Below are 261,535 nucleotides of genomic sequence, written 5' to 3'. Positions count from 1 at the left end.
GCTATGAGTCTTTTAGAAGTTCAAGGTAGCAGCCACTGCCACACCCAACACGTGCAATGTTTCAAAGAAATATTCAACCTGGAAACTGAATATTGCAAAAGAATGTAACCAACTGACCAAAAATCAGACTCCTCACATGGTCACCTATTTTCCTTTAAAACAAACTTAATGATGGATTGGTTTTATTTAACCCTGATTTAGAATTAATCATAGCAATGACTAAATGTAAGACAGATACACAAAGCAATATATTTCTAATAAGTTTTGTTTATTTTGCAGAATACTTTAAAAATACAATTGACACAATCATTCATAAACGTTGACAAGAAGTGAATACTGAAGAATGGATCACTTTTTAACACACAGGAGCAGTCAGAATCCTATCCTCCCTAATACTGTGGACATGCTGCAGAGTGGCCACCGCTACAGCCCAGCAACATCTTACCAGGGAGCCTCCACCCCCACCGGCACTTTCTATTCAAAATGCAGTGCTTTCCATTCACATCATATAGACTTAACAAATACAAACAAAAACTCATCGTAAGTTGCTCTTAACAGACGGCAGTTATTCGTATTGACTGCCCTTTATCAGGTACAACTAGTACAGGCCACAGGTAACTGAAAACGCTCTGCGTAAGCAGTGATTATTCATCTTCAGATCAGAAGAAATGGGAAGCCCTCTTTCTCTACTACATTTTTTAAATGGATAAGAGTTTTTGCCCTAACAGTTGTTCCCAACCTTGGTTCCTCAGACGTTCTTGGACTGCAACTCCAGAAACCCTTGTCTGCACAGCTAGTGGTGAATGTGTCTTGGAGTTGAAATCCAAGAGTATCAGGGGGAAACCAAGGTTTTGAACCATTGCCTTAATCTATCAACATACTGTACTAGGCAATCACAGAATTCATTAACTCAAAACTAATAATTTACTGAAAATACTGACACTTTGGATAATAACCATATGAGCAGCAAGTAACTTAAATTATTCCCAATTTTTGTACTACTGGTGCAATGACCAGCTAGTTTTCTGTTTGGACTTCAATCCCAGTTCTAGCCATTTCTTCCTACTTGTATGCTGTGACATACTTGGATCAGTTTTTCAAACACAAGACACTTTTTCAATCTGCTAACACACTGAGATTCTGTAGGGCAATCACTGATGATGATAATAATCATTTTCATTTTCCGTTACACTGACAAATGGGTAAATTTGTAACGTGTCAGCTGAAGGGTGATCTTACAAAATTTATGTTCATTTAACAGATTTAGGCTGCAATCCTATGCCCATTTTGTGGGAGCAAATCCTTCAGAAGTCACTGGTGTCACTTCTGAGCAGACACATAGGGTTGCTCTGTCAGTTTTCAAATTAGATTTAATAATTCACATTATATATGATTTAGAATCATTGCCTCAGAACACAGATAATGGAAAACAATGTTTGGTTAGGATTTCATGATGTTTAACAACTCTCAGGTTTGAAAGAATGAAAGACCTGTTCACTTCTATCTAGCTTAATAACAACTTTCTTTGGCACCAGATCTCCCTAAGGCACTGTTTTCTTACTTTAAAAAACAACCCTATAATCAAGGTTTGACTTGACAGTGACCTATATAAAACTGCTGATTTCTTACTGATGACCCTGCTTACTTTCTGCAGGACATTAATCTTTGGGTAACTGAAACTGAATACGTATAAGCATATAATAAAACAGTATTTGTATACATTAGCAAGACATGAAAAGTGGCAATCTCAGGAATTTCAGGTGACAGTCCCAAATTATCAAAAACTACAAGCAATTCTACAGCCCAAGAAAACTTATTTCAACGATAGGGAAGCTAATTGAACAATGTATCTCTCTGAAGTGCTTAAGCACATACATCTATCTTACCAAATAAAGAACTACATTCAGTATAACATTCTCAGCTCCATACCAGAACATATGCCATTCAACATGGAAATCATTAGCACTGGGAAAAGGAAGATACATTTACAATTGTGCATTAAATACGTAGTCAGAATAGGCTGCCAGAATGATACAAGTTAGGATTACAACTTTAAATGCTTTAATCTGAGAAATCAAAGAATATTACAGAAAAAAGGGATAACAAAGAATGAAAATTTTAAAAATTATCAAAGATAAAAAATACATTGTAAATGTACCACTGCTTGAGCAGTAGCATTTCATGGAATATTTGCTAAGAATACTTATTAGAATATTGTTTAGTGGCAGATATAGCATCTCGGAAAATTCTGCCTTCAGTTTTTTCTTAATCTAAGTGTTTGTAGAATTTATGGAAAGTGATGGGAAAAGAATTGAACTGCAGAGGAAATTCTGCTAATGGCTCAGAAATTGGAGAAGTACAGATTTATTTTATTTTATTTTATTTGTGCAAAGTAAAGCCTTGGTTGAATGACTGCCAAAATTCACATCAGTGTTATCCTACTTCCCCAAACAAAAGCTGCTACTTCAGATGCAGCTGTGGAATTTATGATAGCTATATGTAATAACATGTCCCAGTTTGCTGTACATTGGTTTCAAGCACCAGACGCAGCATGATTTTAAGTTTTTGAACTGAACAGATGCAGTTCATTGAAGGTAATGAACTTTGGAATGCAAGACCTATGAGGAAATTGAAGAAAAATTATGTCCTATGATAATTGGGATTATTTCCCAACCAATTTCTGGAATATACAAATAATAAAACTGTTAAATACTACGTTTCTAAACAATACAATAAACTGCCAAGTGCTTTTTCTAAACAAAAGTTAAAACACGATCTGTCACCTTCCTTCCCTCGTTAAACAGAAAAATACTTAAAATTATAAAAGATATATCTGACAGAAATGAAATGAGAACAGAACAATCTACTAGTGCACAGTAAGGATAAGCAGTTGCGCCCTGCAATGTTTCTTGGCATTTAAAAAACCAAAACACTACAGGTGATATTTCCGTATCAAGACAGTGCCAAAAAAGTACTTGTTACATTGTAAGAGAAAGAGAAAGAAAAGCTGATTTTAAAAACAATAAATTTAGAACATAGTATTTTCATTTCAGTTATCAGAAACAAAACCAGCTCAATGGTTCCATTCTACTGTATGACAAATACTGAGTAACAAAATTTGTTTTTTAAAATAAAGTAAATATTTTCCTTCAAGGAAAATGTGTTACTATAAATAAATTACAATACAGTGAATTTGCCTGAACTCACTTTGTTTCTGTATTCCAGCTTTTTAAGTCAAATAAAACAACATAAAAACTGTACACGCTCTGATAGGATACTTGATTTCTTTTTAATATAAAATATGTTGTCTTCAGTAATGTCAATTTCACAGCAAGGAAAAACCAAGCCTTGCTGCAGTCACTATCATAAAATACATATATGTATATATTTATATGTTTTGGGGTTTTTTTTTTACAAAATGTGTATATTAATAGTCTTTGATTGAAGATTTTAAAAATAAACTGAACTAGTTTAATAACTTCATTTTAAAATAAGAATAGGCAGATAAATACTTCATGTTTACAAAATAATATGTCACACATCATCCGCTGGCAGAAGAGGTATGTTGATCCTTGGTCTTGTGAAAAATGCCATCTTCTCCCTGTCATAATTTGGAAATATTGTATAAATATTTAAATAAATACTTTGGAATGCTTGCAGGTTTTTTAAAACAGAACTGATACAGGCACCTTTCAAACTTTTGAACAATCTATCTTATCTAGGAAATAGACTCAACTCAATTTAATATTGGTTAACGGTCCATTTAACTAGAAATCCCTCAGCAATAGATTTTGTGGTGCTGAAATGCATTTCCAAATTCGTTCAGTTTTGAAGAGGCCATCTGTGGGAGTGATATTCAATATACACCCACCCACAAACTGTCTTCTTTGTCTACAAACTGACAATGTTCCCAGGAAAAATAAAGGCAAATCTTATTACATTTCCAATCCTGAGTCAATTGCAGCTTGTACATTTCAATAAATTCTACCATACATACATGAGTGTACACGTGTATGAACGTTGCCTAGTTAAAACTTAAGAAAAACAAAATACAGCCAAACTTGTATTGTGTATGTCTTTATCTTCTGCCTAACACTGGGTCGCAAAATCTCTCCAATTGGTGTGTACATGTCTGTAATCTGACTTATACTAATTGATACTGGGTTGTGTTCAAATTGTACCACAACAGACCTCAAGTGAAAGCTAACATAGTTGATCCCCTTTTTCAAAATCCTTCCACAAATACCACTCTCATGGAGAGAGCAAAGCTAGGGAAAAAATGTGAGATTTCTTCCTGCATGTAAAGGAGAAGCATTCAGTTCTATGAAGCTCCACATAAACTGTGAAACTGGATAGTCAAAGGCTTATCAGCTTAGTTGATAGGAGTTACACTTTATTTTAGAGGACCTGCCAGTTCCCTTGTAATGTACTGCTACCTGTGCAGAATTTAAAATAACTTATTGGTGACAAACCCACCAGAATCTGCATTAAAAACATTTTTTAAAAAATCACTATCCATTTAGCAGGGCCTCTCTGGTGGAATTACTGTTATATATGCTTGTGGTATGAAAGTATGTACTAATGTTATGAATCCCATATGAAATCAATCCAGGAGAATATTACTGAACGAGCAACATGAGGAGAAGGAAGAAATAATAAAGGAGGTGTGAAAAAGGTAACTGCACTGAAATTTTCAATAATTAACTTTACTGTAATTTTCAATAAATATAATTTCTGTGTGCCTGAGTACAACTGAGTGTATTTGCATGTAGTTGGGGTAAAGCTTATTCAATTTACATTTAACACCTTACCGAAAGGTCTGCACTTGAACAGGTTCTTTCTGGTTTTGGCCACGCAGCTGATATACTTCTTTGGATGCTTTTTTAAGTAATTTTTCAGCTGCTTGCTGCTGACGATGTTCAAATTTAGTCTTTCTTGTCTATAGAGAAAATACATGGGAATAAAAATGACTTTTTGAAAGAACAGTAGCTTTATAATGAATGCTATTTTGTTCAAGCAATTTCCCTTTGGATAGGGCATCCTCAAGGCTTTACTCTTCTTTCTTCGAAGGCAAAGAACTATCAATTCCAGGGCAACTACAGTAGAGAAACAGTACTTCCCTCCAAACAAAAGGAGTATATAGCAAACCGCCAGTATCACTCATAATAACAAAAACAGGGAGAGAAAGCAAAGTACATGAACAAAGAGCAAAAGAAAAGGCAGAGCCTTGTAAGCAAGGTTCCTTCTAAGGTGTGCAACTGTGTGAGCGCACACAGTACTGTGCCCCCCTCTGTGCAATGTCCCTCCTCGTCTGCTCACCCGCGGCCCCTATCATTCTGGTGATGATGGAAAACCGTGGGGGGACCGAGTCATAGGAACAAAGTCATGGGGGTGGTGGAGTCCCACCGAGCAGGGCTGAAAATTAGAAGGAACGTTACTTGTAACTGTCATCAATTTTTCTTTTTTGTAAGAGTGCCACACTCTTAGATCTCTTACTGCCAATCTGAGATGTTTTGACAAAAATTAGGAAAAGCTGCCCCCCCACATGCCTTATGTAATTTGCAAATCCAAACTTCAACAGAAATCAGTTGCCTGAGCATAGTAGAAGAACTCATGTACACCATGTGTATTAGCACTTTTTCCTCTATGGCAGTAGATGTGGAATTTACAGGACACAGATACACACCTCTAAAACCTTATCAGAAAGTGTTGAACTACACAAGTTCCATCTAACCAAAAGTGGACTCTACTACCATTAGTCTACCAGAGAAAGGACCCCTGCCAAAAGCAATCACTACAGAAGATGAAGAATTGTCAGTGAATGATACACTAGTAAGCTGTGAACCACGCTGCACAGGTGTCTCATAAGAGTCTAGTAGGAAAACCTACAAAGACTACTGCAAAGAAGAATCTTAGGGGGAAAGGTCACATGGTAAATCTCAGCATAGTTCAGTACTGAATCTGCACATACAAGTCAGTTTCTGCTCCAGGAATCCTCCAGACCCAGCATTTTCACTATGAAATGGTGTACACAGAGTCCCCACCTTTTGAAAGCATGCCCACAATGCAAGCAAAAACCAAATGAAACCAAAACAGAACAAAACTGGAAGCAAAATTCTAAAAAAAATAGTTTTAACAATTACAGTGGTGCCCCGCTTGACGACGATAATCCGTTCCAGCAAAATCGCTGTAGAACGAAATTGTCGTCAAGCAAAAGTAAAAAGCCCATTGAAATGCATTAAAAACTGGTTAATGCGTTCCAATGGGTGAAATACCTCACCGTCCAGCGAAGATCCTCCATAGGGCGGCCATTTTCCGGTGCCTGTAATGCGAGCAATCCATCCTAAACACAGCGGGGAGCCATTTTGCACAGCAGGCGGCCATTTTGAAAACCCAACGAACAGCTGTTTTTGATCGTCGTAAAGCGAAAAATCGGTTCCCAAAGCAGGGAACCGATCGTTGTCAAACAAAAAAACCCCAATGAAACATTGTTTTGCGATCGCAATAGCGATCACTAAAAACTAATCATACAGCGGATTCGTCATACAACAAATTAATTGTCAAGCAGGGCACCACTGTATTTTTGAATTTGGGGGCCTGGTGATGGGTATATGGAAAACTGGCCCCAAAATGTCCAAAGTTGCCCATACCTTCTTTAGCCTATTGGTCTAGCAAAATACTATGTTATTTGTATGAATTAGTTAAATGGCTTTTCTGCATTCTGTTCTGCAACCTTCTTATTGTAGTGAAGATTAAAATAGTAAAATAATAATTTAAAAAAACGATGAAATGAAGCTCTTTAGCCCACCACTTTATGAATACCTGGATACATTTCTGCCGATCCCAAAGATGTCATACCTGCCTTTCTGCTTCCTTCAGCAAGTTTCGGAATCGTTCATCCCGAAGGACCCAGTGAGGCAAATCAGTTTGACCAGAAAGCTGGGCATCCTCTAGGCGCTGCCGCAACTCTCTTAGAACAGATAATTCGTCATTCAAGTGCCTCTGCCTTGTTCTGGAAGCCTGGAGATCCAGCTCCAGGTCCAATGAAGTCCGTTCCATAAGGTCAGCCAGAGATGATCTACATGATTGCTGAAATAGTAATATAAAATATGACAATACCACCAAATACTCTAAGTGAACAAAAAAGCAAGCTTCCTCCTGAAAGTATGGTGCCACTATATCCAAGAAAGATGCCTGAGATAAGCAAATATAGCAGGGGACAGTGGGGGAAATCTTTGTAGTTGGTGTCCAGGTCAAGTTGCATCAGGCACAAAGATACACAACACGAACACGCGCACTGTCTGCTTGTTTATGTGACACACATACAGTGGGGTCTCGACTTACGAACGGCTCGACATACGAACGTTTCGACTTACGAACCGCTCTCATAGGAATATATGGACTCGACTTACGAACTTAGATTCAAGTTACGAACTCTTGTTTTCCTTTTTTTAAAAGCTAAGTCATCTTAAAAGGAAAAAAGAAAAAAATATCCCCCTCTAGTGGCAGAAGGCAGAATAGCAGCTTCCCATTAGTTTCTATGGACGAAAAGAGCAGATACGGATTAAATGGTTTTCAATGCATTCCTATGGGAAATGCAGATTCGACTTAAGAACTTTTCAACCTGAGAACTGCCTTCCAATATGGATTAAGTTCATAAGTCGAGACCCCACTGTACTGTATATGTCCAGTGAAACTGTATCTGAGAGAATTTCAAATCAAGTCTTGCAGAAGCATACACTAATATGTCTCCTTTCAGCTTAATTTCCTCCTCCACTGTTTGCTTTAACCGTGCATCAGTTATACTAGCGATAACCCAAACATAGTTATGTCTTGTAACAGTAGTAGTGGTGGTGGTGGTGGTAGTATTGGTAATATGGAAATCTCAGTGTAGTGACTAGGACTCAGAAGGCTTCGGCTCTAATCCCCACTCAGCCATGGAAACTCACTGGGTGGTAAGACCATTCCTTAAATATCTCACTCACCTTAAAAGCCCTATTAGGATCGCTACAAATTGGTTCCACCCTCATAGCACACAGCAGTAGTAAATGTTACATTTATAGTCTGTCTCTACTCCAATGAGCACAAGGCTGCTTACACAGTTCTCCACCAACATCAATATAATGCTAAGCCACTGTTAGAGCAAACTATGGGAGGAAGGTTGGAATTCACATGACAAAATAATGTGAACGAGAAGCTACACAACCCAATTCCTTCCCAGAACATTATTATTTTCATAATTATGGTCCCTAAAAATGTTATAAAGAGGAATATGTTATAATAACGGTATTATTATTATTATTATTATTATTATTATTATTATTATTATTATTATTATTATTATTATTATTATTATTATTATTATTATTATTAATAATAATAATAATAATAATAATAATAATAATAATAATAATAATAATAATAATAATAATAATAATAATAATAATAATCCTCTAAGTATGATGCATTTTCTTTCCAATACACTTCGTAAGTGAAATTTGAGACAGCAGAATAGATTTTTGCTGCCATTTATCGTTGACAATACTAATAGAAGCATGATCTAGTTACCAGAATGGAGTAAATTAAGCAAATAGGAATACATTGAAAATGAGTCTAATCTTGAAATCTCTGCCTATAGCTATGGCTACAATGCACAATTATAATCTATAGCACTAAAATGTCCTGTCCCTCTTTTTTTGTGTGTGGAGAAAGAAGAGGGCAACCAGATATCTGATGCAATCCTAGGTATGTCAATGCAAAACAAGCCCCCAACTCAACATACCAAAAATTTAGTAAAATGATTTGGAGAAAAAAAATGCTGAGGGCAGGGTTGTTTAATGAAGCCTGAATTCATGAATTACTCAAGGATGAATGTCAACAGCTTTTGGCAAAATTATTGCTTGTCACCAGCCTTACATCAATTCCTGGGTTTGCCATATCCCAGGAAGTTGCAACTTCTAATGAAGTTGCAACTCAGCTTCTTTCTGTAAAAATTCTCAACAACGCAAAGCACCAACATTCACAAATTTATCCTCACAAATATACCTGTTTGTAACGCAATGTACGTCTTTCCAAAGTATTTCGGATGAAGGGTGACTTTCTTGGCAGGGTGGAACTGTCACTATCGCTACGATACAGCTGACAAAAAAAGGTAAGAAGCAGTAATTGATAACTTACAATGAAATTAGCACAATTTTAGGTCAGTTATCTTGACTGCATTAATACACTCTTGGTTTATCCACGCTAATTCATACTATGATGCCTTTAAGTCAAGCTTCATATCTTTGTCTCCTACCCCAACCAAAAGGTAGTATTATCTGAAGGGTACATGAGAAAAACAACTAAGCAAGACACTTGATATATAATTTTCTGTCCATACTTCTCTGCATACCTGTCCCCCAGAAGCCCTCTTTCTTTACTAGCTGTGCTAAATAAACTGTTGGGAATATAACATTTCCCTGGATGGACTCTGGCAGACTGGTGGAACACATAATGGTGATCTGCTAAGGTTCTTCCAAACAAATATATCAAATATCATATCATTGTCAAGAACCAGTAGCAGAAGGCTGCACCAACAGCTTCCAAAAGGCAGAAGACAACATCTGGTGGTATTAGTAGTCAATAATTGACAAAACATGTACATATGCATCCAGTAATCACAACATTGCACTATGGGAGTTCCAGTCAAACAGCAACTCTATAGTTCTACATAGGAAAAAGACCCAGAATATCACAACATAAACGGCATCTATAAAAAATAGAGGGAAAGTAACATTTGAAGAACCAACTTTCTTAAAATGTTACCAGTAGAGCTTAACTGTATTTCACATTTCCCTTCACCAGAATGGATGTGATATAGTGGAACGTGGACACCTCAAGGCTGAATAAGTATTTGAACCATTACAACATAAACGAAATGCTATTTCAGCCCCAAGGCATCGAACGATGTGCATATATAGTGGTAGATGGAATAATATCCAACCATTTGCCAGCTTCCATACAGCATGAGCATCTCCCCAAATTTTTAAATTTTTCCCCCCGAAGAGTGCCTGGATAGCATACAATATGGAAATACAGTATCTAAAAAGACTTATTTAGTCCATGCCTAGGTTCATTAATTGAAAATAAATCCTGAACACAGTTTTCCTGGGTCCTGGGCTGAGTTCCTTGCATTTTATTTTTGGTTTCTGGGTATTTTTTGTTCTTGTTTTGGGGGTTGTTTTGCTTGGTTGCGTTTTGGTTCTGAGTCTGTTTCTTTTTTTTGGCCACAGCTTTGCTGTGTGGAAGATGCTGTTATTCAGTCTGAAAATACATGAAAGGCAGTTGTTCTTTTGATAAGTGATACGCTCAAGCTACAATGTCTACTTACTCGGCAAACATACTGACTTCGTGCACCAGGTGAGAATGTCTGTGAACGAACAATAGTGCTGCTACGGACAAATGGAGAGCCTCGGGATCGACGACCAACTCTGGCTTTATGAAATAATGCTGCTCCTTCTGGGAAAAGATCTTCTGTGTTAGTCTCCTTATCCACCTATATTAAGATTTTAAAAATCACACATATTTCAACACTTAGCTTCCAAAAAGAAAGCTCAGTAACTTTTCATTCAGCTTATCAAAGAAGCATGCAAGAGCTCTAATCATAATTACAAAATAAAATGATACAAATCTCCATTGTAATATTTTTCAAAGCAACCTACGGTTTTTAAGCTAGCAAGTGTAAGTATGGCCAGAAACAGTCATTTGGTGAATGAAACTCTGATTTGGTTAATAGTTACAATGACAATAAATTTTATTATTATTATTATTATTATTATTATTATTATTATTATTATTATTATTATTATTATTATTATTATTATTATTATTATTATTATTATTATTATTATTATTATTATTATTATTATTAGTCTGGCCAGTGAAATAAATAATTTTTTTAAAGCTACTGTAATCCTTGGCAACACAAACTTTAGAAGGACAACAAAAAGTTTCCATAACACAAATTTTAAGAAAGTATTGTCAGTGGCAATGATGTGAAGGCAATAATTCCCCAAGAGTTCAGGGCCGTTAAAAACTAAATGAACAGAAAAATCTACAGACTGGCAGAACTGCATTCCACTGCAAGAATCATAATAAGAGTAGTAAGGGCAAGGTTCCAGAGACAAGAAAAGGGCAAGTGTAAGTTGGAAAACTATCCCAGACCTGCTCCAGCTAAGGATGAGCAAAAACTGGAATAGAGTGCAATTATTTCTACTTGCCTTTAAAGGTAGAGGATGGATTTTTCCAGAGGTATATTGATCTGCCTGGGGTGCAAAGATATGGCTATGTAATGATTCACCACAATAGGATTCTGGGTGTGGACTTGTCTGCATGCAATTACCACATCCACTATCAACGGATTCTGCTTGCCAGCTCCTGCAGATAAAAATGTATTTGTTTGTTTGTTTGTTTATTACACTTTGACATCACCCAGTAACTAGAATTTTCTGAGTCATGTACAGGTAAATTAACAATGTAACACACTAAAAAGTAAACAGTGACAAAAGCAGCATATGACAAAACCAGTGAGAGAGGTAAAAGTAAGGCAGAAATCAAACCAAAATAAAGCCAAAAGCAAAATAGTGCACAAAGATCTAAAGCTCCTAAGATGTTAAATGCCTGGAAGGATAAGCTGACAGCTGGAGCAAAACAGACAATAATGTAGATGTTAGGTGAACCTCTTTGAGGGTCCCATTCCACACAAAGGTGCTACCACGGAGAAGCATCTATGTCTTGTAGCCACCTGTCTTGCCTCATTCGGCAAGGGTACAGGGAGGGCGCTGGATCAGAAACTTAGGGTCCAGGGTCAGTAGCTATGGGAGTGTGGCCCATATCCTACTTAGGATTTCAAATGTTAAGAACTGTCCTCTGAATTGGATAGGGCTGTTGGTAGAATACTGATATAATGTGATCATAGCATCCAATATGAACATATCCTCCAGATCCAAACAAGTGATTAAGACCAGTTCTAGTAATTCATGTTACATTTGCTTTTACATCTATCAAAAGTGAGCACATACTTACATGAAAGCTGGGCCTTATAAGCTCCACAGGTATTAAAGAATAGGAATAAACGTACAAATTGCTTGGGTTATTTCCACATTCTTTAAACTGACCAAAGTATGGGCAGAACTGGCAGCCATATTGGCTGGAGAATTCTAGACTGCCCTCAGGGATACATCAGTTTCCAAGGGAAAGCAGAGTTGAAACAAACATAACGAGACAAGTCACCTGCCCACAATCAAAGGAGCATTTCTAATTGTCCACTCCGATATTTTTTTCCCTTCAGGACAGAGCCCATGTTTAACTCCTTTTTAGAGTTACCTCTCTGACACCGCTTCCAACTGATCTTCCTTTTGTTCCATCTCTAGAATTTCCTCTTCTGTGTACTCCAATTTCACTCTCTCTTCTGCCAGTTCTCTCTCCACAGCTTCCAGCTGTGCTGTGGTCCTAGCTAAAAGGGCAGTTACAGCATCCTAGGATGGAAAAGAGAACATTCAAATCCAATGCTAGCAAGTTCCTTGAACAGAAGAACTGATGATTACCTTCCAAAGGTGCAGTAAGAATTCTTGTGTTCACATATAAGCAGAAACTGACAAAAGTGTTCCAGAATGATTCAATAAAAAAAAATCCCACATTTTGACTTGGAATTTCTTGTTATTTCAACCTACTTCCAACAGTCAGCTTGGTTCAGTTAAACTGGAGCTTAAATAATGACATAGAATGATTTTAATCCTTCAGATTCTCTCAGCATGATCAGGGATACCAATGTTATCTGCAGGCCACATCATTATTACCTGTATATGCACACACTTATAAGCACATACTCATCCATCCAACAGAGTTCCTTCCAATGCATTCACATTCCGATACAATACTATTATCTCTCTGATAAAAGGGGTACTTTCCTCATTCCTAACTTTATGCCCAAATGCTCTTAAGTTCCATGCTACATACAAACATCCTTTAAAAACATGTTAGAACTCATCTATGACCATACCATTTTCACCACACTTTTGTTTTCTAAAATCTGAGAACCACCTTCTTCATATTTGGACTTCTCTTTTTTCTGTTCATGATCTGAACCAGTGAAGATCTGGATAGGGTACCACTGAAGTTGCAGCTCACCGTAACTCTCAAAATCTGCTATGCTAATCTGAGCAATACCCTGTAAAGATGCAGAAACAAAATATGAAAAAAATAATAATACCAGAGAACACAATTTCCTCTCTTGGCATGGCCTGAGGTTTTGGTTTAGGTGACAAAGCCCTTTATGCTCATTCAAAGTTGTTATCTGTGATGTTCGTCAAAAAAGGAGCCAGTCCACTAAAAGCTTAATTGTTTTTAGAGTTTAAGGATGAAAAATATTTTTTTTTACACCACTAGTGGGAGGTATCTGTTTTTGCAATAATCTTGTCAAATGACATCAGTGCCCCCAAGGGAACAAAGTCTGACATTTGCTTTCATGCTAGGGCAATTTTTTTCTTTGAATAGTCTAAATGTAAATATTTCTTGTTTAAGTGCTACACAACAATTCCCAACATTTATATTTTAAATAATACTGATATTCTAGCCGCCTAGAATGGACGAATCAAATAAATAATAATAATAATTTGAATTCTTGCATTTAGCAGGGAATTGATCTCAATGGCCTTGTAAGGCCCCATCTAATGTCATTATTATTTTAGGCTCAAATATAATTGGCTGAAAACGATATTAGAACATGGATTTATTTATTCACATTTTTAGGTTACCAAATGCTTTCATATATATCAGAAAATAATGTTCTGTTTAAACGGATGAATGGATCATAACAAATCCTTTCAAATGTTCAAACTATATTCAGTGTTACAATTTAAGGAACCTTTCAACAGAGATATGAGAAAACTGAAAATCACTTATTTCATTTGCAGTTTAAGGGAACTCGTAATACCCAAACTGTACATAAAGACATCCCTTACCAATAATTCTTCTTGCTGGTTCTGACCAACTGAACAAATATAAAGTTGTAGTGATTTTAGCTTCCCAATACTTGAATGCACAGGAATCTGGAAGACTTCATTAAATATTAAGGGAGTCTGGAATTCCAAGGCTCTAGAACAAAACGTGGTTGATGTGCCTGAATCCAGAGATGGTAGGTATATTCTCACATGTCTAAAAACATGAAAAATCCAAAAAGAAAGTCATTCCTGGGAAACAGCAGCAGAAAGAAAATATCATTGTAGACCAAAACAATTCCATCGCTGCACGTTTAAACTACCCTCCTGCATGACTAGTATGTTAATTTGCAACACATAAAAAGGGGGGTGCAAATCTTTGTTCTAAATCCAACTGTTCCACTGGTCTACCCTAGCTGGGACTAAAAAGTGTATTTAGACCTTTGTATATTAACTGCTATATGATTTATACGAACAATGCACTATTTCATATGCAGACATTTCCACTTACATTTTACATCCTTCTTTCACAGCAAAGCCAGAGAAATGCTTTAGCTGCAACACATGGACCAGAAGACATTCACTTCCACTGTCATGCCTGCAAAGAGAGACCCCAGAAGTGTTTTTAAGGTGGGTAGGCTCAAGGCAAACAGCTTAATGAACATTGGTCATTTTTCAAATACTTTTACATTATTTATCTAAAATATATTTACTGTACTAAAATAAGCTATCACATTGTTCAAATGAGTCTATTGCAGTTATATGGACCTGGAACACTAAGAAGGCGTGTGAAAATCAGTTATTGATCAAAGTAAAAATTACAGAATATTCGATGAGGAAGGAGACTGGCAATGGGGGTTGGTGGGCTTATCCACCAAGCTTAAGAAGGAGTCTCCCTCATAACCACCTCCACGAATTCAGAGGTCAATAATCTGCCTCTTAAGAACAACATTATTGAAATGCACCATTTTTAATGTAACGTGGCTGATGCTTAATGTATCATCGACAAAATTAATCAGTATGTATGTTTTATGGTCAGCCACTTCAACATGGTTCCTCACCTAGCGATTTTTCCTATACCACCACAGTGGTATGTCTTCTGTTCTAAAGTATGCATATTTTATAATTTAAAAATATATTGATTCAATGGATATCAAGGTCCTCAAAACAAAATCCTTATAAAGGTTGAAGAACACTTGGTATTCTGACACACATGAGCTTATAGCCCTTAATGTCAATCAACACAGAAGATACTCACAAAAAGCCAACTTGCATTTTGGGCCCATCACCACTGACAGCATCACTATAGAGTGATTCTTCAGCATCCTCGTTCCTGCATAATAAAGAAAACAAGTAATTTTTAAAAAGCTAGCACTAGAGTGATGTTGACTAGAATAAATTATCTGAACTACTCAGCACAAAAAACACACCCTTGTCAGGCTTCTATGTAGACACTGCGTTTCCATGAAAAGTTAAATTTGAATTTCAAAAAAAGCTATTGAACTCTGTAAGATACCAACAAATATTATCTCTGGAAATACAGTATTCACTGGCATATGCTTAAAAACCAGTACCCTGTATGTTAACACTTTCTATAAATGAACTACAGTGGTGCCTCGCAGAACGAGCGCACCGTAGAGCGATGAATTCGCTCTACGGTGACACTTTTTCGATTGCTAATGCGATTGCAGAGCGATGGCCCCAATGGGCGAAAATCGCAGAGCGAAGGTCGGTAAGCGGTTCGCTTACCGACCTTCGCTTTGCGACCCGCCGATCAGCTGTTCCGCGGCTTCAAAATGGCCGCCAGAACAGCCGAAAGGGCGGGATGCAGCGTTTTCACGTCCTTGGTAAGCAAGGGGAGGGCGCGAAAACGCTGCCGGAACAGCCGAAATGGCTGCGCGCAGCGTTTTCGCGCCCTCCCCTCGCTTACCAAGGGCGCGAAAACGCTGCGCCTGGCCCTTTCGGCTGTTCTGGCGGCCATTTTGGACCCGCCAGACAGCTGATCGCAGCATTTTCGCGCCCTCGTTCAGCAAGAGGAGGGCGCGAAATTGGCTGCCGGCCATTGAAAAACTTCGCAGAACGGTGAGTAAATCAGCCGATTGGAACTAAGTTTAATGCATTCCAATGGCTTTTTTCTTACCGCTCAGCGATGTTTCACACAGCAAGGGTTAATCCTGGACGGATTAACCTCGCTGTGCGAGGCACCACTGTATTGGTGTGTGCTTATGTGTGCCAGCCTGGACACCATCACTACTTCAGATATATGCTGAAAAAACAAATGACTTGGTAGAAGGATACAGTACTTCCAATGCTCCCAATCTAAACTATACCACAGGAAAGTGTCTCAGATTAATCAAACTGTTTGTCTGCGTTTTATCACCTCCATGGATTGCCAGAGGCTTTGGCAGAGGTTTAGGTAGTTTCTTCCCATCGCCTGCTTCTTGACCCTTGTGCTAGGGACTGTATCTTGGATCTTTTGCATATAAGGAATTTATTTGATTTTACATCACTTTTCCCGTGTTAGCAGTTACGTCTGATCAATCTAAACCACTTAATGATAAATAGGGTTTGTTCCTCAAGAAGGTTTAAAACTGAATAATGGTTGGAAAGCTGTACACTGCACAAATCAGAAGAAAACAAATTTCTTTTTGGAAACAGAGTTTATAGATGTAACATTGGCTGGGACTCAAATGTGTCTTTTTCGTCAAAATCTTATTTGTTCACAGAAAGGCTTTTTCTAACTTAATAGAAGAAAGTTGTGCATGAAAATTGAAACATTTTCTTCTGTGACACTTGCACAAAACGTTTTACTTTTTCTTCCTCTCTGCATTCTGTTTCTTGGTTGGAGCTTAAATCTCTCACGTGGACAAAAAGAAAGCCTCGAAGACTGGGTTACATGCCATCTCCCATTGTAAACAACTTGCTGGCCCTTTAAACCCTGAATTAACTGTCTAAACATATGTCCTGCTTTGCAACTGGGTCCAGTCTAGTCAGTAGGGCTGAACTGTCAATTAAAAAAAAGGCTCCAATAACGCTGTGATCTCCTTGCATTCCCAAGACACAGTTTCCAAATACTCCGTGTTTAAAGTTCACCTTGTGCCTGTCCAACAGTTTGTGAAACAACACTAAATGAATTTGTTCCATTCATGCTATTTGAAAACAAACCCATCATACTTTTCTTTATTCTTTGTTAAAGGTATATACTCTTGATTTCCAAAGAACTTTTTTTCTGGAAGTATTCTTATACATTTTACAATCTTTAATTATGTTTTATATTTGTTTTCATAATTTGCTAGCTTGTATTCATTATGTTACACTGTTTTTTAAAATTCAAATTCAAAATAATTAAAGTATTAAAATATTTAATGATTAATGTAACAAACTCTGAAACGGCAAAACATAAAGCTGTTATTAAGCAAGTTATGAAGGAAAGAGAAAAGGGGAAAGAAAGTCAGGCTAAGGGAGGGAGGGAAGGAATGAAGGAAGACGTGGTCAGCCAGCAGCCAAAGTGATACACAGAACTAGGTAAAAAGCCTTCCTGCTAAATGGTATTAATTAGATATATTCAGTAATAGATAAAAATAAGACGCTCCTGGATGAAACAGATGCCCTGGATCCATTCCAGTCGGGCTTCAGGCCGCGCCACGGCACAGAAATGGCTTTGGTCGCCCTGTGTGATGACCTATTGAGGGAGGCCGATAGGGGCAAAGTGTCCCTGTTGGTCCTCCTCGACATCTCAGCGGCCTTTGATACCATTGACCACGGTATCCTCCTGGGGAGGCTCTCCGAGTTGGGAATAGGTGGCCTGGCATTGTCCTGGCTCCGTTCCTTCTTGGAGGACCGCCCCCAGAGAGTTCAGCTTAGGGAACCCCACTCAATTGTGGGGTTCCACAGGGGTCGATTATCTCCCCAATGCTATTTAACATCTATATGAGGCCGCTGGGTGGGGTCATCAGGGGGTGTGGTGCTTCGTGTCACCAGTATGCGGACGACACGCAGCTCTACATCTCCTTTTCGCCAACCGCAGGAGAAGCCATTCTGTGCCTTCAGCGCTGCCTGGGGACTATACTGGAATGGATGCAGGAGAACGGGCTTAGGCTGAACCCGGACAAGACGGAAGTACTGAGGGTGGGCCCTCCCACAGTTGGGGATTTGGGAAACTCCCTCTCTTTTGGGGGGGTGACTCTCCCTGCAAAGGATGGTGTACGCAGCTTGGGGATCCATCTGGACCCGGTGCTCTCCATGGAGTCACAGGTGGCGTCGGTGGTCCGCACCGCCTTTTTTCACCTCAGGCGGATAGCCCAGCTGCGGCCCTACCTGGATGTGGGGGCGCTCACCATCTTAGTACACGCGCTCGTAATCTCAAGATTAGACCACTGTAATGCGCTCTACGTGGGGCTTCCTTTGAGGTTGCTGCGGAAATTACAGGTGGTGCAGAATGCGGCGGCCAGAGTACTCAGTGGAGTGAAAAAATTCCAACATATTTCACCCACTCTGGCCGCATTGCATTGGCTGCCCATCAGGTTCCGCATCGACTTCAAAGTGTTAACGCTTACGTATAAAGCCCTAAACAGTTTAGGGCCTCGATACCTGGCGGAACGCCTACTCCCACCAAGTTCTACCCGGGTCACACGGGCGAGCCAGGAGGTGAGGCTGAGGAGCTTAACGCCGAGGGAGGCCCGAAAAGAGAAAACAAGAAATAGGGCCTTCTCGGCGGTGGCTCCTCGCCTTTGGAATAACTTACCTCCTGGCATTCGCGGAGCTCCCTCGCTGGGCACCTTTAAGAACCTATTAAAGACTTGGATGTTTCGGCAGGCCTTCTCTCCAGATTACTTTTGATTTTCTTCTCTCCTTTATTGTTTCCCTATTTTTAATTGTTGTTGTAATTATGCTGTTTTATGTTATTGTATTTTATCTCTGTTGTTGGCCGCCTAGAGTAGTCCACCACGACTAGATAGGCGGGATATAAATTAAATAAATAATAATAAATTTACCAATTACGCTTGTTGCTTTTAAGGGGAGAAATTAAGTACAGTTCCAACTTACAACACATTTATACAACCTGACCTTTTGCTTAAAGCTTCAAATACGCCACTGTCACTAGCCAGTGAATAATTGGACAGACATGCTGAAACTCGCCTGGCTCTCCTCTCCGACCTTCTAGCACTGTCTTCACGCAGAGTCACAGCTGGAACATGGAAAACAGCAAAGGCAAGGTCAAATTAAAGGTTTTCTTATCCATTCTCAAGAGTGGAAAAAAAAAAACCAAACCCAAAACCTCCATCAATTTAAATATAAAATTAAACTTGCTACGGTTATATCCAAATTTTAAGAGACTGTTTTCAGAGAATAGACACTGCGTGGCCTGATTCAGTGGTCGTTAACACTTTTAAGGCCATCTGTTTCCAATGGAGAGTGAAGTATACCTTTATCTTTGCTCACATGACTGCTTGCCTCTCACATGACTAGACAAACACAATTCTTGCAGTTTATTGCAATCTGAACAGAGTCAAGAATAACTGTGTTGTAGATTAATATGCTAAATCTTGCTAAATACAAGAATATGTTTATAAAGCAATACTTAAATTGACATCATCTATGTAATGTTCACAATGTGGCATTCATGCTATATAATGAATATGTACCTGTTGTCCGTTAATGAGTAAGTCAATGTCCGTTAACAAGACTACAACAATATTTTTTTCAAAGACTACTTTGCTTTTTCCAGCAAACCGTGCATTTCTTAGTATTTTAGTGTCTTACATGTTGCAGACCTTATTTTGCTGAATACAACTTTTTATGCCGCAAGAAAACTTCAATGCATTCTCATGCACACTAACAGAACACATGAAGAGTTTTTGGATGCAAATTCAATTAGTTGCATTTAGTTTTCCTTGATCTGAGTGATTTGAATAGTCAATTATTTTATTTTGGATATATTCTGACAAAAATATTTAACAGTAATTCATTCCACATTGGGGGGGCACAGATATATTGAGTCCTATGGAAGATTGCAAAGTTACCTTGCTGAATACCTTTTTATAAAATACATAGTTCATCAACAAGCAACTGGTCCATACAACATCAGTGGGAGCAACTCAATATAGGCATTCCTCACTTAACAACCTACTGCTTTAATGACTGGCACTCAGGTTTACGACCCTCATAAATCTGTGCTTGCATCTTCACCAGGCCCCTTCTCAACAGCATGTGATTTATTACCCCTTAATACAATATTATTACTCCTCACTTATCGACCAGGTTCACTTAACGACCTAGTCGAAAGACTGGAACTTGGCCATTAAGTGAGGAGTGCCTGTATAATATGTATCCTTTACATATTTCTCTCCACAGTAGTCAGTAAGACTTATCCCCAAGTGGATCGAAGCTTAAAGGTTGGGTGTTCCATTCCACACTGCCAAACTGTGCAGTCCAGAGAACCACCAGAAGGAAGGCTTGGTAAACCACTTTTGAGTAAACCAGAGAACACTCTGAAGGGTTGCCAAAAGTTGGAATTAGCTACAGCATCATGTAATTATACAGTACAGTAAATGGAATTGCAGCCTTAATGAACCAAGGCTCCCTGCCTCCTCTACAATATTCGAACCAATATCCATTTAAAATGCATGCAAAGAAGAGTGAAATGCAGGATCGAAGAAACCAGCCCTGAGAGTGGGAGGGGGGATGATAAAAAGAACCATGCTCATGTTCAGCGTGTATCCTTCTCACAATCATCTGATTGCTCACTATGGGAATAAAATGCTGGACCTATGAGCCTTTGTTCTGACTCAGCATAGATCTTCTTATGTTCTTTATCAGTTTCCTTTGCTCCTATTTTACATTTTGACATTTATTCATTTTCATCACAGAGAAAATAAATGTCTCACTATTAGCAAAGATTTTTTAAAAATAAAGAGGAAAAATATGCTTCCCAACTTCATTTTCTTCAATGGTAATACAAACCAGAACAGCATGCAAAAGAGGCTACTTACTAACACAATGTACTGTACTATAAAAACAAACAACATGCAACATAAACATGTTAAGCACCCCTAATGTTTAAATAGTGAGTTGAAACAAATGTTTCAGCTCACTATTTTTTTCATGCTTACAGATTAAGTACATACCTGAGGATCACAAACATTAAAGTACGTATAAACTAACTGGACAAGCCTTTTACTAAAAATGCAGAACACAGTGCGACAATGAAAGGCACAAGAGATTTCATGCAGCAGGAAAAGAAAAGGCAGTATAGCATTTAAAATAACATTAGCACTATTCCAAAATATCAAATGTTTTATTTCCTTGTTATCAGATATACATATACATATTTAATATGATATACATATCTGGTACATATATCTGCATCAGATAAACAATAGGAACTTCCTACTTGAAACATCAGTGATCTGAGAATGCAGTGGTGTCTGTAAGCTTCTATCAACTTTCTGGGTTTCAAATAGTTTGACAATTTTTCAAAATCCATTTTGTTAAGTTATAAGCATACTGCCACATACTTAGACATTGTGATCCAGAGGCTAACGGGCTTATTGAAGACAGTAACTGAAGCTGCAGGATAGAACCTTAATTAAGTCAACAGCAAATACTGAGTAAAAACCATTTGGCTGAATTGATGGTGTACTGAGAGAGGAATGAAAAGGAGCAATGTTTCGGCACTTTTTTCAGCTGATTGTAATAAACTGGATACTATGCTTTTTCCTGTTTGCTACACTTCAGGATTTTGTATATCCAGCACTGATGTCATCATTTTTAACTGGGTGTGGTTGTGGGGGCTGTCTTGATAAGTCCCTGCACTTCAGATTTTCATGTTACACCACTGACTAACACTGCTGCAAATTAAAACTATTATAAAAGCCTAAATGAAACCAGTGAAGCACACATTCTGTCCTTTCAACATGCACACAATAACAGAACAAAAGACAAAAACAAGGGATTATACACAACCACACATACACAGCTTTACAGGCAGAAGGAAAAACCCACTACAATAAAAAATTCTAGGTTCACTTACACGAAGGTTTTCTGTTGTGCCACATGAGAAACAAAATACAAGAATAATTTAAGTAAACAATGAAATAGATTTGTCAAATCTCTTATTTTTTTTCTTAAAAATAAAGTATTCTAAAATGATCTGAAGCTTTGCAACTCAAAGAAATGTTATAGCATTGGGATGGGAGGTTTTAAATCCAATACCATTTTTGTAGCAATTATCACTGGCCTCAACTCCCACAGAAATAAGCAGAACTTTGCAAAATACAAAATAAAGCACAGAAGCCTCACTGATTCCTAAAAGCAAATGCAAGTTAGCTCCTCCACTTAAGTTTTCAACCTCAAGTTACTTAATGTTTCTGGACTGAATTCAACTCATTTTTCCCAGTATTTCTGGAGCAGCCATTAATTTGGGGGCAAATGAAATCTCTGTTTCTTAACTTTCTTCAATCAACTGAAAGAGAGACAGGCAACATCTCTCTTATGATAATAAAATCCCTGAAGCGCCTGCTTCTTATCAGGCACTACCAATATGGTTCAGGTTTACAGATCAAACCAATATGCATGCTTCTGTGTTTGGTGATATATTTCTGTGCCAATGACTCCACATGATTCAGAGGTATGCTAGTCATGTCAATAAAATTTCTCTTCTTCAGAGGAAGACTTTAGTAAGAAAAGATATTCACTGACTTAAATCTTGTTGCACAGCTCCAAGTATACACAATGGGAATCATGCATATGAGTCTAGCGCACCCTAAACTTGTCAAAGGAAGCCTTTAATCAGCTGCAATTTGCTGCTGCTACTGATATCATTCCTGTTGCATACACAGAGCTGCACAACAGGATTTCAACCATTATCTAGTACGTACATCTAATTCAATATAGAACTTACATAGTATAGTGAGTAAGGATCCTGGAAGTATTCAAACCTAATACAGTGGTGCCTCGCAAGACAAATGCCTCACAGGACAAAAAAACCCGCAAGACAAATGGTTTTGGCAATTGGGGGTGGGGGTTGATGACTCCCAAGGCAAATGTTCCTATGGCCGTGCTTTGCAAGACAAATGTTTTCCGTTTTTTTTTTTGTTCCTGTCTCATGCTTGCTGATTTTTAAATGTTTTTCAGAGTTTTTTGATTGAAAAATTTTAAATCATCTGCACAATATGTATGGCTTTAAAGAGCTCTTAATAAACCCTTTGTAAACCAAATTTGACTTTGTTCTGACTTCTTTTGCCCATAGGAATGCATTAATTAGATTTCAATGCATTCCTATGGGAAAACGTGTTTCGCAAGATGAATTTTTTGTAAGACAACATTAACCACGGAATGAATTAAATTCGTCTTGTGAGGCACCACTGTATATCTTTAACTTCTAGACAAGCTTGACAAAAGGTATCTTCTTGGCCTCAGTTTCCTTGCATAAACTGCATGGCTTCACCAAATGGCTTGCCTGACAAGGATTAAAGGTAAAGGTTCCCCTTGACATTTAGTCAGTCGTGTCCAACTCTAGGGCCGGTGCCCATCCCTGTTTCCAAGCTGTAGAGCCAGCGTTTGTCCAAAGACAAGTTTCCGTTGGTAAACCCAGTTTCAATCTCCCCCTCAGTCATGAAGTTCACTGGATTACAAGGGCTGGTTATTATGTCTCAGCGTACCTCATAGAGTTGTTGCCAGAATAAAAATGGGGAGAAGAGCCATGTACCTCCACGACCATCATGGAGAAAGAGCAAAATATAAAGATTTATTAGCCTTAAGAATGAGCAAATTTTGAACCCAAGAATGGTCTTCAACATATCCAAGTGCTACCAAATGAGGATCACATGGAAATGTTTCCAGTTCAGGGACTTTCTCCATAAAACACAAATGATTCCTACAACATCTGCTACTTTCCCCTCAGAGTGGTATAATTATACCAGATGGGCAGGATATAAATCAAATAAATAAATAAATTATAAATCAAATAGACCCTGTAGTTAGCAAGTGAATTATTATATAAAATGTGCCTGTTTTGTAGCACTCCACCATTAGGTGGCACCCATTTCACATTCTGTGCATTGATTTAAAAAAGCTAACAAGGGTGCCCTTCATTCACTATCCTAGCCTTTAAACATTAAACTGGACACATGGGAGCTGCTCACAGCCAGGGGAAAGTCTAAATAACCAAACCATGAGATCTAATCATATCTGCCCACATGCTGAATAGGCTGGCTGGGGCCAGATAAAATGGTAAAAATATGTATAATCAGCCCTAGTTGTACCATTTTTATGTTATATCAGGCAAAAATTTAAAAATGCAGAAAAAATAAAAATGTTGTTGCACCTTAAAGACTGTTATATTTTAATCTAAACTGTTTAAATGGTATTTACCATGTAGAGGTCACTCATTGAAAAACAACTGTCATGTAGTTTCAATACCATTTAAGTCAGAAGTAGGCATGTTTCAGATTTGCATGAAGAATTTTGCCTTTAACTAGAACTCAACGTTGCAAAAGACTATCTTGGGAGGGGAGGAGAATCATAATCATCAAAATAAGGATCAACATGCTAGCCCATGAGGGGTTATTTTCTGCATTAGAACTAAAGTCATAATCCTGTATCATAAAAATGCACACCTGATTTTCATTATGTTTCTTCCTTTAGTTTGAAGAAAGTTTTACGTGGTAGGAAGAAAAGCCATTCCGTTGTGGCTGCTGTTGAATAACTGAGAGTCAGAAACAGGTCATCAAATAACTGCAAACAGCCCAGAGATCTAATGGTAGCCCCTAATTTACCTTCTATCCAGACCCAACATCACGATCATTTAAAGTGCGATATAGACAATATAACAGTTCAATTAAGGATCACATGTTATAAAACATTAAGAAGAATGCCATATTCTTGTTTTGAACAAACAATATAAGAGGCATATGAAGAATAAGCAGGGACAGAAGGGGAAGAAGGTCTAGACAAAGATGGCCATTATAAGACTACTTGGTAGGTCAAGAAAAACAATATGGATTCTTTGGGGAAAAATATATACTCTGTATTACCATATACTCAGTATTATTATACACTCTGTTATTCATTTTTAAGAATAATACAAGTATGGATGACACTATAAGGAAGAGTTGCAAGAAAAATTAGTACAATTAGAAGTCAAATTACATGTGGAAAAATATTTAAAGGAATACAATTAGAATACAGCAATGAACTGCCGCCTAGAGTGGTCTTGTAGACCAGATGGGAGGGTATAAATCAAATAAATAAATAAACTTAAGAAGTATACTTTGGAATGTTTAGAATAATATCAGAAGCAAGAGGAGAAGGAAACAAGCCAAAATCTAAAGAAAGCTGCAACTAATGGGGCATAAATTAGTGGCAATTAATTTGCTAAACTTCAATGGTACTTTCTTTATGGTTTTATTATATTAAATATTGGATTGTGCATTTTACTGTGAACCACCCAGGGTAGTGCTACAGCACTATCAAGAGCGGTATATTAAACTGAAGTAAGCAGGCAGGCAGGCAAGCAAGCATGCACGCACAATTAATATTTGCTACTATTCATTCTATGGAAAAAGAGCAAAGCTCAATTACATTTATTCCCATATGTGTTCAAGAGAGCTTAAAACAACATGAACAAAACCAGTACAAAACTAAGGGAGAAGACACAAAATTTATTCTCTCATGGTAAGAAAGAAAAAACTGGATGGGAATCTTTCCAGGATGCTTGAAACACAGCACCATGCATCAGGGTAAGCACATTTGTGATCTTCTCTTCCACCACACGAAGACAGACCAAAACAACAGTTTTCAAATGTGAAACAAGCCACCATAGAGTATCTGCCACTGCCTTGCCTCTTTAATGGCAAGTTGCCTTCCTTCAAACTCAGAATTATAACCCTGTGTTAGTTAACAAGTTATTCAACAGGTAGTGTAAGTTTTGTAAGATTTTTGCATCCAAAAAGAAAAGCACATACATATTACATCAAAAAAATGAAACTAAACAGTTTTGGGAGCTATGATCCTGAAATCATTGTAAAAGTAAACACATATGAAGCTTTCCACAATCTATCCATGCAAACTCAGCTAGTTTTGTTGATTCTTGCCTCTATGGTTATTTAAAACATGAACCACTCATGGGACAAGCATATCAGGCATTTTGTTGTGTTTTCAAGATTCCACAAGACAAAAATATGTGGCTAAAAATTAACTTACCTCCAGAGCTTGGAATGTTTGTCAGCCCTACTTCTCGCAATCCTTCGCTGCTTGTGGAAAAATCAGGAGCCTTAGCTGACACTGCTTCTTGTGCTTTATCTTCACCCAAGCTAGGGACCTGAGCTCGGAATACTTCTAAGGCACCAGTGCCCATTATATCCTCATATCCTTCTGATCTTTGGGCCAAAGGAGAATCCCGAGAAGCAGGCAGGAAAGGAGTATCCAAGGGTGAACTTGGAGGAGACAATGAGGACAGAGATGACCGTGATGACAGAGATGCCAAAGACAAGGGAGTATCCAAAGATCTCCTTTGCTTACTGCTATTAGAAGGTCCAACAGATTCAAGGTACTGTACATCTTTGCTATGAGCATCAACTGGAGCGGGATCATAGCGTGCATGCTGCCCATACTCTGCAGCACTTTCTGATTTTTCATACTGAGGAACACCATAGATGTCTGTGAAGCTGACAGAACTCAGGGAGCCCCTACTAGATGCCAATGATCCACGGCTGGAGGCCAGCGATCCTCGACTGCTGCCAGAGGATACTGTCAAGGTGCTGGCAGATAGGCTAAAATATAAACATAGACATTGGTATTAATTATGCATTCAGAATGTGCAAGTTTAAAAATGGAATTACATTTTACAAGTAAAGGAACATTCAAGTTCTACTACAAGAGACAGGAGAGGTAAAGAAAACCCCTTGTTTAGCACTAGAAATATTATTAAATATAGTATGTACGAACAGTCTGTTTTCACACAAAGAGAAAACAGAGTATTAATGACTAATTCCCCCTAAATGAATAAATACCAATTACACAAATTGAGATGTATCAGCCTTTGCCTCACATATTCCTTCGTCTCTTTACATTCTCTTGCACTTTTTCCGTTGTGACAAAACACAGACTCTACTGGTAACCTATTGCCAAAATCCCGTTCCATAAATTATATCTGAACAAGGATGATGATGTATTGTAATTAAAGAACTTTAATCATGAAGCCTTGTGGCTTACCCACAATGAGTTATCAGGCAAGCCTCATTATCAAAAGCTCTTCAATCATTGGCAATCCCCCTCTGACAGTGACATCATCAGCCTTATGCAGACTTAATTTACAGAACAGGATTTTGCCCATAATTTATACTTCCTCATCAAAGCAGACTCGCAAATCATGGCCAAACCACAGTTTGTAACTCTGCATGGAATGTCAAGTGCAAAACTGCTGCTTCCCAATTTAGATGTCATGGGAAAGTAGTTTGCTCAAATGGAGGACAACAGGACATAGATCAGTAGGATAGCACACGCTACTCTGATACCTATTTAATATTATACACCAATGAGCCAGTCTTTCCCACAGTTTTGTTTTCAACTCCATTTTTTTTTTACCTCTCCACTTACTGCTAGTCGCTGAGGAAAGACAATAATGCTAGGAAAAAACAAAAGCATCAGGAAAAGCAGAATGCCTAATATGAGATAACTTATTCATGAAGGAAGCTTGAGCAGGAGTATTAATGATTACAGGACCTTTTGGAACTCATTAATTCATAGGGCCATCTTTAGTTGAAAGCATCTTGACTATATACAGTATATATGTATGTATTTGATTTATATACCACTCCACTAGTGCACATTACTCTGGGCTGCTTACAAGTTAAAACAACAACATATACTTTACAAAGTCTGAGGGTGTTTTTATTTTTCTGTTTGTATGTTAAATATTTTCTGTTAAATATTACATTGGATGCTTAAGAATGATTTATTCTTCACAGCAGAACATAACAGGCATGTGACTGAATGGTCAAAATACTGTTGCACAGATCTGCCTGTGCAACAAAAAACCAAAATTATCATTAGTGGCAGACTGCTGCTCATTAGATTTCTTTTTCTGATTCATCTCAGTTTGTATAATTTGTGTTTAGGCATTCCCATGCACATACCTCACACACAATGGCTAAAATCCCACTGACATAACTTACATCGCATAACGCAGATGATGTCATTAGCAATGGTGATTTTTTAAAAAGGAAATTAAACATTTCTAACATCTTTCTCAAAGCTCCTGAGGCTTCCATGTACTTCATTTTATTGCTGGGAAGCCACTGGGGGCTGCAGGATAGTAAGGGGAATTATTTAATTTCTGAAAATCACAATCACTCTAATTTAAATCACAGAACTACAAAAGGACATCTTCATCAGATATGACTAGCACTAGAATTCTAGCCCCTCAATTTGTTGTCTACAGGTGATTAAGATGGGTAACAATGTCCTTCCCACCAGGGGAAAGAAACTCCCACCACGGACATACATCCATACCAGTGGCTCTTAGTAACCCCACAGAAAACTACTCCTGATCAAGAACAGGACATTCCAGGGCAGAAAAAGATGGCTTTTGATCTCCTAGAGTCAAATTCCTTCCTCCCACAAAAAGCTTGAGGATTTGTTTCCTTACACAAGTGTGGCGCAGGCACAGACATTTTTCATCCCACTAAAACCTATAGGAAGACCACCTTTGCAAAAAAAGGCAAGATTCTGCACCTTGACTCCTGCATTGTGAACTCTAGCCAGTGCAAGTCAGCAGGCCTTCAGGAGTGGTGGCCAATGCAACACTCCACTCTCTTCCCCTGCAACTCCTAGGGTTGCTCTGCCCAAAGTACTAACCTTTTTAGTTGGGAGTATAAATAGGAAGCTAAACGAGTTGCTTCTTCCAACTGCATGAGTAAACAATTCTTCTTCTCCTGTAACAGTATCCTATAATAGAGTAACATCAACTTTTTACTACATAAAAACAATCATTATATAAAATGCTCCTTAACTGACATACCGTACTCCAGAGAAAAATTCTTGTCTGGATTTCTGACATCTTAACATTTTTTGAACATTCACATAAAAAGACACACTGACACTCATCAAACACACACTGTACAGTGGACCCTCGACTTATGGAATTAATCCGTATTGGAACGGTGGCTGCAGGTAGAAAAGTCTGTAGGTTGAGGCTCCATTGACCTACAATGCATTGAAAACCGATTAATCCGTAACCAGCCATTTCTGTTCCATTTTTTTTCCCGGTCTGTATATTGATTCTCCGGCTGCAAGTCGAACCTAAATTTTATGGCCAGAGAAGTCTATAACTTGAAAAGTCTGTAAGTGGAGCCATCTGTAAGTCGAGGGTCCACTGTATTTGTGATTGACAGCTATATGTGAACAGGTATAAGAAGCTTCACATCGGCATGGAAAGCTAGCTAATCTTGTGAAAATAATAAAAAGTCAGAAACATATACAGGATGAGGAAAACTCTACAGGTACACTATTGGCAGCCTTCTATCACAATCTTAGCTAACATCAGGATGCAATGAGTATCCTTGGTTATACTTTGCCTTCATTTGGGCTTTCAAGACAAATGTGAAGGCAGCAGAAGCTACTGATGAAAATAGAGGGTATTATTAGATTGTTTTCTGGTCTAATCCAATATAGATTTTCAAAACAACTATATTAGACTTAATAAACAGGCGAAATTGCAACTGGCATTACTCCCATAGCTATGGCTAGATCTATATTAGACTGTTATTTATGTCAGTTTGCCGGGACTTCAGAAAATGTGGCTTAGTATATATAAATGAAATAGAACATCAAAGTAGTGACATTGCATAGCATCTAACCCTATAAAGCCTAAGTCTCAAACCTTTCAGCAGCACCATGAGAAGAAGTGGCCCGAGCCTGCTGGATCTCAATCTCCAAGCGCCGTTTTTCTTCCTCCAAACGTTCAATGTCTTCTTGCGGCCGCCGCTGTTGACTTATGAACTGCAGCTCTTGTAAGAGAGCTTCTTTTTCTTTGATGAGCTGAAGATGGTCCCTGTCAGCTTCCACCATTCCTGGCCAAGATTCATTATCCTGTAGAGCCAACTGTTGCTGTATACTGAAAACCCTTATTTATACAGGAACACATACAAAAAGAAAAGAAAAGAAATAAAGATTGGGGGGGAGGGATAAATTACAGAAAAAGAAACAAGAGGAAAAAAACTCTACAGGAAAGTCAGCATTTGTCATGAATGTCCCTGAAATGTATTTGTAATACGCACTGCTGCTAAACTCCTTTATTTGTAACAGGCTATTTGTCTTTCAGCATTGTTGTGGCTCACACAAGGAAAAATATTTATTTATTTATTTATTGCATTTATACCCTGCCCATCTAGTCAACTGACTACTCTACTAAATACTATTTGAAAATTTTAATAGGATTTTAACAGGAAAACATGTAAATGAAAATGCCAGAATTTGATTTTGCATACCTCAATCAAAAAGTTTCCCCCTCATTTGTTCAGTTAAAAAAACATGCACTATTATAATGGGAAGGTGTGGGGGACTCTCATATTTTATTTCATTAATGCAAATTTTAAAAATTCTGGGATATAAATTCTGGCTACATCACCAAGAGGAAAATAAAACATGTTCTTTTTTTCAACCAAGTCAAAACTTTTTTAAAAAAAGAGAATGAAAGAAAAAAAGTCAAATGTTTGATCTCAATACCAACTCAATTAAACATTGCTGTCAAGTTAGAACAGATTTATAGCAAGCCTGATAGAAGTTTCAAGGTAAGTGAGAAATTTAAGTAGTAGTTATTAACAGTTCCACACAGAACACAATGGGGGGGGAGACGGAGCCTCGTTGAAGAGTGGAAAAACATTGTGAGTACAGCAGAGTATGTCTTGGGTAACAGCATGCAGCTGGCAAATCCAGAAGTGTTGCACTGTAAATTTGATGATTGTGCAACGCTCTAAAGAAAGCCACACCAGAGTGAGTCCCCATGACTTGAGCAGGGATTCAAACCCAGATCTTCTGAGTTGTTGTCTATCACTCTATCCACTATATCACACGAGCTACAGCTAAAAATGGTGGAGAGCTATTTAAATCAATAGCTACTCTAATAAGTAAATATTTATTAGCTGTTTAGAAGCCCCAAAATGGGCACAGTATAGAACATGAAAACAGGCAGTGGCCAAAATAGCTTATAATTTAATATAGAAAATGACATTGTTCTTTGTTATATTAAAAGACCATGTCTAAGATTTCAGATTCCTTTGACTTGATTATAGCAAAGTATGACAAATAAATATTGCATGAATTCTTAGTAAGGTTTACAATGAAAGAGCAGACAGTCACAGTCACAGTCACATTTTGTGAAAGACTTTGCTTGACTGCAGTCAATACATATATTTCGCACCCTCACCATTCTAGCTAAACAAGGACTGTACTAAAGTCCTTTAATGTACTGTACAATTTTAATTTTGCCAGTGTAGATTTAAGCCAAATACAGCACATTCCTACACCCACACTGTACAACTGCAATAGATTTTTCATGAGCAAAGAGAGGTTGAACACAGAAATATTTTGTGGAGACAAAAGACCTACAGAAATGCCAGCAAGCTGAAGGGAAGGAATGCATGATAAATGAAGAATGTGACCACAGAGATAACTGGAAGAAGCAAATGTGTTCTGAGCTCTTTAAATTTTTAAGACATCACTAGTGCTACACATTTAATGCACAAAGCTATAGGTTTCCAGAACAAAAGAGAACAGTTAAATCTCATTTAGGGGCAACTATTCTGGAGTAAAAACAATACATTGACAAGTATATTTACTTCCAGTGATCCCCCTTTTTTCTGCAAAAAGAATCCTATCTTGTGCTATTTGTCAAATCAAATTTTAAAAAAGGTGCAACACCTTTTTTGGTTCAAGTATCCTGATGATCAAATATTTTTCTGCCTACCTTTGAAGTTCAGATTTGTTCCTTAAATGCCACATATCATGAGCATCACACAGACCCACACTTTTAGAACTGGTAGTGCAACGAACCACCACAAACATACAATCTTTTGAGGACTTGGCGGCAACTAGCCAAAGGCCAGAAATCTATTAATATTCATGTCAGATCTGAGTAACTTGTTGCTGCCAACTAATGAAGCACCATGGTGCATCTTGGTTATGCAATCACCCATAAAACCATGACGAAGATCACCACTGGCATCTCATTAAATTAGCCATAGCAAATTACACAAATCTTACATGAACAACAACAGGATTCTAACCAACCCGTGCTTTTCCTCATGTCAAAAAGCCGAAGCCTGGACAGTAATCAGTGATGTTATGTAAATAATATTTCTGGGTGCCAGCTAGGGCATCTGTGGCAAAATCATCACTGGCATGTAAGAATCAAGCATAAACTAGTTGTAGTTGGTTAACAATTAAGTCCACTTACTTTTTCTTGGCCTCTTCATACTGCCAACTCAATTTTATTTTGTCAGCATGTCTGGTTTGATCATCAAATCCAAACTTTTGCAAGAAAAGACAAATGAAAAAAAAATCAGCACAACATTAGAAAAAGAGTAACACTGTGAGGGGAAAATCTAGATTACATTAGGACATCTGATCTAGTCTAACAGCAACTTAGGTAATAAATCTACAGAAAACCTACACATACTAATCAATACGTGTGATCTGACTCTCATCACACAACAAACTAGGGGTCATCAGGATGCTAAAACACAGAGCAAGAAATATCCCCACCTCCACAGAAGCCAAGAAGAAGGAAGATGGACAAAGCAATTGTCAGGGCTGTTTTTCTACAAGTGGGAATGTTGTTGAGGAGAAAAACATATTCTGTAGACCATCTTGCCATTGGTGTTGCTAACATTTAGGCTGCCCTATAAAGCTTGACATCCTGTTTCCTGCTGGCAACACAGGCACGATATTGTGCAGCAATTTCAAGTCATTCTCTGGCTTTTTGGAATTGTCAATACAGAAGCACAATATCCAACATTCATAAACTGGAGGTTTTTTGAATAACTGAAATTCCTGGCTTTTTAAAATGGAGGTTTGCATATACATACTCTACATACAAATTCCAACAGAATTTTCCCTCAAATAGAATTAACCAGTGTTAGAAGATTCCAGAAGACAAACACATGATCTGTACTATGGTTACTGGGAGAAGACAAGTAGGAATAGCTGGGATGTGGCTGTAGTCCCTCTGTGCCAAAATAATTTGAAGGACTATTTTGGACTTAATGAAATGAAATGGTTAAGCAAACATATGAGTAGGTACAACATGTACAATGGAGAAGCACACACACCCTTTATCCTCTCAGGTAAACTAGTGTTGCCATGCTCACTCCACAGAATGCAGGTTAGAAAACTATGTTCCACTTTCAAAATCTTTTCTTTCTCATGAGTAAATCTTGCTTTGAGATCATTCCCAGTCACAAAGCAAAAAACAGTAATTTCACAGCTTAAATGAGTGAACTTTTGAATATCTATTCTCTATTTTTAAAAAACTTTTAAAAAACAGGCACACTTTTTTAATGTTTGTTTGGCCACGCTGGAATTAAAAAGTTCTCTTGAAAGTCATTTGATTTTGTCTTGACTGCCAGATTCAAAATTTCCCCTTTTACCCTCCCCCCCAAGCTTGAAGAATGTTTACATCCAAAATGTTCTTGCGGATAAGAAAGAAACTCAGAATTTTTTTGCCTCTCAAATGACTATTTTTAACCTCAGTATTAGAGCCCCAGATGTCTGGATTCCTTCCAAATAAAAAAAGGGGCTGGACTGACCATTCCCTTTCAAGAGAAACAAGTTTGGTCTCTTCAATCTATTTGATCTGTTTTAAAATTGGAGACACAGAAGGTCACAGGGGTCTGTACAGGAAGGGGAGGGGTAAAACAGTTTACCTTAAAAAATGTAACTCGAAAACCATTTGCCTAAACATTATCAATTCAGGTATGGAGGAACAGCAGACTGCCCGCTACCTCTGTGCCAAATTTGATGCTTATCTGAAGTCCAGTTTAAAAGTTATAATTTTGTTGTTTGGGGCATCATATTTTTTGAGTTGGCTTAAGAATGCTGAATTGGGCTGGTGTACAATATCTACTGCTGCATGCCTGTGGAGCAATAACATCAGAACACTTCTTGGAAATTAACTGCACTGACAACATTAATGATTATTCTATTTTTGATTCAAACAAAAGTCACAGTCCTCTCACATTTCCTTTTCATTTCACATACTGTTATCAGTCCGGACAGCGGTGGGTACCAGAAAACTTAAAATCACTATTTCATGTATGTGAAATAGATAATTGAAATATGACTGGGCAAAAATATGCATTCATAAATTATTTCTCAGTGGTATCTCCACCCTCCATGGAGAAACAGGTCATAGGAGAGTGGTTGTACTGCAAAAACTGTGGTGTAAAGAGGGGAAATTAGTAGTTAAAAGCATACATCTAAGTTTTTTAGAAGTAGACAGTAAAACTCTTTCACAAATTAATACAGAACTGAGGAACTATATAAATTCCATAATCTGGAAATTCCAAAATAAATGACTAACGTTTTTTAAAAACATACTTAAGCCTCGACATTAAAGCCAGAGTGTAAATAAACAAATCTCCAGATTGCTTTCTAGTATGTTATAGACTAAGAAGAAATTCTCCCAATGTAGTTGGATTTGTAAGAAAGTCTTACTAACTTATAAAAAAGCAGACATGGTTGTATAGTTTAGAATGGAATGTTTGTGAAGCACCAGCTTTTATTATATTACCTGTATTCAGACATTTCAACACCACTGTTCTGTTAAAGAAAGGATCAAAGCCTGGTTTTCTCTTATCTGTTCATATTATTGCATCCCCTTTTGAAGCTGCCTCTTTTTTTCATAGCAAACATAATGCATTAGAAGACATAAATACCTCTCCAATGATGTCAGTTTGAGAACAAGCATCACAGTGTTGTTGAGGTAAACTGGAGTCACTGATTGAGCCGTAAAAGTCCTGCAAAGGTTCTTGAATACAGCAGCTATTTCTGAATCCATCTGTCAGCTTCACCAAACTCTTTTAAAATAAAAACAACAGGAATAAGGGGAGAACTCATACTTAGATTCTATGTAGTACTTGCACTAATGGGGGCGGTATATAAATCAAATAAATAAATAAATAAACATTGAGGGTTGAATAATTCTTTGTAAAATAATGGATTTAACAACAGCATAAAGATTGCTCAGTACATTATGGCATTGGCTAGTATCCTGTTCCATAGTTCCATCATGTAGTTGGAGTAAATTCATCAGCAAACACACCCATTGAGCTTTCTATTCTCTTTTCAATTTCAAGTTAAAAATGACTTTGTCTCATTCCATACAAGCTGTGTGTAACACGAAATCAAGTGAGGATTTCTTTAAATTCGTGACAATTTGCTGCTGCCAGTGATGTCACACCCATTACATTGCTGGAGCTATGGAACGGAATACTAGCCATTATAATCTGATAGAATGAAACTGCTACTTTCACAGAAAGCCTTTTATAAAAAGTTAGGCTATATGTATGAAAATAAAATTAAATATAATACATACAGCAACTGGAAGGCATGCTTAGCCTAGACAGATTTAAAAAAATAACTCCAATACTAAAAAAGCTCACAAGATTGTATACACAAGAATATTTTAACTGGCAAAACTAAACCTAAGGAACAGAAATATTATGCTGGAAATATCTATAAAGATCATGTTACAAGACATAACTGAGATTTTAACTTGAGGCAAGTGCCATTATTTTTAAAATCAACTGGGAAAGCATAACACTGATCTACAGATATCTTTGAGCAACAGTTTGGCAGAAACGATAGCAATTTTCTTTCAGCAACCAAAAAAAAAAAATGAAAAACAAGATAAAAACAAAAATGAAAGTATTGTCTTCAGAGAACATTTCCTTCAATACTTTCTAGAGTCTTTCTAGTTCTTTCAGATTAACAGATCAGGACATGATCACAGATTTTCAGTTCTACAGGACTCCAAACCAAAGACGAAGAAAGATTTAGAGCGTAAGAACAATTACCAGATTTCTAATACTGCATTATAAATGAAAAGACTGATCTTAACTGTGTTTTTACAACCAAGCACCACCACCTTTAACTAAGCTTGCTGATTTGGAAACAGGAGACGACAACTGAAACAGCGACACTGCAGTATTCTATTCAGTCTGGAAGCTCCAAGATCATTTGGCTGGCGATTTTAGAAATGTTTTATGTTTATAAATTTCTCAGTGCCTAGGTAAAGGTAAAGGTTCCCCTTGACAATATTTGTCCAATCGTGTTCTACTCTGGGAGGCGGTGCTCATCCCCATTTCCAAGCCATAGAGCCAGCATTTTGTCCGAAGACAATCTTCCGTATTCACAAGGCCAGTGCGACTTAGACACAGAACGCTGTTACTTTCCCACCGAGGTGGTCCCTATTTATCTACTCGCATTTGCATGCTTTCGAACCGCTAGGTTGGTGGGAGCTGGGAGCGACGGGCACTCACTCCGTCGTGTGGATTCGATCTTATGACTGCTGGTCTTCTGAGCCTGCAACACACAAAGGCTTCTGCGGTTTAGCCCGCAGCGCCACCACATCCCTTCAGTGCCTAGAGATTCCCCAAATACATGCAAGATGTGTAAATAAAATTTAAAAATCACACATATTAAAGTGGTCTTTGAGCTTCTATGCCAGTGATGGCAAACCTATGGCACGTGTGCCATAGCTGGCACACAGAGCCTTCTCTGTGGACACAAAAGCCATAAGTCGCCATAGAGAAACGGGGATGAGCACTGCGCCCTAGAGTCGGACATGACTGGACTAAATGTCAAGGGGAACCTTTACATTACACCTTTCCCTTACATTACAGCTTTCTCATGAATCCTTTTTCTTTTACTGTACTGATATATTTCCAGTAAAACATCTATGTTAAGAGTATGAGTATATAGATGACTGGATTCCTTAGCAGACAACTAAAATTAGAGGGAATGCCTCGAAAACTTTGAATTCTTATTTAGACCTCACTGTCTACTATTCCTTATCCTTCACTATCTATATCACAATCTAGTCGTAATCAAGTTTGACAATAGTCATATTTACCAAAGATTTACTCAAGAATGAGTCATATACATCTACTCTAAGACCATCAACAACAATGAACATATCTAAATTGTATGTGTGTGTTTTGTCCATTTCAATTTATGGCAAACCTTTCCAAGGTTTTTCATGTAGAGGATATACATAAGTGGTTCACCATTCCTTTTTTTTCCCTGGAGCTGACTTGGGGCTGTGCAATTTACCCATGATTACAAAGGCTGACTTTACATATAGGAAACACACTGTGGAATTGAACTCCCAACCTCTAGCTCTGCAGCCAGATACCTAAACCATTGAGCTATCAAGCCAAAATTACAAAGTAGTTATTTCCTTCCAGTGGGACGATTTGTCCACTTTGCTGTATTTGCTGATCTTGCGCAAGTTTCTGTCCTTTTTCTCCTACAGCCAGAGGAGTCAATTATACTGCTAAAGCTCATTCAACAAATTAACAGGACTGAATTTTTTTTTTAAATCACAGGCTGCAACACTGATCTTAAGAGTTAGGAAGGATCACAGAGGCAAAATAATTCTAAATAACCTAGTCAAAGGGCATCTGAATTGTTATTGAAAGCAGTTTAAGGGAAATGTGGACTAGAAATAGTCTGATGGTAGATGTGCAATTGCATAAAGCACAGGACTGGGCAAAGCAGATTATATATTTCATGACCTATGTGTGTGAATGCCAGTATTCATGCCTTCTTCCTTGGCATTTGTTGGCCCAACATCACTGAAGCTACTTTAGCTGGGGAAAAATGAAAATATATGTATTTCTTAGCTTCTGGCTATGCTAAAAATTACACAAAGAGGCATATTTCTCTCTTACATAATTTGAATACACCACAAATACTAAAAAAGAATCAATTAAAGGAGAACTATTAACATGCTTGAACCGTACATTATGTGAAAATGAAATAGTTATAGAACCAAACATAATTTAATTTTCTTGAATTGTGAATCAGTGGCCAGACTCCATGTAGAAGCAGCAATCTGCCTTAGTACAATATTGCACTGTAGAATATTATTACTTGTCTTGTATAATATTACTACAAAAGAGTGTCTTACCTGCATCAGGTCTTGCCGCTCTCTTTCACCCATACATATAGCCTTCCTAATGCTTCGAAGCTCATTCATTATTGCTTGAGCTTCATCCAATTTGTAATTCATGTGAGCATTTGATATCTTACGATCTATCCTATTATACAAATACAAACAAGGCAGCTTACAAATTTTGGTAACTTTCAATCTGAAATATATCTTGAATTTTGAGTTCAAAAGTAGAGAAGTCTGTTTTCCACTGGGGCAAAGTATGGGAAGTTTGGCCACAGACAACTTTTCTAAGATCTGGCTGGGGAGGCTACTAACTACCTAGTAGGTAGGACTAAGGCCAACAGTGGGCATGCCCACAGCTTCCTCTTTCTGTTACCCTTGCATCCAGTTTTCCCCTTCTTGGCATCTACATGAAATTAAAATTCTTGGAAATTAACATTCTCTCATGATCTCTTGGATTTCCTGCTCTTGTTATAAATGCAGGAATATATGGAAAAACAGAAATTATGTCAGCCTCCTGTACCGAGTAACAGGCAGAATATTTAATGATACCAAGCAACAATTCATACCAGGAGATCAATCCTGTCTCCATGGTAATATTCTCACAAAAATTTTAATATTTACTGAATCAACAAAGACCAAATCAGTTACAGAGTACATGACAAAATTTTGCCCAACAGGTACAATTTTGTTTCTCTTACACCACCAGAATTAGGCAGAATAATAGTCTACTACATTTCAACTCACTCTTGCAGTGTCTCTACTCCTTTCTCTTTGTACTGTAATTCTTGCTTCATTTGTGTTAATTCTCGTTTTAATCTAGAAAGCTTGGGACAAAAAAGAAAAAAGAAGTCAAGGAAAAATATGTTTGATGATCGTCTCCTTCCTTATGGTATGAGTTGCTTTACCTTCCCAGCTACACAAAACATCAAAGATTCTAGTGTTCAACTGTATAAAAATTTAAAGGAAACAACTTGTGCACGACAATATACATCTAGTTGCCTGTGCACTCACATGTCTGTAGGCATCCTTCAGTCTCAAGAGGCTATGGTAACGTGCTCTGAATAGAGGTCTCAGAACAGCGTCTAGTGTGGCTGAAAAGGCCACTTCAAGAGTGACAATCCCTTCTACACTGAAGACAAATACAATCTGTCCTGTGTCAAGTTCCCTGATTTTGCTGGTTTCGGGACTGCCTCTTTGCCTCAGCCTGCTGAACAAGTGTCTCTTCAAATTGGGAGAGTCCATGCTGCACTGCCTGCCTCCAGGCTGAACGTTCAGACGTCAAGGTTTCCATCTGTTGAGGTCCATTCCTAAGGCCTTCAGATCCTGCTTGCAGATACCTTTGTGTCGCAGCTGTGGTCGCCCTCTGGGGCACTTTCCTGGCCCCATACAGGAGATCTTTTGGAATCTGATTGTCAGCCATTCTCATGGCATGCCCAAGCCAATGTAGACATCGCTGTTTCAGTAGTGTATACATGCTAAAAATTCCAGCTCATTCCAGGACTACACTATTTGGAACTTTGTCTTTGTAGAGGAAGTTGAACACGTTCCATATGCGTTGTCTCTGACACATATTTGTCTTGCCAGGTGATGCCAAATATGTGTCAAGAGACAATGTATATGGAACGTGTTCAACTTCCTCTCCTGCCGTGCACAAGGGTCCAGGACTCACTGCAGTACAGGAGTGTATTCATGACACAGGATCTATAGACCTGGATCTTGGTATATGCCGTCAACTTCTTATTGAGCCATACTCTCTTTGTTAGTCTAGAGAACATGGTAGCTGCTTTGCCAATGCATTTATCCAGCTTGACATCTAGAGACAGAGTGTCAGAGATCGTTGAGCCAAGGTACACAAAATCATGAACAACCTCTGGCAAAAGACTGGTGTTCAAACTATATAGGGTTTCTACCAAACAGTATAAGGCTGATTAAAATGTTCAAACATGTCTTTGTTTATTCTTAGTTTTTAATGACACTGCAGAAAGGTACACTGTATCTTTTCTATAAGAAACATAAATTAATTCAGAGGACCAAGGTAAAAAATATGTATACAAATTTATCCCAAAGATCATACTGAGAGACCAGTACTACTACACTATTGTTTGCCTACGCTATTGTCTCAATATTTTTACTGCAATGTATTATTAATAACTTAATTTTCAGTATAAAATATAAGAAAATAATTACTCACTCTGTCACGTCGACTTGCTATTTCCGCTTTAATCTGACATGGGTCATATTTGGTATTAGTTGAAAATCCAGAGAAGGCTGAACAAATGGAAAACATCTTAATGTTCAAAAATAAACTCCAGAAGTTTGTAATGTGTTTAAAACAGATTTTATGTGCCATAATTCTGTAGGAACCTCTTACTCTAGTTAAGATGGCAGCACAGACTTAAACTGTTCATCTCAGTGCATCAGCTGAACTAACAGCAATGTATAGTTTAGATGTATCACTATAGTCTTATAATATCTAAAAACACTGCAAAGACACACTTTATAATTGGGGGGGGGGGGATGAAAAAAATTAGTTCCACCTTCTTCTTCCTTACGTTATTCTTTTCCTGCCAAACATCATCATGACTACATGGCACTTTGGGTGCAGCAGCTCTATGCAATAGCTGCTCTAAACAATAAAGATTTATGCAGAATTGGTTTGTTCTCTGAAGGATTCTCCCCCTCCCAACTATAGTACCTGTAGCCTCAAAATGACTGCGTGTAAAATGGAATGATACAGGCCACAGCATAGGTGCTATAGACAAAATCCTACAGTGAAGAATCACAAACAAGCACTCTCCAAAATGGTGGTATCAGTACAAAAGCTTCACTGTAGGCACCTGGAATTGTACTATTTTCCTCTTGCCATCACCTGTACTGGAAGGACTATTTCACACTTTTTCTCTTAATATATATAAGAGTGCACTTAAATAACAGAGAATACATATTTTCTGGTAAGTAGTTCAGCAGTGTCAAATGAAAGGCAGTGTTCTTCTAGACACTTACCAGACATAATACAGTAGTTACAATTTTATTATGAGTGCACTTTCACAAGGCAGCTTTTACCACATAGAAATGAAGTGGGAAATTCAGCCTGCAGTGATATCCCACATATAAAACAGCCATTTTAACTGGCCTGGAACTGACACTAAAGTAGCCTAGCCCAAACTAATTCTAGTCAAATACAATGACTTGTTTCTGCATTTTACTTTGTGAAGAATCTCAGAAATGTTCATTTGCAGGGCATTTAATCTACAAACAGTTAAACAGGGAAATAAACAGGGTAAACACAATGTATTCGTGAAGGCTTTCACGGGCGGGATCTAATGGTTGTTGTGGGTTTTTCAGGCTCTTTGGCCGTGTTCTAATTTACTTTGGCCGTAATTACACTTTTAACAAACTGATATATCACTGACTGATACACAGGTTATATAAATATTCTACAATGCACACATCATGATTCTTATATGCTATACCTGAAGACCATTACGGTACTTCTATTACACAAAAATCAAACTTTGAATTAGGCATGCATGTCTATTTTCACAGGACAGAGCTAAGTATCTTTAGTTATAAACATCAGTTGCAATTAACATGAAATAATGGTTAAGATTGGTCATGGATATTCTCCCAGGTATACCAATGAGAACAGGAAGACCTCTGCTCACTAAAATATGCAATTGTGTAACAGCTACACCACATAAGAAATAGAGGAATAGGCTATGCACTTTTCAGATACTACTTAATATGAGTTACCATAAGTAAACTGAAGAGAACAGCAATGTTGAGTAGCTACATATAAACTGGAAGCTTTGCCCAGTATTGCGCTTTAGAAATAAATCTAATTAAGACTACAATCATATGGATGATTAATTGGAACTAAGCTGTGTTGACTCTAGTCAAACCTCTATGTAAAACACCAAACATGGTGATATTAAAAATGGATTTTAAACTATCATAAAGCAAATCTTACTTTTTATACTGGTTATTTCAGAAGCAATAAAATAAACTGGGATTTACCCCTATGAAATCGATATGCGATAAGGAAAGCTTCTATCCAAGCCTTTACAGTTTGCATTCGATTTGTCTAAACTCCAGAAGAGTTGCAAGCAGCCCAGTTAATCAAGGAGAAAAAACCTGATTCACCAATATTTGTGCTCAATGAATGAAGAAGTGTCCTTCTTTACAACAACCTGCAATAGCTGGTCTTCAAGAACTACTGACAGTTTTGACAACTATGGAAAAACATTTTATAAAAACAGAATGACTCATACTGTAAAGCATCAATTATAACTAAACTGTTTTTCCTGATTCTATTTCTGACAAGTCTGGTACTAGTGAAATCTCACCAGAAAGAAAACTGAACTTCTACAGAAAAACTCTTAACAGCAACACAGTACATGAACAGAAAACAGTTGATAACAGAAATACTAGATAGTGTTCATACACTAATTTTTAACATTCTTTGTATTAAAACATATTTCTCAAAACCTTGGTCAGAATGACCCGTTCTGGAATAAAAATGATCAGTAACCTGTTTTATATACAAAGTCTTTTTTTTTTCAATCATTCAACAGAAATTCATGCTCTGTACTATACTCACTATAATTATAGAATATAATATAATTATATATTATATAATTATAGAATATAATTATATAATTATAATTATAGAATCATGGAGTTGGAGGGGGTCTATAAGGCTTAGTTCCTAGGTTCCTCCTTTTTGTCCTTTTGGAAGAGAAGGACAACAATGGCCCTCCTCCAATCATCTGGCACTTCAGACACACTGCAAGATTTCAGGAAAATAACAGACAGTGGTTCTGAGAGTTCCTTAGCCAGTTGCTTCAATACTCTTGGGATGCAGATCATCAGGCCTGGTGAGCTGAACTTGTTCAAAGTAATAAGATGTTCCTTGACTATGTATTAATCTCAACCTGTTCTCTCCATCTGTACTTCACATTTGCCTGGAGGTTCATAGACTGTCTTTTGGGAGAAGACCAAACTCATTTTTCCATTCCCACTCAGCAGCTGAGCCACTATTTCTTTTTCTGCCTTTTGATGTGCCTAAACCTGAAAAATGTTTTTTGTTATTCTTAGTGTCTCTTGCTAACCACTGTCCATTCTCAGTTTTCACCTTCCTAACAGTATCACTGCAATCATTTGCTACCAGTATCTCCTCTTCCTTTGTGGCCTGGCCTTCCTTCCACTTTCCGTATCTGTCCTTTTTTATTTTCAGGTCCTCTCTTAGTTCTTTGTGAAGCCACATCGGTCTTTTAAAAAAAAATATTTTGCTTTCTTTCACCTTTTTTTCTTGTTAACATTGTCTGTAGCTGCACCTTTAGAAATTCCTTTTTAAGAAACCCCCACCCATTTTCGACTCTTTTCCTGATAGATAAGGTACCATGGCAGCAAATCCTATTGTTGTTCTGAGTTTATTAAAATTGAGTTTCCTAAAATCTAGTGTACACATTCAAAATTTCAAGTAGAGCATAGCTACCGTATTTTCCCGTGTATAAAACACAACTTTTTCCTTAAATAATTTGAGAAAAAATTGAGGGTCATTTTATACATGGAAGGCAGCCATTTACAGGGCTTAGCAAAAAGGAAGGGGAGGCGTTTCTCCCTTCCTTTTTGCTAAGCATGTGCCCTTGCCTTTTGCAGTTAGAAAAGGAGGGGGGTCATCTTATACATTGGGGTTAGAAAAGGGGGGGGTCATCTTATACATTGATGTTATAAATGGAAAAATACGGTACTTTCTCCCAGAGCTGATATAATCTCTCTGAATTCTTCATCCTTCAGGTTTACAAAAGTTGCATGATACAAAGTTACTATAGTACAAAGCTGAAACCAGTGTAAGTTTCTTGAAAGTAGCTTCTTACTGAATCACTGAGACCATACATCAGTTATTATTAACTTTTCACATTACCTCAATGGGACTTACCTTAAGTGTGATAAATGTGATCTGGATACAACTTATTTTCTATTTAAATATCATGAGGTTCTGAATTCAAGTGTAAATAAAAACACCAATTTGATATATTTTGTCTCAATTTTTCCTGTATGTGAAATGGTGTCTTAATAAAGCTTGGAGACAGTCTTCAAGCAAGCTTGTAAGGTGGAAAATGGGCTTAGCCAAAGTGGCATACAAAAATAAAGGAATAAATAAAAGCCTATGGTCGGCTTTATAAAATACAGAATCTAACCTAAATAACAATTGAAAGCTAAAATTGTACTCTTAACATGATACTGAATGATTGAAGAATTAACTAGGAACAACTGATGAATATTTTAGCTTTCTTTAAGGGCTCTCCACTACCAATTGCTGGATCAGGAATAGGAATCATTGCTATAATGAGCCGCCTAGAGTGGTCGAATCTGACCAGATAGGTGGGATAGAAATGAAATAAATAATAAATAATAATAATAAATAATACAGGAATCATTTGCACATGTAGTTTTTCATCCACCTAGGAATATACAAATTGAACTGTGGACTATTCAGAGAGGAAAGATCAACTTACAACTGGCATAAGAGCGACTGTCATCTTCACACAATTTATGCAGTTGTTGGTATTCTTCTTGTGCTAACTCAAAACGCTGCTGCTTAATTTGGTAAATTTCCTTTTTGGCATTAAGTGCTTCCTGGGCAACAACTAAATATTCCTTTAGCATACGCTCCTGCTCTCTTCTCCATTGCTCCCTTGGATCCTCAATTTGTGTCAGTTCTGGTAAGAAAAAAAATGTTCAGATATATTCAGTGGCAAAATCAGCACAAATATTTTTGAAAGGCATGTCACCTCAACCACACCCATTTCCTCTCTAAAAAATAAAGCAAACTTGCAGAGCTCCATCAATTTTTCATCTAACTTTAACTGGCCAGAATCCTTGTTGTTAGATCTGCCACCACGATGCCATCAGTGCAAATTTCAACAGCAAATTAAGAAGTCAGCATAGGCATATGTTATCATACACGTGACTTTCATGTAACACCAAACGCCTATGCTGACTTCTTATTATGTGTCGTCAAGTCAGAATCAACTTATAACAACCCTAGTAAGGCTTTCAGGGTAAGTGACATATTTAAGGAGTGACTTTAGCAGTCCCACTCTCCCTGTGAGTTGAATCCTGGTCTCCAGAGTTCTAGTCCCTCACTCTATCCACTATACCACCCTGTGTATTCATGCTGACTTAACTTGTGAAAATTCACCACTGACATTTACATCAATAGAGATGAAAAGGATTCTGGCCACTTTGCAACAAGGCGTGGTACCAATATAAAGTCTTGTTCATCATTATATTTTTGAACATGCAACTCCCTTTATTATTCCCTCATGCTCACAAGAAGATGAGAACATCTTTCATTTTCAAGTCTAATTTGTCGTTTTGTCCATAGAGAGCTATAGTTTTATCTTTTAATCACATGATGGTTGCCATACAGCAATCCTCACATGGAAAGCTATTTTACATGGCAATCTATTCAAAATAGTATTTCAATAGTGTTCACTTCAGTAAGCATATGAAATGTAGAAAAAGATTCTCTGAATTTGCTACTGGAAAACAGTGGGAAGTACCAGCTTTTTTTTTTTTTTTTTTTTTTGAAGCATGCCCACTTCTCCCAAGATCTAATAGGTGCTACCAGCTGCCTAGGCTAGCATGAGGGACAAATGAGTTTTAGTTTATTGGTCCTCACTAATCCTATTACCACTATGCACCACTTCAGCAGTTCTGATACCTTGTCTCACACCGATAAAGAAGAAAGTTAGTTATCATCATGATATAACATCCTCAAAACCTTTAATTATCTCTTTCAGTGAGTTCATGTAATTTTTAAAGAGCATGAGAAACAAAAAAAGGTCTCCAAGCACCACTTTTTGCAACCAGCATTCTATGTACAACCTGAATTTTTGTGCAGGAACTGAATCATAGGTTGAACTCCGAAATTATGAACCCTAATTCTTTCTGTTGCCATTAAGTAGGATGATACATAACAAAAAGAACTGGAAAAATAATAAGACACAGGAAGTTCAGTAGTACATGCTTCACTTACTATTTCTATGAACTTACTCTGAAATCAGTAAAGTACCAGCATACTCCTTTGCTTTCTCTCCATAAACCCATACATCAAACACGCTCTTTTAATTATAGCTGAACATTTCATTTTCCAAGATCTCAATGACAAATATCCAATCTAAATGTAGAGTAGGTAGGGAGTGTCAAATTAAAACATGGGTGGTCCAACAAAAAATGAAGTATAGTATTATGTTTCTTGAAGCTGGAGCCATTCAGGAAAAGAAGACTCCTGCCACTCAGTACCCACTAGTATGCAAAAATAATGGGCCTGCCAAATAGTATTTGGCTTGCTATTCGCCTCACTTTAGTGCTCTTGCTTGTAAAACCTGGCCACATCACTGCCCTCCTCTGTTCCTTTTACCAATGCAGTTAGCTCCCTTGATTACAACTGCACTTGTAATGCAGCTGGGTTTAAAGCGTTTTCCAAATGAGGCAAAAGCAGCTTAACAGCTAAGGTAGGCATACTCTCTCAGGTCTTTATCACATTGGAGGCCTCTGATTTAACAGGGCCATAGGCTGTAGAATACGTTTGAGCCTACTTGGAAAGGAAAGTACACTGCAAAGGTTAGAAGTTACAGCTTCTGTTTAAGGTTTTGAATCATAAAGTGCCCAGTCACTTCTCCCATCAAAAAGTATTTCTTTGTACATGGAGATTTATTCTTTTATCATTTTGGGCCCTAAACTCTATTTAATTTCTTTAGATTTTTAATGATATAATTTGAACAGGAAAATTCAGATCTTACTTTTAAGATAAAACAACCAAACAATTCCAGTGACCTGCAAAAACAAGTTCCTAAAAATTTAACACACTCTTCCTCACTCCCGTTACATAATCTTCTTCCTCGTCCATCTCAAGTCTCTTCTGTTTTCCATTTTACTTCCATATTCAGATCTTTCTCTACTATAAATAAATAATAAATTGCATTTTAACCCAATCAATAACCAAGGTTCTCTGAACAATCATAAAACTAAAATGCAATGCAAAAAAATCAAGACAATAAAAACAAACAGCCCCGAAAAATGTATGAAATAGCTGAAATATAAGGCTAAAATGCCTTGTACCAAGAAGATAACAGTCTGGTGCCAGATGAACATCCTTCGTCTGAAAATAGAATGGAAGTCAGCAGAGCTGACAAAGTTCTGGTGCCACATGATCATACAACCAGTACCATTTTAAATTACCGTATTTTTCGCTCCATAAGACGCACCGGACGTTAAGACGCACTTAATTTTTAAATACTGAAAATTAAAATAAAATAAAAATATATAAACAGAGCAAGTCCCACACTGGGACTGCCAAAAAAAATCACCAAAAAACAAAGCAACATAGAAACATGCCCCCCAGCCCAAATCTACCCTCCAAAACCCACCCAGAACATTTTTTAAAAAGTAAAAAGAAGCAACTAATTTTTAAATACCAAAAAATGAAGTAAAAATAAATAAACAGAGCAAGTCTCATGCTGGGACTGCAAAAAAATCACCAAAACACAAAGCAACATAGAAACATACCCCCAGCCCAAATCTACCCTCCAAAACCCACCCAGAACATTTTTTAAAAAGTAAAAAGCAGCAACTAATTTTTAAATACCAAAAAATAAAGTAAAAATAAATAAACAGAGCAAGTCCCATGCTGGGACTGCAAAAAAATCACCAAAACACAAAGCAACATAGAAACATACCCCCAGCCCAAATCTACCCTCCAAAACCCACCCAGAACATTTTTTAAAAAGTAAAAAGCAGCACCTTACCGGTCAAAAGCCTCCTGGAGGTCCTCAGAAGCCAGCGATGGTGGTGGTGGGGGACTCCCCACGGGGCCTGCTGAGGCCTCCGGAGGCCTGGGAAGCCAGCGATGGTGCCTGGGGGAGGCCCCCGCGGGGCCTGCTGAGGCCTCCGGAGGCCTGGGAAGCCAGCGATGGTGCCTGGGGGAGGCCCCCGCGGGGCCTGCTGAGGCCTCCAGAGGCCTGGGAAGCCAGCGATGGTGCCTGGGGGAGGCCCCCGCGGGGCCTGCTGAGGCCTCCGGAGGCCTGGGAAGCCAGCGATGGTGGCATGGAGGGGACAGTATTCGCTCCATAAGACGCATGCACTTTCCCCCCAGTTTTTTTGGGAGAAAAAGTGCGTCTTATGGTGCAAAAAATACGGTAACTGGAGTTCTGAGTTGTTCCTAAAGAAAACCCCCAAATACCAATGAACACACTGAAGTAAATAGATACATCAAATGAGGATTTCTAGGTAACATCAAAAAATCCAACATTCTTCTTTTCATTTAAAATCTATGCTGAAGTTTTGTGATTACTTTGCAGTACAAACCCCAATGTTTTGCACCATCCCCAAAATGTTGCAACGAAGATATCCAGTGCTGAGGCTAGTAAGCCCCTCAAGACAAACACTGCTTGCATTCCCAACCTATGCCACAATTTTGTAATTATTTCCAAGCTACTGATTTACAGTGTTGAGAAATATCCAGGTTTGGATGCAAAGTCTTCATATCTTTTTGAATAACTGGATTATTCTGGAAAACTGGTCTTTTTTTTATTTTACAATTCAGGCCAATTTATGAGGAGATAATGATGAATTTAGGCCTTCATCCAAATTGTGCAAAACACCCTCAAGAAGGAATGCAAGCCTCGTTAGGAAAGGTTGAATAGTCAATTGTGCAAAAAAAAAAAAAAAAAAAAAAAAAAAGACTCCTGATGGAACCTCTATTCTATCTGGGCTTCACTTTTCTGACCCTCATTCAATCCATTAACCTACCACTTATTCAGGACACCCATTATCTCACCTGAGTTAAATAAAGAGGAAAAGTTAAGTATGGATGTTATATCATTATCGCAATAGCATAGCCAACATTCTCAGATGACCTTTCCCCACCTTATTATTTTTATTTATTTGTTTGTTTGTTTATGCATTTATGCATATATACATGCAGTTTAGAACAAACAGAACAACAAAGTAACAAAATAAGACAACATGCCAGTTGTAAAATGCAGTGGAGACAGAAATACAATCTCTACACTCTAGGGTCTAAACAACTGAATCTCATCACAGACAACTGGACTAGATGGTGTTCTTGATATCCCCTTAACACAACTTCAATTAGTTATTTAAGTCATGCAGCAAAGTAATTTTTTTTTACTTTCCAACCACTTTGTAAATTGATTACAGTAAGCCATTGAGGAAAGCCCATCAATTCCCATTTATACTTGTATCATAATACTGTAAATTCTTCAGCACTTGATACAACTCTGCTAGATGACATTGTGAAGCTATAATACAATGGTGCTATAACAACAGAGGTGAAAAACAATTCCTTCTTTGACACCACCACCACCGAGCTTGCTTAATGCTGAATAATAAGCTCTAACCCACATTTCGACAAATTAAGCACAAGATTCCACCCAGCCCCATATTTCAGTCATTATCCTGACTGCTTCATTATCTTCAGTTCCAAGATATATCTACAGTGGTGCCCCGCTTAACGATGACCCCATTTAATGATGAAATCGCTTCACGATGAGGTTTTTGTGATTGCTATTGCAATCGCAAAACGATGATTGAATGGGGTTTTTTCGTTTCACGATGATCTGTTCCCTGCTTCGGGAACTGATTTTTTGCTTTATGACGATCAGAAAACAGCTGATTGTCGGGTTTCAAAATGGCCACCTGCTGTTCAAAATGGCTCCCTGCTGTGCTTAGGATGGATTCCTCACATTACAGGCACCAGAAAATGGCCACCCTATGGAGGATCTTCACTGGACACTGAGGTACTTCGCCCATTGGAATGCATTGAGCGGTTTTCAATGCATTTCAATGGGCTTTTTACCTTCGCTTGACGACGATTTCATTCTACAGCGATTTCGCTGGAACGGATTAATGTCATCAAGCAAGGCACCACTGTAGTAGCTAATCTGCCAAGGTATAAAGGCTCTTAGGCATGGTTGTGTAAACCACCCAAGACAACTCTTTATCCCACTGTAGGTGATCAGGACTTCAACATTCTCCAACTCTTTCTCTCTCTTAAAAAAAAACTATTTTAGCTTGAATACTTGAGGAAAAGAGTTTGCATTTAGCTCCAAACATTTCCATTTATCAAAGCTGCCAATGTTATCCCATTGTACTGCCTCCTGGAAAAGAGCTACATTATATATCTTATATATCACGATGTCTTTACATCAACTAATACAGTGGTTCTCAACCTTTTTGAAAGAAATGCCCCCTTGAGCCATTGAGGAAGTTATCATCACCCTCCTCCCCATGGTGATGATATCTTATTTATTTATTTATTTATTTATTTATTTATTTATTTATTTATTTATTTATTTATTTATTTATTTATTTATTTATTTATGACACTTAACTCCAATGACCCCTGAAAACAAAATTCAATTGCAAGAAAATGAAATGACCCCAAAAAGTAACATTTAATGATTTAGTTGCAAGGGAATTTTAAGACGCAAAAAGAAACATAAAAAGGGTATAAAAACAAACCGCAATGCAGGAATTAAAAATTTCAAGACGAAAACTCTGAAACTAAATTAAGATTGGAAGAAAATACATATTCATGCACACTGTAAAAAGGCTGCAGCCATCTTCACAGGTGTGGCTCGCTCCAGTGCCCCCCTATCACCCCCCTTCTGCTCCAGCGCCCCCACGCCACCCCATTTTGTTCTACCGCCCCCCTGAAAAATGAAATCGCCCCCAGGGGGCATTAGCGCCCACGTTAAGAACCACTGAACTAATAGAAAGACTCGCCTAAACACACAATACCATATACATTTTTCATGTTTCAAGAATAATATCCCAAACATGGAGAATTTTAAAATATAACTATTGCTCCTGAACATATAATTATAATTTCAGTATCACTCCCTTATGTACAATTGTATTTAGAATTAAAGCCAAGGCTTAAAGCTTTTATTGAAAAAACAAACAAACCCTACTACTCACGATTTATATGGTCCATGTAATAAACACCAATCTGCTGATCGTAAACAGTTTCCCATCCTAAAGGCAGCTCATCACCAACACAGTCAGCAAAAGTTAAAGGCTTCGTAATCCTACAAATATCATAGAAAATGGAAATGGGATCAAAGGTGCAGCATTCAATTAAGAGGCCACTACTATTATTAAACACTGAATTAGGTAAGTTATACATAAATAGATCAACACAAGGGCTTCCCTATCTTTTTTACATCAAAACTATTACTGAATGGACAAAGTACATACAACTTTGAGAGCTGCATATTAAAAATACCTTGTGGGACAGGAGAGACAAGATTTTTCATTTTACATTCTAAGCATAACAGTTTAATTACTACGGCATGTAGTCCTGCCAGTTTTTCCTAAACAAGGGTTGTGCTGAAATTCATTCCTACTGCAAAGTGAACCAAGTGCATGGATTGTTGTTTTTCATTTTAAATGAAAAATCAGTACAGCAGCATTTGGATTATTTTGTCATGGAGATCTAAAAGAACCAACAATTTATTTATCTACATTAAGGGGGTCCAATAGTTCATACATTCAGAAAGTACACAGTTTTCACACTGAAGACAATAACAAACATAAATATCAGCTCTTACAAGCATCTGGATCTTTATGACAAAAGACATGAACAGAGGTGATCAACACTGTTCAACTGTTACCACAGCATACCTCCTTTTTTTAAAAACAATTTAGTGCTTAATACCAATTCAGAGCAGAAGAATTGGTAGAACAGAATTATCCTCTAGGAGTTTCACAGTTTTCTAGTAAAAATAATAAAGAGATATTGTGATTTCATATTTATAGGCTGACTCATTTATATTATCATAGTCTTTGAGCAGGAGAAACACCTCATAATGCACCCTTTCTATCTTTAGTCTTCAAAAACCAATCAGGCAGGAATACCTCTGCACACCAGATGTTTGTCATGATACAACTGCCTCTGTTGCTCTCGACAGTATATCATGAGCCCATCTCTTCCTTTCAAGGCAAGAAGAGAGAACGAAAGGATTGCATACTATTCTTTGCACTCTGACAATTAGTTTTTTTTAAAAAAAAAAACTTTCCAATCTTGCTCTTTCACTAACTCAGGATTGCCTGGAATACATCGCCACACATAGCCACAAGGGATACTACCTGGTGTAAAGGAAACAGCATCCTAGACTCTCCCTCATGCACAAGTCTGCTGTCTGCAACTTGTTTGGCTCAGGCTTCTAACAAGGGACTAGGTACCTGTTTACCTCTTGTTCTGCTTTCTAATCAACTCACTTTACCGCCAAAACATCTACTGTGTGGCCTGACTGGACTCCTGGTAACCAAACTTCTGAATACTTTCCTTCCTCCTGCTGGTTATCCTTCCACTATACTACTCTTACTACTTCCTGGTCTTGGTTTTCATTTCATTAGCCTTCTTTTACCAGTCTCCAGTCCTCTTTATGTCTCTAAATTCAAAGTGCTCACTTTGACATGTAAAGCCCTAAATGGCTTAGGACCTGGTTACCTAAAGCAGTGGTTCTTAACCTTTGTTACTCGGATGCTTTTGAACTGCAACTCCCAGAAACCCCAGTCAGGACAGCTGGTGGTGAAGGCTTCTGGGAGTTGTAGTCCAAAACTCCTGAGTAACCCAAGGTTAAGAACCAGTGACCTAAAGGACCGCCTTCTTCCATACGAGCCTGATCGTCCTCTAAGATCAGGCCAAGAGGCCCTTCTGAAGGTGCCATCTCTGAAAGAAGTGAGGGGGATGGCATGTTGAAATAGGGCCTTCTTGGCTGTTGCCCCCCCCCTCCCAGCTTTGGAACACCCTCTCTCCCTATAGAGATCCGCCTGGCTCCAGCACTTTTGGCTTTTCGGCTGCAGGCAGAGACCTTTCTGTTTAGCAAGCATTTTAATTAAATAGTATTCTTTAGTTGGCCATACCAGCAGCAGGATTTATTAATATTAATGTTTTAATGATTGTTTTTAATATAGGATATTATTATAATATTGCCTATTTGTAATGGTTTTAATGTTTGTAAAGTTTTAATATTGTTGTACGCCGCTCAGAGACCACTGGTAATGGTGCGGCTAAAAAATCTTGTAAGTAAGTAAGTAAGTAAGTAAGTAAGTAAGTAAGTAAGTAAGTAAGTAAGTAAGTAAGTAAGTAAGTAAGTAAGTAAGTAAGTAAGTAAGTAAAGTAGGCCACTTTCTTTGTTCTTTATTCTCCTCTACCTCCTTCCTGTCTTCACACAACTTTTCTCATTCTCTCATCCATTCTTCCTTACTGTCCATTTCAGATTTTTTTTCTTTTTTATCAGTCAACCCCTGAATCGTTCATCTGTTCTCACTGGCCAACTGTGTATAATCTGGCTGCCAGTCACTGGATTCCTCTGAGAGCTCAGAATCCACACTCTGTAGCAGTAGGTGTCACAGCTCAAAAGCTTTCCAAATTAGCTTGAAACGGTTCTTGAGGAAGGAGGAGGTGAGCTCAATGAATCCAAAGCTAATGGATAAAACAATCATTGCTGTACATCCCAGAACAGAGTTGGGGAATATGTTTAAGACCAAGGGTGACAGCAAGATTCCTCTCACTGGAGTGCCATCCCTCCTGCCTACCACTGAGAAAGAGAGCCAGACCCTGCCAATTCCCCCACCCAGGAAGACAAGGCCACTTGGATCAGACCCAGGGATCAGACCCTACAGAAAGATTTGAACAAACTAACAGTCAAGGAGACCGGGACTGTATTGGCGGGACGGGGAGAAAAAGTGCGGAAGTAGGGGAGGTGGGACTGGTAGATATAAAAGGAGGGGAAAGAGAGCTACCAGTAGGCTGCGAGAGGATATGGGTTGAAGACCCCTGGACGGGAAAGGTAGAAAAACTGAGGGTCCTGAAGGAGGAGGCGGATGCCAGGAGGAGGAGAGAACTCACCCATAAACCATCATACTGGGGTGAAAGAGAGACCAAGGAGTGGCGGAAGAAATTAAGAGATGAGAAGGAAAATGTGGAAAGAGAACGAAGGATTTTTAAAAAACCATGCTCTCTGGGGACTGTTGCCAACTATTTAACCATGATTAAGTAAATAAACTACAAGAAATTGCATTTAGGACTCTTTTGCACATAATAGCATTTAGGCCTGAAGTAGCATTTAGGTCTTTCTTGGACATAGAGCAATATATAAGACCAAATTATTTCCTATACAGTACAGGTTTGAAAAGCTAGTTTTAGTCTGAAAAAAGTTTGCCTAAGAGGTGCCAGAATAACATATATTTGCAGTTTATCAGATTATCTCTTGATAATGCAAAGAAGGCAACAGACCTTGACATGTCTTTATTAATAAAATACAGTGGTGCCTCGCATAGCGATCACTCCGTATAGCGATGAAATCACTTAGTGATGCTGTTTTTGCAATCGCAAAAGTGATCGCTTTGCGATGTTCCCTATGGGGAAACTTGCAATCATCGCAAAGCCCCCATTTTCGGCAAGATGACCGGCGGTTTCAAAATGGCCACCGGGTAAACAAAATGGCCGCCCGCTGTTTTCAGGCATGGATTCCTCACTTTAGAGGCACAGAAAATGGCGGCGCTATGGAGGATCTTCGCTTAAAGGTGAGTTTTAAGCCCATAGGAACACATTAATCGCGTTTTAATGCGTTTCTATGGGCTTTTTATTTTCGCTTAGCGATGTTATCGCTTAGCAGCGATTTTTTCTGCACAAATTAACATCGCTAAGCGAGGCACCACTGTATGGTTGAATAGAGAGTGAGTCAACATACAGTACTTATCCTTAAGAAACAGTAGCTGAAATCGTGTTACTTTTGTTACACATGTTGAAGGCATAACTTTTAGTGCCTTTCAGCGGACAGTTTATGAGCCTCCACTGAGATTCTCAAGCATGCCCCAAGTCAACGAATGTGCACATCCTGAGAATTCCAGTGGTGACTATTGTCAGCTGGACGTAAATGATTGTTACACTATTTGCCTTCTACGTATATAGCATAGCAACAGAATTTCAGCTACTCTCAGTTAATCTGTACCACTTGAAAGTACAGTATTAAGACAACAGTAGCAGTGTTTTGTGAGAAGAAAAGGTTCAATGTTTTATTTCAAATTAAACATTAGGTTCACATATATAAGCAAATGGCTACCCCAATGGCATTACAACATTTAGATTATGAATTATTGATTTCAGTATATTTTATCCTCCTGTGAGCCTGGAGCATCTGACAACATCTTTGCTAGCAAACCATCCATCCCCCATGGAAAAGGGAACTCTGAAGGAAATGAAAGTGGTGGGTGCTGAAGAAGTGAGAGACAGGAGACCCCTAGAGAAGGAGGGTAGGGGGAAAAGCAAAGGAAAGAGAAGGGAGAAAGACAGTTAGAAGAGGCAGAAAAAGAGAAGACAGTGTGATTGGCGAAGGAAAAGGCCCGAGCAAAGAGAAGAAGGGCATAGAAAAAGAAGGGAGTGATAGAAAAGAGGAGGCAGAAGCCAGAGCTGCTGAAGGGAGGAGGAGAAGAGGATCCTACCCCCAGGGTGTGAATGGATTGGGATGGAGAACCTGTAGATCCATAAATGGGAGCACCTGATGGACCCCCAGGAAGAGGTTGAAAGGAGGAGGGAAGGGATACCCCCAAAGCCGGACCTGGGCAAAGTGCGGCCCAAGGGCCACATACAGCCCACGAGTTGCTCCTGTCCAGCCTGCAGACAGTTTTGAACATCAAAACCATTTATAGCTTTTTGTCTAAAGTTGATCAGTTGCTTATCTTTAACATACTGCAAAAAAAACTCTTTAGTATTTGTGAAGATTAACAAGTTTAAAATAAAAACAATCATAACATCACTATTTCATTTTATTTTGAAGTAAAGTCGGTTCGGCCCCAGAACACAGTTCTGATTTTTCATGTGCCACGCCCTATAGAAATTAATTTCTCACCCCTGCCAAAAGCCCTTTTATTGGGGAGAGAAAGAGGCTCAGGCATGGGGTAGAAAGATCAGAAAACAGAGAGCAAAGATAGGAAGAGAGAAAGAAAAACGGATGAGCCAACCCGGGTCATGGAGATATTCTCTCCCAATACCTGGGACATTCCATAGCCGGGAGATGACATTGCAAACACCCGAGACCCACTTGGAGAACAATTATCCCTATTGCCATTTCACCAGAGCCAGTACTGATGGACTTAAAGACTGAAGCTGTAGGAGGACTGTGGGAAAACAACTTTGAGAACCCCTCCCCAGTTTATGAAAAAAAATCTTTTCTTAATCCCACAAGTTCTGAAGTTAAATGTCTGATTGATTTCGAAACCTTTATTGGCATATGAGTTGTTAAATGTTAAATTTGACATACAGAGTTTCCTAGAAGTTTCTGAAATAAAAATATAAAAATATTTGAAATAGCCCTTAAAGCCTGTGGAGTCTAATCAATCCCTGCCATAAGGGCTGACATAATGCTTCTCATCAGAGGAACCCTCACGTCATTGTTGTTTAGTCGTTTAGTCGTGTCCGACTCTTCGTGACCCCATGGACCAGAGCACGCCAGGCCCTTCTGTCTTCCACTGCCACCCGGAGTTTGGTCAAATTCATGTTAGTTGCTTCGCAGACACTGTCCAGCCATCTCATCCTCTGTCGTCCCCTTCTCCTCTTGCCTCTGACAAAGACTGAGAATCTTATGGGCAAGATTCCCTCTAAGGTGTGCACCTGCATGTGTACACACAACTCTGCCCCCTTCCGCACAGGGCTTCTCCTCTACGTGCATCCACAGTGATCGTTTTCAGCTTTGCATAGGAGGAAGTCAACTGCATGAGGGGTAGAGACCCAGCAAGGCTGAAAATTAGAGGGACCGTTGCTTATGGGTCTTTTTCCATTCAAATTTGAAGCACATTTGGCAGCTGTGCGTAAATCTAGGCATTTCGTCATTGTTCATTGTAATCTACAATTAAAACTTAATGTTCAATTTCAGAACATGTTTTTACATCTCTTGCTGAAGGAGATTTTTAAAATGTCACCTCCTCTCAATGCCTTCTTTAAATTGTTCAAATGTTCTATTCCCACTAGAAATGTACCTTTAGCTGAATTCCATCACAAAGTTCTATAAACTTCAATAACTGTCCCTTGGCTTCTAGATCAGAGATGGCCAATATGTAGGCTCAGAAGTAATTTTCGTGCTCCCCAAATGCCCACAAAATGTGGTATGGCTTTCCAGTCAATTTTCTTACTCTCCAGCTGAAATGTAGTGTTCGGTTTTGCAAGCTTTGTTTACCAGTTCCTTTTCTGTCTAAATTTGCACCTCTGTGTCTTTATTGCGTTAATTATAAAAGGAAATCTTTAACTAGTGCATTTCCTGCCTTTAATATGACTTCCATGTTCACTGGAAACTGTTATTTCCTTTCATATACAGTATCTTAGTGCTTAGCAAATGCTCAGGCATCAGAGAAGGGAAATCTCCAACCACTGAGACATGGAACTGCAGTTTTAAACAAAAGACAAAGCAGTGAACAATGCCTCATTACCAACTAAGTTGAGATAAACTCTGCAAACTGCTAACACAAAGCCAGGAAAGGATCTGAGCAGGCCCTTCACTAACTAATGTTTTATATTAATCACACTACATATAATAAATTAATTAATACCATATAAAACCGTAGCACTCCAAGTCCGGAATACTGGATGCAAGAATATGTGTTTTGAATCCACTTGCACAAAAATCCCTTTACATAGGACAAAATCTAGAAACTTGAAAAACCCCACCAGTTTTCTTACACTGCATTACGTTGTGGTACATGGGAAGGCATAAGCAGTCCTGCAAGCATGCAATATTTGTTGTGTACTGCTCATGCAGCAAAAATTGTAATGGACACTACCATTACACAAACTGCTGAAACGCATATCCTGTAGCTCAGAGGTAAGTAATCAACAGAGGTACCAGGCTACACACATTCAACCTGGGTTGAACATCACAACTCCTACTGTGCCGTAAAATATTACACTTTTTATGTTTAATGATTTTTTCTTTTGTTGAAAATGTCCCTTCATTCCTTGTAGCAGTCAAATTCTTTAACCAAAATTAACAATAAAATAAAATAAAATAAAATAAAATTTGTAGGGTTGTGGGGCCTTGAATTTCCAGAGAAGGCAAATGTGAGAAGGGAGACTGTGGCACGGAGGCCCCTATCAGCAGACTGTCTCACCTTCTACGAGGGTCTGTGGAATTTCAGACACCTAGCTCTCCAGTGGACCTGGACAAAACAAGCTTAATTACAATTACGCAGAAGAATGTGGGAGCCTGGGAAAGGACAAAAGGCTAGGAAATGATAAACAGCCCACAGAGGAGAAAAAGACACCTGATATGCAAAAGATATAAAAGGGAGTGTAGAGGGGCAGGAGGGAGAAGTTGAAAAAGAGATAGCAGGGGAACAGGGAGAAGGTTAAGGGAGAGAGTCTAGATAGAAAACGAGGAGGAAACTTGGGGAGATGCAGTGGAAGGATTTGAGGAGAAAGGCTTACCCCCTTAAGTCAGACTATCCCAAAAAGATAGAACTCCCAGCAGACTAGGCATATATGCATAAAGAAAATGCATGGACAGGTAGCCTGAAGGTAGCCAAGGAAGAGGCAGTACAACCACTTAATTCTCAACTGCCCAGAAAGTCTTTTTATTGGGGACAACGAGAATGTAGGGAACAATGCCAGTGAGAGAAATATCAAGTTTCTTGTGAACCTTGATGAGGACTGGCAGAATACAAGCAAACGGGCATGGCAGACATCCAGATCCATGGTGCTAAGATTAAGTGGAAAGGCGGATTCGTCAGCCTGCTCCCACTCTATAAGCCATCACTGCTGCAGCCATGTGTGTAAGATTTCCCCCAGAGAGGTTCCCTGTGACTCCCGAAAGAAAGCACACCACTTGTAGGAGTAAAGACAGGCTGGAAGTTCAGAGGATGAGGGAAGGATTTATGCTGGTTGAGAGATAGTGGGAAATAGTTCAGTTTTGGTCAAAGGTCCTGGTGTTAAAGAGATTTTGCCTGTTCCAATAAACCCAGTTCATTTGTCTGAAAGCTCATCTCCTTTAATGGAACTGAACATGGAAGAAGGGGATAATGTTGGCTCTCAGGAGCTGGAAGAACTCATAGCAAACTACAGAAAAATTGCTTCCCATATTCCTTAGAAAGTACAAGCAAACCAGTGTACCATCTAAGTATTGAGCAGACCCAGACATGCATGATTTCAGCAAGGCATGTGTGTCTGCTAACCATGTCCTATGTTCTATGGTCCAAGTTTCTTACCAATGCGCTGGAGGAATTTGTTCTTCCTCAGCTTTTAAATTAGTGATACAGAGCTGCCTTATCTATTGAAACAATGTTTCAATGGCTGAAGTCCTGTTGCACAGTTAAGGAAATTACATAATTTCTAGAAATGAATTGCCATAAATTAAGAAATATTTGCATGTACTATTACATGCTGAGAGTTGCAATGCAACATGCAACAGCCAATGCCAATGGAGACTTAACTTAAAGCAATTCACTTCCAAAAGTTACATCATTTGTGTAACTGCACAACAGGATTTCAGTCAGTATGTTTATTTTGAGTTATGTGCCTAATTTCTTCATAAACTGCACCCAACATATGTGCCAATAATGACCAGCTTTTAATATTCTCCAACCACATCAAATGAACACCAAAGGCATGAAGAAATACCTTTTTGGTAACTTAGCTATTAAGCTACTAACTCCATAAAATCTGAAATTATTCTTTCAGACTACTCCAATTCAATTTATGAGCATTTTGCTTACTACCACCGTAATGACTTTTTTGTTTGCAACAGAAATAGAAGTACTGAGGCACCTTTAAGACTAATGCATTTATTTCAATATGAGTGTCAAGAGATACAATCTACTTTTTCAGACAGGCCAATGTTTACTAGTTCAGAGGTTTACTTCAGACATTCCATGTGTCTGAAAAAGTAGATTGCATATGAGTTTCTTCCAAGGTACTGCTGTTATCTCAAGAAAGTTTAATTCTACCAAACTATTTTCTCATATTATTCTGCCAAATCATATTATATTGTCAAGCATTTCTATAAGGTACATTCCTTAAAGACTACAAAAAGCTTCACTCAAGCTTTGGATATGTGTGCAGATCCAACTCTCACCATACCCAAGTAAAGTTGGAGAAAAAATATTTGGGTGGGATAGAAATATTAAAAATATTTCTATCCCACCTTTCTCCCTGAAAGGACCCAAGGCGGCTTATATCATTAAAACAGTATTTAAAAGCTAAAATCAGTAGGTATACAAATCTTTTAAAAGAATTAAACAAGTGTTATATTAAAATGGTAACAAAGATCAATATTAGCAGGGACATGGTGGCGCTGCGGGCTAAACAGCAGAAGCCTCTGTGCTGTAAGGTCTATAGATCTTCAGCTGTAAGATCGAATCCATGTGACGGAGTGAGCGCCCGTCGCTTGTCCGAGCTCCCGCCAACCTAGTGGTTCGAAAGCATGCAAATGCGAGTAGATAAATAGGGATCACCTCGGTGGAAAGGTAACAGTGTTCCGTGTCTAAGTCGCACTGGCCATATGACCACGGAAAATTGTCTTCGGACAAACGCTGGCTCTATGGCTTGGAAACGGGGATAAGCACCATCCCCTAGAGTCGAACACAACTGGACAAATTGTCAAGGGGAACCTTTACCTAAGATCAATACTGTATTAAAACACATTTAAAACAGAGCATAACAGTCCATATAAAAACCCCTCTCAAGTCCACCAGTGATTAAGGAAAAGTCTGCCTGAAGAGAAAGGTCTTTGCCTGCCTGTGTAAGGACAGCAAGGATCAGACCAGCTTAGCTTCCTGTGGAAGGGAGTTCCAGAGTTTGGGAGCAGCAACAGAGAATGCCCTCCCCCATGTCCCCACTAAGCACACCTGTGAGGGTGGTGGGCCTGAAACAAAGTCCTCCCATGATTATCTTAATGCCTGGGCAGGCCCATACAGGGAGATGCAGTCTTAGTTCATCATAAATATTTGACTGCAACTCATAACTGCTGCTAAATATCAAATTCAATGAAAAGTAAAATTAAAGGTCATAAGATTATCATTTGTAACTTACCATGGAATTTCCAAAACTTGAATCAAACTTATTTTCATATAATCTAACATTAGGCAACTTTCTCCCCAAATATCAGCAACCTTCTTCCCTAAATCTCGAGTATCATTAAGCTAAAATTAGAAATTTCCATTTCCTCTTATTATTTCCCTTGTAGTTCCAAACTCTAGAAGTGTTTATCCAGTATATCAACTTCCTATGTTTGTATTTTAAAAGGACCAGGACCAAAGAATGCACTTTTATCCTGACTACCACAGATATCCTTGGAAATCAGCCCATTTTTGTTACATTTTTCAGTGTCAATCACTGCAACAAAAATGATAAAGGAATCCATTGTACTCTCTAACACACACCCAAAAGAGCAGTAGTTAATCCAGAATGAAGCACAAAATCCTTCCCAGTAAATTTGTTGTAACAATTATTGTTACATACATTTGCAATGCTGTCTTTTCTTAGAAATACATATTGTATTTCATTCAAAACCCTAAAATTAGGGTTCTTTTTCTATAATTTAACATAATCTGCTCTGTGGAAACCTTAAATCAATATGACAGTCATGTGCCCACTTACATTCATATACAGCCTGATCACTGTGAGCATTTGCCAAGGGCTGTTGCTGGATCTGTAAAATTTAGTGCCTAAAATTTACTCATGGTCTCCACCTCTTTGTCCTTCCAGGTCAGTGAACTCCAAAGCAGTATGTAGCTGTATCAACATACTGTACAGGATTCATAGTTATGGGTTAAACCAGTGGTCCCCAACCTTGGACCTCCAGATATTCTTGGACTACAACTCCCTGAAGCCTTCAACACCACCTCTGCTGGTCAGGATTTCTGGGAAATGAAGTCCAAAAACATCTGGAGGCCCAAGGTTGGAGACCACTAGGTTAGACCATATCCTCTACCCTGACTAGGCTTCAAGACCTGGCACTTGATATTCAGCTTCTCAAAAGTCAGTTATATTTTGTAATTTCAACAATGTAACTGTTTCTCAACTTAATACTGAACATGTACAGTGGTGCTTCGCTTGAGCGCACCGTACAACGACGGATCCGCATAGCGATTCCCTTTTCGGGATCGCTAATGCGGAGGCATACCGATCGTCCCAATGGGCAAAACTCGCATAGCGACAATCAGTAAGCGTTTCGCTTACCGATCCTCGCTTTGCGATGCCCGCGGATCAGCTGTTCGGCAGTTCTAAAATGGCCGCCGGACGCCCGAAATGGCCGTGCGCGTTTTCGCGCCCTCCCCTCGCTTACCAAGGGCGCGAAAATGGCTGCCGCTATGGAGGAAACTTCGCTGAACGGTAAGTTTAGGGCCCACTGGAACGCATTAAACAATGTTTATGCGAGGCACCACTGTAAAAGAATCCTAAACCTGTCTAGAGATACACATACTCTGCAACCGTTAAATGGCACCTTTCCTGGTCATGTACTCTCTTCCCCAGCACAATACACCTAGGTGTACTTCTGATCAAACATGACACAACTCACCACAATGGTGTTGTATGAAACCACATGCACTTTCATTTTGCACAAGGGAAACTCAATAGAGCTGATGTGTCATTAACAAAAGTATACAGAACATCTCATCAAAAGGTTTTCTTGATAAGAAAAGTTCAATAGTGGTGTACCATTACCAACTTTTGTGCAGTACTAAAAAAAAAGTCACCTTGAGGGTCACTGCGATTGCCTCCTCTACCAGTGCCACCTTAAACTACCAATGCTGCCCAGTAGCTGCTGCCCTCTTTACCACTGGAAGCCCAGGTTGGCAAGAACTCAGTCAACTACTGGGGACAGCAAAGGAAAAGTATAAATAGCACTGTCACTGATAATGCAACTAGACTAAAGCCGAAAGGAAATCTAGTGGCTGACATGCACTGAGATCTGATGCTGCACAACACACACAATTAGGAATGCAGAATGTGAGAACCATGAATCAAGGCAAATGAGAAACTGTAAAGCAAGAAATGGAGTGTATAAACATTGCAGTTCTTTGTGTCAAACTAAAATGGACAGGAACGGAATATTTTGAGACAGGCAATTACAAAGTGTTTTTCTCTGGAAATGGCAAACTCAGAAGAAATTGAGTGACTCTAATATTGAGGCAAGTTATAGCACAGACAGTTAAGAGCTATAATGTAAAATATGACCAAATAATATCCATCAGACTCTATAGAAAAATCTATGAATACAACCATCATTCGAGTTTATGCTCCAACAACAGGTGTTTAAGAAGATGAAATTGAAAGCTCTGATACAGACACCCAGAAGGAAACATCACACACCAAAACAAAACATTTTTATAATCATAGGTGATTGGAGCACAAAAGTAGGAAACAAAGCAGAATCAAATATTGTTCAAAAATTTAGCCTACTGGTCAGAAACAAAATGGAAGAACAAAATTGGAGAACTCACGAGTTCCGTGAAGCCAACAATCTGTTTGTTTGTTTGTTTGTTTGTTTGTTTATTTATTTATTTTATATCCTGCCTATCTGGTCGGATACATGTCTGATACAAATACATGCTGCAAGCAACTGAACAGACTGTACAGATGGCCAATACAGAAATCAATTAAACTACATAACCAGAAGCAGAAGTCGGAATAGCTGTATCCTCTGCCAAAATAAGACCATGAGTGGATTGTGGTACTCATCATGAACTGTAAGTATCCAACATGACAGTAAAACTGAGAAGGAACACTAAAAATCATAGCAAAGCAAAGCGTGCTGCTTATATACCGCCCCATAGTGCTTCAAGCACTCTCTGGGCAGTTTACAATTTAATTATGCAGGCTACACATTGCCCCCCCCCCCAGCGAGCTGGGTACTCATTTTACTGACCTCGGAAGGATAGAAGGCTGAGTCAACCTTGAGCCGGCTACCTGGGATTTGAACCCCAGGTCGTGAGCACAGTTTTAGCTGCAGTACAGCGGTTTAACCACTCCGCCATGAGGCTCTTAGCGCCAAAATGTAATTTAAACAACACTCCTGACAAATATGAGGTCCACGTAAGGGACATATTTGCATTAGTAAAATCAAATAGCCATGAACCAGAAGAACTGTGGATTGAAACCAGAAATGTGATTGAGGAAAAATGCAAAAATACGATTCCTGTAACAAACAAGAAATACCTGGATGAATGCCCTGGGTCCAGTGCTATTCAGTATTTTTATTAATGATCTAAATCTGGGAATATTGAGAATGCTAATCAGATTTACAGATGGCACAAAATTGGTGTGATAATTAACACCCTGGAAGACAGGGGGGAAAAATCAAAATGATATAAATAGCTTTGAGCACTAGGCTGAAAACAACAGAATGAAATTCAACAGGGATTAGTGCAAAGTATCACATCTAAGAAAAAGAAACAGAACACACAGTTATAAGATGGGTGATATCTGGTTTGGCAATACTATGAGCAAAAAGGATCTTGGGAGTCGTTGTAGACCACAATCTGAATATGAGCCAACAGTGTGAGGTAGTTACAAAAAAGGCAAATGTTATTTTAGGCTATATTAACAGAAGTATAGTTTCCAAATTCTGCAAGGTACTAGTTCTCCTCCATTCAGCACTGGTTAGGCCTCATCTTGAGTACAGTATTGTATCCAGTTCTGGACACCACACTTCAAGAAGGATGCTAACAAATTGGAACAAGTTCAGAAGAGGGCAACAAGGATGATCAGGTGGGGCTGGAAACCAAGCGTTATGAGGAAAACTGTAAGAATTGGGCATGTTTAGCCTTGAGAAAAGAAGACTGAGGGAACATATGATAGCACTTTTCATTCAAATATTTGAAAAGCTATACAGAGGAAGGGCAAGATCTGTTCTCAACCATCTCAGAAAGCAGGTCATGCAACAATGGGCTCAAGTTACAGGAAGACAGATTTTGGTTGAATATCAACAAAAACTTCCTAACTGTTAGAGCAGTATGGTAATGGAAACAACCAATAACCTCAAGAAGTGGTGAGTGCTCCAACACTAGAGGCATTCAAGAGAAATTTAGACAACCACCTGGCAGATATTGTTTGATTTGTATTTCTGCACTGAGCAGGGGGGGTTAGACTCAACAACCCTTCTAACTTCATGATTCTATTATTCTAAAGGAAAAGTGTTCTTGATCCCAGTTGTTAAGGGTTTATGGTATTGGTCCCTCAGATCTGTATACAGAGGACATTATGTTAGAAAATGTACCATGTCCTCTGCTTTAGAGTATCCTGCTGGGCAATATCTGTTAGCAAACAATGTGACAGGTAATGTTCAGAACTTTTCCTCTTACTCTTCCTGATTCCTTTGATTTAACAATAGAAAATATTTGAAGAGACCATTTCCAAACAGGAAGGAAAAACAGAGACGTTACGTCTGCTTACCATCTGCTGCCTATTAATGTATAAGCATTCTACTGAAATTGTAACTACTGTACTAATCTTCATATACGGCCTGGAACAGGGCAGGGTCTATGTAATCTTCATAAGAAAAACAGAAGGCAACAGAACAGAACAGCAAGCCAGGTTCAATAATGAAAGAAAAGGAGTATGGAATTTCATATACAGTGGTGCCCCGCATAGCGACGTTAATCCGTTCCAGGATTAACGTCGCTATGTGAAATCGTCGCTAAACGGAACAAAAAAACCCATAGAAATGCATTAAATCCTGTTTAATGCGTTCCTATGGGGCAAAAACGCACCGTTCAGCGAAGATCCTCCATAGGGGCGGCCATTTTCGCCACCTCGGTAAGCGAGGAATCCGTCCTGAAAACAGCGGTGGCCATTTTTCAACCGCCCATCAGCTGTTAAAAAAGCATTGCTTTGCCATGATCAGTTCCCCAAGCAGGGAACCGATCATAGCAAAGCACTGCCAACCAGCCAGCTAGCCAGCCCGGGAGACACCGGGCGTCCTTGGGCAGCGGGCGAGCGAGGGCGGAACACCCGGGCCTTGCCCTGTCTCCCAGCTCTCTCCGAAGCACCCCTCACCCCCGTCTCCGCCGCCGCCGCAGGGAAGAGGGCCTCCGGAACACCCGGGCCTTGCCCTGCCTCCCAGCTCTCCCCGAAGCACCCCTCACCCCCGTCTCTGCCGCCCCCGCAGGGAGGAGGGCCTCCGGAACATCTGGGCCTTGCCCTGCCTCCCGGCTCTCCCCGAAGCACCCCTCACCCCCGTCTCTGCCGCCGCCGCAGGGAGGAGGGCCTCCGGAACACCCGGGCCTTGCCCTGCCTCCCGGCTCTCCCCAGCCACCCCCTCATCCCCTCCACCACCGCCGCCGGTCAGCTGAGGGAAGCCGATTTCAGCACAGCTCCGGAGGGGGGGAATCCCTTCCTCCTCCCCTCCCAAAGCCGATGCTGAAGCCGGCATTTCAGCACAGCTCCGGAGGGGGGAATCCCTTCCTCCTCCCCTCCCAAAGCCGATGCTGAAGCAGGCATTTCAGCACAGCTCCGGAGGGGGGAATCCCTTCCCCCTCTCCTCCCAAAGCCAACGCTGAAGCTGGCATTTCAGCACAGCTCCGGAGGATGGGGAGGGGAATCCCTTCCCCTTCCCCATCTGCCCGAAGCCCCGCCCATCAGCTGTGCGAAAATGGGGCGTAGGGGGAAAATCGCAAAGCAATTTTTCCCCATTGAAAACATCGTTTTGCGATCGCTTTTGCGATCGCAAAATCTTCATCGGTATACGGATTATTCGTTAAACGGGGAACCCGTTAAGCGAGGCACCACTGTATACTATTTGAAACAAAAGAGAGCAAAGTTGATATAAATGCAACAAAATGTCAACAAATATAGAATACCCATGTTATTTATACTGATTTATACAAAAATACAAATTAACATTTAACAGTGCAGTTTCTTCATAGAAAGATGCCATCACATATTGAGCATCCTTTGACAGCCATTCTCAACCTTTTATATCCTACATCCCACTGAAACCCTTGTCTCTTTTCTGATTAAAAACAAAAAGCCCACTTTTTCTTACAAGTACATTTATATCTTCACAGACATTGTGTTATAATACTCTTCACCTACAGCAAATTGGTTGGCAGGAGGAAAAGAGGATTAGGAGAAATACCACGAAGGTCCAAAATCCAAAAAGTAGTGTAGATAATACCTTTTTACTGCAGCACTAAAATGTTAAAAACAGAAAACTTTCAAAGTCCAGAAGGCTCCTTCTTCGCCTTCTCCAATCCAGACGCTGCCGAGTATGAAAGGGTGATGGGGAAAGAAAGAAAGCTAGATGTTGCAACATGAGTATCTGACTTAAAGTTCCAAAGTTATTAGGATGTCAAAAGATAATGAATAATTTGTCCCAAGTACATCAGTAAGAGACTGCACAACACATTTGCAGGAGAACACAGGAATAGTGGGAGAGCAAACTCTTAATAATTATAAAAATTACCTATCCCCAAGGCTATTCTGTGTCCTACCCCTATCACTGGCTGAGATGCATGATCCTGCACCATAGTCTTGTTCTCTGAGAATGTCTAGACTCTTAATCTTTTTTCATATATGTTTAACTAAGCTAGCCGGGTAGGTAGGACTCGTCAGCCCTGGAAGGCAGCCCATCTAGGAGAAGGGAAACTCTGACTTCAAACCTCCATTGCCTTGTGGCTATATCCATTGATAGAAAAGGCTTCAGGAGTTAACCTTGAGGCAAAACCCGGAGCCGGAGTCTCGGGGGCAGTTCGTGTCATTCTGTGAACTCCTGCAACGTCACTGAAACCAGTTGTATTGGCTCTTGCCTTTCCATTACACTATTTCAGTGACGTGGAGAGAGGGGATTTGCTGGTTGGATAATAACCTATCCTCCACCTTATTTTACCCAGGCTTCGTGCCCTGGAGAAGACATTCCAGCTTCATGTACAGCGTCAAAACACTAGACGCTGTTCCAAGTCCTCCATAGAGAGCATGTTACCATAGTCTCTCGAGATTGAAGGATGCCTATGATGAACTAAGCTAGTCTTCTTTAACAAACAAACAAACAAACAAACAAACAAAAAACCAGGCAACTGAAGGAGTATTTGATCAGAATCTTATTACTTAAACCCACCAGCATAAGTCAAATGGCATAAACTGCTGTACGAGGAGAAACACAATCTTCAACTTTCTATTTGTTTAGATATGTATTTTATTTATTGGATTTTTATGTGGCCCATCTAGTGTCATGCCACTAGTTTGCATGCAGACTTAAAACATAAAACACCCAATCCTCCACTCATTGACAGCTAATTCATAAAGCAATCCCAAAAAAAGAAAACATAGTGGCAAAGGTAGACAAAAAACAAAATCAAAGATACGACGTAGAGACAGAAACGATCATGAGTGCAAGATATCCCCAAAGACTTCTCTGAAAAGCTGTGTTTTTAAAGGTACAGTGTTCCTCAGCAAGGTGTTCCACAGAGTGGCAGCCACCACCAAGAAAGCCTAGTTCTTGGTCATAGATTTCCAGACCCCTTGGAAATATCAAAGCTTGGGAGGAATGGGTGGCATGGGTGAACAATCTCAGGGGGAAATGGTCCAACAAGTAACAAGGTCCCAAACCGTTAAGGGCCTTATATGTCAACCTTAATACATCGAATTTGGCACGGAAGCATTCAGGTAACCAGTGCAAGCGATCCAGGACTGTTTTTAACAAGCTCCAATTCACTATGCAGCGATTTGGACAGTTTGACTTATGTAGGTGGGGCATAAGTAATTGGATTCTGGCCAATATATGGAAGTCCCAGTTAATTCACATTTAAAATGGCCTATACTGCAACACAGTATGAAAATCATGTACCAATTAAATAAGAACTCAGTAAACAAAATGTATTTCTACATTTTTTAATTTTTAATACATACTTTCTAATAATAGCAACATTGTTACTCCTTCTGTGTCCTACGTACCACCACCATATTAAATCTATCCTTCAAACTGCAAATCCTTATAGTTTTGTCAGGCGTATTACATAAACTACAGTTTTAAGCAAATTACACATCTGCTTTTAAACAACAGCTATAGAAAGTCATTAAATGAATCAAATGCTCATAAGTGATATTTAAGTGAAAAAATACATATGGTTAAAAATGTTATGTAAAACATTTGTTTCCCCCATAAGTTCTAGCAAGCATTATCTCCTAGTATAATTCTCAGGATTATAACAGTATTTGAAAACTCTATATCTAGACAAATAGAAAAAGGCCTTGAATAGAGCTCTTTTTTTAAAGTCTCCAGAAGTTCTATTTAAGAGATGATTTTCTGGGTGGAACAAAATTAGATGCCAGTCTGGAAATGTCATAACAGCTGAATATTTTTACTAACAACACCCTTGTACCAACATGGTTTTTAACGTCATATCAGCTATGAAATCCAGATTTAGAACATTTGGTTTCAACATTATAATCATTTTGGAAATATAAATATATCAATTCATCATAATGAAATAATAAGGACACTGCATTGCATGGAATTATTCCAGTGCACCATGTTTTCACAACAGCAATGAACTATGCAAAACAAAAAAGAGTGCATTTTAAGGACAGCCTTTTTTTTAAGATCAGAAGGAGTTAGACATGCTCATTACCAATGAAATACTAAATTTCTTTTGGGAAAGCACAGTGGAAAGGGCTTGCCACAGGACTGGACAGAACTTTGAGTAGGGTTACTTGTATTACAGAGGTAAAAATACACTACAGGTTTTTTTAACAACTCCCATTTATGAAAATTCTGTTTCAGGTGGGGTCACTGGAACAGGACATGTGCATTAAGATTCCCTTTCTAAACCCATCCATAACTTTAAAAACTAGCTCTTCCCAGATGACTAGTCATAAAACGATCTAGATACAGAAAATGATTTCAGAAACTTGAGAAAATTGTTTTATTTGTATGGTACTTGTACACATGTCATTTTTTGTTAAGGGTGATTTACCAGAAACTATCGTTTAGGGAAACTTGCAAGTTCAATCCACAATCCTTCACCAGTTGGTCAATCATAACTTGAAAACTCTTTTGGAAACAGATATATATTGGGCATAAATTCCCTTAACTAAAAAAAGATAGCACACAGAGGCCTTTGGGAAGCAAGGAGGGAGAAGGGTGGATCAGCAGGCAACTGTCAACCAACGGTACAGTAATTCTAAAGAATTTCTATGACTCAATTCCAGGTAAGCATGGAAAGGACTGTGTGTCACAATTTCACGTGAACTTTCGAACGCCAGTCTCCACCAGATATGTACTTTAAATGGGAGAAAGGGGCAACGTTATAGAAACACATATGGCAGAACTGAACAACTTCTCTGCACTGACCTGAGTAAATTATAACTTCAGCTGGTGGAGCACTAGCTTAACAAATAAAGGTTAATGATATCACCAAAATTATTTTTCCTACATACAAAAGTTCTCCATGGAAGTGAAATAGTTTTGATTTCAAAAGAAAAATAGTATGGATATGATTAAGTGGTACACAATAAATATTTTGCTATTCTTCCGGAAATTATTAGCCCAAGTATACCTTTCATCCCTCAGCTCATAAATACAATCAAATACAAGTTTCTTAATATTGCTTTAATACTAGAAAGTACACGTCTGTTCTGCTTGCCAAGAACAAGGCAGAAAAAGTGAAACTGTATACAATATCTTATTAAATAAAAAAATAATTCAAATTCCCAGATAAAATGCTTGTATTAGCCCATCAATCAAAATGTAAACAAGAATTACACAATGGCCTGTAATTCCACTGCACTGTACTGAAAAGTTGTATCATTTAGTTATGTAACCAAAGTAATAAAAGACAAAGAAATTGTTGAGGTGAGAGAGAAAAAAAGAAACCTTTGTATAACTGGATGAGGGATGAGAACATGAATGGGTTAAAATGATATGAAAGAAGACATAAGATATAATTGTAGATCTTAAAGGCTTAGGGAAAATTGGCAAGATTAGTGTGAAGTAAGCTTAGTAAGAAAACATTGGTAAAAGTAATAATGATATACGTATATTATTCTCTACCATACAGTATTCTATATTTTTTATTTACCACAGTACCTTGTTCCAAATCCTCTTACCTAACCCAATGGGAAATGATTTTTTTTAAAAAAAGTTGTATTAAATCATAACATGAACAGCCTATTTTATTTTGAACCAAGTAGTTGATATTATGGTAGGGAGACTATAGGTATCTATATATTTGATCTGTTGTAAATAGCTCAACTAATGCTGGTATCACAAATAATAATACATTAAAAAGTAACAAGATGTTTCAAAGTTCTTTCATTATTTTCATCTGCCCCTCCCAAAAAAAAAAGATGCTACATAGCTTTTCCATGCCTCAGAATGTATTTTTCAAAATATCATCTGAACCTACTTGAAGAACATATAACCTTTGAATCTGCAGTCTTGTATAATGGAATATTCTATTTATGGTAAAGCAAATTAAATACATTTCATGGGTAGGATACATTTTCCATTCAACCACGCAGTCTTGGACTTCATCATGTCTCATCCCTACAGCAGCCATTAAGTTTTCTGTACCTATACTTAGCCCAAAAATTCATAGATATTCTAAAAATATATAAACTGATTTCAGAGCAAAACATACAAAACTAACTGTGACAAACCCAGACCTACTGGGATCTGCCACACAGTTACACTAAGCTGCCACCAACCATTCCCTGTAAGAAGTCACACAGACCAGGGATGGATTTTTAAACAATAAAAAGAATAAGGTTTATTTAAATACACACAGGGAAAAATAAACAATCAGGTGAATAACATAAAGTAACGTGGCTTATTCTCACACCTACAAGCATACAGTTTGGTTCACCCAGAACCCTTAACTTGAAGCACAGACCCTGAACCTATCAGGTCTGGCTAACCAACAGACACCTGAACCTATCAGGTTGGTACTCTGACACACAGAAGTACCCTGTCTGACACACAGACTCCCACAACAGCTTCTTCTTCCCAGCTGCTGCTTCGTCACATCCCAGTGTCTCTCAGCATCTCTCTCTCTCACCACACAGGCATCACATATTTATACAGTACAGCCCCTCCTCCTGATGTCCCGCCTTCCACTCCCCATAGGATGGAACTTTCCCTCCAAACCCATGACAGACAGGTAACATCAGTGCTGTATGTAACACCTCCCCTCTTTATAAGTTGTTTTGTAGGGGGAAAGCTAACGTGCTTTTCACCAAAAAACAACCTGAATAAAATACACAACAACAGTTATACATCCAATATCATACTTACTTATACTTACATTCTAAGTTAAACCATAGCAAATAGGCATTTAAACATTTACCATATACATTACATCAATTTACCTTTATTCATACAAACCAAATTCAAAACCAGGTACATTTTACTTTTTGTCACCAACATATGTACATAGTCCATGTTTCTTTCGCCGTCTTCATTCTTCAGGTCTTCTTGATAAGGCGTCAGCAACACAGTTCACTGACCCTCTGACCACCTTCACTTCAAAGTCATAGTCCTGTAGATTTAAAGCCCACCTCATAAGTTTGCTATTGTGGGTTTTCATTGTCTTTAACCATTGCAATGGTGAATGGTCAGTACACAGAACAAAATGTCTTCCCCAGATGTAAGGCTTGGCCTTCTGGATCGCGTAGACTATGGCCAAACACTCCTTCTCCACGGTTGCCAAATGTCTCTCACCTTTTTGAAGTTTCCTACTCAGGTAGGACACTGGATGCTGGTCACCATTCTCATCCTCCTGGCACAGAACTGCTCCTACCCCGCTGTTAGACGCATCTGTGTAGATGATGAACTCCCGGTCGAAGTCTGGAGCACGCAGGACTGGATAGTTGATTAACGCCTCCTTCAACCTCTGGAACGCCGCCTCACAGTCGCTGGTCCACGGGATGCGGTCATCAGCCTTCTTCCTCGTCAGATCGGTCAGCGGAGCCGCAATCTCGCTAAACCTCGGGATGAACTTTCTGTAGTAGCCCACCAACCCAAGAAATGATTTGACCTTTTTCTTGGTGTTGGGTCTAGGCCAATCACGAACTGCTTCTATTTTGGCCTCTAGGGGTTTTATCATTCCTCCCCCTACCATGTGACCCAAGTATTTTATTTCTGGGCTACCCAGCTGACACTTGCTGGCCTTTACTGTTAGCCCTGCTGCACTTAACCTCTGCAGCACTAACTCCAGGTGTATCAGGTGATCTTCCCAGGTATTACTGAAGATCCCTATGTCGTCAATGTAGGCCACTGTAAAGTCACTGAGCCCTGCCAAGGTCTGGTCCATCAGCCTTTGGAATGTGGCTGGTGCATTTCTGAGACCAAAGCTCAGGACTCGAAACTCATAGAGACCAAAAGGGCTGCAAAAGGCAGTCTTTTCTTGATCCCTGGGATCAATTCTTAATTGCCAATATCCCTTTACCAGGTCCAATGATGAGATGAACCGACAACCTCCTATGGTTTCAATCAGGTTGTCTAGCCTGGGCATTGGGTAGGCATCAGGAGTGGTTACACGGTTTAATTTCCTGTAATCAACACAAAACCTAATGCTCCCATCAGGCTTGTCCACAAGGACTATCGGAGAGGACCAAGGACTAGAAGAGGGGACGATTATGTTCTCCCTAAGCATCTCGTCCAGCTCCTTCCGCACCTTGTCCCTATAGGGTCCCGTTACTCGGTATGGGGATACTGCCTGCGGGGGTGCATCCCCTGTGTGGATCCGATGCATCACTCCCTTCACTATCCCCGGCTTGTTGGAAAACACCTGCTGATATTTACTAAGCAGCATTTTTAGTTCTTGCTGCTGGTCTTGGGTGAGTGCAGGACTGATCTTTACCTCCTCTGGGTTGTATTTTACTTCCCCTCTACCCTCCCAGAAGGGTAATTCAGCTTCCTCACTCTCAGCTGCTTTTATCGCGAATAAAACCCTCTGTTCCCCTCTGTAGTAGGGTTTTAGGGCATTCACATGAACCACCCTCCTTGCCTGGTTCTCCTCCTGCTCTATAAGGTAGTTCAGGTCTGACATCTTGGAAATGACCCTATATGGTCCTGCCCATTTGAGCTGCAGTTTGTTCTCTCTGCAGGGCCTAAGCCAAAGCACTTCCTCCCCTGGGTCAAAGTGCCTCTCTCTAGCTTTGTGGTCATACCATGTTTTCTGTCTGACCTTCTGAGCTTGCAGGTTTTCTGCTGCCAGCTCTGGATTTCGCTTTAGGTCATTCATCAAGGTGTCTATGTAAGTCACAACGTCTTGTGGCACTGATCGATACGCAAACAAAAGGGATTGCAGCTTCTGGTCCCAATTGTTTGGATTTTCTGCCAAGTAAGCCCTTAAGTGTGCAGCAAACATGTCAGAGTGCCCCCTTTGTAAGATCATGGGGCGATACTTTTCAGGTACCACCAGCTGACTTCTGATCCCATCTCCCCCTTTTGAGATATTCCTCAGGGTTTCTCTATATAAAATCCCCTTTTTCTCCAGAAATCTCACTGGGGTTTCAGGTGTTAGCTGGGCGTCAGTCACCTGTTCAAAACACTTTTGGAGAGTGGCGTCTGCCTTTTGCTCCTGTCCAAATCTGCTGTCCGTGGTTAAGGTTTCCACCACAGCTTCTGAACTCCCCTCTGCTTCCGTCTCTGGCTCATCATTACCCCCCTGAACTGTCCCTGTGGTGGCTTGTGAGCGTGTAATCACTAGCACCCGTTTCACATGTTCAGCCAGGTCATTTCCCACGAGCACGGCTGCTGGCAGAGTCGATGAAATCGCTAGCCGCCAAGCTCCCCTCCAGCCTTGAAAGTTGACAGGTACCTCTGCTACTGGCAGAGAGATTACCTGCCCCTCAATCCCTGCCACCTTCATGCTCTCATTTGGGATTATAAACTCCCTAGGGATGATATCTGGATGGCACAGGGTTACCTGGGAACAAGTGTCCCGCAGCCCCCTATACTGACGGTCAAGTATTCCTACGTCCACCCCTGCTGTCTGAAACAACTGAGAATCTGTTTTTACCAGCAAGCAGCGCTTTACCTCTATAAGAGGACCATTTTCCTCAGCCTGATCAGCAGAGGTAGCTGTTCCAGACTGAGTAGCCATGGCAACAGGCTCCCTCAGTGACACTGAGCCTTGCTCTTTCTGGACACAGAACACAGCTTTTGGCTTGGTTCCACTAGACTCCCGAGGCACCATTCCTTCCAGCCGCTTCAATTTCTCACACTCCGAGACTAGATGGCCCCCTCCCCGACAGAAACAACATTCTCTGGTGCATTCCGATTCTCCCCCATCCCGCCCTGGCCCTCCCCCCAAAATCCGAGGTCCCAGCCTCATGTCTGAGGGCCTCCCCCCACCATGGGCCCCTCCCCCTTGCCGGCCCCTCCCTGGTCCCTGAGAGCACCCGCTGCAGGTTTCTTTGGGTCCACCCACAGACCTCCCCTCACCCAAGGGCCCTCCCATTTGAGAAATAAAATCCGCGATCTCCGCGGCTGCCGCCACAGACCTCGGCCTCCCTTCCCCCACCCGGAACCCCAATTCCCCCTGCAGGACCGAACAGAACTGCTCCAGCGCTATCAAGTCCCTAAGCTGCTCACAGGTCTCTGCTCCCTCCTGCGACAGCCACCCCCCAAGCAGCCCCACCAATTGGGCCCCCACCTGGGCAAAAGTCCGTTCTGGCTTCTTGGTGAGGGACCTGAATCTTTGTCTCAGCTGCTCTGCATTTATCCCATGTCTGGCAAACACCAGTTTTTTAAACTCTGCAAAATCTTTCATCAGTTCCTCAGGCATCTCGGCATAGACCTCAGCCAGGCTACCACTGATTAAAGACCGCATGATGGTCATCTTCTCAGTTTCCCTCACTGAGAAGTCCACAAACGCTCTTTCCACTAAGGAAAAGAACACCTCAGGACAATCTCCCTTGTGGTACACAGGGAATTTCTTCAGGTCAGCTTTAGACAGTTGGCCTCCCTCAGTATCCCTATTATTATTATTGTTCTGATTCATCAGTTCCAATTTTTTTAATTCAAACGCCATTTTCTCTCTCTGCAATTCCCTCTCCATTTCCATTCTTTCCCTCTCTAATCTTTCTTCTTTTTCCAATTGCCTCATCCTCAGTTCATGCTGTTGGGCTATGAGCAATTTTCTAAGTTCTGGGTTCTGCTCTCCTGTGCTGTCACCCTGCACTGAGCCAAATTCATCCTCAGAACCTTGGTCAATCTGGGGGTCTTTCACTTCACTCATGTCTGCTACTTGGCTTCGAGTCAAGGGCATAATCCCCCCTCAGAACAAGCTGCTTTAAAAAGTCAAGCCTCAAAATAAAACGACCACTTTTTTCCTTTTTGCCTCAGAACCAGCTCTCCCTAGAGATTGCTGCTGTTCTTCAGCACTAACTTGCAACAGTATCGAGTCAGAGCCTACCCCCCTCTGCTGGGCCTCTCAGCTGGCAAGCTAGATCACTGTTACTACGCAGTTTTGCCTCAGCTTTTTCCCGCCAAAACTAGGCTGCCTCAGAGCACCTTAATCTAAGTCTCCCCAGTTGGCACGTTCTTCTACTAGCGCACCTCCCCGTGAGGTACACCTAGAAGATTACCTACGCGCCTCAGACTGTCCCTGACTAGACCCCCCTTGCTCTGGGCACACTTGCCAAGGCTTTGCTGGACCACTGGACAACTGGACCAGTCGTATCCCACACGCTGGACACCAATCAATGTGACAAACCCAGACCTACTGGGATCTGCCACACAGTTACACTAAGCTGCCACCAACCATTCCCTGTAAGAAGTCACACAGACCAGGGATGGATTTTTAAACAATAAAAAGAATAAGGTTTATTTAAATACACACAGGGAAAAATAAACAATCAGGTGAATAACATAAAGTAACGTGGCTTATTCTCACACCTACAAGCATACAGTTTGGTTCACCCAGAACCCTTAACTTGAAGCACAGACCCTGAACCTATCAGGTCTGGCTAACCAACAGACACCTGAACCTATCAGGTTGGTACTCTGACACACAGAAGTACCCTGTCTGACACACAGACTCCCACAACAGCTTCTTCTTCCCAGCTGCTGCTTCGTCACATCCCAGTGTCTCTCAGCATCTCTCTCTCTCACCACACAGGCATCACATATTTATACAGTACAGCCCCTCCTCCTGATGTCCCGCCTTCCACTCCCCATAGGATGGAACTTTCCCTCCAAACCCATGACAGACAGGTAACATCAGTGCTGTATGTAACACTAACCTGGTTCAAAATATCAAATTTCAAAGGCCTATTGATGTTTTTTGATGTTCTGGAAAGCCTGCTATGTGCTCAGGAATACATGACGCAAGTAACCAAAAGGTTTGGCATGGATCTTAAGGAAAATATGCTAGCAAAATCTAAATTGTATAGTATCTTAAAATAATTGAGAAGATGTGGATGACTAAAGATGCACCTGCAGATATTTTGCCTGCAGTTTAGCAACATGATGCCACTGCAATCTCCTTATGCTGAGACAGAAACACCACATACTGTGTTTCTGCACATTTCTCTGATGCACAGTCCCGGTGAGATGATATTTTCATCCTCACATGCAGTATCCTCACAGAGATACTGGATACTGCCAAGATGAAAAACATCAGAGACATCTCTCCACACCTAAGGCTAATGAGTCCAGAAGTCTGGCAATCTGTGACCTGCACACATTTTTCCAAGACCACACAAGCTCTACTACCAGTGGATAACAGCTGTGTGCCTAACATGAGCTCCCAGAAAGACAGAGGAGTGCTCAGCTCTAACCAGAAGTACTGTCCTGTATATGTGCCCCACTTTATGAACAGATAAGCTTCTGCTGAGCTTCAGACCTTGTCAAAGCTCACATGGACCTTTCCCAGATGTTGCCTATCTTGAGCTCCATAAGCTGTCCCCTACAGACTTGAACACTGCACAGAACCTGGGACAAAAGTGATACACTTAAAATCAAAAGTTCTGAGCCCACGAAGATGAGCGCCAAAACTGAACAGGGCTCATAATCCTCACGCACACACCAAAAGCAACTCCTAGCTATCCTAAATTTCAAGCATACAATTTTGGGCAGGCATTTTGTTATTGTAGGTGCTGCTGATCTTAAATAACAGGGAGCCAGAACTCTTGCTTATTTGCTACAGGTGACCCCAAATTATTTATGGTGAATAAAATGCGAGGGGCTGGCCACTGTGGAAACAAAATGCTGGACCAGATAGGCCTATGGTCTGATTCAGAACTGCACTCTTACATTCCAAGGTTCTTCAGCATTCCCATACATATGCAGACAAGGATCACTGCTTTTCCCACAAAGGTTTTCATTAGACTTTGCAATATTCCTCACACAGCTATGTTCCAAGGTGGAATGGGCAATTTTGATGGACCCAAGGGACAATTTTCTATCACCTCCACCTATGATATTTTGAGATGCATACAATAATTACATACCTTCAAGCTGATTCTGACTTTCCAAACTTTTCTAGATATACCATTCCCTTCTTTGCTGCACTTCAAAACCTTGCAGCTTGACCAAGGCTACATAGATTGACTTTTATCCTGGGAAGCACAACAGGAAATTGAATTCCAACCTTTTGCTCCATATCCAGATACCTAACTCACTGAGCTATTCAGACAGAAACACTACCCAAAAGTCCATTGCTTGCTTTAAAAAAAAATTGAGGGCCCCCTGATTTATTTAGAAGGTGAAACGTACTCCTAGAGACTTCTAGGACTATAAAAACAGCCCTTGGGGGCTGCACTTTGACACCGCTAATGCAAGGGTACTGTGGGGATTTTGTAGTCTAAAGTTCCATCTTGTGGCTATTAAGGGATACATCAGTGATGTTTAACATAATCATTATTTTAGTACAATCATGCATTCTCCTGTGATTCTCCTTATAATCATCCCATTGTTATGTGATTCTCGTTGTGCGCAGGCGTGGAATGCCTTAAGAGTGATAACCACACGACGCCTCTATGGCCAAATTCTTATCTTATGCTAATTTTGCTTGTTTTGCGTGCTTAATAAAAACGTCTGGGGGGAAGAAGGTAGCCATCTTAATCTTCATCTTCTTCTTCTTCTCTACCGGTACCTGAATACTAACAAGATAAAGTCTGCAGTGTCTTCATTTATCAGAGCTCTCCCTGGTTTTCATGCAACTGCTGCTTGGCTGGCTTCCAAGCAGGGTTCCCTGGGGATTTCCCCACATTTTGGCGCCCCGTGTGAGGCAAGAAGCACGGGACAAGCTGAGCAACGCAACAGCGCGGCAATTCACACTCCCCTCGCCCGGCAAGGGTTCCAGACGTCACACATCCGCAAGGATCCCGGGTGAGTGTTGAATTTGTCAAGTTAGACACCTAGACTCCTGGCAACATGGGGAGCTTTGTATCTAATCTTCAGGAAGTACAGGACCTCCACTTCTTATTAAAAAGGAATGGTCACACGACCACACGCACAGAAGTGGAAGATTTAGTTCATACTATTCGGGATGTATGTCCCTGGATCCCCGAAGAAGGGACACTGGACCTCAAGGAGTGGTCTAAAATAGGCAGCTGTTTACAGGGACATCCAAGAGTTACAGCAAAAGTGCTTTCTACATGCTGCAAAGTGCGTACCAGCCTTCAAGGCTTGGCACCACCACGGAACATTCTTTTCGACCAAGAATTTGAAAATAATCTGTTCAAACAACTCCCTCAAATTTTGCCTCCCCTTCCTCTCACACCAGCCCCCTCGGTTCCGCTGCTGGACTCTCTGTCTCATTCTGCCCAGCCAACCGAGCCTCAGCCTGGGAACACCTCAGCATTGTCTCCCAGTCCTGCCGTTCATCAGGCAACTGAGAACAAAATTTCTAACTGTCCTTTAATGGATACAATGGGTGCTGCTTTAGAAACTGCTTATCCTGGCGTTCAGGGAACACAAGCACAGGCACAGGGAGATGCCGCGACAGTTTCTCATAGTTCTGAACTGCTCCCATATCAAGGCGTCCGCGAACTGCAACTCAGTCTCAAGGACAAACAGACACAGACTCTCCCGGAATCCTCATCCTCCCAACGGCCGGCCCCTAGTGACTGGAGTAGGGGTCTCCTTCCACCAGCAGGAGGACTCATTTGCCTTCAAGGATGGCAAGATTTAGCAACTAAGCAAGCAGAAATTAATGCTGTTGGTTCTGTACGTCAGCCAATTATTATGGGAGAAGGTATATTCACTTCTGCTGTTCAAGTCCTTCTCATGGACGCAGTTCTCAGTCAGCCAAGGTCACATGGGAAATGGGACCCAGGGAAATGGGACCCAGGGCCGCCCCCAGGCCAAGAGAGAATAATAGGGGATCTGCAGGATTCATGTGATGTCACGGGCTGGTATACAAAAGAAGCTTTACAAGCATGCCATGTGTCTTGTGAGAAATCAGAAGGGGAGGAGGAAGAAAATGTAAGGGGGGCAGCCCAACAGGAGGCCTGTTTTGAACTGCCACAATGGGTCTATGTTTCTAAAGCTAAATGTGCCGCTATTCCTCAAGGCTACACTGTTCTGGTTTTTACATGCGCTGATTTTGTTTGTCTCAGCTTGAATGTTGTGCCAGGACTGATAACTCGCATGGCAAACATTCAGGTTTGGGGAAAAATCCTACTCAGCTGGACAGTCATAGCTGAGAAAGATTGCCCCCCCACCTGGCCAGTAAGAGAGAAAAATGCATATGGGGTGGGAGGAGGTGAGCCAACTCCTTAAAGCGCTTCCCCCATCACCTTCCAATCTGGAGAAAGCATTGTTACTCTCAAGCCACTTGTAACATCCTGGACACTATGTTCCATGTTCTTTCTAGAACTACAAATTCTATCACACCTTGCATTGCTTAGCAGTTTCCTGAATATCTCAGCGTGATGGGATCTCTAATCTCATCCACGGATTCAGTGCAGCCTGCTAGGACATAAAGTCTGTATTGTTTTCTGTGCCTCTGGAAGTAACAAATTCAAGGTCCACACCTGGCGCAATGCCCAGACTTAGTTCTCTCCTCTTATCAGCGATTCTGGGCGTTCTGCCAAGAGAATGCCATTGTGTTCGGACAGTCTAAATGGAGAATCATTTGGCAACCTACAGTCTTCTTGCAGAAGGGTTTTTGTGCAGCCCACAGAAAAATCAACAAACTGGGCATAAACTTTTGCATCTATACCTTTGAGATATCAATTGGGCACATCAGTTTTGGTATTGTCTACTAATGATCTCTCACGGTTGTTCTCTGCACTTCCTGGTTGTTCATGTTATGCTGGTAACTTCATCGATGAAGGCTTCTTACAGCTGTTCTCTCAGCAACTTCGACTGCAAGCTGTGGATCGCCTGTCTACTGAGAGCATTCCTATTTCAAGTCCAATCTTAGCTACGCCATGGCTGTCAATTGCAGTTCTCTACACCCCTGACAAGGATAGGATCATAATTGTTGAATGGATGCACTTGCCACACACTCCCTTGAACTTGTACTCCTGTGTTAAAGCAGTTGCAAATTTGTTTTGCCAAGGCATCGTTCCAGATGTTGCCACAATTGTCAGGGACGTATTAACTCTATTTTTCTTTTCTGCAGGGTGATGCTGAATTCTCCAAAAGACAAGTGACTGCTTTCCTGTGTTTTTTATCACTTAACCACTTGTTTTTCCACAGATGTTTTTCACAGATGGTTTGCCTTTCCAAGGTGTTGTCACGTGGCAGCGTTTGAACTTTTTTCTAATGATGAGTTTAACTTTGTTGTAGACACACGTTTATAAGCTTTTTAGGCATTTGCTTTTTTTAATATCTGTCTCCTTCCATAGATAAGGATTTGTTTTCACTGTTTTCCTGACTTTGTTACTTTAAAGCAGAACAGCATTCTGTTCCATCGCCCATATATGTTCCCACCCTCAACTTCCGGGATTTTTTACTGAAGGGAATGCTGTTGCTGATTCAGCTTTCAAGCAGAATTCATGTGCTTTAGTCTTTTTTCTGATCCTATTTGCTTCTCATGACATGTTTCATTACTCTGTAAATATGTTTCACAGAATGTTTTCTATCCCAATGACTCAGGCAAGAGACATTGTAGTTGGCACGTGGATGTCACACAAGTGCAGGTTTTTGCCTAAATTACATTTGACTATGGATACATTTTCTGGGTTTATTTGGCATCTCCTCTTCATGGAGAGACTGCAAGACAAGTTATTCAACATTGTATTTGGAACAATTGCTGTAATGGGCCATCCTAGGCCTGAAGACTGGACAATGGACCTGTCTATATATCATCTGCCTTTCCTGAATTTTATGTTCAATGGGGACTCTCACTGAAGCATGAGATTCCTTTTGATTCCACAGGGCAAGCAATTGTGGAAAGAGCACACTTAACCCTTAAATTTCCTTTGCAGAAGCAAACCTCAAGCAGAGGGGTTTCTGGGTCAGATTGTTCCTATGGTTGTTGCAAAAGTTCTGTATATTTTAAATTTTCTGCTTTTTCCTCATTAACAGGGTTCACAACCCAAGTTAAAGTTCCTTTCAGGGCAGAAGAGCAACTTCCTCGACCATCTGAGTGGTAAGGGATCAGTTCTATTGATCACCTGGGACAAGGATGCTGCAGTCGCACTGGACAAAGGCGCTGTTTGGATCCTGGCAAGATGGTGTGTATCTCTGCCATCTGACTCCTAGGACTGCTTGAACTGTTCTTGGTTCCACGTATTTCTGCTCCGGACAATCAAGGGACTTCTTGGGTGCAACATGCTCAGTATATATTTGATGTTCATGGACAGAATGTTTCTCTTTTATATGAATCATGAGCTCACTGCCTGGTCTTATTGATGATCCAACCTTAATTCTTGCCTCTTTGCAAAGTATTTCAGAACATGGTCAATCTGAACTTCTTTTCCATGCTGTTCCTCCTACTTCTAATATTTCAAAGGTTCAATTTACGCACCACATCTGAGCTTTGTGTTTTTGTTGTATTCATGCAGGGAACTGGAATGCCAAGGTTCCAGGTTTCACTTGATCTGGACAATGTTTTAAAAGAATGCCTCCCTTAATCCCAATGGCCTAGAACATTCCACATAGGGATGGAAATATAGTGGGCACCCAAATCTTATTACAGGTGCGCTCACATTCATATCCAGGCATTATTGCATAAGAACAGGCATAACATTTTGGGTCTGACTTGTCTCCTGGAAGAAAAACAGTTAACGCTACTACAAGAATCATGGTAGCTCTGCAGAGTGAAATAGACCAGTTAAAGCAGCTTTCAATTAAAGCATCGCTAATTGCTTGCACATACTTATACTATGTTTCATTGTAATAGATACTCAAAGTATTATTTGCTTCCATAATTTGCAGTATTCTCTTGAGCATATATTAGTTGATTTGAGTGATACCATTATTACCAATGATATTAACACTTCCCTATGGGATGGCTTTGCATACTACTAATGCATGGTATTATTTTACTGAAAATTTGTATTTGCCTTATGCTTGTTTTAAACAATGTATTCCTTCATTAATTAATGTTTTCTCTAAGTGATATCAAACATCTGTACAATCAATGTTTTTATCTGCTACGCAATTGTATCAATTCTAATATCATGTGTTCCTTTCTAGAGTAGGTGATTTTTATGGTGAGGCTGATGCACGATATACAGGTTGAAATGACATGGCTGTTGCCCTCCATCCATGACGAGCTTCCATGGACTCAGACACCATCTGGGGTCTTACTGACAGCAACTTGCTCATCCACAATGAAATACAAACGGAGGGAATGTGGGGATTTTGTAGTCTAAAGTTCCATCTTGTGGCTATTAAGGGATACATCAGTGATGTTTAACATAATCATTATTTTAGTACAATCATGCATTCTCCTGTGATTCTCCTTATAATCATCCCATTGTTATGTGATTCTCGTTGTGCGCAGGCGTGGAATGCCTTAAGAGTGATAACCACACGACGCCTCTATGGCCAAATTCTTATCTTATGCTAATTTTGCTTGTTTTGCGTGCTTAATAAAAACGTCTGGGGGGAAGAAGGTAGCCATCTTAATCTTCATCTTCTTCTTCTTCTCTACCGGTACCTGAATACTAACAAGATAAAGTCTGCAGTGTCTTCATTTATCAGAGCTCTCCCTGGTTTTCATGCAACTGCTGCTTGGCTGGCTTCCAAGCAGGGTTCCCTGGGGATTTCCCCACAGGGTACAATAAGCTAAGACAAAGCTAAGACAAAGAAGAGGGACCTTGATTTGAAGGAAGCTTGGCAGATCATCCAGTCCAATGAATGAACGATCTAGCACACTGTCAAACTGTTTTCTCTATTGACTACTATCTCATAATGATTTTACCCTCCTGCAATTTAAGCCTACTAGGTCAGGTCCCAATCTTTGGGATGGCAAATAACTACTGTAGTCTCTGCCCTCTTCTATGTGACAGTGTTTCCAATCTGTGAAGTTCTTTGAGGGAAGGAAAAAGCCTGTTGCATTTTTACAGTTCAGGGCAACATTCCAAATACATTAAGACTCCTTGATTACAAGCCTCCTCATCATGTCAGGCAGTTGCCTTTTAATGGCACAACTATGAGAGAAAAGGGGCTTCCTTTCTCTCTCCCTGTGTGGCCAGTTAATGCGGAGAGACCTGAATTCCCTGTTGCGATTTCACAAGAACAAATGTGAATGAAACTGCATTTCTCCCATTGTGTAGTTGCAGCCTAATAAGCAAATAAGTACAAAAAAAGAGCCCTATCACACTTCTCCTCTCTTTTCTTCTTCAGCCTAAACACAGGACTTTTAACTTTTCCTTACATAATTTGTGTAAAATAAACTATTATGCTAGACTGTGAAGTGCACCCATTCAAGAAATTTAGATCCATCAACCAAAGTTTAGATAAAAGATTAAAACATCCATAGTAGCAAAAGGGTTGTGTGCCTCTGTCAAAGCTATAGCCCTAAGACCAAGACACCTGAAACTTGGCATGCCTACTAAAGGAAACTTGGGGTGGTGAACCTGAATACGCATCATTTGGCTTGAATTAAAAATAATTAATTCAACATCCCAGATCTCTCTCCTGAACTGCTGCTTTGTGATGGGATGCTGCTTGAAGCTGAGTGTAAATAACTTAAGCAACTGGGGCTCTACCTGTGTAATATTCTGCCACATAATGCCAGGTCATCTTCCTCAATTTGGGTGGAGGTTTTCTAGGGAAGAGGCACAATAGCTGCCTCTCACTTGTGCAAGAACTAAATACACTAAATAAAATCTTGTATTGATTCTATTATACATATGCTGAAACAAGGTTTATAGAAATTTACAGGCCAAGATCCACTGATATTTTAGATGTATTTTACTACTAGGATACTGAGAGTTGTTGTTTTCAAATTACAATATGCATTTAATTTGTCTGAAGTTGCAAGAGAAACATTTGAGGGTTTCCCAGGCTACACATATACACCAGTATTATGCAGAAACTACACAAGTGCCTAAATTTAACCACAACACTAGTTTGACTAGTCAAGCCAAACAGGGAATTCTATTTCCCACTGTGCCTACCAGAGAACAGCCAACCTTCATAGCCTTGGGAAAGCTACTAAATTCCCAAGAAGAAGGGAATGATAAACACTTCCGAGTATTTCGTACCTAAAAAAATGCTGGTAAGGATCACCATAAATTAGAACAGACTTGATGACACATAATTAATTATTAAATATTAGTTTAACTAATCACCTAACATATCTTTTCTCCAAACTGACAACTTCCAGGTGATTTAGATAGCACAGGCCTTCCATCCCAGTCAGTAAGGCCAGCAACTAGGAATGACAGAAGCTGTTAAACTGAACAAAGCAAGCACCAGGCTGGGAAAGGAAAACCTACCATCTTATTTTATGACATACACAAGGAGGAAAGTTCTCATGCTTCTGAAGCCATAGGAATCTATTACTTAGATGTGTCATCTGAGCTTTATAAAACTTCTACAACTCTGATCTTTAAGGCATGCATTACAGAATGCATCAATATTTGTACAGTCTTATTATGCAAGGAACTATCTCAATGAATTAACCATTTGATTAAATACTCTTAAAAATATATTCATAAACTCCATATTAAAGGGGGATTTAAAAAGCATTACACTTACTGCTGACTCTGTTATGATGAATTCACTCTATACCCATTTAATCCTTTCTTCCCTGTTCTATAATTGTTGACAGTGCATTTTCACAGCAGCATTCACAAAAGGGTTTTTTTAAACTTACATTGAAGCGCCTAAGATATTCACTACATTCTACAAGAAAGGTGTTTTGTCCCACAGTTAAAGATATATCAGAGTTTGTTTATCCATAGAAAACATCCTAACTTAGCACTTTTAACTGTGGTTACACTAGCACTCGCTGTATGTTAGCAAGCAGAAACATTCCACACACCAACTGCCTCAAGATGGATCAAATGCTGAAACATTACTTCTTTTTGTATCAGAAACAATATGCTGTTGAAATCTATGAGCTAGCAAACATTGGTGCTTGTAAATTAGACAAGAAATGAAGTTGTTTAGTAACATGCCCTCACAAATACAGCACTTATCCAATACTAAAATCGGACCAGAAATTAAAATAGTGCTACCCCTCTCCCCCCCCCCCAAAAAAAAGCATTTGGAACTATCTACATTCTACACATTTGAATTGTGGTGCTAGAGGAGATTCTTGAGAGTCTGCAAGGAGATCAAACCTATCCATTCCAAAGGAAATCAACCCTGAGTGCTCATTTGAAGGACAGATCCTGAAGCTGAGGCTCCAGTACTTTGGCCATCCCATGAGAAGAGAAGACTCCCTGGAAAAGCGCCTGATGTTGGGAAAGTGTGAAGGCAAGAAAAGAAGGGGACGACAAAGGATGAGATAGTTGGACAGTGTCATTGAAGCTACCAACATGAATTTGACCCAACTCCAGGAGGCAGTGGAAGACAGGATGGCCTGGCATGCTCTGGTCCATGGGGTCACAAAGAGTCGGACACGACTTATCGACTAAACAACAACATTCTACACTTCTGGAACTATGCTGTTCCTGGCTGCATAATTAAGCACAATGACAAATTATTTCTTGACCTTTTGGCTACAAAGATTGGATTTTGACAAATACTGTATCTGGTTAATTCTCCAAGCTGAAGTAAGACCTGAAGATTTTCAATACATCAGCGTGCTCGTACGCCTCCTTCACCCACCCATGAGATGTATCAATAAAATGAAATATGCAAAGGTATACATTAATTGCAAATTACAGCTTTTATTGATAAACTGTTATCTTCACACTAATTTTTAACATATGCAATATAATATATAGTTATGTTCTGAAAGTCTCGTTTATTTAGAACTTGTGAGGGTAAACTATTTTTAAAATGTTAAAAGCAACTTAAATCCTATTTGAAAGAAACCAATGAAGCATACAATTATTTATGTACATCAAGGAAACTCTGAATTATATTTTTCAAATACAAACTCCCTATTTTATATGACAAAGTGCTCTTAATACTTACTACTTGGATGAGTTTGGAATATGACAAATTCTGTTGCTATCTACAAGATGCCCCACAGGGAATAATATCTGCAGCATTCAGACATACTTACAGTAGCTCACTGAATGCTAATACTGTACAGTATAAGGTATATTCGATTTAACAATGTAACATAGAGGAAAGGTTCACACAACTGTTTTTTTTAAAAAAACAATAAAATCATTGGACGTTTGCCTAGTACTCTTCCTGCACTATTGTTAAAAAAGGACTGCATACATTTTTACTATTTTCTTGAACAAAGGCACAGCTTAAACATTTCTAGGGCTTAGTTAACATTCCATACATATTTCTGGTAAGGTAGTTCTGGCTGACATTCAAGCCTTCCACTCATAAAAGCACAGTTTAGAGGAAACCACACATATTACTTCTTTCAGATCACTATACAATTGTGACCAATGTTCTGGCTTTTCTTGGAAATGTATTATTCACATTTGTAAGAAACAAACAAAGAAGACATAAAATATTAATGAAACTCCCATGGATAGTCATCTCTTTGTCACCCTATTATCTATCTATAGACTGTCATTCATGTACACTGCACTTCAAAGTGAATGAAAGGACAGATCACTAAATGACTATCTTACCATAAGACCATTCGTATATATGTACAGCCTTACTATTTATACTGATACGAGCCTGCACCCCATATGTCATGCATAGCCGTTGCAGGTCTTCACTGAAACTCATTAGGACCTCAAGCTGCTCACTATGAACCACTCCATCCAAGCAAATTGTTGTTTCCCTGTCTACCAGTAAATCATGTTCTGGCCATCTCACCAAACTACTGAATGTTGGGTACCTAAAATGCAACTTGGTTGAAGAAGATGGCACAAGAGATAGACTATCTGGAGTAAAATTTAACTGGGAAAAAGGCATACAGCGACAGCTCCCACACTATTCTCTCCAACTAAATCAAATTCATCCAACAACTATCTGTCAGAAGTGTAACTGGGATTGATAATACAGTGCATAGGAAAGGTGGGATTAACCTTGAAAATGCACCCCTAGAGCAAGAACATGTGAGTAAATAGGACTACTTAAGGGACATAGGTGAGCTAATCACAACTATCTCTAGCTCCATACATGTCCCCACCATGCATCCCCTAAACCAGGGGTCCACAATCCCCCGTCCACAGACCTTGCCAGGACCGGGCCGCAGAAACAAATCTCTTGCCCACCCGCACATACGCATGCACACCCCTCCCATACATGCACAGCTCCGCCCACACACACATGGCCCCTCCCGCAGCGCCTCACATGCACACATGGCCCCTCCCACACCCCCTCCCATGCACACACAGATCCACCCCACCCCCCCCACATGCTAAAACAGTCCATGAAGGCAAAAAGACTGGGGACCACTGCCCTAAACTATCCACCATCCTCAGGGCAATTAAACATACAGCCGGATATGGGTTCCATTGGGGTTTTGCTGAAAAAGTGGATTTCTATGGAAAGATTTGGAGAACAGGTCTAAAAAGTGTCATTTGCGGATGCACTCTGAGAAGCAGTTCTGTGTTTAAAGTATAACAAAAGCAGGCCACAAGGGAAAATAATACCCTCAGACAACTAGAGGGAATAGATTTCAATGAGGAACCATCAAAGGCAAAAGCAAGTCACAAGAAAAGAGAAGGAAATGTTAAGTTAGCAGAGGAATATGAATCAGAAATTTTCTGAGGGGAGAAGAAAAGCCATAATTCTGCAACTTTGTCAGCAGAAGGAACGTGTCTTGACTGTAGACTGAAAGAGGACTCAAAAGAAAGCTTCTTCCAAAAGAGTGGATGAGAATATTGTCAATGTATAAATAAAATAAGGAAAAATAGGAGAGTTTGGGGGAATGAGGAAAACAAGTATCAATTACATACTGAATATGAGACAACAAAATGGAAACACAATCTAGTGAAAATTACAAAGAAGTAACTGGAGATTTGAACCTGAATGGGAAGAGAAAGCTCTAAAGTAGGAAGATGGAGTTAGCTATAATTATCACATAGACTGAAAAACATGATGTAATGATATCCTCAAACAATATGCAGACCAGGAGCAAGGAGTTTTTTCCTTGAAGAAGTCCATGTTTTCTTGGTCAAAGTCTATCACAGGTCCACCTTACAAAAGAGTGGTAATTAGACCCAATGGTGCTCGGAATAACAGTCAAATCAACAGATCCACAAAGGTGATTGTTATATTTGTTTGGCATGCAACAAAAATATATATGCGTCCTGACATTCTTCTTCTCCAATTTGTTCACAATTTTATCAATCAACCCTGTAGCTGGAGAAAAAAGGGTATTAATATAATTAGCACAGAGTGGGGATAGACATGACCCAAGGAGATAGAGATTTGCACTGGAGAGAAGCCTGGAGATGATGATGATGATGATGACAGCCTATCTACATTTGACCTACAATATTCAGGGTTCCCACCCAGTACAGCGGAGAGAACAGCTGTGGGACAAAAACAAATATTTGAGGGACCCAAACACAGACAGGAAAGGGGTTAGCATTAAAATATTCCAAGAATGCTGAGACAGATAGGAAGATTGTGGAGGACAGACTCACAGAGAGAGTACAGAAACACCAGAAAAAATAGGGCAGACATTTTCGCTTGCTGAGAATGATATGTTGCCAGAAAACTCCATCAAAAGCCATCCAGAATGTTGAGAGTTACTCACAGTTGGCAAATTCCATTTGGTCTTTTAGCCACAATATGCTCTGCAGCATGTCAGGAGTCAAGAGTGAAAAAGCAGTAATACTTAGCACTTGGCATGTTCCCAATGACTACTGCAGTCGCCTTTGAGAAGACTGAGACTTCTTTTTCAGTCCCGAAGCAGCACAAGCACATTAGGATAACAAAAGCAAAGGGGAATTCCTTTGGTTTCTGCCAGGTCCTCTTTTAGTTTACAGGTAGTAGTAGCAGTGACAAGGAGGAAGCCAGCAATACCTCTCCAACTTTTATATTGATCAGAACTGGAATTGAATTTGGGAAGGAGTATGTCTTGCTTTTAAGGTGGTCCTTTAAATAACTCACAAAATTCACTGCCCAACCAGCTGCAGTCAAACTCCAACAACATCCTGACATGTGGTCTCCAAAGAAGAGCATGTAGAATTTGTCACATTTCTCAAATGGATCGCAAAATCTCAATAACCTTCACAGTTCACCTTTTAAATCAGGTGAATTGTCTTCATAGTTTTAAAAATTCCATTATTGATCTGTCCAAAGATACCTGATTATATTCCTTTTAATAGCATACATATAAACATGGGGGGGGGGACCAGAAATCTGGTCTGCACACACTACAAGAACCATAATCTCACTCTTAACTGATATGGCCTCATACTAATTCTTCTTTTTTCGTTTTCCTAGCCACAAACCACAGTCACAAACAGGACACAATATGTCTAACATAAAACAACCAAAGTTCACATGCACTGTAGCAACATTAAAACAAGCTTCCTAGCCACAACTATGAATGAAAATTTGTCCTGTGTTTACAGGATAGTGCCCAGGACTCTAAAAATAAACAGCACTATTTTAAACGCTAAGGTATTTTGTTCATGATGCTTTTACACTTTGCCATTTCTACAGCACTTTATACAAAGTGCTAAGCATTCTTGTATTCATCTCAAACATTATTAGATTCATCCTCATAACTGCTTACCACTTTCTACTTTTCATTTCTACACATAAGAAAATGAACAATCACCATCTGTCGCAAGTCAATGGCAGACACAATACAGTGGTTTCAAGTTCAGTGCTTTATTCACATAATCCACAAAGATACTTCAGAAAGAAAAGCGTGCAGCATTCTGACAACTAAATGAAATTGGTGACAACTCTAAAGACAGTGTGTTATGGGTTCTCTTTTCAAAAGGTAAAATAGTAGCCTAGATTAAATGCCACACTTACACATTTAATAAAATAATTTTGTGCATGCTAAATTAAAAGTAAATGCTACTTTTAGAGGAACTGCTTTCCAACAATGCATTTGATTACACCTCCAGAAAGAACTGTTTAAAGGAAACTGTTCAAAGTTTGAAAACCACAAAGTTGCCACAAAATAAACTGACAGCAGTGTATTACACACATCAAAAAGCCCAATTTTTTCATGATTACAGTAAAGCTCTAATCATAAAATGCACACACAAGTAAAGATACTAGAGAGCAGTCCGAAGTATTTTGTCAATATTGTTTTTGTATTTGTATAAAAGCCTCACATTCCCAGTTTTTTAAAGCAAGTAAAATACACAGATAGAACTAGAATATCATTCACCAATACAGTTGCTTTAGATTTTATATCACCTCTGTAACAATTAAGTGTTCAAAAGTTTCAAATATTTCCTCTTCATTCTACTGCTGGGGATTCAATGTTAGTACAATGCTAATACACAACACAAATACACTGGGATGCAGACAGCAAAGGCACACCTGCGCAGTAGTTCACATTTTGAACAGAGCCCCTTTTCCATCCAAACTCAAAATGTGAGAAAACCAACATCAACCAAAAGAAGTGAGGATCAGAATTGTTAGGTCACAGAAATTCAGCATTCCGATGCCCTGTGTGGGTTCTTAAATGAGGCTTTTCTTTTGACAGCCTCATTTCTGAAACCCGCAGCAACTCACAACATGCCCAACTCATGCAAGAGAGAACAATGAGGCATACAATCCTATATTAAGGTTTCAAGAAAATGAAACCTTTTATATATAAAGAAACAAAATGGAGTTGCAAGTGGAGAAAGGGAGGTTGCTCATCCTGTATGGGAACACTTGCAGGACAAAAGCGTCCCTCTGGTTAATGAACTGCCCTTTAAAATTAACTTCTTTAAGCCAAGCCTCCTTTTTCTCCCCCCCCCCCCCCTCAGGCTAGCCGAGGAGCTCAGAAGGGTCCCGTCCAGAAGAAGTGGCTCGTCGGACTTTCAGGCCTGGGATGCTCATTCCCAGTCCCAGAGCCTCGACACACAAAACACACACACACACGTAGTTATTTGCAGGCCTCATTTTCTGAAACGACGGCCCCGGTCAGAATAATGGGGCAGGGAAAACGGGAAGTGGCGTTTGCGAAAAGCAGCCAGGTGGTGAACAAAGTTTGGCATTGTTGTTGGGGGGGGGGGGAGAAGAGGGGACGTATCGCTCCCCTTCGCCCCTGCCTGGCCTGGGAGGGGGGGTTTGAGAGAGAGAAGAGAGCGCGGCCCTTCCTGACCTGTCCCGGGGGTCGATCCACGAAGTCTGCCGGGTGTTGTGGTCGATGTAGAAGACGCGGCCGTCGTAGTCTCTCGCCTCCTCCCAGCCGGCAGGCAAAGGCAGCTCCGAGCTCTCACGGCCCCGCGGCCCTCCTCCCCCTCCGCCGCCTCCTGGCCCTGGGGCCGACACCACCGGCGGCTGGCCGGTCCCTTGTCCCATCGCGGACCCCGCCTGCTGCTGCTGCTGCTGCTGCTGAGGCGGCGGCTGCTCCTGCTGCTGTCGCCGCCGCCTCCGTCCTCCGCTCAGCCACGGCATGGCCCCGCCACCGCCGCCGCCGTTGTTGTTGTTCCCGGGCCGCAGTCTCGGCGGCAAGCGCTCCCCCTCGGGCAGCCGCTCCTCGGCCCCCGGGCCCGGACCGCCCTGCCCCGCCGCCGCCTCCAGCCCTGAACTAGCGAGCGGCCCAGTCGCGTGGAGCACAAGGGGGGCACCTCCGGGTGCAGCAGCCGCCCCGCCGCGCCAAGTTTACCATCCTCTAGGCTTCCCGCTCCCACCCACCCCCGCGCGGGCCCCGGGGCCAGCCCGGCCACCCTCGCCTCGCCTGGACCCCCAGACCCAGCCCTCCGCCCGGCCGAGGAAGAGAAAGAGCCGCTTCGCAGGCCGCTGTCGCCGCCGCCGCCGTCAAATTCCCGCCCTTCCTTCCTCCCTGCGTCCCAGAGCGGCCTCGCCTCCCCTCCTCTGCTCAGCCTCGCAGCCTCGTCGGCTCTCTCAGCTCCATCCCACCGGCGCCTGCCCCGCCATCTTCCCTCACTCGGCTTCCTCCGCCTCCTGCTCCGCCCTTTTCTTTTCTCTGGCGACTTAAGTGGCGAGAGCCCGCCTCGAACTCGCCCCGAGTTTTTGTGGGGTTTTTTTCGGTCCAGCCGCGGGTGAAGGGAGCCGAGCAAGACGAAAGGTGGGCTGAGAGGGGAGCTGAGGAGGATACGCTGCCCAGTTCGGCTTCCACCTCCGCGTTGAGAGGGAAGGCGTAGGGATTTAATGGAGTTTTTCTCAAAATCATCGGTGTTTTTTTCTTTAAAATGTTAAAATGTTGACAGATTTAAGGTTTAAGAGGGCCTTTAGTAGCCCACGTGCGAAGGGTCCCACTATACGCTTAAGGTGGGTGCTGGGTTTTCAGGATACTGGGGCACCAAGGAGATAAGGTATATAAGGATGCTAGGGATCCTGTTAAAAGGAGTGAATGGCCATCAAGGTTTCCAAAGCAATTACCAAATATTAAATCCTACATTGATTCCCACAATGTGCCTGTGGAAGCAACCATAGTCCTTTTCCTTTACAAAGGAATCATTGTCACTTTGTTGATTATCTGTATCCCCACCTGTTCATGGGGGATTGGGCGAGGCACCCCTGCTGTGGGACCATTTGCGCGGTGCGGAGCACTCCTTTGAGGCCCATGACCGATCGGGAGCGATTTGGACCAGCCCCAACGTGAGGAGTGATTTGATGACACCTGATGTAAAGGTCCGAAGTTATAAAGTTCTACCTGAGTTAAGCCTGTTAGACCCATTTGAGACTGTTGAATTAGATACGGTAAAAAATAAAATGGACAATGTTAAAGTTACAAATCAGCCTCCGACTCTCATTCCCGCGCAAACTTTGGGGCCGCCCATAGCAGAAGATGAACCCGATCACAGTAGGTGTCATTTGATAACATTTTGTTAGAGGCATTTTTCTGCTTTTCAGTCACCACTCAGCTCCCAACCCCTGTGGAAGGACAGAACAAGGAAAGAAGGAAACCTAGAGGTGGAAAGGACCAAAGGGTCACCAAGTCTAGTCCTATACCAGTGCAAGAAATCCACGGCTGAGAAGAGACCATCCAACCTCTGCTTTAAAATCTCAAGTCAAGTGAAGAAGAGTCCATCATTCTCTGAGGCAGTTGATTCCCTTGTCACACGGAGGAGACAACAAAGTAGGCAGAGGAGATAAGTGGAAGGATAGGGCAATCTCATTTGTAAATGAGATGTCGGGGAACTATGCTAGATGTGTGTGGATGAGCACTACCAGGATGATTTGGTGGACCCCAGTACATCCAACACAAATAATCTCCCCATGTGTACATGTAAATACCAGAATATCTACTCAAATGTGTAACCAAAGAATACCAAGACAACACTAGAATGACAGGTTGAGCCCATTGACACATCTAAAGAGGCTTTTTACAACTCTCCCATACTTTGCAATGCTGCAGCCAAGCTTAACCATATGTAATCAGAAATAGTACACCCAGAAAGAGTTGTGTGGCCTCTTAAAGACTAGCAGGTTTTCTTTGGCATAAGGAGTCCTGGACTGCATGCCAAATTAAATTTGATACTGTGTTGAAGCAAAACCAATAAAGAATCTTGTGGCATTATTCATGAGTAACATAGATAATAATAATAATTATGTGCCATGAACTTGTTTCTGACTTATGGCAACCCTTATAGGGGTTTCCAGGTATAAAATATCCAGAAATGGTTTAACAGTCACTCTCTGGTGGCACCCTTGGAGCATGCAGCTTGCCTAAGGCTGCACAGGTGGCAGGGCACATAACTCTGTCCGTAATCCACACACACTGGGTGATCTTGGTTGCCCCCCCCTGCCTAAGGTACAGTGAGGATTCAAATTCCAAATCTCTTGTCCCACAGCCAGGCATTCTATCCCACTTAGATATACCTCCCTAGAAGTTTAATCAGTAAGTTCAGCAGACGTTGTGGCTAAGTGAATATTGATATGATTGCTGGCATAAGAGTGTACCTGCATCACACCGTTACAGCAGTTTGATAAAAGCCTTTGACTGTGTGGACCACAGCAAACTATGGCAAGTCCTTAAAGAAATGGGAGTGCCTGACCACCTTATCTATCTCCTGAGAAATCTATATGTGGGACAGGAAGCACCAATTAGAACCGGATATGGAACAACTGATTGGTTGAAAATTGGGAAAGGAGTACGACAAAACTGTATATTGTCCCCCTGCTTATTTAACTTATATGCAGAATACATCATGCAAAAGGCTGGACTGGAGGAATCCCAAGCCGGATTAAGATTGCTGGAAGAAATATCAACAACCTCAGATATGCAGGTGATACCACTCTGATGGCAGAAAGTGAGGAGGAATTAAAGAACCTTGTAATGAGGGTGAAAGAGGAGAGTGCAAAAAATGGCCTGAAGCTCAACACCAAAAAAAAAAAAAAAAGATCATGGCCACTGGTCCCATCACCTCCTGGCAAATAGAAGGGGAAGATATGGAGGCAGTGACAGATTTTACTTTCTTTGGCTCCATGATCACCGCAGTCACGAAATTAAAAGACGCCTGCTTCTTGGGAGGAAAGCAATGACGAACCAAGACAGCATTTTAAAAAGCAGAGACCTCACCTTGCCGACAAAATCCACATAGTCAAGGCTATGGTTTTTCCAGTAGTGATGTATGGAAGTGAGAAGGCTGACCACCAAAGAATTGATGCTTTTGAATTGTGATGCTGGAGGAGACTCTTGAGAGTCCCCTGGACAACAAGGAGAACAAACCTATCTGTTCTGAAGGAAATCAACCCTGAGTGCTCACTGGAAGGACAGATCCTGAAGCTGAGGCTCCAATACTTTGGCCATCTCATGAGAAGACAAGACTCCCTGGAAAAGACCTTGATGTTGGGAAAGTGTGAAGGCAAGAGGAGGGGACAGAGGACAAGATGGTTGGACGATGTCATCCAAACTACCAACATGAATCTGACCCAACTCCGGGAGGCAGTGGAAGACAGGAGGGCCTGGCGTGCTCTGGTCCATGGGGTCACAAAGAGTTGGACACAACTTAACGACTAAACAACAACAAACGTTCCCAGAAGTCTGTATGCTAAAGCTTCAGTCTATGGGCCACAGCTGCAACAGAGAATGGTAAATACAAACTACAAATTCCAGAGTTCCCTAGGATGCAGTCCTGAAAGTTTAACCCCCTATCAAATTGCTGCAATTGTTTAGTGCAGATATACACTTAAAAAAGAAGTGTTTTACATATGGGATTGCTGAAGAAAAGCTGTGTCTCTTACCTTTTCAGAAGGTCACTGGGCTACTCTTTTTAGAACGGACCGGGATGATTTGGCTAGAAATAAATGTGGCCATTGGGAGTGAAGTATGTAGATTTCTTTGCCACCCTCCTCCCGAATTCATTTTGTTCTATAAACAGAATGCTGTTTTTCAGCTTTTCGGCTTTGTTGTTTAGCCACCATATCCTCTGTGGAATACCTTATGGCTGATTGAGTCATCCTGTATCTGAGGTTTCTGAAACCACATTAATGAATAGCAGTAGAACATATGTGTAACATCAAAACATATCTATCAATGAAAAAGTGAGAGCTGGACCATAAAGAAGGCTGGCCACCAAAGAATTGATGCTTTTGAATTGTGGTGCTGGAGGAGACATATCTATCAATGAAAAAGCAATCGTGTGATTCATTCCTTGTACAATATCTGGACTGCTCATAAAATACAAATAATGTTTGGTTCTTGAAATATCTAGTCAGCTGCATTTTGAAGGTGTTGTGTAGGAACCTTTGGCATACCAAAGTTTTGGATTACATCTCAAACTATTAATCACCCTGCATACTCATATCATCCCAAACTATTTGCCACCAGGGTTCTGGGAGTTATAGTCCACAACATATTTCAGGACAGAAACTCTACATCCCTGCTTATGACTTATTTGCAGCTGGGTTGAAGGAAGATGATAAATCTTGCTCAGAAACCTGTGGAAAGCAATATTGTGGCGCAGCCAGGTTCAGGGCTACATATATACAGATAGAGCACACGAACTACTTTTTCATTTTCCTAGGGATAGTCAGGGTTCTCTTAGTGAGCTTCAAAGCTGTGGTCTGGCTATGGAAGCTAACAAAAAAAAAGGTTCTAAGAAATAAGGCAGGCCAATTCTTCTCTGTTTTCCTTTTCTGCCTGCATTCCACTGCCTCATATCAACTGATTCTTAGCATTTTCTGCATTCTGGATGAAAAGAGAATCCCTTCTTTTATTGCAGGATTGCAGCATTTAACCAGGAACCTTTTGTGAGTTACTTCAACATCTTTTTGAAAGTCAGGGAATACAATGGCTAATGGATTGCCTCTATCTGTTCATGCCTTTTGCCACACCTCTGATGTTGCTATTGAGACAATAGGAGTTTGAGCAGTCATATTCTTCAAAGGTTCTCTCAAGCAGTGTGCCTATTGCTGCTCTGATTGCAATAAAAGCAGGGAGGAAAATTTACATTGAATATAATTCATTGTACAATGATAGAAAATATGTGTTTGTAGTGTCTTTGCTTCTACCTAGAAAGTCAAAGTAATTTGATCAGAGACAGACATCAAATGAGATCACTTCTACAGATCAGTGTTTTAGAGCTTAAGGTTATTCAGTTTGTTGGGCAGAGATCAATACATTTCTCCCTTGAATCGCATGGGTTTGAGCAGTACAGTTTCGGTTATACACAGATTTTTTAAAATCAATCAGTAAATATTTAAATAAATAAATATATCAATAAATATTTAGTTGGTTAATGGAGAAAAAGGCACATGGATTTATTTCAGGGAATATCTCTCTAGACCAGGGGTCTCAAACACGCAGCCTGGGGGTCAATTGTGGTCCACGGGATGATAGTTTGTGGCCCCTGCCTTAATATGAAAGTTTAAGGAGCGGGAGCGGCGGTGGCACCTACTTGGTGAGTGTGGGGCTTCCTCCCAGCCTCGTAGAGGCTGGGTCCCGCCTGCGCCCGAAGCATCCAGAAGGGGAGCCCTCTCTCTGCCTGGAAGTCTTCTCAGGGGTTTGGTGCCACCAGGGCTTCTGCTTTTAGGTGTCTCTCTCTCTCTCCCGTGCTCTTCGTGCGTCACCTGCGAAGGCTGCTGCTGCTGTTACCTCATCCTCTCTGCGCTTCTCCTTCCCCCCGCCTGGCACTCCTCTGCTCCCCGCCCAGATTTATTTATTTATTTACTTATTATATTTATATCCCACCCATCTAGTCATTTGACTACTCTGGGTGGCGTACATCATACAAAATAAACAATTAAATAACATCAGTGCTGCGGGAGGGGCTGCTGCTGAGAGAACAGCCTTCTCTCGCGTGCTCCTGTTCCCCCATCTCCCTGCGCCACACTGGGCAAGACCACGGCATCTTGCCAGAGTGGGAATCAAGAAGCCTCAGGAAGCCCCATTAGCCCTTGGTTAGGGGGGAGAGATTACTCTGCTGATGGGGCCAGCCTCACAGAAGGGGTGCATGCAGCTGCTAGGGGAAGGAGGAGCACATGGAGGAGCGCTAGGCGGGGGGAAGGAGAAGCGCAGAGAGGAGGAGGTGACAGCAGCAACAGCCTCACCAGGTGACCTGCGAAGAGCCAGGGCAGGAGAGAGAGACCTAAGAGAAGAAGCCCTGGGGGCCAAACCCCTGAGCAAGAAGACTGCTGGGCAAAGAGAGGGCCCGCCTTCTGGACGCACAGAGCCACATTTCAAATTTTTGCGGACCCCTTCTCCTTTGATGTGCAAGATGCCCCTCCTGTGCTTCAAATGGAGCTCGTTGACCTGCAGTGCAACTCTGAACTCAAAGCAAAGCTCAGGGAGGTGAGTGGAAAAGCAGACAAGCTTGGGCAATTTTTGAGAGAATTGACCCCCAGCTTCCCTGAGCTTTCCTGAATGTTCAAGCAGACCATGTGTCTTTTTGGGAGCACATACTTGTGCGAAAAGTTCTTCTCCATCTTGAACTTCAATAAGTCCAAGCACAGGTTGTGGTGTTCACCCTCGTGCCTCTTGCTTGACCGTCACGTCTCAGAGCACACGAAGGCAAACAATCCCATCTTTTACACTGCTGCCACCAGATGATCTCTAAATCACCATTACTTCAGAAAGATGAAGATTCAGGTCCACACTTAAAAATCTTTTAAATATAACTTTTGTTTATTGATTACAGAAATTGATAGTGATTCATTAATATCTTCTTTAGGTAAAGTTATTATTAACAACAATTTTTATTTGACAATACACTCCTAACTCTAACCACCTCTCAGATTTCCCCAAACTCCACACACTGTTCCCTTCTCCACCCTCTCACTCTACTCATCTCTCTCTCTCTCTCTGACCATCTCTCTCAGGCTCTGCCTCTTATCCTCTTTCTCAGCTCCGCCTCTCAGCAACATGAATATGCATGGACAATTACATAACAAAACATGAACCATTGACCTAATAAAGGGGAATGCTACACAGGTCCAGACTGACTGATGATCATCTTCAAGCCATACTGAGGGTCTCAACTGCTTCCTCTCTCAAGCCAAATGTGGCTCGGCTATGCAAGAGGAAGCGCTGCCAGGTCTCTAAGCAGCAAGGAGTAGGCAAGAGAAGAAGCCATGTTCAGAAGAACAGTTCATGTTCTTCAATGTTCCATTCATGTTCAGGACAATTCATGTTTAGAAGAGTAAAGGTTAAAGAACTGTTAATGCAGACATTTGAATATGAATTCAGCTGATATAGAATACTGAAGAAACCACATATAGTCGCTCACTTGAGAATAATAATAATAATAATAATAATAATAATAATAATAATAATAATAATAATAATAATAATAATAATAATAATAATAATAATTATTATTATTATTATTATTATTATTATTATTATTATTATTATTATTATTATTATTATTATTATTATTATTATTATTATTATTATATTATATAATATAATATATAATTTATTGTCATTGTAAGTATATACACAGTATACCATACAACGAAATTCACAGACACCCAGAGACCAGACACATGCACACACATAACATTCCCCAAACACTCCCCACCCACTAGAAGTCCCCCACTAAAAATACAAACATCTACACCTCAGGCCAAGTAACACTGTCCAACTAATTATTCACTACTGGTGGTCTTTAAGCTCATTATTAATTGCAATTATAGCTCTAGGATAAAAACTATTTAGAAAACGTGTGGTCCGAGTCTTAATTGTTCTGTATCTTCTGCCAGACGGTAACAGTTCAAAAAAGTTATAAGCAGGATGGGAAGAGTCTCTCAGGATGCTGTGTGACTTCCTCAGACAGCGGGATGTGAAGATGTCATCCAGGGTTGGTAGCTGGAGCCCGATGATATTCTGGGCAATTTTAATGGTTCTCTGTAGAGCTTTTTTGTCCGCTACAGAGCTACTCCCAAACCATGCCAGAATGCCATAAGTTAGGACACTCTCAATGGTGCTACGGTAGTAGGACAGAAGTAAATGCTGTGATAAATTTAACTTCCCGAGCATTCTCAGGAAATACAGCCTCTTCTGTGCGTTCTTTATTAGCATGTTGGCATTTATAGTCCATGAGAGGTCCTCTGAGATGTAAGTACCCAGAAATTTAAAACTACCAACTCTCTCCACTTCCTCACCGTTTATGTACAGTGGTAAATGTACATTTCTCTTCCTCCTAAAATCAATTATGAGTTCTTTAGTTTTTTTGATGTTAAGTGTGAGATGATTTTCTTTACACCATAGTATCAATCTTTGTACTTCCTTTCTATAAGCAGACTCATTGTTCTTATTTATGAGTCCCACCACTGTCGTATCATCCGCAAATTTAATAATTGCATTGGTGTTATATAGTGGGGTGCAATCATGTGTGTACAGGGAATAGAGGAAGGGACTCAGCACGCAGCCCTGGGGAGCTCCTGTACTTAGTACCAGGGTAGAAGAATGGTGGGATCCCATCCTTACTGACTGTGGCCTATCTGTCAGAAAATCCTTTATCCACATGCAGATCTCCTGAGGTAATCCCAGGTTGATCATTTTTAAAAACAACCTATTTGGTAGAATGGTGTTAAAAGCAGAGCTATAATCCACAAACAACAGCCTCGCATAAGTTCCCTGTTGTTCTAAGTGGCTCAATACAGTATGGAGTACGATGGACACAGCATCATCAGTAGATCTATTTCTCCTATATGCAAATTGCCATGGATCCAAAGAAGGTGGAAGACTAGCCTTAATGTAATCCAGCACCAATCTCTCAAAACATTTCATAATAACAGATGTTAAAGCTACTGGTCTATAATCATTGGGAGATACCACAGCTGACTGCTTCGGGACTGGCACTATAATAGATGTCTTCAGGCAAGTGGGGACAGAACACTGCAACAAGGATAGATTGAAAATATCCGTAAAAACTCCAGCTAATTCTGCAGCACAGCCCCTAACAACTCGTCCCATGATTCCATCTGGTCCAGCTGCCTTTCGAATATTAATATTCTGGAAAGCGCGTCTCACATCTGAAATCTGCAGTACTAGTGGTTGTCTGTCGATGGTAGATTCTAGTGATGTATTATGGACAGTAGGTGCTGGAATAATGGTTGTTCCTGTTTCCACCTCAAAACGGCTGAAAAATTGATTTAACTGCTCAGCCAAAAAATCACTGCTGCTACACAGACTGTTTTTGTTACTCTGACCAGTGATTTGTCGTAGGCCGTGCCACACTCGGCGAGTGTCAGAACTTTCAAGGTGTTGTTCAATTCTCTGGCTGTACATAGCTTTGGCATCCCTAATGCCCCTTTTCAGTTTAGCTCTGGCCTCTCTATACTGTAGTTCATCACCAGAATGAAAAGCAGCATTTCTGGCTTTTAATAAAAGGCGCACTTCTCTATTTAGCCAAGGCTTGTTGTTAGAAAACACTCGTACTTGTCTTGTTGTAGCAATAACATCGATGCAGCTTTTGATATAAAACAGTACTGTCGAGGCATAAGTATCAACATTGTCCTCCTCAAACAGTGTCCAATCAGTGCTCTAAAGCAATCTTGAAGTTGCTCAGTTGCATCCACTGGCCACACTTGTATTTCTCTAATTGATGGTCTGATTCTTTTAACAAGGGGTCTGTACGATGGAATCAAAAAAAGAGATATATGATCTGATTGTCCCAAGCTAGGCAATGGCTTTGTCTTATATCCATGCATGATGTTACAATATACCTGATCCAAGGTATTTTCCCCTCTAGTGGGACAGTCCACATACTGATAAAAGTTAGGGAGGACGGTCTTTAAATTGGCTTGATTGAAATCACCTGCTACCACCAGCACTCCATCTGGGTAGGCCTGCTGCTGTTTGCTGATAGCAGTTAACAAACAACTCAAAGCTGTGGTTGTGTTAGCATCAGGAGGTATATATATTGCTGTTATTATAACAACATTAAACTCACGAGGCAGGTAAAAGGGGCGGCATTTCACTGCCAAATGAAAGCCATTATTATTATTATTATTATTATTATTATTATTATTATTATTATTATTATTATTATTATTATTATTATTATTATTATTATTATTATTATTATTATTATTATTATTATTATTATTATTATTATTATTATTATTATTATTATTTACTGATTGTTTTGTTTATTTTCTTATTAATTATTAATTGTTTATTTTTATTCTTATTTGGTGTAAAAAAAATAAAGAGAATTGAGAAGATTGGAATTTTTTTAACAAAGCTTTTCTTGTGGAAAACCTGATGTGGCCCAGCCTCACACAGACTCTGCCTCCAGCGGCCCCCAGGTAAATTGAGTTTGAGACCCCTGCTCTAGACAGAGTCAGTATAGTATAGTGGCTAAAGACCCAGTTTCAACTTTTCTTTCAGCATTAATATTATTAGGTGAGCTTGGGCCAATCACTGTCTCTCATCCCAAGTTATCTTATTGGATTGGTATGGTGGGAGGATCAAAAACATGTTTGTTTCCTCGAGTTCCTTAGAAGCAAAATAGGATATAAATGTAATAAATAATTTACTGGCATAGAGTTCACTAAGAAGAGCATGAAGAAATATGTCTGTATGGCAAAAACTTTCTTTTTTATTATTTTGGGTTCTTTTGGGATGGATACCTTTTAAATTTTCATGTTTTTAGTGCACTAGTCCTTTTGTTAAACATGACGGACACTGCTTCTTTTGGGTTCATTTTGGTTCTCTCCATTCATGTTTTCTGGTGCTAGTCCAAAAGAGGCCTAAAGACCCCTTTTAAAAAGCGGAGCGAAGGCAACATAGCCAATCTACTTCCAAAGCAAACAATAGTACAACTGAAAACAACAAAAAGCCCTAAAGAACCCATAAGAACAATCTCTGCAGTCTCTAAAGCAGATACAGCCAAAACCCAATGCATCTGAAGAAAGGAGGAGTCCAAAAAATTAAGTTTTGCTGAGCTCATCTGTTTGGAACTTCTCATCTCCATGCCCCCAAAAAACCTTCTGAGCTATAAACTATATTCCTCTACAATTTATGAACACTAAGATTGTTCCTATTTAGTGCTTTTTTAAAAATGGAAAGTGACTGTCAGAAGCTCTAGTGAAACAAATGAAATATTCCTACTGGGTACCAACCAATTCACATGCTATTAGAAATTCAAATTTCCCACTCCCACTGCACATTCTAATTTGTTACTGATGACAGCAGCGCTCATGATGTTATTTGATTAAACATTTCTAGGGTAATTTGACAGACAAAAAGTAAAGAAAAGGGTAAATGAAAGAGGGAAACACAAAAGAACATGAAACATTTGTGTCCCTCTCTTTTGTTAACATTAAGCATTCATATTTCAGGAATCAATGAAAGAATACAAAAAAGAAAGAGCCTCTTTCATATGTATTTTTCATTTGTAGGATTCACGAAAATACAATCCCGAATATCAATAAGAAGTACCTATTTTTGTTACTTCTTCTCCATAAATTCCAGTGATTCAACGGGCCTACTCTTGTTATGACTTAATATGCAAAGAAACAGGATTTCAGTCTTGCCAGGTTATTAACAGATTGTGTACTTCTAACCGCAATTCTTCTAGTGGTCCTCTGGGAACTCATAGCATTTCCTGCACCACACAGAGCATATCTAATACCTTCTAGAGCTACTTAATGACCTTTAGGCACAAACCCTATCCATCCTATTGCACATTTTCCAAACCATCCTTCGACAACTCTTCAGTTTCTTTCCACTGCCATGTAACAGAGCATCGAGGAAATTTTTGTGTTCATGAGAAGCATATTATCTACCCATCACAATAGCTTAAAACTTCTCAAGTCTTCATTTTGTTCCCCTCCTTTACTTAACATTTGCATCATTAAAAAAAAAATCTTTTAAAGGATTTTTATCTCTTTTTTCTAGTAATGTTTTTGTTTGTGTCTTTGAGGCCCCTTTCTTAGGGCTTATAGCTCTGAAACCTTTATTTTAAAAATGTGTTTCATAAGGAGCAAAAATCCCTTTATCGGATCAATGCACTCTCTCATGGGTCATGTTACTGGCTGGCCACGTATTCAGTAGAGAGGCATGGCCCTGTGTAGCCTTTTTTGTTCCAGAAGCAGAAAACATTCCACATAAATGACAACCCCATTTTGGGGTCCGCAGCTTGTCAAAGGAGCAGGATAGGCTGGGGAAATTCTTTGGCTGAGGGTTTAATTATAGTTTGGGAAACAGTCCATCTGTGGCCAGGTCCAGAGGACACAGCTTTGCAGTGTCACCAAGTCATGTCAGATTAAAACTACCCTTTTCCATATTCACAGACCATCACCCAAAACACTTCTTTGCATGGCTTCTCAAAAGCAGACATTACCTGAACGTAATGGCTGAAATCCTGTCACATAGCTATGCAAATTGTGTAATTTTTAGAAATGAATTGCCATAAGTTAAGAAATCTCCATAGACATTATACATTGCATACTGAGTCTTGCAACTTGGCATGCAACACATGAGGTCTATGGAGATTTCTTAACACAAATCACTTCTAAAAGTTAAACTATTTGAATAAGCACACAATAGGATTTCAGCCAATGGTTAATCTGACTACATGTTCTTGGAGCGTAACTCCTGACTTCTTATCATTAATATGCTGCTCATCTTGAGGTTGCATGGTGCACGGTCATACAGCAACATGTTCTGAAGTTGTATTTCAGATTATGCTGCATTTAAATATAGAGTAATCAAAGTTACCTGCATTTATTCAAGAGGAAAGTTGCCCAAGGAAAGTATGGCTGGCAAATCAACCAACGGCAATATGTCTTTTATGGCTTTCTTGGTTTTGTAAGTGAAATGTACTTGAAGCTGGAGGGGAAATTGTTTCATTAATATATAATATTAGTTATGAGATGAAGATAGTCTGGATTAGTATGAATTCTGGTTAAATAAATTACCAATCATTGTTAACATTAATATCACTAATCCATGAAAAACATTTCAGCTTTTGTATAACATCTGTATTTCCTTCAGCCAGTTTTCAGGTTCCACTCTTCCAAGGATTACTTGAAAAATTGTACTTCAGACAAAAGATCACACCCTATTTCACTTCTTTAGAATTTTTTTTAAAAACGGGCATTTTTCATCAGGCATTGTTCAAGGCTAAAACTTGTCATAGCATGTCAGATATCAGCATTGCAATACCTATTTATTCAGATTTCTAAAATGTAACAACATAAATCCTGCATGTGGTTGAACCAGTCTAGTCTCCAAACTTCTTCAGTAACTCCTGGGAGTGTAGGAGTTGCGCATTTGTACATCTCTATTTCTGGTTCCCCTTCCTTCATCTCTTCCTGTACTTTTCCATGGGAACAAGTATACTTTCCTTTCTTTACTATAGGGTAGCAAATATCTATTGGGGGAAAATGTGTCTTGTTGATGTAAAATAGGTCCACTAAAATTTCAAATTTTGTAGTTCATATGAGGGAATTTATAGCAAAATGCTGTAGTATAAAACTAATTTTGTCAGTGATTTCCATGCCCTTATCCCTTGTTTGGAGGCAAAATGGCACCATAGACATGAAAACCCCAAGGTTTACTGAAGTAGAGAAATACAATGGAGTATCCAGCAAGAGGACATGACACACTTGCTGATACTTAGGATATGCCATTCCATTCCTTCTGCAAATTTTGAGGTTTTTCCAAGGGATAGTTTTGAATGTGGGCTGTACACTCACAGTTGATTTAGGCCTTGCCCTCTGTACACTAGTTATGTGACACCCTCCCCTCCCAAACGGTTGATGTCCAGCTTCCTAGAAGGATAAGCAGCATTCAGCCGACTGAAACTGGGCTATCACAAGGGACCAGTTCAGGTTCTGCGACTGCTTCTGTCTATGGAGCTCCCTTTCACAGAAGGTTGCGTTGGCCCCCTTCCTTCTCTCTTTCTGTCAGCAAAGAGCTTGTTCTTCAGTCAAGTTTGGGGCAGTTGACTGGGCTGTAGAGAGAGCTTTTAATAGTGGATATGTATTTTTTTTCATTTTTTGTTTTTAAACTGTTTTCTCAAGTTTAATGGTCTCTTAATATTGTTATAGGTTCTCTAGAATTTTTGATATTTTTATTTATGCATTTAGTGTTCCTTTTCCCCTTCTATCTCATTTTGTAAGCTGTATTGAGTCTCTGAATAAGGAGAAATGGAGGATTCCATATGAATGAATGAGTGAATGAATGAGAATAAATGGCAAAATAAATTACTAGAACTAATTCCAAACTTCAGTAAAGAACATACAGCTGATTGTAATTAATGTCCAAAGAGCCTAATCATAGATGTATATGCAGCAATTGAAATACCAGACATGCCTCAGTTTACGAATTTAATGCATTCTCCAGGATGTTACGTAATGTGGAAAATTCGTAAACCAAAACGCGAATTGCCATAGGAACAGGGGGGGCGGTATAAACCTCCAGGCACAATGCATCCTGGGAAAATTGTTCCATACAGCGAAAAAGAAAGCGTAAACCGAGGCATTATTTTCCGTGGCTTTTCCTTCATAAACCGAAAGTTACGTTAACGGAGGCATTCATAAACCAAGGTGCCACTGTAATAGCACTAAAAGTGTGTTGCAACAAGAATAGGGTATTTATTATTTGTTGGAAGCACTAAAGTTAAAATTAAAGTTAACAGAATATAGAGGTACAAAAACGTGCAAGTTACTGTTACAGGTATTTTCTTTACTTTTAAAAACATGTTGCATTCCCATAGAAAAATGTTGGGGGCTTAGAAAAGTAGCAAATATGGTAAAGAGAATTCAAAGTAGTAAATTATAAAATATTCACGGTGGCTGTTGAACACCATAGGTCAGTCAAAACAGGATATTGCTTGTTTCCTCTTGGATTACATATTCTACAAATACCACCTAGTGTCTGTGATGGTCCATTACATGTTACCTTTCCATATTTTCCCACTACTTGCCAAGATAATTTCACGTGCTTCTGAGTGTCAACTCTAGTTTAAAAAGAAACACTTGAACACATTTAGCTGTTACTGCACATTTGTTGATCCTGCTAGTTTGGCACAATTCTATACAGCCATATATTTTTCTATGTGTAAATGTCTTCAGAATAACTTTCCCTGTGAGTTTTAAAAACTAGACTGTTCTCCACAGACTCCAGTTTGGGATTTTCATTTATCAAACCTTTACACTGGATTAAAAACAGATGTGGATTACTGGAAAATAACATGCACACCTATGAAAAATTTATAGGAAAGAAGTCATATTAATATGTAATGGCAATTACAATGAAGTCTAATGACAGCTCTTATTTGCCTCCTAACAAGTCTTATTTGGTGAAAGATTTCATGGACTGCAGCCTACATCATCAGATGTACCTCAGTGTTTGGATGGGAGGTGCATCTGCATTAACTAATTTTAATTCTTTTACATTTCCTTTTAAATAAAGAACTCAAGTAGAACATGGTCATTTCCCCCCCAGAGTTCCCCGTACTGCCACTTTGTCCACCAAGTCATCTCTACTGATTAGAATCAAGTCAAGGATAGCTACTTTGTATTCTCGAAGGCTTTCACTGCCGAGATCCGATGGTTGTTGTAGGTTTTTCGGGCTGTTTGGCCGTGTTCTAGAGGTTTTTCTTCCTAAAGTTTCACCAATCTCTGTGGCCGACATTTTCAGAGGACAGGAGTTAGAACTCCTGAACACAGAGTTCTAACTGCTGTCCTCTGAAGATGCTGGCCACAGAGATTGGTGAAACTTTAGGAAGAAAAGACCTCCAGAACACAGCCACAACCTGAAAAGCCTACAATGACAGCTACTTTCTTCCTCCACTTTTTGTAGGAGAAAATCATCAGCCACATAAGCCAGAATTTCTTGGAAGAGCTATGTTTGGTAGAATTTGCCTCCCAACAGATACCTGGATAATTTAAATCTGCTAGACCTTGTCTTCACTTCATGGATCACTGCTTCATTGTGGCGAAGCAGCTTGAGTAACTCAGAGAAGCTATGGGCTATCCCGTGCAGAGACACCCAAGATGGACAGGTCATAGTGGAGTTCTGACTAAACGTGGTCCACCTGGAGCAGGAACTGGCAAGCCACTCCAGTATTCCTGCCAAGAAAACTCCATGGACAGAAACAAAAGGCTAAAAGATATGACGCTGGGAGATGAGCCCCTCAGGTCGAAAGGCGTCAAACATGCTACTGAGGAAGAGCGGAAGACAAGTACAAGTAGCTCCAGAGCTAATGAAGTGGTTGGGTCAAAGCCGAAAGGACGCTCAGCTGCGGACGTGCCTTGAAGTGAAAGGAAAGTCCTATGCTGCAAAGAAAAATACTGCATAGGAACCTGGAATGTTAGATTTATGAACCTTGGTAAGCTGGATGTGGTCAAACATGAGATGGCAAGAATAAACATTGACATCCTGGGTGTCAGTGAACTAAAATATATAGGAATGGACAAATTCAATTATCATATCTACTACTGTGGGCAAGAATCCTGTAGAAGAAATGGAATAGCCCTTATAGACAACAAAAGAGTGGAAAAAGTTGTACTGGGATACAATCTCAAAAATGATAGAATGATTTCAATACAAATCCAAGGCAGACCTTTCAACATCACAGTAATCCAAGTTTACGCACCAACCACCCATGCTGAAGAGGCTGAAATTGACCAATTCTATGAAGACTTACAACACCATCTAGAATTGACACCAAAGAAAGATGTTCTTCTCATTATAGGAGACTGGAATGCTGAAGTAGGGAGTCAAGAGAGAAAAAGAACAGGAAAGTTTGGCCTTGGAGTTCAAAACAAAGCAGAGCAAAGGCTAATAAGAGTTTTGTCAAGAGAACAAGCTGGTCATCACAAACACTCTTTTCCAACAACACAAGAAATGACTCTAGACATGGACATCACCAGCTGGGCAATACAAAATCAGATTGATTATATTCTCTGCAGCCAAAGATGGAAAAGCTCTATACAGTCAGCAAAAACAAGACCTCGAGCTAATTGTGGCTCTGATCATCAGCTTCTTATAGCAAAATTCAAGCTTGAACTGAAAAAAGTAGGAAAAACCACTGGGCAACTCAGATACAATTCAAACCAAATCGCTTATGAATACAAAGTAGAAGTGAAGAACAGATTTAAGGAACTAGATTTGGTGGACAGAGTGCCTGAAGAACTATGGATGGAGGCTCGTAACATTGTCCAGGAGGCAGCAATGAAAACCATCCCAAAGAAAAGCAAATGCAAGAAAGCAAAGTGGCTGTCCAACGAGGCCTTACACATAGCAGAGGAGAGAAGGAAAACAAAATACAAGGGAGATAGAGAAAGTTACAGAAAATTGAATGCAGACTTCCAAAAAATAGCACGGAGAGACAAGAAGGCCTTCTTAAACAAACAATGCAAAGAAATGGAGGAAAATAATAGAAAAGGAAAAAACGACAGATCTGTTTAAGAAAATTGGAGATATTAAAGGAACATTTTGTGCAAAGATGGACATGATAAAGGACAAAAATGGTAGGGACCTAGCAGAAGCAGAAGACATCAAGAAGAGGTGGCAAGAATACAAAGAGGAATTATACCAGAAAGATCTGGATGTCCCGGACAACCCAGATAGTGTGGTTGCTGACCCTGAGCCAGACATCCTGGAGAGTGAAGTCAAGTGGGCCTTAGAAAGCACTGCTAACAACAAGGCCTGTGGAAGTGATGGTATTACAGTTGAACTATTTAAAATTTTAAAAGATGATGCTGTTAAGGTGCTATACCCAATATGCCAGCAAGTTTGGAAAACCCAGCAGTGGCCAAAGGATTGGAAGAGATCCATCTACTTCCCAGTCCCAAAGAAGGGCAGTGCCAAATAATGCTCCAACCACCTTACAATTGCACTCATTTCACACAATAGCAAGATTATGCTCAAAATCCAACAAGGAAGGCTTCAGCAGTATGTGGACCAAGAACTCCCAGAAGTACAAGCTGGATTTCGAAGGGGCAGAGGAACTAGAGACCAAATTGCTAATATGCGCTGGATTATGGAGAAAGCCAGAGAGTTCCAGAAAAACATCTGTGTGGCCAACAGCAAACTATGGCAAGTCCTTAAAGAAATGGGAGTGCCTGACCACCTTATCTATCTCCTGCGAAATCTATATGTGGGACAGGAAGCATCAATTAGAACTGGATATGGAACAACTGATTGGTTCAAAATTGGAAAGGAGTATGACAAGGCTGTATATTGTCTCCCTGCTTATTTAACCTATATGCAGAATACATCATGCGGAAGGCTGGACTGGATGAATCTCAAACTGGAATTAAGATTGCTGGAAGAAATATCAACAACTTCCAATATGCAGATGATACCACTCTGATGGCAAAAAGTGAGGAGGAATTAAAGAACCTCTTAGTGAGGGTGAAAGAGGAGAGTGTCAAAAATGGGCTGAAGCTCAACATAAAAAATACTAAGACCATGGCCATTGGTCCCATCACCTCCTGGCAAATAGAAGGTGAGGTATGGAGGCAGTGAAAGATTTTACTTTCTTGGGCTCCCTGATCACTGCAGATGGTGACAGCAGCCACGAAATTAAGAGACACCTGCTTCTTGGGAGGAAAGCGATGACAAACCTAGACAGCATCTTAAAAAGCCGAGACATCACCTTGCCGACAAGATCCACATAGTCATAGACAAAGCTACGTTTTTTTCCAGTAGTGATGTATGGAAGTGATAGCTGGACCATAAGGAAGGCTGACCACCGAAGAATTGATGCTTTTGAATTGTGGTGCTGTAGGAGACTCTTGAGAGTCCCCTAGACTGCAAGGAGACAAACCTATCTATTCTGAAGGAAGTCAACCCTGAGTCTGGAAGGACAGATCCTGAAGCTGAGGCTCCAATACTTTGGCCATCTCGTGAGAAGAGAAGACTCCCTGGAAAAGACCCATTTGTTGGGAAAGTGAGAAGGCAAGAAGAGAAGGAGACAACAGAAGACAGTGGTTGGACAGTGTCATCGAAGCTACCAACATGAACTTGACCAAACAACAGGAGGCAGTGGAAGACAGGAGGGCCTGGCGTGCTCTGGTCCATGGGGTCATGACGAATCAGACGTGAGTTAATGACTAAACAACAACAACATCTTGTGTCTCTGGAATTCTTGCAATTTGTTTTTTAAAGGTTTTATCCATGTCTTCTCCTTCATTGGGCAGTCGCTCTCCCATCACCTACCAATTCCACCATAGAATCTACAGTACTGTCTTAGACAGTTGAAATTCTACTGATAATAACCACCTTATAGTCATTATGTTTTCTGTTTCGTCAATTTAAAAGTTCAGTGCAAAAACCAGTATTATTCTTGCATGAACAAGAAATCAATTGAGTCAAATGTTTTTACTCAGCTCCAAAAACCCCTACCCAGCATAGCCAGTGGTAGAGAATTACAGGTATTATAACTCCAATACACACAGAGGGCCAAAAGTCTCTCAGTCCTGAACTAACTAATAAATATAACATTAATCTTTGTGCAAATGACACGGCCGAGAAATATCTCATAACTTGACATACAGCACTTCTAAGGATGTTTCAAGCCACATAATCATTGGGCAGAAGTAGTTGATGGCGAAGTCAAAGAAAAGTGAATGTAATCTGCTTATGGGTATCTTTGAGAAACAAGAATGCCTGGTTCTTTGAATGTGTTTTGTAACAGAACAGGCAAACTTAGCCTCTCAGGTTTTCACACCACCCAGGAATCTTGGGAGAACCATTTGCCATTTAAATGCAACACATCCACCCCGGCTAGTCAGAAACAGGAAGTGATGGGTTGGTCGCTTCCAGTTTTTTTTTTAAAGCTAACTCTGAATTAAATGAGTCCGGAAGGCAAAATTACATTTAAATGGCATATTTCACCCCTTGTAGATTTTATTGTGAAACTGGGAGGCAGGAGACACGCATTGGGGCCTGGGAGAAGAGCCTCCTGGAAGATCTTAAAAAGCAGGTGGAGTTCGATGTCATCAGCACACTGGTGGTACCAGATCATAAAATTCTGAACAGTCTCTTTCATGTTTTTAAATGTATATGGGCAACAGCATGGGGAGTCATGGAACTCAAGTCACTTCACAGGCTAATCATCAAGATGTTGAACAGGAGTCCCCCCCAGCACCACTACCATTCACAAAGTGAAACCATGCAAGGGAAAATCCCAGAAGCTGACTCCTTATTTCATCACATAACCACTTCTCACCCAAACACAAAGCAATTGCCAGGACTGTTTTTTTCCAACAAGTGTGAATAGTAGTGAGAAGAAGAGGGCATCCTGTAGACCAGGGGTCCTCAAACTTTTAAACCCGTGGACTGGCTGGGGAAGGTGGGGCACCCCCTTGCGCTTGTGTGCATGCATGAAGGAGTGCTGTCTCTCTTTTGCAGGTTCATGCACATGCATGAAGGAGTGGGAGGGTGCTTGTGTGGGTGCACGGGCACTTGTGCGCATGTGCAAACGGCAGCATGGCACTTGAGTGGGTGCTCAGGCGCAAGAGCAAACTGTGGTGCGGCGCTTGTGCGCATGTGCAAAAGGGTGGTGGGAGGGTTGCGTGGGTGCTGGCATCCTTTTTCCTGCAGGCACTATATTTTGCAGCAATATTGGGCCATTTCCTGGCTTTTTAAATTGTGAGTAGAGAAGCACAATAAACTGGAGTGTTTCTTTTAAATAATTAAATATTAATTCAGATATTGTCAATGGAACACCAAGCTCATCCTGCTGTATTGCAGTGCAGAAATATGTATTTTTGACACATACTGTGACTTCGCCATTCCTGTTGTTTCTGTTCTTTTTGAACTATTTATTTACTTCAGTTGCTGGTATTCCACTCATGGGAGTCATCCCACCAATTTTCAGTTATCTCTGTCAAGTAATATTCTCTTAAACTAAGATTCTCAGTTCTTTTTTCTCATATTCCTGGCATTTGTATATAGAGTAGGCAAGCAGCAGCAAGAGCAGGGGCCAAGATGGGAACAGGAACAGAAGCAGGAATGCTGGAGCTGAGGAGCAACAAGGCAGTAAACACAGCACATCCCTGAAGACCTTTGTTGCTGAGGCAAGTTCTGGGAGGGAAGAACCACTCCTTCAATAGGCCTTCCCTCCAGGCCAGCCTCATGAATGGCCCAGCAGCTGCCACACAGGCCAGGGCCGGATCCTGCAAACACCAGGCCACTCCTGGCTCAGGTTGGCCCTGATCCTGCAGCTCCCAGGGTGCTATGGGCCAGATCCTGACACCTGCTTTCCTTTGTTATATAAGTAGCAATGGGAGCAATGGATAGCAATGGAAGAATTCACCTGATCACACGTCATCTCCACAGCTACATATTAGGTGGAAGGAGCCACAGAGACTATGTTCCATGATGGTGGTTAAATTGTCTGTAGTCACTTGTTGTTGTTGTTTAGTCGTGTCCGACTCTTCGTGACCCCATGGACCAGAGCACGCCAGGCCCTCCTGTAGTCACTAGGACCACCTTAACCTTGATGCACTACCATACACTTTGTGACTACTCCTGAACAGTGGCTACACTGAAAAGAAGCACGTTGAATGTGTAAATGTCGCGTTCTAAGCCAAATCAGCAATGACATAGTCTGATGGAGATATGAAAGCATACATTGAGGGTCAGGCCATGGTAACTGATACTGCTGCATCCAGAATGCTTGTTTTCCAAAGCTGAAGTGTGATCCATGCTGGAAATGCAGCATAAGCTGACAGGTCCATTCCTTTACACCATAGTCCTAGTTAAAATCATATACACAAAGCTGTATTTGCTGTAGGAAGCAAGCAAGGAATTTGTTAGGGAGGGATTTTTGTCAGGAGCACTACACAGACATTAAGATTTCAGCTGTGGAGAGGTAAATGTCAAAACGAAAATCAAAAGAATGCACAGTATTACCATATGAAGTGCCAGAATGCCATGTATACTTAAATACAAGGCCTGTATACTTAAATCTTATTCCTTTGAGTTGTTTTTTTGTTGTTGTTTTTTTTTTGTGGGAGTTGGGTATAAATATCGTAGCAAAGGATGAAATTAAAAGACAAGGCAAACAGTTGGTCAGAAATGAATCATATCTGCATGAGAGTTCAGGGACTGGATCAAAAATACATGAAATTAATAAGAAATTACTTTGAACACGGGAAAAAGTAGAGGAAACACTACTCATGATGATTATTTTTATTTTATTTTGCATGCCTTTCTAGATGATTGCGTTGATCTCTCACACACAGAGATGAAGCATTCTGAAATATTTACAGTGCATTTGCTTTACTGCTTGCCTTATTTTAGTCCATTTATAGATTCTAAAGTGAGGTACATGGTTGGTAAAATTCCATTAAATTCAAAGTGCAAAATGAATAAATTCTTCTCAGTAAACATCTTTATTATTAACATAATAATATAACATCCTGTTAACATGGTAACGTAACATCCTATTAACAAAATTCAGTCTTGAGAATCACTGAATCTGTAATAATACTGTAGCTGTGTTTGTTTTTAAGCTGCATCTATTTTCCTTCATCCCTAATTTACAAGCTGTGTTCAAGGACAAGAAGCATTTTTAATGACTGCATATTTATTTTGTTCAGGAGGTAGATTCTTACTACACTGGAGTAACTCTAGCTGGTCTCATGAGACATCTCAGAACAATTAGACAAATCCCACTCGTTAACAATAAGGCACCTGATGTATATCCTAAATAAATAGCACGTCCATTTCTTTGTACAGTTGGCCTCAAGGGCAGATGGAAAGATTCAGGAAAGCGAATACTTGCATTTACTGACACCGAGTAGACATTCCAACTAACGGGGACAAAAATACAGATGCCAGAAATCACGTAAAAGATTCCTCCAGCCATGAATAACCACCAAGCCCTTATGTGGGTCATTGTAAGATATAAAAAGTTCCACGGAGATGCAAATGAAAATAAAAGCCCCCAAAATGCAAAGAGCGAGGCAGCAACTATCAAGATCTGACCAAGCTTCATTTCCACCGGCAAGAACTTTTCGAAAAACGTGAACCGGTGACAACACAGTGTGTGAGACTTATCAGATGCATTTAAATAAGGAGGAAAGCAGATCTGCCATATTCCCACGCGGGCAATGCCAGTACTATATACACTGCTTTTTTTAATAAGCCACAATCTCCAGTCTGGTTGTGACATGGTAACCATCGACAGAAGGAAGCCTGCACATCCTGTTGAAAAGCCAACTAGTTGCAAAGCATACCGAGCTTCAGCTGATATTCGCTGGGATGGTTCGAGAAAGTTCACCCGAAAAACAAGGAGTCCTGGGAGGAAAAAATTAATTGGTAATTATTTTACTTACATGGTTTATTATCTCTAGCTATAACTTCCCTAATCAATGTCAATGCTATAAATCTTGTCCCTTATTAACACTTGTATATTAGATTTGTCTGGTCCCATTACCTGCTGTTAATTGATTATTGCAATGATCATTTTAATCTTTTGGGCCAAATCTTGTTGGTAAAAAGCACACACACAAGAACTGCACCCATTTGGCAGGGTGTCTATCACATGTGCATAACTATCCAGTATAGCTATAGCAAGTTATCATGAGAACTAAACGTAGGAGTATCATCTTGGCAGTGGAGTATGTCTAGATTTTGGATTGGCCCATCCCATTGTAGCCTTTGACTTGAAAACATCAGCCTTTTTCAGTTTTAAATGGATATCTGCAAGAATGTGTGCAAATGTGTCGGATCCTCAGTGGTGTTCTGGCAATGCTCCAAAGCTAATGCACAATTTGTTGTGTCTGAGAAGGGCCACATTTATCTCCATTGGTATTTCTGGCACAGAGAAGAATCCTGATTAACAAAATATCAAAGTATTCAAAAACTGACAAAGGATGAAAGTGGCCCCCTTCAGACTTAGGAAATTATAAATGCTGATGATATGTGCTATATTACTGGAGGCAGGCTATCAACTAAGATTCCCACTAGCCTGTTCATAAACACCTGAAGAAGGTTATTTCCCAAGTCTTCCTAACTTTGATCTACCTCCTGGCTTCACCTTGAAGGTTGCCCCACTGATAGTTATCCCTGTTGGTAGCAAATTGAGGTGCAGACAGGAAAATGTGTAACATTTTAGCATAATGACACATGGTAAATTGTAATAGATGGTAAGAAGATGAATGGAACTCAGAAATCCATTTATTCAAAATCAAAGCATTTAGCCAGTATTCCCTACAATAGTTCTCAAGTGTATCAATTAGAGATACTGTATGATATTTGTATTCGTCACCTGGGGGAGACGAATGCGAATATCACCATTACAAGTGGCTGGACCGATTGGACCCCCCCCCCCAGAACCAGGCAGTCCACTTGTGGCATGGTGAGTATGGCCTCCATTGTTCATGCTGCACCAGTCATTGAAGTAGCCCAGCCAGGGCTGCCCCACCTCCCTGTGCTGCTGACCAATCCAGCAATGAGGTGGGATGATGGCTCTCCCTGCTCAGCTGCTGAGTGGTCAGCAGAGCAGGGAGGTGGGGAAGCCCTGGACGGGCTACTTTTGTAGTTGGCGCAGCACGAAGTATGACAGCCGCGCGTGCCACATGCAATAAGTGGTTCTGGGGGGAGAGTCCAATCAGGACAGCCACCTGTGATGGCACTATTCATATTGGTCTCCCCGGAAGACAAATATATACAAATATCCCATCTCTAGTATCAAACAGAAATTCTTCTGAGCTCTAACTGGAAATGCCATGGACTGAACTTGAAACTTTTTATCATAGGGCAGTGGCTCTAACACCCATGGTCCTGTATCACTAGCAATTCAGACCGGGGATTCTGGGACTTGTAGCCCAACACATCTAGAGCACCAAAGGTTCGTCATCCCTGCCATAGGATCTAGCTGATGATGAAATGGGAAAGGCAGATTTCTTAGCAAGCTCTTTCAGGAGTATACCTGTAACAACAGAGTGTTCAAGTAATTCTGTTTTTTTTGCTAGAAGTATTACAATGAAATTATAAGGAGAGACAATGTACAGTACTTATAAAACCATACCGTGTGCCATTCTGGTTCTCTTCTATTTCACAATGTGTTTCACCCAGTCATTTTTGTCCTTTTCAGATAAAGTGTTGCAATGTCTCTACCTATAAGGAAAATTATCATTTTGTATTTTAAAGAACAGAAATTTTGGTCTGAATCCAATTGCTAGTCCCAAACACAGTTTACCTATTAAATCAATGGATTTACATAAGCATACAGCAATCAGCATGGACTATATTAACCACTACAGTACATTGTTCCCAGCTGGCTGTATAGAACAGCCTACGGAAGAGAAAATATGAGAAGCAAGGCCATTCCATCACCTTTGTTTCAGGAAATGTTCCACCAACTTTCAGTTTTAAGTTCAGAGAATGGTGAAAAATGCTGATCTGGCAACAGAAGTCTAGATATTAAGGACAGCAGGGATTCACATATCTTGGTTACACGTGTTCGCTGGACAGACAACTAAATCCAACTTCCAAGAGAGGATCAAGGGTTATGGCTGAGATCAGTTGCTGCGGAGATGCAACCTCTGTCTTCAGAGGATGGAGCCTACAGTCTCGGAACACTTTAAAGCATTGATTTTGAATGCTGGGTTCCAGATGCTGTTGGACTACAGCTCCCAGAATTCTGAACCATTGTCCTGGTTGGCTGGGGCTTCTGAGAGTTGAAGTCCTTCCACATATGAGGATTCTAATTTGAGAACCATTACCTTACCCTCAGAGGGGCTTCACTCTATGAGTTCTAAAGGGATTAGTGTGAGATGTACAGTAGTGGCTATGACTGGTTGTAGACCAAAACTATTTGTATCTTCAACCATGAGACCAAAGGAATCAAGGAACAGGGTGGGGAAGCAACCTTCACAAGGAGTTCAGCCTGACTTAGGCTTCTACTCTGGGGTTGTCCCAAATTCAACCTTAAACCTGAATGTTCAGAGGAAACCCATAGCCAAAACTTTTGCAGCCGTTGGATCAGTGCATGAGCTGTTCTGCTTCCTAGGAATTCCAGATCTGGCCATAATGAGACTTGTCTTAGTTACGTTCATGACTGAGTGAGAACGATGTGCTATGTGTTACTGTACTTCTTTTTTGCAGCCGCTGAGTTGCCTGAAGAGTTACCGTTCTCCTTATGAACCTGGAGATTAACGAAAATGCACATATGATATATACATTTGTACATGTTTCTTAGCTTTGTTAGTTATCCAGTCCCCTAGGGTATTGGGGAGACATGCCATTAAGCATAATTTTTAAATCTGTGTTATTCAAGGAAAATACACCAAAATCCAAGGAAACATTAAAAAGGGGCAAAATAGTTGAGAAAGAAACATGAGCCACAGTTAGAGATGGAAACAAACTGGTTAGCCTGGCTCATCCCAGTTTGTAAAGGTGGCGGCACAGGGGGTGGTGCTCCCCTACACCCTCTGTCTCAAACAGCCCCCCACCAGGCCCAGCTTGCTTGCTTGCCCCCCCCTCCACTTCCTCGGCTAATCTCCCAGTCTCCAGCAAGAGTGCAAGCTTTTCTGCCCTGCCCTTTTTTTGTATGAGTGAGAAATCAGCTGGGATGACAGGGCAGAGAAGCCTGAGCTGTTGCCGGGATTGGAAGATCAGTTGAGGAGGTGGAAAATACAAGCGAGCTGGGCCGAGTAAGTGGCTGTTTGAGCCAGAGGCGGCAGGGGAGGGGAGCACCACCGCCTGTGCTGCTGCCCATCTCTAGCCACAATCAGAGACCCTGGACGAAGAGAATGAAAGCAGTTTTTTAGTGGCAGAGGTGGTGTCGACTATCATAAAAAGCAGATGTTGAAATTGCACTTTTACAGTACTATATGAATAATGATGTTAATGAAAAGCCCAGAGAGAACAAACAATTGTATGCTTATCAACAAAAGAGGTATTAATTTAGGTGCTACTTTAGGTTCATTAAGTGGAGAAATGGCAGTTTAGCTAGTTCAACAACTGGCCATAATGCTATAATCACAATCACCACAGGCTGTGTTGGCTAGAGGGGATTGTGGGATTCATAGTTCAAAAAAGGCTTTTCTAACTCTGCTTTTGTTGGAAGAAAGGAGAGGTATGTCCTTTTTTTTGCCTTGTACAGACCAAGGAGTAGCCTTGGCTTCAGCCTCAGTGTCTTCTAGACACTCTGTCTGATCCTACAGGTGCCTGGCAACGCAATTTGACAATCTTTGGTTCACAGTGAAGGTGCTACATGGTTTGTTAATGCTGGTTTTGCCTCTTCACATTCAGGTTATCACTAATGCTCATCTTAAGTGCCTTGGGCTTTTGAATTTGTTTGGAGAGTCAAGATAGAAATGTTTCAATTAAATATACATTATGACTGAATAGCACAAAACATTTGTGTTACTGTACTTAGCAAAATGTTGATTCTTTTATTTTCCAGCATTACAATGACTCCTTCCCTCCCTCTAGTGTCTCTTCTGTAGTACAACACAAATTACAATAGATCCAAAATGATAGATGTCTTCTGTTCCATGGTCATTTTTTAAAATAATTCAAACAAAACAAAACACTGGTCTCTATCCTTCTAGCTCTAGATTCCTATCTCTGAAATTATACAATCTTTTGTAGCATGTTTAGGCATCTTTTCCAAAATCCCAATTGCTTGCATCAAGAAATCACCCAGGAAAATTAGGTGCCAGTAATATTGATATACGATCATTTACCTTTTGACTACGATAGAGTGACACCATCTGTATTGCTCACCAAGGCTGGATCTACTATGGAACTAATGAAACTTACTCTTCAGGGCCCCTAACCCCAGGCATTAGTCCACATTTTTTAAAGAATGTGGATGATCTGTCATCCACATGGAGCAACCCTACTGAAGAAGATAACAGTGGCTACCCAGATCTTGTTGCTGATTGTGAAGGGACCACATAGCAGTGAAAGCTCCAGGGGCCCCAAAAATGTAGGCCTGCCACTGCTGCTTACACATCCAAATTGTTGTTACATTGTGTGTTCAAGCTGGAACATGTGTCAAGACAGAACTATAAGCCTTATAATTTGGGATGAGAAAAAGGTGAGCACCCAAGTATGAAAACCGCCAGACATAATAACATCATAATTTTTCTCTGACACCTCTGACCCTGAGATTTGCCTCCCCATCTCTGGGGTGAGGGTGTTTTTCTCACAGAGATTATTACTTGCCCAACCGCAACATTTGTGTAAGCAGGATAATCCCATGTTGTTATGAAGATAGGGCTTCTCGCTAAGCAGAAGTGCAAGTGGAGAATGAATATTGGCTGCTATTCTAGTGTTTTTCAAAAAATGTTCTTGGAACCCTCAGTTTATGCTTTGGAATCTCAGCAGGGATTCAGTATTTAAAGCATCAGTAACAGCAAGCAACCACCTCAGTGAAGCTGCTTGGAGTGTCATTTTGATCGTAGCTACCAAAGTGTTGGCATGTCCTAAGGTGCAATCTCAGCTCATACCAACAATGAAAACCAGCAAGTTTGTCCTCTGTTTTGAATCAATTGACTGAGTGAAGTTGAACGCTTCAAAATGTCAATGATCCACAGATGAATTATATAGTGTATAAATCAATCTACAAAGATCTCATGTTGAAATTTTGTGTGTTTCTAAAAAACAACCAGTCCTAAGTTGGCCCCCAGAGCAACAGAAAAGTAATGAGAGGTTTCACAGTGACACATGCAATCCAGGTTAACACAGTAGTCTCATTAAGAACAGTGCTATTCATACATCACCTCTGCTCTTCCTCAATTACCACTCAAGTGCCTTGTAACATAGAAGTCTAATCTTCTAGCATTATCCTCAAGGTGCTCTTGTGACCAATGTAAAAGGTGAATTTCCTACACCTAGAGGATCCCACATGTAGCAGTTCACTTTGTTGATGTTTTTGTAAAGCCAACATCAAAAACGTTTCTTGAAGTGGAAAGCATAAAAGTACTCCAAGGTGGTTTTGTTTTGTGCAAACCCAGCATTCAAGGGCAAGTATACCACAACTAAGCATCCTTAAGCATCATTTCAGTTTCCCAGCTATGGTCCAGTGCTGCAGGCTTACCCCAATTTAAAAATAAAAGCAAAAAAACATCCAAAGTTTTTTTTACTCCATACAATAATGTAATTCAATAAATGTTTTTAATAAAAAGTAAATGCAGAAGCTGATTCATGTAAGAAAATAGAAAAACAGAAAATAAACACAGCTGTTCCCTTTTAGACACTGAAACACTTTTGGCAAAACTTTGCAACTTTGAAAACATTCTAGAAGGTAAAAATATTTAACATTTAGCCAGCAATTCCAAAATTGCAGCCAAGGCCATCATGTCCTAAGCAATAAAGATTTCCTTGGACAGCTGGAAGTTCTTCTCGACAATGGCATCCTAGATAAAACAGGTTCTTCAGATCCCAATCCTGAGGAACCCAACCATGATGCCTGTGATGCTTTCTATGTGCTACACTCTCCACTGAATATCAGCCATTAACATTACACACATGCTCCAGTATATAAGGGCAAGCAAAAGACAACAGAAACAGAAGATACGTACTTAGACCAGTCAGGGTGAAACCACCGACTTTTCATATTTGACAGCATTTCCTTTGCTATCCAATTGTCCATGACAACAATTGCAGATTGTCTGCACAGCATCTATTGATGGAGTTATGGAAATGCAAGTACTACAATACATGAGCATTCCCTGCAGTTTGAATAACTAGTATCTCCTATCCAAGGCTGTGTCACAAATACGAAAGAAGAACCTTCTTCTAGGCCAAATGGCCCCTATCCCATTTTAAAACATAGTACTCCTGTTTCTTCACGTATAGGTGACAGAAGGATCAGTCCTTCCTCATCAGCTCCCTGCTTGACAGTGCATGCTGTACTCAGGACACCCAAGCTTCCAAAACTGAAGTCTCTGATAAATATTCAGAAAAAGCTATTGGAAAAAAGCAGCTATTTGGTCACCACCTGCATGGCTATGACTCTGGAGAGTTGTGCTTTCCGATGCTTCTCACCGGGCTCTTCTGGAAGCTGAGTCATGGCAACTGGACTTCTTTCTTGAAATGCTGAAACGTTTCACTACTCATCTAAGCAGCTTCTTCAGACTAATAAGAAAGAAGTCCAGTTGCCATGACTCAACTTCCAGATAACCTCACCTGGATGACTCAGAATCTTCACAGATACCTGGCTCTTCTTTGCCCTCCTTGAATCTGTATGTCTTCTGCCATCTTACCTCTTCCCTTGTGTCCCCTTTACCCAATCTTTGCCTACTGTTGCTATTTTGCCATTTGTTTTAATGACAAATATGTTATTACAATGAAAGGGTGGAGGACTTAGCAGTATAGATGCAGTAGGCACTTCAACCAGACACTACCATACCAGAGGATTTTCAAACGTGTTCCTGACCTGAAAGAGGAGTCTTCAAGACTATCTGGGATCTTTCAGATCTGCTCCTGTTGTGAGAGACAACATCAGGGTATGCTTAGAACTGCATGCTATAGTGACTGTCTCAAGAGTTCTGAAATGGTTTTAAATGCTACCAGGATCCAAATGAAAGGTTGATTCTATCATATTCAGATGTCTTGAGCTGTCTTTATTATGGACCTTAATCTGCTGGAGGGACCTTCCAGATATTTTGGTCTACAGCTTCTAAAATCCCTTAGTTTTGTCTATGCTAGATAGTGCTAGTGGGATTTATACAACTGACACATAATATAGGTAAATAGAAGTTGTAGAACTTAAATATAATTATACAGTACTGACAAAAACTATTAATAGCAGTTGCCCTCTCTCTTCTGCTGTCTGTATCTTAAACCCTGGGTTATTGTTCTTTGTATCTAATTGTCAATTACATATCTGGTTTTCATCCCTGGAAAAAAGATTGGGCACAATCTTTCTGTGAAATAGCAGTTCAGTAGGAGATTCCTCCAGAACATGAAGCAGTCCCAACTCTGTGGGTGAGAGAGTGCCAATCCAAGTCCTTTATCTTCAGTTCTTGAAGTTAGACCAAAAAAAAAAAAAGGTTTTGTCCTTAGTTCTTCCTCTATAAAATATGAAATACAATCACTCCCAAAAATCTGCAGTATGTCCTGCCTAGAAGGTATAAATTTAAACTGGCTTATTGCAAACTGTAAGATAGTACCTATTCTACAAATAGTAGTCACTTCTGTCAAGTGGAAAAATGTAAGCTGTATGTTTTTGTAGTGTATTAATTCAATAAAATGTTTAAAAATGTGAAGTTTGTTTGTGACAAGGATTCTTGAAATGTCTCTCCAGTTCCTTTGAGTGGTTCTACTAGAGTCTAAGACAGGAGATAAAAGTATGTAGCACATGTGTTCCCCTCAGAATTCTTTGCTCTGTTAATGAAATTTCCGGTTGAAAAAGTTAAAATTTCCGGTGAGCAGTGGTCTTCCTTAAAAGAATTTGCCATAATTTGCAAATTCAATTATTTTGTTTTCTTATTGGTCTTTGGCACATAAGCACATTATTCCATCCTAGCTTTGATGCCTGAGACAACAAAAGGTGCATCAATTATGTCTCGTCAACACAATCCTGATTTCAGCTGTCGACAAGTTGCTTATCTTGTTATCTTAGTTTGACCACTAGAGGGTGTGAGGGAACTTTTTCAGTTAAAAATGAAACTTGAAAGAAAAACATTTTTTTGCAGTGCATAGGGTATGAGGGCAAGTGCTGTCTTAGGAGGCGATTCTCATACTTCTAGAGACTGCCCATCACATCACTATAATAAACCAGTTTGGCTGAAAGAGAAAGAGAGCAAGAATATCACACAAGTAAGCATCACATTATTTTCACACTCCTAAAAAAGAGCACTGGGAATGTCTTAACAGAATGTCCATTGCAGCAGCAAATACATATACTGCAAATCCTTCTCTGAAAATTAGCTTTGTATCGTGGTTGATAATGCAACAGACAGATTAAAGCCTATGATAATCCAAGGTGTAGATGTCTGTTTTTTCAAAGTCCCTTCTCCCATTCACTCCAGATTGAAAATAAAGTGGAGAATGTGTTATGTGAATTGTCATGGTGGCTTCTGGCACCATACAAATGCATCATTGAAAGGATGAGTAACTCACCTGTCTTCTTTTGAAGGTTTGGAACCATGTGGTAGGAATCAACATTTCTGGAAAGAGGTGCAATAATTTACAATGGAACAACTGGGTTTTCTACAGTACTATATTCCCTTCCATTTTAAGACATTTTGCTATGTTTAGTGTTTGACCTAGTGTTAAAATTGATACCCAAATAATACTTAGATTTATTATATTTATTTAATTGTCCGAACACTCATTTGTCAGCTGGTGTAGCTTAGTGGGTTGAACTCGAGAGGCTTGGAGTTCAAATGCCCACTGTGCCTCCCCGGGAAAGGGGCCAGTTAAGATCATCCAGATTGTGTTTGTGGTGTAATTATGTGCCCTGCCACTAGTGCAGCTTTGGACAGGTGGTTCTTAGGGCACCATCCAAAGGAAGGGATTGGTAAAGCAACCCTGAACCTAAAAACCTTAGGAAGATCACAGGAAGTAAGAATTTATTGAAGGCATTTAATTTAATTATGGTTAATTACACTTACATGCTCAATTCATGATAAAGAAGTAGTCATTCTAACGTCTATCATACTCCCTGTTGGCAAAAAGAAAGAACTGTACAAATCTTCCCTTTCATTTGTTGTCTTTTTTGGGTCAGTTTCTAGATTTTAAATTCTTCCGATAAGGACTTTCCTTTAATTCTTTGGAAGCCGTTGTGTACAGGGAGAGATATAATCCCCCTTCTCATCAGCAGTGCCTCTCTGTTTGGAGTTAGCCTGAGAAATAGTGTCCATTCACACCAGTGGAGACTTTGAAATAGCTTGTTCTCAGTGGGAATAGGGGGAAATGGGAGGATGGAAAAATCTCCGTACTGTAGTAGGAACACACCGTTTTGGGCATGTTGGCAGTTATTTGCTATTTCACTATTTCATTTCACTTACCTTTATACTGAATCCTCTCCAAATACAGTCCTCCTCCCTAACTCCTGCAAAAGAGACTTTCACCTTTGGTTCTTCTCATTTCCTCAAACCTGACACACTACACCCTAAAATTAGATAACACGACCATGATCCTTCCTTATCATGATCTACAGGTGTTTAATCTGTTTGTCAGAATACCATGAAAATAGAAATTACTCAATCAACAAGTGGATAATAGATTATCTCTATCTCGCAGGCACATACATACACAAAAGAGCAGGAAGAAATGGCAACAATTAGCATCAAACAAAGTATGAACACCCCTGGAGAACCATTGAGTTTTGTAGATGCACAAGCTCTTAAAAGAAAATTCCATTACACACCCTCAAAACAGCCCAGTGACATGTGAATATGCTCAGAAGAGCAGAATGTTTAATGACTGACCAGGGTGGGTGGGTAGGGCTGGGAGTGGAGACTGGGCAGGAATAAATAAGATGAAATGGAGGAGCTGGAACCTTGAACAAAATCTTCCTCTACTGGAGTGCAAAAACTAACACATAACTTTGGGTAAGGATGACATAAATATATTTGAACTGGGGGAATACTACAGGAACCAAAATGGAGCCCATCAACAAAGGAATATAGACATAGTATGATCATTCTCAACACAGATTGTACATATATAATCGGTTGTAATCAACAAATCACTCAATACACTGAAACACAATATTCAGTTTATTTCCCTTGGTCAAGCCAATTGATTCATCAGTAGGTAAATATGCAACAAATAAGAAATCTCGGAGGAGGGGTTGTTTTGTTTTTGTTTTACTACGTTCGAAAGGGATAGTAGAAAAAAAAATTAGAGATATTTTTTCACTATACAAAAAGTCTGAAAATTGCAATGACCCATAAGGTGAAAAAAATCCTCCACCTGAAGATGCCAAATGCCATTAGCACCAGATTCTCTGTCTAACAAAGCAACAATAGAGTTATTTATAGAATTATATACAGCAATAGGGAAAATCCCTTTACTGGCTCCTTTTAGAAAGTTTGCCAACAAAGCAAATTAAAAAAACAATAACAGTGGGTCAGGCAAGTTGAAGGCGGAGATTAAATACCACATTGTGAAAAGGATAATATAATTTACACATCAGTTTCCATATTGCTATCTTCAGAAGAATTATATGATGGAATTCAAAGTACTGCATACTTATTGAAGTTATATTCAAAGTTCACATACACAATCAGAACTGCTACAACAATATTTTTTTAAATAAAAAAGGAGACAGGTAAAAAATGACATCTGACTGAAGTGAAAAATAGTGTAGTTTAACTTGGCTATATATTTACAGAACAGGAAAAGGATCCTAAGATAAAATTGAACTATTATTCTAATATTGGTTGGAATGATGAGAATTTGCCAGAGGTCTAGTAGAAATGCTTGGGCTGGTGTGACTAGGACTTTTAAAAGAATACAGGCCCATGAAGGAGTGTGTATGAACATGAATAATTAAGAACCTTCCACTTAAGAGTTAAGGCTCGAATTTTTACCTGGCAGTAAGTCCCATTGAACTGAGTAGGGCTTGCTCCTGAGTAGACTGCACAGGACTGCACTATAGGTTTACTTGCAAAGGAATACTTGATTACACAGAAACAAGGGGCTGGATTCAATGATCCATAGGGTCCCTTCCAGCTCTGCACTTCTGATATTGATGGTGGTGGTGTTTAGACCAAGAACTTTAACACCTAAACATCTTTCCTTCTGTGCTATATTTCCCCAAATGATGAGAACAATGGAAGGAAAATCCTTTGTTTAAAGCAAAAGCAAAGCGTGCTGCTTATATTTGCCCTATAGTGCTTGTTTACATTCAGATTAAGTTGTAAGTATCCAGAAAAAAAGGTCTCTCTTTTTGATATCATCTAAACCAGACTTGTATCTCAAAGAGGGTACTATGGCAGATTGGTTTAAGACTGAAGTGCTGAGTAAATAATGGCATAACAGTTATTCTCATTACAACTTAAAACAGATTTCACAGACAAAATAAGGTTTCCTTTCATCTGTCAGAAATGCATGGAAGGAAATATGACAGATCAGCTCACTAGCATTTGTTATGACATCTTTCTAAACATCAAATATGGTTTAAGGGTGTTTTTTTTAACAGACAGTAATTTTTTTTATTTTAAGACAGCAGTATTAATATTTCACTGCTTCTAGCAGGCAGCTGTAAAATTTAACTCTTTTGCTATTACATGGTCACTTGTCTGTGTGAAAAGACACTCACTCTGCCATTCTTTAAATCTAAGAGTCGTGTAGCTATGAATAAAACTGAAGTACATAAGGAAAACAAGAATACTAGGCTTCTTGCAGAGGTAAGAAAAAGCTGGAGTTGTCAGCACCAAGGAAAGGATGCATGTAATATAAAAAAACAGGTAGCTTTGTAAAAAAAATCCTATTAATCTGGTATATGAAACCCTGAAATCCTGGAAACTAGGCACAAAGGAATCCTGGTTGTGACCTGCAGATATTAAAGTCAGGTCTTTTGTTACTTCATTCATGCAAGGCAGAGGAGCTGAATGAAACTGTTGCCTCTTGCCCCCAAATTTCTCCAGTCTGGTACCCTCAGATGCAAGGAAGGCACTGGACTAGGGAAGACTACACCGACACATTAAAATCATATTCCCACATAAACACACAATTTCCTAGTGTGTTTGGAAGTAGTTTTATTATAGATTGATAAAAGGGTTTACTTATCCAAACAGTTATGACATAATTTTTGAAAAGGCAGATGTTATGCGACATTTCTTTTAAAAAATGGATCTAGATGCGGAAATCTGAATATGCCCCTATAGCATATAGCTTACCAGCCTAAACAAAAGTCTCTTAAAAAGGCCAAACATCTTCAGTGTTACTTTTCGAGGGATCCATTGCAACCCATAGGTATGGATCTGAAGAGAACAGAAATCGGACCTGTATCATGTCTTTAAAACAACCACTCCTGCACTCATTCATATAAAACTGCAATTGACTTAGTTAACATATTGAGCTACTGCATGGAACTGAACATCTGCAGAGGCTTCTAAAGGTTGTGTGATAAAGGAAACCCAAAGCAGTTTCAAAGTGTTTGTAAAAATGCAAATAAACGCACTTAGAAACATATCCCAACATTATTGCTATTGTGACCTTAATTCTTTTGAGGAGCTGTTCTCAATGGCCAGAGAAATTGCATATGCATAATGGCTGCCCAAGACCTCCCAGGCTTCCACATGAGGCAAGTGTCATTTGGGCCTTTCAGGTTGAAGGCTCTCAGTCAGACACTTGAGTTGCTCCTCCCCAAGCTTGATCTTGTCCTCCAGCTCCCGCTGCTCTATAATGAGGGCTGACTTCATTTTGACAAAGTGTTCATAATCAGCAAGGCTTTCATCACTCAGGTAGTTGGCCAAGATGTCAAAGACAATGCGTTCCCTTCTGTCGAGGTTTTCCTTCAGTTCCTTTGCATCTTCATGCTGTTGTGTGAGCAACTTCTGCTTGTCTGCCAGGATACGCTTGAAGGGAAGACAACAACATAATTCAAATTATAATTTGCTCCTACTCAATCTGACCCCTCTATTTTGATAAAATCTGTTCATGGGGGTGTACTGTTAGAGCAGTACAACAATGGAACCAATTACCTCAGGAGGTGGTGAACGTTCCAATGCTGGAGGCATTCGAGAGAAAATTGGACAACTATCTGTTGGATCTGCTTTGATTTGGATTCCTGCATTGAGTAGGGGTTGGCTTCAATGGCCTTACAGGCTTCTTCCAACTCCATTATTCTATGATTTTATGATTCTACCCAATTTTATGCAAGTAGATTTCCATTAATACATTTTCCTTCCTCTCTTCCTGTCTCTCTCCCTGAAATCTGCTCTGAACAGTCTCCTATGTCTCTGGAGGAGAACATGGCATTTATAGTGAGCAAGGGGATACTTATTTTAGCTAGCAGATGCTGTTCTGCTGGAGGACGGACAAAACTAGGTGCCACATGCAGAGAGCTGAACTGTTTATAAATGCAGAAGGGGTTTTCTTCTAAGACTTCAGATGCAAGTATTTGTAGGGCTATAGGGATAACATAATTATCAAAAGGAACATATCAAATATTTCGATCCTGTAAAGTTCAACCTGCATGTGCTTAACACTTCCACAGAATTAAATTGAGCTTCAAAGTGTTTAATTTTGGTTGGCTTAGGCCTAAAATTGAAGGTGCAGAGGGAGCCCTCCCTAATCCCAATTTAGAGATATCAGGCTTTTTCTGTCAATGCTGATTTCCTAAAAAGTCTACCATATGTGCATATTCAATTCTGTAAATATCATATCTTTCAAGACAACCAGAGTAAGAGGACCCCAGTACTAATGGGTTTAAAAGGTCAGTTAATTAAAATTACTTTCATTAGAGGGAAGAGCAGAAACAGGAAGAAAAGAATGCAAGAAATAGTCTAACAGTTGTTTGTATCATCGAGAAAATCTGCTTGTAAAACAAAGCCAGATATCGGATACTGCCTCTTCCACAAACAGAATGGGGGCACAAAGTGTTGCACCCTACCCGCTCTTCAGGAGAAGCATTTTCATCCAGATTATTCAAAGCATTTTCTACACGAGCAAGTCGGCCAGAGAGGGACAGTAAGAGGTTGACCACTTTGTCTAGGTCTCCAATAAACATCCGGAATTTGTCAAACTCATTGGGCTTGCAGACATCTTTCACAGTGGCCTCCACATCCTCTCCAAGCAGATTGTTAGCTTGGATGTCTTCCAGCAGTGTCTCTCGAGCTTCTCGCAGGACCTGAAGTTTTCGACTTATGCTATCTATAAGTTCTTGCTAAGAAGGGAAAAAACAGGAACACATGTTCAGTTGACACAAACATAAAGTGACTCAGCTGTCCGAGACAGAAAACAATCAAATGGAAGCAGTATCTGGGACATAAGATATTCTCCTTGGTGTTATAAGGAACAGTGGCTTTTATTTTTTTAGTATGATCTATGTTACGTGGGCAAGATCCAGTCCCTAGTTCCAAGTAGAATAGAGTGAGTAAATGGGATTTGCTAAATCAACCTTAATGTAAAATGTATTAATTCAGTGGGTTTGCTTCAGCTGGACGCGATGTTGCCCACATTTTGAACTGGGTCCAAATTCAAGCATGTGCAACCTGGCTAGTACAAGCAGACTTTCCCACACCACCGTCTCCACAACAGCCCCTCTAGCCCCCCCTGAAAATGCTACATTGGATGGCCTGTAGATTTCCCCAGTGAGTGCTTTCACGGGAGGGGGACCCTGGAAGCCTGACAGCGGCACCTTCAGCAAGGGAGTGCTCTTCCATCTCCAAAAGACAACTGCTGGATCCAACTCATTAATTATAACGACAAGCTACAGAAGATTACATGCATCACTCCATTTCAATAAAAAACATTAAAACAGAATAAATGCCCTGAATATCATTTTGGTAAGGAGTGACTAGGTGTAACACGAATGACTGTTTGTTACATAGTTACCCATTAAACTGGGGGAGTCATTCTGACTGTACTGTTTTTGTTGTTCTTGCCTGTTGTCAAGTCAGAACCAACTTACAGCGACCCTAAGAGGGTTTTCAAGGCAAGTGAGATATTTAAAGGACGGGTTTTACCAGTTTGACTCCCCAGTCAGTTTCTATGGCTGAGTTCAGAGTCAAACCTTGTTCTCCAGAATCCTAGTCCGCTGCTCTCATATCCATTACACCAGTGGTCCCCCAACTTTGGGCCTACAGATGTTCTTAGACTTCAACTCCCAGAAATCTTGGACAGCAGAGGTGGTGGTGAAAGCCTCTGGGAGTTGTAGTTCAAGAACATCTGGAGGCCCAAGGTTGGGGACCCACTGCATTACACCACACTGGGGAGCTGTACTGTATTTATACTCTCCTATTCTACTCAGGTTCATTTCCATTGAAAGTTATTGCAGAGTCCAAAAGATGAAAGTGATGAGCAGTTCTACTGATGTATATTCTACTGAATGATTAATCTGAAGGTCTGATTTTCAAAAAGCTAAATGCAGATATGAATTGGATTAACTAGGTCAAAATGCAATCTTGTTTCTTAAGGACGCAACTTGCTGCGACGGCCATGCTGTTCTAGTATGTGGCATCCATTAATACAGAAATGTTTTGTACTTCTGTAATCTGTATGCATTTAATTACAGCAGGCTGGCAAAAATCTAACAGCTTCCTTAGACTTAAGATGGAAAGGAGAGATAGAGTTGGGTGTCATGCACATGCTGGTGACACTGAACTCAAAAACTCTAGGCAGTCTCTTCTAGCAGATAAATAGCATGGGGACAACACAAACTAGAAATGGGCATGAACCGCTGATTCAGAGGTTTGTGCTGGCTCATTTTTCAGACAAATGAGTGTTCAGTGGTTCCTGGTCCTGCCTCTTCCAGTGGGTGCCCAGCCAGAGGCAGCACCCAGAGGAGGCAGGGCAGGGAAGCCAGGGAGCTGCCTCTGAGTGGGCACCTGCCAGAGGAGGTGGGGCTGAGAAGTGTCAAACACCTGTTTGGCAAAAAAATGAACTGACACGAACCACCAAACTAGCAGTTCATGGCCATCTCTAAACAAAACTCTGAGAAACACCGCAGGTCAGGGCACTGAACACCTCCTTCTGAGCTCTCTCCTCCAGGATCTACTGCAAAACAGTGCCTTCCTTATCCTGGAGAGTCAGCCTTGGCAGGTACCAAATCCAAATGTCTTGAAAGCCACTAAGAGGTTCAGCAGAAGCAAGAGGGACACATCCCCCCTTTCTAATTCCTGACATACAGTAGGTCATCCACCAAGGTGACCAAATCGCTCTCTGTCCCATAACAAACTCATCACTTATGGCTCTGAAGAGCCGGTAACCTTTACCTTCTTCTCAGACAGATCATGGTCTAGCTCATCCTCGGAATCCTCCTCTTTTTGTTGCTCTTGCTGCATGTCCTTCATTTTAATCAGAAGTTCTGCCTTGGGTGCAGATGTGCTATAGTAAGTAGAACTGGTTGTCAAGGGAATAGCTAGAGGCAAAGGCTGGTCCTCTTTCCTAAGGAAAAGTCAAAAGACAACACTCACTTTTAATTCACTTCTGGGACATTCCAGACATTGAAAGAGAGATTGCAATTTTTCTGAAGTACAACAGGATGCCCATATCTGCTGGGGACTGGTTCCAAGCCCCCGCCCCCGCAGATGCTGAAATCTGGATAATAATGAACACGAGAGAGAGAGAGAGAGAGAGAGAGAGAGAGAGAAAATAGTAAAAGGGGGCAAAACCCAGAAAAAATATTTCCAAATAGATTATACACATACAGAACTGGCCCCACTAGAGAGTGCCATACATCATATTATGTATTCTTCATTAACAAATATTGAAGTATTCATAGGATGGCCTTTGTTGCCCTCTAGTGGCTGGTTCTGGTAATACATGTGAAAATATTTTTTTCTGGATTTTTTTGCTTTTAATGTCTAATGCTTTCAGACTGTGGAAACCTGAATCAGTGCATACTGATCCCAGGGATAAGGAGCTCCTACTGTACTGTTAGCAGATACATAATAGGGCTAAGGGAAAAGGTTTGCAACCATGAAGATGCTGTAGATCCAATGTCTTGCATGAAATAACAATATGAATTTTGCACTCTAAATAGTGACAGAGATTGGTGATTAAAAGAATCTGCTGAAATTATCGCCTGACAGTGCTGGTTTCCATCTGGCATACTAAATGATATTTTCTGAAAGTATTTAGATTTCCATGCTCTAATCTTAATTATATGGACAATGGTAAAAAGACAATATTTAAATCTCCTGGAGGCTTTCATTAGCCTTGCCTTTATAATCCTATAAACACACCTTTTAGTACAAAACATAGCTGCTTATGTTTCATTATCTGTAGTCTAATGCTGAAAAGATCCTATCACTAAATACAACCTTCTCTTAACTTCTGGAAAAGCTACTGCACAAGCATTTAAATGGATAGAGAAAACATATAATTAAGAACACAAATATTGGCAGCTATTTGACACTAAGCAGAATTGCAGCCTTGGCTAATTTACAGCCTGATAATATATATGTTTGCAGGGCAATAAGTTCCACCGAAGCTCTGTTCATGTACTTCAAACTGAGTATCATCCAAACATGCAGAAGGGAATGGACATAAGACACTCATAGCTTGCCTGTCCTTGCTTTTGTTTCAGTCTAATCATGGAGGCAACAAAAGCAGACAGCATCTGCTATCCATTGAGATCTTCAAAGCAATGTATTTTTTCTAGAGTTCTAAACTGCATGGAGATTTTCCTTAGAATGTTGAGGCTCTCCTCTATAAGCAATCATCTAACATACGTAGCAGATGCTGAAAACTGGAACCAGGATGCAGTGGGGAGACAGTGGAGCTAAATATTTATTCGTAATTGGCTCTTCTCATTTCCCAAATAAATAATAATGCTTAATATAAAAACAGCAAAGTCAGCAAATTGATTCTGGAACATTTCTACAGTCTTGAGCAACTAGAAAAGAACCACAGAAAACTGCAAGTCTCCTAATTTCGAAATGGTTATCAAGAGTATTATTAGATTTCTGAGCATGGTTCCCTGACATCTTTGCTATGTGTTCCCTTTATAGCTGTAATTCCTAGCATGACAGTGGCAATACCCAATGTACCACACTTCAGCTGTATTTCTCTAATGAATACTCAGGATGAAACATTAACTGCCATTCTTGCTAACAGATTTCCAAAGGTCATTTCATATACCCAGACCTGGTAGGATTATAAAAGGTAGGCAGGATAATCTCAAACTGGTTGTTTGATGCTTTGAATAGTGAGAGATCTGCTCTTCTTTCACTCAATGCTGAAAAAAAATATATAAACATTTATCTTTGCTGAGCTTGCAAGTCTTAGTTCTCTTGAATTTCTGAAGCTGACGGTTGTATTTATTTCAAAGATCCTGTGTGCTAACTAATAGTATTTTTTTTCCTGCACCATTTTCCTTCCACGAGATACCAAACAGAGCTACCCTCTTTCTCCTCTCATATCTGATGTGTTCGAAACTGATGCCAGGTGCTATTAAGACAAAGTAGGCTTTGTGAATAACATAGCTTCATGATTTTTTAAAAAAAAACTAGGGCTATTCTTTATGCAGATGATCCTTTATTGTTTCTCTCTGAACCCAAGTTTTCCATTCCAGTATTAATAAAGGTGACTGATGTTTTCGTAGACTCGCTCAGTTATTCAACGAACTGAGCAAAATGGAGGCTGATGCCAACAGTAGACAGTATAGCCCAGGGTGCTTTAGTGGTCCCCAGATGGCATTACTGAGCTTGGAATATTGCCTCCTAGGAATGTATTGCAGATGACCCCTCGGACATCCTTGGATTTGGACAGCTGGGCCTTCTTAAACATATACCTTTAGGGTAAAGTAAATACACTGAAAATTAATATTAATACTTCAGATTGTTTATGTTCTTCTTACAACTCTTCTCCCTATACCTTGCAGGTATATCCATAAGCTGAATGTTCTGTTTTGACAATCCCTATATCCATGGGGCCACGAAGAGTCCGACACGACTAAACAACAACAATAGGTTTCTACATTGGCCTGAAATTCTCTGAAGGGAATGAAACTTACATTTAATAAAAGGAAAATGGTTTTCCTGATCTCAGTTTCCTGATTACTAGGCCTAGTTGCTAACCTGTACCAATTATTGGAATGGTTGGGATTGATTCTGCCTGGAGCCCCTCTCTAAATGGATGGCATTAGGATCCACCTATGTTTAAATCAATTCTGTTCCCAAATTATTTTTGTTGTTAGAGAGCTGTAGCTCATAATTCTATCAAAGTTTCAGTTTGTCCCATTTTCACATGATAAATTAAAGCTTTTTTGGTGATCTAGCCCTAAAAAATTGGGAAAATGCATTTTCTATATATGGTTTCGATTGATAGAGTGATTCTTACTTTGAGAAAATGGTTACAATGATGGTTTTTTGCCACTGTTTTTAAACTTGGGGTATGTATGATTTGTCATCTTTGGAAAACGGCTAACATTTGCTGTTATCTAAATACGGTCCTGCATTGCTAAGTGCCTTAGAGCAGCCATCAACTTTTTTTGCCATGGCCATAAACACAATATGAAAAAATATAGACCAAATCTGGATTGTATAACCAGACTGTGGCCAACCTTCAAATGTCCCGGGGGGACCCAGGGGGCCGCATGGCCTCCATTGAGAATGGCTGTCAACTTTCCTCAGACTGAAGAAGCTGCTTGGATGAGTAGCGAAACATTTCAACCTAAGAAGAAAGAAGTCCAGTTGCCATGATTGAACTCCCAGATAGCCACACCTGGATGACTGAGAATCTTCACAGACAGATAGACAGCTGTAGAGTTTTCCTCACTGTATACAAGAAACGAAACCTATAATATTTCTTTAGAATTATCTGTTGTTGGTTAATACACAAAATATGCAATGGCTCAGGGAAAAATAGAACAAGAAATCCGTTCACCGTTTTGCCAAAACAATGAAAGATGGCTTTAGCTTCCATACTTGCTATATTCATGGATCTTTAGCTGCAACTTATTCAATTAAAAACCACACCACACCAGTTTTCGAGTATAGAAAAGAATCTATGATTGGACATACCAGAGTATATCCTCATCTGATGCATCTCTTAAAGATATACTCTAGTATCTCCAGTCATAGATACTTTTGGGCAGGGGAGTAATTAAATTAATTGTATTAATTCTGTGATGAATTGTTCTCTGAATTTTGTCAATATTTTTGTGTTCTTAAATTATCTGCTCATTTCCTGGAAATTAATTTCTGGCTAATGAAAATTTATTCTATGTGTTCTTATTGGAGCTAAAAGACTTATAAGATATAGATACACACACACCTCTTGCTATTTAATGGATTGAGGACTCTGAAATTCTACGAACATATGAACACACAGTATCAGATAATGACTTTGTATTGATATATTTTTCAACATTTACCACCCCCTTTTCAACATCTGACACTTATATATGACCGCTTTCATTTTTCTATTGCCCTCTCCATCTGTATATATGTATCTTTTGCTGTCTCGTGTTTCTAACATAAAATGCAATAATTATATATATATTTATATCTGTGTGTGCGTGTGCATCTGTTTGTCTCTCTCTTTATACATAGATACATATATCTATATATCTAACTGTAGCTGTATTTGTATCTATATCTATGACCACTATTGCCATATAATATGCATATAACAAGTTCCGTACTCAAAAGGGTAGTACCTGTAGCCTAACATACCTGGGAGGCACCAACTTGTATGTACCAACTTGGAGAAGATGATATTTAATGAACCTACAAACATACACCTTGGTATGTACTTGTATTAAAGTTGTCCCTCCTTGTTAAAAAAGAAAAGAGCTGTAAAACAGATTTTGAATGATATGCTAGCAGAGACTAACCCAGCTACCTCTTCTAAAATGAATTTTAGCTAAGCATGAAACAAAGCAAAAGGAAATATTATCAGTTTATGATTTAAAAACCATAGCGACTCACTTGTCCTCCGAAGCTTTCGGTGAAGGAACTTTTAAAAGAAGTTTCCTGCGCTGCTGAGCTTCTTCCAGGAGATGGTCATCTTTAGGGAAAATTCCCACCATCAAGTCCATTGTAGTTTTTATCTTCACACTTGGGTCCAAGATATCAGCTAGTGATTTGTCCTTATCCACAATCTCTCTCGCTAACTCTTCGGATTTCCAGTCTTCCGCTGTCTTTTCTTTGGCTCTCATATAGCTGACTGTATGGCCAGAAACATCACTAACCTTTACGGTGGTCTCAGGTGCTTCCGCAGGTTGCAGATAAGGTGGCCTGGTTTTGCTCTCAGGCTCCAACTCCACACCTTGCCTTGTGTAAGCACAAAAACGTGAGTAGGACTGCTCAGAAGTGCTAAGTGTCTTAATCTGGTCTTTCTCCAAGCCACTTGGTAGAGCAGGGGGCTCTACTGTGCTCACAAGACTTTGCCTGCTTTCCTTTTCTGCATGGCTCTCAGAATGTACAATCTTGATTGGAACCATTTTTACTGTTGTGTTGTTATCCATCACTTTTTCAATTCTTGAGAAAAGAGAACAATGCAAACTACTAAGAATGGCACATCCTACTTACATGTAAAAGCTCTGTGAATTAACAAAATTGTGTTTTATGTAAATTTAAAAACCCATACAGATGAATATAGGTAGCACATCACATAACAAATCAGAGCTTTTGCCTCTTCTCTTTCAAACATTTATTTCTGTGCAGCTCTACCCCTAAGTATGAGGTGCAAGATGCACAAAGCACTATACTGGCTATGAAGCTTCAAAGATAACACAGACTCCTACAAGAAAACCATACGATTGAACTCAGCAACCCATATCTATTTACTTGGAAGTAATTCCCACTTTGTTCGGTGGAACTCTCTTCCCAATTATTGTGCGGAAGACTATATGGTCTTATGGGATTTGTGCTGTTTATAAGCATTTCAGTGCTTCAGACAAGTTAAGCCAAGTATGTAAGCATAGATGATGACACCACTGATAAAATGTAGCAGCTATTTCTAAATGGATTTGCAGCTTGTAAATGGCATTACAGAAAACCATACTCCACTTGGTATGTATGTAATGTTGCTAGCTACATTGGTGAAAACCACATGATGCACCATGCTGTTAGTGCAAAATTTCAATGCAGAAACAGGTGAGATGTTTAATTGACCATTAAGCATATAAAACAAATTAAAAAAACTGTGAGCTTTTGATGATAGATCATCTCCTTCAAGGCTGTGCATCAAATTCTTGTGGGTAGTTCCAAACGTATATTCTGTTATTAATGTCCGAAATTCACAAGGCTGACGATGCTGAGGACAGGCTCTTCCCTTTGATGGTGATAGTGCAGTAGGCAAGTAGGTTTCAAGCTGCCCCTTAACTAGCAGTTTGGAATTTATGGTCCATCTCTTAAAATGGAGGTCAGGCAATCTGCTCCCCTCCCTTTTCTGTCTTTTTGAAATTCAAAGAATTTCTTTTTGGCTAGGGGAGGAAAGAATTCCCAGGAGCATGGCCTGCCTCTAAGAAAGCTGGAATTAGAAATTTAGTTAAACCACGAGGAACAGTTAACTGAAGCCAAACTGAAGCCAAATAAATAGTTTTACCGGGTAGATACTTTCTTTACAATGCAGTACTGCTTGTTTGGTGTTAAGAATCCATGATGTTCAAGAATTCAAATTGGTTTTCAGTTGATGAACCACATAATCCAAACTGTTAGCTTAGGGGGAAGCTTGAAGCCAACTTGCATACTGCACCATCTCTATCTAAGAAGTGAATCTGGCCTCAACATAATCAAGCCATGTGAACAGCATGTAAGTGGAACTACCCACAAGAACCTGATGCACAGTCTTGAAGAAGATGATTTATCATCGAAAGCTTGCTTTGTTAAAAAAAATCTTTATGGTAAATTAAAGGTAAATTAAATGGTAAATTAAAGGTATCCCTTGTTTCTGCATCTGTATTGTTCCCATGACCGTGTGTCCTTTTCCTGATTTTTCCTGCAAAATTTCAGAATCACAAAACTTATGTACACATTTATTTTATTTAAGATTTCTCTTCCACCTTTCTCATCATGTTGAGTATGAGTATGTTAATTGGATCCAGCTGTGATCTCTTATTACAGTTTCTCCTAAATGGACAATGGTCCCCTTTCCTTGATACTGATGTAAAAAAAAAAAGAGAGAAGATAATGGCTGAAATCCTACTGAGCAGCTATGCGTATGCAACACTGATGATATCATTATTAACAGGAATTTGCTGATAATTAAAGATGATTTCAGGATGCACACAACTAATACAAAAAGCAACAAAGTTGTGATCATTCCCAAAATAAGCCTCTGAATAGCAGTGATTTGTCACTGCTGTTGATGCCATCACTACTGCGCACACAGAGCTGCACCACAGGATTCCTGCCATTAAATATCCAACAGTAAGTTTACTTTACATGTCCAATTTAGAATCCAAAGGAATTAATACAGATAGCTTGCTAGCATACACGTTTCAATGAACATATGACACATGGTCAGGATTCACATGTGCCTTTGACAATGCTGTACAACCTCTGTGAATTTCTGAAAATTGAGAGCTACTGTATACAACTGAATGCTGACCCACATTTAAATGTAATAACAAGAATTCACAAGTGCAGGTCTAGAAAAGTGGTGAGGTAGAAGGCCAAACCTAGTGTCAGCCAGACAGATACCCCTAATAAAAGAATGCAGACTGAGAGTGCAATCAAAGTGGAATCAAAGAATATTGAAGTGGCAAATGTGCTAGTTCACTGAAAACTCCGCTGACTCATGCTGACAGAATGGAAGGGCTGGCACTGCCTTGAGTTCTGTTCCCCTCTCCAAGTAGTATCGGGTTTTTAAGCCATCATTTTGAGGCTTTTCAGATATTCAAAATTTCTCAAACATTCAAATTGTTCAATACCATACATGGAGAGTGTATACAAGCTATGTATGTGTGTAACTGAACAGTCTGACTATCTGAGAAGTAGATCCCCAACGTATGACTAGAGATGGGGGCTTTGTGCTTCACGTGAAGTGCTGCTGCCCAGGTGCTCCTAATTCCTCTTCTCCCTCCTCCCAGCCACTTGGTCCACTTACCAGGCTCCCTAGGCAGCTGGGGTCCTTCTGCATCGGCGACGCATCAATCAACTCTATAGCCTGACTGGCCCATCCCTGCCTCCCCAGGCAGCTGACCACTCTGGTGGGGAGATGGGAGGGAAAGTCTCCCCATGCAGCCAAAGAGTAGTTGGCTACCTGGGGATGGGGGGGGGGGCTGGTTGCGCTCCAACGTTGATTGGTGCGTCACTGATGGAGCCAGGTAAGTGGCTCGGGAGACTGGAAGGAGGAGAGAAATTGGACAGAGGTGCTTCATGCTTTGTATGAAGCACAAAGTCTCCTTCTCTACTTATGACAGCTCAGCTTACAACTCCCTTGCTCCATGCCTGCCAGCCTGCAAAACTCACTTTTATTACCTCCACGACCAGCACACTAACATCAGAAATGTGAGAAAAGAGGAAACAGAGAAGGTTGGAGGTAATGGAGTGGAAGAGAATGAACAAGCAAGTGGGTAGGATTGAGGGTGGAAAGGAGAATAGAGACAGGAGAATGGAAGAAGCAAGACAGCAGAAGAGGGATGGGAGATGTGATGATGGCAGAGGTGGATAGAAACAGTAAGCAAGAAAATGGAGGACAGAGGTGGAGGACAGAAGGATGGAACTGAGGCTTGAGAAACATCCAGGAACCAAATCTTTATTTTAACACTGGCCCAATGGTAAAATAGGGTTTCACTTGCAATGCTTTAAAATTCTCACTTGGAACCTATTAAGCTGTAAGTGTAGGGTCTGATGTATCCCACTAGGCAGCTAGGACATCCTGCACAAAAAACAGCAAAATCAGGGGCACTGCCCAGAATCCTATTGCTGATGTTACATAAGGGAAACTGTGCAAATCCTGGTGGCAAAATGCTGCTTGTTAATGAAGTGCTAGTTGCATTCATGGGCATGTGCCTGACTGTGTGACTGAGCCCAGAACAGAATGTGATCAAGCTGTCATTTATGTGAAACAGTCTCCCCCAAACTGCTCTCCAAATGCTTTAGCTTACAAGTCTCATCACCTGTGATTTCTAGCTATGCTGTCTGCCTCTAGTAGTAGCTGAAGTCTAAATACCTGGAGGGCATTAGGTCGTGGAAAGTGATTTAAAACATCACTGATAAAAGGAGAACAGTTGATGCCTGTGAAATAAACACAGACATACAACCTTGTTGATCAGAAAATCCAAAGTCTAGACTTCCTACATAGATGACATTCTTTCCCCATGTCTCGCACACCCACTCACTGATTTCTTTTAAAAGGCTCTTTTCTTATTGCTATATACCCTGAAGGCAGATAGAGTCAAGCTCTAGTATCTGAAGGCAGATAGAGTCAGCTTTAATACTCTGGATGTGGAAAGACATATAGCGCTTCAATCCTATCTTGTTTAACCGCAACTGTAGATGTACTTTCTTCCAATCTAACTAAAGAGAGGAATACAGAAAACCAAAAAGTATTTAAGATTGTTTAAACAGTATATGAAGATAGGAGGGTATAAGCCCAAGACTAATGAAGATTAAGAATGTCTACACATGAATTATTATTTGTGTGTGTGTGTGTGAGAGAGAGAGAGAGAGAGAGACAGAGAATGAGTGCGTGTGTGAGAGAGAGAGAGAGAAAGAAAGAAAAAACACATTGCAATGCCAGATAGTTTCTATATGCTTAACAGCAGGGTTGTACAACTCACTGTCCACCAGCTGCAAACAGTCCTCTGCATAGGTTGTGTAGCGTCATATATTTTTTTCTTTGACTGACCACAGGTTCTAGTACTACAAACTGATGGAGGAGAGATCTCTATCTATTGGTTGTTGTGGGTTTTCCATCTTTGATGCCAGCCACAGAGACTGGTGAAACGTTAGGAAGAAAAACCTTAAGAACACAGCCAAACAACCCGGAAAACCCACAACAACCATTGGAGCCTGGCTGTGAAAGCCTTCGAGAATACATCTCTATCTATTCTCAATAAGAATAACTGTACTTTTGAGTTGGTGACGACCCTTTCCAGGGTTTCTTGGGTATAGAGTACTCTAGACCAGTGTTTCTCAACCTTTTCAAGTTGTGACCCCCTTTTATAATGGCCAAGTAACCTGCAACCCCTTGCTGAATTTCTGCAACCCCACCCCAGTGGTCTTCTCATGAGTTGTTTTTACTGAACTCAGCAGGACTGATTTCTTAGTAAAACTGCACAGGATTGGGCTACTAATTGGCAAGGCTATGAGGCCACACTTGCTCAGGCGTCATTAATCCTCCTCCAGCTTCCACAGGATTTGTTTCTGAGGAAATTACTGTAGTTAGAGAGGGCTTGGAATTCTGCTGCACGTGGAAAAGAGAGGAGGGGACGTGTGTGTCTTTGACTACATATTGTTGCACAATTCAAGATTCTCAGTCTTCCCTCTTTCTTCACTAACAAAGAGTGAGAAAGAAAGAAACACATGCACACAAGCCACAACAGATTCACATGCACATATTACTTCTCTTTACACTCCTGATTTAAAGCAATCCCAGGCTGAGGCAGGTGTTAGGAAACCAGAAGCAAGCAGGATTGGGGGCTTGGAGGGGTGGAGAGAGAGCGCAGTTTGCTCCAAAGACACAACGGGGATGGAAATTGCCTAGTGGACACTGAATAGCACTGCAACATTCCCGTAGCCAACGCCAAAGCTGGACAGCAGGCCAGGGAGTGTAGTGACAGCTTCCACCTTCCGGGGGGGGGGGGGGAGAGATAAAAAACAGGAGAGGGGAAGGTTATGGCAGCAGGTTGTACACTGATGCCTTTGTCTCGTGGCTGGGACACTGAGTTCACTGAGCTGTAATTCTAAGTAGACATGTATGGGAACCAGTCTAAAATAACTGTGTCTAAAAATAACAGCAGTGACTCCCCAGAAAACACTCCACGGCCCCCTTGGAGGTCCTGACCCCCAGGTTAGGAACCAGAGCTCTAGTGTGTCTAAAACTGAATCCATAAAACTGTGGTTAGTGTTGCAAATGAGTGGTCCAAAAATATTATATAAACTTTCATCTAGTATTTTTGTTTTATTTACTTCATTTATCTGCTTTTATTACATCATTTTTGCTATTTTGGAATTTCATCTTATATTCTGACTGGTATAATCTGCTGCTAGTGATTGTGTGCTGTGTGACCACCAGAACAGTGACATATACATTTTTATGTTAGATAACTAAATCATGTCACATCATTTTTACTAATTTTGGAAGTTTATTACCCCATGTGAAGGCTATCAACAGAATTTAACTGAAATAATCTTGAAATGCTTTAACTGAAGCACTGAGAGAAACTGTTTCTTAAAAAAACCAAAACAAACCCTTACCTTGTGGGGCTGTCGTCCTGAACAGCCACAGGAGGCTTGTCAGTTAGCTTCTGTGGAGCAAACTGTGGGGAAGGGGATCTTGATCTCTCCATCCCAGGCTTCAGCTGGCAGCGATATGCTGAAGACCGTGCAGGTTGAGATTTGAGGTGTGTCTTTTCTTCTAAGTGCTGAGAAGCATTTTCTGCCGTCGCTGATTGTGGAAGATCTGGCAGTTTGGTGCTTGTTAATCTTCCAGAAATCTGTACAGGAGTCGGAGAAGATGAGGAGCTAACTGCAGCTGCGTTGGTGGCAGGAGGAGAGAGTGACTGAACAGTCCTTTTGGGTACTGTTAATAAAGACTCTGAGGAAGCAGCAAGTGAGGCCGAAGAATTTTCCTGTCGCCTGTAGTTACTCTCTCGTTTGGGAGGAGGAGGAAGCCTTTGAGGCACAAGGCCATGCTTCCTATTTAGCAGCTCTGGATCTCCTTGCTGGCTTTCTTCTCCTTTGCCTTGTGTTGGATAGAAGTGGTTCTCATCTGATACATGTAGCTCAGAAATTGCAAGCGGCAACACACTGTAATCGTTGTTTTTTTCATTTACATCTTCCTGCAAATACATGTAGTCACTGGGAAATGTCCCAGATCTTCCTCGGCTCCCTGGAGATGCAACTGTGGTTTGCCCTGCAGCTGCAGGCCTAGCAGAGGCCTTCCATTTGTTTCCTAAACCGTAACCTTGGTAAGCTGTGGGATCTCCAGGATGTCCTTCTGGATATTGTATATCACCTGGCCTAGAGAAAGATGGGGAAGAATTACCAGTGTTACTACCTGTATGTCCGTAATATCCAGAATCCTTGAGAATTCAAAACCATGCATTTTGGGGTGATGTTTAATGGCCCAATAAAGGAATTACCCCAACCTTGATTCTTTTCAGTGTATAATATGCACCCTGCTGCCCCAAGAAACATATATTCAATTACCTATAGGTAAAGGTTCCCTTTGACAATTTGTCCAGTCGTGTTCAACTCTAGGGGGCGGTGCTCATCTCCGTTTCCAACCCACAGAGCTAGCATTTGTCCGAAAACAATCTTTCGTGGTCACGTGGCCAGCGCAACTAGACATGGAACGTCATGGTGTACCCATTTATATACTTGCATTTGCATGCTTTTGAACTGCTAGGTTAGCGGGGAGCTGGGATTAGCGACGGGAGCTCACTCCGTCGCGTGGATTCGATCTTACGACTGCTGGTTTTCTGACACTGCAGCACAGAGGCTTCTGCGGCTTAACCCGCAGCGCCACCACGCCCCTTCAATCACCTATAAACAGCACCAAATTAAAAAACACACCAACCTTCCCCAACCTTGCCTCAAGATCTGCTGGCCTATAATTTCCATCCTCACCTTCCAGCATGTCAACTGTCCTGGGATGAATGGTCTTGTAATAAGGGAGAAAAAGTACTTACAAAGCAGCTGCAAGAAATCTGTCCTGTGTTTTTAATAAAATGGGATGATTCAAACTATAGTGTCAGGGTTGATTAAGGTTATGCACTGCTATGCAATGTGACATAACTTTGAGTTAACCTCAAGCTTCTAACAAAAATAGAATTATTGGATCTTCTGCATGTGAATTAAAAGAGTTGGAAAACAATGGACTTGGTATCAAATTATAAAAGGATAATTCTAACAAGTATTGCCATTTCTATGCTACATTTCCATTCAAACTACAAGACTACATTAGGTTTTCTAAAAGGGATTCAGATGGTAAGGTTGGATTACCATGTTGACACATACAACTACACTGTAATACCAATACAAAACCCAGATTTGATGGTGCTAAAGGTTCTAGACAGTGAAGAAAATGCATACATTTTTTCCTAAGATGGAAATTTAATGTGGCAATATTTGGGATTAAAGCCAAATTGACCCAAACTGAATGTCAGTGTCCTTAGGTATAATTCAGAAATTCTTAGGGCACACTCCTAGGACATATATGGAGGTTTGTGGAAACAGTGCTTGGGCCACTTGTGTATAAAGGACATCCCAACTGCACATCCCATTCCTTCTCAATCTTTGGATGATAGGACTACTAATTCTTTATTTAAAATTATATTTAGACCATTTCTTCCATAGTATCTCCTGGAAATCTGTAGGAAGTAGATTCCACAGGCTTCCTTTGCTGTGCACTTGAATGGAACACCATACTGCACACATGCATTTCTGTAAGATACCTTGTTTTCTGTAATTCATTCTGGTATTAATCAAGGGCCTACAAACAGCATTGAAATGACAGCCGTGGCCTCTGGTAATCTCATTCTGCCACTGCACTATCTGCTAGTACACTGGCAGTGTTCTCTAAGTGTTCATCAGCCATTTCCTAGAGATTTGAAAGCATGGACTCGTAAGGGCTAGAGTTTGCTGAAAATACAAATGAAAGCTGAATTTTTCAGGAAATTGAGTTCCGAATATGATAGTCTCACATCATGCTCACACAACACAGCTTCAACCAATAACAGGGCTGTCATCTAATGAGACAAGGTGAATACCCTTAGTTGAGCAGGAGCTATTGGGGGGCAACCTCTTCCAAGGGAGGCTCTCCACTGCCAGTTCACTGGAGCAACTAGGCAACAAAGCTCTCCCACTTTGGCAAGTGATGCAACTGAAAAGCAGCCAAGTACAGTAGCTGCACATTCAGTGTCTCACTCTGAGCAAGACAAAAGATCCACCTGGCAGCTTTCAACCCAATGTTTTGCTAATAATATCCTTAGGGAGTTCAAAAAGGGGCTGGTGTGGTTCTTGAGACAGCAGGCCAGCCCCAAAGGTCTGGAGAGGAGTCTTACCTCATAGCCTGGCACTGTGGGTAAAAGGTTCTCAGAGGGAAATGGGTTGGATGACAATGGCGATTAAAGGGCAGGGACAGCGATGGAGGGCAGTGGAACATGTCCTCCTGCCTCAGCTGACCATCAGACCAGCAATAGAAAAAAATGCCCTTCTCTGTGGGGTTTCGAGAACAAAGCTAGTCAGGAACCTCCTAACCATTCTTCCTAAATACATTATGTTCTTACATACTCTTTTAAAATCCTGCTTTATAAAAGAAAGAGGCATGAGGTGCATGGCATTTATAGGGTTATACTTTAGTGCAAATATTATATAAATAAAAAGCCACATGAAGAATTAAACATTTAAGGGAAGGACAAGGTGAAAACAATTAATTAATCGCATTAATAGTATTAATACTTAGTAGTATTTCACGAAGTCGGGCAGTCTAGAAGCTCAATAAACAAACAACAAAATCTCTCAAAACCAAGGACAAACAGAAATTTAAAAAGGAATGAACTGAACAGTGTTATGAGAAAAAATCATGATTGCTTTACAATTTTTAAACCAAAGCGATTTGGTGATTTAGGTTTGAAGAGAATTTAGTTTCTGAAAAAGTACTTCCTAAAGTATTTTAATTAAGAGAACTTGAGGGCTCTTTACTCTCCCCTTTCTTTTAAACCGAAGAGAAGGAAAGCTGAAGCAAAGTGGAGCAAGTGTGAATGTGTGAAAGCTGTGCATTTTAGCTTTTCAAGTTGATATTTAATAATCTAAACAAAGCTGCTATAAGTTCAAAGAGACTTTTTGTGAGAAAGGGAGGAGACAGGCAAACACTGTAAAAATGCGAAGTACCTCTGAGACCCAGAAAGTAGGGATGCTTGCTCTCTAATTAAGCTGGGGGGGGAAGGGGTGAAACAGAAATTCAGGAGTCTTAGCAATTCTTCTTGTTCCAGGTTCATCACCACAGCATGACCAATAGTCAGACATTTCAAAATTCAGTACCAAAAAATAACTTCAAAAGGTGATAGTAGTATATATTTTAGTTTCTGAACATCTTCAAACGTTCCAGGGCATACCAATTGTCAGAATTTCTGCTGCATTTTTGACTATATGGTTATGCAAGGGTAATGAAAACAGGAAATTCAAGGGACACTTCCACACTAAAAAAGAAAGATATTTAGCATCTTGGCATGCAACTATGAGAAAGACCTGCTAAGAGGTCAGAAGGACAATATGTGCAATTCACAAGGCATGCTCGACAAGACATTCCATCTACTTCCAACTCAATCTTTTAAATAGCCATTTGTTTCTACCACAGTTGTTGATAAAGGAGAAAAATTCATATAGTATTCTTATAATCAGCAGTGCAGTGGATCCAGGGCTTGTGGAGTCAGAGCATAACTCTTTTTGATTAGCAGGGACCATTACAGAATCTGCTCCCTCATTTTCAGGCTTCTCTATGAGCTTAGCTGCAAGCTTCACAGTAGCTGTGCCAGGGACAATGAATGTTCCTAGCCACAACAGATTGTTGAATGCTGTTTCTGCTGCTTGAGATTGCTTGTTCTTGAATAGAAAATCAAGACCCATCAGTTATACAATAAACCTGTTCCTGGTAGAGATGAAAATAGCAGAATGTCAGCTTTGTTGGTGCAGAACTTGTTTGGATGCAGAACATTCTGGGATCAACAAAACTACCTGGAGAGACATGTAGATTCATTTTGGGAGTATAGATACAGGCACCTGTCATGGTGACACCTGCACCTCAGATGTGGCACTACACACCTGGTTATAATTCAGATGATCTCGGAGATCAGTAAGACACAATTCAGGAGAAATTTCAAACACCTTTGGCAAAAACAGCAGACTGATGCTTATTATATTTAACACAAAAGGAAAAAAGGAAAACGTGAGCCCATACAGTGCAGAGCGTACATACATTACGGGTGGCAATTTCTCATGCAATACATGCTGGTCATATTACCCCTGAAGAGACTGGAGCTTACTGTTCAGGAAGGAGAAAGGAAAGCAAGCTTCAAGCACTAGAAGAACTCAGGAGAGAAAACCTGTAAAGTGTCATAGCAGTGTTAACTTCCAAAAAGTCCATCCTAGGGACTCTTATTGTAACTTCAGGATGTGGCAGAACAAACCCAGCTGAGAAATGTACTGCCACCCATCAGAAAGATAAACACTCACAGAAATTATCCCCTTCTCTAAACATTATATAATAAATAGGACATGTAATATTTTCAGCTTGTTTTTATGATCATGTTATCATTTTAGCAACCATTTAAGTGGCACTCATAACCAAACTACAATAATATAATATGTACCATTAAGTCAAAGATACCTCGTTGCAACAGCGAGACAGAAGGATGGGACACATTGTATTTACAGTGGGGTCTCGACTTACGAACGACCCTACTTGCGAACAATTCAACTTGTGAACCCACCCTATAGGGGAAATAAGGACTCGACATACGAACTTCCCTCGAGTTATGGACAGGAAAAAAAGTGCCCCCTCCCTCCCCTTAGAGGCTTCTGGAGGGGGGAAAAGGGTCAGAAACTTAAAAATAAATAAAAGAAAGTCACTTACCAAGCCTTGGTAGCCCCCAAACAGCAGGAAAAAGAGCAGGAAACAGCTAAAAGCCCACATCAGAAGGGAGCCTGGCAGCCATTTTGTGCTCCCCCCCCCCGCTCCTGCACCCTCCTCTCCCCGCCTATCAGCTGATGGGCTGGCTCTGAAGAGGCTTGGGGAGGCTTGCTCAGCACCTAAAAAGCCTGCCTGTGTGTCTTTGTGCTGAAAAAATCAGCACAACATGCTTTAAAACATGATTTAAAATTGGCTTCGTTGAAAAAAAAGATTTCTAAAGTGCTTTGCAAACTGTTCCCTGCCTCCCTCCTCGTTTCCTGAACCTAAGGGAAAAAAGAAAAAAATATCCCCCTCTAGTGGCAGAAGGCGGAGTAGCAGCTTCCCATTAGTTTCTATGAATGGAAAAGAGCAGATACAGATTAAATGGTTTTCAATGCATTCCTATGGGAAATGCAGATTCGACCTACGAACTTTTCGACCTAAGAACCACCTTCCAATACGGATTAAGTTCGTAAGTCGAGACCCCACTGTATAGCTTTGTAAACAATTTTTTTCTGGAATCAAAGACCTAGAAATATACACAATTGTTGCTATGACTGAATTCCTATTCCTTTCTGTTGTTTCCATTTATTTATTTATTTGATTTCCTATTAGTGCCAAGGAACTACTCTGGGTTTACAATAAAAGCAACACAGAACAGAAATAAAACTACTAAAACCCATTAACAAATAACCACCACACCACATTTCTAATATATGTCATTTTCCCCACTGCTGTTGAACATTATTTGTTGTACGTAATTCTGTGATGCTTTTAAGGAATCTTTTAAACACTGTACAGTTCTGCTCCATGGAGTAAACATGCACACAACTTCTGTGTGCATTTTTCTTCTCCTTCCTACATGGGAAATCTCTTTACAATCCATCCAGTTTGATACGAGCATAGTTTGAAGGGATATACTGGTCAGGAATTCTGAGGCTGTAGTCCGAAAAAGTAATCTTTCTCACATTGTGTTAACAACAACAAGAAGAACATCAGCTAGAGAAGGTGTCAAACAATGATAAACTCAAGATATTGTGGGATTTCCGGATCTAAAATGAGAGACATCTTGAACATAACACACCAGACATAGCAGTAATGGAACAAAGACATTGCAACTCAAGGCGATGCCAGGGCTGAAAATAAAGAACTGGGAAAACTAACAAAATACAAAGATCTGGCAATTGAAACATCTCGCTTGTGGATGAAACACACTTTAGTGGTCCCTGTAGCCACTGGAACTTTGAGAACAATATCAAGAAATTTCACACAGAATTAGAAGCAGTTGTAGATCTCAGAAATCACACCATCAGAGCTACAAAAAATCGGCAATCTTAGAAACAGCATAAATACTGTGCTAATACTTAACAGATACTTTAAAACTTGTATCTGTTTCAGAGGCACTATGGGATCAACCAAGAGACTTTGTAAAGCAAAGCTGGAAGCTGATATATAACTGGGCCCAGAAAAAGACAGGAAAGTAGGGGGGAAATTAGTCTATAGTGAACCAGTGCTCACCGGAATCCCCTTGAAGATATTCTGATGACCAGACAACAATGAAATCTCTGATCCATAGGGGAAGGATGAATGCTTAGCTGTGTGGGTTTTTTTTTCTTGTTTGTTTGTTTTGTTAATTTTCTGTTAAATTGTTAATGTTTTTAAGTTTCTATGTTTAGATATGAATAAAATGGTTTTAAAAAAACACAAAACGTTTCTCTGTTACATTAAACCCGACAATGTTTTTATAATTTTTATTGGCTGTGCCTGGTATTTTTTAGCAACAAAAACTGCATGCTGTCAAGTCAGTTCAAACTTACAGTGATCCCTTCCAGGTTTTAAAAGGTATGGAGTACTCAGAAGTCATTTACAAGGCTCTTCTAAGACTCAAAGATAAGAAAACCACTTGGAAAAGCCTCTAGTCTGTAAAGGATGTTACTGGTGAGAGAGAAACATGGATTCATAGGTCTTTGTTTCAGCACTGAACCCCCTCCGCCATTTAAAGAACCTCAGGTAAGAAGACAGAGGTAGACAATTTGCATCTCAAGGACTACATGTCCCCATTTTGATCTTTCTGCCTCAAGTCCCACTAACCACTGGCATGTGGTCACTGCCGATTATCCTTAGCCCTTCATGGTGGTGGTGGAGGAAGAACAATCACCATTACAGGTTTGTGCAAATGTAAGTCTGTGTGATTCCTTTTATTGCAGCACTAAAAATTAAACACACTGGGGATTGCCAATGTGGTGTAGTGGATACAGTGACAGACTAGGACTTTGGAAGGCAGAATTCAAATCCCTACCTAAACATGGAAATTCACTGGGGGAGTGGAACTGGCAAAACCACTCTTTAAATATTTTACATACCTTGTAAGTCCTGTTAGGGCCGCTATAAATTGATTCTGACTTGACAGCACAGAAGACACAAAAATAAACCAAACTGCAAAATTTCATGGAGAAAATCCCAAATCTTCAGGCCTAGCATGATCTATTCATGGATAAATAAGTACAGAAAAACTGTACAGGATTGAAAGTGCCAGAGTGTGTAGTGGCAACTTGGCTGCTATTTCTTGTCCAGAATAGTTATGGTTCTGGGCCAGAGAATTGGAATTGATAGATTTACTATAGGGCTGCTTCACAGTTCTTATGCCTCTTATAGATTGTTTATCCACACCTCTATATGGTCTCTTCAAGGAAACCTGAAAAGTACATTTACAGTATATCACAGGAGTACACCCCCTCACATTTCACAAATATCTTAGTGTATCTTTTTATGTGACAATACTGAAGAAATGACACTTGGCTATAATGTAAAGCAGTGAGTATACAGCTTGTATAACAGTATAAATGTGCTGTCCCCTCAAAATAACGCAACACACAGCCATTAATGTCTAAACAGCTGGCAACATGAGTACACCCTTAAGTGACAATGTCCAAATTGGGCCCAAGTAAGCGTTTTCCCTCCCTGGTCTCATGAGACCCGTTAGTGTCACAAGTCTCAGGGGGAAGCAGGTGTTATCGCTCTCACTCTCTCAGATTGGTCACTGGAAGTTCCACATGGCACCTCATGGTAATGAACTATCAGAGGATCTTAAAAAACAAATTGTTTCTCTACACAAAGATAGCCTAGGCCAGGGATGGCGAGCCTATGGCACACGTGCCACAGCTGGTATGCGGAGACCTTTCTGCGGGTATGCAAGCCATAAGTTTTTTGTTTTTTCCGCCCAGTTTGGGCACTCGGTCCCAAAAAGGTGTGCCGTCACTGGCCTAGGCTATAAGAAGATTGTCAAAACCCTGAAACTGAGCTGCAGCATGGTGGCAAAGAAAATACAGCAGTTTAACAGTAGAGGTTTCACTCAGAACAGGCCTTGCCATGGTCGACCAAAGAAGTTGAGTGGCCGTGCTCAGCGTCATATCCAGAGGTTGGCTTTGGGAAATAGACATATGAGTGCTGCTAGCATTGCTGCAGAGGTTGAAGAGGTGGGGTCAGCCTTTCAATGCTCAGGCCATACGCCACACACTGCACCAAATTGGTCTCCAGGGCTGTCATCCCAGAAGGAAGCCTCTTCTAAAGATGATGCAGAAGTAAGCCCACATATGGTTTGGTGCAGACAAGCAGACTAAGGACATGAATTTCTGGAACCATGTCCTGTGGTCCAACGAAACCAAGATAAACTCATTTGGTTCAGATGGTGTCAAGCGTGTGTGGCAGCAACCAGGTGAGGAGTATAAAGACAAGTGTGTCGTGTCTACAATCAAGCATGGTGGTGGGAGTGTCATGGTCATGGACTGCATAAATGCTGCCGCATTGGGGAGCTACAGTTTATTGAGGGAACCATGAATGCCAACATGTACTGTGACATACTGAAGCAGAGCATGATCCCCTCCCTTTGGAGACTGGGCCGCAGGGCAGTATTTCAACATGATCACAACTCAAAACACACCTCCAAAACAACCTCTGCTTTGCTAAAGAAGCTGAGGGTAAAGGTGATGGACTGGCCAAGCATGTCTCCAAACCTAAACCCTATTGAGCATCTGTGGGGCATTCTGAAATGGAAAGTGGAGGTGCGCAAGGTCTCTAACATCTACCAGCTCTGTGATGTCGTCATGGAGGAGTGGAAGAGGACTCCAGTGACAACCTGTGAAGCTCTGGTGAACTCTTTGCCCAAGAGGGTTAAGGCAGTGCTGGAAAATAATGGTGGCCACACAAAATATTGACATTTTGGGCCCAATTTGGATAGTGTCACTTAGAGGTGTACTCACTTTTGTTGCCAGCGATGTAGACATTAATGGCTGTGTGTTGCATTATTTTGATGGGACACCACATTTACACTGTTATACAAGCTGTATACTCACTGCTTTACATTGTAGCCAAGTGTTGTCTTCAGTGTTGTCACATGAAAAGATGTACTAAGATATTTATGAAATATGAGGGGGTGTACTCATTTCTGTGATATAATGTATAAGACATAGCATTTTTAAAACTGAGTGCAAGGGACAGGAAATGCCAATACTGCCAACATTTGAAACTGAAGCAACCACATGCCTGAAGTTGGCACAGCATGTTGTTATGGCAGCTGCCATAATCTTACAATCCTGGACCTGAAAATTCAGGTCCCCCTAAAACCTGTCCTGTCCTGCTCCACACAGTGGCAGAACAAATGTTTTCCATGCACAAGGCCCTCACATTCAATCCAAGAGATCTCCAGTCAACCAATTCTCAGATTGCCTCCCTGAGAAAAACTCTAGTCTGAGGCAATGGAGATCTGTTGCCAATTAAAGCAAACAATGGTAGGCTTGACAAACTAGAAAGTCTGACTCAGATAATACAAGGTGAGAAAACATTTCGGTATGAAGAGCATTATAAGACACAGACATGTGCAGTGTTCTCTTTCTCTCATTCTCCTGCAGAGCAGTGGAAAAGAGCAAATGCAATCCCTCTGCTCATCTTATGAAACCCAAAACAGGTTATGCTGTGTATTCATGCATTCAGCCAAGTGCATGACTCAACAAACTGTGGGTATATATGGGTGCATATGTGTCCGTATACTGTACCACACTTCTTTGTATATACTGGGTTCAAGTACTGAGCATTTAACCCTGATACGTTGCATGGAGGCACGGGCAAACAATTGATTTAAAGCAAGTTGATTCGAATCATGATTTAAATCATTTCACAGAACGTTCCAATTTAGTCATGTGATCTCCCTCACACCTTTCCTTAAAGGACACTCTTCCTTTCTGCAACCTTAACACTTCTTTTAAAAAAACAATCTCCTTCCTCTGGGCAAAGATTGTGAAAAATAAGCATTTTGAAAAATCTATTAAGGGCATAGCAAGTGAGGGGAGGGAATCACATTATTAAATCCTAATCTACCCAGTCTCTTGCTGAAGTGTGAAGTTCCAGAGAAAGAGGTGGAGACTTCATTTTGTCTACACAAAATCACAGAGGGACAATAGCAAAGTTGGAGACCTGCATCATTCAAAGAAATTACTGAAATCAAGAATGGAGATTTTAACAAGGCTTCCAAGAATTTCCAACATGTTATCATGTCAAGGGAAAGAAAGGGGGCGAGAAATCTCAGTCAGATCTGGAAAACAGGGCTGATCCATTCTATTATTTCTCCTTTCCATATACTGTTGTTAGAAAGCATGTATCTTTAGAGATACAAACAAAGCATTTCCCCCAGATACCTACCAGATTGCTGGAGAGGTAGAAAATTATGTAATCTAAGCAGAGGCTTATGAAGCTCCTAAAACACGAGATCCCTATCTACTTTTTTTAAAAAAAGATTTCAGTACATTTTGTTTTATAAAACATAATCAGAGTTTATAATCCCTATTCCATAGAGATCTTTGACCTATAACACATTTTAAATTAAAATTATAATCAGATAGAGCTTTTTAAAAAAGAAAAAGCATTTTTTTAAAATTAAAAAAACTGCTTAAACTCTGTTCAAATCTCTCTCTCTGTGTGTGTGTGTTTGTGTGTGTGTATGTGTAAAATATGAGAGCATGACTTGCACACTCACTTCTTTCCTACTTCAACCCTGCACACATTCTCTTGAACTCTGCTGAATGAAACTCTGCATATGACCTACGAAAGCACAAAGTTTAGGTGCCATACAAATGGCAAGTGACAGAGTGTAATTAGAAAGCAGTCTTTGGCCAGTGCCTTTAAACTCAGCTATTAAAACTGAGGTTAAATAACACAATCCCAAATGATCCAGGTTCAGCTTTGTAATAAAAGACATACATTCCCTTATATTACACTATAATTAGGAGAATTGTAAAGAAAAGCAGACTGCTATGAGAGACTATTCTATTAAATACATCCCAAAAATCATGGGACTGGAAGAAATGTATTACTTGCTGAAGAGAACTCCCTGAAGAATAGATAACCTTCTTTATCTTTCTACCTCAGCAGAAATATAAATCAAAAGAGAAGGTCATACTCAGTTTTTTGTTGGTAGAATGCGAAGTACTGAAAATGAGTCACAGTTTAAACATGGTACAGATGTCTTTATATATGCATAGGGAGGAGGTATTTTAAAAACGACCATGTCATCATCTGCCTCATTGTGGAAAGCTTATATTCTACACTAAAACTTTCTTAGTAAGGTTAAAGCACCACCACCACATGTGAAAATCTTCCATACTTGTCAAAAATCTTTGTTTACTGGAGCTGTGCTACCTCTGCAGAGAATCTGAGAGACTTAAATACTGGAGTTTAAACACACTGAGGCAAAAGATTCTAAAGGGCACTAATCAATCCTCCAGTTTCAATAATAATCCGAGAATTTGCCACAGCTATTTTTGAAAGAAAGAAAAAATAGTTATAGCTCAGAGAACCTCAAAGTAGTTGCCATTATAGTTAATAGTTTTTAAATAGCAACTCTTTACCCTCACAAAGGATCTAATACAATTAATTTGCAGGAGGGATCTCACTGCTCCACGCTGCTGACCTATGGTCCAAAAGAAACTCTCCTCCCACCTACCTCATCGTCACCTCAGCATCTACAACAGAACACAAGGCAGCAGCACAAGCTAACACTTGAACCAGGTGATGTTACACCTTTACCACCTGACATCACCCCTCAGTAACTATAAAAATAACAACAAAAACCATACCCAGCACTTCAAAAAGAATAAATATATCCTTCATTAAGCCGCAACTGTAATGTAGTTACGTCGTCATTATTTGAAGAAGGAACTCATAACAAGAAACAAGCATTTACAACTACCTTTGTCCAAGTGCTTGCTGTTTTACAAATCTGTAAGAGACCTAGGAAGGTAATCCTTGCACACTGCTATACAAACATACACACAACGATACTCACACGTAAAATGGTTCCAATAACAATGTTCTGCACACTGGCAATCCTCTCTGGCAATTTCAATCTGAAGGACCAAAGCAAAGCAAAGCAAACCAAGGACTTCACGCACAAGGAGAGTGCTAAAGCTTTCTTCCTGCCCACTCAAACAACTCTTCTCCTCACAAAGCCCGGGAATATTTTTCACTGCAACATTAGGGCACGTGGTTTGTTTCAGCCACACAGCCCTAGGCTCTACCACACCTACACAATATATCTGTGGCGGAAAAGGAAAGTTTATAACAAGTTTGAACAAAGACTCTCCTTCTGGAGCTAGTTAATGCTTAGCTATATTCATTAAGTGAGGTGTGTACTTTATAATAATGCAACAGGTGTGATTACAAAACCAGCCTAAGATAAAACAGCAGATCTATGAACAGGAGAACAATTAGAGATAGCAGATGACGCAAGAAAAAAAGCACAGAAATTAATCTGAGCATTGGTTGTTGTAGGTTTTTCAGGCTGTTTGGCTATGGTTTTTCTTCCTAATGTTTCGCCAGTCTCTGCAGCTGGATCTTCAGAGGACAGAAGTTAGAACTCTGTGTTCTGGTGTAGTGTGTGGGATAGTTGAGTATTTGTAGCTGTGGGATCAGCTTTTTGTCCTTTTCAGGAGATTGGGTGATTATGGTGACCAGGGTGTTTTTTAAATGGGTGTATTGTTGTGATATGAGGGGGAGATGGTCTGTCACTATGATTGATGGGTGTCATTAGCTAGTCTTTTCTGTGCATTGCTGATGATAACTTCATAGTAATTATCACTGCACAAGAGTGGACTGGTGTTATTGGGTAGCAGAGCAAATCAACATTCTACAAAGCATGTCTAAAATGGGGGCAGGAAAAACAAAAAAATACAACTTTGAAACTGAGCTTTGGATGAGCACCCAATTTGGTTTAGATGTAACAGATAGTTTGCTCTTGCTCTGTGTCAAATTTGGGGGAGTTTGGGCAAAGGGCTTTTGAGGTATTTTTAAAAGTAAAAGTGTCATTTCCCCCAAGACAGAAACAAATGACTTTAAGCACTTCCAGATTTAAAACAGATCAAATAAATTCATATATTTTTTTTGCTTAACTGCAAGGATAATAGTCGGCTCCACCCTTTTAAAAAATTGAAAATAATCCAGGCTGCAGGGGATGAAATATTGAACCTCAAAAAGACCTTCTAAACAGGTAAAATACTGAAAAGTTTAATCAGAATCTGTGTTTCCTTTATATGCCAGAATTCACATATATCTTAATAACATAAACATAAGCACAATTGAAATGAGGTTACATGCAGAATCACTGAATGAAAATATTTCTGACTCATTAATGAAAAATCCAACAACAATCACATGCCTCTGGATCACACAATTTTAATTTTTGTTACTCAGTAATGAAATCTATGTGGCATGGCATGCTCCCTGTTTTACAGTTATCACCTCAGTGTTTAAGCCCACATGATTTCACAAGGATTATTTCATAATAAACTAAACCATGACAATCCCTGGCGGATTCTTGCAGGAGATTCCAAAGCAGATGCAGAAAGGCAACCCACTGAAAAGGACTGGAATCACACTCTATAAATGGCATCTGCTATAGGGACAAAAGAATATTCAGCATTACTGGCCATGGAATGAAACAGGGAAAAGCTTGGCTGGAAAAAAAACACTAGCATCCTTTCTCCTCATATAAAGGTTGTTCTTCTGTGTGTTTATGCATGCATGCACATGCTCAGTCAGTTGCCAAGAGGGTATACTGATAATGATTCATTCTTCTTTAAATAGCACACCCCACAATAATTTTTAAAACCACACAACAGTATAACTACACACAACTGAACAATACAGTTAAGGCAGGGAGTACACTGTTTTATTGATACTTCCTCCTCCCCCGCCCCCCAGGACTAATGAACAGGAAACAGAAATATATCTATTCAGCTGTCTCCCACCTCTTGACCTATTTTCATCTGCTAACAAAACGGCCACACCTTTCAATATCAATTTCTCACCCAGATATTGGTGTTTTACTTACCAAGAGATTCTAGAAATGCTAGCCACTGTTTCTGTATATTAAACCACACAGCTCCGGATACTTCAGAAAAATAAAGGACAATCTCCATCTAAACCTACTTTTTACAATGTCAGTTCTGCTTAGAAAGCTGTAAGCACGGAAATCTCACATCACTGAGCAGCTAAAGCCAGGCTTGCAGCTACAAAAATGAGGAATAAACATACAGTACTGCCAACCACAAGCCAGAAAACAAACCTTATTCAAAAGCACTGCCTTCTAATTCCAGCATACATTTTACTAACTGTGAAAACAAAAGCAGCTAAAAGCAGTACATATACAGCAGTTCATCCAACTGGGTGAGTGGGTGAATCCCAGATACTGCATTTTCTTTACATATATAAATCCTGAGGAGCCAGAAGATACAACAAAGGTACAATGCTTTGCCCAAAGTAAAATGGGAAAAACATTTTGCCCAAAATAAAAGCTGCAACCCTGTCCATTGTTGCACAAAGGTAAGTTCCACTGATTTCCAAAGGATTTAGCTGCATATAATCAGCAGTAAGGATTGCATTCTACATGAACAAAAAGAATACTCTCTGCGGCAAAAATAGAACACTCAGCAAAAAACAAAATCCAAAACCCAACACCAAATCTGCAGTGAATTTAGCAATATGAATTAAAGCCAGTGCACTGTTTCATTTACCTCAGTGCTACCACAAAACTAAAGAGGATTACCTTACCAGAATTTATAGCCACGAGCCACTACTCATTGGGATTCACGACGGCTGCATCCGTGCAAATGCATCACAGACAGCTGGGGAGAATGAAATCTGCGACAGCCCCGTGCCTCACTGATTGTCACACAGATGGTGTTCAGAGCCATGCCGCACAACAGCTGGCTTGTTTTTGCCTTCTTATGTGACTGACAAGTTCATACAAGCATCGTCAACTTTAACCTCAATGACAGAAGGTTCGGCTTGTATTATAAGTTGTATCACCCAAAATTCTTGACCCGGGGGGGGAGTTGTAGACTTCAAAGCTTCATCTTCTTTTCTTAACCCCTCCAAACAAACAAACTCCATAAATGCACTGTTCAGTGCACCAAAAGAAGCATCTTTTGTTTCACACTCAGCAGCCATTATATCCCATAGGTTTCTATACCTGCATAAAATATCTTACTACAGCATGTGCTAAGCTGACCCCTACACTGTCACATCCCATAGGTTGCTAAACTTACAGAAAATATATTACTACATGCTCAGCTATGCAGTGTCACATTTTAATATAAAAAGAAAGTATCTCTCATAGTGAACGTACAGCTCTAACACTGCAATGTAAAGGACACCCACAAACTTTTACAATTTGGTCATAAGGAACAATGAAAATTATACTGTACACAAACAAAACCTGTTTGACCAGAGTACAATGGGAAAAACAAACATGTGCAATGTGGGAAATGATCGCTGTATGAGATTTTCCTTAACATCTATACACTGTATCATATGTTAAGCCCCACTGTTCTCAAGATTTAAGATGATCACCGTCTTCAAGAGAACTAAAAGATTTCCCCATGTTTGTAGCACAGATTAAAAGCAAAACAAAGTAAAAATACAATTTCCAGAACTATACAGTACTAGTATACTATACTAGTATATAGTATACTAGTACTACAGTACTAGTGTACTACACTAGTAATAGACTAGTTTGTCAGAGACAGCACAATAACTTTAAACTTTAAGTTTACAACTTGCAAACAATGTAAGAACACAAGAAGAGCCCTGATGGATCAGGCCAAGGGCCAATCTAGTCCAGCTTCCTATATCTCACAGTGGCCCCACCAGATCCCTCCGGGAGCACACGAGACAACTTGATAGCTTTCTCCTGATACCCCTCCCCTGCATCTGCCATTTTGAGGTACCTTCCTTCTAAGCCTGGAGATTATACATCCCCATCATAGCTTGTAACCTGCAATGGACTTTTCCTCCAGAAATCTGTCCAATTCCTTTTTAAAGGCATCTAGGCCAGGTGCCATCACCACATCCTGTGGCAAGGAATTCCGCAAACTAACAACATGCTGGGCAAAGAAATACTTTCTTTTGTCTGTTCTCCCAATACTCTATTGGAGTGGATGTCCCCTGGTTCTGGTATTGAATGAGAGGGAAAAGAGCTTCCATCTATCCACTCTGTGCACAGAAGGCAACAATTTCTGCAAAGGGGGCAAGTGGCTCAGCCTGGCACCAAACAATGACTGCTGAAAATAAAATGCCAGCTGGGGTTGTGGTGGTCTCCAAGATGCAGTCTAAAAAAGTAATGATTTCCAAGATCTGAAACGAAGCAACTCTGTAAATTTCATTTAAAATAATGGATAAAAGAAGGTGGAGAAATCAAAACTAGAAAAATACAGTGCATTGGGAGGAGAAAAAAAATCTACGTTTTAAAGACTTTTAAAAGTTCTTATTGCACTGAAATCGAGTTCTAGTGCAATTTAATAAACAACTTTATTGTGGCTGGTTCTTAGATTTCAGCCTCAGCCATGCGGGACACCGAAGGAGCCTCCCCAAAGAATATGAAGGGTATGAATACTGTACATTCAGTGTCCCCTGGGCAGGGACAGCACCCTGTTAGCTGATCCTTCTAGTCCAGAAGTGTCACTAGATTGCTTCCAACGTGAATGAACAAGAACCTAAGTTGTGAACTGAACTGAAACGGAGTGTTTAAATGATATGAAACTGTCTCACACGAACTGATTTTATATGGGTGGCATTTCTTAACAAAGGCATAGAGAAAGATTCAGATAGAATCATACCTGCAGTAGACCCACTTGGCATCAATTGGACTTAAACTCCCTGGGTACCAGCGGGTCTGCTGCTAGTACAAGCAATGCCAGGATCTAGCCAAACCTACATATTTTGGCCAATATTACTTAGTTAACACTCTGAAGGAAAACACAAAGTTATCGAAAGAAAAAAAAATCAGACTTTTAAGACACTTTTCATACCATCGTTATTATCTGGGTCATACAACACAGTACACTCCTTCCAAGTATAAGCACCTCAAGTAAGGAAGCCAGCCTACAAATTTATTCAGAAATGTTTGAAAAGCCTGTTCATTAACAACATGAACAAATAATAGTATTGTCACACTTTTAATACTAGCACATTTTATGAGTGTGGATGTTTGTGGATTACAGCATTCTTCTTCAGATGTACACTGTGTGAAGAAAACTCACACCAAAATAAATGTGTGAGTTTTAAAAGTGTCAAAAAACTAGTTTCAGTTGTTGCTGAGACAGACTTAACATGGCTACTTTGTTGATTATTCAGATTTATTCAACCTCATTCTACTTTATTTATGATTATAATAATACACTATACTTTTTCCTTAATTTATTACTCAACTGCAAGGCCCAATAAAAGAAGTTATAATCTTGAGTTTCCAAGACCTGTTAATGACTCATTGGCATTCTAGAGGCAAAAGCAAAAGTGTGAGATCACAAATTCATAGGGCTGTCATAAAAATAATATGATAGCACATAACAACAATGGCAGAGCACAGACTAGATGGGTTTAACCCATGGTCTGGTATAGTATTATAAACAGCAGTTTCCAAAGAAGTAGCTATGTTTGTTTCAGCGTGTTGACAAAACTAAATGGGAGGGAAAATGGAAAGACATACTGTTAGCCTGAAAGACTAACAAACTTATTTTTGTGTGAGCTTTTGTGGATCAAAATCTATATCCTTGGACACCAAGAGTGTTCCTACTACGCCATCCGCACATATATATGTTTATAAACTATTCCCATGGTGATGTGCATGATGCCTGGGGAAGGATACAAGCAATAGAGTGACCATATAGTAATACCAATTTTCCTCCTTTTGCCCTAATTCCTTTTCTTTCCTTCCTTTTTAACGGTAAATCTGAGGGCCGGGAATTTTTAATTTCTGATGTTTATACAACAATCGAGGTGCATTTTTTAGCTGACAAGTGGAAAAACATGCCAGATAGATAGATACTGTAGCTAGATGAACAAAGTAAATATAATAAATAAGCAAAGTTTTCATCATAGATCAGAAGACTAAAACCACTGATTTATTTTAATTAATAATTAAAAGTTCGTAACTGCATCCACTTGATGTTTCTTCACTTCTGCCAGTGTCTGAGTGAGAACTAAGTCAATGCACAGACATAACTGCCCAGAAACAACTTACATTACTCCAACAGCTTATAAAAATGTTTGTATGATCATGGAAATCACTGCACTACCATGTGGCTCTATTTATGGATCGAGTGGAATATATTTATTGTGGACCTCAGTCATGGGGGACACAGACGGAGCATCTTTGAAGAATATGAGGCCTTTGAACACATTTGGGTGACCCCTGGGAAATGGCAGCACCCTGTCAGTTGATCCGTTCACTCTGAAAACACCTCTGAATGCCTCAGTCATATCACACAGGGGATTTTGACAGCCTGAAAGACGTTTCTGTTAAAACAATGAAAATTCAAGCTAATTTTGTAATTTGTTTCTCAATCAAATTGATTGAATTCCTCTTCTGGAAATGTCCACTTGCATAGACACATATTTGTCACCGCTGTAATACAGCTGAAGTGGACTTGCACACAACCAGCTTGATTTTTCTCAGAAACCAGTGAGCCCACTACACCCAGCATTAGCCACAGTGCAACAAACATAATTACATTGAACAACTCCTGCAGCTGACTTCTCCATGTCACATATATTAACAACTCATATCGTACTGATAAAGAAAGACGCATGTAAATACTAGATGCTCACATTACTTCAAATGTTGCTAGTATTTCAGATACTAGGGAAAGAAAACAATAGAATAATTTTTAATTTCTCTGCACTTATTTGTTTTACACCTCCGCAGATCCTTCAGGAAGCATAGCCACAACTGCTCTCGGAATCCCATCCTCTCTGGGGTGTCCGAAATGGCACAATTTGCAAAATCTGTTGCACCTTGATATATTGTTTCTCTAATGATGACCTTAAAATGTACTCCAGCTGAGACAGTCAAGTTAACAAGGAAATAAGATTTATCCCCTAAAATGCATTGTGCATAGTGACTTCTGCTCACCACAACCATCAAACGTATCTTGTGGGTCAGAAACCAATTGCAAACCCCATCCTACTCTCTTCACTAGGATGAGCATTAACTGTTACATAGTTTTGTTAAATAGGGGAAAGGGACAATTGTGCAAGGTGGGCAATTCTAGCCCTACGCACTTGGAAAACGTCTGAATTCAGTCAGCTAAGGATTCCAACAACAGAATATGAGAGCAACTGAACGGTTTGATTTTATAAGATTTGATATCTCCCTTTCAAGTACCTGGAAGAATCATAAGGAGGCAGTAAAAGCAACCTTTATACTAAATAATTCAGAATAGAATTATTAAATTGGTAGAGTGTTAATCAGCAGTCATGTGAAAAAGAAAGTACACCCTCTCCAAATTCTGTGGTTTTATGTATCAGAACATAATAAAAATTATCTGGTCCTTAGCAGGTCTGAAAATTAGATAAATACAACCTTAGATGAACAACAACACATGACATATTACAACATGTCATGATTTATTTTAGAAAAATAAAGCCGAAAACATGTGTTTTAACTTCAACCATGAAACAAATGAGGCAAGAATGATTAATGTAAATCATTGACACAAGAGCCTAAATCCAATTGTAAGTTCCAACAGCAGCAGAGGCAATGAATCAATGAGATCTGCATAACCACTAGCTTAACAAAGAATTAACAACTGAATTTAGCCTAATTATTTTGATTAGTTATAAAGAGCTAACATATAACTTTATTTATAATTGGGCATACATACATTCAAGAAAAATTAGATAACCCCAATTCTGCAGTATTTCTATTTAAAGCTACACACTGATTGTTGAACGTGTATTATTATTTTTTAGAATAACTTATCTCCAGAGACAAAACATTTTGATTCACAACTTTTTGCTTAAAAACTCTACACATGGAAAAAAACTGTTTACCTCAAATTGTAGTTCCTTTCCTCAGTTCTCAATGCAGAGGAAATACGTTCTTCATTCTCCCTTGAATTTTCAGTTTGTCTTCTTCCTTCAGTCAATTCTTCCTGGAAAAAAAAAAGGTTTTATAACACGCTAAAACACCAAATCATCAAATTTCAGGCTCTGGAAAAATATGTCATTACATACCCTTTCATTTGTGGATTTGCTTAAAGTCCATAATATATCTGGCCTTATGCTGATTTGGCTTTAAAGCATAACAGTAACCCATGCAACCTTGTACTTCAATTTGCAAACCCAGTGCTCAAGTTACTAATTCATCTGACCAGTTTAGGAGGAAACAGCTGAAAGTATTTGCAATTTGGTTTTGGCAAAAGTTACTTGGAAGAATTTCAGGACACTGAAGAACTCGTGTTGCATGCACTTACAAGCAGTTCCTCCCTTGCAAAAATAAAATAAAAATAAAAATCTAAAGCTGCTACTAACCAGCAACAACAGGCCATATAACTGAGTCACAAGATCTTACAGCACAGCACACTAAAGTGCCCACTTTCTCTCCACCGCCACGTAGACTAGTATAAGGTAAAGGTTCCCCTTGACATTTAGTCCAATTGTGTCCGACTTTAGGGTGCGGTGCTCATCCCCATCTCCAAGCTGTAGAACCAGTGTTTGTCTATAGACAGTTTCCATGGTCACCAGCACGACTAGACACGGAATGCTGTTACCTTCTCACTGTGGTGGTACCTAGTTATCTACTCGCATTTACATGCTTTCGAACTGCTAGGTTGGCAGGAGCTGGGACAAGCAACGGGAGCTCACTCTATTACGTGGGTCCGATATTACGACTGCTGGTCTTCTGACCTCGCAGCACAGAGGCTTCTGTGGTTTAATTTATGTATTTTATCTACAGTGGTGCCTCGCTTAACGAGCGCACCGTACAACGATGAATCCGCATAGCGATCCCCTTTTCGGGATCGCTAATGCGGAGGTATACCGATCGTTCCAATGGGCAAAACTCGCATAGCGACGATCGGTAAGCGTTTCGCTTACCGATCTTCGCTTTGTGATGCCCGCGGATCAGCTGTTTGGCGGTTCTAAAATGGCCACCGGACACCCGAAATGGCCGCGCGCAGCGTTTTCGCGCCCTCCCCTCGCTTACCGAGGGCGCAAAAATGGCTGCCGCTATGGAGGAAACTTCGCTGAACGGTAAGTTTAGGGCCCACTGGAACGCATTAAACGATGTTTAATGCGTTCCAATGGGTTTTTATGATCCGTTTAGCGATGTTTTCACATAGCGAGGGTTAATCCGGAATGGATTAACCCTCGCTATGCGAGGCACCACTGTATTCTATTTATATCCCGCCTATCTGGTCACTGCGACCACACTAGGAAGCTTAACCCGCAGCACTATCATATCCCACTAGTATAGGTCCTAATAATATTGTACAATATCAAGGACTTGGTCACCCAACTTTTTTTCAAACTAATACACACTATCACATGCTAACGATACCCTTCTGCTTATTAAACAAGACAAATAGACCAGTCTCTATTCAAAATAGAACAGAATAGAATAGACATCTGGAATCAGAAAAAGCAACAGAATTCAATGACTAAATTTCAAAGACAGGCTATAGCCTGAAACGGTTGATTCAAAATTTACATATATTCTATTCTTCCTCACCATTCCATAGACCAATGGTTCCTAAGTTTGGATCCCCAGATGTTCTTGAACTAAAACTCCCAAAAGCCTTCACTATTAGCTGTGCTGGCCAGGATTTCTGAGAATTCCATCCAGGAACATTTGGAGACCCACAGCTGGGAACCACTGCCATAGAAGATACTCTTTCTTTCCAGAACTACTGGAAGACAGAAGTAAGAGGACTTTTTACCTTTTTGTAGAGGTCAGTAGAAGGGGATGACCTGGATCGTTCATGTGTATATGGAGATTTCTCAAGTTGTTCATGGCCAGCATCAAGGATATTGTCAGCTGAATGGTACCTTCCAGAACTCCGGGTCTCTAAAGGCTTTTTCTGCTCTTTCCAAGATGCTTGATATTCTGCAAACGTTTCTAATCTCTGCCGTTGTCCAGATTTTGTTGGGAAGCCACTGTAATGGATAGTTTCTTTGGGTCTATTGTGAGTACGAAGAATATTCTCAACGCCAAAGGAAGCTGACCGCATTCTCCTTTCACACCACGGACTTTCAGATTCAACTTCTTGAGAATTTCTAAGCGCATTAGGTGGCTGTGTTTCCAGCTGACTGCAAGGTACATGTCTCTGTGAAGATTTTTGATAGGCCGGCTTACTAGTTTCTTCAAAGAACTTCCACCTGTCTGCAAAAGAGCCCAAAGCTTCCTCAGAAATGGTTGGGCGACCACGTGGGCGGTAGTCATCTTCTGATCTGCCCACTTCATTTATCTTCTCAGGCTCAGAATAAGATTTCAGTTTTTGTTGTGCTGTGAACCTCTTTCTGGCTCCGATCCGAGGAACATGGTGAGCATTGTTTCCAGATGAATTCGGTTTAAAAGACTGCCTAGCCTCAAGGAGGCCTGACTCCTTGTTGTCTGGATTAAAAGTCAGTGCAGGAGAGTTGCAATTATTTGCCTTCCCATCTGGATTACCATCTGCAGAACTGCGTTCCAAGTCTCGGCGTTGGAAAGAGGTGGCCTTTAACACTCTGGCTTGGGCTTCTTTCAAATTATCTTTGTATACATTAGTAAAAGAACCTTCTGATGAGCAACTTTCTGCAGAATCAGGTTTCCAGTTCTCAGCATACTCTTCTGTCTCGTTTGAGCCTGTTAAGGCAGCTGTGCTCTTGCTTTTCTGAAGTTTTGCTCTTTTCATTTGGATCTCATTTCTCAGTGTGGTTGCAAAACGATTGCTCCTTCGGGCATTTTTGCTCAAATGAGCGTCAAACCCAGGCTGCTTATTAATTCCCATTTCTGTGGCAACAGCAGCCTGGCTTTTCCCTTCCTGAGCTAAAGAGTGCAGCATTGGAGTCTTCTGAGGTGAAATTTTGTAGCTTTCTTCTTGACTCCACTTAAAATCTTTCAGGGAAGCTTTACTGGCAGACACTGGGACACACTCCTGCCCACACTCAGCCTCACGGTAACTACTGTGACTCTCCTCAAAGCTCTTGCTCTGTCCTTGTTTTTCAGGGTAACTTACCTTTCTAGAATCTTCCATTACAAGAGTCCTAACATCCTCTCCTTTATTCATGATGTAATGACCTCTCTTTTCAGAAGCATCCAGAGAAGACTCAACAGGCCGCTGAGGTAGGTAGTATTTGGAACTTTGGCTTATTGTGGCTACGGCAGGACTCTCATGTTGTTCAGGATTCCAGGATGCATCCTTGAGTGACAGCGGTCTTAAGCTTCCCTGAGCAGGCTGTTTCACTGTCACACAGTAGTAGTGACTTAGCCCGGCATTGTCCATTCTCCCCTCAGAATTTGTGTCAACAGAAGCAATAGCTACATTATCGGGTGTCCTGGCTTGGTTTGGATGGCAGCTGTGTTTGTCAGTAGACTTCTTCTGAATGCCAGCATAAGCAGATAGGTGTCGTTGCTCTTTAGCAGATGCAGAGACTTTTGCATTATGAAAGAAAGTGCTTTCATCGCTATACTGGCGCTGATGATGATGTTGCCCATAAGCAGATTGTGCAAATCGAATGTCAGTACTGGATAGAGATGAATGAAGCCTGTTGATATTTCCCATATTATTGTTGACCCTGTCACACGCAGAGGTCAAACTGTAGTCCATGTTGCCATCCAGTCTATATGCTGGATTGCCACCCTGCCTTCCATCAGAGACCCTCTCAACTGTCTTAGCAACTTGCTTTTGTTGTTCTGCAGTTTCAACAGCCCAGTCACTCCTGGCTTGTGGTCTGGGTGGAACTTCAAAGTGCTGGGTGTTTTGAACTCCCTCTGAATACAGAGGAGCATGAGCTCTCTCATGACCTTTGGTAGCAGCAAAGCTATCACTACGGAGGGGAGGGGGAGGAGGGGGAGGAGAAGGTGACTTTTTCTTCTCTGGGATATACCACACAGGCACAAAATTTGATCTTCCAGATCCAGAATACATTGAATCAGAATGATCTTCCAGTCGGGGGGTCCTGTTATTTTCATATTGTAGTGGAGGTGGCAGGCAGCTAGCTTTCTCTTCCAGTCTTCCATTATCACTTAGAAATGAGGGCCCCTTGCTGTTCCCCTGTTTTGGGGTTTCCCAGTGACCCACTTTGTACACCACATTCTCAGTTGAGGCAGCATCTACACTGGAAAGTGTGTGGTCTGGTGTACTAGAGCTGGTAGAGAAAGAGCCATAGGCAGAATCCCTTTTATTGGGATTTCCCAGGTGGTCAATGCTGCTGTTGGACTTTGCAGAGGAAATCTGCCCATACTGACATGCTTGTGGGATGTGATCCCAGCTGTCCATGCTTCCAACAGAACTGAACTGGTCTGAAGTACGGTACAGATTTGACTGATCCCATGAGCTGGAGAGATCATGGGAAGAAGAGCTGTAAGAAAATAATGACTTCCATCAGTATAGTGAGCACATGAAAAATCACTGGTACAGATTATGTTCAGTAAAAATCTGCCTATTATTATGAAGCAATTGATATTAAAAAATCAAATCATATTTCAGAAGTTATGAACACCACTAAATGCACAACTGCTAAGAAAGGAACAAGCTATTTATAATTACTGGCGTAAAAAGACCTTCAAGTAAGTTCACAATGGTATTTCCCAGCCGTCTGCTTGGCTTATAAGGGCAAAAGGCCTTGTGCTATCCCAGGAAGTAACGTGGAAGTTCTAACATGGGCTTAGAGTTCTTTCAGGCCTGAGGTACTTGGCTGTTCCAGAGGAACATTTCTCATTCTTTGCCATTTGTCAAACAGATAAATGCTGCTATGAAGTCAAGATCTCTAAGTAAATAAATAGTATGTTGCTGGTTTTCCTCCTACTTCACCATAAATCTTGATGACAACATTAGCGATAGGTGTGGCTGGAAATGGAGTTCAAGGGTAGAGCACACGCTTTGCCTGCAGAATGTCTAGGTACAATCCTTTCATCTTTAGGTAGGGAGTGAGACAGAATCCTGCCTGAAACCCTAGAAAGCTATTGCCAGTGTGGACAATACTGGGCTAGATCAAGGGTGAGTAAAGTGAACCTCACAAACCTACAGTATGCATCTCTTAAGACCCAGATATGCCCCCCCACTCTTTCTAAGATTTAAGATGCTTGGGTCTAAATATTCATTAGAGGCTAACCTGTTTCAGTTCATGTTGCCCCCTTTATGCATGATGCCCCCTTGTATTGAAGGCCTGGGGAAAATACCCACTCACCCACCCTTGTAAAACCCAGACTGTCAGGATCTTTGTCTTTCAGGGCCCTAACATACAACCCCATTTTTCTTTCTCAGAAGACTTCCTTATGTCTTTTAGGGAGTGTGGGAGCACTTATTTCATGTTTTGAGCCCCTATACACTGTCTTTTTAAAAAAAAAACACTTGTTGGGTACTAAGAGCTTCTTTAGTGAAAGAAAATTAAGAAAATATTTGTGATTGGTTGGACATGGCACTGGGTCTGGCTTTCACAGGTGGCCAGATACAGCCCCCAGATCTCTGGTAATTGCCCACCCTGGGTTATATATACAGTGGTGCCTCACTTAACGAGCGCACCGTTTAACAAACAACTCTGCATGGTGACGCGTTTTTTGCGATCGCTAATGCAATCGCATTGCGATGTTTTAGGTGGCAAAACACTGCATTGCGATGATCAGTAAGCATTTCGCTTACCGATCTTTGCATTGCGATGTTTAGAAAACAGCTGATCGGCGGTTCCAAAATGGCCAGCGGGTGCAGAAAATGGCTGCGTTTTCGCGCCCTGCCCTCGCTTACTGAGGCGGTGAAAATGGCGGCCGGATGGGGAATCTTCGCTTACCGGTGAGTTTTCCCCCCATAGAAACGCATTAAACGGAGTTTAATGCGTTCCTATGGGGTTTTACGTTCCGTATAGCGATGTTTCCGGATAGCGAAGTTAATCCTGGAACAGATTAACGTCGCTATGCGGGGCACCACTGTACTAGTAATGTAACTTGACATAAAGTAGCTTCTTATGCTTCTCTGCTACACTATTTTAAGAGAAGGACCATGGCTTTAGTATAAGGCAGCTTTCTCTGTTCCTAAAAAAAGAGAAGTGTTTAAAAATCTATAATTAAGATGACATTTTGTTGGAACAGAGATGGCAGTGACCAACAAGTCCTGCCAACAGCAAGTACAGTAAGGGAATATGTGGCAGAAGGATTCAAAATAACTACCAAAACAACCATTTTATTTTAAAATGTCAGTACATGCCACTTAACGAACAACAAATGGGTAGCACATTTCAAAACAATGCTTACCTCTGTGTGTGCTTGGATCTTTGCTTTTACAAGCAGAGCACCCAATTATAAAATTTAATGAAATCCCACCTCAGTGCCATGAGTGGGTATACTGTGTTTTACATTATAAACTTACATATCTGAGATACATTCTACATCCAACACAGATCTTAGTACAAAGGGAGCTTGAGACGAATTGTTGCTAATAGAATGCTTTCTAAGGACTTGAAACCAATTTGTGTTATGCTTGGATGACAGAAAACATTTACTACTTTAACTGAGGTAAAAAATAAAAACAGGGGGTTTTTTTTAGCCCCAGAGGTATTTTCATATCAATCATAATTACTGAGGACATTTCAATGGAAGAAAAGGCAATGGTGTGTCCAACCCATTGCTTATTAACTGCTACATGACAGGCGTAGATATATTTAGAAAAAGTAACTGTTGAACCATTCTTTAGGCATGCAGAAGAAGATAATGTATATGTGTTTGTTTTTTTAAATTACCTCTTTTAAAATAGTAGATTCAGCTTTGCAAAGGAAAAGGTATGTTTAGTACAATATACAACTGACTATTAAAATTTTAAACCACTCCTGTGTTGATGTCTGAAAAAACTGGCCTAGAGTAGGAGGAGTTACCTGTCAGAAGGATGTACAAATATCACTCTTCACTCTATTCATATAATGGCATAAGGGAAAACACTGAGAACACAGTAACACCAAGCACATTATACCGATCTCTTAAACATATAACTAGATTCATGAGCTAATATCAGCTTAAACGTAAAACTGTACATTGCTGGGAATTTGAAGATAAGAACAAATTAAGGCACACATTTCCTTTTTTACTGCTGGAGCTTGATGCATATTATGTTTGAACAAGAACTTACCTTGCATGATATTGAGAGTGCCATGAAGCACAAACATTGGTGGAAGAGAGCCGTGGCGTGGCTGTCTCGGACTGGCTCTCAGTGAATTTGGTTGCATGCCAGGAGTGAGGCCTGCAGGCCAGGTCGTTTTTTCTGGAATAAGAAAAGCGAAGCGTATTAGTTTATTTCATTATTCACTAAATTACACCACAAAAACAAAATCAACCTCAGACCTAATTAACAAGTACAGCGTCAGGACTCAAATGACTAAAGAGGCCTGCTGCACTAACAAGCCATCTTTGAAAACAATCTGTTTTTTGTTCTAAAAAATAAACTCAGAATACAGACAATGAGTCAATGAAAACAGACAAAGCTTGGAGTGTTCCCCCCCCCCCCGGCAGGTAAACCAAATGGTAAGTGCTTACTAAAACTCACTGAAGTCTTTTAAACAATTAAACCTTGTACACCAGGGTAAAAACACAGACATTAAAAACAGTTGTGTTTGATCAGATCTCAAGACTTCAAATTCTTATTAGACAGGGTAGATTTGGGTCTTTCCAATGACTATAGCATCAACCTTTGATCTATATTCACATACTTATTACATAAAAGAGAGTATGCTGTATGATGTAAAAAAATAGAGCTCAGCCTGCATCCTTCAGGTGTGCTGAAGTCCTGGGAGTAGAGTCAGCCTATGTGGCCTTGGGCAAGCCGTACAGTCCCAAGGCACCTCCAGAAGAAAGAAAAGCTGAACAATTTTTGAGTACTTTCTACCTAGGAAATTCTGAAAAGGGGCATCCTAAGTCAGATTTGACTTGACAGCAAATTATTACTATATTATTATAGCTACAGTAAGTTATCAGTGGCATAAACATGTTTGCTGATTCTTTCAGGAAAACGTAACATGATCATAAAATCAAGTTGAAAAGGTTACATGCACCAGAGATTCTGTTTAACTTCCCCTTTATTATATTAATGTTTAGAGAAGGGGATCTTTTCAGTGAATACCGTTCCTTTTGGTAGATGGCAGCGCATTTCTCAGCTGGGTTTGTTCTGCCACACTAAAGTGACGAACTGATTTCTTGGACGTTAATACTGTTATAACACCATATGAACCACTCCCAAGACCTTCTCCCCAGTTCAAGAACCATGACATCTAGCATTCAACAAGAAACTCTCCTTATTTGGATAAATGAATGAAGTTATAAAAGGACTTTCATTTCCCCTCCCCTATTTTTGGGTTACAGATTAGTTCAAATTCCAAATATTTATAGACATAAACAGGTAAAGGTGTTCAGAGAAGGAACATAATTTTGGAGCAAGGTGATGGAATGCTAATTCTTTCCTTTTCTTTCATGGGCGAAAGAAAAAAATAGGTGGTTTAAACATAATGCTTGCAAGTGGTCCCCCCTGCAATTTCTAATTCCAAAACTAAAAACTGCAGTTCATTCAGCTGAAGATCTTATGCCAAACCTTTGTGTAATTTACAAGCGGAACCTGTGCAGTTAAAAGCAAGCACCACTGGGTCCAATAGAGCTAAGTCTCAAGTAACTGTGAGCTAGTCTAACCTGTAGTCTTCTTGAAAAACTGGTGCCTTGTTTTGTTTGCAGAGTTGGAAAATTAGAACTGGCATCTTAACAGACACAAGCAAAGCATAGTTACTAGGGCTCCATGTTGGGCTCCTGATCTTCAAAATGTACCACTGCATCACTGGTATTAGTCCTCCATGTGCATCTCCTCACTTCCTACTGCCACTTCTTCCTCTATCAGCTTAAGAACATTAAGAGAGTCCCCTGCAACTGACAACTTGAGATAAAAATATTGTAGCTTCCCCCACTACTTCCCAGGTGCACCTGGGCACCAAAGGAAATCAAAATATCAGAAAAGGCCCACAGATGATCCTCAGAGCAACCCTACCCTTACTAATATTTGCTGCTTTTACTTATTTACCTCCCTTTGCATGTGTGTGAAGACTGACCAGTGCAGGAATCAGCAGCTTCCACTTGTTTTATTCTCTTCTTCTGACCAGCGGTGCTGATTTAGCCGAGCAAATGAGTAGTGATGGCAGTGGGAAATATGTGACCCCCTAAGATGTAACTTTCCCAAAACTGGAAGTTGGTCACAAAGAGTCGTGAGACCTGTTCTTACATGGTAAGCAAATTCATACCATCTTTTTGGCCCATCTTGTTAAGGAGACATGATAAATCCGGTGTGTTAAAGCAAAAGACTTTCATTTCAGTTTAATAGCTTGAGGTTTAGCTGCCTCAAATTTTTGTAGAACACTGAGTGTATAGAAACCCTAGTTTGGATAAGGTTGGATTATAACTACCTAAATCTCTTAGGCCAATTCACTTATGGAGAAATCTAAAATTTGTACTCTAAAGATGTAATATTTTCAAGCTCTGATAGGAACAATACAATACAGTGAGATGCTGTGTGAAGCTGAGCAGCCTTCATTGTCATGTTATTTTGCAGGATCATTTTCACCTCCAAAACATAGAATCATAAAAAAGTGAAGTTGGATTGGGCCTACAAAGCCACCAGGTCCAATCCCCTGCTCAGTGCAGGAATACAATCAAAGCATATCTGTCAGATGATTATCTAGTTTTTTCTTGAATGCCTCCAGTGTTGGAGCACTCACCAACTCCCGAGGTAACTGGTTCCACTGTCATACTGCTCTAACAGTTAGGAGGTTTTTCCTGATATTCAACCAAAATCTGGCTTCCTTTAACTTGAGCCCATTGTTGTGTGTCCTGCACTCTGGAATGATCAAGAACAGATCTTGCCCCTCCTCAGGATGACAGCCTTTCAAATATTTGAAGAGTGCTATCATATCACCGAGAACGGCCGGGCTAGGCAGCGCAAGGAGGCTTTAAGCGGCGGGGACATGCTGGGGGGTGGATCGGGAAGCTTGAAGCCTCCCCGCGCTGCTTACCCAGGCCGTTCTCGGACTTCCAGGCGTCCGAGAACGGCCAGGGTAAGCGGCGTGGGGAGGCTACCGGCATCGGGGACAGGGTGGGGGTGGATCGGGAAGGCTTGAAGCCTACCCGCGCCGCTTACCCAGGCCGTTCTCGGACTTCTGGAAGTCCGAGAACGGCCTGGGTAAGTGGCACGGGTAGGCTTCAAGCTTCCCGATCCACCCCCACCCTGTCCCCAATGCTTGAAGCCTCCCCGCGCCACTTTCCCCAGCCGTTCTTGGACTTCCAGGCGTCTGAGAATGGCCTGGGTAGGCGGCGTGGGGAGGCTGCCGGCGGTGAGGACAGGGTGTGGGGGTGTCCGCAAGGCTTCCAGGCAAAGGCCTTGAAGCCTTCGACACCCCCGTACCCTTCCCTCGGCGCCGCTGAGAGCCTTCCGAGCTCTCAAAGGGCTTTCTCCAATATCGGAGGGGGCCCTTTGAGAGCTCGGAAGGGAATTGTCGGCAGGGGACGGTGGCTTCGGGGTCCTTCCGAGGCCGCAGCCCACTGCCGACATTTTCCCCCAGCTGAGCGGCGGGGCTTCAAAGCTCCTGCCGCTCAACTGGGGGAAAATGGTACCTATGGGGAAAAATCGCAAAGCGATTTTTTCCCCATAGGCAAGATCGTTGTGCGATCGCAAAAGCGATGGCAAAAAAGCCATCGCTATGTGATTTTTTCGTTAAACGGGGCGCTCGTTAAGCGAGGCACCACTGTACTCAAGGTGAGGCCTAACCAGTGCTGAATAGAGGAGGACTAGCACCTCGCGGGATATGGAAACTATACTTCTATTAATACGGCCTAAAATACCATTTTGCCTTTTTTGTAGCCACATCACACTGTTGGCTCATATTTAGCTTGTGATGTACGACAATTCCAAGATCCTTCTCGCTCGTAGTTTTGCTGAGCCAGGTATCCCCCATTTTGTAACTGTGCATTTGGTTTCTTTTTCCAAGGTGCAGGACTTTTCACTTCTCCCTGTTGAATTTCATTCTGTTGGTTTTGGTCGAGTGCTCCATTCTATCAAGGTCATTTTGAATTTTGTTTCTGTCTTCTAGGATATTAGCTATTCCACCCACTTTGGTATCATCTGCAAATCTGACAAGCATTTCCTCATCCAAGTCACTAATAAAAATATTGAAGAGCATTGGGTCTAGGAGTGAGTGTTGGGATACCCCACTAGTTACCTCCTCCCAGTTAGAGAAGGACCCTTCAATCATCACCCTCTGAGTATGATTCTGTAGCCAATTGTGTATCCACCCGACACTTGATCTATCTGGTCCACACCTAGCTAGCTTGCTAATCAGGATATCATGGGGCACAGCATTCCCTCTGTCTATCAGGAAGGTTACCTGATCAAAAAACAAGATCAAATTAATTTGGCAGGTTGTTGTTAGGTTTTTCGGGCTGTTTGGCCGTGTTCTGGAACAGCCTGAAAAAACTACAACAACCATCGGATCCTGGCCATTAAAGCCTTCGAGAATACATAGTTTAGCAAGATTAGTTCTTGACAAATCTGTGTTGGCTTCTAGTTATTACTGCATTATTTTCTAGGTTCTTGCACAATGACTGCTTTATGATCTGTTCCAGAATTTTGCCTGGGATTGATGACAGGCTGACTGGCCTGTAGTTCCCAGGTTCCTCTTTTTTGCCCTTTTTGAAGATAGGGACAACATTGACCCTCCTCCAGCCCTCTGGCACCTCACCCTTTCCCCGTGATTTCAAAAAAAATAATGGATAGCGGTTCTGAGAGTTCTTCAGCCAGTTCCTTCAGTACTCTCAGATGCAGTTCATCCGGTCCTAGAGATTTGAACTCGTTCAAGGTGGTAAGTTATTCCTTGACTATTTGTTTATCTATCTCCAGCTGCAATCCTGTCCCCCCCCCTTGCACTTCCAATTTGTTTGGAAGTTCATAGTCTGTTTTATGGGAAAAGACTGAACTAAAATAGGAATTGAGCACCTCTGCCTTTTCTTTGTCCTCTGTTATCATTTTTCCATCTCCATTGCAGAGCTGTGCCACTATGTCTTTTGCTACTCACAAAACTGAAGAATGCGTCATTCTCAGCTTTTCCTCTCCTAATGCCATCCCTGCATTTCCTTGCTACTTGTCTGTACTCATCTTTGGTGGCCTGGCCTTCTTTCCATTTCCTGTACATATCTCTTTTTGGTTTTTAGGTCCTCCCTGAGCTTTCTGTGAAGCCACACTGGCCTTTTTTTGCCGCCTCTCACCTTTTTTTCTTGTTGTAATTGTTTGTAGTTGCGCTTTTAGATTTTCCTTTTTTTTTAACAAGCTACCACCCTTCTTGGACTTTGTTGGTCAGAATCGATAGCAAATCCTCTAATTTCTTTCTCCACTTTTTGTAGGAGAAAATTATCAGCCACACAAGCCAGGAACTTCTTGGAAGGTCCCAACATATATCTGGATAATTGAAATCTCCCATCACTACTAAATCGTGTCTCTTTGAAAAGTCTGCAATTTGTTTTTCAAAAGTTTCATCTGCTTCCTCTCTTTGATTGGGTGGTCGGTAGTAGACTCCTACTACCAAGTTCCTTTTGATTTTGTCCCAACTAGATTGATCCAGATGCTCTCGATGGGACAGCCACTCTCTTCCTCCTGTATTTCTGTGCAGGAATTTGTTCTTTTGACATATACTGCAACTCCATCTCCCTTTTTATTCTTTCAGTTCTTTTTGATCAGTTTATATGCCTCAGTTGCTGTACTCCAGTCATGAGAGTCATCCCACCAAGTTTCAGTTATTCCTATCAAGTCATAGTTACTGCCCTGAATTAAAATTTCCAGTTCTTCTTGTTTCCCATACTCCTAGCATTCACATTGGAGGTTGTATGATTTGTTTTTGTAAATGATGATGATAATGATTGTTATTATTGTGATTATTATTGTTAATATTTTTGTTGCCCTTTTGATCAGTTTGGTCCATTCCTCTTATTTTGTGCTTGTGTCTCCCTCCCCCTTCTAATTCAGTTTAAAGCCCTCCTGATGATGTTCTACTTCATGCTGTGGGCAAACACATTCTTCCCAGTCCTTGTTAGATGCAAGCCGTCTCTTGCTAGATCCTTCTTTCAGGATCCCCAAATCCTGCACTGCACAACCTTCCCACATAATGCTGCCCACTGCAGACTTATTCCACAAATCCAGTGTCACTTGATGTGGTGATTTCCACAATCAGCTGATACAGTTTTACAATATAGCATAAGAGGAATATGGTACAGACAGTAATATCTGACATGTTTACTTAGAAGTAATGCTCACTAAGCAAAATCAGACTGACTCCCTGATAAATAAAACAAGTTAGGATTGCAGCACTGGCATTTCACAAAAGACACTGTTAACCTTTTGGGTGGGGAATGGGGTTGCAGATTTATGAGATCTTAGTAAATATGGATAGTATAAACACTCTACACAATGTATGGCGAAGCACAAAGCTACTAGTAACTACCACAACGTTCATCATGGAGAAATGAAGATGGGAAGGGATGGTTTCCAACAGATTAATTTAAAAAGCTATGGAATCTTCTACCTGGAAAAGCAAAAGGGAACTTTGTCTTTGGGAAACCAACACCATACCTCATAGAATTGCTCAAGATCTTCATAAGATAGCTCCTGGCCACATGAACATCGCTTTCAGACGGCATTTTCTGCATTACAATATCCACCATCACATTCATCTTCCTGAGCAGCCAGGCCAGCAGAGGAACACAGCAGACCAGGGATTCTCAGACTTTTCCATTAGTGAGTCCAACCACAGGTTAGAAAATAAAAATACTGATATGTGTAGGTCAATTTGCTTTTACCCCATAGTTTTGGGCAAGCACAGCAAGGGGAAGGCTAGAGAACGTGATCATGCTAGCTCATACAATAGTGTTCTCCAACTGGATGCCCTCTATATGAGACATACTACAACTCCCATCATCCTCAGGTAGCATGGGCATTGGAAAGCTATGGAAAAATTAGTGCAGCTTCAAGGCTATTAAGAACTTGAAAACCACAGGGGTGGAAAGAGAAAAGCAGAGGAGAGAGATTTGGGTTTTTACGTCTCCACTGTGGTTTTGCTAAGTGCACTATTACAGGTTAAATTGGAGAAAATTGGGTCTTTTGGGAAAGATCTACTGGATCATGCCAATAATGAATACAAGTTTTGATTACCGAAATGTAGTGTTAATTTAGTAATGTTTTCTTACGTCTCACATTTGAGGGCATTATAAACAAGCACAACACAAATTAATCTCAAATCTCTGGGTGCAAACAGAAACAGGTCTGAAAAGAAAAAGAGCAAGATATTAACAGAAATTATATTGCAAGATAGAAGCATTTTGCAACCAGAGTTGTTAGTATCACATACTGTACTATTATCTATTAAGCATAAATGACAGAATGAGAACATCTGAAACAAGAAACCGGAAAGCATCTCTAGCATTAACAGAAACACAAAGAAAGTTTTCCTTGCAGTGTTCCTAATAAAGCAAAGAGATTTCATGCATATGTCAAGCCTTTTGAAAGGAGTAAAAGCTGAAATTATTGATACTCCAAAATAAAATATTTCCATGCAGTTTTTATACTGAGCGGCACTAACTAAGCTCTATTCAGGTGTTTATATACTGAGATGAATAGAGGGAGCCCAGGACAGGTGCTCCAGCCCCACACCTTCCACTCTTAACCTGTGTTGCTAGAAAGGCTGAAAGGAGGCGATAACCAGGAATGCTGATTCCTGCCATATCAGACAAAAATGGTTACAACTTGGGCAGGTGGAGATTGGAGGGAATAAGGCTGAAGCACCTCTCTCCATCTCCTCCTACTCTTAATCGGGAAACAAATCTCTGAGTAAGGCTTAGATTAGACCTCATATTATCATATCAGCATTTTGCTACAAGAGGCAATAAGTTCATAACCTTTCCCAAGTGAAATCCACTTTGGTAGTATAAAACACAAGAGCAGTCTTCTTTTAACACAGTAAATTCACTAAATCTACTAGCTTCCCTGTGCTTTGCTTACAAACTAAAGAAATTCTGCTTTTTAAACTTCTAAAGACTTCTGGTACTTTGGAAACACACTGTCTTCTGAATTGTTCAATGTTCTTTGACTGGTATTGAAGAAAGTGTGAATGTTAAAAGTAAATGGTCAAAAGAGGGAACGTATGACCATACCCCTTTGGGAAAGTTATCCTAATAGCAATATTCAGTGGGTGGAACAGGAGGATACTGTAATCTTCCTGAAAGAGAAATGTGGTATTTAGAATCTGAATGCCTATACCGTATCGGACTACAGGACTATATGTTACATCACAGTGGTCCTGTCCTGCATAGAAAAAAATTCACCATGTGTAGAAAAACATGACCTGTTTGTTCATAGAAGTTCTTAGTCTTTGACATGCTACACTTCTGAGGCAATTTTGCAAGTCCCAGGCATAAAAGTACAGTTTGGTACAAATGAGGTGCAGATTTACTTCCCCAGCAAAAATTAAACTGGAGTCCACCTGAAATCACTGCAATGCTACTGAATTAAGAGAAAAAATATGTTCCTAAAAACCTGACATGAATTTGAGAGGGTTTTTCTTGAAGATACACAATGACAAGAACTAGGGCACCACAGGTTAGGAACAGCACTACTGTATACTGTTCAGCATCTTTTTCATGCTAAGCAAACCGTTCTAGAAGCCCACAAGCAGAAGATGAAGGCAACAGGCTTCTACTTTTGCCCACAGTGATGTTCACAGGCTTACAGTCATTATTTTTTAATCTGTCTGATTCCATTTTAAAATCATACTTTGGTTACCAGCACATGTTGTGGTAGAGAACTACAGTTTACGTATATACTGTGTGATGGCTATGTGAAGATTGCTTCATTCCTTTCTGAGATCAGTTATACACCTACATTACTTGATATTCAATCTGTGTTTAAGATTTTATTAGGCAAGCATTTCCCACAAATACATTGCAATCACCAATCTATTAACATATTTATTTTCCTTCTTAATTTTTTGTTGTTTCAATTTGTAGTATATTTCTCTATAATCCTTTACGAGGAAAAGTTTATATGGTCTATAAACAAATGCAATATGCCACAGATACGTCTTTTTAAAGTAATACCTGGGATGTTTGAAACAGACAGGTTTCCAAGAACATTATGGGGTAAATCTCATTGTTAATCCCAGCTAAACCAGACCCACAGAATAAATGAGATTTGTTAAGTCAACATTTAATTGATTCAAATAGGCTGGCCCAAACTGAGAATAACAGTTTGCTTTAGCCCTAGGCTCTTCTGTTCTTCTGTTATTCCAAAGATGTATGATTGTATTGCATATGATTAATCTTGTAATCATGTTGCCTTTCATTGTATAATTGTGTACCATTTAGTATGGTGGCATTCAAAAATCTAAACACATAAATGCAAAGGCACAGGATCTAGCTATATCATGCACTATTTTTTCCAGGGTACTTGGTCATGCCTAATTTGATATATCATGCAAGTAGATCTAAGGTGATTCAGTAACTCTACTGATGAAATTAATTTTAATGTGACAAAAGAATCAAGTGATATACTAGACATATAGCTGCCAACATGAAAGCAATATAGATTTGTGGGGTGGGATCCTCAAAACAAAAGTATTGTGGTACCTTTAGGATTAACATATTTATTTCAGTGTGAGATTTCAAGCATTACGAATCACTACTTCAGACACACAGAATAACATTTATGCCATAGATCTTTATACACAATCTAACCATTGCGGAGGTTGAGAATCAAGAATGCTGGAATACAGAAACTGAGAATATCATTAACACAGGTAAAAAACCTTCCATAGCAGTGTTAATCCTGTGAGATAAATATATTAATTCTTGCATTTCTTGAATGTGGATTGCAATCATGAAAGCTCATGCTGGAAATAAATCTGTTAGTTTTAAAGGTGCCACAGTACTTTTTGTTTTGTTTTTATGATAGATACTGAAACAAACTTATCCAGTTAACGCCTTTAAAATTAGAAAAGTACATGTTGACAAACACAGTGGAATGGAATTTGATTCTTCTTTATTCCACAATAACAGTTTTACTACTGCCTTAAGAAAAAAAAGCATTTGCATGTTGCCTACATTTAAAGTAAAATAACCCCCTCTAGCGGAGACTTTTAGCTTTATCTCTTCATCAAAGTCTCCATGTAATCAGCAGAATACAAAATAAATTTTTGCTAAAATTTGTCTTATAAATGATTTGCTTATAACATATTTTTTAAAGTATTAACTGTCCACGATGAACCATCACAGTCTGTAACAAAGACGAGCACTTTCTTCATTACCTAAGAAGAATCATCATCAGTACTGGTGCAGTACTACATGTACCAGGAATATACAAATAATTTTAAACTGAGCTAACTGTACCCAAAATAAACCAGCCAGCTGAAGCCCTGCACTTTGCGGAAGGATTGCCTTTATGGGATTCAGAGTTCCCTTAAAAATGCATCACATTACCATCATTTCAAGCAGTTAACAAGCTGTATTTCTTCCAGCAGGCATATGATTTTTTTCCAGCTATCAAGAGAAACTATAGACAAATCTGAAACCAATTACTGGGATATGTTCAAAATGTAGATTGCTCACACTTGGGCATTCATAAGCTTCTTGATCTCAAGAGTTTTTCCCATCACCAAGACTTTAGGCGATATTTCCAAATTTTTGTAATCTAGCTCAGGCCCACAGCAAATCACACATATTCTTTTTATGCCATCCTGAAATATGTCATGTTGCCTGTTCTTTTCAACTGCTACAAAGTCAAGGGGCACTGCTTACATACCTAATGGCACCCAGTTTTGATTACCAACCCTTCAATAAGCCCTACAACAAAGCCCAGTATCCTCTAGCCCTTAGTTTCGGGTGGGTGGGATCCTGACTGATAAATGGCAGTTTGTCTGACATTGGGGCTGTGCTGAGAGGTGAACTGGAGACTTCCAGATCCATCCACATGCTTTCACCCAAGTGTGGAGAACATACAGTCCACCATATTTTACATGACCAAAACTCCTATCAGACTCTGCCAGTATAGCTGATAAGAAGAGCTTCAGTCCAAAATTATCAGACCACATATTTCCAAATCCCTCTCTTAATCACAGACTGAATGAACCCTTGAAGAAAAGCTCCTGCTTTGCAGTCTTCAAAACATTCAGATGTATTCTGCCATTCATCTGAATGCAATCACATACTACTAGAACTACCATTACATATTTACAACACTGAAAAGTTCTTCACTCATTTGAAAATACAGTGGACCCTCGACTTACAGACTTTTCGAGTTACAGACTTCTTTGGTCGCAAAATTTACGTTCGACTTGCAGCCAGAGAATCGACCTACAGACCAGAAAAAAACCAAAATGGAACAAAAATGGCCGGTTAAGGCATTAATCGGTTTTCAAGGCATTGTAGGTCAATGGAGACTCAACCTATAGACTTTTTGACCTGCAGCCACCATTCCAATACGGATTAATTCCGTAAGTAGAGGGTCCACTGTAAAGATAAGGTCTGTCTGTGCAATTTTGGAGAAACCAGTGTCTGGATTTGATTTCTAGCTCTTGGTGAAGGAAAAGCCAATCAGGTTTTATCTGTTACATTCTACTCTTCTCTGCTTCTATGGTGAAGAAAAATGTGCCGTGCCAAAAGTGCTATACCAAGAGTTGTGAGAAAATTAACTGACTGCTGGGAACCACTGCAAATCTGTATGCATCCTTTCAGCCTTACAGTGGGCCAATTCAAGTCACCTTTCCTTTGTCCGCTGTAATTTGGTACACTGACAATTTTAATTTCAGAAAAGCCCTCTGAACAAAACTGTGAGTTCAGCTAATGTATCACTGTGGTTGCCCTGGAACCACTTGGTGTTTCTTTCCTTCCCTGATTAACTGAGTGGAAAAGCAAAATGCTAGCAAGCTGTTACTGGTCTCCAAGGTGTTGTGCTGGTGTTTTTAGAAAGCAATGGAGCTATAGGCTTACTGCGCAATGTCTTTATACAGTAATAAAACACCCCGACAGATGGACAGCCTATTGGATCCACTTCAGATGATGCAGAAGGGAGATTTACGGCTGCATTTAGAGGATCAAGTTTACTTTTTAACTGGGCACGACCAGGAAGTAAAGAATATTCCACCTTTTTTATGGTTAGGAAATTGATCTTCCTGTGGATTAGAGCCAACCTTTAAATAATTGAAACATGTTATGCTTCTTGAATGTTACGTTTACCAAAATATGTAGCTATATGATCCCTTTTTTCTTTTCTTTTTTTTTCTTTCTTCCCCCCCCCCCCGACTTCAGCACAAAATTAATAAAGGAAGTTGAAGCAACTTAGGGTTGATTCCCAGAAATGTGTTCTTCAGAATTATCAATTCAATAGCAACTCAAGGGTAAGCCCAACTGAGTTCAATGGTACTAACTCCCAGATATGGTACTGCAGCCTTTGACTACCATAAATCACCCTCTTTAACACAGTAGGAAATAACACATTATTTTAGCAAATAATGAGAGTATATATTGTTTTTTTTTTTAAAAAAATACTTGTATGATCTTATTTAGTATAACAAATAACATCTATTCATTATTCTTAAAATGTTTCTTTTGGAAGCTTATTTGAGAAATCTGGGGGGTATTTTTGCATTTTAAAATATATTTTGATGGTGATTAATATTATCTATCTAAACGTAGCATGTTAGTTACCAACACATTTCTATTTGGATAACAAATAAGTAAAACATTAACAATTTATGAAAAACTTCAGCATTCCAAGTGTTCTATCAGATTAAACTATTTCATCCATTTAAAGAGAGGAGTTGAAGTGGGATGTTCTCTCTCTCTCTCTTCTTTCAGAGCATTTCACAATTTAAATTTATTAATGTACATGAAATATATACATATAGTGGAACACTAAAACAAATGAACAAACAAGCATATCTCTCTTGCTTCCAACTAGGGAAATATGGTTACTAATCAGAGGTGAGTTATTTCAACACACAGAAATAAATTAGTGATGCAACCTAGAAGAAAGCTGCAGACAAAGGTCAGGTGCGGTTTGGCAAAGCTTCAAAAGCTTGTTTCATTGTTCAAAAAGAAAGGCAACTCTAGATTAGCTATGTGTGAGCAATGAAAGCAAAAGGCAGGTCTTAGGACCAGCCAAAGGTGATAGCATCTTCTCTTCTAATACTCGGTGCAATGCTGCCATGTCTTAGTTTGCATGCAAAAATGTTTTTTTTTTAAGTGTGTCAGGGTGCAATTGTTACACATGGTGGTTCACATAGTTTTATATACAGTACTTCTGTTTACACCTTGAGTATTAAAAACTTCCCAACACTTTTCCTATTTTACAAATATATTCAAAGAATAATGGGATGATTAATGACAGTGATTAAAGAGAGGCAATATATATCACATATGCTTTCCCCAAACAGGTGAAATGGTAATAATAGTGTAACTATTTCAATTTTCATGAACAAATCACCTTTATCACTTACCATAATGCTCAAAATGATTTCCCTAGGTTCTACATCAAAATGTTTTAAGTTACACTATTTCAAACAGCAGATCTTTAATTCCTGGCTTATATCACAGGGAAAAAAAGCAGCCGCCTCCTGATAGCTCTCTAGTTTACTGTCTTGTTTTAAACCCCTGGTTGTATATGAGACTCATGACACCAACGAACAATTCACCAGGAAAAGTTTCACTCCAGGCTGTCCTTTTATCAGAATAACAGGGAGACTGGCCCCCTTCAGGAGCTCTATTATTCATAACTAAATTTCATAACATACTCTTTGTTCTGTTCTTCACAGGAAGCAGCTGGAACATTACAATGAATACTCTGCATTAAGAGAATAGCAGGGATCCTAGAACACTAACTATGGGGAGTTTCTTCTGAATGCAACAGGCTTCAAACACAACACACCTCTGTGCTGCCAAAAACTGCATCAGCTCATTTGCCAATAAGATGAGTTTCTTCCTTTCCCTCCTTGCAGCCAGCCAGGGGAACCCGAATGGATATTTTCCCATAAAAACAACTTCTTTCCCACATGACCTTACATCAAAATAGTAGGGCAACTGACCTGCTTTCAGGACTCTCTTCCTTCTTTGCTTTCTCTCATTCTAAACCTGTTGATTCATGAAGATCGAGGGGGCAGGGGAAGGAAGGAAACCAGTATCAATCCAGACATTTCCCCATGTTAGGCAAAAGTCAAAAGCAAAACAGATAGCTCCCCCCCCCCAAAAAAAAGGAAAATCATCCCTTACTTAAAACAAAATCTATTTGGACTCATATTCTACAACCATATCACAATATGGGAAGCATTTACTAACTGCACATACCTGCTTATCAGAAGCTGGGTAAGTCCATCTAAGATTGCCCATCTGATTCATACATGCCACATTAGAAAGCACACCCCTCAGTGCTTTTTCAAATACCAAATCCTTTGACTAAAGACTTACACAGCAACATCTGCGCTAATCAGGGTTGCTGCCTTTGGGAATACAGTACCTTCTCGACGGAATAATCCAAAAGGGCTCGCTCTGGAGGGGAGCAGATGCAGGCAAATGAGCCTGTTGCTTAATTATATTAAAGTACTGTACACTTAGAACCAAGAGAGACCTTCAAAAGGGTTGTTATAAACTTGCAGCCTTAATCATAACGGTCACAGGGACATGGGTGCAGGAACCCTAGATTTTGCATTTCAGCAAAAAGAGTTACACTTCAGTGTGAGAGCTAAATCTCCAGTGCCTTCTAAACAAAGCCTGTCCCCTCCTGTCTAATCTGTGTGCCGCCTGTGAGCAAGCTTAACGGATATAATTAGAGACACAAAGAAGTCTTATTACTGCATAACAGAAGGGGTAGCAATGATTTTTCATTAGTCATACATACGATGCTGCTGAGTAATCCCTCCATATATGAAAGGGGGCAAGATTGTTGTCTTATTAAAATGTACATCCCAAATTGATGAATGACATCCAATCACTGTAGTCTAAAAACCAGATAACAAATACTGTATTGTAAAGAAATACTATAAGTCTTTCCTTTCTCATCCTTGTGTGTGTGTGTGTGTGTGTGTGTGTGTACACCACTGACCTAAACAGTAATAGTCTGCAATGCCATATGGGAAATTTGGATTCTTCAAGGGCTATAGCCTAATTTGTTCAGGAACAGCTGAAAGCTCAGTTGATTGCATCACAATTGCAACATGATATCTCAGGAGAACCACAAAAAAATTCTGACATGGTCTAGTAGGCCCATTAAGGTTAAACAGTTCAAAGGCTTCAGAAGCCCATTTGTTCTTGGGCTCTTCCAGTCCCTCTCTATAGATCTGTTTCTGTCTTTTGTCAGTTAGGTTCTACTGCCCAGTTACTACAGCAAGTGTGTTGTCTGTTGTTTTGGTTACAGTTGTACCTCGACTTACAAACGTCTCAACTTGCGAACATTTCAAGTTACGAACGGCTCCGTTCGAAAAATGCTGCTTCAATTTGTGAACGGAGCCTCGATTTGTGAACTAAAAAAAAACTTTCCCGCACCTTTTTTAGCCTAAATTCATCTTAGGTCAAAAGAAGAAGAAAAAATTTAAAAAATCTCCGCCTAATGGTAGAGTACGGATTAATCAGTTTTGGATTAGTTCCTATGGGAACTAATGCTTTGATTTAAGAATGGCGCCTCGACATAAGAACAAAAAACAGCAGGTACGGATTAAATGGTTTTCAGTTCATTCCTATGGAAAAGTCTGCCTCGATTTATGAACTTTTTGACGTACGAACGCCGTTCCAATACAGATTAAGTTCATAAGTCAAGGTATCACTGCATTTCTTTTCTTTTTGAAACACAGGAGCTGTGCTAACCCAGAACAGGAGAGAGGTCCAACGGACCAAGTGTACTATTGCTACAGTATCTCAAGGGTATGCCACTTGCTTTCCTGTTACATCTCCGACTCTTTTCCTTTTCCATGCTTTTACCTAGCTGGGTGCTATGAAGGGCATATAGCATGGCATGACATAAAACTACAGAGTGAGGGTGGCTAGGGCACAGCAGGGACATATTGAAAGACAGGGTTCTTGGCTGTGGACTCTGTCATGAGAACACTAAACCCTGCTCCCCGTTTTCAAACTCATCAAACACACAAACGCACACACAAAACAATTGCAATTCTACATTTATTATGATAGAATTGTAATATAAGAATCAGCACATGAGGAGGATAACCAACAAATCATCCACATTACTATACTGAATTAGTTCATATACTGTATTTTCCTTTCTCGCTTTTAAATGGAGAGTATCAAACTGTTTAATTCCAAAGAAGATCCTCCGATATACCACTCAGATACTAAAAAGTAATAAAGCAGAGTAAATATATGAGGTGCCCTTCAGATACCTCCCTTCTCTGGTGTCTCCTTTCTATTTCCTTAACAGACTGCTGCAAGGAAATGTAACATTTATCTCTACAGTGACATGCGGGCAACAGAGAGTACATTGCAGAACCAGTTTTATTTCCCAATACAGTGTGGCATGTAACTTACATCTGCTGAACCAAAATCATTTGGATCAAATAAAACCTTATCCACCAGAGGGCACCTAGAGAAAAATACTGACGGTTCATAAGGTCTTGTAAGTACAGTATTGTGAGATTTCTGACTACTGCAGATATATTACAACTGAAGGATATTTCAATAAGTAACTAAGCCGAAAATTGTCTACAACATAGCTCTGAAATAATGTTATAAGCATGGTACATAAAGCAGGATGAAGCCATTTTAATACTAAAACAGAAACATCTCTCAAAAATGGAGGGAGCGGCAAATACGAGCCACTTCAAACCAACCTTTGAAGATTTTTGGCAAATACATATACAAATTTAAGCAAACATTAATCTTAAAATAAAACAACAACAAAATTCAAGACCATTCCACTGAACCACAACTATGCCAAGAGAACTTATATACCGCCCCACAGTTCTTCAAACACTCACTGGGCGGCTTAGAAATGAATTATACAGGCTACACATTGCCCCCCCCCCCAAGCTGGGTACTCATTTTACCGACCTCGGAAGGATAGAAGGCTGAGTCAACCTTGAGCCGGCTATCTGGGATTGAACCCCGGGTCGTGAGCACAGTTTTGGCTGCAGTACAGCGGTTTAACCACTGCGCCACGAGGCTCTTGTGGAAAGGTTTCACCAGTTCCCACCTCCTGTGAGTTTCCACAGCCAAGAAGGCATTTGAATTCACGTCTCCTAAGTCTTAGTATGACATTTTATCTGCTACACAGCACTAGCTTTTGCCATATAGGTAACTTCCTCAACATTTTATAACCTTGTGGTTCAATTCACCTGTTAAACAGGAACTGAGAGAGGGGAAATCAAAGCTGGAACGACTACATAAAAAGATGCCTAAAGAGACCGAACAGAGTTCACTCATAAGTGCTTTCTTAACCGCCTCTGTTGGGGGCAAAAGGAATTGTCCTAGTGATAGAATTGTAAATATTTATATTTATTTATTGCATTTAAACCCCACCTCTGCTTGGGAAAGCTCAAGGTGATATCCATAATTGTGCATTCAATCCCCATTTTTATCTTCTCAATGTCTAACCTTCAGTTAGGGTGAGGGATACTGACTGGCTCAAGATTCTCTAAAAACGCCACAGGAGATTTGAACCTGGTCCTAAGCAAGAAAGTAACCCAACAACAACAACAACAACATTTAAAAATAAAACACTTCAGAGGGCTGATGTACTAAGTGAATCAGCAGTTTACAAAGAACATTAGCCAACCCAACCAATCCGCAGTCACTGTACTAAAAAAAATTCTTACTGTTGATTCCCAACCAATGAAGCCCAAGTTAATAATGTACAGTGGTGCCTCGCTTTACGATTGCTCCGTTTAACGACAAAACTGCATTACAACGAACTTTTTGCGATCGCTTTTGCAATCGCTTTACGATGTTTCCTATGGGGGAATTTCTCTTTGTGATGATTGGTTCCCTGCTTCGGGAACCGATTCTTCACAAAACGATGATTTTCGGACAGCTGATCGGCGGTTTCAAAATGGCCACTGGGTAATCAAAATGGCCCCTGCTGTTTTCTCGGATGGATTCCTCGGTGCCCAGGCAGCGAAAATGGCTGCCCTATGGAGGATCTTCGCTGGACGGTGAGTTTCCAGCCCATCGGAACGCATTAAACGGGTTTTAATGCATTTCTATGGGCTTTTAAATTTCGCTTTACGACATTTTCGTTCTACAGCGATTTCGCTGGAACGAATTAACGTCGTAATGCGAGGCACCACTGTACCAAGTAAGTTGTGTGAAAACAAGTCTTAGCACTCAGTGAGAAGAGACCATTGTCATAATCCATTAAAGCTAAAAAAGGGCCTGGGGGTTGTGTTATAATAGATGACCTCAATTTTGTGACCATTGCATTGAATCTCAGATACTTACTGAATCCCATTTCCTGATAATCATGACTTCTATCTGTTGGGGCTGATATCTAGCCCAAGGACCCTGGATTAGACCTTAACATAGCCCACCATCCTCTTCCCCCTCACTCACACAAACACAAATATATACTACCATTGTCTTACAACATTTTAAAAGCTTTTTCTGCTGCTAGCTATTTCCAGTCTTTCATAGTCCATGAAATGTAACATAACAGCACAGCTCATGGCTATGCAAACACTCAGCATTACTTCCTGTTCAAGAATTCTCTAAGAGGTCTTGTATCCTTTGGTTATCTATGGAACAGCCATATAATATGCAGAATAGGAAAAACACTTCTCCCACCTTTATTCCTAGAGAAAGGAATTAAACTGGAATTTATTTGTTTTTTAAACGTATTAACTGAATAATTTTGGGAAAGGAGGAAAAGACTTAATTTGCTTCAGTTATTTAAGAACAGAGCTTTTTATAAGCAAAAGAAAAATGGGTCTGGGCATTTTTCTGCTCATGCAGATTTCTTTTCATGACAAAATTCCTGATTCTCTGTTCTCTTGATAAAATCCATATCCATGTACACACACACACACACACACACACACAAACACCTGTCCTTGTAATATGGAGCCACCTGAAAATGAAAGAACAATCAAGGAACAGTAGAATTAGATTGATTTGATGTTAAGAAACTAACTTTCCCACTAATATCTGCTAGGAAAGCACGCTTAACAACATTTAATACAAGGTTAATTGAAGAAATGCAGTTTCTCGTATGATTCACACCTTATTGTTAATAAAATTATAAATCTCTCGACCATACAATCAGTACAATATGTCATAATTGTGTATTTCTCATTAAGATGAAACAGTTCCACTTATTACCACTCTTCTTTGCATTTCATAGTTGAAGCATGCACCTTTTGCACTGAACTGGCTAAGCAATGCAGCTTTTTCTATTGTATTTACTTGCTTTCCCTTGCAGGGATGTGCATACAAACAAGCCACAGTACAACAATCAACTGCAATGGCAGAAACAGGAAAGGGCAGAAATGACACTCCATCTCTACAGAACATGCAGGGCAACCAGCTCCATCTTTAATCCTAGCCAAAATCGATAGTGACAGTTTTCCTGAAATCTCTTTCTGGCTCTAGAATATCTTAGGGTCCCCATGTAAAAAGCTGATTAAAAAGGAATTTAATATAAAAGATAAATGGTGCCCAGGGTGGTGTAGTGGATATAGTGATGGACTAGGATTCAGGAGGTCTGGGTTTGAATCCCTCCTAGCAATGGAAACTCAGTGGGGGAGTTGAACTCATAAAGCCACTCCTTAAATATCTTACTTTTGAAAGCCTTAAAAGTCAGTTCTATCTTGACAGCACAAATATAAAAGAAGTGATATGCATTTATTTGCCATAAAACTACTGTGAAATTAAAAAAGACACCAGCATCTAGGGGTGATGAGACGTCATTCATGTACTGTATTTTTCGCACCATAAGATGCACTTTTTCCCCACAAAACAGGGGGGTGGAAAGTCTGTGCGTCTTATGGAGCGAAGAAAACAGATTATATTTTCCTGTTTTCTTCTCCTAAAAAATTGGTGCATCTTATGGAAAGGTGCATCTTATGGAGCGAAAAATACGGTAATTTACTGTCCACTGAATTAGGCTCCAGTACAATAAAACATATAGAGCAAAGTAGCTGTTTTGTGGATGAATACAGACAACAAATTACTCAGATTTTATTGGCTTAAATTCTATTTCTTCTAGTATAATGTCAGACAAATAACACAGAGCACCCACTTCAAATATGTCAAGAGACACCAAAAGGAGGGTGGGAATAATTTACATTATTGAATAGGCTATCGGTTTCTTGCATGAAAATATAGGTTAGATTTTCTTCAGGGCCATTAACAGAGAAATAATGTTTATGTCCTAACATACATATAAACATAAAAATCAGTGTTGTATTGATGTGTAGACACGTACACGTGCACAAACACACATGAACACAGCCATCTAATTAAAATGTAAACCTCTGCTGCTTGCAATATATACTTGTTTCTCAAACACATTGCCATTCCATTAGCATCTAAATGAAATGGGAAAAGGAAGTTCAGCACCACACGAAATGTTCACTTCAAACATGTATGCACATATTTCACCCAAAGTCAACAGGTCTCCCAAGGTGCATGAATGCAAGCATTTCAGGGGACTTTGAAAGGGCAGGACATCTGGCTGTTCCATCCCGGAGTGCAAAAGAGTGCACTGATCTCAGATTCACATCTCTCTCTCTGTTAAAATACTTAACACTAAGGATCTTAGAACAAACATTATTTACACCTATTGACATCCTATCATGACTGACCACCACAACAGAGAGAAGTACTGTGGAACTTTGGGGAATTATTTTCTACAATGCTGTCAACAGTTAAGGCAAAAACACCAGCCAAGTAACAACGCAAGTGTTGTGCATCCGCTTCGGCCTTTGGTCTGAAGTTTGCAATCCTGACGACTGGTTTTTAAATGGTTAGCCTCAGCCTGATTTACTTTCGTCTTCAATCTGGCTTCCTCCTTCCACTTATTAAATGTTTCATCAGAGCTGTGTGGGTGTGCACCTATGTGTGTTTGAGAATGCATGTATATTATGGGGTGGGAGGGGCTACTCTGAATCACATGCTGCCACAAACCACAGTATTAGAAACATCATCACCATTTATTTATTTATATTGGGCTCTACACCGGAGTGCATTCCAATAAAATCAATAATGTACAAATATATTTATCTAATATATTTATGTGCAGCTGTACAGCTAAAGACTGGCACTTTTTCTGGAGCATAACTGCAACTTTTGAATTTCTTTTATAGTTAGATGTGTGTGGCTTGTGATGTGTTCTGGTGTTGCTGCTCTATTCTGTTTTGTGGGAACTGAGGAAATAAGATAGCTGGGAGAAGAGTCTCCTTTTAATCGGAGGACAGTTCACTGTAGCATTTAGATGGGGCGTGGTGGGGTACAGTACTAAAAGTAACATTTTCTGTTACTTGGTAGAAGCAAAGCAGGCAAAATTCAAAGAAACAAAACAAAACAAAAACATGTGGCACCTTAAAGACTATTATATTTTAATGCACGCTTTCGTGGACATGTCCACTTCGTCAGACATACTATGGAAACAGAATGAAATGTTGAATGAAATATGAGTTCCACAAGTAGAACATTCTAAATATTCATTGGCTTTTGGGTATATGGTACATCTATATACAGTAATGTATGGCCTATGTTTTTGAGGGTACTGTTATAAACATTCCTCCAGGGGACAGAAAACGGACACTAGGCCTGAGCAAAGACGGTGGGGAGAGAAAGGGGGGCTGGAAGACTGGGGATCCAGTTAAAACTCAAGAGGGCGGGGAAAGCAGTAAAGCCGAGAGTCATTGTATTGTAGGTCAAATTAACTAAAATAATATTAAGGTCTTCGAACTATTAGTGTAATGAATTTTTTAAAAAGTAAGCAATCAGTTCCTCTGCCTTGATAGTATTTGGTGCTTTTTGCATATAAAGCATGTGCTTCGTTACTTCTACTGCACAATTCTTCCTACACAGAGAGACTGAAGGAATATGTTATGGAGAAGGCTATGGCATCAATCCCACCACAAGCAGCCTTGTGTTCACCAGGCACCTACCTGGTGGGTTCACTGCTCGGTTGCAAGGTAGTCACACACCTCTTAGCTGCATTCACTTTTGATCCAAAGTCAGAGTAACCTGGGAGTTTCAGAGGGAGCTTTTATCATGGCAGCATCCTTCCTCATTTACTTCAATCCTCTACTTGTAATCTTCCCTTGCTTTTCCACCATTTACTGTATTTCACTCTTTTTCTTTCGTTCTTACCTCAGAAAATGATTTAAGAAACGAAGGAACAGCAGCAATATGCCTTCTAACTGTTATATAATAAAAGTGGTTTTTTCTCCTGAAATTGCTAATAATGGTAGCAGGAGGCAGTTATTAATCTGGAGCAATCTGGGGTGAATATCAAGTGATTCATGCTGTATGCATACCAGGAAAAGGTAAGCCATGTAGCGTGAGAAAGGCAGACTATGTTTGCATGGGAAGGAAGAAGTATCTGTGTTTTAGCTTTTGAAAAAAATAATAATAAAAGGCAGAGAAACTGAATAGACAGGGAAAGATTGTATATAATACTGTATGTTTCAAAATCTGTACTAATGTATATGGCTGTGTTGACCATGATTTGAATTCATCAGTCATGGATTAATATTTCTAATACAGGTGATTTTTTTTACAGAATATCTTCTAAATGTTTAATTTTTAATATGCTGATAGTGCATGTGCTACCCATGTGAGTTAACGGGTAGTTATGACTTAACCTACTTAAGCTGCAGTACAAAACTCTATTCCTTTGTGCCTGCTACACAAAAGGAGTCTGCACTGTGTTAGGTTACTTTATGTGGAAATAAACGATTGAACACAGTCCTAGATCTGCTTTCCATTATCTAATTTCAAACAGAAAAGCAGAAGAAGAGCAGGAGAGACTGTTCATGATTTAAAAGGCAGCACTTCTTCTAAATGTGACTCAAAAAAATAAAAACTGCAAGATAGGGTTGACAGTGCTCTTAACTTGAAAGAGAAAACAGTAGGATTGTATCACAAACCCAAACTATGTTAGGAAAAGTGCTGGATATTTTCCCTTAATACATTTTTGATCTCGTTAGAAGTGCTGCCAGACATCTTGGATAAAGAAGAGTGTAAATCTTTCCTGTGCCATTATTCCGAATTATCTATTAGATGAATAAATGGTAATTATTACAGACCCAGGCCATGTATTCTCTCACCACTAAATATCATGTTGTTTCATCTGTTAAAATTCAACAGACAATATTCAATGTTTGTCATGGACACAGGAGTTTTACAAGTCAAGCCTGCATAATACCTTGGAGAAAAAGTGTTACTGAATTCAGTAAAACATATTCCCTATGTAAGTGGATATAGGATTGTATCTTTAGACTGACTTTTGCCTATGCTATCAAGTCTTATGAAAGCTTGCATTAAACAGATTTGTTATTTTTCAAAGTGCCACAAAATTTAGCCCTCCCTTTTCTTTTATCCCCTTTAATTTTGTCAACATGCCAGCACAGACCTACAAGGCAACATCTTTAGATTTTAAAGTTAGCACCAGTGATTCTTTGTTATTATGTACCAACAAGTCAATTTTTACCTATAGCAACATTATGAAAAGTTGATAGTGTTTTTTTTTGTTTTTTTTTTGTTTTTTTTTTGCTTCTAGGGAGAGTTCAGGCTTGATTGGATTTAGAACCCACTTATTTGACTTTCACAGTATCCATAAAACCACATTTCAAATGAATCTCCTTTTTCCCCGTCAGCTCTCTTCATTGCCCAGCCTCCACAATACTATAATACTGATGATCACAGCCTTGGTCCAACAACATTCCCTTACATGTAAGGAACTTTTAAAGTTCCTTCCTAACGTCTAGTTTTGGCTGAAGTTTAGACTATCTAGGTAAAAAATTGCATCTTGTTATTGCGGGCACTCTAAATATTAAAGGCTAACAACTTGAAGGGTGTCTTTTTCTATGATTTATCAATACCGGAAAGCAACAGGTTGAGGTAGAACAGAGACAACATGGCCTGTGTTGCACCTTCTGCCTAGCTGAGATTTATTTCTGCCTTGTGCAGTCTTTTCTACCTTATGGTCCTGGCTAAGACTGAGGCATGGTACAGGCGTATGACATGGAAAGCATGTCACAGGATGATGTTTTTCCTCACAACTTTTCTCTTCTTTATATGGTTTGATTTATCTATAGTGTAATGCTACCCTTTGTAGCCCTGCGCAAGCTGAAGAGTTCCAAATTGCCTCCAAAATGTTAAACCACTTCTGAGTATCCTATAACCATGGAAAGGGATGGAAAAGGTTGAGGTAAATCCAAATTGACTTGGTGGTGCATCATCATTGCTATACTTACATAGGTGCTAACCATAGTTAATGCTAACTCAAGTCAGGACTTGCGGAGAGGTGTATAAGATGCTGAAACGAGGAAGAGAACTCATCACAAATGTTCTCTAATGACTGTCTGGCCTTCATGCACATTCAGAGTATACCTATGCTGCACATTATGGCAGTTTGATACCACTGTAACTGAGTAGTTCACAAAACTACGAGAGTATCCTCTTTGTGCCATCAGGTTTCCTATAGCAACACAATTCTATTGTGTACTTTTGGCCACCACATCACATTCATACCTTGATGGCCTCAAAACAGACAAAATGAAGCTGGAGAGTCTCTATTTAAAAACAAAGTAAGGACACGTTGATAAAAATATGTGTAATATCCTATCAAAATGTGAGGATTCTCACCTGCATAGAATAGAGGCTAGGCCCTGCTTGGGAGTGAACATTTTGCCATGCATACATATGTTCAAGAGTGAGAACTGAGAAGAATAGCAGACATCTGTTGTATAAAAGTGTAGCCAGTTTTCCCAATGCTGATGTCGAACAACGCAGACGTTTGGGGAAACATAACTCCACCACATTCCACTTGTTTTGCAGTTTCAAAACTTCACCTGCTGCTATATGCCCACATTCTGCTGTGTAAAATATGATGCCTGAAATCTTCAAGCTTACATTATTTGAAAAAGTTCAGATTTAACCTCACAAAGTCAGGTGATAGGACAGAGCAGTCTAACTTCCTAGAAGCCAAGGAGCTGGTGAGGGAATGGTGACACCAGACCCTCCAAGTCAACAAAGGGGCTGCGCCTTTTCACTGAAGTACAGCAACAAGATAGCTGTTTAAAAGAGTGGGAAAGAAAAAAGCTACTATTTTTTTTTTAAAAAAAATAAGTTGTGCTGCAAAGACTGCCTAATTAGAAGAGATCTACAGTTCTGGAAACCTCTTGGGGGAATAATCAACTGTGTGCAGAAAAACAGGGAGGTGCATGCAGCTTGAACACTGCACCTTTTGCTTTAATATATAGAGTCATCAAAACTACATTTATTTACTTATTTAAATTTTTAACCGTGTCCACCTAGTGGCCAAGACACTACTCAAGGCGGCTTACAATATAAGATAAAATTAAATAATAATCAAAATTAGGACATCAAAAAAAGAAACCCAAATCTATATGAACTATATATAAAAATAACTGAAACAAAAGATGGCAGCAGGGCAGAGACAATTATTCCAAAAATAACTGGATGTCAGTAATCTGATTGACAGAATTAGAGTTCTACGACAGAATTATATAAAACTGGTCTAAACTGAACATATGAATGTTCTTTGCCTTACAGGAGAACTGCTGCTCTTAGAAGGTTCAAGGAGCAGAAATTTTCCTGTTACAACTTAAAAACAGCAGCAGCAGTAAGAGCAATAACAACTAGAGTTTTTCAGGAGGGCAAAACCACATGGAATTGCATGCTGGCCTCTGAGCTCCATGTTGTCCATTCTTGGGATAAATGGCCTCTGTTTTAGTGCCACCAATCTGATTGGGACGGGCACAGATCAACTTTAAACTATTTAGACAAGTCATAAGAGCAGTCCTGCTTACTCAGACCAAAGATCTATCAAACTCAGCCATGATATTCTACTCAACAAAGTCTTCTCTGTATGCTGGGAAGATCGCACAAGATCAAGATCCCCTCTCCCAGCCCCGCTGTTTGCTCCAAAGCCAGAAACAGAAATTACCCCGAGAACCTAGATATGTCATATGGCTACCACTGCATAAGGAACTAGGAAGAAAAATCTCTGTTTTCACTATGCAACGCACAACTGCACAAACCTCTGTTATGTTTCTCTCCAATACTGTGTTCTCTTTCTCTCCCTCAGACTTCAAAAGAAAGCCCTAAACATTTCAGAGTTTTCTCAAAGCATGCTGCTTCCTCCTTTTAGCTGCTGTTCTCTGCCCCTTTTCCAGCTCTCCCCTTTTCTTTCTGTAGAAGAGGGTACACGGCATCACATTGGTTGCCATGGATATGAACACCATGGATTAATATAGGAGTATTTAATTTGTGAAATTTGTGTAATTTTACTTCTCCTATTTTACTTCTCCTATTTTGCTTCTGTTGTTGTAGTTTGGAAATGCCATTAAAGGTTTCAGAACAGAATACAGGAGTATTATTACCCCATCAGTTTTCTTTCAACTCCTTTTCTAATAGACGCAGCATGGAATGTGATGTCTTCACTGTCAATGGCACACTGAGTCAATGACGAAAACTCTATGTGGAGCTTAAGTCTAGAGTGTCTTTTTACTAGTAAGAAATGGCTACAAGGATCCAGTTATAAGATTTATGTAAATATCTACAAATGATGAACATCCAGATTCATGTGCAGAAAAATATCTGGATACCTGAAGGAAGGCTGCTATAAAGCTGAGAGGTCAAGATAGCAATGAGTTATACTGTGGAATGCTTGAAGACTTAAAGGCCCCCAAATAAACAGGTCAGAAAGATTTCCCCATTACTTAGAATGAAGAAGATGTATTAAACATGTCTTTTTTTCCAAACTAGAAGCCAGGGTTGGATCAAACAGATACAAATGATAATACAGTCCAGATGTGCTTTGTTATAAATTATTGGTTCCTGAGCTATACAACTTTGGAAGAACTCTCTGAAACTGTTCTTAATATGGGTTATAGTGTTGCAATCAGATTTCTTCATTTCTTGCTTCTATCCCCAATTCTCAAAAATTATTTAAAGGCTGCTTAGTACATTTTATCCCAATGTAAACATCAGAAATATATGGGACACTATATTGAACAAACTAAAAGTTCACTTCTATGCATGTCTACTCAAGAGTAAATCCAATATGGAATGCTTTTTAAGTTATATACAACATATCTGATATTATTTCTTCTTCAAGATCACAAAGATTCTTAATAAATTACAGAAAATAATATATGGACTAAGCACTATTGAAATACACTCACAACTTGCACAGCTACCCAGCCTCTAAGTATCATGTCAAGGTCCTATGCTGAAATAATTTACATTTTCTTCAGGGCTGTAAACTGCTGATATATACCACGTAATACAACAAAATATACGACACATATTTCACTTCTGTCAGCAACATATCAAACCCACCGTTTTACTTTACTATTCATCAAGAACAAAGGTGAGCCCTGGAACGCTCACAAGTTTCTATCTAATCGCATCAAAGCACAAAATGTGTTGCTTTCCTCAGTTGGTTATCCAACAATATGAACAAAAAGCTAATGCTAGAATTCTTTGAAGAAACGTAAATATAATGTAAACATATTTTCACCAAGGCTAACAGCCAAACATTAGAAGTGAAGAACCTTGGGCCTACTAACTTTCTATCTTGGGCACCCTGTGATTCTTCAGTGACCTCTTAATTCAGCTCCATAGGCTTTACCTGAAGGACCAGTTCTCTGATGGAAGAGAGGCAAAAGGTGTCTCAATCACTAGGAGTAGGTAGCAAAGAGTGGGGTATGACCTAATTACAGAAGCTAAGTCAGAAAACTGCTGGTCTGAGCTTGGTGAGGTGGCTCGTATGAACTTTAAACTTCCTTAGGAACCAGAAAGTGATTTTCCTGTGGTAATCAGGATCTCTTCATGTGACCACCTGAGCCTGTAGCAACATCCAGTCATGTCACCTACCTGTAAGAAGGATGCACAGGACTCAATGGGTTATGGCTATTTGGACCTTATTGCTTTTAATCCAATGCATAAGCTCACATCTGAGATCCAATGCATGATAAATGTTTCTCATTTGTGTTTAGCCCAGTGATTTCTAACCTTGGGACTCCAAATGTCCTTGGACTAAAACTCCTAGAAGCTTTGGTGGCCAGGATTTCTGGGAGTTGTAGTCTAAGAACATCTGGGGACCCAAGGTTGGGAACCACTGGTCTAGCCATTAACTGATGTGACTTAAATGTACACATATTAGCATTTTACCCCAGCAGTTTCAAAACCTTTAGCTTCCCCAGCATATTGAAAGGTGGGAGCTATTTATTTCAAGGAACTAAGTATCTGATAATTTACTTATTTTCTTGATTTCTATCCTACTTTCTTCCCAAAAAAGGTACCCAACGTAGCTCTGAAACAGGCTTTAGAACTCCCCACCACAGGAAGCCTGCCTGGTCCTCTCCTTGTAGGGTTTCTACCAGCAGTTTAACACTATTTTTATTCAGACAGAATTTTGAAACTGATTGGTTTCCAAAGACAGGGCTTGTTACAAATTTTAGTTTTCACTATTGTGAATTATAACCTTACCTTTTCACAACAATCTTTAGTGTCTTGTGCGAACCTTTTACCAGGCAGATAGCCTCTTGCCGGAATCCAGAGAGGTTGACATCATTGATGGCGATAATTTCATCTCCAGCCAGTAGCTTGTCAACTACTGCAGCTTTGCTGCCTTCTTCAATCTGAAAAATAAAAGTAAGTTTGAAATTGTAAAGAGAGATGACAAGGTACTTTATTTAATGCATTTTTCTTTAAATATATAGTGTCTGTCTGCCTCACAGGGTTATACAAGCAGCATATACACAATTAATAACAGAATAAAATAACTGTGCACAGAGAGAGAGAGTACATCAGGCAAAAGAGCAACACAGAGCAGTATGTCATGAATATCATGCAGATTCAAAGCCAATTCTAAATCACCTTTCTGCTTTGGCCTCCTCTTTTCTTTTGCCTCATCCTCCAGTAGACCCTTTCCTTACTACTCTTCCCCTGTCAAATGCCTGTTTGTTCTCCCTATCTGCTCACTCCCTGGTGTCTGACTCGATTTTATTCCTCTGCTTAGCAAACAGAAAAGCCCTCCCAGCACACACAGCTGCTACTTATTACTCATATGTTGTTGTTGTTATTTATTTATTTGCCACCTTGTTTAAAACAGTTAAACATATATTGAGATTAAAACATTCAGTTTAAAAACAATTTTTAAACATTTTTAAAAAATATAAGTTAAAAACCAGCATTCCTGAGAAAGCTCACTGCTTAAAAGCTGCCTGATGACAGAGAAGAGGAAGGGGGCCAAGCTGGCTTCTCGGGGTAGTGCATCCCAAAACCTGGGAACAGCCATGTAGAAGGTCCTCTCTCGTGTCCTCACCAAGCTTGGTAAGGTGTTGGAACCAAGCAATGAGCCTCCTCAGAACATCTTGAAAGCCAAGAAGGCTAATATGATCTTCAAATAGCCAGGAGTCAAGTTATAGCTATAGGCCACCCAGTGTGGTACAGTGGATAAGACTCAGGAAACCAGGGTTCAAATCCCCACTTGATCACAGAAATTCACTGGGAGAATAGAACCAGTAAAGCCACTCCTTGAATATCTCAGTTACCTTGACGCCCTATCAAAACTGCTGTAATTCAGTTCCAACTTGACGGCACATAACTAGCATATATAGCCTTTGTTCCCCCCACCAAGTATCTGTGACCCAAGACCCATAACATGACTATCCAAAGCTAGTCAAATTACTTTAGCACGTGAGGCAGAAAATCCACCAAGCACCTCTTCCCATTCCGAAAGAAACAACGTAACTAACCATTTACTAACTTTTTATGACATCCCAAATTTGCTGCCTGAGGTAGCTGCCTCTCTTTACCTAGTGACAGTGTTGGCCCTGGCCCCTGTACACAGAAGGTGTGATCTGAGATAGAATACAATACTAAAAAAAAAACAGAAAGTGGGAATGTTTTTCAGAGGCTGACATACGGTTTTGTGACACAGACCCTTCCAAGATCTTAGGAGGGTCAGAATCTCAGTATTCAACACACATTCAATAGCATCCACATCATTTGCAAGAGTCAGCACCACCTGTAAGCAGCATTGCTGGGCTACAGCTATGCCAGGAATCAAACCTTAAGAGACTTTGTACAATGTTGCTTTAAAGAGAATCCATCTCCTAGGACTGCAAGGAATGTTCCTTGTTCCCTGGGAGGCTATTTGTTTTGTTTTAATTTCTAAGGTTGGCAGTACACTGAATGAAGAGCAGAGAGGCTTTAGTTACCTCCCTCCAAGGATCTTAGTTCAGCAGGGGGTAGGAGCGTGACACATTCCACATACTGCAGTTTGAAGGCATCCATTAACAGCACAAATTAGGTTGGCTTGAGACCAGAATTATTCCCCTCCCCTTTAACTAGAGCATTAATTAAAGACAGAAATGGGGGCGGGGAGACAACCATTTTAGAAAGGCTTTTAAAAATGATCTGATGAATTCTGAAGTAATAATTTCAAAATTATTTTATAAAGGATATGATAGATACTGGAAAGTCTGAATGCAACTATATTTTGTGGAATGAAATAGCATCACTTTAAATTATATGAGAATTATAAAATTATTTTAATATTTCAATTATATGAGATTGTAAAATCTCTAAAGATATGGTCAGGAATGAAACGGATATTGATCTCCTACCTCCTCATTTTTGTCTTGGTTAACTTGCTATTTTTCTGTCCCTTCCAATTCTTTTCTGCTCCAGGCATACATAATTTTTACTACATTAGATGACTCTGTGTTTTGCTCTAAAGTAGAGATGCAGCTGTCTGTTGCTAAAACAACTTCAGAAAATCTATTGCACAACTGCATTTCCAGCATGGAACAGAAAATGCAAAGAACCAGGAAGGAAAACATTTTCCTATATCTTAATATTTACAAAATATACAGAGAGATAACATCTGATGGCTTAAAGAAAGGACAAAGAAGACAGAACAAAAACCCCTTTTATATTTAACTGAAAATGTATTTCAGGTCATTTACTTGTAAACATGAAGCACCTTAATCAGACAAAATTCATCATATCTATATGCAGTTTAATAATACATTTACTGGGCTACCAAAACCAAATTTTTAAAAAAATGAAGAGAGAAGCAAGCTTTTGAGACCATTAGACTGGGCATTAAAAATACTTGGGAAAGGCAAGAATGATGGAAGGATTCAAAAACTCTATTTTTAAAAAAGTGTTTTTGTGCCCCGTTCAAAGGCTGACTGAATTCTGTTTTTATTTTACTCTTGGATCTTACAGCTAAGTTTTTAACAGTAGAATGAATGCATAACTTAAATGTCCAGGTTATGCTGAAAATATATTTGCTCTTGAAAGTTTGCAAAGTATATTATATTCCATTTTTTAGTAAGTTGCTGGACTAAATTAGCAATATCATAGCCAAAATGGATCTATATGTTAATTGTACCACTAGGGAGACAACCAGGGACCATTCAAGAGCATCAATTCCTCCTTCATTAAAAACTAGTGGGAGTGGAGTTCTTTTCTAATTATTTAGAGGGCAGAGCAAAAGAAGGAAGTTGGTTAGTGGAGAAACTGAAATTAACCCAATGGGCCCTACTAAACATTTCAGGACAGAAGACAGTTCAGTCATTTTTATATAGTGTATCTTAGCAATCATGAATCATATTGGGAACCTGAAGAACCAACAGTACCTCTGTTATATTTGAAACAACTACTATAGATGATTACTTAAAACTGTTCTCTCTCTTAAAAGTGTATTTCTCTAAATATTGTTGTATAAACTAGACATGCATTCTGTTTAATCACCTTTATCTTCCTCACAGCTCTCTAAAAGAGCTTCCCTAACTTATCAGCATTCTGTCCCGAATCACTGTGCCCCCAAATGACCTATTCATTTTGAGGAGGAAAAGAGCAAACTTACATGATAAATGTGCACACTTAACCAGAAAGAAAAGAAAAAAAGAAAATGTCATCAAAAAACAAAACTCAACAACTAAAAAACCCCTACCAGTTTTCTGTAATATCTCAGCTATCTACCAGTATTAGTTGTAAAAGTGTAAAGTAGAGTAAAGTAGCATCAACATTCAGGATCAGCAGTGCCAACACATAGACGGATGATGCACTGACAATACTGGATGGGCTACCTACAAAGAAAGCAATCAGAGTGGAAGAGAAGCTAATATCTAAAACATTGCAACTTTCCAATAAGTTTTTTTTTGAGGGGTGGGGGCAAAATGCAACAAAGATCTTGAGAATAAAAAATTGGACAATCCATCACAGGAGTGGTGGTAGAAGACATAATAACATCACACATACAAGACACAAGAGATGAAAAGGAGTGATTTATTAACAATTGTTATGATAAACCTGCATCCCAACTTCATCACTTCTTTGTCGCACCAGTGACATGTGTACCATTGGTTAACAAAGTGCAGTGGTCCCCAATCTTTTCCAAACCGTGGACCCGTTGGGGGGCAGGGGGGCATCTGTGTGTGGGTGGATGGGGCACCCATTTGTGCGTGGGTGGACGGGGCACCCATTTGTGCGTGCGTGGGGGGCACCCGTGTGCACATGTGGGGGGCGTGTGTGTGTCCATACGTGTGTGAGCAGGGCATGTGTGCATCCGTGTGTGTATGGGGTGATGTCCATACATGTGTATGTGCATGGGGGGCGGTGGGAGATCTGTTTCTCTGGCCTGGTCCTGCAAAGGCTGTGCCCCGATACCGGGGATTGGGGACCCTGGGTTTATAGGATATTTCATGGCCATGACAGCTTATCGCACATTACACTGAGTAGTGGAAACTCTGATGTATTTGAGACTTGAAGAGGCTCTGAGGAAGCCTTAATTTCTGAATTTATTATTTAATATAAGACTGCTGAACTTCCATTTCCTTTGACCCAGATAGGCAACTACAGTCCTCCGGAGGTTTCTGACTTGTAACTTCCATCAGATCTACAGTTAGCACAGCCAATGGTGAAGGACCATGGGAGCTGTTGTCTTAAAACCGTGGTTCCCAACCTTGGATCCCCAGATGTTCTTGGACTAAAAATTCCAGAAATCCTGGCCAGCATGTTTAGTGGTGAAGGCTTCTGGGAGTTTTAGTCCAACATTATTTGGGGACCCAACGCTGGAAACCATTGTCTTAAAACACTAGGAGGGGGCATAGCTGAAAGCACTGTGCTTCAACATATGCTCAGTCCAGTCCACAACACTGACACCAAGATAAAGCTTCTTCATTAAAAAATAAAGATCTAGATAAGGATGCTACACTTATGGAAAGTTTATTTTCTAAAATATGCATGAGATAGTCACTAAAAACAGCTGTGTGCTGCATAGCATTGTTTTCACTCCCCTCCAAAAAATTTGCAAGTAAGGGGAAAACAGCTCTCTGAAAGTAGACAGAGCACTTATAAGAATTTAGGACATTCCAAGAATAACACATGAGGTGTTAGAGGGGAGGAGAGTGGATCATGTCCGTTGATTTAAACAGATGAAGCAGGACAGAGATGTTGCAGTCTAAAGAAAAAGACAGCAAGGGACAGAGCAAGGCCCATTAGCTTATCATCTTTCACTGCTTAAGCTTAAAATGCCCACATTCCTCTAAAGACACCTGTATAAACAAGCATGAGACTGGGTGCGGAAACGCAGTGTCACACACTATTGGGTTTCATGAGGAATGATGACTTTGTATCAGGTTGTTGTCCTTGGAGAGTTTTCTTTTTTGTTTCTTCTTAATAATCTCCAATGGGGGGGGGGAGTTTCAGTTATCAGCAGTTCTTTGTTATCAGCCATGACCACACAAAAATAGCATCCTACCAGCCAAAAATAGATTTAAGACATCTGGCATGAACTTTTTATTGTGTGTGTTGGTCAGAAACTACAGCTGTATTGCTATGCAGTTCTTTCCTACATAGTTGGCTTCTTTTTGCACAGCTTAAACAAGTTGTGCAATAATAAAGAATTAAACTAATCTTCTCTGTATTTTCATACCTCATCAATAAAGAACAGAAACTATATATTGCTGCTGAGATTCAGAGAACAGCAGCTTTGGATTCAACCATCACTGCCGGTATCTCTTGGAAAAACTGAACAACATGTCAGTTGAAAGCTGTGACACACTTATTTATTTTATATTATTCCAGAATGGTGGCTGCCTACATACTCAGCTACATGCTTAAGACTTTAGCTGACAAGTTAAGAAAAATGCAAGATCTATTAAGGTGTTCAAAATCTCAACTCCATAACCATGCAAGGACAGGACCATAAGTTTGCCCACCACTTCCTTCACTGCTCTGCTCACATGGAAATTATAGTTCCAAAGAGCAGAGCCTCTCTTATACATGGACAGTCTCCAAACAAGCCAGAACTCTGATGTTCCAGATTTCTAGCCCAAGTGGAGGCCTTTCACATGCAGATGAAGCTTTCTTTTTCAGCCCTGCAACATTCTATGTAAGCAAAGACGGGCACACGCTGTGCTCCCTTTCCAAAATTTGAATATCCAAACAAAGCTACAATCATTGTCAGAATCAAAATATTATGCTTCCTACTGATAAGCCAGGATCTCATGGAGATTCCCTACTTCCTATTTCAAAAAGATCAAAGAGTCAGTATAGCATTGCTGATACAAAGTCTAACTTATCTCCTTGGAGCTACAGCTAACATAACACATCACAGCATTTCAAGGACCTTTCTGCTGCTTTTAAAGTCACATGATACAGAATAGGACTGTTTTTCAAGAAACAAAAAAGCTCGGCCCCATTTGGTAAAACCTTCACTCAGGTGAAGAACATTGCAATGGACTGATATGTTGAATATTGCCCGTAACACTTCCAGGGCACGATGGCACAGACTTCCTTCAAAAGAATTGTTCTAATTTTAAAAGGAGGGTTCCCAAAAGCCATGTGTTTTGCTTATGCTTAATAATTTCATCCACATATTTTACTGTTTTCTAAAGGATTCATCCAACTTGGATCATTACACCATTCATGGGAGTGAGGTTTTGATTTCCTATAAAAGGGTGTACATGTTCTCTTCGAAGGCATTTTGATTTTGGTTGCGCCTTATGAAAAGTCATCGCTGCCTTTTGTTAACTGCTCTACTTTCCAGGCCCTCCAAGGTTTTAAAGAATGCTTATGGACTTTCTTTCCAACAAACATTAAAAACATTTTCAGTTAAAGATCAAGTTTGCCACCCAGGTTGTAAAATCAAAAACTTATGAAACTCTTTTATGAATTCCTGTGTTTAAATTTAGTTTCCACCTTTTTCTTTTAGCCTCTAATCTGGAAAAAGACAGGACCAAACATAGTTTATTATTGTGGTTAAAGCCTTTGACTTGCGCGCTGGCATATAAACCACATTTTCAGCAGTGCTTGTGTGAAGATTTGTGTTTCTTCCAGTTCACCTCAGGAAAACCACTGTTACCATACTACAACTATTTAATGAAGGAAACAGATGTAAATGACTAAGAAGGGTATTAAAATGGGTGAAGTGGTTTGGAGTTCAAGGTTCAACTGTATTTTTATAGTTCCTTGCAGAAGAAGAAAGTAAGGAAAAGGAAAAGGAAAAAGAAACCATGTAATTTTATAAAGGAAGAGAATGCCATATTAACAAACTAAAGACCCTATAAGGCCTCTAATTTTAGGTATAAGGGATCATCATCCAAGATTTTCTGAAAGGAGTAACTACAGAATGTGGTTCTTTGTCTAGCTGTGGCTTGAAACTGTATGGTGTCAGATGCCTGCTGGAAGACTGTTAGTGGGACAGCCATTGTCTCAGATCCCTTCCATGAATCTTTCACGAATCCTATACTCATCGTCCATCTGATGTGGGAGAAGAGCCAAAGTCCTGCCCCCAGACATACTGATCCTCTACTGACAAGCAACACAGAGATTTATTATTTTTTAACATTCACACATTGCCTGTTAGACAGTTTCTAAGTAGTTTTGCAGAATTAAAAGCAGGCAAAAGAGGATGGCAATGTGCTGGTGTTTCAGAAAGTAATTGTAATAGTATAACACTTGATTTTAAGAGGTCAGGGGTGCACTAAGTACCATCTGGCAAGAGTATGAAGATATCCGTAGGAGAAGAAACATCTACATAGAGCAGCAGTTTATGGCTAGGATCTAATGGTGGCATCACACACACACTAATAACATTTGTTGAAACTTTGTTCTATATTTTCACAAGAAAAGAATCCAACAGAGTTTCCAGGTGCTCAACCTGTTCCACAAATGGTAGCAAAATCAGTAGTGTGCTTAAGGACCACAAGAGTAGGTTTGCTACCATATGCTGAACTGGGGGGGGGGGCACTCCACTAGTGCAGAATGTTTTACCTCTGCTAAAGTTGTATACTGGATATATTGCAACCTACATCAGCTTCCCATGCAACCAATACCTAACGTAGGTCCATTTAAATTGTCATACTATATGCATTTGGCCCAAGGAAATTACAAATATGCATTTTTGCATGACAGCTGAATGGTAAATCCAATAATCACTTTAGTGCTTATATCTGTTTTTCTGAAAAATTCTCTAAATCCTATGTCAAATACGCTATACTTGTCTGGTTACTTTTGTCAATGATTTTTAGAAGTACATAAATCAATGTGGAAAATGAGTAGACTTCCTTTCCATCCTGTTACACTCCACTAACACGCAAGCTACCTTTTCTGTTGCAAAGGTAGAGTCCCAAAAGGGCTGTTGACAGCTCTAGCACCTGAAAGTCCAGGTATGTTGAATCTCTTCAGCAAATGCATAATCCTGTTTGCAAATCCACTACTCCCAGACTGATGTAAATATTGTCATATTTCCTATTCCTTGAGATTCACTAAGCTTATTTTTATGCTGTTGCCATATATAAGCTAATAAAATGTATCCTAGACAGTTTCGAAACCTACAAAAACTGTGCTACTTCAATAGCCATTGTTTTTAGGTGCCTTGCTTCTATCCTACTGCCCTTCCTCACTAAGCCTCACTAAGCCACATTCATTTTTGCTATGATATTAACAGCTCTTGAGATAAAGAATCACCATCATTTGGTAATTGGGGGGGAACTAAATCATGTTCATACTTTTACTCTGAAAGGTTTCAATGTGAGATGCTTGTGTCTTCTTTTGAAAGGCAGAAAAAACCAGTTTCAAATTGAATAAATACAGTACTTAAGATAAGAATTTATTGGCTGAAAAAAATATGGGAGACTGGTTTGGATGCAATGTAACACCATTGTTTGGAAATCCTGCATCTGGAGAGAACAGCTACAATGATGTCCAACCTCTGAAAGGAGACTAAGAAGAAATGATCAGGTAAAATGGGGATAACTGGCCTTCAAGAGTAGTCTCTTTTAAGAATACTCATAACTTGGTTAGGGTCACTCACAGCAGACAATTCAACTACTGTAATTTGTTAAGGGATAACCTCTAGCAAGAATTAACAGTGTGAATAAGCTTAAGGCAAGGTTTCCAATGTAGACAAAACTAGTTAGCTGTTGTAATTTTGGATTAATCAGAGAGATGTAATGCTTTCACCAGCTATTAAGATACATACAAACATTAATCCTTTAATTTGGCATTCCCACAGTTTGGAGAAATAAAATAATTAGAGGTTCTTTCAATGACTGTCATATACGAAGTCACCTACCACATCTCTGTTTGAGTCATGGGTAGAACATGAGGCCAAATCAAACAGGAAGCACACTTAGAACCAGCAACATGCAGTCATACCTGGTAGAGGCACTTTTAGTGAGAGCAAGCCACACTCACTCCAGAAAAAAAAAGCTGTTTGGATGATTGAATGGCAGATGTCTCAGGAACCATATTTAGTAAACATTGTTTTAATTACTGGAGTACAAACTAGAACATAAGAATGTGTATAAAGCTTCACAAATCTCATAGAGAATCATACTTCAGAATCATACAATACTTTTGAGGCATATGATAATGATGGGAGGATGAAAATATCTTGTCCTCTTCTTTTAAAGCTACTATCAATTTTTTTAGACCATTTGAATACGACACTGAGAAACCATTACCATTTAATATAAAGTGGTACAGGAAAATTCTTGATAAAATATTTGTACTTTACACAAATATTTGAACATTGAATTAAACCACCCCAATCTGTAAGCTTTTTGCGTAATTTTCCACTTACTGGGGGTGGAGGATGGTGCTGAAATGTTTATATGATTAGATTCAAAGCTATACACCTTTACTAGAAAGAGTTATTGTATTGTACTTGTGAGTTAAGATTCACAGACCACAGGATTGGACTGTTTGTCATTTTGTAGTAAAAGAATTACCTGTAATGCTTTCAAAGCAACTAAAAGAGGGAGGACATAAGCTATACATATACAATTAGTTGACCCACATGGTTCAGGAGTACAGTGGTGCCTTGCTAGACGATGATAATCTGTTCCACTGAAATCACTGTTTAGCGAAATCATTGTCTAGCGAAAAGGATTTCCCCATTGGAATGCACTGAAACCTGTTTAATGTGTTCCAATGGGGAAGAATCGTCGTTGTCTAGCAAAGATTGGCCATAGGAAAGCCGCTTTGCGAACCACTGATCAGCTGTTTAAATCACTGTCTTGCAAAGCTTAGGTCCCGAAAACACCTGTTTGCGAGGGCGGAGGTGCTGTCAAAATTGTCGTCTGGCGAAAATTGGTTTGCGAAGCCGGGACCAAACATTGTCTAGCGAAATTCCCCCACAGAAATCACTGTTTTGTGAATTGCTATAGCGATCGCAAAAAGCCAATGTCTAGCGAAAAAACTGTCATGCGGGGTTACTGTCTAGCGAGGCACCACTGTAATTAGTCAATGTAGATTCTGAGTATGTGGTTCCCTTCTTCTCAAATGCCACAGCAACTGAAGCTGCTACACAAACCATTCTGTAGTCTTTAACCTCCTGTATCGTGTTGTGTTTTGATGTGATTGTTCAAATCTGTAGAATTTGTTAGGTCTTGTATTAACTGCTGTATCTCATGATTTTTAGACTTCTTTTCTGACTTAAAATAATTGTTCTAACGTTGTTCCTGATATGTGGTCTTGTTACTTACATTTGCTTTTGTCTTTTTTGTACAGTATATTGCCCCCCAAAATATATATATAATCTGTATGACCAATACACAAAATAAATCAATAAATACAAACCATGCCAGCAGGTAAATCAACATACGATTTGTTATCACACTTGGCAATAACGTTATCTTCACCTCAAGACTGCACTCCATGCTTGATTGTCTGATGTTCAATTGGCAAATGTATGTATTTGTTGCATACGGTATGTGTGTGCATCAGTCACAGAACTCCCACTTTAAAAACTACTCTTGAGTAGAACAGGACTAGCCTAAAATAATCCTTCTCTTTTAAAGCACAATAACCAATTTCATGGGTTATGGGCAGAGCTTGCAAAAAAGCTTGGTGCTTTTTTATTTTGTTTTGACTACAACTCTCAGGATTCTGATGCCATAACATCTACTAGGTCACATTGTTGCAGGAGATCCTGGAAATTTCAGTCCAAAACAGGACATTTTCTGAACTCTGTTTCCACTGGTAGCCTTCATAATTGGCACAATGCATATGATTTTGGTGCTCTGAAGTTAACACCCAAATATGATGCACGCTAAATCCAGTCCACTGGGGCATAATACCTGAAGGAGAACACAGAAGGAGCCTCGCCCTAAAATGGAAAAGCATGGTAAGTATATTAGGGCATCCCCTGGGCAATGGTGTGCAACCAGCAAACCCTTCACTTCCAGAAGCATTGCACTGGAACAGCACCAAATCTTCCCACTTCATGGATGCTGAACCTCAGATGACAGCTGAAGTCAAGGAAAAGTTTCTGTATGCACTTCAAGCTATGATCATTTCTGGTCAAAAAATTGTCTGGTTGTCTTCACCCTATGACTGGTTTTTGATTTTGCCTCTATTTCATGTGCAATCCTCATTGAATTGTGCAATCCTCTGATATAAATAAAGAAATGGAAGACAATACAGTACTTGAAAGGATTATAAGAGACTTAACTGAGCCTTTTCCCTGTGTGCATGCATGCATGCTCCTAGTTAGCACACAAGATCAGTAAGCCCGTGAGAAAGTGTGGTTCTCTTAGAGCCCTGTTTGCCTCCCTAAAATAGCCATGCACTGAATCTACATATAGTGGTGCCTTGCATAACGAGCACACCGTTTAACGATGAATCCACATAGTGATGCGGATTTTGCGATCGCTAATGCGATCGCATACCGATGTTTGAACAGGGCAAAAATCGCTTTGCGACGATCGGTAATGGCCGCCGAAACACCCAAAATGTGCACGCGCAGCATTTTCACGCCCTGCCCTCGCTTACCGAAGGTGTGAAAATGGCGGCCGGATGGGGAAACTTCACTCAACGGTGAGTTTGGGCCCTGTTGGAACACATTAAACAAAGTTTAATGCATTCCAATGGGCTTTTCCGTTCTGTTTAGCGATGTTTCCCCATAGTGAAGGTTAATGCAGGGCACCACTGTACGTCAATGTGTACTGTGAGCAGAAGGGGGTAAATGGGTAAATTCTTGTACCCAAAAGGGTTCTACTCTATTTCAAGACATTATGCCTACTATGGATGGGATCCAGTCCAATATTTATTTATTTATTTATTTATTTATTTATTTGATTTATACCCCGCCTATCTGGTCCAAAATGACCACTCTAGGCGGCAATACACAACAAGTTGCCCTTCTGGAATCACACACCACACAGTGCAGTCCTTCAAGAGTACCATTTGACAAGACTATCAAAGGACTAGGAACACACAATTACTGAACTACTGAAAACCCTTGTTCCAACCCTACAGTGGTATTTTAAAAATGGAATATCACAAAGCTGTATTCGTTTTGTATAAACTGAGTTATTTTTTTAAAAAATGGAACAGGAAGCAAATCCCACCCTCTTCAAGGAGAGCACAAACTCACAACGGAGGTTCTGGATTTAATTAAATATTGGAATATTTTCCCCCACTGTGAATGAAGAAATCTGGACAAATCTGACATTGCTTACAGACTGAAGAGTACATACTTTCATGCCATTTTGTGTGTGTGTGTTTTTTTTTTAAAATACATTTTATCAATTGGGCAGGAAATGTATCAGGATCTCCTTCATATCATTCATATCCTTTTAGACCATCTGCTGTTATTTCTACACTAACACTAACATATATATCATCTAGGATTAAGGGGTTAGGAAAATCTACTCTGTTCTCTGTTTGGCATTTTTCTTCCTACTGCATATCAGTGCCCTGGTAGATTATGAGACAGTTCTTATCTAAAGATTTTTCATTTCAGAGAAAGGGAGTAGCTTCACCAAATCTTTTTCTTTTGTTATCCCAAAGCAGCGGCTTTCCCCACTTACCCTGGCCATCCCATTTTATTCTTGTACATTTTGCATCTGGTACTTCTCATGAGCAGGCTCTAATCAGCTCATTACATATAACTAGTGGCCCTGAGCTCTACCATTGTAATGTCTGAACAAATTTATGAAATGCCACTAACTTCAGCCATTCCTGTGACAATAGCAAGTCAGGATATTGAGGAAGAAAGATGGCAATACTGTAATAAATCATGCTCGCCAGCTGGCTTGTTTTTGAGCCTGTCTCAATATCGATGCCAGCCAATCCTGCCTGAGACAATTCAACCTGCTTTCCAATGGGCAGTCAAGCCATAATCCCCCTTCTACTCAGCTGGCATCTTGGCAAGAACTGTATCAGTGGAAGATGAACAGTATAAATGCCATCATATCCAAATTAAAGAGTAATACAGTTGAGATGCTGGGCTTGAGGGTTACATGCATGCAAGTAGACAGTGTATACACAATCCTGACTAAATGCCCTGGGTTTTAGTCTCTGTGGGTCTTGTTTTGTATAATCAGGTGGGTGGGGGAGGCACTGATATTCCATGCAACAAGAAAAGAGCATTTTCTGTGGTTGTCACCTTCTGATCCTCCAGAATCCTATCTGTAATTGCTCTCTGGACAGTGTATCAAATGTTTTTGAAGGTATGAGTCTTTAAAGATCCAATATATGTATAGATGTCTCCCAGCACAGCCCATTTTTTTCTCATCTGAAGCATAACTGAACTGAATTTTTGCAGGAGGAAGGATCTGAAATAGCTTGTATCTAAAGCAAACTTTAGGTTTAAACTTTTATCTAAAGAAAAAGAGTTTTTGTAAATATTTACGACCAAGATGTCCACTTATACTGCACTGTATGAACACAAGCTTCTTTCTAATACTCGGTTATTAATTGGTAACACTAATCCTCTGTGCTAGCATAGTATTACACCTGAACTATATTGTTCTCTAACAGGAAACAGGACACTTTCTCTTTTTCTTAGTCCACAGGATAATTAACTAGATTAGAAACTAATGGACAAAACTCTTCAATTATATATGACGTTACGAGCACATTAATTTAATTTGCTGGGGGACTTGCCAGACACTGAGTGATTCAACAAACCAAATGTGTCTTCCCTCAAAACAGTAGGAGAAAAAATAGCTCCACCTTTTTTGCCGGGCGGAAAAACTCAGAACAACATTTCAGTAGCACACCCACTCAGACATGCACACACCCTTTCAAAACTATGCAACTATGAAGAGCACATAGACATAGATTTATGATACTATTCTCTTTCCAAAAGAGAATTCCTTTCTCCTAATAAGTTTAAAATATGGGTGAATACTAGGTTCTCAATTTCTAATTATGGACAACATTAAATTAACAAAATATTATTCCTTGGGCTATTTATGATAAAACAACCCTTTTGTATCGGATACAATATCACATTCAGGAAACCGATTTACTAATCAACTGCATGCTTCATGTTGATTCTGACTTGTGATAACCCTTTCCAGGGTTTCTTAGGTAAAGAATATGTAGAAATTGTTTGCCATTCCTTTCTGCCAGAAACAGAACAGAATGCCAGAAACAGGACAGAATAGAAACCAGTACTATCTTTGTATACTATCTAATCATAGTTAGAACAAACCACATGAAACTGAACACTGAAGGGAACTGTGATTAGCTCAAAATCAGAAGAGGAAACTTATTCTCCTTTCCATGGCAAAATAGAAGGGTGTATAAAATCAAGACTTCCTCTCATAAAGACAATTGTCCGTCCTTACAACTAGATCCCGCCCATTATACAAGTAGATTTCAATGTGATTCTGTGAACATTACATTGTAAAAGCAGCTTTCTTCCAAGCACTGGCAGAAGCAGCATACAGAGCATATGACTAAGACATTTTTCTCATTTAACACAATAAATTTTTCACTATCATTAAAAACAGACATAGCAGCAAACATGTAAACAGATTATTTGCTTTATAAATATGAACCCTGTCCACTTGATGGAATTTTAGAGCTTCTATGGATGTCTGAACATGGAAGAAAAATATGTACCATGTTAATCAAAATAAGTGCTTGGAACAGAACAATATTATTACTCAGTTTTCCACACAAGAAGAGGACAAACAAACTAACGCAAAAGTGCTACAGCGGAGAACTTTATACCAAAGGCTAATGCAATGCAAATATTTGGTTTGGCAGAGACTCTAGAGAGCATTACTTTATTTAATGCATTAACAGTGAAATCTTTGCCTGAATGTTCAAAAAGATATCCCACTGAGCATAACTAGGGCTTGTTCTCAGGCAAATATGTACAGGGTTGCACATTTAAGCATTATTTTCCCACAAATTGTATTGAAAATAAGTACATTTCACAACCTTTTCATTACAAAATTAAGAACAGCTGAAAGTTAATTATCTTCAAGGCACCTCCTTATTAAAACAACTTGTCAGAACGCAGGAGCGGCCACACCAAACTAGCTAACTTGGCAGAAATGACCTTTCCTATTAGCAAAGCAGTTGAAGGTGGTTAAGGGAAGTACCAGCTCACAGAAGACAGCTGTTTGATTGGAAATGTCATTACCAATCACCATTAGTTGCTGGGATGGGGCTCTCAACTTAACCAAGTTTTTCCTTATTATTTTCACCAATATTGGTTAATCATCAGTTCAAGTCATATTTTTATTGTTTAACACAAAAAATCTACAAGCAGTGTAGCAGTGGCTTCTTATCTACCAAAAGATGCATAATGAATATAATTTCTGTCAAGTCTTGGAAATTAATATTCTTTACATTTGCTAACCTTCCTGTAAGAAATCAGACAAGACCTCCAGTTTAAAAAAAAAAAACCTACAAAGCAGAGCAATCTGAGAACATGAATGATTCACCTAATCTGAAGATGATATGCCTTGAAGGCCCTTCAAAATTCCTCTCAGGCCATAGTTTCAAAATAACTGGCCTAAGCCTATTTAAGTTGTTTGATAGCTAATCAAAGGTAAATCGACAGCAGGAGTTCCTACATCCAAACCCTAGTACTTTAACATTATATCACACTGGATCTTACAAGGTTTAGATCTGGTAAGAACATAAAAATATTTTATTAATACATACCCTAGTATTCTGTTTCCAACAATGGTCAGCCAAACATTTCTGGGAAGATGGTTGTTGTGGGTTTTCCATGCTGTTTAGCTATATTTTTAAGGTTTTCTTTCCTAATGTTTCGCTAGTCTCTGTGGCCGGCATCTTCAGAGGACAGGAGTCAGAACTCTGTCTGTGCTGTGTTAACAGAGCACAGAGTGCAGACAGAGTTCTGACTCCTATCCTCTGAAGATGGCAGCTAGAGAGACTGGCAAAACGTAAGGAAGGAAAACCTTAGGAATACGGCCAAACAGCCTGGAAAATCCACAATAACCATCAGATCCCGGCTGTGAAAGCCTTTCAGAATACTTCTGGGAAGCTTACAAGTAAGACAGAGAAGTAACACTACTACTCCACAATTTCTGGTTCTATCAAATGGCATTTAAAACATTTTGCTTCTGCATACAAATGTTCCATTGAGCAATCATTAGCAACAGATGTTGATGGCCTTATCCTTCTCCAAGAATTTTAAAGCTATCATAGTCAGTGGCTTTTGCCATATGTTGTGTATTATGTGTCATGACGTCACTTCCAACTTAAGGTGAATCTAGGAACTAATGACTTCCAAAGCACCTATATTTCTACAAAAGTAATATTGGCCAAAATCCAAATGTACACTTATTCCTGCATGAGTAAAATAGCATCACCTGAAAGTGGTGGAATAGCTGCTAATGAACAAGCTGACAGCTCAGTCGTTTTGGTATCTGGCTGCAGAGCAAGAAGTTGGGAGCTTGATTCCCAACTGTGCCTCTTTGTTAAGGATTGGACTCGATGATCCAAAGGGTCCCTTCCCACTCTGAAGTTCTATTAGAAGGAATCTCTGGGTGAATTACTAGTGGCACACCAGTTGCACGATTTGCCATGTGACTAGGAATCAATCTGGCTCTAATTAATTAGCAGCTATTCACCACTCTGAATTATACCACTCACTTATGCAGGCACAGACATTCAGTTGGATTCTTGCCTGCGTGTTGTGTCTAATGAACAATTAGAAAATTAATCCAAAAAACCAAAGAACATCTGAACTAATACAAGGTACTTTTTGATCAACAAAAAGTGTCTTTTCAAAGCTTTGGATGTTGTTAAAAAATTTTTCATAAAGCCCTGATGGCCCCATAATAGTAACATGCCTCACACTAAAGCTACCTAAAATAAATCTGCAACGGCAGCCCAAACTATTGTTACTCAGTTTCCAGGTTCAAACACAAATTACTCTACAGTAATTTTACAGTTAAATAAATCAGTTAAATTTTCCAGTTAAATAAATACACCTTACTACCTTACAGTAAGTACATACAGAAAATATAAAAAATGGGAATCTACTAACTTAAGGAGTTCTATTATATCAGGAATAGTTATCTGGCTGTGGAGCAACAGGTTGGGACATTCTTGAACTACAAATCCCACAAACCCTTGCCAGCACAGCTAGTGGTGAAATTTTCTGGGAGTTGCAGTACAAGAATGTCTGGTGATTCAAGGCTGGGAACCACTTCCCTAAAACAGCAGAATGGCAATCCACCTCTGCATATTCTCTACCTAGAAATCCTTGGAAAGTGTCACCATAAGTCAGAATCAAATTGATGGCACAGAATTATTATTACGATTATTATTTCTTCTTACAAATATGAAAAAATAGGATACAAAACAGAAGTATTCTAAGATCTTTAATTAATGACTATTCATGTACATGCTATAAGACTATATAAGACAATATTTTACAAACTAAAAAATTAGGACTTGTTTTTATTTCCTTAACTGGTTCTACATAAACATATATTCAAATACATGAACAAAGAAAACTACCTGCTATTTATCTGAGCATCTACTTAAAATTCAAGGTTACTATGTTTATTGGTGGCCTAGTAAGGCATTATCTGAATTACTGCCAAACCTAAGTACTGTAATCTGAATTTCCTGCTCCATGAGTAGTTTTTACATAATTCATTATGTCTGTTCCAAATAAAAGCTCCAAAAAAGGTGCTAAGAATCTGAATATAGATATTACAGACTGATTAGACAAAAACAGGGAAAGCAAAGTTACACCTGACTAACTTCATAAAGGCATTCTTTATGCTTTTATTGTAATTCTTTTCTGCGTCCACCAAAGCATGTATGTCTACGGATAAGCATATGGATATGCACACACAAATATTCTGTTCACAGCCATAACATTAAACTTTACATTGTTATTTCAGTCACCTAAGATGTCTAATCCAAACAGCCGAGCAGCAAAATTACAAAGACTGCTGTGGCTCATTCACAAAAACAGATACAGACAAACTGGAGTGTTTTCATGGCCACCTCAGTATATCTCATGATGCAAAGGGACAAATGTTCATGAGAGTGGGATTGTTTACATATAGGGCAGCTGTTACTTCTGTAATCTGCTTGGAGCACCCTCAACTATGGGAATGGACAGCCACCTATTCTTGGACCAGTACAATCATTTTTCACTAGAAGTGTGTATAAAATTCCTATGTCAACATTTTTTAGACACTATATTCATTCCACTATTAAATCTCAAAAGATAATGTAAGATCAGCTGACGACATATGGATTCCTATATAAGGGTTTTGCACAATATAATAATTTGTCTCTTGAGCCCTGTTTAAACTGGGCTAAGTAGAATCAGCCGTCTTTGAGAAAAGGTGAATCCATCAGCTCAGGTAGCACAAAAGGAGAGGCAGCAAGTTATACACTGTGCTGGAAAGTCTCCCAATAAAGTTTTAAAGAATCACACGAGCCCCATGGCACAGTGGTTAAACTGCAGTATAGCAGTGAAGCCTCCACTCACAACCTGAATTCAATCCTGATGTATTCAGATAGCCAGCTCAAGACTGACTCAGCCTTCCATCCTTCCAAGATCAGAAAATGAGTAACCAGCTCGTGGGGGAATCGTTGTTTGCATGATTGTGTTGGAAACCTCCCATATGGGGTGGTATATAAGTTTAAACAACAGCAGCTGCCTCCCAGGTCATCAGGTAGACATAAAAAGTTAGGATTATCAGAGAGCTTTACTGGCTGCTTTTATGTTGTAAGCAAATCCTAAAAAAGAAAGTGGCCAACCCGGCTGTCTAGAGTAAGATATTAGGGGACTCTTCATAGAGCTGCATCGTAGCGGAGAAACAGCCTGCACAACACAGAGACCATCAAGCCTCAGATGCTTTGCTTTCAGTGAACCAAATAAAAGATTAACATTAAATTTAATTAAAGCTGGTGCTATTCAAAGGACCTCACAGGAAAAGAAACCCAAACATTTCCTGAAACATTTAAAAATGCCCCAGTAAACCTTCCCTAGTTCTTTCCCTTCTGGTCTAAGGCCAACCACATGTGTACCTTAGGGGCTTCCTTCCTTGTTGCGAAAACATGCATTTTAGTCAGTGTTCTCAGATTTCTCTTGCAGATGGCATTCTTTATCAAGGACACATGTCTGGGCCAATGTTCAAGTAGACCTAAGTAATAAATGCATTTACTCAGTACCTTTGTTCATTTAAAGGGATCATCACATTTTAAGAATAAATCATACTTTCTTTTTCCTTTGCTTAAAAGCAGATCCTTTTACATAATAAATCACAGCATTTAACAGAAGTCAGTGAAAATCTTATATTCCTGGACCAGTATATTGTAACTACAGTCACTACAGAGCAAATACAGAAAAATAAGCAATTATTCTTTTTTCTGCTCTTCAGATAGTAAAGCAATCAAATACTGTAAACCCATTATAGCCACTACTTTCCTAACATTTTTTGATTCCAAAGTATAGCAGCAAATGCATATTGAATGGCAAAACATTGTCAAATTGGGCTATTTCTTATCCAGCCTCCTTGCCTAAGAATGTTTTTCTTGATGGAGACCCGGCTTGCAAAATACTTTCTGCAAATCAGTACAAGTAGCCATGTAAACAAAGCTACAGCTGTGTCAAATTTTAAAACTCTTGAAAGTAAATTACAATGGGGGTCCATACTATTCACAGCAGTTTTAACAATATGATACTTGGTTTCCACTTTTGCAGTTGGGCTTTGCAGAAGTTGCCCTTGCAGCTTCTGGTGGTTGTGCTAGCTATTGAATTTGAGCGCTAAACTGTCACTTGATGAATGTTTCAGTTAATAAAAATACAAGCCTATCCCTTTATAATCATTCCCATTTTACAGATGAACTGATGCTTGAAAATATAAACTACAGTGGGGTCTCTACTTAAGAACTCAAGTTGAAAAGTTCTTATGTTGAATCTGCATTTCCCATAGGAACGCATTGAAAACCATTTAATCCGTATCTGCTCTTTTCCGTCCATAGAAACTACAGTATAGGAGCAGTTTTGGATGATTTTACAAACCACAGTTTGGAGGAGTGTGAAATGAGTGGCTGTAGTCCTTTGGCTTGCAAACCGTCTTCTCTCCCTTCTCCTGCACATGAGGGGAATAGAGAAGCTAAACTGTTCTCCTTGTGTGCAAAGAAAGTAGGTGGGGAAAGGTTCAGGGGAGTGCTTTTGTCTTAGGCTCACCACTGTTCCTCCCTGATCCTGCAGAATTTATCAAACTTGAGTCAATGAGTTCACTGCAGACTTTTAAAAAATCATTCCCATTTTTACTGCAAGTTTTCTATCCTGATGCCTATCTTTATTTTTAGAAGAAACTGTGGCACCTTGTTGTGCTTCACTGAATGCATTTGCTGATTTAGATATAATCCTCAGCCTGCAATGGGTCTGTATTTTTCAGAGGAAAGGACTAACTGTCTCCAGAAAGAACAGTTTTGCCTCAAGTGAAAAGGAAGGTGCAAGAAACTGTGGAGAGTTGAGGCTGCAAAAGAGAGCAAAAGCACTGATATTCCAGCTAAAATCCTGCAGTAGTTGATCATTCCAGACAGAGGATGGGGGGGGGGGAGGCAAAACATTGTGGCACCTTGAAAACTAACGTCCCCCAACATGCTGAGGCAGACTAACATACAGTAGTTACTTCTTTGGAAATTCCAGAGAGAATGAGCCCATGATAGCCCACATCTTCATTCATACAAGTCATTTAGAATCTTCAAAGGCCCGTCTGAGAAGTTGAAAGCGAACAGCACATTTTGCCCTACTTTACTGAGGAAGGCTCTTTATTTAAAGGTATCCTCTGTCTTTATGGATCACCACCACCACCATCCTTCTCCTCTATCTGAAAGGCTGCCCAATGCAAATCTCGTGCAAAGAAAGACAAAACAAGAATGCAAGAGCCTTGACATTGCCAGTCAATACGTAGCATCTAACCAGCAGAATGAACAAGCACACACGCTACAAGTCTTCTCCATTATGATATATATATTATCAAAATATAATTTCTATTTAAATTATAATCATCATCTAAATTTTATCTAGACATATAAACTAGCTCATATACATATGATCCCAAAAATTATCCCTGTGTCCTCTTTTTTGATGATGCATTTTTTTTTTATTAAGGGCGATGTGGAAGTAGCCACCCTAAACTCCAATCCTAATCATCAGCTTGAGAAAACAAAGTAGGCTGTCATTTCCAAAATAGTGTGCCAGCCAGGACACAATCATGCTATGACAAATGGCTTAAATATGCAATTAAATACTACTGAAAGCACAAGCAGGAGAGGGAGCCACTTCCTAGCTGAATTATTCACTACTTTAACCTTGGTTCTTTCCTGTTGGCCTCAACCGGTGAGTGACTTTGCCATGTTTCTCCCTCAGTTATGATTCAGGTACCCTTGTTGCAAACATTCATTCCGCAACATTACTAATGAGCAGAGAAAGCTTAAGTTTCTTTGAGGGCAGCCAATTGTTCTTGTGAAGGAAGGAAATATAAATGTTAAAGGGAAATACTCAATTTTAAATTCTAAAAATATCAAAAGTATTCAATAATTTTTTAAAAAAAGTTTTCCATTTTAAATTTTGGAAAGAATACTTTTTAAAAAATTAAATGGTGGCTGTTGTTTACAGAGACTGAAATTTTTTCATGAAGCTGAAGTGCAGAAGGCTAATGATGTCATTAGTTGCGGGCATTTTTTGGATCTAAAATAAAATCCAGTTCCCCTTCCCAAAGGTCCATAGATCCTATGAAATCCCTTTCATTGTGGCGAAGTTATTGGTGGCTATGAAGTATTTAATTCCCAAAAATCATGGGCGTCAGGATGCTGTACGAAAAGAAAACTAAATTAATGTCTTAAGATAAGTTTCTCTTTAGTTTTCTGATTTATGCAAGGTGAACAAGATATTGTTGAGATAGCAATAATTCTGAAATTATACCTTAGAACTCAATCTGCGACTGGCATCTGCCGAGTGCATGTGAACCTGTAAGCCACAAAGGCACTTAAAAGTGGCTCGTTTGGGGCGGGGGATCTAAAATGGAAAGCTTTGAGATCTAGCTAAGCCTAGCTTCCTCTTGAAAAACAAAGCTCCCAGCTAGCACTAGGACAGGAAGGGGAAGTTAGGGCACAGCTAGGTCTAGTTAGGCCTCAAAGCCTTCCAGTGTAAACTTTTCTTCCAGGTGAGTCACATGTAGGTGTCTTTAAGATGTCTCTCTGCCAGGTAGAACTCAAGAATGGAAAATTATGGGATTTTTAATCAAAGAAATCCCATCCTTAACTGCCAAGCTACATTCCCCAATGTAAGACAGCCAAGAACGGTGAACAAAACTAACAGTTTTAGCCCTCACATAAAGCACTTGCCCAATAAAATAAAGCACACTGGTAGAACACATGTTGTCTTGGTTGCCAATTAGCACTTCTGGGAGGTAGCTCGGTAGCTCACACAGACTGCTTGTTGCTGTTCCTTGACTGAACCCAACAATCAACTTCTGACTAGTAGTTGCAAGTCCTTCCAAATTTCTTAAAGCAGAATTTCCTGATAATCTAATTTATTTAGATTAATTTATAGCTAGTTCCATGTCAGTGCACACGAGAATCTCCACAGATTCTCTTGCTAATTTCTTGGCACAGGATTTGAAAATAGAGTAAATACAAGCTTTCGTCATCTCCCAAAGTTTCAGAAGTTTGAAAAACATTGTAATAGAGACAGAGAAGTGACAGCCTAAGAAGATAACAGAAAGTCCTAAGAGAGTAAAAGTCACTTTGTCCAAACAAGAAGTGTTTAGGTTGTCAGACTCTTTCCTGCAAATGAATCCCAACAGAATTTTCATGGCCGAGCATATATTTGAACCTGGATTTCCTGAATTCTGATTTTTGCCCTATTGGCTCCATCACACTGTATCTCACAGACATTTATAGGAATGTGTTTCTAAATCAGGCAACTCAGACCCTAGATGTTCCACTGCTTATCCCATGAACTATTAGAAACTGCCATACCAAGTAGGCCTCATTATTTTTATTTTTTACATTTAAATCCTACAGGAGCTCAAGGTGGTGAACTTGGCTCTTCTATTTTCGACCTTACTCTCAAAAAGCTCCTGTCATATTGGTAGGGATGACTGTGACACGTCCAAAGTTATTACTAAGTTTCCTGGCTGAGTAGGAATTTGAATCCAGCCCTACCAACTCTCAAAGCTTCAACCTTTTTTTTCTTTTTCACATAAGATGGTTCAGAAGATATTTTAAAAAGCAATTAACTGTTCATATGAGAGACAGCTTCCTCTCTCTCTCTCTCTCTCTCTCTCTCTCTCTCTCTCTCTCTCTCTGTGTGTGTGTGTGCGCGCGCGCGCGCGTTTGTGTGTGTGTGTGTAAGGTAAGGTAAACACCATTTTTACAATACAGTAAATCTGCATCAAAATCACACAGGAGAAGTTGTTTATCTGAGAGACTGAATTATATTCCAAGATGTTCTACTTCAATGTCATTCAACAATTCCTGGCACTATCACTTAACAAAAACCCAGAACTGTGTTCCATTTCTCATCCCAAAGATATTCACATGAAGGAAAAAGAACATTCCTGGTCTTCTATGATAAAAATGGCTCAACATGTGGAATGCAGGAGAACATTCCTGTATAAACTCAAAGGTCTGCTTTTCTTTGGTGCTTATAGCTTCAGGGCAAGGGAGTGGGCAAAGAGACCTTAAATACTGCATTGGTCCTTGCATCAGTCCCTCCCCACTCTCTGTCTATCATTGTCTCCTGTAGAGAAAGAAACAGAAACTTCTTTAAGGAAAGACACAAAGAAAGGATTCATTGCTGAGTGGTTGGAGAAGTAATCAAAATGCTGAATATATACCTCATTTCTTTCTGGGAAGTCCACTTTTTGTTAGAGTGAGTTAGAATCTTTCTAAACAATCAGGGCACTTTATTCTTCGGCTTATTACAGCACTACACTGTGGCTACTGTCTAATGTTTAAATGCCTAAAAAGTGTTTTCTTACAGAATGTTTTTATTATTTTAAACATGAACACCTGTCTTTGGAGACCATGGGCTTTGAATGACCATATACACGTGCCAATCTCCAGGCTGCCGACTGTTCATATACACAGATCATATGTACTTAGAGACCATGTTTGAAAAGTGAATCATATTCAGCCATATTTAGATGTTTCAGACTTACATGTGCTGGAATTTATCTTTCAGCCCTAACCCAGTGTGATAGACTTGATGAAAGTTATAAGATCTGCAGGAGTAGGAAAGTCTATTAACTTGATCTGCCCCAGGAGGCTGATGAATCCAAATGAGTTTCTGGCAGCTCTTAGGGACTCCCCTGTTCCCTTGGTAAGTGATCCTGTTGAAGCCCTAGTTGACCTCTGTAATGGTGAAATGACCAAGGCCATTGACTTAATTGCTGCTAAGCATCCCTTTCTATGAATACAGTCTTCAGCATTTGTGCAATGGTGTCTTCTTGAAACAATTCAATGCAAATACACGCAGAGTAATTCCACAGTAGCTAGCCGGACACATCAACAAAGGCTTTTATGGAAACCTATTGCATTTCCCTATTATCAGCACTCTAATCTGCACTCATGTACTGTACTAATATAACTTGAACCACAATAATTGTAAACCAATTTCAAAAGATTCAATATTTTGAATGAAAAGCGAAGTCACTATCAAGGAATGACAGATTTCACAGCAGATGATTTGTCCTACTTCTACAAAAAATCAGCAACTTTTTTTAAAAAAGGTAAATATATTAATTAAAACACTGTACAGAATCTCATTTCTGTTTGAGTTGGAGAACTAATCCGCAGTGAAAGTTAGGAAAATTAAAATAGAGACCATAGATTCCTAGCCCTATTTATAAAACATAATACATTGTGTCTAAGGAAGTAGACTGTGATTCACAAAAGCTTAGAGTTAACTTTTAGTATTAAAGGTGCCACAATCTAGGTGTTTCTGTCTTGCTTTTGTTATAAATGTTGTTATAGATGTTGTATTGTTAAAATGATGACTCGCATGGCTACCAAAATTGTAACAGGATTATGTCACATTGAACTGAAAAGGAGAGCTGTATATAAAACCTGATTTAAGTGTCAATGCACTGAGCCATGCTGTTATATATTGGCTGAAATCTTACTGCTCAGCACGCTAAGTACCACTAGAGTAGTTCTACCAATTCAATGGAACTTACAATTCACCAAATCTTCTCTGATTCAATGGGCCTACTCTAGGTGGAAATTACTATGCTGAGCAAATAAAGCATGTGCGCATCACACAATTCAGCTAAAGAATGCCTGCAATTGAACGACTATTGAATTTCCAAATTATGTAATATGTAGCATCTCAAAAACTGGATAGATATGCATATAAAGCTGTGCAAGTCTTCTGGCTTCAGATGATGTCTTGTTTTCAATCTGCTATAATCAACTGCCCAGCTTTAAGCTAGATTCATCCAATTATGTTGGGTTAGTTCCCTGTTTTCACGCTTTCATGCATGCATTGTAGCAAACATCATAGTTGCATATTTTTAAAACAATGCACAACATTTAATTACAAGTTGTCAATACTTCAGACAGAATACTTAATTTTATCTTATATGGTACCTATGAAATGGAGAGCAAAGTCACCCATTGTGCACATTTAACAACCTCTGTGAACATTATCCTGGTTACTTTAAGCTCCATTAATCTTAATGCAGTCCTGCGAAACAAAACAGTTTCTCTTAACAGCCAGATTCTTGACCTTCTGCTGTTCCGTTCTTTGAATGGGGGCTGGGGAGGAAAGGATACTGACCAATCACCTTGCAGGGTTGCAGTATTAAAAACACACGTGCTACAAAACAGCCAGGAAAAAAGACAAATCCTTCTCCCTCTGACACCACCATGGCAACAGGGCTACTTTGCGCTCCAGTTTCATACTCTCATTAGTAATTCAAATTTGCAGAAAGTGTTCTCTTTACAGTATTTGGTTGTGAGAGAGGGCATCAGAGGCAATGATTTCAATCCAACCTCATACACCAAGAAAAAGCAAAATCAAAAGCACACAGATTTTTGAAGGTTACAAGTGCAAGGAAATGAAGATAGTTTTTGCTCCTTTTTTTCCCTTCTATTACTCCACTGCATGTTCTTAAGCTGTTTTTCACTAAATTCCATCTTTACACATACAGCCTGAACACTCCGTTCCACTGGATAAAGGATACAGAACGGGCATACTTTTTAGCTGTATGTAACATTTTACAATACTGAAGTTGACTAAAGACTTTAACTGAAGTTCAACATGCAAAATAACCTTTTTTATACAGTAATATGGCGCTGCGGGTTAAACCACAGAAGCCTCTGTGCTGCAAGGTCAGAAGACCTGCAGTTGTAAGATTGAATCCACACGTCGGAGTGAGCCCCCGCTGCTTATCCCAGCTCCCGCCAACCTAGCGGTTCGAAAGCATGCAAAATGCAAGTAGATAAATAGGTACCACCATAGTGGGAAGGTAACAGCGTTCCGTGTCTAGTCGCGCTGGCCACGTGACCACGGAACATTGTCTTTGGACAAAATGCTAGTTCTATAGGTTGGAAACGGAGATGAGCACCGCTCCCTAGAGTTGGATATGACTGAACAGATTGTTATGGGGAACCGTTACCTTTACCTAAATAAATTAACTGAATATACAACATGTTATCTACTTCAATATATAACAAGATATGAGTGCCTATTTCTGTGAGAATGTTATGTGGGTCTCCTTTTAGGGAAAACTGGAGAAATGTTCTGTTTCATTGCAGTGGCTGAAATCCTGTTGCTCGTCATAGTAAGTCACACTAGAGTAGGCCCACTGAATCAGTGGGGATTTGGTGACTCAACTGTTCCGTCGTCATCGTCTAGTTGTTTGGTCGTGTCCGACTCTTTGTGACACCATGGATCAGAGCACGCCAGGCCCTCCTATCTTCCACTGCCTCCCGTAGTTGTGTCAAATTCATCTTGGTTGCTTCGATGACACTGTCCAACCATCTCATCCTCTGTCGTCCCCTTCTCCTCTTGCCATCACACTTTCCCAACATCAAGGTCTTTTCCAAAGAGTCTTCTCTTCTCATGAGATGGCCAAAGTACTGGAGCCTCAGCTTCAGGATCTGTCCTCCAGTGAGCGCTCCGGTTTGATTTTCTTTAGAATTGATAGGTTTGTTCTCCTTGCAGTCCAGGGGACTCTCAAGAGCCTCCTCCAGCACCATAATTCAAAGGCATCAATTCTTTGGCAGTCAGCTTTCTTTATGGTCCAACTATCATTTCCATACATCACAACAGGAAAAAACATAGCTTTGACTATGCAGACTTTTGTTGGCAAAGTGCTTTTTAAGATGCTGTCAAGGTTTGTCATTGCTTTCCTCCCAAGAAGCAGGCGTCTTTTAATTTCGTGGCTGCTGTCTCCATCTGTAGTGATCACAGAGCCCAAGAGAGTAAAATCTGTCACTGCCTCCATATCTTCCCCTTCTATTTCCCAGGAGGTGATGGGACCAGTGGCCATGATCTTAGTTTTTTTGATGTTGAGTTTCAGACCGTTTTTTGCGCTCTCCTCTTTCACCCTCATTACAAGGTTCTTTAATTCCTCCTCAATTTCTGCCATCAGAGTGGTATCATCTGCATATCGGAGGTTGTTGATATTTCTTCCGTCAATCTTAATTCCAGTTTGGGATTCCTCCAGTCCAGCCTTCCGCATGATGTATTCTGCATATAAGTTAAATAAGCAGGGAAGACAATATACAGCCTTGTTGTACTCCTTTCCCAATTTTGAACCAATCAGTTGTTCCATATCCAGTTCTAACTGTTGCTTCCTGTCCCACATATAGGTTTCTCAGGAGATAGATAAGGTGGTCAGGCACTCCCATTTCTTTAAGGACTTGCCATAGTTTGCTGTCAAAGGCTTTTGCATAGTCAATGAAGCAGAAGTAGATATTTTTCTGGAACTCCCTGGCTTTCTCCATAATCCAGCACATGTTAGCAATTTGGTCCCTAGTTCCTCTGCCCCTTTGGAATCCAGCGTGTACTTCTGGGAGTTCTCGGTCCACATACTCCTGAAGCCTACCTTGTAGGATTTTGAGCATAAACTTGCTAGCGTGTGAAATGAGTGCAATTGTGTGGTAGTTGAAGCATTCTTTGGCACTGCCCTTCTTTAGGATTGGGATGTAGACTGATCTTTTCCAGTCCTCTGGCCACTGTTGAGTTTTCCGAACTTGCTGACATATTGAGTGTATCACCTTAACAGCATCATCTTTTAAGATTTTAAATAGTTCAACTGGAATGCCATCACCTCCGCTGGCCTTGTTGTTAGCCAGGCTTTTTAAGGCCCACTTGACTTCATCCTCCAGGATGTCTGGCTCAAGGTCAGCAACTACAGTGTCTGGGTTGTCCGGGATATCCAAATCTTTCTGATAGAATTCCTCTGTGTATTCTTGCCACCTCTTCTTGATGTCTTCTGCTTCTGTTAGGTCCCTCCCATTTTTGTCCTTTATCATGTCCATCTTTGCACAAAATATTCCTCTAATATCTCCAATTTTCCTGAACAGATCTCTGGTTTTTCCTTTTCTGTTATTTTCCTCTATTTCTTTGCATTGTTCATTTAAGAAGGCCCTCTTGTCTCTCCTTGCTATTCTTTAGAAGTCTGCATTCCATTTTCTGCATATTTCCCTATCTCCCTTGCATTTTGTTTCCCTTCTCTTCTCTGCTATTTCTAAGGCCTCGTTGGACAGCCACTTTGCTTTCTTGCATTTCCTTTTCTTTGGGATGGTTTTTGTTGCTGCCTCCTGTACAATGTTACGAGCCTCTATCCAAACTGTTCCGTAAGTTCCACTAATTCAATGGTCCTACTTTAGTGTGTTTTACTATGTTAAGCAACAGGATTTCAGCCCATGAATTACTCAAAGCAGAGAAGGAGAAGCTATATTATTATAATATGCCACCTAATTTTATGGGACATCATGTTTCAAATACAGTAATTTAAGACTACTGAATTCAACAATAACATTGTTCAATCCTTTTGCGTATAATTATGTGTTAGAAAAATGTCAGTGAAACTTGTAAATGCAAAATCAGTAAACAAACGTTTTGTAGTATGTGAGAACAGGAACTCAATGTGAAAGACAGCTTATATTCAAAAAACTACTCTTTTGTGTTCAGTTTAAGGCAAATCTTCATAATATAGCTTAGCTGGTCATAGTTTCATTAGCTTTTCCATATATAAACAGACATACTGTATGTGAGGAAAACTTCTTCACTCAGTTTATACCAGTTATTCTTAACCCTAAGTCTGCAAATGTTCCTGAATTTAAATCCTGCTCCTTTCTGGTACAGGACCAGGAGCTTCTGATTTTGTTTTTGCAGGATTCGGCACACTTCTAAGTATCCTGTTGTGTAGCCTGTGAAGATGGCTAGTTCACACCAAAATGGAGCTGTGGATGATGCTAACAGAGGTGACAACCCTGACATAGTAATTGGATTGTGACCTTAAAAAGAGAGGATGGAGAAACCCATTCCCCAATTTTTATTTTCATTTTCATCAATGTTTCCCTAACTTGATGCAGCACAATTCTAATATGTCAGGTTGATGCACTGCTTGTTCAATATGCCGCTTACTTTATTTAATAAAATTAAGTCTGAGGAGAAAGGTGGAGAAAAGAGGGGAGGTTCCCTTCCTTCCATCTTCCCCACCATTTTCCTCCTTACACATGAGGAAACCAGTAGTATCTTTAGTAACTAAGCCCCTTATCTTATTAAGCACTTTATATACTTCAAGAAGTATTTCATTGATATAATTTAAGTAAATTAAAAGGGAAAAAGACTCCTCCATACTTGTCTTTCCATGGTCCCAAAGAGGAAATATACTGGGCATTAAAAAAAAATAAAAGTTATGACATTGGCATCATGTCACACATTTACAGTAAATAATCCAATGGAAAATCTCTAATGCTCAGCTAGAACAATATTCAAATACACTCAAATTAGAACAGACAACTAAAACATCTCGAAGGTCAGTCAAAGCAAGTCATAAATAAAACCGGCCAAACAAGCACGTAGCTGATGTGTTATATTTCATATAATGTGTACCATGTTTACTGTACAATAAGGCTGTTTGCTTTCTGTCCCTCTCTGGTACGACAGTACCTGATTCACTTCAGTAACAACACAAGTCCCTCTTACATTCTTGGTTACCGTATTTTTTGCTCCATAAGATGCACTTTTTCCCCTCCAAAAGGGGGGTAGAAAGTCTGTGCGTCTTATGGAGCGAAGGTGGTGACTTTGCCCCTCTGGCCCTGTGGGGGGGAGCGTCGCAAGGGTCCGAGGGAGCCTTCCAGGACCCTTGCGATGCGCCCCCACCCCCCACGGGGCCAGCGCGGGTGAAATTGCCAGCTCCCAGGACCTTTTGAGAGGCTTGAAAACCTCTCAAAAGGTCCTGGAAGGTCGCTATTTCACCCGCGCTCGCCCTGTGTGTGGGGGGGTGGGGTAGCATGGCAAGGGTCTGGAAGGCCCCCTCGGACCCTTGCCACGCTACCCCCACCCCCCCACGGGGCCAGCGTGGGTGAAATCGCCACCTTCTGGGGCTCTTTTGAAACTTCCCAAGCCTTAAAAGAGCCCCAGAAGGTGGCCATTTTGCCCCCTCTGACCCCCGGGGGGCAGGGTGAGTCTCTAAAGGGTCCTGGAACACACTCTAGGACCCTTTGGAGGCTCACCCTGCCCCCCCACCGGGCTAGAGGGGGCGATATTGCCACCTTCTGGGGGCTCTTCTGAAGCTTTCCAAGCCTCAAAAGAGCCCCAGAAGGTGGTGATTTTGCCCCCTCTGGCCTTCGGGGGGGGGGCCTGGGTGAGCCTCCAAAGGGTCCTAGGTTGCGTTCCATAAGACTCACCATAAGGCTCACCAATTTTTAGGAGAAGAAAACAGATTTTTTTACCTGTTTTCTTCTCCTAAAAATTTGGTGCGTCTTATGGAGAGATGTGTCTTATGGAGCGAAAAATACGGATACGGTACTTACTTCAAGACGATGACATGTGCCATCTCTTCCAAAATCATCCTTTTTCATTTGTGTTCTTTTATAAAGCTTCTTGCAGCCCTAGCTCTCATGCTGACACCATTCTAAACAGGTCTTGGCAATAACTACATAGTGTAGCTACCTGTAACTCATTACTTTTTTGGAAATGAGATTATAACCAAACTGCTTTTCAATAGCAATGTAATGTTTCCTTATAGTTACCTTTGTAATGAGTAATGTTTTGCAGTCACTTTCAAATGGCAATTTAAAGCTTCTCCAGTAATATTATAATAGCAGTTTTTATGCTCTTAGTCTCCAGCAGCAGGAAAATACTGTTTTGTTCACCTTTTGGTTTTCTGTATTTTCAAGGCACAACATCAAAATTGGCCTTTTGGGTCAACAGTCCTCTTGAAAAAAATTGAAATCAATTGGTATAGATAGCGACTACCTTGGAGCTTTACTGGGAGGCAGTGGAAGACAGGAGGGCCTGGTATGCTTTGGTCCATGGGGTCACGAAGAGTCAGAAATGACTTAACAACTAAACAACAACAATCTTGGAGCTCTAAATGAAGAGCTAGCTTTCCAAATTATTAAAAGAAGAATTCTAGATATTGAATTCCAGGACCTTTGTAGTTATCCCAATAAATTCTGTTCACCATTGTTTTTCCATATTCCTCCTAAAATGGGTAAACCTGCTGCCTACCTTTCCTTGCTCAAATGCCCCCAAAAACGTAGGGCCTTTTCTTTGGCCAGATGCAATGTCATGCCTACTGCTACATTATATGGCAGATTTAATGCATTTCCCTATTCTGAAAGGCACTGCCTATGTGAACAGGGGGTGCTAGAAATCCTTGCTCATATGTTTTCTCACTACCTGCTTCACTCAATCAGCTGGTCACGGTTAATAGCCCCAATTTTATTACAGCTGGAAGGGAGGTCTGATATGGATAAAGTTTGCTATATGCTGACGGCCGAGATGACTGACATTGCAGAAAGAGTCACAGACTTCCTTGATACTATTGTTAGGAGACTAACCACTGTCCCTTTAAGGATGTCTAACACTTTTCTGTCCTCTTGATGCCTATATATGTAGTTACCTAACAAACCACCGTGACTATGTCCAATTTTTACTTATGTCAATAAAGGTTCTATCTATCTATCTATCTATCTATCTATCTATCTATCTATCTATCTATCTATCTATCTATCTATCTATCTATCTATCTATCTATCTATCTATCTATCTATCTATCTATCTATCTATCTATCTATCTATCTATCTATCTATCTATCTATCTATCTATCTATCTATCTATCTATCTATCTATCTATCTATCTATCTATATTGGCAACTTGAATGAATCAGAACTTCCCTGTATTTTTTGAGTTGGCTGGTAAGTTCAACACAATGCATGAAGAAAAATCCGTGCAACAAATTATTTTAAGAATAGCATAGTGAAAATGGTAAGGACAATCTGGTTACTACAACCTAATGAGTAATGCAATGTTGTCCCTAAATCCATGCTTTGATTCTAAGAATCTTATTCTAAAATCTCCACACTGGTGAATATTCTCCAGTTATACAAGGCCCTACATTTCTGTCCACAACGCTTAAGGTTGAGCGGGCTTCTTAGCTCCCTAAGGATATTCAATGGATACAGGTTTGACCCCTTTGGATACCTTTTGCGGCACCCAACTTGTTCCAAACTCTTCTGGACCAGAAGATACATGTTCCTGCTGCTTTGTGTTTACTCTCCCCATTCAATAACGTGCCATTCCCTCACACATAGTCAGATCTGAAGATCTGCAACAGCATGTCGTTATGGTTTCGAACCAGAAAAATAGATTTTCCCAGATAAATCTGTAAGATGTGGGTCTGTCTGTATTAAGAGCAACTGATTTTTTTCAGGGCCATAAAGATCTGAAAGTAGATTCGAGGAGCACAGTACTTTTGTTCTGCAAAAGATATCCACAGGGAGGGATCCAAGGTGGTCCTTCTGCTGAATAAACCACCCCATAGGAAAAATGGAAGGGAAACAATGTACCACCTTTGCAACACCCCCCAGTACTTCAGAACCTTCTTTATTGGGCCAGGAATTCCTTCAGAAAATGTTCAGGGGCTTCAAAGGAAGATGAGAAAGCTCTGTAGCTCTAATGGCCACCAGCTTTCTTGGTGTTGGATTTAGGACAACATTATTTATTTATTTATTTATTTATTTATTTATTTATTTATTTATTTATTTATTTATTTATTTATTTATTTATTTATTTGATTTTTACCCCGCCCCTCTAGACAACGTCTAATCATAATTGGGCCCTGGATACCTGAAGGACCGCCTCCTTCCATATGAACCTACCCAGCAGTCAAGATCTAGCCAGTGGGCCCTTCTGAAAGAGCCGTCCCTCAAGGAGGTAAGAGGGATGGCTTGTAGACAAAGGGCCTTTTTGGCAGCTGCCCCCAGACTATGGAATGCCCTCCCGACTGAGATTTGTCTGGCGCCGACGCCGATGCCGTTTCGGCACCAGGTCAAAGCCTTCCTGTTCCAGAAGGTTTTTAATTGAAATAATATCAACTGTGGGTCCTAATGGCATTTTTTAGAGTATCTATTTTAATTGTATTTTAATTGTTTTTACTTTTTATTGTATTTTTATTGTATGTTAATTATTGTAAGCTGCCCAGAGACCTTTGGGTAGAGTGGGCGGCATGTAAGTTAAATAAATAAATAAATAAATAAATAAATAAATAAATAAATAAATAAATAAATAAATAAATAAATAAATAAATAAATAAATAAATAAATAATCTTAGAACTGCAGATCTGGAAGGGACCCTGCAGATCATCAAGTCCAGCCCTTGACTGGGAGGCACAGTGGGGAACGGAACTCCCAACCTTTGGCTCCACAGCCAAAGTACTAAACCATCGAGCCTATCCAACCTATTTCTAATTCATCTTGACCAGCAGGAGAACAGCTGATCACACAAAAACTTCGTTAGTTTTTTAAAGTGATTAACTTTGACAGTACTGTAAATCACACCCATTAGATCTTTACTCAGTTAAATCACTACTATACTTGAATCGCACTTCAAAAACAACAACTGCTTGTTGGATTTTTCCTAAATTCTAACCTGTCAAGACCAAGGTTGTGCAAACTGGAGGTGTCACTGTAAACTGATGGAGAAGTTCTGACTTGAATCTAGAGAAAGATCAGCAGTTCTCCATGACTAGAAATGCTGGTTTTCATTTAGCTGAATTTCACACTGCAACGGCTACTACATACTGTAAAGACACCTTCCAAATACTACTGTATAGGACAGTTGTCTGCCTATTCATGCACACTTCGCCTGTACGCATGCTCATTCATGCACCTCCCTTTCATCTTTCAATGCTGTTTCCATTGAGTTTCTCATGGCCAAGGCAGGCCAACACACAGGAGGGACAAGGAGTGTGGCAGATAAACTGCCCATAACACTTAAAGCACTCTCTAGCTGGTTTAAAATTTATTTATGCAGGCTATACCTTGCCACCTTCAGCAAGTTGGGTACTCAGTTTACTGACTTTGGAAGGCTGAGTGAACCTCGAGCTGGCTGCCTGGGACCGAGCCGAGGTAATGAGCAGAGTTTGGGCTGCAGTACTGCAGTTTAACCACTGCACAATAAGACTCTTAAGCTCAAGGTCCACAGAAGCAAGGGCCTATATACCACACTAAGGGCACTGGATGTGGTGTATCCATGGCTCTGTTGCTTTGTACTGCGGGCCTTCTGGCTTTTGTTGTCCCTTCTGGAGGCAGTATGGACAGGCTGGGTCTGTGTCACCCCCCACCTCGTTTGGTGGTGGGTAGGGCCAGTTGCAATCCTCAGGATTTCAGATGGAAGGGCCTTTGGGTTGCGCTTTTCTGAAGGACGTGTGCAAACACTGGGGCCTCCTCCATTATCTCCTGTGGGAAAGTCTCAGTATGGATTGTAGTGTTCTGCAGATCTTCCCCCCCCCCCCCGGTGAGGCAAGCACAGGGTTGGAGGCACTTCCACAGATCTACTCACAGGATGATTATGGCAAGGAGAGTGAGAATGAAAAGATGAAGGAAAAAAACAGTTTAGGAAAGCAGAACAGTGAGGAGGAAGATGGCAAGCATAATTACGATGCTGATGGACATTATACCATCCTTTGCTAGCAGGAGGAACCCAGAACTAATTCAGCTGCCTGACTGAGCTTTCTGAAGCCCACAGAAGCAATACCCACACTGTGAGGTCTGTGAGACAATTTGCCAAAGTGCTGAAAGTAAACTGGAGCATTCAGACAGCAGATAAAGACATAGCTGGGAAAGAAGCCTAGAATGTCAGCCAGTAGTCAAGAAGGCAGAGCTAAAGATCGAGGCTTACAAAGTGGAGGGTAATCAAGCTGGCAGTGAATGTGTGAAAACCTAGAAAAGACATTGGGCACAGCCTTTAAAAAAAGTCCACAACTGGATTAGTCCTTGGCAGTTTTCTAAGAAATAAACAAATACCTGTACAAAGAAGTAAACACACTGTGTCTCCATTCATGCTTTCCTGATGCTATCAATTATTTCTTATGTTGATATAACGAGAAAACTGAATCCACTTTGTCTAAATTAGATTTAACAAATGAATAATTTGCAGTTTCTAAAACCAAATCAAAGACACTTTGTTAATCTAAACAACAAAAAACACATCAAACAAGATATAATTTGCCTTGTTTAGCAATTTCAGCCGTGTTACAGTAAAATATATTAGCAGTGCAACCCTACGAATGTCCAATGCTTAGCAAAGTCACTTTTTTGATCTAAAGTTCCCAGACTCTACTATGCATGACAGCTAAAAGTAATGTTTCCAAGATCTGTAAATATCTACTCCGGTATTAGCCCCAACAAGTTTAGTGGGACTGATTCCCAGTTGAGCCTAACGACTGGACCCCTGAGGCTTTATTTTAACACATGTTCACAAGACATAATTATGCTTGAAAACAAAAAAAAGTATAAAAACCCAAAATGCTAGAAATACTTTGGTGATTTACAGTAGATCAGGAACAAGGATTAAACATAAAACTTTTGATAATAAGCAGCATCTGTCTCAGTAACATGGGAATGTGACATACAGTACACCATTAATCAGGCTGCAATCCTGTACAGATTTAGGAAGTCCCTGGGAGGATGTCCCAAAAAGCAGAGTGATACTTATTCTGTGTGTCAACGTGCACCTAAAAAGGCTACTTGTTTTAACTCCAGATACATTTAAAGCATACCTGATGGCGGGGGCATAAAACACATTTCAAGGAGCTCTTTTAACTAATATAAACATTTCTTAATCATGTGGTAAAGATTTTCACAGCATGCACGTAATATACACTTTACATTCCTCCCAGAAATAACCTATAACAATAAATCTGTTATTTCTTAAATGTCAACTTAAACACATAGTTGAAGCCAAAACTAACAACTTGTGTATTTGGATCATAATCCCATCAACCCAAATTTCCTCTGGCATAATTTACTTATGTCCAGCTAGAACATCATTCAGCATTCTCACTTCTCTGTTCCATGCAAACCTAACCAATTTTATGTGGCATAAACTTCCCTGGACTGTGGCCCATTTCCTCAAATGCATGGCTGCAGCACAGGAAAGCAATAAAATTTGTCTATCATTAAAATGCCACAAGATTCATTGTTTTTTCTACAATTGGCTACAGATTTAATATACCCTTTTCCTTGGGAAGCATTATCTGGTGCAACCACTCACCACCACTAGTTCCCAAATCTCTAACTGCTTCACATAAATGACCAAACAATTCAACAGTGTCTGCAACTCAAAACACTAAAGCTAGAATCTGGCACATTGTGGAAAAGTTTAAATAACTTTTTAAATTCTTTTTACTTCTGATGTTACTGTATTTATTAAAAACTGTTTAATCCCATCCTTCTGGAGCAAATGGATGCACAAACAGGCGTACCTCAGTTTACATACACCTCAGTTTATGTAATTTTCGGTTTACAAGCTGAAATCCATAAGAAATAATGCTTCGGTTTACATTTTTTATGGCGGGAGTTGCTCTATGAAAAGAACGCATCACTCCTGGTGGTTTCTAGCACCGCCCCTGTTGCTACGGCAATCTCCGTTCTGCATTACATAACGTCCCGGATGACGGATTAATTTTGTAAACCGAGGCACTACTGTGCATTCTTCATCATAGTATGATGGATTTGGAAAGGATAATATACACACATAATCCTACACCTGGTAGATAACCTAGGATTGATAAAATAGATAACCTAATATTCTCAGATATAAAAAGAAAAGTCACAACAATCCTGCTTATACAGATGGTGATCCATCTCTACAATGGCATCGAAGATAATCAATATGTAATGTGTGCTTCTCTTCACTCATGCTTTACTTACAAGGAAATGACATGCATCTTTGTGCTGAAAGTTCCCCTATACATTTTTTCACCTTCCCCAATTAAGCTTTGCAGTTGCCAAAGGAACTCTGTGCTAGGCTTTCTGTGGGATATTGGTGTAAAATATAAATGGTCACTTATGACATACATTCATGTCTGAAGACCTCTCTAATAATTCACTATTACTTACTGGTGTACGTTCATGTCTACAAAGAACTTTCATAACTCACTGTGATGTTTCAGTATTCAGTTTTATTGCTTATCTCCCAAAACTCTAGTTTTTAAAATTGTGATCACTATAAAATCTAATAACTGCTAATGTTTTAAAATTAATCCAAAATAGCATTGTTATTTGTAAAATACAAGTCTTCTTGGCTGCACTATTAATGCAACTGCTTTGTGTACAAGCATAATGAAGAGTTTAAAAAGCATGTACTGTATTCTAATCTCTGTTGGCTTTTGTTCACACACTCAAAAAACAGTCTAGAGGGGCATGGACATACGGTATTACTCCCCTCTTCTCCATAACACATGAGGAGTATTCTTAGAGGAAGCTGTGCCTTGTCTTTGTGCTCCCATCTCTGCACTTGAACACCAATGACAAGAAGCTCCTCAAATACATATTAAGATGATGGTAACAACGACCACCTCAGAACTGCAATGCAGGAAGGGATCCTGTAGATCACTGCATCCAGCCCCTGTCAAGAAGGCACAGTACAGAATCCCAACCTTTGGCTCCACAGCCAGATCTTAAACCACTGAGCTCTCCAGCAGTACTATAGTCTTTTACATGTGAGTGGAGATCCTAGGACCCTTATCACATGCTTACAGGATCCCCCAACATGAACATAGTAGAAGATACAGCCATTAATGAAGCAAGTCCATCCGTATGAGACAGAATTAACTTTTCTGATGCAAAGAAAATTCACCAAGGTCCAGTTCTCAGCTGACGATTAGGAAGAAAAACTGTCTGATGGTACCACTGCCAAAGGAAAGTACCAGGTCAAAATATCACCAGGTAAATAGTATCTCTACACAGAGAAAAACACGATGTCATGGAAAGACTTGCACTAGAGCTATGGTTATTGGTATCATCTGTTTGTGGTGGTGGGGAATTGTATGGATGACCATTTACTTATTTAATGCTCATACCTGGGGCCTGAAATGACACAGGTGGGGTTAAGAAGACCATTTCATCTGCTCAGCCCACAATTAGAAACTATCCAGGCCAACAGTGCCAAGTCTTGTTCTTGAGTCGACAGCAGCTAGATTTTTAAAAACAACCTGTTTAATAATCTACCATAGGCCTTTAATTTCATATTTTGGTCTTTTGGGTGATGAATGGCATAGAAAAAAAATGTTTACCTATTCAGTGTATTTATCTTTGTCCTCCATACTTTTTCCTTGCTTTTCTCTACTGTTATCCCCACACCAAATCATGGTATTTCACAATGTAACAAATCTCTAGCAAGTATTTAGTCTTGGAAAGTAATTAAAATTACTTTCTATGGCATCTATGTTGGGTGGATAAAAATCAATGGTGTTTTTTTTACAAAAAATCTAATTGATTTAAATGAAGATTTAAACAAAAATGATTTTTTAAAATTTAAATCATTTTAAAAAAATGATCCTTAAAAAATGATATCCACCCCGCTTTGTGTGCTTCATGAATTTTTCAAGATTATGGTTTTCAGGTTATCCTCCAGGTACAGCGATACGTATATTATCAAATGTTTCTTAAGTTGTGGGTAACAGCCCCATCTTCCTCTACAGAAAGAGGAAGTTTCACTTCCAACATTTTAGCATTTTCAAAGGACCGTGCAGACTTTCACGTTTGTCCAAAGATGTCAAAACAGATACAGCTGTGGAACAACTCAGTGTAAATAACTTTTCAAAGCATTTGAGAGCCTCAGACATAAAATGAACAGTCACAAATGCAAAGCACTGATTATGTGGTTTAGATGATGACAGGTCCTTTACTCAGATCCTTCCAAATCTCCAAAGGGGACAAAAAGGACAATACTGTAATTCAAAGCTCAAACAGGCTAGATCAGTGTTTCAAGACTATCAGGAAAGAACATTAATGAACTCTAAAAGTATAAACAAACTCTCTGCACTAGTTATTCTTGATCATTTAAGAACAGACATAGGGGGGTCAGATCTGTCATGAAAGATTAAGACAATACCACAACATTTTATATTGAAAGAAAAATAAAGTAGAGCTGTTTCAAATTTTATCTTCTGCACAAAATACAGAAGGTACTCACTGTGCACCTCATTAAATGCAATCACTATGCAGGTGACATTTATTTGGGTTTAGTATACAAATATGTGCAGTACAAAATACGTGACAGCCTGCATTGTATTTTACAAGTAGCCATGATGGGACCCACTTTTCTAGTTGTAAATTTCACTATGACACTGTCTTATAAGGACCAGAAAATTTTTGTCTTTTCTTTAATTAGGATGTTTCTTTGCTACATCACATTCTCCTGAATCTCTCTTTAGCTTCAAAAGCAATTTTGCATGCAGAGTGGAAAGCAGAGGTGAAGTCCTTGGGACTCACGGAAAAATCGGCTTGGTTCTTTTGAGGAATTAGTTTATTTTGGATAGGATCCAGAGTAGCTTACCCTCTGTGTACTGTGCACAGAGGTTAAAAAACAATTTTAATGGTTTAGCAAATGTCTATTGCATTCACCCTTGCATACCAAAGTTCTTTTATGTGTTTAAACCATGCAGAGTTATGGACCATAAATTATAAGCCATAAAATGAATGACATGGTCCATTAGTGATGCTGACATCTGGTTACCTGTATATTACTGGGAGGCTGAGACTGTACACCTTGTTAGAATAATGATGTAAAATTTTGTGATAGGCAAGGATAGTAACAATGTAACATCATATATACTATACATTCCTATTATGGAATAAGCTCAATGGTACTTATTCTCAGGTAAGAATGCATGGAATTGACAAAAGTAAAGGGGAGGAAGAAAAGAAAAAAGGTAAAATATTGTGGCACACAGATTTATTTTCATGAAACAAAACTCATTTCTCCAGACAGAGGAACTATATGCTCCCCTATATTTGTTCTCATCTCCCCAGCACACTATAGTGAATTTTCAGGATAATCTGTCTGAAGGTCAAGAAGACATTGCATCATTTGGGTAGTTCACATACTTAGTAACCTCTGTTTGCATCCTACGCTCAGATTTTTTTCAAAGATTCTTTTTATTACAATGACTGAACATATGCATGAACTCAGGTAGGAACTTGTACCCTGTGGGATGTGGCTTTTATTGCTCAATCCATGATTGAAAGCTAGTTTTTAATAACAAATTTAAAAAAGTAAAAAAAACCCTAAGCACAAAGTAATAGATTTAGAAACAAAACAAAGCAAGTCAGAAATTTGACCACAAACTGCCTGTTCAAATCAAATTAGGAGGTTTTACAAAAATTGCCTTTTAAAAAAACCTGGTTCTCAAACCTTTTTATTGTGAAGATTTTGATTTATATTACATTTTGCATGATTAGCTTTGCTTGTTGTACACTGGAATTCAAGAGGGTGAAATAGAATTTTTAAAAAACCAGCTTGGAAAAGTTACTTTTTTAGACTTTAAGCAATCTGAGTGATTCTGGGAAGTGTAATACAACCCACTTCTTCAAATTCTGAAAATAAACATCATTTGTTCTTTCTGCTTGGTAAAAGTATGCAAATACAAGTAGATAAATAGGTACCACCACAGTGGGAAGGTAACAGTGTTCTGTGTCTAGTCACGCTGGCCATGTGACCATGGAAACTGTCTATGGACAAACGCTGGCTCTACGGCTTGGAAATGGGGATGAACACCGCCCCCTAGAGTCGGATACGACTGGACTAAATGTCAAGGGGAACCTTTACCTTTACCTTTTATATTTTTAAAAAGTGAGCAGGAAATGCAATTGCTTTGAACTACAGACAGCAAACCAACATGCAAATGCAGATATGAGTTATACAGATAGGAATGGGTTTAAAGGAAAGAAGGTGTGGGAAGGCTAAAAAGAGTTATTAGGAAGAAAGCCAAGACACAGCAAGTGCTTATGAAACCCACCGATTTGCACTAAAAGGCGAATAGAAAACTGAGCATTCTTCTCAGGAATGTGGAATGATTTTTGTCAAGAGCAGCCACTAGGATGCCTGCTTTGTAGCTGCTACCTTCTCAGGCTGCCACTGAAATCACTATTGATGAATATTCTTTTTTGCAAAAGAAATAAAATCAAATAGACACTCGCTGGTTTGACTGTGAATAGCTAGTCTACAATCCTTCTTCCTATATTTTAGTTTTCTATATTTAGGTTTCTAGACTTTTTGTAAATGGAGGAACTCTGCCAACATACTACAGTCCAGACCAGCTTAACACCTCAGCAGCTCTTTTATGAGTTCCAAGCTCCTGTGGAGTGACTTTTTAAAAACCATCTTGAAGAACTCCTTATTAGCTATTAGCATTTGGAGATTATTATGATTATGGGAGAAGGCAGTAGTAACCATTATTATGGTTATGGTTAAGAGACTGCTGGGATGGGCACCTTATGGAGCACAACTCCCATCAGCCTGTATTGCAAATGCTGCACGATGCTGGAAACTTAAACTCAACCACATACGTAGAGCTACAAGTGGCCCCTCCCTCCTTTAAGAGCTTCAGGTCCACTTATACACATGTGATGACTTGCTCCCTAGATTGCAACAAAACCAATCCTTTGTAACAGGCACATTATAGCTATCCCCACTACAATTTTTTTAAGTTAAAACTTAGTATAACAAGACGTAAAGAAAATGTGACACAATTAAAATTCAGACAAGAGCACTCAGTACAGTATAGCTGCTATACTGATAATTAATGAACTCGATCACATCCAAGAATTCTAAGTTCATTAATTATCTCTCTTCCTCTTTGCTCTTTATAAAAGGCATCTTTCTGAAACTCTTGAGAAAACACTAACAGCAAATTTGTTGGGAATTCTGAAGTAGATGGCATCTGATCTCAGAAGATCTGCAGCACACATATTCACACACGCTTGCATTTCAGACTACAAGCACAGATCCAGTGAGATGATGGAAGGGTTCAATGCGATTCGAACTACTTGTCTTCTCTATAAACTGGTATTTGACTTGTCATCTTTGTTGCTGTGCCTTCAAGTTGGAACCAACTTCTAGCAACTCTAACAGGACTTTCAAGGTGAGATATTTATGGTGTGGCTCTACCAGTTCTACATTCCATGGCTGAACAGGGATTCAAACCCAAGCCTTCTGAGTCCTAATCCATCACTCTTATCTACTACATCACACTGGGTATCATTGGATGTTCATCTGCTACCTAAAAATACCTCTAGCGTCTGTAAACTGAACAGTAAACATTATATAACTGAACAGTATTAAGGACAAATGAGTTTCTCCACTTCCTTGCTGATTCTGCCCATCCCTTTTCTGCATGTTGTTCTCCTTTGCAGCTGACATCGCCTCCACTCCATGCAGAAGTCATCTGGGTGCAGGCTGTTATGTCCTAAATATTCATACTGACCACAGGCTGTGCCTAGGGCATATAAGGCATCTTTATATGATTGATGCTATTCAGAAACACATGCATGTGCTTGGAATGGCAGTTCTGGAAATGTTTGGGCATTTTAAATATTATCCTTGACAGAAACAGTGACCCACAAGCATTTTTCTATGACAAGCTACAATCATTCTTGTTTACCCAGTCATTGTTGCAAGAAAAATAAACAGTGCAATCTCATAAATGTCTTCTAAAAAATAAGCCCTGTTAAACTCAGTGAAACTTAAATCCTGTTGTCACTGCAGTATAACCGTATTCTCAATCACTTGCTGCCCTGATGGCAATGGAGGTTGGTGTAATTATATTCCTCATAATATATTTATAATAGTTAACATTTTTTTCTTATAATTTTAAATTATAAATATAATTTTATACTATATTTATAGTTTAAAATTATAATATAATATAATTGTATATTATAATTATTGCAGTAATAATATAATATAGAAATCACGGTGCAGAAGATAAAGAATGGCACATAAAAGCACTTCAAAATAAGGTAGGTACGTCATAGTAACTAAAAATAAAAGAGGTGTGATCAATAGAAAATAAAGTAAAAATGCAAAAATAAGCAATACCTTTGTAGACCACTAAATTATTTTTAAGCAGTCTAAAAAGGTATCACCTATTTTTGCATTTGTATTTTTTAAAAATAAGGTGTTTCAATATATACCTAGCACCCAACAAACCTCTAGATTAGGGATGGACAGACTGCAGAACTTTAGACCCTGGGATGAATCATGCTTTTGAAGTCCAATCACGTACACTAAGAATACCCCGGGGCACAAGAGCGTGGACAACCTGTGCGCGAAAGCCTTTCAAAGAGGGAAGATATTAACTAGAAGCTATCAGAGGGGCTAGACGTACTGTTAGTGAGGTAACATGAAAAGGGAGCAAATTGTTAGCTATTTGTTATTAGTGTATCTTTTACAGCCCGGTATGGAAAGAGACGTTTGGGGGCTCTTCTGTCTTATGTGTCAAAGGAACTTAGTTGGCTTTGGGTACAATGCATTCATGAATTTGCTGGGGGTTGAGGCGCCATTTCCAGCTTTGTTTCTGACAACAATGATCTCTCCACTGTGAACCAAAAACTTGCTTATGTCTTAAAAGGACCGGCATGAACAAATCACAAGCTAGCCTTGGCAAGGTCTCCCCTGACTGAGACTCTGCTCACTCACAATTCAGCCATTTGCTGGCTCTGATATAATTGGCACTGACCAAGGTTCTCCTTTAACTATGAATCCTCAAACACGGTTTTCTCCAAGTGTTTAATCTGAAGGCATGAGCAACTTTGCCAGAAAACTCCTCAGTCATGGTTCATGGTAATTTTATGCCTCGAAGAAGAAGACTTAAGCGGCTTGCTTCCAACTTGCTAACTACGGTAAACAGCAACGAACACAATTTCAGAACAGACAAATATCAGGTGATGCATGTGCTCCAGCAGAGAGTTCATTTTACTTTTGAAACATATTGGCCAAAATATGTAGCTATGCATACGGCATAACTTTTGGAAGCAATCTGCCACAACATAAAAAATCACTGTAAATATTATTAGCTCCTATTTATTTACCATCTCTCTGGTCTGTTGTTCATTGTTATATACTGTCATGTTGTCTCCAACTTATGGCAACCCTATGAATGACTGAAACCTTTTACTTTTCTCTCAACATTGTTTATCATTTATATACTCTTCTTGCTCTGGTACAAACCCAGCTGACAAATAAACTGTCTAGATATGGGGCTGATGCTACAGACAGTTAAATTGCCTTAATCCCACAAATTTGTGGGACCTGTCAACTGTCTAGATATACTGTATTTCCCAAGGCACAGAGACTTCTGTCAATGTACAGCTGTCAAGCTAGGACTTGGTATTGGGTATAAATGTTATCCATATCTGCAAAGAACATGTGCAGTTCAAATCATGGAATTGGAAGGATGTGACCCAAAACAGGTTAATTTATTAGACTGGTTTCCTCCCAACTAGAGAGGGGGGTATTCATATTTGTATACAAATACCCCCACACAGCTGGAGTTAACAAGGGTCCTGCTCCCTGGGGCCGGACCATCCACTCACACGTCTGGTGGCAGCCCCGCTCTCCCTTCCAATCGCTCTGGAGCACCCGGTCATCTAGCTACTCCTGGCAGAAGGAGGGAAGGTGAGTCTCCCTGCAAGGCTGACAGGTGACTAGCCAACTGGGCACTCCAGAGTGACTGGAAGGAAGAGAGGGGCCGGTGGTGGACATGTGAGTGGACGCTCCAGCCCCAGGAGCCGGACCCTTGTTCACTCCAGCTGTAGGGGGTATTCGTATTTGCATATGAATTCATATATGAATACGAATACCCCCATCTCTACTCCCAACATACTGTGCGAGTTATGCAATAAATTAATCATCTTAGGAGAAGTGGTCCTGTTTATGTTTTATTATTTGTTTTCAAGACAAACAAATGCCTTCAATGAGTACAGTGGTGCCTCGCTAGATGATTGCTTTGTGGGACTAAAAACCTGCAAGAAAATTGGTTTTTGCGATCACTATGGTGCCTCACAAGACTTTTTTTCTATGACCATGCTTTGCAAGACTTTTTTTTTTAGACCGATGCTTCACAAGACTTTTTTTTGGAGACCAATGCATAGGGAACCTCGCAAGATGGTTTTTTCACAAGACAACAATTTTCGCGGAACGAATTAAAATCATCTTGCGAGGCACCACTGTAATCTAAAGTAAGTCTGGGCATGACATACAGTACTGTAGTTTGAAATTCCTATATGCAACACCTTGAACTTTTTGGAGAAAGAACAAACAAATAATATCTGTACATTCCATTTGTCATTCTCCTTGAACACTCACAAGCTACTCTGGCTAGAATATCTGGGGGACTTTATTTTTAAAAAATGAACTTTTCAAAACTCTGCAACAAAATACCTTTCTTCAAATCTATGGATGAACAACCTCAATTGCTAGTCAACAACTCTGCTCCAAAGCCAGTTTGACTTCCAAGGGGGGGGGAGTCTCATGTGCATACACAGCAGAGAGGATTTTATCAGTGAAATAACACAGGCATTTTCTAGTTTCTGTTTAAGTATGATGGCTCTTTATGCAGTTCATACCTGGTATGAAAGACCTCACATTTGCTAATTCTCTTTGAAATATTCAGTCTTTCAATTTATTTTCAAGTATCTTTGTGCACATTTACAATGGGGTAAAGAAAGGCAGGTTTAAAGCAGCTCACCTACAGCTCTCAAGAGGTAACCATTTGGTATTAACCAAACATTTTCAACCCCACCCCAGAGCAACAGAACACCCTGTATGGAATGTTACACTATTACTCAGACACTGACTGCAACATTGTGTGCCAACTAGTTCAAGGACACAACTACTTATAGCAACCTGGGAACAGAGGAATTTGTTTAAATCTCTTTTCTTGGAAATTAACTTCACAATGTAATTTGCTGATAACATGATGTAACTTGTTTTTCCCATAGCACAAACATGACAGTGCAGAGGCAATAGATTTTGTCCACACACTATTACTAGGTTTTCATCAGAATCATGGCACCACACACACTAGACTGAGCTACTGTATGCCCGTGGGCAAGGTGGGGCTTCTGGGTTGTAACCTGGACATCGCTCATCTACATTTCACAATGCAAAATGGAGGCAAGACAAGAAAGCATCCCACACTCTTTCCTCTGAACCATACCAGCACTTTTGGAACATATTTGTCTCAGATAAAAATAGAAGAAAGCAGGGGTGCAAATTAGAATGGTATACCTACCAACTACTGAAAAGTCGACAACTTTGTACTTGGAGGATTTGCACGTATATATTTATTTTTTTACAGAAACATTTGAGGCATAAAGACAACGGAAACATCAGAACAGGGCACTCGGCTGAATGTACAGGTGCCTTTGTTTAGGAAGCAGAGAACACAGAGCATTCTGTACTCAACTGCCTTTATTAGAAAATGCATCAACCTGACCATGCCCACAAACACACATGCTCTACACATTAATATTCATGCAAGGTGATCCCTGCGGATCGTATTACATACATTAAGAACACAGAAGGAAAGCACAACCTTCTGAATAGTCCCTACAGAAGCTCTGAATGCTGTTCATGTATGCCAGTGTTACTACAGCTCACACAGTCCTACTGAGTTAAGGCACATCTTTGTTACTAAAACTGCACTACAGTGTTTATATATAACTACAATGCTAGCAAACATACTAAAGTACAGGTAATGTTCTATTATGAAAACAGTATACTCTTAAATTAAAATGACTAGTACATAATCTCAGTTGATTATGGGCCAAATTCACTGTCCAAGAGTTTCCTTTAAGGACCAACGGTTCCCAACCTTGAGTCTCCAGATGTTCTTGGACTACAACTCCCAGATATCCCACCCAGAACAACTAGCGGTGAAGCCTTCTAGGAGTTTTAGTCGAAGAACATTTGGGGACCCAAGGTTGGGAAGCACCGCTTCAAGAACCTATCATACAATTCAACAGCCAGCTATCCATTCCAGCCAATCCAGTGGTAAAGCTTCAGCGGGGGCAAGAGACAAGATTTGTCGCTGTAACTCTTGTGAATTATTTATAAAAAAACATTTATGGAATGTATATGAAAACCCAAAGGAATTTCGAACACGTTTTTGCTTGACATGCTCCAAAGAGTGCCTGAGGCATAAGCATTCCTGTCGTCTACTCCCAAAGCCAGCAATGGAACCAGCAATCGAAACTCACCACTGACTGCAACTGTGGCAGTCAACAATTGCTAGTTGTAAATATGGTTCAATAATTTGTTCATTGAGGCAAACCTTCCCTTGTTGTGTGTCCTTCATTGAACCCAATGAGATAGGGATCCCATCCCAGCCTCTCGGCCCCCTCAACCCACCAAATTCAGATCCACCTCTGTCAGCCCCTTCACCCCCTCTGATGCCTGGAAATCAGTGTGCCTGCCTCTCTCCTACCTGTGCCATTCAGGGGAACAAACATACCTCTCTGCCAGCCCCCTCTGTCACCCATGGGAACAAACCTACCCTGTTTCCCCAAAAATAAGACCTAACCTGAAAATAAGCCCTAGTATGATTTTTCAGGATGCTCGTAATATAAGCCCTACCCCAAAAGTTAGGCCCAGTTAAGAGAAACCCCACCTTCCACCATTGTGCAGCAAGCAGATGACGTGACTGTATATTAATAAATGTAGATTGTTGTACATGAGAAAAAAATGAAACATCGTATTCGTGAAGGCTTTCATGGCTGGGATCTAATGCTGTGGATTTTTCAGGCTCTTTGGCCGTGTTCTGAAGGTTGTTCAGAAGAGCCCGAAAAACCCACCACAACCAGGAAGAACAACCTTCAGAACACGGCCAAAGTGCCCAAAAAACCCACAACAACCAAAATAAAACATCCTCTGAAAATAAGCCCTAATGCATTTTGGAGAAAGATTAATATAAGACACTGTCTTATTTTGGGGGAAACACAGTACCTCTCTGCCAGCCACCTCTGTCACACAGAGGTATATATAAATTTATCTCTATGTCAGCAATCTGTACCACTCAGGGAACAAACCTACCTCTCTGGCAGTCACCTCTGAAAGCCAAGAGAACAAACCCAATTTTTGCTGCACCGATTATCGTCGCTATGCGAGGCACCACTGTATAGACGAGTGGACTTGAATGTGGAACGAGAATTATAGATGGCTCAAGCCAGTAAATTTGAGAGAAAATGTTTTAGAGATGTTTCATAGATGGTATTATACACCTGTAAAATTAGCAAAAATGATATTGGGGCCGAGCAACTTATGTTGGAAGTGTTCTCAGCAACCAGAAACTTTTTTTTTTCATATGTGGTGGACTTGTGATAACACAAAAAATGTTTGGAGACAGATAAAAGATATTGCACAAGAAATTATACATAAAGAAATACCTTTTAAACTAGAAATGTTTTTTATGGAATACAATTCCTGAAATTGTTGATAAAAAATTTAAATATATGCTGTTACACATATTCACAGCTGCAAGGCTGATCTGGGCCCAGAGGTGGAAAATGCAGGAAATCCTGAAGAAAGAGGAGTTATTTAAAAATTATTAGATATTGTGGAAATGGATAGCTTATCAGAGACATTATGTGAGAAGCCGAGAATATATATTAAGGAAAGCTGGAAAATGATTTACGATTGGACCCAGAAACAGATATGAGTAGAGAATACATTAGAGATTTCTATATCACAGTCATGAAGTCAAGAGCTTTTCAGATATTGTATGAAAGCAAATACAGTATCCCCCTATTTATATGTTTCTGTTTAGCTGTTAATCCCATTTTCCCTCTTCTCTGTTGTTGTATAGTTGTTTTTGTAATAATTAATTTTAAAAAGTCCTGGGGGTCACATTTTATAGGGTTTTAAGTGCAAGACAACCTGGCAAATTGATTTGTTGGCTAAAATCACGAGTCTGGTTCATTGACCTTGACCAATTACAAGTTGTGATGAATCGCCATTTTTCCAATTCACGCCCATCTTTATTGGTAAGTGAGGCCATTTATACATGTGCCATTTTTTCAACTGTTGCAATTTTTAAAATAATTTCAACAGACAACCCATTTTTGAACAGGCTTTCTAAAATGCTTTCATTTATTTCAACCTCTCTGTTACATTTTAGTTAATAGTAAAACAAAGAACACGTGGAAATAAGTAACAGGACTCTTCCTTTATCTTAAAAAAAGAATGCATTATGATTGTTACTAATGCATTCATTTTATTTCTTGTGAACTACAAGTTATTAACACATAAATCCTAAAGCTGTTCCATTTAAAATAATTCAGAAGAATTACTGCATGCCTAAACAGACTTCTTTGAGAATGCTGTCAAGCAATTTTACTTTCCACCATAAAAAACCCTGTAAAATACAAATACACTAATAAAAATAATAATTGTAATAATACTGTAATACAGTATATAATCTGCTGCTCAAAATTACTATGGGTATGGTATGCAAACATTTTTAAAGAAGATTACTTCCATTTTGGGCACAGGTTTTTAAAGTCCTGTCACCCCAGTCCTAGAATCAAACTACTGTATCTATGACTGTTTGCTGGTCTTCACGCCTAGTTCTGGAAGAGAAACCATAATAGCTACTTTGTGAGATAAACTCTGCGAAAGAGAAAACCTGGTCCTGTGTGTCCTTGTGGATTATCTTGAAACTCTTCTGACGCCATCAACCATGGCATCACTCTGGATATAGGCTCGATGTTAGAAATACTGTACTGAGTTGTGGTGGTTCTGCTTTGGCTTGGACAGCCAATTTCAGAAGCTGATGCTGGGAAATTACTGCTCTGTCTAGCAGTCATCCTATGAAGTTCCACAGGCCTCCATTTTATTTCCTGTGCTGTTCATCATGTATTTATATAAACTGCTGGAAGAGGTTATTCAGCAACATGGGAGTGAAAATGACATCGAGCTCTAGCTCTCTTTTTTTCTATCATAACCTGATACATGAGCAGTGCATACAGTATTCTGAATCGGAGTGCGAACACTGTAACAGACTGGATGAAGATCAAGGAAGTACCATTCAATCCAGATTAAGACAGAAATACTGCTAATTAACCAGCAGTTCTTCTGTCTGACTAGGTAACAGTCAATCAGTTTAGGAAGGGGCAGCAATGCCCTGAATGACTAAGGTCCCTCCCTTGACTGCCTGCTGAGGTCCAGAATTGTTTCTCACATTACAGGTGAACTTAGGCTGGTATAGCAATGGCAACCATGCCCAGACAGAGGTAGATTAGCTATAGCTGTCCACAGTCTGGTAACTTTTCATTTGAATTACTGTAATGGGGCTGCCTTGGAAATGGTTTGGAAGCTTCTGTGGGTCCAAAATATTGAACACGATTGTCAAAAGAGCCTAGCTTAAACAATCTTACTACACAAAGCACAATCACTGTGACAACCACTATCTGGTAAACTGTTCCCAATTAAGAGTGCTGATATTAATCTTCATTAGCTTTCATGGTTTTCGGCAAGCAACTGAAAGGAATAAAGTCTTCCATATATATCTTCCCAGATCCTAAGACAATATTCAGAAGCCACATTCCAGGTATCTCCTCCAAAGGAGGTCAGGATAACAGTACTAAGGAGAGGAGCTTTGCGGTGACTTACATTCCGATCTTTTTAGTGCCAGACAAAGCCATTTTAATTCCCCTGTGGGTTTTTTTTTAACTGTTCATTTAAAAAAATGTTTTAGTGGGCATTAGATCTAGTGCTGCTGCTGATCTTTAGTTGGGCTTTTATCCTGTTGTTTTTAAGCCTTTTGCTGTTCTTGCATTCTTTGCTCATGTTTTTATATTATACGGGTTTAAGCTTTATTTTGTGAACCACATACAGAGCTTCAGTTTGGATGACACAGACTGTAATAAACAGAAAGGTAGAGGGGAAGAAGAATGAACAGAAGTTCATAGGAGCTACCCTACTCAATTAGCAAATTCATTTCCTGCAACTAAATCCAGATTCACTTGGAAGTTCCTCACCCAATTATTCACCAAACATGACTCATGCAGAGTTTGCTGCTCCAGGCACTTTCAGGTTCTGCTGAATGGAATCTATGCAACAATGCATCAGAATGCCCCAGATATGTACTACATTATGTCACCAAATTGGTTATCCTGATCCAGTTTATCTTGTCTGCAGTTTCAGGTTGCTTTACATGCAACAAACTGAACTGAATACTGATCATGAACTTTCTTTTTACGATCAAACAAGAGTGAACACATGAGATATCCTTATGATGCTCTACCTATGCCATATGTATGAAATTTATTAATGTCTGCAAATATTGGAGAACACAAGCTTTTGTCCTTTAAATCAAGGAATTTCTACGACATGACTACCCATTAGAATATTAAAATTTAAATTTCAAGATTCAACAATGTATTCTAATTTATTATTGCCCTGCTATAATATGTCTTAGAAGCAGAGAAGTTATACCATATTGATAAATAATGTGAATATTCAGGTGAAGTATAGACTGAAGCAGGCTTCATTTTCAGGCTTGGGGGAGGTCAGATTTGTCAGACTAGCTAAGAACAATCTGTCTCTGGAAAACACATTTTTTAAAATACTAAAGGAGAGTATGTTTCTACATTGAGAAGTAAAAACGAACAGCAGCAGTATTTCATTTTAATGCACTGATCTACAGACAGGAATTTAAATCCTCTATTTAAAAAAAGCAGAACTCTGAAAAGGCAACATCAACTTCTTCTGCAACTCAAAAAGACGCATTTTTCACCATTAGTCAGCAATTCCAACTAAATAGGTATGGAACAGTTTCAGCATATCAGCTAGGTATGAGCAGAAATCTCTTAAATATTCTTGTTGCCTTGTGCTGTTTAGTTGCCAAGTTTTTTTTCCAAAGAAAAAGCAGCTGCTTCATTTCAAAAAGGTGGGGAGGGGAGTATTTTTAAAATACAAACAAACAAAACCATATAAAATAAAACAAACAGTTAAGAAACAGCTGCTAAATATAGTGCTCCCCCCTCCACTGGGGCCAATTTGGAGTTGTAACCATTTACCTCCATGAATACCTTCCAAGATGTTAAGCGCCGGCTGCTGGTGTTCCTGATCTCACACTCAGTGTACACTAGCACTTCTACGGCCTGGCTTTGGCTGGCACAAGGGTAAGCAGAGGCGTGCAGGGCAGCAGCCAGGAATTCTTGGGGCTGTTCCAGACCAGGAACCAGTAAGGACTACTCACCCTATAATACAGTGAAAGAATGACTAATAGGTTGTTTCATTTTATGCTACCGTCCAAGCCCAGAGGACTTGGTGAAGCAAAAAGTACATGTTGAGGTTATTTTCAAGTACTTAGCAACAACAGGTGCTGTATCATCTTGTTCGTGCAAAAGGAATCAGGGTACCAACAGTGCAAAGTGCAGGTGCAAAAAAGTCTAAATATATTTAAACCTTTATTTAATAATAAGCATATGTTGTCAAGCTGATTCCAACTAATGGGTTTTCTAAGTCTAAAGTGCTCAGGACGTGCTCATTAGCCCTATTTCTGTGGGCACTCTGGGACCTTGCAGCGTGCTCGAAGGCTGCGCACAGGCGCCACAGCTTGCAACTCCATCTGCCACACAGGCTCCTCTCACGGGAGGCACAACAAAGAGTTGCATTTCTGGTGCAAGAGCTCCAACCCACTGAGGGACACTAGCTCAAATATTACGCACTATGTACAAAACATAGTAATACAGAATGCTGAAGGTAACAGAAAGCAAGAAAACTTCTCCAAAACAAGGAAAAGAGAAAGTGAAAGAGGACCGAAACATAATAACGGTCTACCTGGGTCAGATCAAAAGCCTGTTTAATCCAGGGCCCCTTTTTACCAACCAGATGCTGATTAGGAAGCTCACAAGCATGACAGGGATGCAGCAGCAATCTATGACACCCAGCAACTGGCATTCAGAGGCACACTATGATACTGGAGGTGATACAATAATTACTCGTGCATGCCTTCAACTCAATACAGACAGTGTTTTCAAGGTATAGAATATTCAGAAGTGGTCTACCAGTCCCCTTCTTCAGGGGTTGGGGCTCAGGTTCTCACTATGCAGTTTGCCCAATGCTACACAGATTTGCTGTGCTCCAAGGATATACAGTGGGGAATCAAACTCCCACATTCTGGCTCTGCAGCTATCACTAAGCTATCCAGCCAGCTACAGCCATCCTAATGGGCAGCGATTTACACGTGTTGTCCATAAATTTTGTCTAGTCCCCTTGTAAAGCCATGGTGATAACATATCATGGCAGCAATTTCTGACTTCAATTCTCTAAAGATCAAAAAAGATTCTTTTTAATTCATGGCAAAAGTTATGGTTGAAGCTTTCGCTCAAACACAATCAAAGAATGTCAGGCTAAAGAACAAATAAATTTCACTCAAATCACAGAAAAAGTGAGACATCCTTCTTGTACCTCAGCTTCTACCTCAAGTAAACATTCCCTGATCAACTTACCAGCTACTCTACTCTCTGTCTAGCACATCACTATCCCAGTACAGTACATTGGCAATTCCAGGAGCAGCAAGTCTCCTTTAAGAGCTGCAGTGTATAACAGTCAACTTCAAAAGTTGATTTTTCAAAACTGGAAGTGGACTTTTAGTCACTCCTGTTTCATTCCCCAAGCCTTTCATTTTGTACAGACTCTGCAGCTCCTGGAGCACCACTCTCTCACCAGTAGAAAAATTGGCCAGCCCTGCTTCTTGTGCTGTTTCAAAACACAGCTTTTGAAAGTAAGAGAACTGGGCTGGCAACTTCAAAGGTATTTGCGTCACCCATCACACATAATATCCATCTGGTGACCTTGACAGCTACAATACACTGGAGTCACAACAGTAGTGGGTATGCCATCTGAGGAGGGAACAGTTATTATCCTGAAAACAAAAGTAAAAACCAGGATACTCAGTATGACAATGTGACACAGCCACAACAGACATGCAAACTCAAATGACATCATATTTGAGAACACCAAACAATGAATACATCTTTCTTCCCTGCAGCTGAAAACCAAGTGCCCCAAAATGCTGTGACTACATAAAACAACAAAAATGAGCTAGCTGGGTCACTCAGTTGTGGGTTCTGCTACTACCCTATCAGCACAGGCTTTTAGCAGTGTAACTCTGGCTTGACCTTCCATCAAGCCACTGTGTTTTCTGCCTCTAGCATTCCACTGGCAAAACATATGGTTTTCTTCCTTCTAAGATTTAAACAGTTTGAGACTAAATGTGGCTTTCACACCAAGTACTTGCTTTTTTTTTTTGCATTCCAGACTTTTCAGACTTAACATCTTTTGCTATCCTTTAATATACAGTACTAGGCAAAAATTTACAGAAGTGGGCACTGCAGTCAGATACAGATCATAAACAAGCTCCCCCCCCCACTTTTCCCTCACTGTCATTCCCTACAAACATATCCACAGACTCATAAGCAAAATAACAGTATTTTTTAAAAAATCACACACACACGACTGTGATCTCTGTATAAGTTACTCCTTAGGTACACCAAGAGCCTGGAAAAGTTACTTTTCATACTACAACCATACAAATCCCCAATTACCCTGATCAGAGGTTGTAGCTCCAGGTATACCAATGTGTAGGAATTTCTAGATTTCCCTTTTCTGCCCCCTAACGCCAACCCATCGTTATTTATCTTGAAAATGCTGAATCTAGCAATGGCAGCTTCAAGAACCATATCATGCAAGACTGTTCTGACCATCTTTCTCAATATTGTCTCCTTTGACCAACATTGGCTCTCCAGGGCCTCAGGCAAGCATATTTCCTATCACCTATGACCTGATCTTTTCAACACAGCAGAAGGCTTGAGACAAAGGAATAAGACGTGTTGTTTCCACTACTTCTGTTCTTCATGAAAATGAATGACTGGAACTACAACCACTTTAGGCTGGTCAGGGCCTCGCAAGGAGTAGCCTGATATATGGGTCAAGCATATTCTAATATTTTGTTGCAAGAATCTGTCTACTTATTTCATAGCAGGAACTTCTTTTAGCAAACAATTATTAGGGAAACAAGAGAACATATACTTCCTACAGAAAAGAAATGCTACCTTGTTATTACAAGAGTGGGATTTGTTGTTCTACAGGCCCTCGCCAACAAAGAATTAAAAAGCTCTGTCAATATTCCAGAATTGTCTGTCTTTCATTTTTACCACTAACTCCTCATGATGCAAAACTTGCAATTATGAACATGAATATTTGCAAGGTTGCTATAGGCAAAAGGTAACTTGGTTGAAACAGCCATTTTCAAAACTAGAGGCAGACAGAATGCCTGCAAACCACCAAAAATAAATATGTATAAAACCATATTATGCTCTTTTTTATGTATGCAAATACTTGGATAAGAAAAAGTGCAAAATCTTCCTAGATACATGACAGTCAATACAGAGAGCTGAATTGGTACTGATTACAGTGCTATCCTTTCCACTCCTTTACACATCAAGTTCAGTGATGTTTGCTCTGAATAAATGGAAATAGGATTGCAATCCAATCTAGTTGTTCTTAGATCCCAATGAAATCAGCATTAAGTCAGGCCATAAGTCCCACTGATTCAGATTGTTTGGATCAAATTTAGTTTGGATTCATCCCTATGTTCTTCGGAGAAATGGCAATGCAGTAATATGCTTCTGGGCATGCCAGGCATTTAAAAAAAATCAACAATCACAGCGAATATAAAACTTAAGCTTCTGTTCGGCATTTATAATCTAATTCCATCTGGAACTAGCTCCCATTTGTTCTTATAATCTCAAGCACAAGGACAGCTAGCCGATTGATGGCTTTTGATGTGAAGAAGAACTTACATATTTCTTATACTACCCATAATATTTCTGGGTAAAAATACAGTACATCGCGCCCACATATTGCCTGGATTAGCAGAAAAGTTTGGTGAGCAGATGAAAAACATGTAATCTGAGCAATAGACATTGAAGAGTAAGGTGAACAGTGCAAGAGAGGAGTGGACAGATTTCAGTCCTGTAGAAGTTACTCAGTTATTCACCAAACCCTTACGAGGCCTACCATCTGGAGTTTGTTGCCACAGAGTAGCTTAGAGAGCGAAGTGTGGGGAGAGGAACCAGGCCCAACAGAGTGGCTCAGGGCCACCACTACACTCCAGAAACTTACAATGACACACAAACATAGGTTACTGCTGATCAGTGATACCTTCAACACAAAACATACTAGATAAAACCACTCAATCAATACTAAAAGTTTAGAGGTATGTGTGAAGAGTTAGAGATAAAGGGTTAGCCTAATGCCAACCATGGTAAAAATCTATTGTTATTTAAAACTATTGCACTGCTAATTACTACTGAAAGGTAGGACTTAGGGCTCAGTTTGCAACCAGGCAGTAAAGCAACCGCCTAGAGCAGCATGTGCTGAGGAGAGCTGCATGATCTTCCCTGACTTGGAAGGCACAGTGTGCCTCAGACAGCTTGCTTTGCCCTTCCTACACTGGTCCACTGCTTTCAGGTAGGTGGTGGAAGAGGTTTTTCCCACCCCAGACCAGAAGTCCAACTGCAAGTCCATTACTTCTGTACACGAAATGCAAGGGAGCACCTTTCGTCTCAGGCAGCAAAAGATCTTAGCCCAGCCCTGCCAAAACACTCTTGCAGGACCTACTTCAAATCACACAAGTATCTCCCAGCAGATTCAGACACATTTTCTGCCCAATACTGCCATAAGACTGACACGTACGCACACAGACACACACCCCTCTGAAAGATAGTGGGAAGAGAAGGAGTTAAGCCGAAGAAATCTTCCTTATAGTAGTGTGGTATTTTATTAGGCTGCAAGTGGTAGTGACTCACTCTTATAGCCTGCTATCGTTCATGCCCTTGCGCATACCTCCTGGGAGCTGGGAAAGGGAGGTGGATTTTTCTTGTGTGACCAAACAACAATATAATCCGAATGTTTAATTCCTGCAACAAAATAAGCAACCAAAAATACAAGCAAAAATTTATACAAAGCTCCAACTTTTCCCGCATTCTTTACTCAATTAAGAAAGAGGCTCACAATACCAGGAAGGTTCAGGATATTGAATGTGCAGTCTAGAGTACTGCCTACAGTCTTACTCTGCACAGGTGCACAACAAAGACAGAAGAAATGCTAGTGAAGAGAGAGGTTGTTTTGTGGGGTGAAAGAGGAAGATCCCATACCTCTTCTCCAAGGAATAAATGGCCATTCTTAATAGAACATTATTGTCTGGCCATACAGGAACTCTGAACAAAGTCTGTTTAGTAATTTCCTGCAACACATTTAAACTATCCTTCTATACATATGATCAAAATAGTGGTCAACAAGCAGCAAAATATGTGGTCTCCCCAACCACCAGACACTGTAATGGCTGCTTATACTATGCATAGACCAATTTGGTTAACTGTGTGGTTGCAGATAAACTAACCTGGAATATTGTTTCAGGTTACTTTCATTCACACGAACTCCTAACAGTGCATGCCTGTACATGTTTACTCAGAAGTAAACCTTGCTACAGTACTGAATGGAGCTTACTTTAACATTCGTATTCGTAAGATTATGACCTAAAGCTTCTATCCATGCATAGAACAATCATTGAAGTTAGTCTGAAACTTAAGGGACTGCAGTAGGTTATCCCAGTTGTACATCAGAGAGACAAGCAGGGCAGTGTAACATCAGGAATATGAAACAAGGATTGGCAAAAGCCAGGTTCAGAAGTGAACTCAGCCGCACCGTTTGAAGGGTGATATTGGGCCAGTCACTACCCAAGAGCAGACATTTTGCCAGCTGAGACAGAATCACAAATGGTATCTCCACTCAACCAAATCGAGGCAAAGAGTAGGCAAAGTCTCCCAAGTTATTTTGACAAATGAAGTAGAAGATCCCAAATCCCTCTCCCCACCCCAGCGGTGAAAAATAATAACTGACAAATACAGTAATAACTAAGAATTTGCTACCTTTTCATGAAAACCCAAATCTGCTTCCTGAGAGGGCTAACTCTATCTAATGGTAGGGCTGGCTTTGTCTCCAAGGATCCCGCTATATAACCTACATCACAGCTGTTGGGGTGAAGATAAAACAAGGAGGGGGCAAGCATTACTCTGCTCTCTGGAGGAAAGGCCACATAGAAGTGTAAGAAATGAATAAGACTCTTACTGTTTTAAATGGTAGGTAAAAGTGAAAATATGACCCAATAATAGTCGATTCCGCAAATAACAGCCAAAATATAAAATTAAACTGTTTCTTTTTGATTGCACCATCATCTTTGGGGGTGGGGGGAGAATGAAGCAGCCTACTGAACACAACCCTGGCAGGCGGTGGAGTAGCCCTGAAGTACAAACTCCAACATAACAAGCACAAAGTTAAAAAAAGAAAGAAAAGAATCCCCGCCCCCTCCCCAGCCAAGAACTTCACAAGCAGTTCCTGTAGCAAGCTGAGAAAGTGTTTCCAAAGAAGCCCTCGATGTGTCCTGGGAACCTTTGCTGCCCAATACTGCCACAGGACTCCAATTTGGGGGGGGGGGGGGGGTTGCCTTTCCCGAAACCCTTGGTATCGCAGCGTGGAGCTGCCGGAGCAACATAAAAGAAGGTTAAATATATTAAAAAAATCCCACCTGTCCCTAACCACCAGGGTACCCCTCCCCACTCTGATAACACGATCCTCCCCTCCTTCCAGGCACGCGTGCAGGAGCAACCCCGTGTCCTACCTTCGTGATGATGAGAGGCTCCCCGTGTTCCCTTCCTCCTTTCAACGTGAAACCCCAGGGAGCGCCGCCAGTCAACTGCACTTCCACCCGTTTGTACGGGTCCGCTCCTCTCGGCTCCCCTCCCGCCAGCAGCTGCGGGGGCCGGGGGTGCCCCTGGTCCAAAAAGGCCGGATCCAGCCTCGAATCTTTGGCCGGAAATCTCTCCTGGCCGCCTCGGAGCTCGACGTTCTCCATCGCTGGGCGCCGAAACTGCTGCCCTCGCTCGCTCCTGCCTAGTCGTCGTCGGAGGCGGCGGCCGCGTCCCGCTGACCTAGGAACCACATACCCCGCCGCAGCCTCCAGCCCTGGTCCCCGAGGGGAGGGGAGGGGACGGGGGTGGCGAAAGACCCCTTACTCATCCTGGCTCCGCCCTCCCCTTCTCCTCCTCCTCCTCTAGATGCCGCTTGGGGCTTTCAAACAGCAGCCCAAAAAATCAAGGGACGGGGGGGAAAAACACACACACATATAAGGCAGCGCGGCGGCTGGGAAACCTCTCAGGAGAGAACTGGCCGGCCGAAAGAACGAGGTGTAAAACTGGGTTGCAATTCGTGCGCTTGTTTGTGCGCGTGTTCGTTTGCTGGCTTAGTATGATATTCCTCAGTCCCGCAACTCAGCCCCGGAAGAGAAGGGAGCGGAGGCAAGAGATAAGAGGGAAAAGTTATGCCGGACATTGGCAACTCTCTCTCTCTCTCTTCTCCCCGTCCCTACCTCCCTCCTTCCCGCCGCCACCCCGGAAAGGTGGTTCAGAGTTCCGTGTCGTGTCGTCGGGTGTGGGAGGGGAGCGCCACTCCCCACCCGGGCAGAAAGGGGGCTGGGCGGCCAGAGGCGGGCGCCGGCGAAGGGCAGAAACGGCGCGCCGCCTAACAAAGAAAAAGGGGAGCGGGAGCGGCGAAGGGGGAAGAGGCTAAGTGGGGAAGGCAGCCGCCGCCACCACCCCGCTCCCCGACGGCCCCTCCTTGAGACTCGAGAGGGCGGCGAAAGAGGGGCTGCCCTCCCCCCTCGCCTTCACGACCCTCGCCCTGACCACCACCACCACCCACCCCCGTGTCAGCCAGCCGGCGCGTTCCCACGTGGAGGAAACCCCAGCCATGTTGGAAAGCAACGGACGCAGGGCCGGGGGCTACGCCTGTCGGTGCCATCCGGTGCCCGGCCATCCCGGGAAGGAAGTCCT

At 40.0% G+C, this 261,535-nt stretch overlaps 2 protein-coding genes and 1 long non-coding RNA gene across 11 annotated transcripts; all 3 read right to left on the bottom strand.

The window, feature by feature from the left end:
- Positions 1-247: 247 nt before the first annotated feature.
- WWC3 (WWC family member 3) lies at positions 248-93,365 on the bottom strand. 2 transcript variants are annotated; one of them, XM_072994380.2, is made up of 23 exons: positions 92,929-93,365; positions 51,172-51,281; positions 44,679-44,882; positions 40,349-40,425; positions 38,902-38,981; positions 38,170-38,299; positions 34,913-35,053; positions 32,434-32,507; positions 29,860-30,102; positions 28,836-28,925; positions 26,181-26,749; positions 19,044-19,164; positions 15,235-15,309; positions 14,488-14,574; positions 14,001-14,193; positions 13,040-13,207; positions 12,364-12,515; positions 11,259-11,415; positions 10,370-10,534; positions 9,046-9,138; positions 6,859-7,089; positions 4,812-4,939; positions 248-3,601 (listed from the first exon to the last, which is right to left on the bottom strand). In XM_072994380.2, exons 1-23 carry the CDS (start codon positions 93,222-93,224, stop codon positions 3,535-3,537), a joined length of 3,651 nt encoding a protein of 1,216 aa, XP_072850481.2. In that variant the 5' UTR covers positions 93,225-93,365; the 3' UTR covers positions 248-3,534. The 2 variants fall into 2 exon arrangements, with proteins under 2 accessions (XP_072850481.2, XP_072850482.2); XM_072994381.2 differs by having other exon boundaries at positions 19,116-19,164.
- LOC144588162 (uncharacterized) lies at positions 52,264-54,484 on the bottom strand. Its single transcript, XR_013543535.1, has 2 exons — positions 52,850-54,484; positions 52,264-52,705 (listed from the first exon to the last, which is right to left on the bottom strand). It is a non-coding gene; the product is annotated as an uncharacterized LOC144588162 (long non-coding RNA).
- Positions 93,366-126,827: 33,462 nt separating the features above from the next.
- Positions 126,828-261,329, bottom strand: SHROOM2 (shroom family member 2). 8 transcript variants are annotated; one of them, XM_020786728.3, is made up of 11 exons: positions 260,326-260,449; positions 220,106-220,221; positions 200,792-200,943; positions 172,173-172,304; positions 166,797-169,419; positions 164,911-165,011; positions 144,117-144,881; positions 137,676-138,227; positions 133,014-133,185; positions 130,691-130,963; positions 126,828-129,653 (listed from the first exon to the last, which is right to left on the bottom strand). In XM_020786728.3, the coding sequence occupies exons 2-11, from the start codon at positions 220,139-220,141 to the stop codon at positions 129,387-129,389; spliced, it is 5,073 nt and encodes a 1,690-aa protein (XP_020642387.3). In that variant the 5' UTR covers positions 220,142-220,221; positions 260,326-260,449; the 3' UTR covers positions 126,828-129,386. The 8 variants fall into 8 exon arrangements, with proteins under 8 accessions (XP_020642387.3, XP_020642386.3, XP_078246493.1 ...); XM_020786727.3 differs by lacking the exon at positions 220,106-220,221 and having other exon boundaries at positions 260,326-261,329; XM_078390367.1 differs by lacking the exons at positions 220,106-220,221; positions 260,326-260,449 and adding an exon at positions 201,182-201,440.
- Positions 261,330-261,535: the final 206 nt, after the last annotated feature.

The sequence above is a fragment of the Pogona vitticeps genome, chromosome 3, assembly GCF_051106095.1.
Source record: "Pogona vitticeps strain Pit_001003342236 chromosome 3, PviZW2.1, whole genome shotgun sequence".
In the NCBI taxonomy this organism is placed as follows: Eukaryota; Metazoa; Chordata; class Lepidosauria; order Squamata; family Agamidae; genus Pogona; species Pogona vitticeps.
This window is presented reverse-complemented; position numbering and strand designations above follow the sequence as displayed.

Bases quoted from the DNA above. Each gene is read 5' to 3' on its own strand.
- WWC3 (XM_072994380.2), bottom strand. From the start codon at position 93,224: ATGCCGTGGCTGAGCGGAGGACGGAGGCGGCGGCGACAGCAGCAGGAG. The intron at 44,883-51,171 runs GTGAGTAGTAGG...TTTTCTTACCAG, and splicing joins TTACATGGACCATATAAATC to AACTGACACAAATTGAGGAT. The intron at 11,416-12,363 runs GTAACTCTAAAA...TTTTATCTGCAG, and splicing joins TTGGAAGCGGTGTCAGAGAG to GAGCTGGCAAGCAGAATCCG.
- SHROOM2 (XM_020786727.3), bottom strand. From the start codon at position 260,559: ATGGAGAACGTCGAGCTCCGAGGCGGCCAGGAGAGATTTCCGGCCAAA. The intron at 200,944-260,325 runs GTAGGACACGGG...TTTATTTTTCAG, and splicing joins AGCCTCTCATCATCACGAAG to ATTGAAGAAGGCAGCAAAGC. The intron at 129,654-130,690 runs GTAGGGTGCAAC...CTTCCCTTCAAG, and splicing joins ATGCTTCTCCTGAAGAGCGG to CGTATCCTGGCAGACAAGCA.